This window comes from Mytilus edulis, chromosome 9 (assembly GCF_963676685.1).
Source record: "Mytilus edulis chromosome 9, xbMytEdul2.2, whole genome shotgun sequence".
In the NCBI taxonomy this organism is placed as follows: Eukaryota; Metazoa; Mollusca; class Bivalvia; order Mytilida; family Mytilidae; genus Mytilus; species Mytilus edulis.
In genome coordinates this window covers 40,140,945-40,413,628 of record NC_092352.1, presented here as the reverse complement: position 1 = coordinate 40,413,628, position 272,684 = coordinate 40,140,945, and the positions used below count along the sequence as shown (strand labels likewise).

General features: G+C 32.4%; 10 protein-coding genes and 2 long non-coding RNA genes across 49 annotated transcripts in view; 6 read left to right on the top strand and 6 right to left on the bottom strand.

Annotated features, from left to right (window-relative positions):
* Window positions 1–1,523: 1,523 nt before the first annotated feature.
* Window positions 1,524–11,262, top strand: LOC139488316 (cyclin-F-like). Of its 2 annotated transcripts, none has more exons than XM_071273847.1 (14): window positions 1,524–1,662; window positions 2,924–3,093; window positions 3,369–3,475; window positions 3,777–3,844; window positions 4,428–4,618; window positions 5,066–5,221; window positions 5,486–5,715; window positions 6,036–6,200; window positions 6,486–6,790; window positions 7,018–7,105; window positions 7,346–7,445; window positions 7,813–7,949; window positions 8,251–8,384; window positions 8,804–11,262. In XM_071273847.1, the coding sequence occupies exons 1-14, from the start codon at window positions 1,656–1,658 to the stop codon at window positions 9,280–9,282; spliced, it is 2,337 nt and encodes a 778-aa protein (XP_071129948.1). In that variant the 5' UTR covers window positions 1,524–1,655; the 3' UTR covers window positions 9,283–11,262. The 2 variants fall into 2 exon arrangements, with proteins under 2 accessions (XP_071129948.1, XP_071129947.1); XM_071273846.1 differs by lacking the exon at window positions 1,524–1,662 and adding an exon at window positions 2,539–2,695.
* Window positions 11,263–22,582: 11,320 nt separating this feature from the next.
* Window positions 22,583–26,141, top strand: LOC139488386 (tubulin alpha-1A chain-like). The gene is made up of 3 exons (XM_071273936.1): window positions 22,583–23,056; window positions 23,895–24,117; window positions 24,843–26,141. Exons 1-3 carry the CDS (start codon window positions 23,054–23,056, stop codon window positions 25,970–25,972), a joined length of 1,356 nt encoding a protein of 451 aa, XP_071130037.1. The 5' UTR covers window positions 22,583–23,053; the 3' UTR covers window positions 25,973–26,141.
* A 4,303-nt stretch (window positions 26,142–30,444) lies between these two features.
* LOC139488315 (uncharacterized) lies at window positions 30,445–34,950 on the bottom strand. The gene is made up of 2 exons (XM_071273845.1): window positions 34,481–34,950; window positions 30,445–33,129 (listed from the first exon to the last, which is right to left on the bottom strand). The coding sequence occupies exon 2, from the start codon at window positions 33,123–33,125 to the stop codon at window positions 30,471–30,473; it is 2,655 nt and encodes an 884-aa protein (XP_071129946.1). The 5' UTR covers window positions 33,126–33,129; window positions 34,481–34,950; the 3' UTR covers window positions 30,445–30,470.
* Window positions 34,951–41,731: 6,781 nt separating this feature from the next.
* LOC139488385 (tubulin alpha-1 chain) lies at window positions 41,732–45,218 on the bottom strand. Its single transcript, XM_071273935.1, has 3 exons — window positions 44,999–45,218; window positions 43,892–44,114; window positions 41,732–42,966 (listed from the first exon to the last, which is right to left on the bottom strand). Exons 1-3 carry the CDS (start codon window positions 44,999–45,001, stop codon window positions 41,840–41,842), a joined length of 1,353 nt encoding a protein of 450 aa, XP_071130036.1. The 5' UTR covers window positions 45,002–45,218; the 3' UTR covers window positions 41,732–41,839.
* An 8,196-nt stretch (window positions 45,219–53,414) lies between these two features.
* LOC139488384 (tubulin alpha-1A chain-like) lies at window positions 53,415–57,003 on the bottom strand. The gene is made up of 3 exons (XM_071273934.1): window positions 56,849–57,003; window positions 54,974–55,196; window positions 53,415–54,636 (listed from the first exon to the last, which is right to left on the bottom strand). The coding sequence occupies exons 1-3, from the start codon at window positions 56,849–56,851 to the stop codon at window positions 53,507–53,509; spliced, it is 1,356 nt and encodes a 451-aa protein (XP_071130035.1). The 5' UTR covers window positions 56,852–57,003; the 3' UTR covers window positions 53,415–53,506.
* Window positions 57,004–82,425: 25,422 nt separating this feature from the next.
* Window positions 82,426–93,401, top strand: LOC139488314 (uncharacterized). 2 transcript variants are annotated; one of them, XR_011655986.1, is made up of 4 exons: window positions 82,426–82,595; window positions 88,242–88,398; window positions 89,198–89,275; window positions 90,605–93,401. It is a non-coding gene; the product is annotated as an uncharacterized lncRNA (long non-coding RNA). The 2 variants fall into 2 exon arrangements; XR_011655985.1 differs by lacking the exon at window positions 82,426–82,595 and adding an exon at window positions 85,918–85,998.
* Window positions 93,402–94,858: 1,457 nt separating this feature from the next.
* LOC139488383 (tubulin alpha chain) lies at window positions 94,859–97,789 on the bottom strand. Its single transcript, XM_071273933.1, has 3 exons — window positions 97,664–97,789; window positions 96,629–96,851; window positions 94,859–96,055 (listed from the first exon to the last, which is right to left on the bottom strand). The coding sequence occupies exons 1-3, from the start codon at window positions 97,664–97,666 to the stop codon at window positions 94,932–94,934; spliced, it is 1,350 nt and encodes a 449-aa protein (XP_071130034.1). The 5' UTR covers window positions 97,667–97,789; the 3' UTR covers window positions 94,859–94,931.
* Window positions 97,790–101,100: 3,311 nt separating this feature from the next.
* Window positions 101,101–211,376, top strand: LOC139488311 (calponin homology domain-containing protein DDB_G0272472-like). Of its 32 annotated transcripts, XM_071273815.1 has the most exons (17): window positions 101,101–101,203; window positions 103,155–103,264; window positions 105,648–105,697; window positions 119,847–119,892; window positions 149,753–149,842; window positions 164,986–166,889; window positions 191,438–191,521; window positions 192,526–192,636; window positions 193,937–194,771; window positions 195,381–195,514; window positions 196,707–196,861; window positions 197,724–197,826; window positions 198,321–198,397; window positions 201,640–201,846; window positions 203,238–203,352; window positions 204,438–206,517; window positions 209,992–211,376. In XM_071273815.1, the coding sequence occupies exons 6-17, from the start codon at window positions 165,017–165,019 to the stop codon at window positions 209,996–209,998; spliced, it is 5,781 nt and encodes a 1,926-aa protein (XP_071129916.1). In that variant the 5' UTR covers window positions 101,101–101,203; window positions 103,155–103,264; window positions 105,648–105,697; window positions 119,847–119,892; window positions 149,753–149,842; window positions 164,986–165,016; the 3' UTR covers window positions 209,999–211,376. The 32 variants fall into 32 exon arrangements, 31 of the variants coding, with proteins under 31 accessions (XP_071129916.1, XP_071129914.1, XP_071129929.1 ...); XM_071273828.1 differs by lacking the exons at window positions 101,101–101,203; window positions 103,155–103,264; window positions 105,648–105,697 and adding exons at window positions 116,508–116,649; window positions 207,017–207,044 and having other exon boundaries at window positions 196,734–196,861; XM_071273842.1 differs by lacking the exons at window positions 101,101–101,203; window positions 103,155–103,264; window positions 105,648–105,697 and adding exons at window positions 116,524–116,649; window positions 207,017–207,044 and having other exon boundaries at window positions 164,986–166,205; window positions 196,734–196,861.
* On the top strand, window positions 183,793–188,843 carry LOC139488307 (uncharacterized). Its single transcript, XR_011655981.1, has 4 exons — window positions 183,793–184,103; window positions 186,568–186,649; window positions 187,081–187,182; window positions 188,750–188,843. It is a non-coding gene; the product is annotated as an uncharacterized lncRNA (long non-coding RNA).
* A 3,009-nt stretch (window positions 211,377–214,385) lies between the features above and the next one.
* Window positions 214,386–226,739, bottom strand: LOC139488309 (ketimine reductase mu-crystallin-like). 3 transcript variants are annotated; one of them, XR_011655983.1, is made up of 10 exons: window positions 226,565–226,607; window positions 223,996–224,047; window positions 222,684–222,828; window positions 222,189–222,251; window positions 218,343–218,444; window positions 217,729–217,906; window positions 216,255–216,376; window positions 215,664–215,754; window positions 214,976–215,496; window positions 214,386–214,931 (listed from the first exon to the last, which is right to left on the bottom strand). XR_011655983.1 is itself a non-coding variant. In XM_071273810.1 (8 exons), exons 1-8 carry the CDS (start codon window positions 226,717–226,719, stop codon window positions 215,426–215,428), a joined length of 927 nt encoding a protein of 308 aa, XP_071129911.1. In that variant the 5' UTR covers window positions 226,720–226,739; the 3' UTR covers window positions 214,386–215,425. The 3 variants fall into 3 exon arrangements, 1 of the variants encoding a protein (XP_071129911.1); XR_011655982.1 differs by lacking the exon at window positions 223,996–224,047 and having other exon boundaries at window positions 226,565–226,739; XM_071273810.1 differs by lacking the exon at window positions 223,996–224,047 and having other exon boundaries at window positions 214,386–215,496; window positions 226,565–226,739.
* Window positions 226,740–226,911: 172 nt separating this feature from the next.
* LOC139488308 (nuclear pore complex protein Nup85-like) lies at window positions 226,912–251,452 on the top strand. Of its 2 annotated transcripts, none has more exons than XM_071273806.1 (22): window positions 226,912–226,999; window positions 228,696–228,795; window positions 229,165–229,266; window positions 230,015–230,078; window positions 235,923–235,993; window positions 236,409–236,522; window positions 237,413–237,531; window positions 237,949–238,074; window positions 238,681–238,806; window positions 239,180–239,311; window positions 240,305–240,411; window positions 242,133–242,216; window positions 242,526–242,591; window positions 242,950–243,000; window positions 244,162–244,262; window positions 246,041–246,126; window positions 246,811–246,842; window positions 247,222–247,322; window positions 248,335–248,434; window positions 249,555–249,606; window positions 250,160–250,258; window positions 251,082–251,452. In XM_071273806.1, exons 1-22 carry the CDS (start codon window positions 226,970–226,972, stop codon window positions 251,184–251,186), a joined length of 1,968 nt encoding a protein of 655 aa, XP_071129907.1. In that variant the 5' UTR covers window positions 226,912–226,969; the 3' UTR covers window positions 251,187–251,452. The 2 variants fall into 2 exon arrangements, with proteins under 2 accessions (XP_071129907.1, XP_071129908.1); XM_071273807.1 differs by lacking the exon at window positions 226,912–226,999 and adding an exon at window positions 227,060–227,089.
* Window positions 251,453–265,055: 13,603 nt separating this feature from the next.
* Window positions 265,056–272,684, bottom strand: part of LOC139488306 (protein PERCC1-like) — a 16,077-nt gene continuing 8,448 nt past the window's right edge. For both annotated transcript variants that reach the window (XM_071273805.1, XM_071273804.1), the window contains exon 2: window positions 265,056–266,200. In XM_071273805.1, the coding sequence (XP_071129906.1) occupies window positions 265,267–266,142 (876 nt within the window). In that variant the 5' untranslated portion in view covers window positions 266,143–266,200 and the 3' untranslated portion in view covers window positions 265,056–265,266. The remainder of the gene's footprint in view (window positions 266,201–272,684) is intronic.

Sequence of the window (272,684 nt, the reverse complement as noted above, 5' to 3'; positions counted from 1 at the left end):
AACTAAACTGACATATTGGTTTATTATATTCTTTATTACATACTCAGCTATATAATATGTTTTTTCGGAGATGTGCTAAATATGTGACCATTATATTAGTATGACAGTCCAAGGACAGTCTATTGCGAAATAGTGTGAAATGACCAAATTATTGTAAAATTCGTGAAGATAAGTGTTGCATTAACCATTTTTATAAATCTTGGACGCCAATAAATATAGTTACGTATTGTCAAAATTATAGTTTCAATTGACGATATGCACAAAGAGATCTAAATTTTTGAACAAAATAAATTGAATTTTAACAGCTAGTGAAAACAAAAGAACTTCAACGTTCAATTTCATTAATGCAATTACTATTAAACTGATCATCAAATTAATGAACTAACTGATCTCACTGCATGCACATATTGATATAATTAACCTGGCCAATGGTCAACAAATCAATTAATTACACTGATGTAGTGTGAAAATCTCTGCAGTGTCCACGACAGGATCAGACACGGCACAGTATGGCCGTAATCACCAATTAATCTTTTCCTTTGAAGTAGACCAACATAGTCCTGAACCCAATTCACTCAATTTGATGATGATTCAAGTACTATATTCAATACATCTTATTCCTTATATATATATTAAATTTTAAAATTATTTTCATCATATTTCAAAGATCTTAACATCAGAATCAGATCACAAATAGAAGACAAACATGGGTAATTTATTTTCCAATCGTAAGTGTTTGGTTTGACACATTTATTTTTGCCGCTACCCGAAGGCAGTCGTTGATTGCTGTTAAAACATTATTTGATCATACATTTACAATATAGAATTACAGTTATTGAACTGACCCTAAGGGAAAGACGGATTTATACACGTTTCACACAAATGAAATCTGCTGACATATTATGTAATTATGGACAGTTACATATGTTCCGTTAAGACTGAAAATCCTTGGACTGACCAGTATATCTTCCGTTAACTTGCCACCAATAACATATGTCTAAATCTGCGTCCTTATATTTTAAATTCAACGATGAAAATAACAAACGAATTTTTATTTCAATATTAAAAATATATATATGACGTTATAAAGATAATAATTTCATTTTCACATAAATATCAGATATCTTCTAACTTGATGTAGCCCATTACGAATTTTCTTTGATTCTCAACAACAAGTAAATAATTGTTAATGTCTAAATTCTCTTCTTTTTTTAAATGACCCCCCTTAAATTGTAGTTTAAAAATTATCTGATTCCCGATTGTGACCTATTTAAAAAAATAATAAAGCATCTTTTCTTTATCACCATCAGGGATTTCAATGTCAATATACATTTTTCATATAAAGAATTAAATTCTTAGAACAAATTATGAGTAAATTGCAATAAAAAGATTTAATTCGACTGTATGCGATGAGGATGCTGTTGTGTACACACGTGTCCAATTTTTAAATATTTGAATGAACATCACAAAGGCGGGGAAAGCCCATTTCCTCTCGTTTGTAAACGAGTGTAACAATTTTGACCAATCAGCGTCGAGTATATTCGGATTGTTGGTGTTTAATTTTGACAAGATAGGGTGCATCACTTTTTCGGAGTTTAAACTTTTGGATAACGTATTTATGCCTAAATTTATGAAATTTATAGCAATTCAGAGTAATGAAAGGTAAGTTACATGTTCAATAAAAAATGCCATTTATAAAAATTAAAGAAAAGAAAGTGAAAGGTCATAACAGGGCAAATATTATGGGCGGTTTAAATTTTTGAAAGTTTGTCAATGGAAAGTAATAACAACATAAGAAAATAGATCTTTTTGGAAAAGAAGAGTTAAATGTGCTATTCAATAACGGTTTCTTCAAGGCGTGTTTCAAAAATTAATTTTGTTATAAACGATGTTACTGAAAATGCATCATAACATTTGAACTCTACAACTTTCACGATAAAAATAATAAAATCCATTTTTTTCGGGTAATGAAAATGTTTCTTCGTATCCATATAATGATATATAAAGATTTAAGTAATCACAATAGTCCATCAAAGACGAGTGCATTCTGTTTACTCATCAAGCAGTCAAATGCAGGAAGGGTCCAGCTTGTGATCCAAATTTGAGTAGGCTTATCGTAAATTTAAATGGTAAACAAAGTGATTGACGGTCATTGTAACATACTTGACGTGCCATTTGCAAGAATATAGAATGTTAAGTGACGAAAACTTGTGAACTGACATCCACTGGCTCCAGTCCAGTCGAACTGTCGAAGACAAAATGATAAACATGTTTGATATTCATCGAACAATTTTATTGTTTTATTGATTTCTTGTTATCACATGTATCAAACACTTTTACCTATCTAATTATTAGTTGATAACAGGTGTATACGACGATGAATATGTTCAGACTTGTGCTAAATAAATTATGAATAGCATTCATTAGTGTCATTGAAACACGTTTATTTTCAAATCGCTCATTGGTTATCGACCTTTGCAAGTGCCGGCTTGTTTACATTGACAACCAATCAAAAGCGGGGACACCCTGCTTGTTACTAAAAATAAATGGTAGGTTCACGGTATCGATGTTTCAATGACAAAAATAAACTTTCAACATTCATGATAATTTTGCATAACTTATACTTGATGTGGATCTTATTTGAACTTTATCATAACTGACATTCCTTATATGAAAACCATGTTTGTAAAAATTCGTAAGTACTTTTATAATTCATAATCAAAATATAGCAACATTGTAAAATTATGAAAATGCATCAAATGTTTACTGTACATTTGTAATTCAAGTGCTAAAATTAAATTTTAAAGTTTTAGAATTCTATGAATGTTTATTTTTTACAGCAAAATCACTTAATACTTAAATTACATGCATGCATATTTCCCGTTGTAACCAATTTACATGTATGCTCATTATTTTTTTACAGTTCTAAATGCACTCAGCAAATTTCAAAAGTCTCCAAACACATTTATCCCAGTCCACATGCATCTTCGTCCAAGAACACGGAGTCAGATGACAATATGGAATTTACCTGAAGAACTTTTGCTGTATATTATTAAAGGATTACACATCAGAGATGTTCTTAATTTGAGAGCTGTAAGTAAAGTATATTTTTATAATATTGTGATTTAATTTTATGTACAACAACAAATAGTCTGCTTCATCTCAGATACATGTCACAAAACTTTAGTTAGTTAAGAGTTAGTTTAAATTTTCAAAATATTTTTATTATTTATTTTTCAATTTCATATCATTTTGTAAGAATGCATAGAATTTTGCTTACATTGACTCAATATTTATGTATTAATTCACATAAAACAAATAATAACAATTTAAGTAGTTCTGAAATAACTAGTGTTTTCTTTCCCCAGGTTCACCCATACTTTAAAGATTTAATAGAAAACAGTTCTGTGATCTGGAATTCCACAAGTTTTCAAGATGAATGGCCGTCACTGAAAAACATTCCACATTTTGAGAAGTAAGTATCATTGAACTAGTTTATAATTTGAGTACAAACACTGCATCAGCAACTGTCATGATGAAGACTTGCAATGCAATGAGTTATTTTTACACCTACACATGATGATGTTGTTTCATTCCCCTATACTCTGGTTGAAATGACAGAGTATGCATATGAATACACATTTCAAGATATATGTAACATAGATTAATAGAAAGAAATTTTGATGTTTCAAGTTCATAATTTAGTTTTATTCTATTAAAATTATTATGCTGTAGTGATTCACTGTATATATATTAAACCCTCGTTTCTTTTTCAGAGCTGGAGATTTGGGAAATCTTGAAGCATTGATCAAAATGGCCATTGCCTACCTCTATAATGAAGGATGTAAGTAGACCTTTTTATCACAAAGTTATTTATATATTTGTCCTTTTTGTTTACGCAGGACATGGGGTGTGAAATGAACATGTAAATTTGTCTTCCCTTTGTTGATTTTATATATAAAGGTGTTAATTTCTTCTGACAAAAACTTGTACAATGTATGACGTAAAATAGCAGGTTCATTTATATTTTTTTGTTATAACAAACAGAGTTTTGACAAAAGAAAATGAACAGATGAAAAGAAAATGTAACTTAAATCAATTAAACAAACAATTCATGATTAGATTAAAAAAGAAAAGCAATATGGTAGAGCTGTTTTTATGTACAAGCTATAATTAAGAAATATGCACATAGGGTTTGAAAAACTAAATAAATAAATATTATAGTTTAGGTTAAAGACAATCAACACATAATTTTTAGTTTTGCCTCATCTATTTCCTCTGACCAAAAATACCATACCGGTCTGTTCTGGTTTCTGAAACAATTCCAAATCAAGAAAACAAATTAATTTTTTTGTGTGCTAATAGTAAAAGATAATGAAATAATACTTTGAAAGCTTAATTATATATGATTTAATTTTTTGTTTCAGTACCTACCGATTTGGAAGGAAAGAAGACCATCAACAATGGAGAGAAGGCAGCAGATATATTTTGTAGAATTGAAGGACTAAGTCCAAACACAGATCCTTTTACATGGCTGTTTATACGACCGCCATGGTCTGTTAATGGTGCTTGCTGCAAAGAATGTGTCTTCAAATACATGAAAGATTTTATTAAAACGGTAAGGAATGATAATACCAGCAGCGCATTACTAAAAAAAAATCTTGCGACCAAAATTGACCAGAGGATTAACTGAAATTTTCATGACAATGGTCTGAGATGTTTACAGTTTCATGACATAAGGTTTAATTATTGTGAAACACCTTTCAAACCATTTTTAAGTATGGGGAAAAGTATGATGGACATTTTAAACATATAATCAGCTTGCTTTAATTTTGGAAAATCTGATTTTTTGCATTTTATTTTTCTTGAGTTAATGACACAAAAGGGGAAATAAGTCAAATATGAATGAATGTTGATTTACGATAATTGTCAATGAGGTAGTATCTTTCTACAAAATTATTGTTGTAAAACATTTATTTTATCAGCACTGAATGTGCCTTTTGAATATAAATCAAATGACACAATTGAATCAATAACCTTTAACATTGAATATTGATTATTTCAGACAAAAGACAAAAATATCCATGTATGTGTAGCTAGGACATTAATGTTACTGGAATCAGAAGATAAAACAGAGATATTCCAGTATCTGAAGGATGGCGCTGAACTTGGATCAGGCGTGGCAGCATTTATGTTCTGGCAACAGAAATATGATAAAATGGTAAATACAAACAAAGACTTAGAGAAATCAAAATGAACATTACTTCTTACAGTCCGTCAATTGAATTGTAAAATGATATTTATGCTGAAATATATTTCATTAAAAAAAATGAAAAAACTGTAAATGATCAGAATGAAAATCCCATGAACTTGATTTTGAGTTAATGATTTATTATCTCTTTTCAAAAGTTTTAAAAAGAATGCATACTTTTTTATTTATTATTTTTCTATGATGATTTTTATCTATCTTGATTTTAATTCATAGGTAATGGACAAAGGAACAGAATTAACAAGTATACGAGAACTGAGGGATTTGACTTCTTTAGGCTATCTTGAAGCTAAACTGACTCTCTGTAAATTCTACGCACATGGGAAATATGGAGGTTTATCTCAACACCAGGCAGCTATCTTTGTAAAAGATTTGGTACAGACAACATCACCAACAAACACACAAGACTGCTTTCAAACCTCACAGGAATTAACACAATCTATGAGGTAAGAATAATAATTCAGGAAATTTGGTTATTCTTGTTTTTAAATGTGATTATAATTGCTTGGTGTATGGTCTGTAAATTCATGAAATTAAAGCATCCAACACTGTATGAATAAAAAAAAAAAAAAAAAAATACTACATCATCACATCATAGTATCATTTAAACTGTATTTATCTTTAATGTAATTTTAAATTAGCGTATCAAAACAACAATATTAGAAATATAATATATTTATCCTAGAACTTGATTTTCACATTGAAATATAATATTCATGTATAAATTCCCTATTAACGTGTTTTTTTTTTCTTTCAATTATTTCAGATACATTCTTGTTGACTGGTTAGTAGAAGTAGCAGGGATGAAAGATTTCTCTAGTCATACACTCCATGTAGCCGTTAGTATGGTGGATAGATTTTTAAAAGTTCACAAAACATCTCGATCCAAACTGCAATTATTAGGTGTTGCTGCTATGCTTCTTTGTTCAAGGTGAGTAATATTTTTTAAGTCAATGCATAGAACATAAAAATGTTGTTTTTTGTGTCGTTCTAAGGAAGGTAACCATACATTTTGACGTCTTTGATGTTGCTGATGATAATATATAAACCTTCAATAGAAGTTGGTTAATTGACTTTCTAATTGAACAAGTTAAAATTGAAATAAAACAAACATGAATTGAAAATGATGTATTTTTTTATGGTTTCAATAATTTAAGGTCACAAAATAGAAAACCCCATTGATATATGAAATTAATGTTTAAATTTATTTTTTCAGATATTTAGGCAAAGACATTATCACAATTAGAGAGGCAGCATGGCTGACAGACAGTACATACAAATATGAAGATATTGTCAGAATGATGGGCGAGATAGCTGCTACCTTGAAGGGCAACATTAGGACAATCACTAGCATTGATTTAGTTGAGATATTCTGTATACTCTGTGATCTGGATAAGAAGTCATGTTACTTAGCTGAATACATCTGTGAACTTTGCCTTCTTCAGGCTGAGATGGGACAATATAGCCCTGCAGAGATTGCTGCAAGTTGTGTGTTGTTAGCTCGTGTCTTAATGAAGCATGGTATGTATTAACAAGATGCTTATGATTCATAAATACTTTGTTTGTTAATCCTAAGACATTTTTTTTTCAAATATAAATAAATCGAAATTTGAAGAAATGAGTGTGAGGAAGGGAAAACATCTATTAATTTTATTAGTATTTAAGACAGAGATCTGAAAAGTTGCAATTTATTTTAGAGTTATCTCCCTTATACTGTTATAAAAAGTTTATTATTTATTTATTTTCAGAAAATGCTTGGCCATCAAAGATGAGTTTATTTACAGGATATAAGATAGAAGATATAAGTAGATGTGCATTCCATCTTCATGAAAAGTGGTAAGTTTTATTTTTGCTATCAGAACTTTAATTTTTGTTTATGTTTTTTCTAGAAGATTGTCAATTTTTTTCAAAAAATATTTTGTGTTTAAAACTTTTGAATCCACAAATATATTGTACTTGAATTTAATAATGAAATCAAAACGTTATGCTTTGAAAGCATTGTCTGTGTAACTATAACATTATGTTAGTTGAAGATGGAGAAAAGTCATTGATATGCTCATTTTGTTACAATTTCAGCTTTTTGGAAGGATCAGTTGTGGATCATAGAGATGTCAAACTACAGTCTGTTAAACTTAGATATGCTGAAGAAAAGTTCTACAAAGTCAGTGAAATACAGGTAAGACTTGACTATCATGTGTTAGTTTATAATGTACTACGGGTTACACAGAATAAATATAGGTACGTTTTACAAGACAAAGACAACACATTGGTATACACAGTTTGTCAAATGAAGTAAATTACATTTCACTTTATCAAATGAGCTTCAACAATAGCATTCATGAAAAATGTTTTCTAAAACATACAAAAACAATATTTGCTAATAAATTCATACATAAATCATTTGAAAATGAATATATTATAAATGCTAGAAGTAGCAAATTTAAATATAAGTTATCTCCATTATGTCATTTAAAAGTATAATTTGTAGAAGTAAATAATTATGATATCTCTCCTTGATTCTAATGTTTTTTTGTGTATTTCAGATAATGAGTTATGAAGAATTGTGCATAATGTTAGGTGTGACAGAACACATACTTCAGGGATGTGATGTGCGTGTCAAGTTCAAGAATGACGATGAGCTCATCTTATCTCCCTCCAGGAAGAAAAGGAAATATGACAAGTAAGTAAAAATAAGATACAAGTTTACAAAAATCCTCAAAATGAAATAAAAAAACAAAAGGAAAAATATAATTAGATCTTGAATGTCATCAAAATTATAACAAAAATTTGAAAATTACATTAAAAATTTGTATATAAAACATTTTATTTTCATAAAATGTAAAAGTACAGAGGATTTTGAAGTTAAAAAACCTCAATGCACTTAAAATGCTAAAAAAAATGAGAATGAAGACCATTTTAGAAATTTGATTCAGTTTGAAAGTTTAAAACATGTGGCTTAATTTTTTATCTTTCTATTGCAGACCATATTCCCGTATGAGAGAAAGAAGAACTTTTAATAGTTTGACAATGGAAGGAGTTCGACCACATGATTCTGTTTTGTCTGGTTATGATGGTGACAAAGAAGATGCAGATGAGTCTTTTATAGAGGAAGAAGGTAAGAAATTATAAAATATTAGGGTTCAAACATTAATAAAGGCATCTTTATAGAATGTATTTCAAGGTATTGCTTCTACATGTAATATTTTTACATTTGGATTCAGTGAGAGACTTACAATCATGATGGAGCAAATGGATTTTTTTGTAAAGCAATTTCATAAAAAAGATCGATTTGTAAATAAAATGAGGGATAAACCATTGAAGCATCCGAATCAACAACTGTATTTAAATTTAAGAACACATGTCTGACACTACTATTAATAAACCAATACATACAAAATTCCATGCTAAAATAGGAAGAAAACTGTTAAGTAAACAAGTTGAGATCTAAGTATATCGTGAAATAGTGATTATTGAATTGACTACAGTGTTTATTAAGATTATATAGTTTAAATAAGTTTTGTGGTTTTTTTTCAGAATTCAGTGATTGCAGCAAGCTTGATGAAGGATTTGATGCTTCCTCATGCTCAGAGGAAGAGTCTGTTATCCAACCAACATCTGCCAGTAAAAATGTCAAAACAATGACCTTGAATATCTCATTTATGAACACATCACCTCTTGCATCAGGATTTTCATTAGTTACTCCTGGTTACTCCTGTGATAAAGATTTGACCTCAGGATTGGCGTCTTCGCCAATGTCCTCGACCCTAGAAGATTGTCCGTCCACGTCATCCGTCATACCAAAATCATCATCTTTGTGTAAACTTGAACATCTACCTTCATTATGTGCTGACTCTACAAGTGATTCAGACTTTGAATTCTCTCCATCAAAATACTCTGACAAACGTAAAAGTGCTACAAGTCACATGACTTTAAGAGGTAGTCGAAAAAGACGACAGGGAGGGAGTTGTTGTGCTCTAGTGCTACACCACAATCTACGCCAACACAATCAGTGATTGTTGTGATATTGACAATACAGTAATGTGCTACCGATACTGCCAAATAACACTGTCATGGCAACCAAGTTGCAGGGTGTATTTTTATGTGGTCATATCCACACTAAATTGAATGACTGAATGAATGGAATGTTTCTATTTAAATTTGATAACTGAGAAAGTATGATTATGAAATATCTCAAATAATTAGGAAACATCTGTTTGGCAGATATAGATTTCAGCTCAGCATAAATATTTATCTTTCCTTCCAAATTCAAAATAATTCATTTTTGGTTTATCCCACTATCATGACTATTAAGAAAAGAATAAGTTGACTAATTTATAGTCTCATTTGAAATAAACCAAAGAAAACTACTTTGGCGATGTCATGGGATAGATTTTAATATAAATTTGTTATTTCAACGATTTTATCAAATATTGCATGCATGAGGATGTTTCTCAGAGGAACCCTATCTTAAAAAAAATGAAAACACTATTATTACATTTGTCAAATAGATGTTTCCTAAACATTTTGAATTAAAATTTTTAAAAGCATAATTGTTCATGTAATAACTGTTCTGATAGATTATTTATCGTATGAATTGTCTTTATGACAGAAATGTATGGTTGACATGATAATATGCCTCAATGTGAGATGTCTGTATTTAAGTTTGTCTGAAAAGTCATGCATGATAATTGGATAAAAGTTAACATTCATATGATTCTCATTACAATGTGTTTAAACATTATTTGAAAAACCAAATTGTTTGCTTTTTTTGAAGCATTACACTCTTCATTTGCAGATTTATTTGGGGACAAATATTTCTGGTCAGGGGGAGAGATGTGACATTGGTTTGAAGAAAGCCATATTATTATGTGCAATGCTATTTTATTTTATAGCTAAAATGATTCCGTCTCAGACATATCAATATGATATTAAAATGGGTAATAAATGTTAGTCAAACTTTAAATGGTCATTCCATGTCTATCACATCTAATCATGAATCAATATTTCATCATTTTCATAACTTATCATATTTTTGTTGATAATTTATATTTATACATGACTTTTATGCATTTTATATTTTTTTTATATAACTGTGCCAGTTCCCGACTTTCATGACTTTCTAATCTTGACTTTTCCATGGCTGAATTAAAATATATGTGAATTTCATTCTTTAATTGAAATGTTGTCAATCGCTGGCATTTTTGTGGTTTGCTTCATTTTCTTTTATAAATTCAGCATTATATATGTGTATTTTTGCTACACTTGTGCATGTTTAGTGGAAAATATGTAAAAAAGACTCCAAAAAGACTTGTATTTTAAATACTGATGAAACTTGTAAGAAAACTTTTCCTATTGAGATCTGCATTTTTAACCGGTTTAGAAATCTTTATTAAATCTAAGATTTCTTTCTGTTATCTGTTTTCTGTTATGTACCTATTGTTATAGTATATATATTAACTGTTTGTTCTGTTTTCTTATGAGTATGTCTTAGAAAGTGTTTTTGTTATCAAGTTATGTATATTATTGTATGAGAGTTTTTCACATGTTAAAATTCACTTATTTATTTAGTAAAGTTGGATGTTTGGTTTATTGCTGAAATATGACTACAGTAAGTCATTGTTTAATTTGATCACTACATTATTGGAGGATAGTTAATTTATAGGAGGGGGGAGAGTATTTACCTGAAATTTGCATACTGGGGAAGTATAGGATTTTGAAGGTTAAATAGTCTTACAAAAAATTTAAGGTTATTTTTTACATACCAAATTTAGGTGTCAAATTCCAGTCATTATAGACCCCCCACTTTAATTGTTTTCAAATTCCCGCATTAGATTTATTTATACTGAATCAGTCCCATTGAAAGCATGGATGAAAAATACATTTATTTTTGTATGATTGTGGGCATTTATGTGTGTTCAAGAATTCTCATTTATGTTATATTTTGTGGAGATTTAATATTTTTGTATCAAAAGAATAAAATTTATAATATTGTATACTTGTGATATATATTTACTGCCAATATGAATAGCTTCTTGGTATTCGTTAGTAAGAGAATTAAGTTTGCTACAGCATTGATCAGCTACTCCATATTTGCCTGTATAAGAGCATTTAGTTTGTTGCAGCAACTGGTCAGTTGACAGCATTGGATAAACATACTGATTAGTTACCTGAGTAATTCTTTAGCATATGCAATTTTGCCACTCAGCTGTAGTATAAACCCAAATGATTAGAGTTTCATGCACACATCACACATCTCTGGAACCTTATAACAGAACAAAATTATGGAGAAGCCAAACATAAGATATTGATAATTGAATAATGTCAACAAGAAAGTGATGTCCTGTTCTCTCACCTTGTCTGAAAAAAAATCACTTTACTCTGTCATATTATTGGACTTCTTCTAGCATTGTTTTCATTAAGCAAAAACAAAGGAGGTTAGGGTATGGAAATATTGTTGCTATGGTATTTTTCCGACCAAATGTAAAACCCTTGTGAAATTAGGGTCTGTGTATGGCTATGGGATGCTTACATTTGCAGCCAAGTTCAGTCAAAATGGGGACATTCAATTCCATGCATCGTTTAGAAAGGGTCACACTTGCAAAAGCTTTTTCAGGGATTAGTAGATTGCCTGTAGCAAGGCAAAATGTTTGCAACTTCCTCTTACATTCCAAGTTTCCTCAATGTCAGGGACGGGGAGCATATTAATTCACCCCTGTCCTTCATATTTAGGGTACATTGTTTGTCTGGCTATCTCCTACAGTTTTGAAGGTACAACTTTAATGTGTTGTAGGTTGTTCATACACATAATGAAGGTGTTCATGACCACAGGATTTTGATTTACTACAGTTATGGAGGTGTTCATGGCCACAGGATTTTGATTTACTACAGTTATGGAGGTGTTCATGACCACAGGATTTTGATTTACTACAGTTATGGAGGTGTTCATGGCCACAGGATTTTGATTTACTACAGTTATGAAGGTGTTCATGACCACAGGATTTTGATTTACTACAGTTATGGAGGTGTTCATGGCCACAGGATTTTGATTTCTTTGGTAGTAGCTGCATGAAGAGATCATGCTTTGTCCAGCTATCTCCTACTACAGTTATGGAGGTGTTCATGGCCACAGGATTTTGATTTCTTTTTTCAAATATTCTGAAAAGGTACTAGTAGTTGGACATTTTTTTCGGTACAAGCTGCCTAAAGAAATAATGGTTTGTCCGGTTATCTCCTCCTACAGTTACATCATAATACATAGTGTTAAATTTATAACTTCCTATGGTCAGGCGCGTGACACCATTTGTGTCTTACAGACAGGGTAACAACTTCAAGTTTTATGCCAGCATCACTTTTTGTCAAATCTAAAATATGTGGAACTGTACTTATGCATATGGCAGAGCAGACAAAGGAGGGGGGCATTGTCCATATATAGTTCATATGTGTTACACCTAGCTGATCGTACCGTCTGCATACTTGTTAATAGTTTCTTTTCATGAGTATTCATGAAACACTTGCCGTTGTGGAAGCAAACATTATCAATCATGGAAGAAATAGAAAAAAAAATCTACCTGCTAAAAACGTCGCCAAAACATTCGTTAGGGTCTAGTTTGAAACTTTTACCAGTATGAATATCATTAACTATAAACAGAACAACAGGCTATACAGGCAGAATATTAAGTTCTTCTTTTAGAATATAACTGTATCTACAGATTGCTTATGTGTTTTTTGGCAGTTGATATACTTTAGACCGTTTATGATTTTTTCAAAATAAAAGGGAAAAGGCATTAGGTAAGAGAAAATAGGACGCCAGCTACAGTATTGTTCTGTCAATCACAATGGAGGGACTTGAACTATACGACACATACAATATTGATGCTGTAAATCGACCGTCCTCCTGTTGCCCTTAATACAATCTGATAGGCAGACAAATTACACAATAAGTAAAGCTATATATATTTGTGTTGCATCTAAATTGAGCTTGTAATGTGGAAATTTCGATTACCGTTACAGAGTATAAACTGTAAAGATTCATATATTACTTTTGTCCTTGTAATTTATGACATTTGTTCATCTTGTTAACATTCACTAAATCTACTTATATCCGAAGTTTGTGTCAGCTGCTGTGTTTGAGTTATCTTCTCTTGTTATTTGTCAGCTAGATATAGAATGCTTGTTTATGAGACAAATTCTTATTTTTAAACGGCTTCATCATATCTCATTCTAGGCATAGTTGCTGTTTAAAATTTCATTATTATTTAAGTTGATATAGATTATAGTTTTTTGTCCTCATGGGAATGACTAATATAATATGTGGTACACTTCACTAGTTTTACATGTAGTTTATTGATTACACCGACACATGTTCGTTTAATAACAATTGTGACAACTAATGTTAAGGTTTCTATATGCTAGAACTTGTATACAGTATGAACATCTATCCTCATCCTTGAATACCGTGAAGTAACTTACAAGGAAACGAACTGCAAAAATATCGGCACTGTTCCTTTGACACCAATGTTGATTCCTTTTTTTTTTGTCTCGCCTGAATGTGACAGATGTTTCTCCGGCTGCCTGCTGTGTTAATTTTACGTTTAAAACTTTTAATTTTAGAAGATAAAAAGCCTGGGTGCTTCATACCGTGTATGCAGATACGTTATGCAACGATGTTCCCATTTGTCCATTGTCCTTGACCTCATTTTCATGGTTAACTGACTGAATTAAAACTAGAGAGTTTTTGTAAATGATTGATAAAGAAAATTGAGAATTGATATGTGGAAAGTGTAAAAGAGACCCCTTATACCTCTAGTCAATGTAGATTAAACAATGACACACAGCAATACGCACAGTCAAACTCAGTTTAAAAGAAGTCTTTATAAATATGTTTATGGCATATTCTTAAGCTTCTTGTTGCTTTTCCAACCTTTTGGGAAAAAACCTTCAATGAAAATGCCTCTTATAAAGATGTTTCTTGACATAATACAAATCTGAAAATAAGCTGTTAAAGTGGAGGAATCGGCCTTCTAAAATTTCTCTAAATTTGTGTCCACCATATTGGGATGATCGTTACTTCAGTTGAGACCAGTGGTAATGGATCCCTTAAAGGTAGACACATGTCAGTCAGATATGGTTCATCTGACCTTGATTTCGTTTCAATGATCAGTGATCTAGTAGTTTTAAATTTTGGCCAAATTTGCATCTAATAAACCATATGCAAATTGTCAAACATGTTTGGTGTATGAAATGATTAAATGGTGAAAAGGTCCTTCTTGCAGGTCACGTGTTCAGGATACCTTGACCTCTTATTCATTGATCCTGGGTCAAAGTCAATTGTTCATGGTTTGGTGACTTTGGTCCCTTTCTCAGTTACTATAAGCAACTGACCAAGTATTTTGGTTTTTAAAATTGTATTGTAGTGTGCATGTCTGTCTGGCATGATTAATCTGACCATGACTTCATTTTAATGGTTTGTTGGTAAATATCAAGTATTTTCTGCTTCTACCAAACTATAAACAATAAGTTTACTATACTTGGTGTACAGAATTAGAGAAGAGTATATGTATACAGGTCCAACCGGTAGTCCTAGGGTTCGTCTGACCTTGACATCATTTACATGGATCGTTCATAACGTTAAGCCTGGTATCTTTCTTTTATACTATTAAACGAGAAGACCTCATTTTTGGTGTCGCTTCTCTTCTTTCCACAATAAATTAATCAACACGCGTCTGTGTCCTATAGGTACAGTGCATAGTCGCATTTGTCATCCATTCATATGATTATTCAGATTGAGTTATTTTAGGAGAAAAACGAGAAAAAAAGCATCCGGGTATTGTCCCGTCATTGTACGAAATTTTAAGTCAGATTAGACTTCCGGTTTGCGTTTTTCTGTATACTTTGAACATACATATACTACGAATAAAGTGTATTTTCAGAATTTTATCTGCTATAATTTTCAAGTTTACTATCCACGGCAGTCACAGAGTTTATTAAATAGAGAGGGTCTGTATACTATATCAATGATCACCATGGATCGATTAGTAAACTTAGAATTGAAAGTAAATACGCTTTATGTATGTAGTAATGAATGTTCATAATATACAGATAAGCGCTAAAATTATTCATGTGAACTTTTGATACTTTTTCTGAAATTCTCCAGTCATTAAATCTTTTACAAAATTCATTGATTACAAAAAAAAAAGAAGATGTGGTATGATTGCCATGTTGAGACAACTCTCAACAAGAGACCAAAATGACACAGAAATTAACAATTATAGGTTACCGTACGGCCTTCAACAAAGAGCAAAGCCCATACCGCATACTCAGCTTCAAAAGGCCCCGAAATGACAATGTAAAACAATGCAAACGAGAAAACTAGCGGCCTTATTTATGTACAAAAAATGAACGAAAAACAAATATGTAACACATAAACAAACGACAACCACTGAATTACAGGCTCCTTACTTAAATAAATGTTCATAACATACTAAATGTATGTTCATATTGAAATTAATAGAAAACCAAAAATTGGGAACTTTGGAAATAAAGGTGGAGGGTAAAAAAAACATTTCCCTGTCCCCAATAACCTATGACTTATACTTTTGCTGAAATTCTCCAGTCATTCTGTATTTAACAAAATTCTTCCAACAACACTTTACATACTGATACTTTAAACTACGCTCTGAATGCCCGCGATTTCGCGGGTGTGTTCTAGTACCTTTGATAACTATAAGCATGAGTCGAAATGTCCTATTGTCATGTTTATTTGTGTATTTCTCTGACCTCAATGTTCTTGCATTTATTTGAACTGCAGACCTGTCATGTAATGTTGTATTATATTTGACATTGCCATAAAAGCGCGAGGTTTGGCTAGCCGCAAAACCAGGTCCAACCCACCATTTTCTTCTTAAAATGTCCTGTACCAAGTCGGGAAAATGGCAGTTGTTATCTTATAGTTCGTTTCTATGTGTGGCATTGTCGTTTTGGTTTTTTGTTGCACTTCAGTGTTTCTGTTGTCGTTGTTTTCCTCTTATAGTTGATGTGTTTACCTCAGTTTTAGTTTGTAACCCGGATATTTTTTCTCTCAATCGAATTATGACTTTCGAACAGCGGTATACTACGGTTGCCTTTATTTATATATGTGACACTTTTAGTGAGAAATAAATCTCAATTATAAATCAAATCATGATCAGTAACGAAGGTGAGATATTTCGGTGTGTGCGTGCCTTCTTGTTTCAACTTGTTGAGAGAAGCTTGCATGGTATATATCTATTTTAAAAAGTTGTGAATTACTTTGATCATTGATATTTGAATTTGAAACAGTAATAAAGAGGGAGTGAAAGTCATACGTGACTTAATATATTTTTCAATAGATTTGATTTTTAAAGAATTTTAATTATTTTCGTACCTCGTTTTCACTTGTAATTCAAAAGAACCATGTGTTGTGTATGTAAAAGTTATAAATTTTCTTTCATAAAATCAAGCAATTACCGGATTAGTAACTACCCTTATTGAAATCTTGAACATAAATATATTTGAAATATTCAAAATCAGTTTTTATCTTATTTAAACATCTTTTCATTAAGGGAACACACAATCCAATTTCGTAACTAAACATTTTGAAAGGTACACAAATATTTACCAATAATTTTCTCGTTAACTTCATACATAAACAATCTTTTGTTCATGGTATACATACATAATAGTTGGCAAGCGATTAAATAACGTATTGGCAATTGTTTACTAGTTAGAGAAATACTATAGTAATATAAGAGAAAGTAGTTGTAAAAATGATAAATGACTTTCAATTTTCTACCCTTAAGTTAAGAGATCAAACTAGGATGTGCATGTATATGTGCATGTTTAGCTAGATTTCTATTTCGTCTAAAGTCTTCGGCGAAATTTTAAAACAAATCCGATGTCAGAAATATTTTTCATTTCTTTTCACTTCTCCTATTTCTGCACTATATAGCTAATATGAAAACATTACTTATATAAGGTATCAATCCATGGCACAAAACCAGCATATGCAAAGCAAAAATCAAGCAAAAAAGTGCTCTTTCAATGCTGTTCTTCATCTAAAAGTCACACTAAGGCCTTCAATACTGTCTGTTTTTATGCATTTGTGCCTCTTGTATCATGCAGTGTATATACTAAGATGATTCAATATGACAGAATATTATAAGCCTTTTCCATAATTTGAGCTTGACAAACTATAATTAAATTTATGCAGATAAACTGGAGTCGGTTTCACAAAACAAAAACTTACGACTAAGATTGATCGTAAGTACATTGAATTGTCGGTTTCACAAAAAAAACTTACGACTAAGATTAATCGTTAGTACACTGAATTGTTCATGATTTACGATCAATCTTAGCCGATAGTTTTTTGTGTGAAACCGACTCCTGATGCAATACATGATAAGGGGTAATTATCTTTGCTTATACAATACCGACCGTACAAGGGCTATACAGCCAGTCAAGGTCGTTAAAAACTTCCATTTGTTCTTTGCTTTTTCTTTGTGTTTGTCCTGCGCATTCATAAGCTATATGCCATTGAATATTTAAAAAAACAAATCAATCAGTTAATTTGATTTTCAACTTTGAAAATGGCTAAATTTTGGATTGCCATTAGGCCGAGTTTATGTGTTGTGCGAATTTCTGAAAATTTCTAGTTGAAACATGCTCCCATTTTTTAATAACTTTCCTCGATGTTTACTTTGATGTCAAGGCGTATGTAGATTTTAAACATACAGGGAATTGTTTGTTGTTAGATAATGTATGGTTTAGTAAATAAAACCCACATTGTTTAAACCCAACACGTCCCTTCCCTTGGCAACTCCATGTTTAATGTCATACATATATATATAATCGATTTATACGTGTAAATATTGTAAATATTTCATAAATACTATCGATTTCAACTCAAAATGTGGTGTTACATTTATAAAAGAAAGTGAACGTTGTATGAGACCATCATGATATCATTTACCTGAAAGAGAATTTTATTTTATTATTATTATTTAATCGTAATAATACACATACTTTAATATTTCCATAAGGGCCTGTTGTATCAACCGAGTGACAAATGTGTCATACAAGGATAAAATATGAAACTGTTGGAATGTGCAAAAGCTGCAAAACATGTAGTAATGCAGTAAAAAATGAATTCGAAAGTCATGATAATGCAAATGTTGATAAAAAAAAATGGCAAAACTTTGTTAACATGTAAACTATTTGAAAAACGTTCACTTTCGATGAACCATGACTCAGTACAGTGGCAAGGGTGACTAAAGTGGCAGGGGTCAAACAATCTCCATTGAATTGAGAAGTGCCAATGATTTTTCAACCCTATTATGTTGTCTGTCGTCTACTCAAACAAACAAAAACACTATATATGTGGGATGTAGCTCGCCTGGACAGTACTGTCGAAATACTCAACTATAGAGTAGACCTTATATAATAGTCATGTGACAAATGTCAAAACAAATATACACACACATGTTCCTTTTAACATTTATAAATACTTTTCAAAATACCATTGACTTATCCTAAGTGATTCCATTTAACTGACCTAAACCATTTAGGCTTTAAACATATAATATATACAAAAGTAACGAATCGTTTCAAAAGGCTTGGACCATTCCATTTCCATGTTAGTAAATGTTTCGATGAAAAGATAATACAACTGCATCCCAAATGTCAAGGGTCAACAATTAGTACCAAATCTTAAACTTTTAAGCAAGTAAGTCGGCATATATGCACATAATAACACAGCTTTGGTGAGTTTCAGATTCAATATTAGCAGTCAAATACTGAGGTGGGGGCAAATAATCTTCATGGGAAGGAGAAACCTGTATAACTGCATACCACATATCATTGAAATACCACCAATGATTCCCCTGATATATTATTGTTAACGCCGCTGTAAACAGTACGCCATACAGGGCCGTAAATATACATTGAGGCAAATGAGGCAAATGCCTCATGTTAGAAATTCCCCCTGCCCCCCCCCCCCTCCAAAAAAAAACTGAAACAAAAGATTGTCTTCATATCAAATTGTTTTTTTCACGGAAAGTGTCTTTCAAGACACAACTTCTCTTCACTCTTTGGTGTCGCCCCTGCATGTTTTTTGTTTTTCCATGTTTCTATTTTCCTTTTATAGTTTTCAGAGTTGATGGTCAATTGTTTGTACTTCTGTGTCCCAGGTTTGTCTTTTGTTCATTTATTGTCCTACTTTATGACTATAGTCTGAGTGTTGATTTTCATTTGTAAACGTGGTTTTGCAATGTTGCATGTCCACCGATGTCCAGACATTGTGCGAGAAAATATTTTAAGAATGTACGATGCTACTGGACACAAAAAAATGGTCCTTTCTGCATGGATAATTGATATCAAAGAATATAAAACAGTTTTTTTGTAAATAAAACTAGATAGCTGACATGGTTTAAATTAAAGTAAGGTCACCTATTACCCGGTATCAAATAATTTGAAAAAAAAACAATCACAAGGTAGTGCCATATATGTCCTTTTACATTGAAGGGTTAAACTTGCATTAAGTCGTGTTGAGAAAAACACTTTCAGAGGACCTAATCGCACACAAAGTCAATGCATAAAAAATTACAAATGATCAATAGTCAAAGTTTTTGTTCCTGTTCTTCATCTTGATAATTGCTGGAGGGTCTTCAACAATACTTTGAGAGAATCATTAATACCGTAAAACAAGGTGAAGGATTGTCCCTAGTGTGAACTAGTACTAAAAAGGGGCCGCTAAAAAGTATAATACTGCACTGTCACTATATTTAAATCTAGTTTTAAAAAAACAAAGTCTAAGCACAATACAAAACAAGAACAGATAGACAGATCCGGTATTAATAATTATGAGAATTACAATTTTTGCTTTATCCTACATATCGGTCTTTTAATGTTGTATCTAGAACCTTAAAGTCTTAAATTACAGTGAATCTATGTTTTTGCTTTGGGACCAGAATATTGTCGAAAATAAATAGCAAAAAAAAAAACAAAAATTAATTAAGCCGTTTCAATGCAAGGAGAGCCTGGGAAACGCTCAGAATGCACGATTTTGCGTTATTTTTCTCAAAGCTTCTCCAAAACATTTTCGCCTCGCTACGCTCGGCAAATAAATTTTGCCTCACTATCAAAAGAGGCTAGTTCAACGCTGCCATAGTCTCGCTTTTTCGACTATGTCGAGGTTGAAAACATAAAATATATAGTACTGACCATCTCTTGTAGAAAAGGATACTAGTATATGGATTGGCTATCCTTTTATTACACAAAGTCCCTACATGCACTTTACAAGACATCAAAGTAAAAGAGGGTCACTTTTATTGTTGCTCTTCGTCTCAGTGCGACCTTCAACACGGAGTAAAATAAAAGCCATAAACTCAGTTTCAACGTTGATATGTAAACAGATAAACTCTGGTGTTGTTAGTTACAGGAGAATTTAAAAATAGATATGGATGTAGGGTCCATGCATACTGCTTCATGGCTTTAAACGTATTAATTTTGACAGGTAGAACTTTATCAAGAGAAATAGGCATTTCAAAAAGTCGTGGAGGTTTTTTTATAATGTATATCGAAAAGAGTTGTCCTTGGTAACGATGATAATTGGTATACAAATAATAAACACTTCGGTGCGAATGTCATTACATTTAAACTTTAATTTTAAAACTTCATGGGAAATATTTTTTCTTCAAAATATGATCTCATAAGTTTGTTATACTTTATGCTGATTTATTCTTTTTACACGTTAATTCCTATTCGTGATCAGATAACTAAGATGTTCAACGATTTTGAATTATCAGTTAAACTATATAGATGCCTGATTATTTTGGATCAATTCAAGCCTAGGGTCCGGGTTTAACTAGATAAACTGTTTTGTCGACACTTTTTTGTATACAAACATCCCCAAAAATACATAACAAATGGAAATATTTTAATCAGCGATGTGTCGTTTAATCTCATCATTTAAATTTCAACACCTCTTTAAACCTATGTTAATAAGGTTACATCTATGAATATAGACTATTGATCTCATTGAGTTATTGACAAATTTTAAATCTTTTATCTTGTTAAGGATCAAATTTCTTGTTTGTTTCTTGTTGCTTAGACATGTCTCTCATTTAAATTATTCAGTGAGATCATATGCACTTAAGGCGGATCAAGATGAAATTTTTACTTCTTATGTCAAGTATTGCTACTCTTCTAAATTTTATTATACTCTTTCAATATCATTCAGTGAGAAAAAAGGACAATCTTTTAATTTAGTTGTTGATAATGCTAGATTGGTCACTACTTCCTAGCTAAACTTTCCGGAAATAAGGAGTGGTCGTTCTATAACATGAAAATAACCAAGAGAAAAAATATATAAAGCAAAAAGGAAGCAATCCATTTATAATGAGAAAAGGATGGAGTTTTCTCCTTTCTTCTATCGTCCCCTCTGTTGCATGTCCAGCTTTCCCACTTGTCTTTTATCTTTCTTTTCTGGTTATCTACTTTCATTTGAAAGTGACATTTGTCCGACATTAAAACTTTCAATGCAGAGATTTGGCATTTGACTGTTAAATGATTATGTATAAATCGTTGTTTTAAATATAATAATACGACTTCTAGTTTTTGGCTCAAACGTTAGATATATATATATATATATATATCGGATGCCTAAAATCATATTGGGTAGTACAAAAATACAAGTATAAAGTGAATTTCGGTCCCATTCGTCGTTACATATGATTATCTAACATAACTTATGCCACCGAACTGAGTGAGTTTCTATGCCCGTACCCTGTTTGATGCTTTATATTAAAAAAAGGGGGGCAGTCCAAGCATGTATACATATACAGCTAGTCAAGTTTTGGAACAATACAATACCATTAATGGAATAAACAAACTGATTGAATTTTATTTGAGTTCCATGACATTACAAAATCGAAAGATCTATGTAAAGGATATAAAATAATGTACACAAGATATCTTAAAATTTTGATTTTATGATGTATCAAACCGTAACCTCACTTATCACAGTCAAATTAAAGCAACCGAGCCTGGTTCGGAGACCTTTTGGTATTGACCTATGGATAAATGTTCAACTTCAATCAGTGTTATTTTATTTTATTCATTGTCAAAAACCTAGAATTTTAATGGCAATACAAAAATAACATGATTTGACTTGGATTAAATACATTTATTTTCGCCCTTTCCATGTCAGCGTTAGGTGTCCTCATATTGGATTTTCCCCGAACAAAAGTGCCTTTTCTTTCTTACTCACAAATAGTTGGTAATTTGACTACCGTCGTCTCATAACCACACAGATCTATTATGTACTCATTTGATATATGTAAGGTTCAGCACACCACCTGAAACGATTCATTGAATTTGACGGAATATTAAACTTACACTTTTAAATTTTTGGTTTTAAAATGCGATAAATTTTTAACGAAAGTAAAATATTTATTTTTAAAAGATGACGCTTTGTATTTCAATTCAAACAGGTAGAAACAAAGTTGCGAAGAAACCGCGTGTTTTGAAGTTACCTGTAAATTTGTTTTAATAAAAATAATGTGATGACCAATCAAATCGCTTCGTGTACCAGCTTGTGAAGACTTTAACCAATCAAAGAGCTGGGAAATTGTTACACTTTCTACAAAACCTTTTGATCTAACATTCAACGTCACAAGCACAGAAATTATACTCACAATCAGACTCGTTACAAGTCAGACGTGAGACTTTTTTCTAAAAAAATCTTAACCTTCTACATATCAACAAGTAATCATGGTAAGTAATTTATTTAGTCAGAAAATTGTTTTTTTAGAAATGAACATATTTACGGACAACTGGATGTTTAAACAGAATATCTTTAATCATTTCAAAATTGGGTCAGGTCGCCGATCGATTTGTATGTACGACCGTTGGATCAATAGGCTATAAGCGGGAAAGCGATTAACTTTCTGATCAAATAGCCGTTTTCATGCAATAACGGAGAAATATTTTATATTTTTAGTCAGTAGGTACACGTTTTACTTGATAACCGTCCAGACATTTACCGTGACAATTTTTTTGAAAAATGTAACGCCTGAACACCTCAATTGAAATTTTTAAAAGTAATTTACTGATTTAACAAAAGGATTGTTTGTTGTTAAGTTTAACATTTGTTTGATCTTGTTTAGAGGGCAACCATTATTAATTGTTTATAATTGTTGATTGTGGAGAGAAGTTAAAAGGCAATTAACATTGTAATTGAACATGGATTGGTCTAAAATTTACGGGATATTTTGCAATATACATTCAATTTATATAATATCCTGTATTCATTAAAATTTAATTAGTTTCTTGGTAAATACTAGTACTGATAGTATACTAATTTTATAAAATAGTATAGTTTAGTCCAGGAACATTTTAATAATTAAGAACTTTTTTGGAGAAATGTGCTCTTTAATAGAAAGTTGATAATAGCCACGGAAAACAAATGTGCCGGCCTAACAACAGGAGAAAAGGACTATTCCGTACTCGAAAAATCATCATGATCATGCACCCTTCCAGAAAATCTAATGGTTGTTTACTGGTGTCCTATTTTCTTGGAAATGCATCTATACAAATCTATTTTACTTTTTAGCGGGAATGTATCAGTGTACACGTTGGACAGGCTGGAGTCCAGATGGGCAATGCCTGTTGGGAGTTGTACTGTTTGGAACACGGTATCCAACCTGACGGTCAGATGCCCTCAGACAAGACCATTGGTGGTGGTGATGACTCTTTCAACACCTTCTTCAGTGAGACTGGAGCTGGCAAACACGTACCCAGAGCTGTATTCGTAGATCTGGAACCAACTGTCGTCGGTAAGTTATTTTTTGCATTATACGTAACAGTACAAGGAAAATATCTAAAATACATAATATCATTGGTTCTTTTATTAAGTTATACTATTTTCTTAGAAATGTTTTTTTCTCTACTATAATTCTTGTGTGCTTCTACTGCCACGTACTGTATTCAAAAGCTATATTTCATTTCTCGTTAAGCTGAAACCTGAAACCAAATAAGACTCGGAAGTTATTTGATATTTAAGTAGTTTAGAAATTAAAGAAAACTATACAGCGAACATAAAAGCATGTTTTATGCGATTCATAAAAGATTATATTTCGTAGTTGTGAATATTTTATGAAAAAGAACATTTTGAGCATCAATCCTCGAAGAATCTAATCGATTTCAAAGTAGGATGTTACTGTAGCTATTCATCAGAAACTTGAAAACGTCGTTACTACTTTCCAATTAGGAGCAATAAATGACAGACATAATATAATCAGCTAAGGGATGATAAACGTTTACGCCAATGGTTTTGAATGATAAATAGTTATGCACGCACACACTCAGTCTTGATCAGTAAACGTTATCTCGTCAAGTTGAGGTCAATCATAAATATTAAATTTAGTTCCAGCCTCAAACATATGCTTCTCATGACAACTTGACAACAATGCATAAGAATCAATTTCATGGTTGTAGCTTAAAATGTAATTGCTTGATTGACTCTTTTATCAATTTTAATTCCTTTATGTTTCTGTTGTAGATGAGGTCAGAACTGGTACATACCGTCAATTGTTCCACCCAGAACAATTGATCACCGGCAAAGAGGATGCTGCCAACAACTACGCCAGAGGTCACTACACAATTGGAAAAGAAATTGTTGATTTGGTTCTCGACAGAATCCGTAAATTAGCAGATCAATGTACCGGTCTTCAAGGATTCCTCATCTTCCACAGCTTTGGTGGTGGTACCGGATCAGGATTCACATCACTCCTCATGGAACGCCTCAGTGTTGATTACGGAAAGAAATCCAAATTGGAGTTCGCCATCTACCCAGCCCCACAAGTCTCAACAGCTGTTGTTGAACCATACAACTCCATCTTGACCACCCATACCACCCTTGAGCACTCCGACTGTGCTTTCATGGTAGACAATGAAGCCATCTATGATATCTGCAGACGTAACTTGGACATCGAGAGACCAACATACACCAACTTGAACAGACTCATTGGACAGATTGTCAGTTCTATCACTGCCTCTCTGAGATTTGATGGAGCTTTGAACGTCGATCTCACCGAGTTCCAGACCAATTTGGTACCATACCCACGTATCCATTTCCCATTGGCTACATATGCCCCAGTCATCTCTGCAGAGAAGGCCTACCATGAACAACTCTCCGTTGCCGAGATTACCAATGCTTGTTTCGAACCAGCCAACCAGATGGTCAAATGTGATCCACGTCACGGAAAATACATGGCCTGTTGTATGTTGTACAGAGGTGATGTAGTCCCCAAGGATGTCAATGCTGCCATTGCAACCATCAAGACCAAGAGAACCATCCAGTTCGTCGATTGGTGTCCAACCGGATTCAAGGTCGGAATCAACTACCAACCACCAACTGTTGTACCAGGAGGTGATTTGGCTAAGGTACAGAGAGCCGTCTGCATGTTGAGCAACACAACCGCCATTGCTGAGGCCTGGGCTCGTCTTGATCATAAATTTGACTTGATGTACGCCAAACGTGCTTTCGTCCATTGGTACGTCGGAGAAGGTATGGAGGAAGGAGAATTCTCAGAAGCCCGTGAAGATTTGGCTGCTTTGGAGAAGGATTACGAAGAAGTTGGAGTTGACTCCGTAGAAGGTGAAGGAGAGGAAGAAGGAGAAGAATATTAAACATTTTCTTAAAAACTTAGATATGACAGAAAGTCGCCTTTTGGTTATTGTTAAATATTGTCTCAGGAACTTTTTAAAACAAATTTCAGGAGTGGAATGTTTATTTTATATATCTTAACACCAAAGAAGAAACCAAATTATCAAGTAAAAAAGAATAGAAATACCTAAAGTTATATTGTTGTCAATTTCTTGTATATTACTCCCTTAAAACGAGTTACAACAAAACATACTTTGGGTGCAATACGATAAGAAGGTATTTGCATTTATTTGAACGGTGCCAAAATATAACCACACAAAACAGAGTTGTACAAGAGTCTCGAGCATAATATCAATCAATATTATAGGAGCTGAAATTCCTAAGCAATATTCGAACGAAAATATAACGGCACAAAACATGCATGAAATATATATTTGCCACTGGATGTTAAGAAAACCACAACAAATCAACCCATGTAGAGCGAGGATGATTTAAAGTAGAATCATCTTTGAAATCACAATCCTTGGTATAAACAATTGTCTTTTCATTTTTAGCCTTGGCGTTGTCAGTTTGTTTTAGATTTATGAGTTTGACTGTCCCTTTGGTATCTTTCGTCCCTCTTTTTAACAAAGCAGTAACTTTGATTAGTTTTATAAAGTGTTTAAAAACCTATTTTAAAAATCTAACCATATGAATAAGCAGATGTGAAGGAACCACCCATACTCTATTTTTTCCAAATTCACTAGAGTGGAAACGCTGGAATGTTTCGAATTTTTGTTGGAAGTTTTATAATAGAAGATGAAGTTTTAACTAAATGCATCACATAAACTAAACATTGTTTGTTTAAAATTGAACAATGGACCATTAAAATGAGCACACGGTCAAAGGAACCCTACAAGACTCGCATAAGCAACTCTATATATACCGACGGCATCACCGCATGCATGACATGCAATTAATTAATTGTAGTATATCTGAGCAACTGAAAAAAAACCACAAAAACTTAGCATTACCATATGAACTTAGAAAATCCGGTCAACGTACGATGAAACCTTCCAAACAAAAATGAACACACACCATACAATCATGTTATACATCAATATAGTTGACCCATTGCTTCTAATATCTAAGAAACAACAAATTTTAAGCCACTATTTTTTTTTATTGATCAATTAATTTTGGAAATAAGGTAAGGGTTATATGAAACCTGCAAGACCGACGTGTACACCTTGCAATAATTCCATGTACCAAATTTAGTTGACACATTACTTATAGTGTCCGAGTAACGGACTAAAATACAAACACTTCACATAGTCTAATGAAAATCAGGTCGAGGTCGGATGAAACCTGTCAGATAGACTTGTATACTTGACAATTATTCCTTGTACCAAATATAGCTGACATATAATTGCTTATAGTATCGGAGAAACAGATCAAACCACGAACACCTAAACTTCATCACTTATCAATGAAACGAGGCCGAGGTCAGGTAAACTCTGGCTGACGGACAATAAAACTTTGTAAGGGTGACGTATACCATAAATATAAATTTACTAAATAAGCTCAAAACAATTGAAAAATTAATGCGAATGCGACAAAAAATATATAGTTTTAAGCAGTCGATCAACACCGAAAAAGAGGTACAAGAACAATAGACATTTATAAAAAATAAATAGAAAAAAAAAACATTATAGTGTACACCAACTTCGTCGTTGTCAGATTAGAATGCCCGTGTGTCGCATTCTGTGACTGCGATAAGACAAAAGAAACATAAATATGAAAATTGATTAAACGTTAAAAATGAAAAGAGTTCATTCCATTCCTTTATCTAATATGCTTTATGTTGGCATTTGAAACCACAAAGTGCAGGTTCAGTTACATCCGACGATATTAGCTCAACTTTTGGGAGGAAAAACCAAAGAACTATCAGTGGATCATCTGATTTAACCTTTTAAATGCAATGAAATAAAATGAAGTATAAACAGTGCACTCAATGAAATGTCTCGGTTGCTTCACTGATCATGAACTTGTTTTAGTACAAGTATCACACCCACTTAACAATAGCAAGAATCAAATGAAAATTGAACCAATGTCAGTTGCACCCTGCATGAGTCGAACAAGTACAAGTTTACAATCATTGTACACAAATATATAGTTGATTGTGTCTGGGAAACAAATTTAGCAACAAATCTTAACATTGACTCATGAAAATGAAGTACAGGTCAAAGGAACATGCATGTATATCTTACTATTCGACCCCTACACCCTAAATGGTTGGCCCAATGGGTATAAAAAAAATCAGTTTAAAAAGCCTTAACTCATCAGATTAATTGATACACATATAAATACATGTAACAAAATCACAGAGTGGATGTGACCGGGTACTTGTACATCCCCAAAACAAAAGACCAATATGTTGAATTAAAGATAAATTAAGAAATATTATAAAGCCGAAATATATGTGATTAGATGGAGAAAAAAATATACGTCGATTTTATTTTGGTGCGGTTGATCATATTTCTGGACTTATCTTCACCATGAACGATGCTGTAGAGGTCCGGACGAGCCTGTCTTGCCAAACTGGTCCGAGTCTACAGTTATCGTCATTTGATTTAAGCCCCAGTCCCACTAGACCACGATTGCACCACGCTCACCGCGATCTAAAAATAAATTCAGATCGTGGTGCTGTCGCGGTATGAGCGGCAGGAAAATGTAAATTTTCATTGCTTTCACGATGCTACTACGTCCTCATTACGCTTCTACAACGATCCCGCTACGATTATACCATGTTCTCACCGCGCTTATTCTGCGACCTCACTACGCTTATCAAGATCTTTCCACGCTCATCACGTTCTCACTACGACCATACCACGAGTTATCCGATTGCAACATGATCTTACCACGCTTCTACTGCGATTATAGCACGTGCTTACCACGATTCTCCTCTTGAAATAAAGATTATTTATTTATTTTTTATTTATTTACCATGTTCATACCGCGATCTTACTACGCTCTCAGCAATAACGTCAACATCGTGTTCCATACTAATACAGTTCCATTCCTTCTATTTCTGATTAATACGTAGATTTCTCGGAAACAATAGTTATGTCACCAAAATCTACTAGAACACGTGGGTGTGGTGGTGGGGGTTGATGTAGAGGCAGAGGGAGCTCTGATAGTAACGAATCCTGATCAAGTAGAAATTTCGGACCGACCAATCCAACCTAATTTACAACCTATTGCTGGTCCATAAAGCTGAAATGACGATATTTTAGTGAACGGTAGCCGAGAGATGACACAGATGTGTCAATAGATATAGGAAGATGTGGTATGAGTGCCAATGAGACAACTCTCCACCCAAGTAATAACTTTTAAAAGTAAACCATTATAGGCCAAGGTACGGCCTACAACACGGAGCATTGGTTCACACCGAACATTAAGATATAAAGGGCCCCCAAAATTACTAGTGTAAAACCATTCAAACGGGAAAACCAACGGTCTTATCTATATGAAAACGAGAAGCATGGTTGAGTCGTTAGAGAAAATGGACAAGAGGTCCCAATTACATAAAGACAAACAAAACCTGGAGAGATTTAATATATTTTATGTGAAAATGACAATAAGAATATTGGTCGTAGTATGAACGTAGTCAGGTCGTAAGAAGAGCGTGATGAGGACGGCAAGGGCGTGCTAGAATCGTACTTTGGTCGTGAACAGCGTGGTATAGTCGTAGTGGAAGCGCAGTTGGGTCGCGGTGAGAACGTGATAGTCGTAGTGAGGTCGTAATAACGTCGCTGTGAGCTCGTAGAGCAGTTTCTCCGAATAGAATCACGCTTTCGCTACGCTCTCGCTACGATGGTACAGCGACCTTTGCGATCTTTCTACGATCTTATTGCGCTCTCACTACGGTTCTACTGCGACCTGATTTCGCCACGACCGCACCACGATTGTTTTGAACATGTTCAAAGTTGGCCACGCTCATCACGATCTTGAAGACCTCACCACGACCGTGATACGACCTTAAGTCTGACGTCGCGCAAAATACTGGTGATAATAACGTAACGTCGGAAATATAGCAAAAAGCCGTCTTATTTTCTTGTTTTTTACGTAACGTTTTTCTAATGTGATTTCTAATGTGTAAGCATTGATTCATTCAGGTTTTTTTTCATGGGAATATTTTTTTTCAGTAAAGATATTCATGTATATTTTATTTAACGAAAAATGTATATATATATATATATATATATACAACTCGTCTAAACATTATGTTTAGACGAGTTGTATATACATTATGTACACAGCCATGTATCACCATCATTGATGGCGATCCGATGGATACATCTGTTGTAGGGTTGTCACTGACTCAGACGTACTTATATATATATATATATATATATATTATATTTTTTAATTATAAGCAGAGCCACGTTGAATCATTTCATTTGAATCGGAAAGGTCTACTAAAATATTTTATGAGTGGCTAAACAACAGTGCATGATGTTTTATAATTTAATTCTTATTTCAATCCAAATTGTCCAATACAGAAAGAATGTCTAGATGGGTGTCCTCTGAAATAGTTATACGATAAGAGGCATCTACATCAGCAAGTATGTATAGCAGAGATTTCGTCGGTACCAAAGCAGTCTTTGTCTTTAAAAGTTTATATTTTAACGGATCATTGTCACTGATTTTGTCATAATAATGACCCCGGAAAACCTCGAATCCAGGGGGATATGTAGCACCCCAGCTGTCACTCTCTGCTGAATTCAATACGTGTGAACCTTTGGAAATTTTCATTAAATAATAGTCAAAGTTATCATCGTCGGTTTTGACAGCCACAACAGAGTTTATGGATACCAAATCTGATATGTCTTCTGAAAGAATGTCAGTGTCTTGTGCTACTTCTTCTTCGTTAGAAGTTTGTGTTATTTCGCGTGGCTTAATAGTTTTCTTTACCCCGGTATTTTCTACATTTAAACAGTTAAGATAATTCCCCAAAATGCATTGATCGCACGTGTAACAAGAGAGATCGGAAACAATGATTTCATTACATGTACTAGTAAAAACATGATGTATTTGTCTATTTTGCTGGATCGGCTTAAATATTTTGGAATTGTGTCTATCAATTGAGTCCACATATCGAAATACCCTTCTTTTAAATAATGCACTTCTTGGCTTTTTAAGGCTACTTTCGCAGAACGTAAATAAATCCTTCGCATTCTGAATCACTGTATTGCCACGTAGAACAGATATGTCCGCCTGTCTTTTTATAAATCCCCCCGCGGCATCTTGAGGCCCTTTTGCATGGCTTGTTTCAAAGAAATTTCTATGGAATGTTTTATATCCCAAATCAGGGATGGCAGTAGATAAACTTCCTAAACAGTGCCGCGATTTATATTGGCTAGAACAACCGTCTGTGAATTCATGCATATGATCAACTGTGTATGATATTGAATCTAAATATTCCTTAACTTTCTTTTGGACATATTTTGTAAAATCATTATCATGTTGCAGGTCCGGGGAAATTACGAAAAAATGTTCCGTAATTATTTCCGGAAATTCTTCTGTACTGTCTATACCATCGTATTCTAAAATGGCGTGTCGGTGCATGACGGTTACATGAATGCTGCATTCAGTTCTTTGGAAGTAATTGGATTGGATTTCTTCTTTCTCGACACAGCGATAATTTTCCGAATAATCGTGGATGCATATGCAATGATTGACTGGCAAGTTCTGAACAAGACTTTTAAGTTGATTGCTTTGCCAGTTTGATCGGTGCTGGTGAGCGGGGAAAGTTTCGAGAAGCTTTTTTAAATTGAGAAACATTTCGTTTACGCTAGTTTTCTTTTTTATCAGGGTCAGTCGGCGCCTTACATTTTTACCCTTCGATTTTTCAGTTATATATTCATATTTTTGCCATTCAACAGTTGAAGACGACTGTGATTCGTTGGGTGAAAGTTTGAAATTACCAACGCCGCAAAGGCTACATTTTCGGTCAAGACAATTTTTTCTATAAAATCCATTTACTTTTGGACATAGCGTAATATGTATAAGGTCTGACATTTTCTCAAATACGGGATAGTCACTTTCTTGCGAATCGGTTTCCCTGTCACACGATTTTCTGAACTTCATACATGCTTTGAAAACAAGGTTTGCTTCCACGTGATATCTACAACAGCATGTATTTCTATCTTTTTCAGATGCAGGTCTTACGAAAAACGGTCGAAGTTTCTCAAATGCTCTTTGTCCAATTTTAATTTCCGGATATTTGGCGACAAAATCTAAATACGCATCAGTTTGTGTTTTTTCCAGCACGTGTGTCATATGCGAAGTATATAAGTTTGGTCCCAATCGTTCTCTTTTGATATCGGATTTGTTGCCGGTCGGGTGTGATATGCCATCAGAGAGCCAAAAGTTATAAACTGTTTTCTTTGTTTCTTCTGAAATGGAATCTTTTCTTGTTTTCTGTTGCGTAAGAGCCCATGCAGACGATTCACTTTTAAGAATTCTAGACCTAATACGCTGGCCTCCAGCAACCCTTCTTGCTGGCAAACCTAAATTTTTACACAGTTTAATTTTACCTCTCGAGTTTGCTAAATTTTCCCCGCTGATTGATGCAGTAACAGAATTCATTACCGAACGTGCATTCTTAGATCGCTTTAATTTTGTAGATTTTATTATTTCTTGAATATCTGCAACGACGGCCATTTCAACTGGCGAAACTGAATGTTTCAGATTAGCTATTGTTGGCGATCGAGGGGATCTGCGGGCCAAATAAGTCGATATAACTGCGCATCGTTTAGATGGAGATTTTGGTAAACCTTCTTTAAATTTTCTTAGGGCTCTGGCCTTTTCCATTCTGTTTTTGAAAACATTTGAACCTTCTGGTACAACAAGTGACATTGATGAAAGTTCTACATTTTTTTTACCTCTGTGTTTACGGACATTCATTTTATTTTTCAGTTTTCTTTCATTTATTTTCTTAGATTTCTCCCTTTGTTCTCTCTTTTTTCTTGCATTAATCGTTTGACTATATGTTTTTGTCTCGCTCTCTTTATTCTTGTACAACTTTCCATAAGATTTTCTACTCGTTTCATTTTTCTGAAGCCTTTTTCGTTCTCTGTTCCTAATAAGTATTTCCTTAGCCGAAAGTTTACTTTTTTTTCTGTTATTCATATTTCTGAAAGCATATTTATATTTGAATGTACACAAAATTTTGGTCTGATTTTTTTAAGTCCGATTATTTTAATTGATTGTTGGTTTATAAATACATTCAATAATTAAATATGAGTCTTTTTTGTCTCGTGTTTTATTTTTTTGGAACTAATCATTCTCCTGAAACACCAGAGATCATTTCGGTTGTTTGAAGGGATTGGTGCCTCTTGTTTTGTCTACGAAAATTATCTAATATGGTAACTCTTCTTTTAGATTGTTCCAGAACTTCCTAAAGTCAAATCATTTTTTACGAATTTTAATATAGAATAATATTTTTATTTCATTAAGGGAGCAACCATTTGATTTTAATGGGGGGGGGGGGGGGGGGGGGGGGGGTGCTAGGATGAAAAATTTTGTCCGGCATTTTTTTTAGTTGTTATCTCGGTCCTGCCTTTTTATTTTCACTATATTTGGTCCTGCCTTTTTTTACAAGTTTATCCTGGGTTTGTTTGCCAACTGCTCATCCTGCCCTTTTAACCCCACCGCAGTTCGCGCCTGTCCTAAGTCAGGTACCTATAGCTTTTGTTAGTCTTTTATATTTTTTTACTTTTAGTTCATCTCTGTGTTTCGAAGTGAAGAGTGGCGTCCATTTTCTTGATCTAGTATACATTAGGATTTCGGGGCCTACTCAAGACCTCCCCTGGGTGCGGGATTTCTCGCAAGTTGAAGACCCATTGGTGGCCTTGAGCTGTTTTCTACGTTTTGGTCGGGTTGTTATCTCTTTGACATATTCCCCGTTTCCATTCTTATTCATTTTTTTTACACTCAAAACCCCTGTCCTCCCTCTTTTTCAAATTTCATTCTAGCCCCCCCCCCCCCCCCCTTAAAAATCAAATGGAAGCTCCCTAAGGCAAAAACATGCCCATATCGTTTCATGTTTGGAGATCGATTCTTTACAAGTTCTTCTTATAATTTCTTTTGCGTATTGACTCTGTGTGAAATATGACGTTTCATTATTTTTCGACGTTTTTTGTCTCATTGGACATTTTTTCTGATTTTTCTTTTCTTTATTTGCGAAAAGGATAAAATATAAAAACAGCCAGTATTTATATTATCATGTTCAGTATTTGTTGTAATTTTTGAAATCTGTATCAGTATTTTTCTTCTGATTTAATCGCGATACATCGTAGATCCCGAAATCGTCAAAATGGAATATTTGTTTGGATTTCAGATGATACGGGACATTTTTTCTGATTTTAAATTTTTTCAATAGTTTTTTTTTAAAACAAGTAAACTCAAAAAGTTTGGTACCAATTTAAACAGAAATGTTTGTAATTTATAAATTATAAATATAAACGATATCCTTTTAAAATTACCTTCAGTATATGAATTTGATCTTCAAAGTTTGCAGTTGGAGTCTAGATTATTTGTCACCATTACAAGATCAAAAAGTTGCTATGACGTCATTTTTCTACATGTATGACGTCATATATGTAAGTAAAATTATGTAATTCAAAACTTTACATATGGTTCTTAATTCCTTCCAAATGAGAACTACCTTTGGCTACTCAATCCATATTTCATTCTCAAAAATGTTTGGAGATCTCAATGTTCAATGTTACGCATTACACGGCAAAATTGCCTATTTCATAAAATTTAGCGCTTCAAATCGAAACCTATTCGTGAAAAAAATATCATGAAAAACAGATATTTTGTTGCCATTAGATTGGGTAACGAAAATTATTTAGCGATTCTGCAAATTGTTGCGTCCTAAACGGACAGTTAGCCTTTTCGCCGATTTTTCTCGAATCACCTTCAAATTGTCACCAGTATCTTGCGCGACGTCACTGCGATCTACACGATCGTACTACGATCATCAAAATTTGTATTTTTTCACAGATCGTGATCGTGGCCTAGTGGGGCTGCGGTATTAGGAATTATAGTCTCTAGTGCATGTAAACAGTGTATAACTTGCAAATTTTTTTCATACATTTTCCCAATGTACATCTTGATATTTATGCATGAAATATTAAGTAAGGGGATAAAATTGCATGTAAAAAAAATGGGTGCTGAATCTTTATGCTTAGTAGTCATTTGGCCCAGTTACAAAAGATCAAAATAAGAATGTCTGAAGCTGTCAAACTGAATTTTAAACCGCCTTAACACAGAATTTACCATATTTTGTGTTAGAGCTGGTAGACTAGCTTTTCTAGGTGCGAATTTTTTTGATATGAATTTATTGTCCAAAAGAAATGCACTACGAAATAACTTTTCTCGGGCCCACTGGATTTATGTATAAAGAAGAAGATGTGATATGATTGCCAATAAGACAACTTTTACAAGAGACCAAATGACACAGTAATTATAACAACTTTAGGTCACGATATGACCTTCATTAATAAGCAAAGCTCATATACCGCATAGTCAGCTATAAAAGGCCATTAAATGACAAATAAAAATCAATTCATACGAGAAAACAAACGGTCTAATACATGTATCAAAATGGTTTACTTTTACAAATTGTGACTTGTATGGAGAGTTGTCTCATTGGCACTCGTACCACATATGAAATGGGGACCAAAAAATTAAATTCTTAATACACAGTTTGATCTAGCATAAATATCAAAGAATCCAAATCATTTATGTTGTTTTTATTAAGAGATCAAACAAAGTTTACTTTCGAACCATTTGGACCCCGCAATGAGAACTAGTTTAAAAGCAGGCCAAAACTCCAAAATCAATCACATTATTTTTCAAGTATGAAACCTTATGGTCATGACATATTCATAAATATCCACAGACTTATACTCAAGTGATTGTTTTGAAACTAGAAAATCATTGTTTTTGCCCTTGCACCCAAGACGGTGTGGGTCATAACACCCAAAATCATGATCGCAACCATTCATTTGATGTATGGAACCTTGTGCTTCAATTCTGTATAGATCAATACACTTATACCCAAGTTATTGTCCTGAAACAAGAAACTGCTTTATTTTGGCCAGTCATCCCTAAACAGATAGAACATTAACCCCAAAAATTAATCCCAACCTTCCTATTGTTTTATAGAACCATTTGGTACACTTTCATAGAGATCCATACCGGCACTTATACCTAAGCCAGAGACATATAATACAATTTGTATTATATGTCTCTGCCTAAGCTATTGCCTAGAAACCAAAATGCTTCAGACGACGACCGTGACCGGACGACATCGCCATACCATTATACGGCCGCACATATTTGGCGGACGTATTTGAAGTAGTACACAATTGTAATTTATGGGCAATAACTCTTACTAGTAAGAATTTGACTGTTATTTTTCGTCATTTTCAGATTTTTGTAGGTCTTGTTTCACTGATTAATTAATCTTAGTGTTAAGTTTTTTTATCCACCATTTACAAAAATAACATTTTCCAGATTACGGTTTCAGTGATATTGATTTTGCTTTAACACGCGAATAACTTTAACAATAGCAGTGTTTGAGAAGTTTTACAATGATCGGAGAAAAAATACCGTAGGAACGAAACGGAACTCTGATCTTTTGCACACAAAATGAAACGTTGGACATTACGTTTTTGTTTAAAAATGGGATAATTCAGTGTTATAATTCATGGTATTTTAAATTTCGGTTCTTTTTTTTTCTTTAATTTCAAGTCTAATGTGATGAATTCAATCAGAAATCACTGTATTTTTTATCGAACTGACCAGTCTACGTATTTATTTTTTATGCTAATCTATAGCAAAATGGAATTGGTACCACCTCGTGCGCAACGTATATGTAAAGTTTCTCTTTTTTCCTTACAGTTTTCATAATTGAGTGGAGATGTGTGGGGTGTTTTTTTTTTTTAAGTTAACGGATAAATCTCCAATATATTTGTGACGGGATTGCTTCCCTTAGAAAACTTAGTAGATACTTAGTCAGCCGTAAGCGATTGAGCTAAGGAAGTACTTCTTTAGCTCAGTCGGTTAGCGCGCTGCCTTGTAACACAGAGGTACCGGGTTCGAGTCCCGGTGGAGACAAGCAATTTTGTAATGAAATTCGTGCTCTCCGGTTACATATTAAAAGAAAATAGACAATACATGTACTTTGAAGGTTCAGAAATTAGATTAATCTTTGGAAACGCAGACAATGCTTAAAGTTTGAAGTTTTTTTCGCATGAAATGCATCAAATATGACTGTACACACAGAAAAACAAATAAAAGGCTTGATTTTTGAAACTAGTCTTTTCTTAAAAATGTTATTACGTACACTACATATATATATTGAATGCTTCTTGTGATTTAATTATGTTGGAAAAGCGTTGAACGTTTCCACATTTTAGTATGTGGAGATATAACTGAATTATTTATTGTGTTTCGAGTATCATTTAATTGTGAATACTAAATCGTATCTTGGAGACTAATTTTATTCCCGTTTGAACATTTGGTAAACTGTGATTAAAGCGAGATAACTCTAATTTAAATATGTTACTGCCAATCAATTTTATAATTATTCTTGTCACCTGTCGGTAGATGCGTCTTCTTCTTAACAGAAGTTCTTTTGGAAACTTAGAAACAATGCTATATCTGTTCCTTTAGGAACACATATTTTACATACACTTACCCTGCAATGCGTCATGAAAAAATACTGTTAAAATAGTTTTCCAGCAGACTTCTTTCAAGTTAATGTTTACTAAACTTCTATTCCATGACAAAGGCAACTTGCTTTGCACAGGAAAACGCGTATTTCCACGGACTTTAATACAGAGATTTTCTTTCAAAATTTTCAAAATAAGACTCACTCTATGATGTGCTAGTGTTTATTGTTTACATTGTATTTGAATTCAGTGGTCCATATTTATATTTGTTACCAACCAATATCTTGCTCAGAGACAGATATACACATGTATATATACAACTCGTCTAAACATCAACCCAACAATGTTAGATCTGTAAATTTGCTTTCGCAAATTTTTGGTTCTTCCCTCGCCGGGATTCGAACCCATGCTACTGTGATATCGCGACACCAAATCGCCTGCACTGCAGCCGTCCCGCTAGACCACACGACCACCTGGGCTCTCATTAAAAGAGCTTTCGCTGGTCGTGTGTTACCTTTCCTCGTCAGTTTTAATCTAGCGGCGTACTACAGTACATGATATATAAGGCATGAAGATGTTATTGTTACAGATCAGCTAAATTATCTATAGTAAAGGATCCTACAAATTAATGTAATATACAGTCACAGAAAATAATTATATTTATAAGTACGTCTGAGTCAGTGACAACTCTACAACAGATGTATCCATCGGATCGCCTATATATATATTTGTACGTCTGAGTCAGTATATAATTATTTTCTGTGACTGTATCTTGCATTAATTTGTAGGATCCTTTACTATATATAATTGAGCTGATCTGTAACAATATCATCTCCATGCCTTATATATCATGTACTGTAGTACGACGCTAGATTAAAACTGACGAGGAAAGGGAACACACGACCACCGAAAGCTTTATTATTCTGAAGCCCAGGTGGTCGTGTGGTCTAGCGGGACGGCTACAGTTAAAACTGACGAGGAAAGGTAACACACGACCACCGACAACTTTATTATTGTGAAGCCCAGGTGGTCGTGTGGTCTAGCGGGGCGGCTACAGTGCAGGCGATTTGGTGTCACGATATCTCAGTAGCATGGGTTCGAATCCCGGCGAGGGAAGAACAAAAAATTTGCGAAAGCAAATTTACAGATCTATTGTTGGGTTGATGTTTAGACCAGTTGATTATGTATATATATATGTCTCTGTCTTGCTTTATAAATATTGATTATTAAATTGATACAAGTGGATCATCGGATTTATCCAATCGAGATAGTTATCCGAGCCTGGGCGAGGACTTTAAAATTTATAATTTAACTATCGGGATTGGATAAATCCGATAATCCACGCGTTACTATGTAATTATCTGTTTCTCTAATGATTAAAAGACCATTTTTCTGTCTTTCTAAACCAAAAGGGATATATTTCCATAGAATTAGAGAAACTTGTTTAAAGGAAATCATTGCTACATTGCATGCATTAATCATCTATCAAGCAGAACTTTTCCATTTTTAGCATTGAAACAACAAAGGTTTACTTATAATAATCTTAAACCATGAAAAAGATGAAACCGGTTAGTTGGGATATGTTTTCTTTACAATTAGTCTATACAGCATATATTGGTGACCTATCGCTTATGGTTTCCAAGATAGCAACTCAGTGACCACGAAAACTTGAAATGAGATAAAGGTCAGGTGAACCCAGTCGGACAGACACGTAGATATTGCAAGGAACAAATAAACAAAAAATAGTTACATGGTACTATTACAGAGTCGCGAGAACCTTTATATGACAGATCGACATACAAGATATGGGAACAAATGGTATGAAGCATCCAGGTCTACATTAAGCTTTATTCAAATTGTTTAAGCCATCGCTGGATTGTAATCCGTCTAACAACTGTCACAAGCACTACTTGCAATCTGAAAGTTTTTCACGAAAATTTTCTTATCTTTTTTTTTAAATTGTCCATCTTTAGTGACCATTGATTTTGTTACTAGTCCTTAATATAAATCTATATAAGTATCTCATAAACTTAACATGATCTTATAAAATGAGATCAATGTCATATAACCCAAACATGAAATCCATGGACATCTTACACTCATTCAACACTAGTACACAAAATATAGTTTATCTATTCCTCATATTTTCTTGGAAGGCAAACTTTACACGGAAAATTCAAAAAACGGGAAGTCTGCAAAAAACTAAAATAAACGGGGAATGTTTCCCTATGGACACAGATGATGCCCCGTTTGCATACATTATAAAGGGACATAACTCAAGAAAAATAAGTGACGCTATCCAAATTTGTACTTCTGGTTGTTGCGGAAATCAGCATTTGGTTGAGGCAAATTACGTTAGAGAACGGAAACTACAAATTGGCAATTTTTTCGTTTATAAAGGGCAGAACTTGACAATGGTTTAAAGTGACCCCACCAAAATTCAAACTGTGGAAATAAGCAGTGTACAAATTTGATAATATTTGGTTGAGGCAAACTTAGTCAGTGGAGAACGGAACTAAAAATTTGGCTATTTTTTCTATTTATAAAGGGCATAACTCTAGAACGGTTAAAGTGACGTTGTGGTAATTAGCATTGTGTATAAATAGGTTTCATAAAATTTTGTTGAGGCAGTTGGCACTACCAAAATTTGTACTTTCTCAGAGTTTTGTGGTAATATCATTAGTACAGTGTATCTAGTTCGCAATATTTGGTAGTCAAAAGTTTTGTGAAAGAAACAAAAAAAAATATTTCCATTTTTGAAGGGGCATAACTCTACAACTACCAAATTTAAAATTTGATCCGTGTTTTGTGTAACGTTTAAGGATTAAGGCAAACTAAAGATAGCAATTTTTCAATTTATAAAGGTGTACAATTCTAGAATTGAACAAATAATCAAACTTGATCAGTGCCTTGTGTACAAGTTTCATAACATTTGGTTGAGGCAAACAAAAGAACGTAAACCATCTTTAGAACGTACAGACGTATAAAGGTAACTAAATGCGGCCATCCTCTACAGATGGGGTACAACAAACTTGCCACTGATCAATAAAAATAAGGTCAAGATCAGACTATACCTGCCAGACTGTCTTGAATTCATTCCATACATCAAATATAGTTCACTTATTTCCAATAGTTGCAATTTTTCCATTCTCAAAGAGGCACAACTCTAGAATGGTTAAAGACTAAAAGTTACAACCAAAATTCAAACTTGAACTGTGTTTTGTGCTTATAAGCATTGTGTATAAATTTTATAACATTTGGTTGAGGCAAACTTGAGCTTGAGAACAGAAACATTTTTTTTTGCAATTTTTTCAATTCATAAAGGGACATAACTCTAGAATGGTTAGAGAGACACTACTAAAATTCAGACTTGATCTGTATATTGTGGTAATAAGCAAGGCATACAAATACTCGATTAGAAGGCACTTTAATTATTTCAAAATTGCAATATACAACAAATTTCAGGAGTGGGTTTATTAATTAAAGTGAAGGGCAAATAATTTGTTTCCATTTCCTACCATCCAGTACCTAACCACTACTGGTTTTCCTTTCAAGTTGTAGAAATCTGCTCGATATTTGCCCTTTTAATAAGTATGAATTTTGTGATTTAAGGAGCTTTAGCCTTATATAGCTTGCGCTTTATTTTTCTCATTGTTGAAGGCCTTAAAGTCGTCTCATTGGCTGTACTTTTACAATTTCTTACTTGGATGGAATACAGGATAGTTTGCTTGTTTATGTACAACATCTTGTACCCATATATTAGTATGGCGTTCATTAACACTGAACTAGTATATATTTGTTTAGGGGCCAGCTGAAGGACGCCTCCGGGTGCAGGAATTTCTCGCTACATTGAAGACCTGTTAGTGATCTTCTGCTGTTGTTTTTTCTATGGTCAGGTTGTTGTCTCTTTGACACATTCCCCATTTCCATTCTCAATTTTATTCAAATCAGGGTATGCTGAATAACCTTCAAGCTTCTTCTATGGACTAAAAGATCTGCTCTTTCACAGGATTTTAATATGTTAAATGCATTTAAAAAAGAAACTAATAATCATTCTCAGAATATTTTTTTCTTCATAAAAATCTTAATTGCACAGATAACATTGCACATTTTTTTAATATCTTATGATTGTTTTTGATTATTTGGCAAGAAGTTAAGTTAATATTCTTCCTCTCCTTCCTCTTCACCTTCTACGGAGTCAACTCCGACTTCTTCGTAATCCTTCTCAAGAGCAGCAAGATCTTCACGAGCTTCTGAGAATTCTCCTTCCTCCATACCTTCTCCGACATACCAATGGACGAAAGCACGTTTGGCGTACATCAAGTCAAATTTATGATCAAGACGAGCCCAGGCCTCAGCAATGGCGGTTGTGTTGCTCAACATGCAGACGGCTCTCTGTACTTTGGCCAAATCACCTCCTGGTACAACAGTTGGTGGTTGGTAATTGATTCCGACCTTGAATCCGGTTGGACACCAATCGACGAACTGGATGGTTCTCTTGGTCTTGATGGTTGCAATGGCAGCATTGACATCCTTGGGGACAACATCTCCTCTGTACAACATACAACAGGCCATGTACTTGCCGTGACGTGGGTCACACTTTACAAGCTGGTTGGCTGGCTCGAAGCAAGCATTGGTGATTTCAGCAACAGACAATGACTCATGATAGGCCTTCTCTGCTGAGATGACTGGGGCATAAGTAGCCAAAGGGAAATGGATACGTGGGTATGGCACCAAATTGGTCTGGAACTCAGTGAGATCAACGTTCAAAGCTCCGTCAAATCTCAGAGAGGCAGTGATAGAACTGACAATCTGTCCAATGAGTCTGTTCAAGTTGGTGTATGTTGGTCTCTCAATGTCCAAGTTACGTCTGCAGATATCATAGATGGCTTCATTGTCAACCATGAAAGCACAGTCGGAGTGCTCAAGGGTGGTATGGGTGGTCAAGATGGAGTTGTATGGTTCAACAACAGCTGTTGAGACTTGTGGGGCTGGGTAGATGGCGAACTCCAATTTGGATTTCTTTCCGTAATCAACACTGAGACGTTCCATGAGGAGTGATGTGAATCCTGATCCGGTACCACCACCAAAGCTGTGGAAGATGAGGAAACCTTGAAGACCAGTACATTGATCTGCTAATTTACGGATTCTGTCGAGTACCAAGTCAACAATTTCTTTACCAATTGTGTAGTGACCTCTGGCGTAGTTATTGGCGGCATCTTCTTTACCTGTGACTAGTTGTTCTGGATGGAAAAGTTGTCTGTATGTTCCTGTTCTTACTTCATCTGCAAAATAAAATAACATTTTAAAATTTGATCTTAAAACTTTCATGTACAAGAAGAGCTTGATATAGAGTATAGATAAAAGTATACCTAAAGACCCTGTTGACCTATAGATGGCTCCTGGTAATGTGTTGTTTGGTTTAAGTCTCCTTGATGTATTATATTGTCCATCTACACCACATTCCCCCTTATGTATAATACTAGACTAGTAATAATTGATGTTTCACTTAATAATTTTTTTCACTTTTTTTCTTTCTTTGTTTGAAGGCTATTTATAATGTACATGTATTATATATTATCTAGTGACTAAGTGGTTTTTAATATAAAAATACTGTAGTGAGATTGTTTAAATGTTATTCTTTGTGTGTATCTATGCTTTTATTGACTATTATTCATAATTGAGCTTTCTTTAATAAAATATTCTTGTTAATTTGTAAGCTAATACACATCCTCAAAAAATATATAAACTCTCATAGTACAATCCTTGACAAAATGATTTTTTTTTTTATTATTTCCTCCTGTTTGAAAAATATGGTATGTACATGTTATTACTCGGGTCATCTTTGTGTGCATACTTGCACACGAGAGCATCATCATCATACATGTCCATACTTGATGCTCGTATGCACACAAGGAATACGTAAAGTAAGATTGTTTTATTTTGCTTGTATTTTACAGTATTTAAGGACTTGTACTGCCATTTTGTCACAATTGGTGCAGGGAAACCCTGTAGTTTTTTTTTAATTCATCCCCGTTTATATAATTACATGTACACAACCAGCTTGTATAAGGATCAATCTTCTGAACGTTTTATTTTATTTAAGTAGCTATCAGTTTCCCACATTTGATAGACACTACCTCAGCACTTCACAAAATTACAGAACATATATTTCTTCATAAGAAAAGGTTTAAACTGGTGTCAACCTACCTACTACTGTTGGTTCTAGATCTACAAATACAGCTCTGGGTACGTGTTTGCCAGCTCCAGTCTCACTGAAGAAGGTATTGAAAGAGTCATCACCACCTCCAATGGTCTTGTCAGAGGGCATCTGACCGTCAGGTTGGATACCATGTTCCAAACAGTACAATTCCCAGCAGGCATTGCCCATCTGGACTCCAGCCTGTCCAACATGTATACTGATGCATTCCCTCTGGAAAAGAAAACGAGATTATCAATTTCTATTGGCATGTTGGTAGTCATTTTGTTTTGTTTTTTATCAGCAAAAGGATTTAAAGTGTCTGTTGTTTCAAGTCTTCAGGTCTATCTGAACTTTTTTATTTCACATTTGGGCAGCTAATTTCTAGGTACAATAGGGTTACGGCAAACTCAAGTTTTCTTTTCTATGGCCTATTGTAACAATTGAACTGCTTCTTTGTTTGAATTCATGCAGGAATACCCCCCCCCCCCCCCCCCCCCCCCAAAGTTTGTTTAAATACCGTAAATAAAGTATGTACACAGAAAGGAAGATTATCATATTTTTCATAGATAAATGACGTATTTCTGATGTGAACCATGACATAATGGTCTAAAAATATGTTATAAATCAGGTGTGTCCTTAATCTCATTATCATTTATAATTATGAATCATCGTTCCATTGACCAGTAGGTAGTACTTCAGTGGTCTAGCTCACTTAGCTTAATCACGGAAAGTCAATAAAATTATACTTTGATCCTAACCTTTTAAAATCCGCATTTCCTGATTTCGCCAACATCATTAAATTATGCTGTATAAAATTCGAACAAGGAAATATGAAAATGAAACAAATTGAAATCCAACAAATATGAGAAAGAGGAATACAGACCCACCACTCTACACAATTAACGAGTCAATTCGCTGCTTCAACTAAAACAAACTTGATAAAGATGCTACTTCCCTCCAAATACCACAGTTTTTTATTCAAGCATCATGGCGCATTTTCCACATCACTCACACATGTTCATGACTCATTCATTCAGAGCCGGTTTGACGAATCATTTATACAAATAATGAAGTAAATGTAAAACAGTTAAATAAATGCTTAAATAGTTACTTACCATTTTGGTTGATCTAAACTTTGACTAAGGTGGAAAAACGTAAAAATGTGTAAAGCCTGACCGAACAGTAATGAGTCCACAGGATTTATCTGATGATGGAGCCGGCATTTTCATTTTTATATGAATTCTTTAAGGCGCGACGTAGTGCCCTCTTTATGTTTGTTCGGACTTTATCATTATCAAACATCTTATTTTAAACTTCCGAAAGTAAAATGACATCATGTGGGCGGGATTAACACAGTTACGTTGCTTGAAGTGCTCTTAATTTGCATAAAATATTTTATTTGGACGAATCTATGTATTGATGCTGCAGGGGAAACAGTTATATCAATAATTCAGAATTGTAATTTTGAACATCATTCAAGTGTCGTACTCAATATTTAATTATAATCTGACCACATACTAATATATATATAATAATAAGATTCACGAAATTATATCAGAGACATGAAGAATTTGTATAAATCCTTGGTAAGACCAGAGACATGGATCTCTCTAAAACAATTGTAAAGTCTCTTAAGAAATATAAAACAAATATATTTTAACTTCATTATTATTTTTTTTATGATACTTCTTTCGATTTTGTATCTTCTGTTATTTTCCATAGGTACTTTGGGATATGACATTTTTTTTAACACCTCCCCCTTTTTCAAATCCGTTACCTATGTACTTTTATTGAATATGAACTTTAAGTAAAAAATTTAAATTGAATTGAATTGAATATCCTTCTCGTAAAGCAGTTTTAAACTCCAGAAGCAATGGTGCACACATCAGATTTGTTTATGTTAAGAACCCTATAACATATACAGCACAAAAAACATCTTTATTTTATTTGGTATTTGAATATTCCAAAGTATGACATTAAAAAGTCTTATGCATATACATGTATATATGCACTTGCATGAGGTCGATTCTATCCGACGCAGCTCATTAAGTTTAAACCCGTATCTGCCCGCCATTTAGCCTTTAGGTTATGAAATGAACTTGGAGGAGTGCGTAAGGACCAGAATTTCACACATTCATCATGTATATTCAAAGGATAAGACAGCCAATACACAAGTATCTAATGCCAAATTATAATGCGCAAGTCAAGAACGATATTGTGTTTCAACTTAAATTTGTTATTTACAAACATATACTACTATAATAATAAATTTAAAACGAACAATTATTTAAGTTGTTACACTCAAATGTTTTTGGCCTGCTGTCTCTTTAGATTATTCTTTCTTTGGGGGAGGGGGGGGGGGGGGGGTGTCAATGTGGTATCATAACCCCCATACAAATTTACTAAGTATGTGTCATTTTTGGTAAGTAAAGAGGCAAACAATTATGATTTATAACGAAAACGTGACACTATTGTTCAAATTATTGGTATAGCCAAAAGAACATTTTAAAATCATTGTAGTCGCCAATCATAATCATATGTTCTGTTATAAATAACCTGAGGGTCAATAAAGTGGAATGTTTATATTGTTATACAGGTCTAGGGGACATGTTTCGTTTTATCTTATGACATCTTCTTAGATTATCTTTACCGGAATTCGTTATCCATGGCAATCAGGTTTTCTACAAACGCATTTTTTTAAAAATCGGCTTATGTAGTACGAAAGATAACTCTAACATATTTTTTCTTTCTTTAATATTTTTATGATGGGAGGAAATTCTATATATAATGTTGATGCACAATAGCTGAGTGTATTTCAAAGACCAAAATTTCGGTTTTATTTTAATTACTAGTATTCTGTTTGAAATATGTGGGATTTTGGTGAGTCAAACCAGACTTATGACTTTTCCTGTTTGAATTAAAGTACACTAGTCATTTTGGGGCCTTTTGTAGCTTGCTGCTCGGTGTTAACCAAGTTAGGCTCAGTGTTAAAGGCTGCACATTGACATAATTATAATGGATTACTTTTTCCAATTATGATTTGGATGGAGAGTTGTCATGATCATTGGCACTCATACCACTTCTTCTTATAGTTATCATGTCAGATACAATGATGATAGTATAATATATCTCTGGTCAAAAACTAGAATCACCACAAGTGAGGTAGCTAGATAAAAAATGTCAACTATATCAATTAATGCTCTGTTCTGTACTTCTCCAGCATGCAGATGAAGATACTATATGACAGGCTTTCTAAAGTTTTCAATTTAAATAGTGATAATATGAATTCGCCGTCATGCAAAAAGATCAAATGATTTCCAAAAAATATTGGATAGTACCACAGAAAACACCAGCCATTTAATTAATATTCCTTTACATGTTTTTTCTAGCTACCTCACTCGTTGTGATTTTAGTTTTCGACAAGAAATATGTCATACTATCATCATTGTATCATAATAGCCATAAGAAGATGTAGCATGTCAATAAGTTGATCATGCAACGTGGTTAGGTTGAAACCGTTTAACATGGGCAGGCTAGTACATGATGGTTATATGGGACTAGGGCGATATTTCATTAAAATAAAATACACGATGAAAGACCTGCAGGCTAACTTGCATAGTTGTTATCTGCTATTTACGATACACGTGATTATGTGTGCGTTAAAATTTACTTATCAATTATCAGGTCACATTAATTTTAAGTCAATTATAGTATGTTAAGTGAAATGTTAACGACTAAGAAAATATCACTTGAAATTGTTAATGAATGAACCTAAATTACGGCAATTAGCTGTTGACCTAGGATTTTCAGCAAAGTTTTCAAAGGCGAATGGGAAGGGTTGGGAATCCGTAAATTTTAAAATTTGTAAAAGGAAAGAGCGAATCTGTGTCAAAATCCATAATCATTTTCCAAACTCGGTTCCGAAATAATAATAAAAACTGGACGGAATTTTCGAACTTGACAAGTTTGAAATGGAGACACTGATTTCCCGAATACAATTTTTCGTCTATCTTACAAATAAGAACGTTTTGTATCCCTCGTTAGTTATTGTTTTCTATCGAGGTGGCATATAACAAGGAACTGCTTTGGAGTTGTATCCAACCTGATGGTTATACGTTCTCTGACACGAGTCGACGAATACAGGAAGTGTTATATTAGAATGGAGCTGGAAAACAGCTGCATTCATAGTCATCGAACCAACTGTTGTTGGTTACTAATTTTCGCATTCTTCATGACAATATAATAGCACACCTGCAATAATATTATTTCTTATATTTTCTTACGTTTTTTTAAAGAAGGAAAAAAAAACCAGTTTTCCATTATTCCTTGGCTTTTTGTCCTGTTAAGAAATACGATTGAAGTTTATTTCTCGTTAAAAACTGACACTTGAAACCAGTTAGAAAAGTACAGGTCAATCATGTACTTAAGTATATTCTTAGGTGGGCGCACACAATACAATGTTCTATCCGATTCTTTACCTATCATGTCGTTTCGATAAAAAAAATTCCCATAGTGCGAACGCTAAAATCGGATTTCGTTTGGTTAATCGCCGATTAAATCGTACCGTGTAAGCACAATAAACAGATTATAAAAATAAATAAAGCACGCAAATGCCTACCTCAAGACAGGAGCATGTCATTCAGAGGGTGTGTTACATATTTGTTTTTCGTTCATTTTTTGTACATTAATTAGGCCGTTAGTTTTCTCGTTTGAATAGTTTTGCATTTGCGACTTCGGGGTCTTTTTTAGTCGTGACTATGCAGTATGGGCGTTGCTCATTGTTGAAGGTCGTACGGTTCTTATAGCTGTTGATTTCTGTGTCATTTGGTCCCTTGTTGAGATCGAGTTGCCTCATCGATTATTATCTGCTCTTTGTCGGGTTGTTGTCTCTGTGACATATTCCCCATTTCCGTTCTTAATTTTGTATCACATCTTATTTGTAATAGTTCTGCAAATACCGGCACTAATTTTCAATAGTTCCCATACCCATAAATTAATCACATGTATGTAAATGGAGATTAGTTATCTTTTGAATGTGCACGATATGAATAAATCATTGCCAAACACGAACACATTTTATTCGTTTTTGACTCATATGGTCGCAATTTAACACGCACGTAATCGATATTACATGGTAAAAATTGGATTGAATAATGGTCTTATAAAAACGATAACGGATAGATGTATCTCACAAGTTACTTTAAGATTCCAATTTGACATTCCTTTTGCAACATCTGACTTTGAACAAAAAAGTAAAGTGATGTAATAACACAAATCAAAACAACAAAAAGATAAAAAGATAAAAAGTAAATGAAAATTCGTTCAAATTATATGGGAGTGAAATATACAATATACTATTATACAAACTAAATGTGAAACAAATCTAAAAAGCATACTTGGTACCAGCTCTACTTTTTTGCATTTAACTGCATGGACAATGCTTAGAAATATCATCATCATAATGGTATAGCCACTTTGTTTCGGTTTATTTTAGTGCTGTTTTTGTTGCAGGGTATTTATCGTCAATTTTCCAAACCAAAACAACTGGTTAATAACTACGTTAGGGGTCACTGCGCAACTATGATTTGTAAGGCAGAATCCCACAAGCACTTTTTCTGATAAAAAAAAATCACTATATACCTTAATGTTCTATTAAGGTAAATAAGTAAAAGTGCCTGTGCAGAATCCGGAAATGGCAGTTCAGCCTACCAATTTTTAGAAGGAACATATCAGTGTTGATTACGGAAATAATATCAAATTGGAATAATAAACATAAAAGACCGAATGAAAATGAGGGACAATATCGATGAACGATGGTTGATGACAATTTCTATATGAAGATTCTCCGTTTTGGTTAAACGTTTTGTATATCGTGTCTTGCCGATCAGAATTCTTGTGCACGTTTGAAAGTCCAAATCAATTTCGGCGAAGGAGGAAATTAAAATTTTTCAAACGTTATGCTAAATCTGGCTGAGGCCATCTTTAAAGACCAAAAACAATATATCCTATAAAGAGTCAATCAAATTGCAGACAAATTGACCTTTTTGAAATTCTAATTGATTTTTTTTTGATATCCCAAAACGCAAAAAAAAAAGGAAAATTACTTAGATAAGTAATTCATTGCAGAATTCTGTCATAATGCTTTTTTACACCATGCATTGCTTAAACATTATTGAGTTTAAAATATATGTCCTTATAACAACATAGTTTTCAAGATATAAGAAATGAATTTTGAAATTGAACCAGATGCTCCGCAGGGCGCAGCTTTATACGACCGCAGCGGTTGAGCCCTGAACGGTTGGGGCAAGTATGGACACAACATTCAGCTCTAAATTTGGATTGTGATTAAATAGTTGACACAGCATAGGTTTCGGACACAGAATGAATGTGGTCTAATGAACTTAAAATATTTTGTTTGCCTTTGAGCAATTCACTATGCTGTTGAATATTAATCCTCTCAAACAAATGTTTGAAGACATTTTCTTTTTATTTATGAAATCTGAAATGAGAAAAATTTACCCCCCCCCCCCCCATTTTTTTTTCACATCCCCCTTTCACTTTTTCCAAAACTGATCTCAATTCAAATTTCTAATGGAGTTTGCAACAATAACTACTCATTTAAATACATCATAAAATATTAAAATGTAACAAAAGGTGCTTGTTATCACTGAATGGTAAAGATTGTTTTAATTTATCAGTTGGTAGTAAAAGTGAATACACATTGTTTATTGTATAAAACAATGATTTAAGTTGATTCAACTACTATTCTGGACAAAGAAAGATAACTCCAATCAATTGAAAATTTCTTGCTATTGCACAATATTGTGCAATTAGATATTTCTTGCTATTGCGCAATACTGTGCAATTGAAAATATTTGCTATTGCACAATACAGTGCAATTGAAGATTTCTTGCTATTGCACAATACTGTGCAATTGAAAATTTCTTGCTATTGCACAATACTTAATATAATAATTTTGGATTCTGATTTGAACCAACTTGAAAACTGGGCCCCATAATCAAAAATCTAAGTACATGTTTAGATTCAGCATATCAAAAAAGCCCAAGAATTCAATTTTTGTTAAAATCAAACTTAGTTTAATTTTGGACCCTTTGGACTTTAATGTAGACCAATTTGAAAACGGGACCAAAAATTAAGAATCTACATACACAGTTAGATTCGGCATATCAAAGAACCCCAATTATTCAATTTTTGATGAAATCAAACAAAGTTTAATTTTGGACCCCGATTTGGACCAACTTGAAAACTGGGCCAATAATAAAAAATCTAAGTACATTTTTAGATTCAGCATATCAAAGAACCACAAGGTTTCAAATTTTGTTAAAATCAAACTAAGTTTAATTTTGGACCCTTTGGACCTTAATGTAGACCAATTTGAAAACGGGACCAAAAATTAAGAATCTACATACACAGTTAGATTCGGCATTTCAAAGAACCCCAATTATTTAATTTTTGATGAAATCAAACAAAGTTCAATTTTGGACCCTTTGGGCCCCTTATTCCTAAACTGTTGGAACCAAAACTCCCAAAATCAATCCCAACCTTCCTTTAGTGATCATAAACCTTGTGTTTAAATTTCATAGATTTCTATTTACTTACACTAAAGTTATGGTGCGAAAAATCAAGAATAATGCTTACTTGGGCCCCTTTTTGGCCCTTAATTCATAAACTGTTCAGACCTCAACTCCCAACCTTCCTTTTGTGGTCATAAACCTTGTGTTTAAATTTCATAGATTTCTATTTACTTATACTAAAGTTATTGTGCGAAAACCAAGAATAATGCTTATTTGGGCCTTTTTTTGGCCCCTTATTCCTAAACTGTTTGAACTAAAACTCCCAAAACCAATCCCAACCTTCCTTATGTGGTCATAAACCTTGTGTCAAAATTTCATAGATTTCTATTTACTTAAACTAAAGTTATAGTGCGAAAACCAAGAAAATGCTTATTTGGGCCCTTTTTCCTAAAATAATGGGACCAAAACTCCCAAAATCAATCCCAACCTTCCTTTTGTGGTCATAAACCTTGTGTTAAAATTTCATAGATTTCTATTCACTTTTACTAAAGTTAGAGTGCGAAAACTAAAAGTATTCGGACGACGACGACGACGACGAGATACCAATATACGACCAAAAAAATTTTAATTTTTGCGGTCGTATAAAAACAAAAATGTCATTTGAGACTGTAGTTCAGTGGTGAGTGGTTGTTGTTGGTTTATGTCCGTCATATATGTTTTTCGTTAAGTATTTTGTTTCAAATTAGCGTTATTTATTCCGTTTGAATTGTTACACATTTCCTCATGTCAACGGCTATAAAAGCCAACTATATGGTATGGGTAATTCTCATTGGTAAAGCCCGTAGTGCGATATACATGCTTAAGGTCAAGGTCAGATGGCATGATCTCTGGACACAGTATTCCATCAGCCGACCTATAACTTAAAAGTAATAAAAAAAGGACCACCATGAACCGAAAATAACTAACATTAACCAATGAACCATGAATATGAGGTAAAGTTCATAAAAACCCTCTCAGAAGGACATATTCAGCTTTCAATAAATCCATATGATACACCAAAATATAGTTGATTTTTTGTAATAGTTACCTGGAAAACAGACCAAACCAATTGACAACTACTTAGAACAATGAAACGTGCAACTGATTATGCCGACGAACCCTGACTGAAGGACATGTACACTATACCCTTCTTCAATGCTCCAATATTTGTAGCTAACCTTTTGGGTCTACTATCCGGGATATGAACCCAACCGTACCAAATCTTCGTTGTTAAATGAATCATGCACATGCATATAAATATAATATTTCCTAGGATAACATCAATTGAAATTGCCAAAAAATCGATTCCCCACTGATATTCAATTCTAATCAAGATAACGTTGATGTAGTAAACTGTCGAGATTACTTGCATTAACTGTCAAATGAAAGATAAAGGTACTGGAAATTTATCATTTTTTCATATTCACATTTCAAATGGGTCCCTCTTAATCCCCCAAATTATTCATTTACACTGGCCGCATTCAATAACAGTGAGCATACTCTCAGATCTGTACTTGAAATTATTTTTTTTGGGTGTTTTTGTGCTTTGTTTTAGTGCTGACCAGTTAGACCCTTTTCGCACAATTTTTAAAGTTAGTCCGCTGTTTCACCGCTATCCCAGATTTGGATGTTTTATACATTGCTACATGAAAATACGTTATGGGTTTTGCTCATTATAGAAGGCTGTAATGGTGACCTATAGGTGTTAACTGTCATTAGGTTTCTGGTGGAGAGTTGTCTAATTGGCAATAATACCACATTCTGTTAATTTTAAATAGTGTATTATTTTGAAATAGTTTGACTTCTACCGTAAAACCTTTCGAAGATTATTTTAAATAGTGTGTTATTTTGAAATAGTTCGACTTAAAACCTTTGGAAGATTAAAGAAGGATATCACCCAACCTATCACCAATAGAGAAAATGCTACTGAGGACAAATTAATGATTACAAAAAATAGTTTAGCTCTCATTACTTTTTGTAATCTTCGAAATTTAAATTACAAAGTTGTAATCTCAAGATTGTTCCGTTGTTAATTGACAAAAGAAATGTTTAATATTCTTCTCCTTCTTCCTCTCCTTCACCTTCTACGGAGTCAACTCCGACTTCTTCGTAATCCTTCTCCAAAGCAGCCAAATCTTCACGGGCTTCTGAGAATTCTCCTTCCTCCATACCTTCTCCGACGTACCAATGGACGAAAGCACGTTTGGCGTACATCAAGTCAAATTTATGATCAAGACGAGCCCAGGCCTCAGCAATGGCGGTTGTGTTGCTCAACATGCATACGGCTCTCTGTACTTTAGCCAAATCACCTCCTGGTACAACAGTTGGTGGTTGGTAATTGATTCCTACCTTGAATCCGGTTGGACACCAATCGACGAACTGGATGGTTCTCTTGGTCTTGATGGTTGCAATGGCAGCATTGACATCCTTGGGGACAACATCTCCTCTGTACAACATACAACAGGCCATGTACTTGCCGTGACGTGGGTCACACTTTACAAGCTGGTTGGCTGGTTCAAAGCAAGCATTGGTAATCTCGGCAACGGAGAGTTGTTCATGGTAAGCCTTCTCTGCAGAGATGACCGGAGCATAAGTAGCCAAAGGGAAATGGATACGTGGGTATGGTACCAAGTTGGTTTGGAACTCTGTGAGATCGACGTTCAAAGCTCCGTCAAATCTCAGGGAGGCGGTGATAGAACTGACAATCTGACCGATGAGTCTGTTCAAGTTGGTGTATGTTGGTCTCTCAATGTCCAAGTTACGTCTGCAGATATCATAGATAGCTTCATTGTCTACCATGAAAGCACAGTCGGAGTGCTCAAGGGTGGTATGGGTGGTCAAGATGGAGTTGTATGGTTCGACAACAGCTGTTGAGACTTGTGGGGCTGGGTAGATGGCAAATTCCAATTTGGATTTCTTTCCATAATCAACACTGAGACGTTCCATGAGGAGCGATGTGAATCCTGATCCGGTACCACCACCAAAGCTGTGGAAGATGAGGAAACCTTGAAGACCTGTACATTGATCTGCTAATTTACGGATTCTGTCGAGAACCAAGTCAACAATTTCTTTACCAATTGTGTAGTGACCTCTGGCGTAGTTATTGGCAGCATCCTCTTTGCCTGTGACTAATTGTTCTGGATGGAAAAGTTGTCTGTATGTTCCTGTTCTTACTTCATCTGAAAAATAAAATTTGTTTCAAATATTTCCACTAGGGTATTAGAAATTCTTCAATTGCATTGAGAGTCTTGTAAATACAAGTGTCTTAAAATTTGAGAGCTGATCATTTGCATTAGCAAAAAAATTTGCATGATCAGTAAATATCTTTATTATACTGTGTTTCACTTGTGGGTCATTCAAAGAACAAAAAATATATATCATTGGTACATTCTATTTAATAAAGTTTGTAACAACCATATTTGGAAATATATTTTGGTTTTCTTGTTGGGCTGCTGTCTCATTAACATATATATTTATCTTTCCTTTGAAAGATTTGATACTATTATAAACACTGACCTACTACTGTTGGTTCTAGATCTACAAATACAGCTCTGGGTACGTGTTTGCCAGCTCCAGTCTCACTGAAGAAGGTGTTGAAAGAGTCATCACCACCTCCAATGGTCTTGTCAGAGGGCATCTGACCGTCAGGTTGGATACCGTGTTCCAAACAGTACAACTCCCAGCAGGCATTGCCCATCTGGACTCCAGCCTGTCCAACATGTATACTGATGCATTCCCTCTAAAAAGACAGAATATAATTGAATTTATGTATCGTCAGCATGGTTTGTAACTTTATTACTGTTTTCTTTTTTTATTTATAAGCAAAGATGAGTAGATGATAACACAGGGGCAGATACAGCAATTTTTAAAAAAGAAGGGGGGGGGGGGTCCAACTATATGTCCTAATTCAAATGCATTGATCGTCAAAAAGGCTCCAACCCCGGATTCCCCTTCTGGATCCACCACTGTAACACTAATATGAAATGCCAAAATGTACATTTGTATATAAAATTCTGATTAAAATCATGGGTACATCTACTGGTATGTTACAACTGTAAAAGAAACAAATAAGACATCTAAAGATTAACATACAGTCTAGACATGGGTCGTATGTATAGTTTCTAACAGTCTCGAATAATCAGTTTGCGTATGTGTGTGTGTGAGTGAGTGAGAGAGTGTGCGTGGGCTAAAGATTAACATACAGTCTAGACATGTGTCCGTCTGTATATAGTATCTAACCAAGTCTCAAATAAATCATAGTATATGTTTGTGTGTGTTTGTGTGAGAGAGTGTGTGCGTGGGCTTGCATGATAGTCAGTATTTTACATGTCAAAAGCAAAAAAAGGATTTTTTGTTGAAACTAGTATATGTCTTTCATGAGAATGTTCATTGAGAACATTTCTATTGATTTCTATTTATATAATAAAGATGAAATACTGAAACTAAATCGATACAGCTATTGAAATATAAAAACCATTAAAGTTTTAGTGATGTTAATAAAGGATTACAAGACTTGGATCGTTCAATTAGCTTATAATTAACATTTACAATAAAAAATTTCCCATCCGCATCTTTTAATAAATTATTTAAATTCTGTTAATGAACTAGACCATGGTCCCATTGTGTTAATCTCATATTTTGCTATGGTGTCTCCATAGGGATAAAGATTTGTCATCCTGAATCATCTTTATTTTCTTGACGACTGAACGAACATTTTAATTAACACGATTGAAAATCAATAGTCTACTACTCCTAGATTCATCGACTGTTCAATAAACATGTACTCATCATGCAGCACGCATTCCACATGTGACCAATAATTCACGTTTTTTGCTCTTAATTTGTTACATGTATTAAATATGACAGTATGAATGTGTCATACTGGCTAGTCCTGATGTACGGGGACTTCAAGAGATACGTAGACCTCTTTACATATAATAATAATATAAGGACCAAAGATATATATACACGGTTCCCATATAATATGATGTTTTAAACCAGTTATATATGTGTAAATTATGACAATTATACAATATGCCTCTGGTAACACATTTTATATGCAATTTCTGTATTTTTTTCAGTTAATCAACTTGATAAACTTTCGCATATATATCTGAGATGTATAAGAGACGTTGTTTCTGGTAAAAGTCTGTGGAAAATTTAATTAACCGTTAAATTTTAGGCTCGTGCATTCATTTAATAGTAAAATCAGAGAAGACTAGTAAAATGAACTCACGTGCTAACAACTCCCGTGCCTGACAAGAAAACCCGAGAGTACTCGTCAGTAACTGAGCAAGTTTGGTTGGAAGCTATAAAGTTATTATATTGAAGACTCCGTCATTTCCCGAAGGCTCAGTTTAATAAATAATGTATCAAATAAAATTTACTTACCATTTTGGTTGAACTTAACGTTGACTAAGGAGGAAAACTTCGAAAAAACTTTAAAGCCTGAGCGAACAGTTAATGAGTCCACAGGTTTTAACTGATGTTAAACAGCCGGTATTTTCTTATATACTATACGGTTTGGCCTTGAGGCCCTTAAACATGTACATTCTGGTTTTACCATTATTATTCATTCAATTTCAAACTTCCGAATGTTTCATGATATCATTTAGGCGGAGCTTATTGTGTCTGCAGGTGCTTGTGATTTACATAAAAGAATTTAAAAAAAACATGGACTGACCTACCAATTGATGCTGCAGGGGAGAGTAGGTTGTTCCATAAACAAATTAAATGTTTGAATTACTTGCTTATGATTAAAAAAAAACAACAAAAAAGCGTATTAAACCAGAGACAGATATAAATTGTGTGTGTATATACATGTCTCCGATTTAATTTATTAATTCATAAGCCAACTTTTTATACCTTTTATTATAAACAAAATGTCTATATTGACGGCTTTATTTTTTCCGTATTGCAAATACATATCATCGGATAAAAAAGACACCATGGGACTGGTCACAGTTATAGTTTTCTGGTTATATTATAAGTTGGTTTATTTTGAAATGAAAGTTTAGATGGTTTTAATTCTGCTCAATCAATGTCTACAGCATTCATGGCATTGCGTCCGGGTCTAAATTAAAATAAGATAAATGCGTCATAAAAAAAGAATTATACCAAGGATTTATAACATCCCTTGTCTATACATACATGTACGGATCCAGCAATTTGAAAATCCCCAAAAAGTTTAATTAATAAAAAGAAATAAATAAATAAAAAAATAAACTAACAAAAAATGACCCCCCCCCCCCCCCCCGGATTCGCCAATGGCTTATAATACAGAAACAAGGAGATGTGGTTATGATTGCTATTGAAAACTATCAACCACAGCTCAAATGATGTGAATTTATTTGTATAAGCAATTATAGGCAACCATACGACCTTCAACAATGCCATGATGGAAAAAAGAAGAAAAACGAAGAAAAAAAACCCCGAACAAGTCTATGCAAAACACAACATTAAAAAACTTGACGTATAAACACGAATCCCACTGAAATAGGAAAAGTATTTTGATCAAAATGCCATGTATTTATACCCAGCTTAAACACAATTGAAAGTTCATTATTTGTTTTCTAATTACACTATAGTTTCCTGAGGTACACTATAGTTTCCATTGTTGAGGAATTGGGACGTCTATACATGTAGTTACTTTTGTCTGCTTTCAACCGGTAGTAAAACCATTTGCCATAGTTGGTCGTCCGTTAGGGTGCGCGGGATGTAAAAGTACGCAGCCAAGTCAGGTTAGAATGGGAACGTTAAACTCTTTGATGAGTCCAATTTTGTACATTCCGCCTCTCTTCTCCCTACAAACGAGTTAGCCATGTAAACTAAGAAAAAATAGAGTATCAATAGTTTAGATTACTAGATTTGATGCCCATCTATTCTTATTTCACGCGGGGAAGGTTGTTGAACGGCAACATCTCTGTCTCTATTCAATAGATCCTCATTTCTAGTGGCAGTCCAGATTTCTCAATCCTTCATCCGGATTGCCTCTATAATATAGGACACAACTTTTGTATTTATCATTGTTTCGTTAATATTATGAAAGTGCATGAAATGTTTGCCACTGAACGATAAGCACTGAACCAACAATCAATTTATTTATAGTTGGGTTAATAATTACAAAAAAAATATTAGAACGAGGGAATAAGTTAACCTGTAATTGTTTTTATATCGATTTATATAAAGAACTTAACATGTTTTTTTTCAAACGCATATTAACTAGCACTGCATGAAATGATACGTTTACAAAGTTTATTTATAAATTAAATTTCTAGTTTGAATTTAAGGTCTGATTTATGAAGAATTATTTTGGTAGTTTATGAAAGTTTAATAATTTTTTTAAATTTCTTATTTTCTTAAGTTTAATTCCGATTTATGGGTTATTAAACTTGTTATTTATTTGAAAAATAATAGCAGTTTAAATTTGTTATTTAAAAGGTTTAAATCTAGTTTATCACCGTTAAATTTTTCGTTTAATCATACGTTTATTTTTTATCAAAACTACTAATATCAGACGATTTAACTGAAATTTAATTTAGATTAAATAACAAGTTTATACTGATCAATTTTTGTTCGGTAAATTTGAAATTTAATGCCAGTTTTGGTATACGTTTATTTTTTATCGAAACTACTAATATCAGACGATTTAACTGAAATTTAATTTAGATTAAATAACAAGTTTATACGGATCAATTTTTGTTCGGTAAATTTGAAATTTAATGCCAGTTTTGGTAACGTGTTTTACATTGTTTTATCGGGGCCATTTTTAGCTGACTATGCGGTATGGGCTTTGCTCATTGTTGAGGCCGAACGGTGACCTATAGTTGTTAATGTCTGTGTCATTTTGGTCTTTTATGGATAGTTGTCTCATTGGCAATCATACCACATCTTCTTTTTTATATTATGTTTCTTCTTTAATTTCAATGATGAAGTAATTCTTCTTCTTAAGGGTCAACAAGGCTTCACTACTGTCATATGAATACATGTTGTACAAAATAAAATGGAGCGAAAACGTTATTAAGAAAACAAGACGACTTTACGATCGGGCTTATTATAATTGTTCAAAAGGAAGAAGAAGAAAAAAGAAACTTTCGTTGAAAAAATATTTACAACTTACGTAAATCAATATTTAAATCTTGAAAATCCCCCAAACCTTTAGAGATTTTCAAGTAAGTAAAGGTCTTCGTCAGATTTTGGACGTTCTGGTTTCTGGTTATCTTTTATCCCAGTAACAGAAAATACAAAACACAACAAATAACAAGAGCTTGGATAATGGCTAAATTTCATTGATTGATTTTTATCGTCTTTTATAAGGAACAATTCAGTTATGAATAGTTTAAACAACATGTATTTATCGAAGTACATATGTACATATCAACAACACAGATAGAATATATTTTTAGAAACAAGCAGTTTTGATTATCCCCCTTATTATAAACTAAATATATTTTGACATGTTGACATTTTTCTTTCATTTGATATTTATAATAAACATATATATACGAAATTTACTTCTATACAGTGCACTTTGTCAGATATTTTTTAAATATCGTATTACTTTTTTGATAATATTTATGATGGGATGTAACTCTTTTTGTCAACAATCATATCTGTTTCAGAGGAAAATATTTATTTTAAAAATAAGTTATCTCCCATTACATCGGAAAAGCGTAATGCCCGCGTCACACTGTCCCGATTTTTACGCGGATGGCAACACGATTATGGAAATTTTCAAAATCGGGACTGATCGTATCCAGATCGGGCTATTCGTAGTGCCATCTTTAACCATCGTAGAACCATCGGCCACTTTTCTAGCCTTCGGGGACAACTTCGGGAAGGGTTCTAAATTTTTTAACATGTTAAAAAATCCCCGAAGGTGCGTCCGATGTTGAGGGTTCGTATTGAGTTCGTATCACCATCCTCACCATCGTAATGTCACCGGGAATGCATCTTTGAACATCGTATTGCATTCGTGTTTCAATCGTTTCCATCGGGCAGTTTTGACATTACGATGTCTACACGAATGAATCACGAAGCTACCCGAAGGTCTTACGATGGCAACACGACTTCGTGAAGACCTCGTAATCCCGTCGTGTTGCCATCGAATAAAAGTACGAAGGCGACAAGATGGAACTACGACGGCAATAAATCAAGCTAAACGTAAGTTAATTTTCGCGCTAAAATACATTTAAAGTCCCATGCGCGATATGCACTGGTCAGTCTAATACGACAGTTAAGAAAGACGTTCACAAAATATGGAGCTCATATCATATGATTCTATGAGAACAAGAAAGGCGACAGCGTTGTTTCTATTAATTCAAATGGAACAAAAAGAGCAGCTATCACAGGCTCAGGATTTACTTTTACAAGTAAAATATTATTGTTTGTCAATTTTTCATATCAAGTAACATAATGAAAATCATAAACGCGCCTCGTACACCAACACTGCAGGTACACGTATATAGGGAAACCAACTTTTTCTTCGTTATTCTGATTTTTTATGTATCGTCTGAGTTGTTGTCACACGAATGTTTACTCCATAACCATTTTGTTTTCTATATGTCATATTTTGCCGCATTTGTTGCTTTCCTCACATCCTTCCTTTTGTCTATATTATTATGATATTCTCCTGGAAAGAGCTCTTTTTGAATAAAAGGGATCAAAGAACCCATTACCTTACCTTTAAGATAGATCAGTAAACATGGGCATAATTATGGGTGATTATTCCGACTAGTGCACACATTTTACAGTTCAAACAAGGCAATGCCGAGCGTGGCATCCCCTCGTATGTAACATATTGGGGACAAATATGGACACTATATTTGTATATGACACATGCAGAAAATGGTAAATTGAATATGCATATTTGATACATAAACTATTTTTTTAGAAATCAACCAAAACTTTCAGTGACTGGAAATACCTTTAATATTGTCTTTAGAACCAGCAGGTAAAAAAATGAGCAACCAATTTCCTGTGTATTATGCTATTTCAAGGAGAAAAAACAAGTCCATATGCATGACCTTGACCTTTGGCCTTGAACGTAAAAAATGTCAGATCATTACAAGGAGGAACAATATACCAAATGTGGTTAAAATCTTTTGAAGCATATTAGTTTTAGAGTTTCCACAAGGGTGATATTGCCTTTTATCATATACTTAGACTTAATAACATATGATTTTTACCGTATGATAATAGCATTAAATTAAAGTATTTTCTATATTTTTTCGAATTGGTGCTTAGCGGGCTGATATGAAAAGTTTATCACATGCTTCGATTGTTATCACATGCCTTTCCGTAACGTTATCACATGGCATTCCGGTGATACTCGGCAAATTCCGGAAAATACACCTTAATGCTACGTTTTCAGTGAAAAACATTACAAAGTAGTGTACAAAACAATTATATGAATACTGGAAAGTATATTGTGTAAAATAATTAAATTAAATTAAAAAAAAAAAATTAAATAAATGCATTTTTTAAGTTTTTCTGAAACATAATTTAGAAACATAATTTAAAAAAAGTTGACTTTTCCAAACAATTTTCATTATACATGTATATTGTTGAAGTATTTTTTTGTCGATTCGTCCATATTAAAATGTTTTTTTTCTCTCTGTTGAGGCATATGATAGAAAGATTTCTTATTGAATGTATCAAATTTTGGGTCCGACGTCCGTGAACTTTTTACTCTTTCAAGATCTTTTCGGGAACGACGTAGAAGGATCAATATATGAATCTGTTATTTTTCTCTACTGTTGAAGCATATGATAAAAAGATCATAACATGTCATTTTTCATATCGCATGTATTATCAGCCCTCGGTCAATATCAGCCCTCGAGCCATGCGGCTCTTGGGCTGATATTGAACCTAGGGCTGATAATACATGCGATATGAAAAATGCCATGTAATAATCTGATAGTATTACAACTGCCACTGTGACCTTGATCTTTGAACTTTAAAGTCAATAGCGCTTAAGATATTCTTAACGAGTAACACCATACCAAGTTTTGAGCATTTTGGTTCTAGAGTGTCCATAACAATTTTATCTACACGCAACTTACATGTTGTAGGCGAGGGGATAATAAACTAAGTTTTATAAGAATTAGACAAAAAGATCGATTTCCCGCAATGCATGGCAGACTTGTACAGACTCATACCCCTCCCTCTTCCTTTTCCTCTCCCTGATTTTGGTGGCATTATATGCAGAGACTCAGAGTCAAGTTTTACCCTTCAAGCCCACGGTCTTCCGTCTTATGATTAAACCAGAAATTAAATGTACAATATAATATATATTCAATATTGATCAAATAATTTAAAAAGCGAGATGCCTTCGGCATATAATTTAAATGCATCGTAAGCTGTACACGACGTCTTTTAGACATTGTATGGCCATCGCGCCATCATCGTAATCCATCGTGTAGCCTTCGTAATCCATCGTGTAGCCTTCGTGATCCATCGTGTTGGCTTCGGCTGAGATATGAAGCTTAAATACCCGTCTTCGGTTAACCTTCGTATGTCCATCTTTTGCTATCGTATATAATTTCGGCATCATCGTATAGACTTCGTTATTCATCGTACTTGCTTCAGTCACTTTTTGGTATTTTAACGAGATCGGGACCAACTTCGTACGAACTTACAATTTTCGCATTCGGGAGTCAATCGTAATAAAAAATCGGGACAGTGTGACGCGGGCATAAAGATTTAAGATTATACATTTTAAAATTTGTCTTTCTTTTTAATATATTCAACACAGTTTTACAGATGGGTGGATAATTCTTTAAAAAAAAAAATAACCAAATGTGCAGCATACTAGTATAAAAGGGCACACTAAAAAAAAGTAAAAGCTGTTTTAGCGCAAATTTCACAATATTCACGAAGAAAACGGGATTTTTTTCCCAGTCGTCGTATTTTGCTAACGACTCTTTCGCAAATAATGATACCCGTTTGTACAACATAAATCGCTTTTCCGTAAGTGAAAGTTATGCGGACGCATTTCATTTGCGCGCATTTTGTGATTATTAAGTCTCCCAAACAAAGTTTGGAGACTTATTGTTTTTGCTCAGTTCTTATTATTTTCATTATTCTTCTTCTTCCTCTTCTTCTTCTCCTTCTTCCTCTTCTTCCGCCCCTTTAAAAATGAACTTGTCCGCAGCGTTTCTTTAAATCGCTTGTCAGATTAACTTAGGGTTTCATAGAATGTTAGACTTATATGAGCAATTTATTGTTCGTTTGTGCATTGGGGTCTATTTAGGGGTATTTTGGGGGGCAGAAAGAAGGGAGGGGCATAGGATTCTATTTTCTAAAATTTTCAAAAGAATATAACTTGAAAACTATAAGTGATAGACACATGCAGTCTTCAGAAATGCTCAAAGGACAATAAAACAAATTGCATAAAACATAGGGCAAGTCCCATGGGGGTCATCCCCACCCCCTTCAATTTGAGAATATGCTATTATCTTGTAAACGACCTAGATACCCACCCCTAAACCATATATATTCTTGAATGGGACAATAAAACAAATCAAATGAAACTAATTGGAAGTCCCGGGGGTCACCCCCCACCCCATTCAATTTGAGAATGTGCTATTATCTTGTAAACGGTCTAGATCCCCTTCCCTAAACCATATATATTCTTGTAGAGGACAATAAAACAAATCAAATGTAAGAAAAGGGAAGTCCATGGGGTCACCCCACCCCTTTCAATTTGAGAATATGCTATTATTTTGTAAACCATTCAGATCCCCACCCCTAAACCATATATATTCTTGAATGGGACAATAAAACAAATGAAATAAAACGAATGGGAATGTCATGGGGGGTCACCCCCACCCCATTCAATTTGAGAACGTGCTATTAACTAGTAAACGGGCAAGATCCCCATCCCTTAACCATCTATATTATTGTAGGGGACAATAAAACAAATGCAATGAAATAAAAGAGAAGTCCCTAGGGAGTCACCCCACCCCCTCTTGTTTGAGAACTTGTAAACGGTCCAGATCCCCACCCCTAAACCATATACATTCTTGAATTTGAGGATAAAACAAATCAAATGAAATCAAAGGGAAGTACCTGGGGTCATCCCCACCCTGTTCAATTTGAGAATGTGCTATTATTTTTGTTAACAGTCCAGATCCCCATCCCTTAACCATCTATATTATTGTAGGGGTCAATAAAACAAATGAAATAAAATAAAAGGGAAGTCCCTAGAGAGTCACCCCACCCCCATCTTGATAGAAAACTTGTAAACGGTCAAGATCCCCACCCCTAAACCATATATATTCTTGAATGGAAGAATAAAGCACATCAAATGAAATATAGGGAGAGTCCATGGGGTCAACCCCACCCCCACAACTTTTAAATGATTGAGATCCCCACCCCTAAACCATATATATTCTTGTATGGGACGATAAAACAAATCTAATGAAATGTAGGTAAAGTCCCTGGTGTTCACCACCACCCCCCTCCTGTTTGAATACTTGTAAATGGATGGTACCATAGGAATGGCGAGTTATGGGAGCTTTGTTTGGGAGACTTCGTAACAGCATCCTGTTACAATTACTTCTTGTTTTTTTTACGTTTGCGTAATTACATTGGCGCGCATTAGTTTTTCAGAAACACTATGACAAGTAAATTAAGATAATTCATTTTTAAAATGACTGTACATATGTAGTTATATTGAACTGAACATGTTCAAAAGTTGAATTTTATATTTTTCACAATTCTGTATTTTATTTGTTTCTGAAAGAAATCGAAATGATTTAAAAGCAGACCGCAATGAGGACCCCAAATTGGATGTATTTCAAATAGATATAGGAAGATGTTTTTCTACAACGGAGATCTATGAACATGCACTGATACGCCTAGACTGGGAAAAGGATATCAAGGTTGGGGTAACCCACCCTTTTTATTCTGTTTTATTAAGTAAACAGCTTTTTTTTCTTTTTGTTTCTATCGTAAACACAATCTAACGTTTGGGGCAGGTTACACGTGCTTACCTTTTTCTCTTATGTCCTCTGAGTCATTCAAAAAAAAAGTGCAAAATGACGACCTGATTTTTAAAAAAAAGAAGGGGAACAATAAATGCAGGACCTTCTTTTGGAATCATACAGTGGATATAACTCCTGATCTCTCGTTAGAATTGTCAGAATAATCTGTCATAGAGCTGTTGTAAACTCTCCTAGAACAGTTCTACCTAGAACAGTTCTACCCCAAAAACTGTTCTTAGTAGAACTGTCAGAACCAGTTTTAGATAGAACTGTATTAAACTGTTATAGGTAGAACTGTTAGATCTGTAAATTTACTCTCGCATTTTTTGTTTGTTCTGTCCTATATATATATAACAAGAACAGAACAATTGCGAAAGCAAATTTACAGATCTTACATTATTGGGTTGATGTTTAGACGAGGTGTATATACAGAATGTACACAGTCATGTATCACCATCACTGCTGGTGATCCGATAGATACATCTGTTGTAAAATTGTCACTGGTTCAGACGTACTTGTAAATATAATTATTTCTGTGACTGTATCTTACATTAATTTGTAGGATCCTTCACTATATATATAGATAATTTAGCTGATCTGTAAAAATAACATCTTCATGCCTTTTATAGCATGTACTGTAGTACGATGCTAGATTAAAACTGGCGAGGAAAGGTAACACCCGGCCAGCGAAAGCTTCATTTTTATGAAGCCTATGTGTTCGTGTGATCTAGCGCGCCGGTTACAGTGCAGGCGATTTGGTGCCACGATATCTCAGTAGCATGGGTTCGCCGGGATTCGAACCCATGCTACTGACATATCGTGGCACCAAATCGCCTGCACTGTAGCCGTCCCGCTAGACCACAAGACCACCTGGGCTTCACAATAATAAAGCTTTCAGCGGCCGTGTGTTACCATTCCTCGTCAGTTTTAATCGAATCCCGGCGAGGGAAGAACAAAAAATTTGCGAAAGCAAAGTTACAGATCTAACATTGTTAGGTTGATGTTTAGACGACTTGTATATATTTATATATTTATATATACCACTCGACCACCTTGGCTTCACAATATGTATATATTATTATTAATAAGACTTATTTACATTTAAGATAAAGAGTTCTTAATACTGTTCTATGTATAGAACTGACTAAATCAAATCTAGCCAATTTAGAATCGATTCTATGTGAAAGTTTGATATCAGAAGTTGATATGGAAAAAGAAATATATTAAAATATTTATAATTAAACTTTGATTTATTCTATGTCAACTGCAAAGGGATTATGTTGTATTGCAATTTTAATTGTTTTGCACAGTAGCAAATATTACACACTTTTAAAAAGAGAATGACATAGGTTCAGATATTGTCAAGCATTAATGGGCAGGCTGGAAAAGAAGAAATTGATAAATACATTCATTGTACTGTTATGGGGGAGAAAGGGGGATAGTCATTTGGGGTGTAATTAATATTTTTCGTTTATCTTTTGATAAAATTGATTTTGACAAGGGCGTGTGCGACGTTGAAATGACACCAAAAGCTACACCATGTTATTTATCAAATGACATATTTACCTCAGTTTTTGTAGAAATGGAATTTGGCAATATGCCTTTATTGACTTGCATAGGAAGACATATGTAAGATATCTTTAGAAATGCCAAAAAAAAAGGTGCAAGTAGTTATTACAACAAAAAGGAATGCTTATCAAAACAATCATACTAATTAACCAGATAGGTAAATACAGGTAGCTGAAACAAGTTCATGTTTTTCAAGTTTTTGAAAATCATGTGTTGCTGTTACTGCATTTGTACTTAAATAAATATGAATCTGTTATCTTAAAATGAAACAAAGTCATGTGCATATTGTCATAAAATCCAGTTTGCTCAAATTCTCTTTGGACTTCAAAGTTTATTTTTCAACATTTATATCTCGATTTATATAGTTGTGTGTGCTGTAATATTCTCCCATATTACTTGATGGAATTTCTTGAAATTTTGTATCGCATGTTAGTTAATTTACTATGTTTTATTTTATTCAGTTTTGTCAGATATTTTTCTTGTTTTTAATATTTCTCCCTTTTTGTCGAGCCTGCAACTTTTGTCGCAAAAGCGATACATAGCCATCCTACATTCCGTCGTAGTTGGTTGCGGCCTCCACAAATATTCATTCTGTGGTAAAAGGTTTAAAAATGATAATAACCTTCTCAAACTGTCATTGATTTCTGCCAAACTTGGATAGAACCTTGTTTATGATCAAAAGCTAGTATCTAGTTCCGTATAGAACCTTTTAGAATTTTCTATAGTAGGGTTTCATAGAATAACATTGTGAAGGTGATTCGTTATGGTCACAAATCATCAGAATTCTTGTTACCCTATTTTATGGATTTTCTTTAAACCTTGTAACGTTTCCAGCTTGGAAATTATCAAATTTACTTATAGATTAATTAATTCTGATGATTTTTAAAGTTAAACAAATTGTTCAATTGAAATCTTTGTATAGTTTATATTAACTTATAAAATATTCAAAATGAAATGAAATTGAATAAACCGTTCAAACACTTGCAAAAAATGTTACAGTAGATTGTCTTTCAAATACAGGTTTCTTGTCAGCAAGTCTTCATTTTGCACCTATTCCAGATTTTCTTGTTTAGGATCAAGGGTGTCTATCAAAATTATAATCAGGAGAAATTGAATGCAACTTTGGACCTAAAACCTTTGCTAAAGACATCAAGGGAGAACTTTTTTCCCAAGAAAACAAAATATTCAAGAAGATGAATTACCGTAAGCCAAAAAGAAATTATCACGCAGAAAAGTCCCAAGGACTCCGCAGTTTAAGTAAAATAAATGGTAGCTAAAATGTCAAAACTACTTTACTCCAAAGTATGTTTAAGTTCAATCAATATCTAAAATTTAAAATAAATAAAAAATGAATCCATAGATCAAGGACAATATTTTTGTTTAGCCCTCCCCCTTTTTCCAAGATCTGTTAGTTTTTGTTTTCTATTAATTACAGCTACGTATTACACTTGGAATTGCAAGTTTGTTTGATCATTTAAACAAACTAGACAGGCAGGGCAATGCATACCTCGTGCCTACTTAAGAGTTAATTTTTACGCACGAAAATATATATATATATATCAGATCCTTTGTCGATGCTGGAATAATTGTTTATGGTACATCTTTGTTTTTTCCTGAATTCACTTCAACAATAGTTTTTAAAAATAGGAAGTCATTAAGTTAATGAGAAATTTATCTAGATTTTTTTTCCATACATTTTATTAAATTAAATTAGATTAAGAAATACAAGGAATAGAAAATAAATATTCGTTTTTTCATTATCAATCTTGTATTTTTTTCTTATTATAAATGTTATCTGGACTATAATTATACTATTAGTATAAGACCCTGTTTACACTGGCAACGAAACTGAATCGATCTTTATTTGAATCGATCTTAAAAAGACAAGGGCCGCGTTCGATAAGATCGATCTTATTTGTCAGTGTAAACGGGGTCTAATAGTCCCAGATTTTTTTTCAAAATCATCATATTTTTGACCAGAGAGAGCAGAAAATACAATGAAACCTGTGGAAGGACAGGGACATACCAATTATACAAATTAATTCCTGATAAAAACAGTTTAACATTGAGGTTTACTTAGTCAACATACATCTGGTTACAATTAGTGAACCATAGAGAAAGTGTGACCACAAAGTTTATATATGTAACAGATTACTGATAACATATGCTGAGATAAAACTGTAAATTATGTGTAAAATCAGGGCTTATGACTTAGAGTGAAATATAAAGTTCAATGAAAATCTTTATTCTCCCTGCAACATTGTTTTCTCTCACCAATTTCAAACAAACCTACTAGTAAATAGTTTTCAAATAAGATATTATCTTATAATAAATATTCTTTTTAAAATATAGACAGTGTTAGTAGAAAACAAAGATTTTTAAACTGGTCTTTTATTCCTGACTTTTATTTTCTGATTTGCCATGCATGCAGTGGCGGATTTAGAAATGTTCATAAGGGGGAGGATCATTGACTGCCGAAGAGGGGTACGCTGCAATCATGCCTCGGCAATTCCCTGTTTGACCAACCATTTTTGTTTTACCAAAAATTGGGGGGGGGGGGGGGGGCTGCCAACTTAAGAAAAAACCTCTAAATCCGCCTCTGGGCCATGCATGTGTCTATTTTCTTAAGCACGAAGTATAAAACAACGTGATTCTGTCACATGTAAAATTAAAGTCTGTGTTCAGGGTAAAATCAAATTTTCAGGGACGTGATTTTTTGCTTTCTGTCTTATCATGTTTTATCATAACATACCGAAGGCTGTTGGTGATCTTCGTTTGAATTGTCTAACAATTTATTACATTTTATGGTTTTTGCTCATTGTTGAAGGCCGTCTATCAACTTGCTTGTTTAATTTACCGTCGTTTGTTTTTTGGCAGATATTTGTGGTATTTGAAAATAAACAATATATTTCTTATTTCTATATTTAGCCATCCTTCAATTATGAAATATTAAGGGTGCTCGATGAAATACGAAAAGTATCAAAAACACGACATGAACATTATAAAGATTGCAAAAAAGTTAGTATTCAATTTGGGCCTACCCATATATCACATATGAACCGCGCTGAAGTACGTCCATTATTCATAGTTCACTATTCACTATTCAATATTAAAAAATGAATGATGAATAATGAAATGGTTTATGTTTCATTATTCAAATCGAAGCGGTGAATAGTGAAATAAATATAAAAACAATTTGACTGTGACACTATAGCTATATTTTGATTCACAATGACCAAAAGAGGGTTTACGGAGGACCTAAATGCAACAACATGCGTAAAAATGAGGAAATATAAAAAAGAAGATGTGGTATGATTGCCAATGAGAAAAATATCCACAAAAGACCAAAATGACACATACATTAACAACTGTAGGTCACCGTACGGCCTTCAACAATGAGCAAAGCCCATACCGCATAGTCAGCTATTTAAGGCCCCGATAAGACATTGTAAAACAATTCAAACGAGAAAACTAACGGCCTTATTTATGTAAAATACTGAACGAAAAACAAATATGTAACACATAAACAAACGAGAACCACTAAATTACAGGCTCCTGACTTGGGACAGACACATACATGTACATAAATAATGTGACGGGGTTAAACATGTTAGCCCATTTTGAATAATGAAATGGATATTTTGAATTATGGAATGGACTGCTATGACCCTTCAGCCCCTAATTACAGATATATATTATACCTCAATCGAAAGCTTATTAAAAGAGGAACAAAAGGTATATAGTCAATATGTTCTGCAACGGATATTACAGGAGTAACCAAGGACTTAAATATCGAATTACGCGTGAACATTGAAAAATAGCCAATTTTAAATAGTGAAATGAATATTTTGAATAATGGAATGGACTGGCAGGACCCTTCAGCCCCTAATAACAGATATATATTATACCTCGATCGAAAGAGTGTTTCTCGTTTATCGGATTATTTTTATATATAGATCAGACCTGGACCGTTGGTTTTTCCCGTTTGAATGGTTTTACACCAGTAATTTTTTATCGACCTTTATATCTTGTTGTTGGGTGTGAACATAGGCCCCGTGTTGAAGACCGTACCTTGACCTATAATGGTTTACTTTTATAAATTGTGACTTGGATGCAGAGTTGTCTCATTGGCACTCATACCATATCTTCCTATCTATGTGGATATCTTTCATAGAGTCTTGTAGCGATCATTTGTACTCGTGCATGTGCATGGTTAAGTATAGGAATCAAAAGGCGATCGAGTTTGGTAGAGTCGAATATAGGTCAGGTTTGGATTTATTAATGGTGCCAGTAGTCAGCCAGTGATCAAGAAGTATTGTTCGAATAAATCTAGAAAACAGATAAAACGCAGATTAATGGCATTGAGCTCCAAGCGTCGTATATATTTATTTATCAAGTAAAAGTCAAGCTTATCAAGTACTGACAATTAAAATATGTAGGAAAGAAAGTCACTAGACAAAAAGTCACGGACAAAAAGTCACTTGGCAAAATAGTCACAATTTAGTTCTGAGATTAGTTTTCTTTGAAAAAGAAAACACTTAATAAAAAAACTAAATAGGGAATGTGTGCATGGGCCATATGCAGATAATCCCCCCGCTTGCATAAGACGTTATAAAGGCTCATAAATCAAGAACATTAAAAGTGTGTTCCTGATGTGAGTTTTGTGGCAGTAAGCATTTTTAAACTTCATAACATTTGGTTGAGGCAAATTTGAGTTAGAGACAGGAAACGAAATATTCAGCAATTTTGCATATTTGTAAAAGGCATAACTCTGGAACGGTGAAAATTATTGAGACTAAAATTCAAACTTGATATATGTTATGTGGTGATAAGCATTGTGTGTGAGATTCTTACATTTGGTTATGGCAAACTAAAGTTAAAGAACGGATACATTTTTTTGAACGTACGGACGTATTTATAAAAAAGAGGATGTGGTATGATTGCCAATGAGACAACTGTCCACAAGAGACCAAAATGACACAGACATTAACAACTTTAGGTCATCATGCGACCTTCAACAATAAGCAAAGCCCATACCGCCTAGTCAGCTATAAACGGCCCCGATAAGATTAGTACATTTTTACGTATACGTACGAACAGACAAGTTAAAAATTAATGCCTCCTCGGCAACGGCGTGACTGATTGTAAGTGTGACTGTTAGTTTGTCCTATCGAATTTTCACTTTCTGTCTTGTGACTTTTGTCCTGTGACTTTCTGTCCGTTTACCTCAAATATTTGTATGATGACCTTTCTTGATCTCTCTATATATATACTAACATTTCCCGACGAATATCTAGTGCATGGATTCTACTTCTTGATCCCTATTCAAATTTTATTGACTTTCAAAGGTTATCGCATAGAAATTGGAATCAGTGTCAAACAAGACAGACACCCGAAAATTTTCGTTGAACGAGTCAAATCAATCTTCTGGTGGCTTCATCGATCAGTGTTGATTGAGTCTGATCGACAATGTGAACCTACTTTGTTAACTCGATACTTAAACATTTATCTTCTCTTTTCTTACTCGATGTTTGACTTTAATATTGATAAGAACTCGATTATGGGAATTCTTTAATATGAAACATGCCTGGACTATAATATATACATTTTTAGATTTTTTTTTGGCAGTCAAGTTGGTAATTTTTAAATAAAATATAAGCCCAAATTAGCGGCCCAAAAAACCCAAATAAGTAGTTTAATTAGCTGATAATCTTTTTGCAAACCATAATACCCAAACGGGTTAAAATGCAAACATAATTTACACAATTATGCATATACATGTAACCAAGACGATGTGGTATGCTACGGATCGATAACGAAGCCGTACAGTAACATACATGTATATAGATACATGTTCTGCGTGCTGTCATTTGAAAGCCAATTTCTCTTTATTTTCAAGGAATCCATTATTGTATGATGTTTATAAATATCAAAATAAATAGGCATTTCAAAAAAGTTATTCCCAAAAGGCCGTTTAATCTTGAATTTAATTTGTTCATTTATTTGGAGGTAGATGTCAGCCATTAAGACTCCATATACCTGCAGTAGCGATCCAGAACTTTTCATTAGGGGTTTGGGGCAATGACTGACCTAAAAGGGGGGGGGGGGCGCTCTAGTCATGCTTCAGTGATTTCCTATATAATCAACCCTTTTCTTCAGGAAATGGAGGGGGCGAACCCGTCGCCCCCCCCCCCTAACCCAACCCACCCGGATCTGCTTATAACCTGTCCCTTTTCTAATGTATATTTTTGTTTAAACATGATATATATGTCCATGTATATTTCCAGATATTTATATACCAAAATGGAGACCTACACCTATATAATGATCTGATTTGCGCTACATTGCCATTCCCTCTTAAAACATTTTTAAAACAAAGCTTATCGACACTTGCAAATTCCTACAGTCTATTTTTGATGTCAAATGGGTGCAAATTTACAAATAATGCCGGAAACATCTGACACATTTACAAAATTTTAATGTGGTTTTAACCGCAACACGATAAATACTACTAGCATCAGACACTTAATTAGAAATAACCCTGACCGTTTTAAATTTCCCACCCTTTTCATATATTAATGAAGCTTGAAAGACCTATTCAAGCTATCCCTATAGCCTTTCCCTGGGAATTAATGCATTAAGTTCCATGATAAGAAAAATATATAGTATGAGAATAGGGAATTTAACTAACTGATCCAGAAATGTTATACGTGGGGGGCACACTGACTGCCTAAGATAGGGGGGGGGGGGGGGTGGTCCGCTCTGGTCATGCTTCAGTGATTCCCTATATAATCAACCAAACTTCCCCCAGAAACCCGGGGGGCTCCCTGGTCCCCTCTAAATCCGCCTATGAATTTGACACATCCTCTTTTATAATTTTGACGACTCCTCTCCCAAAAACAACAGTTAAAGATGCTTTTCGAGCATCTGTACAATATTGTAGCAGGCTATTCTTCCGACTAAACTTTTGTCTTCCAAAGGTAATCATTCAGTTTTGGAATATTGAAATTTTATAATTTAAAAACACAAGTTGTGCACATTGACAACGCTCCAGTCTGAACACTCTTAAATTATCCAGTAAAACTGACAAGGAAACTTATCAGTAACTGCATAACTTCAAATTAACATGTCATTTATATCAACCCCATGCAACTAGGTACACAGCTGCGTTCAATGAAACATGATCACAGATAAAAATAGATGTAAATTCTGATTTAGATCCTTTCTTTTCGATACAACATATAAAAAAAAGAAAAAAAAGGGGGGTGTTCAGAAGAAGAATTATCTTTAATTTTAAATAAAACTGATGTATTGAAATTATTTAAAAGGTGAATGTGTAATATAAGCTTATAATATATTTTAGACGGTTCAATAGAAAAGTATATTGTTGCATTTTAAAAAGAGATCATTACTCTATATACCTTTAACTTAAGGGAAAAAAATACATCACCAAAGATTAACCAAAATATTTTAACTGACAATACTACTGTGATAAAAAGTTACTAAACATCTTTACACATTAAAGACATGAATTTAGGAACACGAACTGAAAAATATATATTTATATAACTTCAGTGAAAATTGAAAAACAGTTAGTGAAATATGAATTGTACAACTCAACATGTATTGATTAGTAAATGCAAAATTATGTCCGTAACGCGTTCATCTCTATGTATACAACTAAACTGACATTTTCAGTTGGAATGATTTCGGAGAAGTAAAGGGTTTTTGTTTCTTTGATTAATAACTATCTAGGTTTTACAAAGTATTCAAAAAGTCTTGTTTTGGCCTCTATTATTATAACAATTTTAAGCAATATATCCTTAACCCCTAAATCGACCCAACCTTTCTTTTGTGGAATGAAACCTCAGTGGCGGATCCATGCATAATTTTTCATAAGGAGGAACCTGTCGACTGACCTAAAAGGGGGCGCTCCAGTCATGATTCAGTGATTCCCTATACAATCAACCATTTTGTTCCCACAAAAATGGGGAGGGGGCCTCTGGGTCTTATGAATCTTGTGCTTTAAATTATAGATATTATTACTAGTATACTGATATTCCGAAAATCATTAAAAATACCCATTTGTATTCTTCACCAACGCTAGCAGAGGGGCATTATGTTTTCTGCTTTGTGCGTCCGTTCGTCTGTTCGTCGTCCGTCTGTCCCGCTTTAGGTTAAAGTTTTTGGTCAAGGTAGTTTTTTTATGAAGTTGAAGTATGAAGTTGAAGTCCAATCAACTCGAAACTAAGTACACATTTTCCCTATACTATGATATTTCTAATTTTAATGCCAAATTAGAGTTTTGGCCCCAATTTCACTATCTACTGAAAATAGATAATGATAGTGCGAGTTGGACATCCGTGTATTGTGTTTACATTCTTGTTTGCACTTTACTCCTGAACGGTTTGAGCTATAACCAACAAAATAAAACCCAACCCTCCCTCCGTTGTGCAAATATTTGTAGTATAATTTTATAGATATCAATACACTTTTACACAAGTTATTGTCCGGAAACCAGAAAAACGTTGTTTTGCTTATTATGGTCATTTTTTTGGTCCCTAATTCTTTTAAACCATGATATGGGACCATAACATTCAAATTCTAATTTAACGCTATCATTGATTACTCATCATTTGCACAGGTCTGATCTGCATTTCTTTTGCGCTGATTTTTTTTTATTTCTTTTTTGCCGAATTTGTGTTTCATTTGCGTTGTTTGTGTACATGTTACTTACAGGGCCGTTTTGATCATTATAAATCTCTTCCGTTAGCCAGTACATAAGTTATAAATTGTCAATCATATATGTATATAACTGTTGTAACATACTCAAGAGGAGGTGAAAGTAGGCTTCCGAGCAGGATTATAAAAAAAAATTTAGATGTGGTATGGTTGCCAATGAAACAACTCCCCACAAAAGACAAAAATGACACAGAAATTAACAACTATGGGTCACCATTTGGCCTTCGACAATGAGTCGATACCTCATAATCAGCTTAAAAAAGGTCCCTATCTGACGATGTAAAAAAATTCAAACGAGAAAACGAACGGCTTAATTTTTGTACAATAAATGAACGAAAAACAAATATGAAACACATATACAAACGACAACCATTGAATAACAAGCTCCTGACTTGGGACAGGCACATTACATAATGTTTCGGGGTTAAACATGTTAGCGGGATCCCAACCATCGCCCTAACGTGGGACAATGCCAATGGTATAACTGTTTAAAAACATATCAGTAAAATTAAGATAAAAGCACTCTGTTTACATCCATGAAAAACTGCACCGTTATTCTTACAGTTTTCAACGCGTGCAGCCGACCAGCAATGAGATGGCTAACTTGAAGTTCAGCATATACAAGTACAACATCTTAGAATGCATGGATGACGGCTTCGAGCGTCAGACATAATGTCAAACGTGAAGCAATCCTCGATTTCATGGGGGAAGGAATGGTCACCGCAAAACTGCGATAGCCATTTACCAATTTCACTTGAGGTTTCTCTCTACTAGCCTAACAGACTGGACCCCCACCCCCCACACACACACACCAGTTATTTCTGCGCCAGATGAAAACGACAGCAGCCTATTTGCAAGGAACAACAATTATTATGACAATTTATAACATGTGTATATAAATAGCGAACAGTAGAGGTTTGTAATAATAATGATGATAATAGTAATAATAATCGGTGCAAAAGAAAGCTCGATTATTTTAAAAAATGTTGAAATTCAATACTGGTCCGAGCCATTTGTGACGATTCATCTCTGATATAAGTTTGATTCACAATTGACAAGAATTTTACATGAGAGGTGGCTGGACAGAAACACGGACACGTTCGGACGCCCATGAAAAAGTTTTATGTCTACCGCAACGCATGTCGCGTAGGGTGGTACATTTAAGAAATATAAAGAAGAACAGTGCTGACTGCCAGGTTGTCAAAATATATATTAGAGCTATATTTTTGACACGTTTATTAATAAGAACTTTTTTTTACATGTACATGTATGTACTAATTTCCGAAGTTAACAAAAATGAATTCCGATCGTCATCCCGTTCACAAAAAATTATAAGTTATATCATACCGCCTATATATGATTATCACACAGTCATGTCCATGGCGAACAAGGCGGGTGCAAATAGCAGAAAGAAGTGTGTTTTTTTTTATTAATTAACTAGTGTGTGTTTACGCCATGTATCTAAAATTTGGGCGAATGAAAAAAAAAATGTATTGGCGAAAATGAAAAGATGTTCATCGAATGTTTTAAAAAGACTACATAAAAAAGGTGATGTGGTATAATTACCAATGAGACAACTATCCACAAAAGACCAAAATGACACAAATATTAACAACTATAGGTCACCGTACGGCCTTCAACAATGAGCAAAGCCCATACCGCATAGTCGGCTATAAAAGGCCCCGATAAGACAATGTAAAACAATTCAAACGAGAAAACTATGCCGGTTAATTCAGATTTAAATGAATCCCCCTTGTGACACCACTGCATAAAACAACATAGGTTTGCATACATTTCATTTAGCAAAAAGCAATACAGAAGTAAAACGTAAATTATGTGTGTCTATAAGACACGTTTAAATACCCAAGCCATAGTTGATTTAGTCCAATTATTAGTTATAATGTATATGAATGTATATTTGAAAAATATATATATATATATAAAAGAAGATGTGGTATGAATGCCAACGAGACAACTCTCCACTAGAGACCAAAATGACACAGAAATTAATAATTATAGGTTACCCTACGGGCTTCAACAATAAGATAGGCCAATACCGCATAGTCAGCTATACAAGGCCACGAAATGACAATGTAAAACCATTCAAAAGAGAAAACTAACGGCCCTATTTATATAAAACATTGAACGAAAAAAAAAAAATACTAGTATGTAACACATAAACAAACGACAACCATTGAATTACAGGCTCCTGACTTGCATGGGACAGGCACATTCTTATATTATGTGGCGGGGTTAAACCTGTTAGCGGGATCCCAACCCTATGCACTTAACATGGGACAATAGTATAACAGTACAACATAAGAACGAACTATTAAAATCGTTTGAAAATGGCTAAACTCATCAGATGACAAAACTACAAGTGGACGTGGCCGGGTACTTGTTCATCCCCCAACAAAAAGACACTATAGGAACATATCTCAAAGTACTCGCAGTTAACTGACAGCTAGTTCAAAGCCACCAACAACTAATAAAACAAATCATGTATCTAAGACTAAATATGGACTTGCACATCACTATTATGCGTATAAACATCCCAGTTGCGGAACTAGAAATTTTCAAAAGTGGGTCTCAGTACTGCCGAAAAGGGGGCCTGTGCCAGTCATGTTTCAGTGCTTCTCTTTATAATCAAAACAAAAAAACGGGGGGGGGGGGGGGGAGGCCCACCTGCTACCGCATTCCTTGATACGCCTCTGCATCCTATGTAGGAGTAGCTCTATAGATGCTGGTTATATACATAATTGTTAAGGTTCAACTTCCTGGCATTTAAGAATATTTGACAAAAATCAAGATGCATATATAGGAATACATGCATGAACATCTCAATTGTATGTTCAGGCAACCTCTGAAATATTAATTAAAACTATAAATTTATAGTTAAATAAATGTCGGAAGAGGAAGCAGGACAAACCATGATCTCTCTCTGCATTTATAATAAAATGTATCCAACTACCTTGAATTTTGAGGATATTTGACTTAAAATGTTTCAGTTGCAACTCAAAAACTGTACGAGGTGATAGCCAGACAAACCAATCTATAGCTTGACGAACAGACGAACGGGTAGACGAACGAACCTGTAGGCGATACATTAATATACCCTTCGATGAAAGTTAGGTTATTAAATAAGCTTGAAATTGCAGTTGATACTTATAAAAAATCAAAACCTCATAGTGCTCAGTATGCTTAAACATTTCTCTTCAGCTTTATAGCCATGAATTCTAAGATTTCTAAGATCGTAATACATTTGAGTTTCTGAATTGAAAGTTATTTTTCAGGGATGCAATGGTTGCTTTCTATCAAATTTTGTGTTTTGTTTTGTTCTTGTTTTTACATACTCTAGGCTATTGTTTCACATTTTGTCACATCGGGACATTTTATAAATTGTTACGTATATACATTTCGCATGTGTTGGTTTATTGTCGAAGGTCGTACGTCGAGTTTTTCGATTGAATCGATGGGTGCATGGATAGTTACAATACATGTGTCGGATCGGCAATTATAGAACATTTTCTGTTATATCCGTATTTTGCGTGGAATTCTCGCCGCTTTGAAGACCCAATTGCCTTCGTCTATCGTCTGCTTGTTTTCGAGTCGTTGTCTCTTTTACTTATTTTCAATAGCTGCAAATGTTAAATAACACCAAGATTAAAAGCACCAACAGCTAGTGTATAGTTCGGTTGGTATAGGCGGATCCAGTGGGGGGGGGGGGGGGGGCGTGTCCCCCTCTCGTGGGATTTTTTTTAGTGATTATATACTATATAGGGAATCACTGACTTGAAAGACCCCACCCACATTAGGTCAGTCAGCACCCTGTCATGTATTTGTTAAAAGAAAAAAAAATATATTGCCATTCACTCTAAAAACGAAGCTAAATACTTAAACCCTACTTTTAAGAAAAGTTATATTGTTTCATTTTTACAATTTATTTTCAATAGCTTAAGATTAAAAGCGCCGACAGCAAGTGTTTAGCTCGGTTGGTATAGGCGGATCCAGTTGGGGGGGGGGGGGGGTCCCCCTTTCGTGGGATTTTTTTATTGATTATATACTATATAAGGATTCACTGACTTGAGAGACCCCCCACTTTAGGTCAGGCAGCACCATGTCCTGTATTTGTTAAAAAATATATAAAAATATATATATATATATATATATATTGCCATTCACTCTAAAAACGAAGCTGAATACGTAAATCCTCTTTTAAGAAAAGTAATATTGTTTCATTTTTACAATTTATTCTCAAAAGCTGCAAATGTTAAATAACAACAAGATTAAAATCGCCAACAGCAAGTGTATAGCTCGGTTGATATAGGCGGATCCAATTTTTTTTTTTGGGGGGGGGGGCGGGTACCCCGTTTGTTGGATTCTTTATTGATTATATACCATAAAGGGAATAACTGACTGGAGATACCCCTCACTTTAGTTCAGGCGGCACCCTGTCATGTATTTGTTAAAAAAAAATACAAATATATTGCCATTCACTCTAAAAAAAAAAAAGAAGCTGAATACGTAAATCCTCTTTTAAGAAAAGTAACATTGTTTCATTTTTACAATTTATTTTCAATACTGCAACCAAGATTAAAAGCGCCAACAGCTAGTGTATAGCTCGGTTGGTACATTTAATAGAAAGATATTTGTAAATATGGTAAATAAACTCATCATAAATACCAGGATTGAAATTTTACATTCACGACAGACGGGTATTTCGTCTACAAAAGACTCATCAGTGACGTTCGACTAAAAAATGTTAATAAGGCCAAATGAAACTGACCATTTAACTTAAAAAATGGCGAAGTGCAAACATTTTTTTAGTTTTTCGACGCTATCCTCTTGACCACATAATGTGTTTTCATCAAAATTGGAAATGATAATATTTTATAAAGAAAAATCTTTACCTACGTCGCATTATATATACTAGTATACTAACATATTGTGTTGTAAAATGATGCCCTTTATGGGTTCTTGATTAGATTAATAAAAATTCTATACTATTAACAAATTCAAAATATACTGCTTTACAAAAAAGGTAAAACAACAGATACATTCAAGTCAAATCTATCTTAATTTCTGTCAAGTTTTTCCATTTTCAAGTAAAGAAAATCACGCATTATGGTTCCATTTATTTCCTGTAATAATTAGATCACTTGCATACTTGTAACATACACACAGACAATATGTATTGTTTATTTGTTGAAATATATTGAAATATGCGCTGCTGAACTTATATTAGTCAGTATAGTATATAGACGTGTATACCAAAGACAAATTTATACATTGTTTAATTTCCTGTAGTGTTTGATAATGACCCAGTGACCTACAACTTTTATAATAAATAAACCACATAGACAACGCTTCTGAATCAGTATAAAAAGTATGAATTATTTGTTAAACTAGTGTAAAATGTTGTGTGAAATAATTGGTAAAGGCAACGATATCCGGCTAATTAAATTGACCCGATGAGCTGACATGATGTTGAATTTATTTTGGAAATATTACACTTAATTTAACCTTACAATTTTTCATTATGTTTGTTTAGTCTATGTATTTGCAATAATCAAAATTGTTTTTTGTTTGTTTTGCAAATAAAGAATCATTATGTTGAATATTTTAATGAGAGAACCTTAAATAATCCATTATTTTCATTTTTGTTCTTAACTGAAAAAAATGGTAATACTAAATCCATTATAGCACAACCAAGTAAAAACGTGTCCTTTAGTTTATACTTAAATCATAAATGAGATCATAGAACATTTCTAATCCGAAAAAATGAAGATTAATAAAAAAAAATCGTTTATTTGAAAAAAAAGGGGGGGCTTTGATAACTGCTACCCTAGCTTGCCCTACAACATAATACCCCCCCCCCCCCCACCAAAGAATATAGATTTCGTATTCATATACATGTAATTATATCCTACATTGCTCATGTTATCAATTTATTATTTGTGTATTACTTATAATATTGTGTATTTCACTAATGTTTATATAATCACTGTATGATGTTTTTGTATCTTGCCTGACAAGGGCCCATGATTGGTTTAATAAAATAATGTCTAATGTAAGTCTGAAAATCAAACCCAATAGAGTTAAAATTAGATTTTTAGGCTGACAAATATTTTCTGTCAATTTACATTTGCACAAGTCTGTCTACATGTTCACCAGTTTTTCAATTATCCACTAGTCTGTTTTTACTTTCACAAGTCTTTCTTATAGCCTCCCTAGTCTGTCCATATGATTTTCAACAGTCGGACTATGTCCACAAGTCACTACGTTTTAACCGCGGTCTCTATGTGTCCGTAAGTCTGTCTCCGTGTTTACAAGTCGATATACATGTTTACCCGCCAGATTACGTTTCTAACAGTTTGCCTTCATGTCCTACACGTCCACCAGTCTGCTTTTATATATATATATACCAGTCTGGCTACAAGTCTACAAGAATATTATTTGCATCATTGACTAAGTCTGTCTGGATATGTCGTCTGGCGGATTTGCTTGTCTCTCACATTCTGAAGATGATGATATTCCTCGTAGTGAAATCGTTAATACAATGTACCAGTACTTAAGTCTATCAGTGTCCATCTCCATGCAAGACTCGGGTCTGATGAAGGTTCTAAAACAATTAAAGATTCGTCTATACAGTCCTTCTGAAAGTCTTCTCGGTCAGATGTAAAAGAATGCCCGGTTAGCGCCTCTGGATTTGCCCGGGGCATGTGGAGGATCAGTAGATATCGACACACCAAATTCAGTTATTCGACGAAGAATTTCAACACCTATCTCATTTAACACCAACATTACACAATAATGTCAACATGGAGTCAGTAACTGAGGTAACATTAAGTTAATTTAGAAGTCAATATCTTGTATATTTCTGTATACAGTTTATAATGCATATATCACTGTCATGAATCAAGGATGTGTATAGTAATAAGGGTCTTACTATTATCGGAACTCTGTTGTTTTTTTTGGTAACACTCCATTATTCCGACAGCCCATTAGTCCGACAGCCTATTGGTCCGACAACCAATTAGTCTGACAACCCAATAGTCCGACAACCCATTGCTCCGACAGCCCAATACTCCGACAACCTATAATTCCGACACTTATCAAGTCAAGTATCAGGATATCAGGGTAAAATAGAATGTGTCTGTCTGTATTATTACGTTTATATTTGTAATAACATATTTTAAGAAATAACTCCGTATATATAATACAAGGCTAAGGTAGTTCGTAAACTTTCAATGTTAATTCTCAATTCGAAATCTGTATATAGAATAAAACAGAAAATAATATTTTATTTTTCAAATTAAAGGATCTATGTAAATCAACAACAAGCATTGATGGCGCGAGCTACTGATGATACCCTGCCCAAAGATTTCGGTAGATAGAAAGTTTTTGAGTTGTGAATCTGAAAAAGCATTACACAGTATAACTGACTTATATAAACCCTGAAGTTAAATATCAGAAATCATGGTTTTGTAGTACCTGAGAAAAATGTGACAAAAGTTTTCAACTTGGCTGTCATGTAATGAGTAATGAGTTTGAAAAAGCATCACACGATATAACTGACTTCAATAAACCTTTCAGAAATCCTTGTAATGTAGTTCATGAAAAAGATGCAACGAAAATAGTTATGGGACGGGCGGCGAACTGACGGATGGACGGTTGGACGGACGGTCAGACAGAGATAAAACAGTATACCCCCACTTTTTCGAAGCGGCGGTCTAATGATTGTGTCAACATTAAGACATTACAATACTAATATGATATAATTATATTTATAGCACTATAAGCCTCAGTCACAATCGGAAGCTAAGACAAAATATAAAAAAAAATACGTATTAATATCAATTAACAGTCAGTATCCAGACATGTTCTACATTATTCAAAACAACTAACGATATGATCCTCATTTTTTTCTCCATAATAGTAAAGTTTTCTTGTGTTCACTTCGAAATTAATCATAATTGTCTAACGTTTTAAAGATATGTGCTAGAAATATGGCGAAAAAAATCCTCCCTCAAATAATAATGAAGTGAGCATTCGATTGAAAAATGACGCTCATCCTAAACTTTATCAGCTGTACAATACGATTTTTTGAGTATTTAGCATTTTCAATTCTTCATGTAATGGAAGAGCACCGATTCTGAATTAACATATAAATTACCTTTCTTAAAATCAATGATATCTAAATATGTTTCTTCTTGAAACCAATTTTTAAATGAAAAATAAGTTTCCCACAAAACACATATTACTAAGTTTTTACAATTAAACAATTTGACAAAGACACAAGGACAAGAATGTCACACATTGTCTTATTCTACTAGTTTGTTATTGTCTTTTATACTGCACTCGTTCTACTTGAGCAGTCAAAATGCGTTGACTGTATAATTCTATGACATATACAGTCACTGACCCGATATCACTTTTCCTTATGCATATTTAGATAGAAATTGCCGAAATATTCATGTCCGTCATATTTGTTTTTCGTAATAAGTTTTGTTGTAAATCATCATGCAGTCCTGCATCTCCACCAATCATTAAAAAAGAGGCATATCTTTCTAGAATTTAAAATAATCTTAGGATACAAAATCGGTCTCCCAACAAAATATTGAGTGTCATCTCTCGGATTATGTCTGAACGATCGCTATTAGAAGTGCTACATGTACTGTCTCCGTATTTCGTGGATTCTCATTCCCGAACATGATACCGTATTCATGATTTATCATGATTGGAATTGCTCATCTTTTCTGAGCACATATTTCGTCCTATTTGTCTTCTTATTTTTTAGGTTCTGGGTACGTATTTGTCTCTTTGTTTTTCTTATTTTGACTGACGCTACTTTATCCCATTATTTCTGCAACAAAATAAATTTAAATAAAACTCAGATGAGTGATACAAGGAGAGAAAGTGTTGCGACCAAAGAGGGCGGGTAGTGTTTTCCAACTCCGATGTATTATTTATTTATGTAGTTCATAGTGGGGGAACCTCACTCCCCTGATACGCGAAAAGGGGGATTCGAAGATCTAGTGAAAAGAAGGTAGATCAAGACACACATGCAAGAAATAGCGAGCTAGAACAACACAGACTGATAGTAGACACACAAACAACGAAATATAAAGATAAATAAAGTAACTAGACACGCAAAACGAAAGAGGGGCGAGGTTAAGGACTGACGGCAGTTGCTATAATCATGTGTATCAACTCCAATATACGGAGACAAAATTAATGTCCGCATGCAAAAAATAATTGGAATCAAAACGGACAACCACAAATATCAGAGAGCGGAGTTGGGGTTTTTTTTAGAGAAAATTTATCCATACACTAAGAAAAACGCATATTGTCGGAATAATGGGCTGTCGGAGTAATGGGTTGTCGTAATAATGGGCTGTCAATAGTACATGTTGTCGGAGTATTGGGCTGTCCGAATAATGGTTGTCAGACTAATGGGATGTCACCATTTTTTTTTACCCTCCCCCTTTTTTCCAATATCCGTTATTTTTTCGTTTTCTATTTTAAAATTCACTCTCTTTAGTAATATATCCGTGACCGCTGTGGATAGTAAACTTGGAATTGATAGTAAATAGCAAAACCAAGTAATTTGTAGTGTATTTATGTTCTAATGACACGTACAGACAGACGCGAAAAAAATAAATAATACGAAAGTGAGAAAACGAAAATATAACAGATTTTGGAAAAAAGGGTAGGGTAAAAAAAATGTCCTGTACCCAAGTACCTATGCTTACTATCAAAGCAATAATTTGAGAAATATATATTAAAGGTTATACTAAGATGTGAATATTATGAGTCCAGGTAACTCGATCAACTTGATTTGTACGTATGAAAAATTATATTTATTATCTGGTCATGTCCCGCGTTTGTTTTTTTTGTAATGTTGTTATAATAACAGTGTAAGTTAAGACCAAAAAGTAGACCAGGAAAATACTTTATTATCTTTACTAGTTAATTTCTGGAGATCATGTGTCTGTCATTTATTCTGTTATTCACATCTTTTAAACAATTATAATTATTATATACGCATCATATCAATCTATCAATTAGGATACATTATTTTATTTGGCTTAATAACATATTATTGGTATTTAGTGCGACCGTACACCTTTCGGTTGTCTCGAGTGTTTTCAATTATAGCAATGTTTAAGTCGTCATGTTGCGGGATTTTCAAATCCAAAAAGAAGAACACACTTCAAATTCAACATGATTTTCGATTTGGTAACCGCATTACTTTAATATAGATCATTATATATTACATAACCTTACACAATCAATTTACTTTTTATGATTAATCTGATATGCATGCCCAATATATTTTATTCCCAAAACCTTATTTAAAAAGGAGGGGACATGGTCAAAGTGTCGTGCAAACCAAATTATTGTTTATTGTCACGGAATAATTACAAACTGTGCTATAGTTTTTAAGATTATTGGATACATGTACCTTACTTACCCAGGTGACATATCAGTTGTACCCTTGATATTGGTATAAATTCAAATCACAGGCACTTGTTTCTATCAATTTGAAGACCCACGTATATATTTACCAGAAACAGTCAGGGGACTTACTGAAATAAGTGATTTTTAAATCACTTATTTGAGTAGCAAATTCAAGGTTTTGTCACAAATTGGGATTTTGTAGTTTTTTCAAAATTTTAAACACATAAGTTTAAATAACATCTTTTAATTAGTAAAATTAAAAAATATGAACTTTTTGTTTCTTTTAAGTAGCAAGGTTTATGCCTTTGATGCTATCATTTACCTGAAAATTCTATTTTAGTTGAAAAAATGCTATAATAATGGCTTTACATAATGAACTGATACTTTCTTAAAAGATTTTTCACAGCAGTGGGAGTATTTTTCCTGTGAAGTTCAAGGTTTCATCTTTCAGATAATGTAATAAAATTCTACTGTTCGCGATAAAAATTTCACTGTTCGGGGGTGTTGAAATTAGTGGGGGTTATTAAAAGAATGATACTTAAAGAAGTGATTTGTTGGAAGGAAATTGAGGTCTGATACTTAAACAAGTGATTTTTATGTCATTATCCTAGATTCAGTACAAGCCTACAAGGTCATCACCTGAAATGAACTGGTCATCATAGACAACACAGATGTTGGTTCTGATAAGTTTAGACACAGAATTAGTCCCTGGATCATTACATTAGTATTCTATATTTAAAGCTACACTAATATTAAATCACTTCTTCTAGTGATTAATTTGTACTACTTAAACATGTTAAATAGGTGATTATTAAAGAAAGACAACTCTAACTTCCAACCTTTATGGAAATACTGTTACTTGAATCAGTGATTTAGAAAATCACTTGTTTAAGTAAGTCCCCTGACTGAGAAATAATGGTTTTAAGCCGAGAGGTGAAAAAATTACTTGGGTACCTTCTCGAAAATATACGTTGATAGTGGGTCTTCCAATGGATAGAAACAAGTGCCTGTGATTCAAATGCTTAATGATATATTAAAAGAAGATGTGGTATGATTGCCAATGAGACAGCTGTCCACAAGAGACCAAAATGACACAGACGTTAACAACTATAGGTCACTGTACAGCCTTCAACAATGAGCATAGCCCATACCACAAAGGCCCCGATATGACAATGTAAAACAATTCAAACGAGAAAACTAAGATACATGTATATGTACATTGTACATGTTGTATATGAAGATTAATTAGATTAAAGTAAACAATGTGGTATGTTTCCAAAATAAATGCTATCCGCTAAAGACCAACTGATGTTGATCCAATTACTATAGCCAAACAAATGATACATACATGTAGGTTACCATACTTCCTTCATTTATATTATGATTATTGAGTATTTTTTTGGAAACATTTCAAACCTTTACATGCTGTTTATATATATGTTACAGTAAATAGGTGAAATTAGGAATTACATGTAATTACTAAAATTTAGGAATTACAGGTAATTCCCGATGCACTTAGTTAATACAAGTAATTCCTTAAACGGCCCAGTTATTACCAGTAATTACTAAATTTAAAATGAATATTTACACCTATTTACTGACTGCTAAAACAACCATAACTTTTGATCACCTGACCATAGTACAACATTGTTTTAGCTGTGTAATACTAACTAGAAGATCAGTTAGTACTCTTAAAATTTTGAATGGTTGATATGTATAAAAAAATATCTTGAATAAATATGGACTTTCAAATATTTGGTTAAATCAGAGTAACTTTAGTTTTAATCCAAAATAGTTTAAGTTGAGCATTATAATACAGATAATTTTTGACCAACTTCAAGTGTTTAGTAATTACATGTAATTCCTAATTTCACCTATTTACTGTAACATATACATGTTACTACAGTTCAGCGACTCAAGTTTAAAAGGCATTTATATAAAAGAATTTAAACTTAATATCATTTTGTATGAACATCATGTTGAATATTTACATTTTCTCAAAAAGTTTTTATTTTACTTAGCTAATAAAGAAGATGATGGATTCCCAAACAGAAATCTTGATGACAGTGAAAAAATTGAAGAATTGCACCAATTGTTACAGAGAATCGATTTCAAGCAGAAACAGATGCTCAAAGATAAGGGAATACAACAGCCATCCATGTTCCTTCACATATAAAGGTATATATTGTATATATATATTTTGTCTACATTTTCTGAATTTATGATTTTAAAAATCTTTCAAAAGATGTAAATGTACATTGTAAGTCATGTAATTCAAATAGAGAAGTGCCATTGTCTTTGATAAAAGATAGAGTCTCATGTATGCCTTTTTAGTATTATCAGCTTATATACTTACTTAGCCTTGTTAAAATCTATAAATATACCTTATGTATATTACATGTATGTTGAAATGTCTGTCAGAATATATACATATATGCATGTGATCATAATGTTTCAAATAGCCAAACATTGTAAAATATATATATATATATATAAACATCAACCCAACAATGTTAGATCTGTAAATTTGCTTTCGCAAATTTTTGGTTCTTCCCTCGCTGGGATTCGAACCCATGCTACTGTGATATCGTGACACCAAATCGCCTGCACTGCAGCCGTCCCGCTAGACCACACGACCATCTGGGCTATATACGTGTATATATATATATATATATATATACAACTCATCTAAACATCAACCTAACAATGTTAGATCTGTACATGTAAATTTGCTTTCACAAATTTTTGGTTCTTCCCTCGCTGGTATTCGAACCCATGCTACTGTGATATCGTGACACCAAATCGCCTGCACTGCAGCCGTCCCGCTAGACATATATATATATATTGAGTATTGGAAATCCTGTACACCCTTTCCTTAGACCAAGTTTAACAAATATAATATTAATGTTTAAATTCAACTAATTATCTCCTGGCAATACACATTTATTTTAGGAACTTTTTATGTTTTATTTTGCAGTAAGCAGCTGTTTGTGATGCTTATAGGCATAAACAATCTAGTCTGGACATGTAAAACAGCAGCTGGTTTTATTTTGAAGTAAGCTATTTGGTGATTACATTAATTTGACATGACCAGACCAAGTCTTGGGATAAATTAATAGTACTCATTGTCATGATTGTACTAGCTTTTTATTGTTTTATATATTTTATGGAAAATACTGTTAGTTGAGGCCTGCAAAAATTAATTTATAAGGAGATGAAGTGTTGTTGCCAATGAGAGTAGAGACATCTAACAAATAGCATGAATAGAGTCATGGAGGATTGAATTCATACTCATTTTTATTAGAGTGTTACAAAATAATTGCAGGAAAAAAAACAACAACAACAAAAATCAAAATAATTGTGTATTTAGTAGAATTAGCCAAATCAAACAATAACTGACTTAAATCTTGTTTGAAATTTTCACATTTCTATTGATTAAATATTATTTTTAATATAGATCAAATAATAAATAGATAAAAGGGCAGTAATCCAGTCTCAGATTTTTGTTTTGGTTATATTGTATACAGCTGATTGTATTTTAATACTATTTACAAATACTTCTTATATGTCAAAAGAAAAAAAAAAATTGCTGTACCTGATATTGTGATTTATATTGAAATTGATAAAGACAACAAACTCAATAATGAGCTATTCCAATATCAATCTCCCTAGGGAAAAAATGGGGTGCTACCTAATTTTAGACCTCCATAGTGCCCATAGACACATCAAACACTTGCCAAAATATAAGCCTGAACCCCTGAGGGGATCACACATCAAATTATAAAAGTTGTATATATTCTACACCGTGAATAAGACCAAACAATGATAGAAGGAGTTAGTTTTAAAATATAATTGAAAAACTAAACTGATACAAATCAATAATTATTTTGATGTTGATAAATAAATCACAATGTGTAAGAGTTGTAATAAATTGTTATGCCAGCCTACAATAGTAGAAGGGGTTTATGTTTAATGATCCATGCTTTTGTTTGTTTATTCTTTCATCTGTTCTGCTTTAGGTTCAAGTTTTGGTAAAAGTTTTTGGTCAGGATAGTTGTTAATGATGTTAACGACCAATCAACTTAAAAATAAATATACATGTGCCTTATGTTATGATCTTTCTAAGGATAAATTAATGGTTTGACCCCAATTTCATGGTCCATTGAAAATAGAAAATTTATCACAACTTCTAGCTATTCTTTTAATAGAGTTATTCCACGAGATATTTTTGAGTCACTCATTAGAATATCTTTTAAATATATGATTTTGATTACAACTGCATTAAGATAGAATAATTGCATGCAGAAAATTATTGCTTTTGTCACATATATATCACTTGTCAATTTAATAAAATTAAACATTTTTTTTTATTACTTTATTACAGAAGCTACAAAATAGAGCTAAGGCCCTTTAAGCCAAGAAACTGCCAGTGTCAGAAAAGGACAAACTTAGAAAGGCCATGCAAATTGATTTAATGTCAAGTTGGGACAGTGATTCTGTAGATAAACTCGCCTGATCACAACTGGGATTTGACTGTCACAAGAGTTTAAATCTTACATGGATAAACTAAAGTCATTTACTAGACTGTAAATACCAGAGACAGCTGAATGCACAAGGCAAAGAGCTGAGGTCCAAGTAAATCAGAGAGGCCTTGTCACAAGAAATGTACAGAACTTGCATGGATTTTTACATAAGGGCATATGACACAAAATTGAGAGATATCAATAAAAATTTCTTTAAATTTTAATAAGGACCAATTTAAAGGTACACTTTTGGAATTTGCAAGAACAAAAATACCTTCATGTTTACTTTTGAATTATAGTTGACAGTTTTCAGTTTAAGGGGGGAACCCTTAAAATGAAGTGGTTTGGTTTATTGAATTTGATTATTTTTTAAAGTAAAAAAATGAATAACTGCTCTTTTATTTCAACATTTGCATTTTTTATTAAAATTATTTACAAGTGCAGCATATCGGTGACATCAGATTATGTTAATGTGTTTGGTTAAGCTACATATTTCTTTTTACTTAAACTTTCTGTTGCCTTTTCTAATTAATTAAATGCTGAATAATAATTTGAGTGTTGCTCATTTCAGTGTCTTGTATTTGCTGTCAAGATTTTTCCTGTAAGATTTCACATTATTTATAATCGCTTGGTCAAAGGGAGATAACTTTTTGAATCTTCACATTAGATAATCTGCGAAGAGGATTATGTAAAATGTAAATAGTTGAAAATTAATTTTATGGTTCAATAAAATCAAAATAAGTTATTGCCATTCATTATAAATAAATTTCTATCAAAAATAAGGCTCAAAGAATTTTTTTATTTTATTTATATAAATAATAACAAAGTACACACATCATGCACATGTTGACTTCATAAAATTTGTAAACAAAAAAAAATTGAAAATAAAACTAAAAAATTTTAACTAATCAGGAGACAGTCAATACACCAAATATATTTATAAGCATATAAACTTATTATTTTCTTCAATTGTCCAAGTACATATTCAATATTGATAATTTTTTGCTTGACATTACATAATTTTGTTGATAAAAGTTTATTTGTGTGCTATTTTATTCAATTGTACATAATTGAAGTATTTCATTACACCTTATTATTTTTATTCTTGCATACAGCATTTGGAATGAAATTTTAATCAATGTTTGAGCAGCAGGATGTTTTTTTTTGTCGTGCCTGCAACTTTTGTTGCAGAAAGCTCGACATAGGGATAGTTATCGGGCGGCGGCGTTAGCTAACTTTTTAAAAGCTTAATATTTTAGAAGGTGGAAGACCTGGATGCTTCATACTTTGTATATAGATGCCTCATGTTACGAAGTTTCCGTCAGTCACATGTCAAATGTCCTTGACCTCATTTTCATGGTTCAGTGACCACTTGAAAAAAAAGATCAGAGTTTTTGTAATGTTGAATTCTCTCTTATTATAAGTAATAGAATAATTATATTTGGTATGTGCGTACCTTGCAAGGTCCTCATGCCCGTCACGTTTTTCACTTGACCTGACCTCATTTCATGGATCAGTGAACAAGGTTAAGTTTTGGTGGTCAAGTCTATATCTCAGATACTATAAGCAATAGGGCTAGTATATTTGGTGTATGGAAGGACTGTAAGGTGTACATGTCCAACTGGCAGGTGTCATCTGACCTTGACCTCATTTTCATGGTTCAGTGGTTATAGTTAAGTTTTTGTGTTTTGGTCTGTTTTTCTCATACTTTATGCAATAGATCTACTATATTTGTTGTATGGAATGATTGTAAGGTGTACATGTCTAGCGAGCAGATGTCATCTGACCTTCACCTCATTTTCATGGTTGAGTGGTCAAAGTTAAGTTTTTGAGTTTTGGTCTTTTTATCTAATACTATATGCCATAGGTCAACTATATTTGGTGTATGGAAATATTTTATGATCTATATGTCAGTCGCGCAGGTTTTATTTGACCTCGACCTCATTTTCACGGTTCATTGCTCAGTGTTAAGTTCTTGTGTTTTGGTCTATTTTTTTAAAACTATAAGTAATAGGTCAACTATATTTGTTGTATGGAAGCATTGTTAGCTGTACATGTCTGCCTGGCATGGTTCATCTGACCTTGACCTCATTTTCATGGTTCATTGCTCTTTGTTTAGTTATCTTGGTTAATGTTAAGTTTATGTGACAGTTTTTAATAAAGCTTTATACTTAGGACTATCAACATAATATCAATGATAAGTAAAGAAGGCGAGACATTTCAGTGTGTGCACTCTTGTGAATTTACGAATTATGTTAATCATGTAAATAATGTTATGTTTTTTGTTTTTTGCTTTTTGAAGTTTTTAAAATTGACAAATAATGCTAGCAGGGGAGATTATTCATTAATATTTTTATGATGCCAAACTTGAAATTTAGAGGTGCCTATGTTTGCTATTTGTTATAACCCAATTGTTATGATTCTTAAATAATCTATACAAGTAAGCATGTTAATTTGTCAATAACCATTATTTTATTAATTAGTTTGAATTTGATGAGGTTCTTTGATGTAGAACTTGACTTTTTTTTAAACAAAAGTGTTTTTTTATTTGTTTTAAATGTTTTTAAAATTGTATAACAAACTTTTTGACATTTTATTTTAATTTATCACCAAAACAACTCTAATTTGTCAGTATCTGAATAAAATTAATTTGTTAAATACTTTGTTTCTTTTATTGAAGTATATACAAAGGGAGATAACTCAAAATTGTTTTTTTTTTTATTATTCTGACCCGATTAGAAGTGATGAAAATAACTATGCCCTAGACAGGATGACAATAAGAAAATGCTAGAAATTGTTGTGTATGGTTATGCTTTGTCCAAAAGTTTTTGTTATCTCCTGTATTGTATATTGCTGCCATTGTCAAAATCCAAATCACACATAGATAGCCTTGTCCTATAGTTTATATCTGGTGTTTGTGTTTTTTGTATGTCTTAGATTCTAACTCTTCAAGTTCTTGTATAAATTTATATGCATTGCCATTCTTTACATATAGGTAAAGGCATATTGACAAAATGGTATTGAGCTTTGCAAATGAGTGACATGTATTCGTTGGATTATTGTTTAAGTTTCATCTGAAAAATACAGTCTTCAATGTTACTGACAAATTATACATTTGCACATTGCCATTTGAAACCACAAATATTATTCTACTGTAAATACACAGAGCAGCAATCCATGCCTTTCAAGTCTAATACTTTGTAAACATGGATCAGAAAAGTTGGAGGATCAATTTTATATGTACAGTAGCTACAAAGTTATCACCATTAAAAATTCCTGTTTTTCCTAATTTTTGTTTTTTTATTTAATTAGATATTTTCAAACCAGATATTTGGGTTAAAGTAAAAACAAATCCCCAACATCCCTTTTCCAAAAAGCAGAGGGAAAAATTCTGCCTTTTCTTTATTATTCATTTGCACTATTGTTTTGTAAGTAGTTATACAGGATTATATTGACTTTAAATTGCATTAAATTTGATGGAAGTTCTAATTTAAATAAGTCATAAACAAGAAATTTATTTGAATTTACATGTAATTAAATTACATAATTAATTAAATTTAATTCATATTTAAAATTCTTTAAATTTGAAATTTATTGAAATTTAATTTATATTAAAAGATCTTTAAATCTCAAATTTATTCAAATTTAAATTATATCAAAACTTCTTTAAATTTGAAATTTATTCAAATTTAATTTATATTAAAAATTCTTTAAATCTCAAATTTATTCAAATTTAATTTACAAAAACATTTCTTTAAATTAGAAATTTATTCCAATTTTGTCTATACTTAAATTCTTTAAATTTGAAATTTATTTAGATTTAAAAATACCTTTAAACTAGGTTGAAATTTGGGAATTTATTTGCAATATTAAATTTAGTTTAAATCTATATTAAATTAGAAATTTTCCAGCAAAGTAAATGCATAATATTTTTTGTAATTTGAAATTTAATATGCATAACATATGCATTTAATTTTATATTAAATGCATCATTTCATGCAGTGTAGTCTATGCATTTAAAAGCGTGGTGACTGATAACCTGACACGGAGTAGATGAAAACAGAAATCAGATGTGCTCGCAATATTTGAATTGCAAACAGTATCATGCAATACTATAATGTTATATAAAGTTTTATTATTTGAAGTTTTTTTAATATATATAAGTATCAAATTCATAGGTTACACGTTTCAATATTCTTCTTCTTCGTCTTCGGCTTCTCCAGAGTCCATACCAACTTCTTCATAATCCTTTTCTAAAGAAGCGAGGTCCTCCCGTGCCTCAGCAAATTCCCCTTCTTCCATTCCTTCACCTACATACCAATGAACAAATGCTCGTTTTTGGAACATAAGATCGAATTTGTGGTCCAAGCGGGCCCATGCTTCTGCAATGGCGGTTGTATTGCTCAACATACAAACAGCCCGTTGAACTTTAGCAAGATCCCCTCCTGGAACAACTGTAGGCGGCTGGTAGTTTATTCCAACTTTAAACCCAGTCGGACACCAGTCGACAAACTGAATAGACCGCTTTGTTTTTATCGCAGAAATGGCGACGTTTATATCTTTCGGTACCACGTCTCCGCGGTAAAGCAGACACACGCACATGTATTTTCCATTTCGGGGATCACATTTTACCATTTGGTTTGCAGATTCAAAGCAGGAATTTGTGATCTGTGATATCGATAAGACCTCATTATAAGCTTTCTCAGCAGAAATGATTGGTGCATATGTAGCCAATGGGAAATGAATTCGCGGATATGGTACCAGATTAGTCTGGAACTCGTTGAGGTCAACATTTAGTGCTCCGTCAAATCTTAGTGAAGCCGTTATCGAGCTTACAATTTGGGCAACTAAACGGTTTAAATTGATATACGATGGTCTATCTATGTCCAAGTTACGCTTACATATGTCAAATATAGCTTCATTGTCCACCATAAAGGCACAGTCGGAATGTTCAAGTGTTGTATGGGTTGTAAGAACAGAATTATAAGGTTCCACGACAGCAGTGGCTACTTTAGGCGACGGATAGATGGCAAATTCTAACTTCGACTTCTTACCAAAGTCCATTGACAGGTGTTCCAGTAGTAAGGAGGTAAAGCCAGATCCAGTTCCTCCGCCGAAGCTATGAAAAACTAAAAACCCTTGCAAACCCGTGCACTGGTCAGAAAGCTTTCTTATGCGATCAACTACAGAATCAATCAATTCTTTGCCAACAGTATAATGTCCCCTTGCATAATTATTGGCAGCATCTTCCTTGCCTGTGATGAGTTGTTCTGGATGGTATAGCTGGCGATACGGTCCAGTTCTAACTTCATCTTTAAAAAAAAACCAATTCCTTAGTTAGTAAACATACAGAAGCTGTTATGTTTAATTGAAGGTTTTATACCAAGAAGACAAATCTTATCAAAACTTTTGAAACTAGCATGTATATATCACCAGTCGTTATTCACTTTTATTTGAGAAAATCGCACACATGTTACAATTCATCATTATTGGACTGCTGACCGGCAAATTAGAATATTGGAGAAATGTGTGATAAAATATGTCGTTTGGCTGCTAGTGTAAGGTCGTGTTCCTAAAAGTTGTATCTTTACGTAGATAACTAAATATGTTATTGGGTTTTTTTAATTTATGTTTTCAATTATACCAGAATATATATGTAAAGAAAGATAACTCTAATTCATTCGTGTGTAAAGTTTAAGCATACCCGAAATAAAGTTTTATATAGTGTGTTTTTACTGTTTGTATGTCAGTATGTTCTAATGAATGTGTATAATGCGTTATTGTTGCGGTTTTCAAAATGTAGATGCATTGTTTAATAACTGAAGTTCTTGTAATTTGAAATCAATTTCTGAAATTAAAATACAAAGGCAAAAAAAGCAACCTACCAACAACAGTGGGTTCTAGATCAACAAATATGGCCCTTGGAACATGTTTACCGGAACCTGTTTCACTAAAGAATGTACTAAATGTGTCATCTGCCTTTCCGGTGGTCTTGTCGGAGGGCATCTGACCGTCAGGTTGGATACCATGTTCCAAACAGTACAACTCCCAGCAGGCATTGCCCATCTGGACTCCAGCTTGTCCAACGTGTAAACTGATACATTCCCTCTAAAATAATAATACAATCATATGTTTGGGATATCTGATGTATAAGCTGTTTTGAACAATTGTTTAGAATTACAATATCTACTATATTTGTTGTAAGACAAGTCAGTGACAATAATACGTGTTACCTACTCCTTTTCTCTCTCTATACAATTCTTTGATCTGGAAGTATTGTTTGCCCTTGACTGTATAAAGTATTGTTTATAATCATAGGTGTATGGTTCCAAACTCTCATTATAAAGATATGATTACTTTTATGATTTTGGGGGAGGGAATGATATACTACGCCTTTCCAGATAAAAAATAAGATCACTATCTACCTCTCAAAACTAGTATAACGCAACACATGTTATAAGTGGCAGGCTGTTCCGAGTCAGGAATTCCATCGGTGGTTGAAAATCTCCTTAATGGCCATGGTGGCAGCTTTGTGAATCGATAATTTTGTTTTAATGGTTAATGTTTATAGTTATTTTCCGTTACAACTATTCTACTATTGAATGCTTGTATGACTGATTCCAAGAGAGTTGGGGGTTTGTTTTTTTTTTTTTTGGGGGGGGGGGGGTTCTTAAGATTTGTCCCTTGGTGACCTCTATTACATTTATGTGTCTACTTTGGTTATGTTATCCTGTGTTGGTTGGCTGCTGTCTCTTTAACTTTATCGTCCATGTCTTCTTTTTTTTTTATGAAAAAAATTTGTCAATTTTAGTATTTCATGCCTGATTAACATGAGAAATAACATCTTCATTTATTGACTCACAGAAAGACTTTATTCGTTCTTGGTCCAATTTTGACTATTTTTGTTAAATATGACTTACCATTTTCAATTAGATAACTCCAAATTTAAAATTAAATGAAAATAAAATAAACTAGAAAAACCTGCTTGAACTGTCAATGAGTCCACAGATTTGTAGCGTGCTTGATAGTATCAGGTTGTAGTATTTATACTAAGATGGGTGACACGTAAACCAGGTTATCTGATTAAAAGGCGGTTTGTATGAATTGTCCATATCTGAATGTGTAATTGTGTAAAGTCCGTCTGTTTATCTAATCACAAAACATGTGATAATTTGTGTAATGTACAAAACAAGCGACTTGAAACTCTATTGTTTGATTCATTTATCGTTGGTTTCTTATTGTCGCGTCAGCCTTTTCAAACTCGATGTACAGACTAAAGATGCAACTGAGTAACACTGATCAATCAATCAATCAATCAATCAATCAATCAATCAATCAATCAATCAATCAATCAATCAATCAACCAATCAATCAATCAATCAATCAATCAATCAATCGATAAGTCAGTCAATCAATCAATCAATATATCAATCAATCAACCAATCAATCAACCAAACAATCAATCAATTATAAAATTAATCAGTGAATCATGTATTCAGTGATAAATTATCAAAATTAACAAAAATGAATGTAAATACCACAGAAGGGACATCTGTTATATAGACAGTTGCACACAACGTGGAAAACTTTCAGAGCCAGAAAAATGGCGTTTTTTACTGTCAGTTCTACATATACATTTCCAGTGGCAGTTACAAATGGAAAGGTTCCCTTTGATATCCAATCCCACTCACTTGTTTTTGTATAACTGTGTAAGTGGACGATTATTTAAAATTCGTGGGGGTAGGGAGGGGGCTATGGCGTGCGAACATTTATCTTCATTTTTTACACAATCCGACGTTTTCTGCATTTGTATTTAGATTGTGAATATTCATTTGCATCCTGTCTTGTAACACAGTTATTCATCTTCAGTTCCTATAAGGCCAAGTTATTCATTTTCAAAATCCTCCTAAGAAAACCGTCAGCGAAATGGTTGTCCTTGGAGAATTTTTTTCTTCAACAGATTTGAAATATTAAGGTTTCTTAATGTTGATGTCAAAGATGCTAGTATAAACAGCTATTAACTCAAAAATTAACAATCAATGTGCTTTGTAATTTGACAATTACGTTCAGGACAGAATCCGCGGGTGGTTGAGAGGAATCAAGTGCCCCCTTCCCCCAACATTATTTGGAATAAATAACGTAAAGAATTGTCAAAAATTCTGTCCTTTAACCTCAAATCCTTGTTCTAACCCGACTTCGATGTAAAATAATATTTCCGTAAATAATCGATAGTTTTAGCATTGGTCATAAAACAACTGCATCAAAGTTTTCCCGCCATTTTTTAATGATGGAGGATAGACGAAGACCGTGAGTGTCAGTGTCAGTGTGGTTGTGGAAATGGGATTAAACAACTTCCAGCCTATGATATTCTTTTGCCCAACCATCACATAGTCTGATGTTGTGGTTGTGGAAATTCACTAGCAGTGCATCACTTGACAATGGCTAATCATATGTACAGCTTTAAATTGTGCAAAAATACAATATTTATTGCATTGCAAATATTATATTTTGTTCTGAGTTATCTCCCTTTTATTAGTAAAAGTTTTTTGATATTGTCTAGGTTGATATGAATACAAAGAATATATGATAGATCAATGGATCACTGCTGCATCTTTAGCCTGAGCATTGAGTTTGAAAGCACTGACGGAAGTTTACAGGAGGATACTTGGAAATGAATACACTGGTCTGAGTTGGGGGACATAATTTGATTCTGAGGTAGGGGAGTGTCAGATTTTTTTAAATGAACATTCCAGCCCTAATTAATTTAGAAATAAATAATCTTTCTTTATCACAAATGAAAATAGATAAACTGGATGAAAAATATTTAAGATTTTAAAAATAGTTTTAGCTCTCTTTGCTCACCAAAATTACCAGTCAATTACATGTAGTTTTGTGCACTGCTGAAAATAAAATGTTTTTTAAAAAAAAAGAAGTTTTTATTGGTTCTGAAAATGCTAATAATGAAAAGATATTAATGGAAAAGTTGGTCGATAAAGAATTGTAAAATTTTATGAGGTCTCTTCAACATACCAAAGACACTGACATTCATTGCACAACACTGAATGTTCTCATTAAATACCTGCTGATTGTGTATTTAAGTGGCCTTTGGTTGATTCATATATGGAGTTATACTGTTCAACTTTAGAAAAGTACTAGAATATAGTAAAAGAGGAATATTGTTTTTGGAAAAAAAGACCATATGTACTATGAAAAACCTGTCCTGCACACATCATTTCATGGGGTTTTTAATTAGGAGACTTTTTGAGTTTCTATAAATAGTCTTAATTGCTACATAACAAACCAACTGATATAAAGCAGTATTTAAATGGTTATTATTTAAATGTATGGTTTGAACAGTTCTTTTAAATACATGTACATGTATGTCCACCTTATCCTGTAAAGCAGCCAGACCACTAATCCTTAAGTTAAGATTCGCTAGAAAATCCATAGCTTAATTAGTAGAAAAAAATGCCTCAGACACCTGTTCTGCCTCATTACCATGCTTGTCTGTTTCTTATTATTGTTCTGCTAATGAGGTGTTAAATAGATAAAATTGATGCAACTTTTGATAAACTGAGATCTGCTGTTCACTACCCTTTTATTTACGCATCCATTTTGTTTCAGAAATCTTTGTACACATTATTTGGGTTATCTCAATTGTACAAATAATTAACTCTTGGCCTTTTACTATTAGAATTTATCACTACTATTGTGGGTGGCATACAATACTCTATGTAAAAGTAACATTTTTTGTTTTTTTGACAAAAGGTTAAAAAGAGTACCTGCCAGATTTGTAAAAAATAAAATAGTTTTTTCCTTTTTCTCAAATACACCTGGTTTCCAGTCTAGATTTCTTTCAAACAATTGATGCAATGCATTTTCATTTTAAAGTTTCATGTTCATATTTTTTATGGACTTTTTTGTCCAAAGGTGGATTTGGGGAGAAGTGTGTGACCCTGGTAACCCATTATGGAGCTACATTATTGGTAAACCAGTTCCACTCCAGACATGGTCTAATTTGGGGCCTCTCTTTTCAAAATCCTATGTCCAATTTCACAAAACAGCGTAAGTGTAAGATCATGATATTTAAGACAAGTTTTAAGTCATACACCAATTTCACAAAAAATCCTAATTCAAAGCTTCTGACCAACATTCAATTTGATCCTAAACCTAAGAGTGCTTTACCCACATTTAAGAGTTCACAAAATACTTACTACCACTCTTACTATTATCTTAGGTTTTTACAAAATGGCTGCAGCATTCCAAATTTTATTTATGAGATGCCACTTTGGTAAAGAAAGAATATTTCAAGACCGCACAAACCTAGATTTGTATACTGTCAGGTGCAGAGGAGATAAAGTGCTACCGTTTTCCAAGGGCCACAGTGTTGGAACTACCACATTTCACCAATAATAGAGAGAACTACTAGACAGTCGATGTCAATTTCTAACAGCACGCAGGTACAGTATAAATGAGATAACATAAATTTATATCCGTTCCCACTCATCTCAATAAATATAAAATAAAACATGACCTTGACCTTTACCTTAACCGGAATCTATACTTACATTTACTCTTCCCAAGTACACTTTGTTCAATCTTCTCGTCCATGTTAGAACAAAGTTATTAAGTGTTACAAGTTGAATTTAATTGTCAATCGTGTAGTAAGAGGTGCTCCCAATCCTCTGTAATGAGTCTGAAGCCCTCAGTGGGTTACAATGAAGAAGTAGTATGAAAGTAGTTATAGCATCTACTTTTTTATCCCACATTTATGGGCATTATGTTTTCTGGTCTATGCGTCTGTTTGTTTGTCTCTCCGTCCCTCATCAGGTTAAAGTTTTTGGTCAAGGTAGTTTTTGATGAAGTTGAAGTACACATGTTCCCTATGATATGATCTTTCTAATTTAATGCATAATAAGAGTGTTGACCCCAATTTCACTATCCACTGAACATAGAAAATGATAGTGTGATTGGGCATCTGTGTACTATGGACACATTCTTGTTTCTCAGTGTATAAGACACCTAACAGCCATTCTACAATGAGAAAAAAAATATATTGTATGGTCGGCTATGAAATTTCCGACATGAAAACTGAATAACATTTTCAACAAGAAAACTAACTTCCTACTTAATAACAAACCACATGAATGAAAAAAAAAATTATGACTATGCGGTATGGGTACATGTTACAAAATAAGCAATTGCATTTAAAAAAATTGAGAAATTGCATGTTAGATATTGAGAAATTACATTTTACAAATAAAGAAATTTATGATTATGGCAGATAATCCAGGCCTCACAGTCATAAAACTTTCGAGCATGATTTTTGAACTCAGACTCGAAAATCAACCAATCAAATTGCTGGATTTCATGTTTCAAGCACGATTTTTGTGCTTCAAGCACTGAGCAAAGTTTTATGCCTTCAAGGCCTGCACTTCCTTATGTGTACTGTATTTGGTCATAACTAAGCTAAGTTCTGTCCAATTTTATTAATACCATCCATGTGTATGAAAACTCTACATCAGTCGTTTTACTGACAATAGTGAGATACCATTAGCAGCATCTGTGGACTATGAATAAGGTAGATTCATGTTATACCGCCATCTTGGATTGTACAATCGCAGTTCAACATATTATGAAACCTATCTTCTCACAATTTATTTCAAAATTCTATCTCATAGAATTTTTTTTTATGTACAGAAATGTGTTTTTCCATGAACAATCTAACCAAATTTAGGCAATTTTCAACGACTCATAGATTGAAAAATAGCATGGTGACCCATACTTCTATATAGACAGCGAACTCATGCAATTGGATTTTTCTAGGTGTGTATGATTTTATAATCTATAGGTTAAAAATATATGTTGATAATCATTTTTACTACATATATGAATAGGGTTTGAAGATTGAATCTGACACTCATTTAGTATATATATGCATAAATAAGAGGCAAGACAATTTCACAAGTTTTTTAATGTCTTATCATGCAGTAAAATGCAAAGGGTATTTTTGATAAATGCCTCTAAATTTCCTCTAAAATTTTCATTCCACGAAAACAGCTAGCATATTGAAGATTATGATTCCAATATGTAAAAAACATGAATAAGGAGATATGGTATGATTGCCAATGAGACAACAACCTACCAGAGTTCAAATGATGTTCATTCAGTGGCATGTAAGATATATTGTTAAAACTATTATATGTTCTATAGATAAGGATCATTTTCTCTTTCCACTAAAAAAGATAAGTGTTTATATCATCATACATAAATTAGCTTAACAAATGATTGAACAGAATGTAGTGAAAAGAAAAACAAATCAAAAACAAATTGGCAGGAAAAAAAACATCAATTGTATGATGTAAACATAATGTTAATCAGGTGCTGTAATATCTGTTTAATCATATACAGGTATCTAGAACTAATTGGTAGAGATTTAATTAGTCCTTAGACCACCTGTAATCCATCCTTGTTATTAGAGAGGCCAAAATGGGGAGCTTTTTTAGTTTAATGAACAGAAGGTTAGTAAACTTTGAGATTGATTTAAATTAGAAGATAAAGAACTCTGAATACATAGTGCAACAAAGTTGAAAGAATTTGGTCATTGTGTCCCTAAATTTCTAAATCCACTACCTTGGATTAATTTTTATTTGTGAGCTACCAATTTTCACTGATACTAGAACACACCCGTGATATCGCGGGTCCGTGACTGAATTAAAGTATATAACTATGCGTAAGCCTTATTTTAGTATTGGTATTGTCATCTGATAAAGTCATGCCGATTATAAGATGCACAGTTTTCTCTGCTTTCAAACACTTTTTGTTTAAACCCGTCGACCTGGAACTTTTTGGTAATATTAATTATTTGGAAAACAAAAGGGCCTGGAATGCATGGAGTATTTTTTTTATCAACAGCATTGTCCCATATTAGTTATAAATAACCGCGCTGTTTTACGTCATGCCGGCTAACAAATTGAAAACTGTACCTATACGCCTTATTTTTAGTATTCGTATTGTCATCTTAGAAAGTCATACTGATTAAAATACTACAATAGGAAACACTGTGACAATGATTGAACTCTGTGATTATGACCCGTGTATTATACGTCATGCCGGCTAACAAATTGAAAACTGTACCTATACGCCTTATTTTTAGTATTCGTATTGTCATCTTAGAAAGTCATACTGATTAAAATACTACAATAGGAAACACTGTGACAATGATTGAACTCTGTGATTATGACCCGTGTATTATACGTCATGCCGGCTAACAAATTGAAAACTGTACCTATACGCCTTATTTTTAGTATTCGTATTGTCATCTTAGAAAGTCATACTGATTAAAATACTACAATAGGAAACACTGTGACAATGATTGAACTCTGTGATTATGACCCGTGTATTATAGCAAAATCCTAAATACACCCGGTTTGGTGGTGCGCCTGTCAGATGCGGAACGTACAGATAAGGTAAAAGGTAACAGGTGAATATACTATTGGTATCGGTATAGGACTCGACCCGGAACGTCTTAAATATTGGCAATATTAATTACGTGGAAAACAAATGGGGCTGGAGTGGTGTAAATTTTAATCAACACCATTGTACTATATTAGTTAAATATAAATTTGAATTCTTTGATTCGTCGTTTTTACGTGATGACGGCTGACAAATTGGACCTCGTAATTTTAGTATTATAGATGTGAGTAATGGACAACCTAGAATTCTAAGTTTTAACAAAATGAAAGTTTTTCTATAGGTATATATTCAAATAAGAATATTTTAAACAAGACTACAAATTATAATATCTACAAAAATATGATTTTTCTCTCAATCCTGGAAAATAATTGAATCCACAGTATTTTGAAACTGTTGTTGGAATTTTAAATTTATAAGAATTGAAACACTTTATAAACAGTGGCTGATCCAGAAATTTTCATAAGGATGGCACACTAACTACCTAAGAGGGGGCCTACTCCAGTCATGCTTCAGTGACTCCCAAAATAATTAACCAAATTTTACCCACAAAAAGGGGGACCAAAGCCCTAGGCACCTGGCCTTCTCCCTTATGAAGCTGCCTCTGAAGTTTATTTGATATAAACTGAAACAACTAATAACATTACAAGTAAGTGAAGAGGAAATAGGCACAAAAATAGTTTTCAGCACAAGTTAATCATATTTTAGTAGTACATACTTGTAAGAAAATAGAAAATGTGCATTGTCACAACGGTTGCCAGTAAGAAAATAGAAAATGTGCATTGTCACAATGGTTGCCAGTAAGAAAATAGAAAATGTGCATTGTCACAATGGTTGAATGAAACAACTTAACTATATATATATATATATATATATATATATATACCAGACTAAAAGGATGTAAACAGCTATAATGTAAAAGTCACTGTACAGCCTTCAATAATAAGCAAAAATTCTACCTTATAAAAACCTAAGAAATGCCTCAGCATGACAAAGTGTGACACAATCAAAATTCAAAATAGAAAACCCAAGGCCTAAAACAATCAGCAAATACAAATATATGCTAATCAGCAGCCAACAAAATCATTGAAAAATGTCTCCTGAATTTGAACAGGCACATAAAGAATGTGGCAGGGTAAAACATATTTGCAGTATGTTGCACAATTTTTTTCTTATTCAAAATATTTTCCATTAAGAATTCATTCCCCCATAAGTAGCCTCATTTTGTAGAAAATGCAGCAATGAATATTCATGAGTTCTCAAAGACAAGATAAGTAGTGAAAGTAAAGGTGTACTTATCTTCTTGGTCTGGATTATTGTCAAAAATTGTGTATTGCATCTCAGATTTATCATATTTTGTCATTTTACTAATTAGTTCATACGTTTTTTTTCTCACGTTTTTGCATTGGAATTTTTTTCCCTATTGTATAGTTTTTATACCTGGAAGATACTGGTTCTTTTCTTGGATTTTACCAGAACTGGTAAGTTCTTAATTTATTTGAAATGTTTTGTTCTCAGATAAAAAAAATTTAGATGATTGATTGCTTTTTTACAATACAAAAATTTAAAAAGAAATTTTCCATTCTTTTTTCTTTAATTTTTAACTTTATTACTTTGCTACCTTTTCTGTTCCTTTATATTTATGTTTTTATCTAGAATGATGATGATTCAGAAAAATAACCAAATATTTACAAAAGTACTCAATAAAATGAAATTCACAGCTTAGTGAGCTAAGCTTATAAATATAAAATGATTTGGTTGTAAAAAGAGCAATATCTTATCGCAGAATTTAAAAGTTAAATAGTTAAATATATGAATATGAAAAGCAACATCATATTGTGTAAAGAATTCAGTATCATTTTACTTTTTTTTTTACCAATATTAGAATGAAAATAGAAGTGCATTCAAATTGAAAGCTTCTTTGTTAACTCTGATCTGAATTTAAAAAAGAAATATATGTTTTGACCATATATCAGTACCAATGACTATTAAAATGTAATCTCCCACTAAAATCTACAACTTACAGTGCAGAATGGGTGTTGTTTCCATCATAAATGACTTTATTTTAATTTTTTTTTGAAAAAACAAAAAATAGAAGTTTGGAGAAATTCTTGCGAGTATGTGCATGTGTTTAGTTTTGGTCCATTTACAGGAAATCTTTATTCTTTATCTAAATAAATGGCAGCTTAATATGATTTACCAAAATTTTTATTTTACATTTTCAATGAACACAATTCATTAAGTTCAAATTGTATAGATTGAAGCTGATAAATTTGCTTTTATTTTAAATATATAACAAAAAAATTATATTTGTGTAGATTTCGCAAGAGGAACATAGATTAATCAACCAAATTTTTGGTGTTTTTTGTTCAGGATATAAATAAGAGAAATAATTCTGATTTTCCAAATCACACTTATTGTAACTCATATTAGTTAGAAGCACTACTACAACATCCTGTAATACATTATGAAACATACAAGTCTATATTCATATGTACATTTTACTAGAAAAAAAGTTACATGTATAATGTTTCACAATTTACAAAGAAAAGCAATACCTCATGCCTTTGAAATATGAAAATACTTGTACCAGAATACATGTATACCATACTTGTACCAGAATACATGTATACCATACTTGTACCAGAACACATGTATACCATACCTGTACCAGAATACATGTATACCATACCTGTACCAGAATACATGTATACCATACCTGTACCAGAATACATGTATACCATACTTGTACCAGAATACATGTATACCATACTTGTACCAGAATACATGTAGACCATACTTGTACCAGAATACATGTATACCAATTTGATTTCTTTGTGATGTATGAGTTGGGTAAATGACATCAATGAACAGTCGAGTCTTTCTGTAAAATAACATAAGCATTTGTAGTGACTTTTACAATGTATGGGAAAATGTATGAATGTCAAAGTCCTCTGTTTGACACTATTCATTTGTTCCATCTTTTTCATGTTATATTTGATATCAAACTTACAAAATAATCTTTGAAGTGGCACTTTTGAACTTAGAAATTTCTATGGAATATGTGTTGTGTCAAATTTTGCTTCAAATTGTTTTTGTATTCATTTACACAAAGCCTTTCAAAAAGGATGAAAAAAGTTATACATTTTTGATACATTGATTTACATCATAAAAAAGAAATCGGGGCACTATTTTTTAGTTGAGTGAACCAGGTATTTAAAAATTAAGAAAAGAGAATAGACTGAAAGATAGGGTTCTATCTGAAAAGAGAATCAGAAATATTATTGTCTGGCTTGACCAACAAAGTTTTTGAATTCTCAACATCTTGCATTTGACCAGGTTCTGCTAACATGAGATTTCTTTCTTTGTTCCTTTAATTGGATTTAATGGTTTATACTATATTTCCATAGGCGGATCCAGGGGGCCCTGCCCCCCCCCCCCCCCCTTTTCGTTGGAAAAATTTGGTTGATTATACAGGAAATCACTGAAGCATGACTGGAGCGGGCCCCCCTTAGTTCAGTCAGCAGGCCCCCACCTCCTTAGGAAAAGTTCTGGATCCGCCACTGATTTCAGCAATGCACATATAAATATATGAATATAAGGAGGTATGGTATTATTGCCAATGCAACAACTTTCTACCATTGCTTTGTTTTTGAATTTATTTCGTAGAAGGCAGTTAATTTGAAAGTTCCTCAGCCAAAGGTGTGGAACAAAACACAAGAAATGATATGCTTGGTAGCAAGACATATTATTTATTATACAGCATGATATAATACATAAAAAGGGTAATATATTGTTGCCAGATGTATACTGCAAATTTATCTAGTTCCCCTTTCAACACATAGAAAGGTATTTCTCATCAAATAAGGGGATCATTGTTTTCCAGTGTGTAACTCCGTCCATCCTGTGTTAGATTGAAGTTTTGGATTATATAGTTTTTGACCACACCAACATATTCATTGTGGTAAAAACTTCCCCAAAAATATGCCAAAGTAAAGTTTTGACCCAGATTTCAAGGTTCAATGAATATGAAGATGTTATGATTGAGGGGAAGATTCTTGATATGTATAGATTTAAAAAATAGAAATATTAAAGAGGGGCAGCTAAGTCATATTATTGGGTCAGAAAGTTCTCTATCTTGAAAGTTCAGTTATCTTGGTAAATCATTAAGAATTTTTAAACACAGAACAACACTCAGTAGTAATTAGACCGGTATACAGTAACCTAACACATTCTAGCATAGTTTTCTGAGATCTTAATGGAAATCTCTTATAATTAAGATGATCATAATAGGCATCTTCCCAGGGGTCTTCACCTTGTAACCGTTCTGTACTTATTTCAGTGTTCTAGAAAATAGTGGATCTATCAATAAGAATATGATAATTTTTGAGGTCATAGTCCTTAGGTTAGATACATGTTCAGGGGATTGTTAACCTTTTGACCTTGATAAAAAAGAAAAATTCAGATATTATGCATTTAAACTGTTATACCAGCTTTCATGAAATAGATGAAATTTTGAACCTTAGAATATAAAAGTAGAAAGCTGTTTTATTTTTATTTTGAATTTGAATTTGAATTTTGAGCCCAGACTGATTTGCTTAGAAAATAAGTTTTCCCTAAAAAAAATATTGAAATTCTATAGGAAAATCTTTAATACTCCTCAATCATTTTTCAAAGAAAACTTTAGATATAAAAAATGTATTTATTTAAAAAAAAATACATGTACATGTATTAAGTTATAGGGAAATATGAGTCAAGACTAAACAATGTCAGACTTGATTGGTACTGATTTTTTATTGTATTTGATCTTTAAAAAAAAAAATCTTTTCAGGTCAGCAAGTTTCTCGAAATATACCACTATCAGGACTCAATCTGAAGATTCTGACATTTTTTGCATGAAATCTAAAGCAAAAATCTTAAGAGTAGCTTAAGTCTTTGCTGATGAGGATAATTTGTACAAATATTTATTTAGACAAGACAGTGCATGAAGTATCAAATGAAGCAAAAGGAAAAAAATATTCACAAGGTGAATTAACAAACGAGATTAGTTTATTTTGCTTACTTATCGCTTTTATATCTCTTGGTATTTCTGGAAGGTGCTTTAAAACCTATTAACGAAATGTTTTTAGGATTTCCATGAGAGAAGTTATCATATTTTTGAACCTTTTTGACTAGAGTTTGTTTGTATAGCTGTCAGCTATGTTTTATCGTTGTGTCATAACGATTGCAATTGGTTTTGCAGTTGGATGGTTGTATCATTTTCATCTAACCTTTTTACATTGTCAGTGCTCTGAATAAACAGATCTTAAATGATACGAATTGAAAAAAGATTTTCTTATTTAATTGATATATAAGATGTAAAGGGGTAAATATTAACTGTACATCCACCGGAATAATTAAGATGCTGTGAAATACAGGTGATGGAGTCCTGAGAAATGCAAATACCCCTTTTTGTTTTGTGTGTTCCGGTAACTATTTTTGAAAAAAGGAAGAAGGGTTATTCATGTTAAACAACCTTACAATTAGCATATATTCACACTTTAGATATAAGAATTAAGAAAGGTCTACTCGGTATTAGAGTTATTGCCCTTTGATGACGATTTTTATCAATTTATTGCATTCTTGCCTTTTATCTTAAAAATTATAATAAATAGATAGAAACTTGAATAGGCAAAAATGATCAACACAAGATCTTTTATCAAGACTATGACTCCTTATTAGAGTAATTGCCGTTTAATGCTGATTTTTATGTCCCATTTATTATGTCCCATTTATGGGCATTATGTTTTTCTGGTCTGTGCGTCTGTCTGTCCCGCTTCAAGTTTAAGTTTTTGGTCGAGGTAGTTTTGGATGAAGTTGAAGTCCAATAAACTTAAAACTTAGTAAACAAGTTTCCTATGATATAATTAGAGATTTTATCCCATTTCCACGGTCCACTGAACATAGAAAATGATAGTGTGGATGGGGCTGCATTCGTGTACTTGGCACACATTCTTGTTTTTTTGCATTTTGCCTTATTTGATAAGAAATATTATAGCTACATAGACACTTTAAATCACAAAAATGATCAGCGAGGCAAGATCTTCTAACAAGTCTAATTTGGCCAGTATAGTTCATAAGCTATCACTCTTTATAGGAGTGAATATTTTTGTCAACAATGTTGGAGAGGGTGTCCTTTGTTGAATATGCACATAAAACCAAGGTGAGTAACACAGGCTCAACAAATGGAAGTTTTAAGCGACCTTGACTGGCTATACAGCCCTTGCACAGGCTCTTTAGAGTCCCTAGTTTTTTATACCCCAGGGTCAAAGATTAATTCTGACCTTGACCCTCATTCACATCTGGTAGTTCAAGGCTTTTAAATATTTGAACCATGTCAGAGTAACATCAAATTTTACAATAGATTTACAAGTGTTGTCAATAAGATATAATTCCAAACTTGCTGAGATTGTGTAATGGTTGTCTTGGAATTACGGTAGTTTCAACAAAGATTTTGTTTTTATGATATCTTTTGAACCCATCTATGTATTTGTCATAGTAATGTATTTATCATTGTATTTATAAAATCTGATATTTAGTTTGGCCATTTGTCAGTAGAGAAGAATTATGAAAGGAAAACAAAGTCAAGATTGCTGATCTACAAAGAATTACAAATAGGTAAAGCCTTCTTTGATGTTTTCTGCTCATCCCATAAATCTGTGTCTTAATGTCAAACTGTTTCCTTCTTTTGTTTTGTATGTGCATCAAATATGTATTTTATGCATCTGGTGTATCTGGGTTAACCAATGCTGCACATTTTTATGCTTGTTTGAAATAAGAGCTTGCAGCTAAATGTAAAATTACCATATACTGATACTGAAGTATGGTAGTATATTGCTTTAGCACAGGAAATGTGATCTGTAATTGTGTTCAGTATACTGGTAATTCTATGGTTGCTATTTTGCATTCTGTAAAAGATATAATACATGTACCCTACCACTAAATTGGGCCAGGTCAAAAAGAATGTATAAGAAAGTAGTACATTTTTTAAACAAATAAAAAAAAAATGGGTGTTTTTTGGCAATAAGTGAAATAATTAGGTAATGGTACCAAATGAGAGCTTAACTGGACTTGTTTTCACTGTAGAACCCTTGTTGATAGTATCTTTTGAATAAAAATTATGAAATTTGAAAAGGAGTGGATATTTGCCATATTGCTTAGATCTAAAATACCTGTTTTTTTTGTGCTAATTAACTTAAACTTTATGCATTTGAACTGTCACTTCATTTGAACTTAGACAATAAATGCTTGAAATTACAGAATTTAAAATAAAAAAATAATAGGGCTAGCTATGACCTATTGGTTTTATTTATGAAGTACAATTTTTGTAGCTAAGGGGTTAGAAGGTTCTCATAATGCTGTCTTCATAGTTAAAATTTTAATCAAGACAATTGTGTTTTAAAAAAAAATTTATCTGAATAAAAGTGACCCTCTCTGTTGAAGACCAATTGGTGGCCTTTGGCTGTTTTCAGCTCTGCAGTCAGGCTGTTGTCTCTTTGAAACGTTCCCCATTTCCATTCTCAATTTTGTTCTAAAGAATCATCCAATCTTTTGACAATGTTTCTGCACATGTTAATAGTTGTATAGATATAAAGTCATCAAAGTTCATTTCATACGTAAGTTTATAGAGAAAACAATTGATTTCTACAGATGTCTAGATATTGTTGTAACCTTTAGTTCTGTAGTAAAATAGTAGTAATAAGATTATTTGTGGTGTATAATTAAGTTGTCAGAAATAGAATCGTAACTGCTTGATATATCTACGTACCTGTTAATTAGTTCCAGTTGTTAGAATCCTCCAAGACACCTGAAGGTCACATTGTACATTGGAGGTTGCTCAAGTAGCAATGTGAGCATTTTCTGATATATATAACTGGTAAGAATCATATTAGGTCTGAACTATAATTGTATCCTTCTCTAAGGAGCAGGATCTGCTTACCTTTCTGGAGCACCTGAGATCATCCCCAGTTTTTTGTAGGGTTTGTGTTGCTTAGTCTTTAGTTTTCTATGTTGTGTCTTGTGTACTATTATTTATCTTTTTCTTTTTTAGCCATGGTGTTGTCAGTTTGTTTTTCGATCTATGAGTTTGAAAGTACCTTTGGTTTCTTTCACCAATCTTTTCTAAGTGTTTTTGTGACACTTTTCACTAGACACAATGACTTCATATATGGTCAGCAGCTTGACAATAATATAAACATGTTTGGCTTTTCAGGTATGTCAGACAACTGCTTCCTGTTTATTAGTACTTTTACTTAAGATTTTTTTCAATTTGTTGAATGAAATCAAATATGTTGTTCACAATTTTCTCCAAAACTACTGATTAAAAATTTTAATATTTGGTCAACAGCTTGACAGTCATGAGTTGTAACATGTATGCTCTTTAAAAGATGCACAGGCTTATTCATGTTTTCTCTTTCTTTCAGTTATTCATTTTTTTCTTAATTGAATGAATACTATTTAAGTTTTTGTCACACTGTTCTTAGAAACTATTAAACAGAATGACTTCATATTTGGTCTGCAGCTTACCAGTGATAAGTTGTAATATGTTTGGACAGCTACTGAGTATGCCATATTTTTTTTCCGGAAACTTTCGGTGTGCTTAACCATGACAATGCATTCAACCTCTTGTTTAAGTTTTATTTAGTCATATACATAAACTTGGTATTTCTTGTTTAAAAAACATTTTATTTTAATATATCATACTTTTTCAAAGATATCTTTCAACTAATGATTTAAAAAGGAATATCCAATTTGATGTTTCACAATAAAAAAATAACTTTTTTGTGAAAATTTCAAAACAGAACTGGGGCCTCGGTGGCCAAGTGTTCTATGTAGTTCAACTACTGAAATCACTAGCAAGTCAACACTGAAGGTGTGTGTTCGAACCTTGCTCATGCTGGTGCACTCGACTCCAATCTTAATTGACTAGGATTGACAGTTTTCCTTTTGAAGGTTGTTGGTTTTCTCTGGGCACTCTGGCTTTATCCACCAATAAAAACTGGCCGCCACGAAATAGTCCACAATTGTGCTTTAAAGTGGCGTTGTAACACCAACAGTCAATCAATCAAAATAGAACTATAAAGTATAATGATTAGTAAGAAAGGTCAGGTACAATGGATATGTAACATTGGTGGAACATTTGTTGATTTGTTATACAAACTGAAAATTGAGCATACAGTTACTACAGAGTTAAATAAGTACTCTCTGACCTTATCTATTCTTCACATCTGCTTTGATTTCTTTTGCCATTTGTTGATATGATTATAAATAATAAACCTACTCGATTACATATCTATGATTATATCAAATTACTGAATATTGCATTTCTTTACATTTCCTCCATTTGAATAGATCATAACCTAACTGAAAGGTTATCGTAAATACCAGATCTCAATCAAAATATTATTTATGGATCATATAATGATTTTGACAGAGAGAAAAACAGACCATGCCAATAAAAATAATCAAATAAATTGTTATAATAGCAAATGGTTATTAATATTTAGTAATAAATTCCTGAGATAAAGAATATATCATGTATTTGTTACCAGAAGTGATATTACCCAGATTGCATCAAGACAGAGAAGTGTTGGAATGTTATAGAGGTATCTGTCTATGCAAATGTTTTGATTACCTACTTAGGAGATATTCCTCTTGTCACCAAGCTTATCAGATTTTTGAATAAGGATTATTTTTATGTTTTTCTGTCTATGCATTTGTTAGTATGTTTCTTTGTCCCTTCATCTGTCTGTTCGTTCATCTGTCTGATCGTCCATCTGTCCTGCTTCAGGTTTAATTTCTGGTCAAAGTAGTTTTTGGTGAAGTTGAAGTTCAATCATCTTAAAACTTAGTACACATGATCCCTATGATATGATCTTTCTAATTTTAATGCCAATTTCTGGGTCCATTGAACACAGAAAATGATAGTACAGGTGGGGCATCCTTGTACTATGGACACATTCTTGTTTAAAAGAATAGCATGGTACTCACAAACTATAAAATACTTGGAGTTAGTACTAACTCTTGACATAAAAAGAAAAGAAATTGAACTTTAAGGTTTTAAAAATAAGCTTTTATATAAATTTGTATTAAGAAATGCTTTTGGAAAATAAAATAGAAAAAAGTGTTTCCATGTTTTTTTTTGCATAAATATAAAAAAAAATGTATACTGGACCTTCCTTTATAAAAAACATTTATCTTAGGTAATAACTGCCCTTATAAAGCAGAGTTTGAAATTTTCTGAATCAGTCAAGCAAATAGTTTTAGTTAAATTTCTATTGTTGTCTCTTAGACACATTCCTGGTTCCCATTCTCAATTGGCTTCATAGGCAGATCCAGGGCCCCCCTCCCCCTAGAACAAGTTCTGGATCCACCACTGCGCTTGATGCAGAATCTATTCTGATCTGTCAACCTTGATCAATGGTGAACTATACTCATTAAATCTGCACTGATTAATATATAAACAGTATTTCAGACTATGAGAACTAATTGTTCGTTTACTGTGTTTTATTCATGTAAGCAACAATTAATTATGAAGAAATTTGTTAAAATCTTGTAATTGAGTTATACTGAGAACAAATGGAGAATACATGATTGATTTAAGATCAAAGAAAGTTCTTATTATCAAATCTCCATGGTATTGTATCTGCTTTATCAGAAGTTTTATTTGTAAGACATTAATTATCTTTTAAATTCACAAAGCCAGAGTTTTTTTTAAAGGAATTTCATCTATTGGGCCAGTCCCTACTCAGCTGCTTGCTAGCCTATCAACAAGACAAATTCTTTAAAAACAGGCCTGAGGACTTCAAATTTCCATTTTAGGACGATATTTTTTCAACCATAAACAATATATATTTACCCAATTTGGTTTAATAATGCCTCAAGGGAAATGAAGAAGTCCAGTCCACTGATGCCACTAGGTCAAAGGTCATGAGCACAATGTTTATTGATAGGAAGATATTTAAGCTAAAATATGATTATAAGTCCAGAGGACATATTTTGAACCGCATGTGTAACATTTGTACCTAACTTTGATTGATATTGGTCAAGTAATCATCAAAAATCTGATGGATAACTGGATACCATAAGAAGAAGAAGAAGGTCAAATAGTGTAAAAAAGCATTTTAAGTTATTAGGTCAAAGGTCAAGGTCACAGCAAAAAATGAAAGAATGAAATTGGAACAAAATTTGGTTATATCTTTTGAACAGTTTCTAGTAAAAATCTTTTGAATCAAGTATCTGATCTTTACCAATTATTGATGAATAATGTACTTTGGGTAGAAAAACACTCTAATTATTTTTTGAAAGAAGCTTGTTGAATCATCTTGTTTAAGTCGAGAAGGGGGAAAAGTGTTGTTCTTTATTGTCTTATGCAGTTAAGTTCTAAATTGTCAGGATTTATCTCCCTTTGAGCAGTAAACACAGATTTGGCTCTCTGAAAGTAAAACGCAGAACAGCTGATCGAAAAGATGCAGGCAATCTGTCAACTTTATTTAGGACAAGAACATGTTAATCTGATTTGGATATAGGATCAACCTGTGGAATTGTAAAAAGAATAAACAAAATCTGAGACAAGGTGTTGAAATTCTGTAACTTTCATACACAGGTGCAAAATATAAAGTAGAAGGTTAATACTCTGTCCTACAATAACTATTTCTCACATCTAAGCATCTTGTTGAACTAGAATTAAAGTTGAAAGGAATAGACACATTTTAATACCAGGTATAATATCATGTTAAAATTTGTCCATATGTAATGAAGAGAAAACATGTGTAAGAAAGAAAACAATTGATTTTATTTGAATTTGTAAGTTTTGTTGATATTTATATATGAGAATTGGATCTTTAAAAAGATATTACAATTTTGATTCATACAGTTGACGTATTCAGAGTTGAATTCATGTTTTAATAATCTTTAACTAACAAATTGATAACAAATAAAATTTCTTTCCAAATGTAAAGTTTAGTTGGTGCAAATATTAATAGTCACTTGAGATTGTAAAATTTGAAATACATCCAGAATTTAATATACATTTTCATAAAGGATCCAAAAACAAGTGTAACAAGTTGTTACACAAAATAATTCAATGGGAAAAAGGAGACCAAACATATCGGAGGGGAATAGAAATGGAATATTAAACGGAACATGTTATATTACATCAACTGACAGTACACAGCAGGCTCTCCCATGCGAGATTATGTCATAACAATTAGTTAATTATAGAACATTCTCTAGGTGGAAATTGATACCAATAAACATACATGTTGGCACATTCTCGGCATGCTTTTTATGTCATGTGTGCATTATAGCCAGTACATGTATTACATAGAACATTTGTGTAGACTATAGGAGTACTTTTTTTATTTCGGAACTTATACTACCACCAAATACTGTAGTGAGTATTTTATTGACTTACTTTTTACTTATTGAACTTACAAATTGAAATAATCAAGGTATGCTTTGATCTTGTAGTAAATATATCTAGTGGAAAAAAATACTGTTAGACCAAAATGTATAATTCAATAAAATAAAATTAATAAAACTGTTTCAGAATAAAATTTAATTGTTAGATCTTTTTATTTTCAAAGTTTAAAAAAATGATATTGGTTAACTCTTCAATTATAAATATGAAGAGGCAAAGGTTGTTGTGCATTAAAAGAGTTGCTTTCTTAGAACAAGTATTACCTGAAAGGTAAACAGGTAGCTTTAAATTTGTAAATATTTTAAGATTTATTGATACACTAATTTGTAGGGCATAAATTCCATAAATATATTTTCCCATTAATTACCTTAAAAAAGAAAGAATCATTATTAGTACTATTAAGAAGAAACATACTCAATGCTAATGTTGTTATAGTTATGAAATATTATTGTTTATTTATATTTCACATGATATTGTTTTAATGCCCAACCTACAATAGTAGAGGGGCATTGGTTGTTCTGTTTGTCTGTTTGTCCATTCATCCATTTGTTTGTTAGTTCCTTCATCTGTCCCACTTCAGGTTTAAGTTTTTGGTAAAGGTAGTTTTTGATGAAGTTGAAGTCCAATCGACTTTAAACTTACTACACATGTTCCCTATGACACGATCTCTCGAATTTTAGAGCCAAATTGGTGTTTTTACCCTAATTTCACTGTCCATTGAACATAGAAAATAACAGTTTGAGTGGGGCATCAGTGTACTATGGGCACATTCTTGGTTTTTTTTTCTTTTTTTCTGCACACTCTTTTAAACCTGTACTGATTTTTTAATGTTTGCCCTTGTATGTTCCTTTTTGTCAATTGTTCAGTATTGAAAGGATGGTAGAAGATCTAGGAAAAAAATAAGTTGAACCCTTTCACATATTGATGTGCCTGTCCGAAGGTTAAGAACTTTATCAATTTTTTTTCATATCTTGAAGGTCTTTTGGGATTTTTTAAGAATTTGGTTAATCTTGATGGCATTTGTTTGATTAGACCGATTTTTCTGTCTCCTGTGTCCATATTTTACCCTTCCCATGTGTTATTTTCCTTATTTTGACCTTTTGTATTTTTTTTGGACACCTGTTAAAAAAAAAAGAAGATAAATTGGAAACATGAAAGGTCTTTTGTTTGATAACTTCTGTTTATTTTATTCACAAATTTTTTAAACATGCAACTATTTAAGCTTGAGTTGCTTTAATATATAAAAATAAAAAATGTGGTATGATTGCAAATTCTACAGAAAAAAACAAATGACTTAAGAAATTAACAAGATCCCTGTACAACCTTCAAAATTGAGCAAAACCCATACGGCATGGTCAGCTATAAAAGACCCTGAAATGACAAATGTAAAACTGTTCAAATGAGAAAACTTGCACATATGAAAAAGAAGATGTGGTATGATTGCAGCCTGTTTCAGATGAGGTGGATTTAATAAGCAATTATGCGTTCTTCAGCAATGAATAAAGCCTTGGATAAAAAAATGCCCATGACATGATAAAAAGAAACAATTCAATTCATTAATGGCATAATGGTAATGAGTAATACAAAATATAAGACGCTGATTGAGAAATTTGTAACATTTAGTTTCTGTTGATATAAGAAGAAAGATAACTCTTTCTGTTTACTTAGTGTATTCTGATTCCTGTAACATGAGGAGACTAATGTATAAGGAAAGTCTAGGGTTTAGGAAGTACAAGTTCATATTTACTGTAAAAAGGCTGATTTTGATTGATATAAAATTTAATTCTTCAACTTACAAAACTAAAAATTAATTGTAAAATTGTATTATATAATAATATTTTATTCAATGTTAAATTTGTTGACCAAAATAAAGGAGCCTTGTGAACAGGACTTTAGATATTTCAGTAATTTTGTAGCATCATATGTTATCTATAGCAGCATTTATACATACTAACTAAATATATATATGAGGAAAGTCTATTACAGAATGAGAATGACAGAATCAGTGGCGGATCCAGAACTTTTCCTAAGGGGGGGCCCGCTGACTGACCTAAGGGGGGTCCGCTCTAGTCATGCTTCAATGATTCCCTATATAATCAACCAAATTTTTCCCATGAAAGAGGGGGGCCTGGGCCCCCCAGGACCCCCCTGGATCCGCCTATGAGAATGACGGTATTTGATACTCTTGTTGTAATAAATAACATTAAAATGTAAAAAAAAACCAAAACATCCCAAGCCCCAACATGGAGCATTTGATCTTGTGAGTTCTCTTGTCTCTGCATTATTGGCAGTTTCTTTTATTTTTGATAATGTATATAAGTGCAAATAATGTCTCGACAGATAAAAAAAATCTGTGCCAATTAATATACTATTTTTACAGAAGTTATGTCTGGAAATGCTAATTATTACTGCAAATTGCACTTACATTTCTTGTCAAATTCATATGAAACTTGTATCAATGGTTTAAATCAGCAATGTTTCTCACAAGTCTGAAAATCAGTGCTGATCATCTATTTTTGTGAAATTGGAGTTTATATGAAATATTGTATTGTTAGCATATTCAGCTTACAACTTCTTGTCAGATTTTTATGAAATTTATATCTAAGATGAGGACCAGTTGAAAATAAGCACTGATAAAATACTTTTAAGAAAGTTATGCCCCTCTAAGAAATTATGTGAAAATTTCATAAACCTGCAAATGTTGTCAGATTTTTATGAAAACAATTTTAAGAGCAAAATTTTATCTAAGTTATTGCCCTTGAACAAATAAATTTGTGGTAAAGCATTGGAATTTGGTTATTAAAACCTTTAAAAAGATGTTCCTACAATTTGTAATAATTGAAGTTAACTCAAGTAATAAAACCCTCTTCCTGTCACAATTGTGTTACAAGCAGTTATATTCTTGGACAAGAGTAGTCTAGGTAAAAAGGAGCATTCGATTATACATAAGTTAAAAGTTAGAAATTACCGAAAATGAGAAAGAAGAGAACATTTGAATAATCTTGCAGAGAATGGCTGTCTGAAAATCTGAAATTTTAATTATTAAATCTTTGAAAACATTTTCTTTTCAATTTATGCATGTACAGTTGGTTATATTCCAAGAAAATTAAAGCAAATATCACTTATATGTGTATTGAGTCTTAGATAGCATTGTTGTTACTTTTTTCCAGATATATGTGCTTACAAAGATGTAGTGACAGAAACAAAATAGAAATGGTAAGTAACACTGGAACATATATAAAAAAGTGTTTATTGGTTGATGTTTTATGTATCACAGGCTTGTCATCACTGAAGCTGTCAGTTCAAACTTAGCATATACATCACAGTGGATTTTGCCTCAAATCTTATTGACCAGGATAGCCAGTTTTCCTGCATGAGGCCAATGGTTCTCTCAGAACACTCTGGCTTCCTCCATCATTAAAATCTGGCTGCCCCAAAATAGCAAATGGCCCTAAAAGAAGCAATAAACACCAAATATAAAAGCAACCAATCATTATTCTTAATAAAATGTGATTATCAATGGGAAGCCTGCTCTTGAGAGCCTGCTTTGAATTACCAGTAGTTAAAAATTTTCATTGAAAAAGACTTGAATATTTGTGCTTGTATGTTAAATCTGATAATATACAGGGAAAAAGATTGAGAAATGAAAATCGATGTTAAGCTTATGTCACATGTTCATGTGCCTGTCGCAAAAGTCAGGAATATCTTCAGTCTTTTGTCATTTCGGGGAAATTTGGTGTGAATGGCGGATCATTGATTGTTTTATACCTTTCGAATCTGGATCTGGACGAATTTCAACTTGACGTATTGTATTAACAAATGTCAATTATTTAAGACATTGTTATATCCTCAATATGTCTAGGTTTTTTATGTAGTTGGGTTGCTGTCTCATTGATGTATTCCCAAATTTCATCTTTGCATAAATTCTATATAAAGAAAAAATAAGTTTTGGTAACTAACAGGATGACTAATTAACTTTCTAAAAAAAAAAATAGAAATGATAAAAATTTTGGGCCAATTACTGACTGATCTGTCAGTGCTGATGTTATAAAACTTGCTATTGAGTTATCTCCCATTTTACATGAAAAATACACATTTGAATTATAAGATCTTAAATTAAATTGCTGAATCATGACTTTATATTTGGTTTTAAAGATGTAACATGAAGTGCAAATCTGGCTATGAGTATAGTGATTGTTAAATGGACCCACTTCCACACAATGCCTTCATATTTTCTTGCAGATGTGCACCTCACAATGTGTATGCATTTGAATAAATTCAAAAGGGGCCCATATTAAATATTGAGAGGTATCTTTGAAACAAGTGTATACAATTAGGTCAGCCTTTTCATGCTTGAATTTTTAAGTCTGCAGTTTTTATAAAGGGTCCATGACATTGTTGAAAATTATGATTGACTAGGCAAGAATATTTATAAATTATTGCTTCAGGTCTGCTGGAGGTTGCTTGATACTGATTTTTAGTTTAGAGTGACACAGACAGACAGGTTTGGGTTGCCGACAGACCCCTGGCAGATATGTTAGTTTTATTTTGAGTAGGAGTTATTACATGAAAATTATATTTTCAAGGATTAGCTAATGTTTGGGGATAGAAAAATTCCAAAAATGGACCCTCAATAATTATGTTGTACATGCCATAATTTCTTTATCATTTTTAGAATGTCAAATACATTAATTGTAATATCTTTATAAAACACATCTAATACCTTGAGTTATTTATACTTATCAAACTTTCTCACAGTTCTAAAGTTGGCACATCATCTGTTATAGTGATAGGTGTATATGATTCTTTCTCTCAACTTTCACCTTTCTTCTGTTTAAGATAAGTAATGAATTAATCATATTTTCATCAAATCATCAAATTTCTGATTAAACCCATGCCTCAGTTCACCTTCTATAGTTCACCATCAAAGGGAACATGGTGATTTGTGCATTGTGCAAAATGATAAATCAATTTACTCTCAATAAATGCATTCCCAATCTCTTTTACATAGGACACATTCCAATAGAAACAGAAATTTATTGTGCCTGGAGATATTCGTCTGCTGCAGTTAACTACCTTAGCAACAAACGTCTGCCAAATTACTGTTTACAATTGACTTGAAAGATTGCCTCATGAAATCCATAATTATTACTCCATCATCTTTTACCTAGATAACAATTTCTGTGCATTTTGGAAAAAATGCATATCTAAGTAGTAGAATTGTATCACTTATAAGTAGTTTTTGTCTGCTTGGTGCTTACATTCCTTGAATTCCCTTTTGATATTTTTTTTGGAGAGGACCGTTTTTGTTATTCTGAGACACTTACTATCCAGTAATGCAGGAAAGACCAAATGGCATGGATGTCAATAATTATAGTCACCATGTGACCATCAACAATGAGCAACTCCCAAACCATTAGTAAGCTATAATAATATGTGGAGTACAATATAGAAACAATTTAAAAGTCAAAAACAACTGTCTGATTTATGCTAACACATTTAAGGAAAAACAATTTCGACAGACTGCAACCAAGGATATGCACTTATTTACAGACTCAAATCTGCTTAGGCCAAGACTGAAGAGTAAAGGTCTGTTCCCCTCCTCTCCACGCTTGGCAGATTAGGATAGAAGTTTTGATCAAAGAGGTAATGATACTCATTGGTTGCAGTTGTAACTTGCTACATCCCATCTTAAAGCACCTTGAAGATGACCATTTGTTATTGTAGTAAATGTATATAAACAATTACCATATGCTGATTGCACAACAAGCTTTCACCCCCAAAATATAAGACAATATTTAGCGGCAATTTTAAAGTTCTCAATCAACTAATTTGAGTTCCTTGGTATGTTTCTTGCATAAATGTAGATTGCCAAAAAATAGTTTTTTCATTTTCTGCTTCACACTAGACACAATCATTTTAAAGCCTCAATACTGAAGTGTGCAAATGCTGCAGTTGATTTTGAATGATGGAATCCAAATGGGCATGACTTTTGTATACCAATAGATGGTGCAGCATTGTAATCACAAATTTTGGATAACTCTATCAAGGTAGGAGAGGAGAGAACTGGATCCTAACCTTTAGTTAGCATAGATGACAGACCCTGTTATGCTTTAGTTTGACCTTTAAAAGTGTTTTCTCAGTAACTGGCAGCTTTATTTCCACTAAAAGATTGACCAAATTTTTGTCATGATAAAAATTATCAATTAGTACTGTTAAACCTCCACCAGAGTTGTTATTTATATCCTTTAGTTGCGGAAGACTAGGATAGAACCCTAACTTTCAAGTTATTCAACACTAACAATTTTTTTATACACTTGTATATCAAGTGTCTTAAAAGGGAACAATCAGTACACATATGCAATTATTACCATTTTTGTAAAAAAGCAAACTTTGGGTTATGCCCCTTACCTAACAAGCTTTCTAACCAAGTATGGTATGTTTTTTGTACTGATGTATTATTTTCTCAAGTTTATAGTTAAGAATTTTCTTATATTATTCTTCATCTTTATAAATTAAAATATTGGTTTTTGGTATTGAGGTTGAATATAGTTTGTTCAGCTGGTTTGCACATTATTTTTTGGGGAAAATATAACAATATAGTTGTTATATGTTTATATACTTCCTTTGTTCTAAAATAACCTATATGTTGAGAAAGATTTTGATGTGCCAGCCTTTAGTATGCAATCTTCTAAAACTTAAAGATATACTTCAAAAAAATAGTTTTTATACCCTACAAAGGGTGTTCATACCTGTAGCCAGAGGGGTTGGGGGTTTGGATGACCCCCCCCCCCCCCCCCCTTTGAAAACTAATAAGCACTGTTAAAGTTCGAATTGTGATGGTTAAAGTGGAGTTTATGAGTCCAAATACCCCCCTTAGAAAATTTCTGGCTACGGGCCTGATGTTTGTTAGACAAATATCACTTTAAGTCTTTATTGGCCCAGGAAACTACCCACAACAAGTCCCACTGAAGACAAGCAACACAATTTGTGATGAAGATCCTTTAACTGTAATTTATATTTACGTATATTGATAGAAACTTAGCACATTTAGTTTATATTTGACCAGAGAAACAGTCATAAAAGTTTGACTATTGTTCTTAATGTCAACACTTTGCATTTATTAAAATTGTATGTTATCTTTAATGGTTGGTATCATTGAATAAAAGTTAGGTTGATTTTGATTTCCATATCTGGACATATAAGTCATTTTATTTGATAGTCTTTTGAGACACTTATGAAGATAAATTAAAGAATTGGGTCAATTTAAGCTAGATTTTTTATTTGATTTGAAAGGACAATTTGTCATTATTAAGGCATCTTGGTAATACAGATCTCATAAAAAAAGGACCATATTGACCTTTTCACAAAAAGAAATTATAGTAGGAAGATTAATGTCATTCTTGCAATTATAATTAAGATTATCTAATCAATAATACATTAAAAATACTTTGTCAGTGGACTAATGTTACTTAGGGCACATTTTGAAATTATTAGGATTTGTCTTTCATTCACTTATGTAGGCCACCTAGGTGTTTGTTGAAATTCATTGTTTTGTCAGTGCTTAATTCGTAGTTTCAAACTTTCATACAATATGGGTGCCAACAAGGTACAGAATATGTAGAACATAGATGGCGCTATAATTTAAAAATTTTGATGTTTTGAGTGCAATTCTGGAATAATGTCAAGTACTGAAAAAGTACAGCACATATGGGACTTCTCACTGGCACTATTGTAGTAAAAGATTTCAAATTGAACTATCAACACATTATTTCTCATCCAGTATGCCAGATTCTGTTGTGTAACATACTTTATAAATTGTGTTTACATTTAAGTTCTAAGTATCCTTTGAACATTTCTTGTTTGACAATAAAAAAACTCAGTGTAGTGTGATGTATAAAGAACTCGATAGAGAAGTACTTTGTACTGTAAAATGAATGTAGCTTGGAGCTTTAAATGCCCTCCTCACCCGTTCATCTCTCTGTCCAGCTGGTAGCATGTTAATACTTTCTTTTTATGGCCCCCAACAAAATTGTCTGTGCCATATAGTTTTACCCTTGTCCGAAATTCTGAAATTCCATATGTCCGTCATTCCGTCATTCCCCATCAAACCATTATACGGAGTTCTGTTTGAAACACATTCAGATATTGGGCTGATTTTTGTTATGTGAGTTAACCATGGTTAGTTACAGATCAAGTTTAAGGTTGGTTTCGCTCTGCTAATTTTTGCCAAATTACGGGCTTAGGACTTTGATAAATTGTTGAAAATCACAGTTATACACACTTTTTTTCTAAACTCTGTCAGATATTGGGCTGATTTTTGGTATGTGAGTTAACCATGATGTGTTACAGATTAAGTTAAAGTTTTGTTCTGCTCTGCTAATTTTTGCTAAAGTTACAGGCTATGGACTTTAATAAATTGTTAAAAATCATACCCGTATTTCGGCATGTATAGTCCGCACTTTTTTTCCTTAAATATGTAGTTTGTACATAGGGATAGTGATACGGCGGCGGCGGCAGTGTTAGCTCACTTTTTAAAAGCTTTATATTTTAGAAGGTAGAAGACCTGGATGCTTCATACTTTGTATATGGAGGCCTCATGTTACGAAGTTTCCGTCAGTCACATGTCCAATGTCCTTGACCTCATTTTCATGGTTCAGTGACTACTTAAAAAAAAGTTGAAATTTTTTGTAATGTTAAGTTCTCTCTTATTTTAAGTAGTAGGATAACTATATTTGGTATGTGCATACCTTGCAAGGTCCTCATGCCCGTCAGACAGTTTTCACTTAACCTCGACCTCATTTCATGGATCAGTGAACAAGGTTAAGTTTTGGTGGTCAAGTCCATATCTCAGATACTATAAGCAATAGGTCTAGTATATTCGGTGTATGGAAGGACTGTAAGGTGTACATGTCCAACTGGCAGGTGTCATCTGACCTTGACCTCATTTTCATGGTTCAGTGGTTATAGTTAAGTTTTTGTGTTTTGGTCTGTTTTGCTTATACTGTATGCAATTGGTCTACCATATTTGGTGTATGGAATGATTGTAAGGTGTACATGTCTAGCTGGTAGGTGTCATCTGACCTTGACCTCATTTTCATGGTTCAGTGGTCAAAGTTAAGTTTTTGAGGTTTGGTCTATTTTTCTAATACTAAAAGCAATAGGCCAACTATATTTGTTGTATGTAAATATTTTATGATCTATATGTCAGTCGCGCAGATTTTATTTGACCATGACCTCATTCTCACAGTTCATTGCTCAGTGTTAAGTTTTTGTGTTTTCGTCTGTTTTTCTTAAACTATAAGCGATAGGTCAACTATATTTGTTGTATGGAAAAAATGTTAGCTATATATGTCTGCCTGGCATGGTTCATCATGTTATCTGACCTTGACATCATTTTCATGGTTCTTTGACCAATGTTTGGTTTTCTTGGTTAATGTTAAGTTTATGTGACAGTTGTAATAAAGCTTTACATTTAGGACTATCAACATAAAATCAATGATTAGTAAAGAAGGCGAGACATTTCAGTGTGTGCACTCTTGTTTTAATTCTTACTACGAAGTTGTCTCATTACATCAGATTGAAGCTTATATACATACTTTCATCATTATTTTAATATTTAAAATTATATACCAAAATTAGATTTCTCAAAAAGTGGTGGTCTAAAGGTTTTGACCACCAAAATTTTGCAAAGGACTGACAAAATGTTTGTCTATTTTGCAAAAGATCAACAAATGTTTTGTATTTTTTCAATAAAAAATAATAATGAGGACCAGCAGATTTTTTCAAAGACCTCTAGGGAAAGAAAAAAGATTTGGAAAACTTTGCCAAAATTGGGTTTTGATCCAGTTTCCACATTTCACTGCATATTGTCATTGAAAGTCTTTTTATGAGCCCATATTGTCACTGTTCTGAAGAATACATATTATTGTTTTATTTTGTTTTGAGAGAAAGTAGTCTTGGTGCATAAAACAATACTTGATGAACTTGGTTGGTATTTGACAGTAAGGTTATCAATTAACTCCATACTGTTTTATATGAGACTGAACCAAGGAACCTCTGTTATTAGCTCATCTTGCACCCAAAATCTTGCCTATACCTATGGTATATATGATATTTCTGTATTGTGCAAGATTTGTTAGTTCAAAGTAAAAAACACAAGTTTGAAGAGAACATCACTAAGAATGTTGCCACTCGTGAGATACCATAAGCTTTTAACTTTGCAACATTTAGCCATTTTAAATCATGCAATTTTTTGGGGGGATATTTATTTGTTTACCCTAAATGTGACCCTAACATGTCTATTATGATCCAGAAATTATCAGAAGTCGGGGCCCACAGACTGTCTAAGAGGGGGCCTGCTTCAGTCATGCTTCAATGATTCGCTATATATATAATCAACCAAATTTTACCCTCCAAATCTGCCTCTGTTCTTGGAAATATTGTGTAAGTCTGGGTTTTTTTTTGGCCAATCATGCATTTGAATGGGAACATATAGTTGGAACTGCCCCCTTTTTCCTGGGTTGGGACCCCCCCCCCACCCCCCCCCCCCCCCCCCCACCCCCCTTTAAATGGCTGGATCCGCCACTGTGGTATATATCTATGATGAATTTATTAAAAGGATTAGAGAGAGATTAATTTTTGGAATGTTCCTATAATGTTGAAAAGCAGATTTAATATACAGCTAGTATCAGTTCAGTTCAGTGATAAAAAAAACTAGAACATATGTGATCAAAAGATACACATATATACAAATGTAGGTTTGAAAAGGTTTATATCACATTATGATTCATTCGTTTGGTTACCCCCAGAGTAGAGAATATTTGTTTTCAAAGAGTGTATATGTTTCCAAACAATCAAGAAATCCAAAGAAGAGCGAAAAATTCACAAAATTCTTTAAATAATAAATTCCAGCTTCCCCATTTTACATTAATCATTAAGTAGTTAATTCACAAGTGACCTTAATTAACCCAAATCTAACAACATAGAAATGGCATGTGTTATATGGTTCATTTGTTAAAGAAAGTGTCAGGTTTCCCTGCCTTATCATCATCAACACAGAGCTTGGCTGTAATGGTGTAAACGGCTACCTGAAGAAGAAAAACTCTGGGGATATAATCATTCTGCACCCACAATTCTTTCAATTTAAAGCATCGGAAAAGTTTTTGAAAGTGAAAGTTGAACTACTGCAGTAAGTATTTATTTTTTTATTCTTTAATTGATGTGTTTTGACATGTTTTAATTGACTTTTTTGGTAAGAAAGGTGGAAAGTTGTACATTAGATAGAGACAATGATGAGAAAACCATAATGAAGGTTTCACCTCGTATGTATAAACATATTGATATATAGAAACTGTTTTTCTGAAGGCCGGAAATCTTATTAGTAAATTGGAAGGGCTCTTTATGTGTGTTCTTACTGAATGTTGTGTAACAAACGAACAGACACTCGTATGATTATCATATTTTGTTTATATGAAATTGTTTCTTTCCCTAACCTTATATTTTCATAAAATACAAACTTGTAAGACGGTTAGACCTGGTTGATATAGACTAGTTTGTTGAAATGGATGTTTATGCCACAACCATAATACAATGGAAAGGAGGGGGTGGGGCATTAAATTATTATTATACATTTGCCATTTTATCTCTCATACTGTTAGCCTTGAAATTAGGATATGTATTTTGGATTTAATATTTATGTAGTTCCTGATATATATGACTAAGCGCAATGATTCTGCAATAATAATTGAATTTGAGGTTGCACGCTTCGCTAGTTTACTGTTAGATAATTTCATTTTATTTGAAGATTTTATTAAAACAATTAAATATGTATTAGTTTTATCTTTGACATAGTTCAATATTTCTAGTTGCTAAGTATTGAAAATGAAAAATAAGAGGGTTCTGTAACTGCATACCCTCAATCAATTCAGGGGCGGATCCAGCCATTTTTAAAAAGGGGGTTCCAACTATATGTCCCCATTGAAATGCATTGATTATTGAGAAAAAAAGGGGGGGGGTTCAAACCCCCAGAACCCTGCCACTGCAATTCATTGTAAAAGTGTTGAACTATTCAAGGGACAACTGACTACTTTAAATTCAGAAATTATTGCAACTTTGTCATTTTAGACTAAAATGTGATTTGAATTTTTTCGATATTGAGATAAATCCTGTTTAATTCATATACTGTCTCTCAAAATGCGAGTTTCTACTATTGCCATTATAACCTTGTCACATTTTTCGCAATAATAAAAACATCGCAATAATTTCTGAATTTACAGTATATGTTATGAACTAATACAAATACTTTTTGCAGTGCCTGAGTTTTGTAACTTACATCTATGTAGTTAGTAGCCAAATTGAAGGTTTCATTTGTTTTGCTTTTACTATGGTTGAGTCAATAAAGCCTTTGCAGATTTTCACACTATGTTGAGAACTACCTAAAGCCAGTAGTGTTTCATTGAGACAACTATTATATAACTCTTCAGTTATGCCACTTGATATAATGCCATATTTTTTAATCGCAAATGTCTCAGTTTGTTTGTCATAGGTCTTCTAAATTCCATCTTTTGCTTTCATTAGAATACAATAAGCCATCTAATCCATATCTTACATAACTGCATTTTACTCGGGAAATTTTACATAGGTCTGCACTCTACTGTGCACATGCAGTACAATATTAAGGAGACTTATAATTGTAATTTCTGTGTCATTTGGTCTCTTGTGAAGAGTCGTCTCATTGGCAATCACATCTTCTTTTTTTTATATAAGAAATTCTTTTAATTTTGAATGGTTGTCACCAAATAAAGCCATTGAGCACTTAATTTTTGTGCTCCTGCCACTTAAGGCAAAGAGGGTGTTAAGTGTTCCATATGTCCATCCTTCTGTCTGTCCAAATTTTGTTTCAGCACTCAAACTTAAAATTGCTCATCCAAATTTTATAAAACTCAGAACCAAAACTTGCAGACTGAGTTCAAATTAGGGAAGTAAGTCACTAACTGTTCTAGAGTTATTTCCCTTTATAATTTGAAAGTTGTATAGCTTGAGTGGGGGGATTCATATCATCAAACACATTCTTCTTTTATTATATTATTAAATCGAATTATCTTTCACTTAGCAAATTATGAACTTCGCTTTTGTTTTACACATTGCTTCTGACATGCACAAGTAGATCACCTGACATACTTGATAGTTTTAAGTGCTTAGAGTCTCCTCTGAACATGCTGACAGTTGTCACAATGATAAATATAACTATAAATCTCTGAATATTTGAATAATTCACATTTTAGAGTCAGCTGTAATCATAGTGACGCCAACTTCAGACCATATGAACTATTATTTATTTGTACAATACTTGACTTAAATATTCATGCTGTTAGCTCAATAGTTGACCAAAGTTGGAAACAATTTTGTTTAACCAATCGGCATAGGAAAACACATTTACTACAACTATCCTTTTTATACGCCTGTACTATGGTATACCATTGTCAGTCTGTCCAAAATCAACATGTCGACAATAATTCAAAAACACTTAAACCAATTTGCATGAAACTTTGGTAAATTGTTTACGTCTATTGAAGTGAGCTCCCTTTTCGATTTTTATAAATTTTCGATTTTGCATTTTCAAAAGAGGTACGAAAGATACCAAAGGGACAGTCAAACTCATAATCTAAAACAAACTGACAACGCCATGTCTAAAAATGAAAAAAGACAAACAAACAACAGCACACACGACACAACATAGAAAACTAAAGAATAAACAACACGAACCCCACCAAAAAACTAGGGGTGATCTCAGGTGCTCCGGAAGGGTAAGCAGATCCTGCTCCACATGCGGCACCCGTCGTGTTACTTATGTGATAACAAATCCGGTAAATAGTCTAATTCGGTAGGTCACATTCAGGAAAGGGAAGGGGATTGTAGTTACGACATAAGGAACATATCCGATATCATTTGTGATACGGTTATTCCATAACGGTCAACCAACTCGTAATGGCGTCCGTAAAAGATACGAAGGGATGATTTCAACTTCACCATTTGGAACTCTTGGTTTAATAGCTTCCTTGTGAGCAGCAACCCTCTATCAAGAAAATCATGATAGGAAATGCTAGTACGGGAATATCGTATCAACTGGGAGATATATACCCCGTATGCAGGTGCTGCTGGAATGTTGCTACTGTAAATTCAGAAATTATTGCGTTCATTTATTATTGCGATTTTGTCATTTTAAATTAAATGCGATTTTAATTATTACGATTTTGAGAAAAGTCATGCTTAATTCAGTTAAGATATCACAAAATGCGAGTTTTAATTATTGCGTTTACAACTCTGTCGCATTATTCGCAATAATAAAAACCTCGCAATAATTTCTGAATTTACAGTACTTAGAAATGGAAAGTTCACAATTGGAAAGCTGAAATCATCTCTTTTGTCGTAAAGTTTTGTTTTCAACCGACCCTCATTGTCAATTTCTAGATGTAAGTCAAGATATGAGGCCGACTAACTGTATCTGTAGTATCCTTTATCTCTAGCTCGATTGGATAGATGCGTTCCACATAGTCACCAAATTTTGAATTATTTAGTGAAAGAACATCATCTATATAGCGAAAAGTATATGGGGTTTTATTCATTAAAATAGAGGGATTTTGTTGTTTTCAGACAATAACTTCTTTTTAGCTCACCTGGCCTAAAAGGCCAAGTGAGCTTTTCTCATCACTTGGCGTCCGGCGTCCGTCGTCGTCCGTCGTCCGTCGTCCGTCGTCGTCGTTAACTTTTACAAAAATCTTCTCCTCTGAAACTACTGGGCCAAATTAAACCAAACTTAACCACAATCATCATTGGGGTATCTAGTTAAAAAAATGTGTCCGGTGACCCGGCCAACCATCCAAGATGGCCGCCATGGCTAAAAATAGAACATAGGGGTAAAATGCAGTTTTTGGCTTATAACTCAAAAACCGAAGCATTTAGAGCAAATCTGACATGGGGTAGAATTGTTAAACAGGTGAAGATCTATCTGCCCTGAAATTTTCAGATGAATCGGACAACCCGTTGTTGGGTTGCTGCCCCTGAATTAGTAATTTTAAGGAAATTTTGCTGTTTTTGGTTATTATCTTGAATATTATTATAGATAGAGATAAACAGTAAACAGCAATAATGTTCAGCAAAGTAAGATTTACAAATAAGTCAACATGACTGAAATGGTCAGTTGACCCCTTTAGGAGTTATTGCCCTTTATAGTCAATTTTTAACCATTTTTCGTAAATCTTAGTAATATTTTACAAAAATCTTCTTCTCTGAAACTACTTGGCCAAATTAATCCAAACTTGGCCACAATCATCTTTTGGGTTAGTAGTTTGAAAAATGTGTCCAGTGACCCGGCCATCAAACCAAGATGGCCGCCATGGCTAAAAATAGAACATAGGGGTAAAATGCAGTTTTTGGCTTATAACTCAAAACCCAAAGCATTTAGAGCAAATCTGACATGGGATAAAATTGTTTATCAGTTCAAGATCTGTCTGCCCTGAAATTTTCAGATGAATCGGACAACCCGTTGTTGGGTTGCTGGCCCTGAATTAGTAATTTTAAGGAAATTTTGCTCTTTTTTGGTTATTATCTTGAATATAATTATAGATAGAGATAAACTATAAACAGCAATAATGTTCACCAAAGTAAGATCTACAAATAAGTCAACATGACCAAAATTGTCAGTTGACCCCTTAAGGAGTTATTGCCCTTTATAGTCAATTTTTAACCATTTTTCGTAAATCTTAGTAATCTTTTACAAAAATCTTCTCTGAAACTACTTGGCCAAATTAATCCAAACTTGGCCACAATCATTTTTTGGGTTAGTAGTTTGAAAAATATGTCCGGTGACCCGGCCATCCAACCAAGATGGCCGCCATAGCTAAAAATAGAACATGGGGTAAAATGCAGTTTTTGGCTTATAACTCAAAACCCAAAGCATTTAGAGCAAATCTGACATGGGGTACAATTGTTTATCAGGTCAACATTTATCTGCTCAGAAATTTTTAGATGAATCGGATAACCCGTTGTTGGGTTGCTGACCCTGAATTGTTAGTTTTAAGGAAATTTTGCTGTTTTTGGTCATTATCTTGAATATTATTATTGATAGAGATAAACTGTAAACAACAATAATGTTCAGCAAAGTAAGATTTACAAATAAGTCGACATGAACGAAATGGTCATTGACCCCCTTAGGAGTTATTGTTCTTTATAGTCAATTTTTAACAATTTTCATAAAATTTGTAAATTTTTACTAACATTTTCCACTGAAACTAATGGGCCAAGTTCATTATAGATAGAGATAATTTTAAGCAGCAAGAATGTTCAGTAAAGTAAGATGTACAAACACATCACCATCACCAAAACACAATTTTGTCATGAATCCATCTGCTTCCTTTAATATTCACATAGACCAAGGTGAGCGACACAGGCTCTTTAGAGCCTCTAGTTTTATAAATTTCTGGTATGACATTGAGAAGTTATTGAACTTTATTCCATGAAAAAGCAAGGGGGAATCATGAGCCCATGGCTAAGCTGTTTATTTTCTTGATATTCTGAAATCGTGTAGCACTCTTTTTTTGGCATACTGGGATGAAGATAAAAGTATTTTGTTATTAGTCCAGATTTTTTATTTGTTTTTCAATACTAAGTCAGGATTTAACATACATGTACCCATACAATACCACCTGACAATGGTATCAAGGGGTTACATTTAGAAAATAAGTATACAATTTATATCACTGACAAATTGATTTTTACAATTATAGTACTTAAGGTGGTACCCAGCATTTCACTAAAATTAATTTGGCTTGTTTAATTTTCATAAAATTTTGACAAAGTATTTACTTTGACTCTTTGACAAAAATATAAAAATTTCAAAACATTTGAACCAACCAATTTATCAGGTAAATTACACTAGTTATTTAGCAGTTTGACAAACACCAATTTTGATCATTGAGAAGCTTAATATTCCCTTAACAACACAACGTAATTAAAACGTTTAGACAATTTTACAGAGTTATCTCCCTGTAGTGTTAGGTACCACCTTAAGGTTTCATATAAGTTTTATTTGGTAATATTCCCTCGCTCTCTGACTTTCTCTCATACAATAAAAATACTCTCCACTCATTTGTTTTTCTGCAATATGTAACTTGACTTACATTTAAAAAAAAAAAATTCTCTGCAATATAATATTCAAGAAATTGGTATTTCATTATTCTATTCTTTAACCCAACCATATTTGGTTTTGTTTCATTTAATTTACATTTGTATATATAATTCTTTGTAATTATTACTAGCAGATTCAGTAATAAACTTTTAAAAGTCCAGAATTTTGCATGTCACAACCTCATATTTGTTTTTAAAGTTAAAATTATATTGTGGCATATGAAATTTTAAAGATCACAGTAGCAGATCAAGAGGGTAGGGGGTTGCATGAATGTGACCAAAATTCATGGTAAACTACCATAACCAAATACTTCAGCCTAATACAGGACAGATGAACGGACAGACCAGAAAACATAATGCTCCTCATTATTGTAGGCAGGGCATAGAAATTTGTTAGATGTATCAAGAAATGAAAGATGGTACTTTAGATCTCATGATAAAAACAATCCAGGAATGTGATGGTATATGAATGATGTTTTTTTTAGCTCATTTGGCCAAAGATGATGATAGATTTTGATTTTTATCATCTTGGGGCTTTTAGTAAATATGTTGATTAGGTTAAAAAAATGAAATAGAGTACATTATATGCCAGTTCTATCCACATTTCTTATATACTCTACTAGATTTGAAATGATTGAATCTATATTACTTTATTATAGAGTGCTTCAATGAAATGAAACTGGGCCTGCTAATTCCAGCTAAAATTGGTAGGAAAGGAGGAAAAAAAAGGGGGGGAAATTGCTGAAGTGATAAGATCAGTTCAAAGGCAAATGATAAGAGACAGTCAATTATATTTAGTAATCAATTGTATAAGCATTGAAACATATCATTTCCAAAGAGATTATTCAGACTACCATCTTGTTACATTGATTTTTTTACTTTTGCATTGTTTTAATGTATAAGTTTGTGTTTGGGTCAGTAAAAACAGTCTATACATTGCAGTTCTATGATATTTGGTATGCTGCTGTATTTGCCTGGCAAATAACATTTTCAGGATGTTTATTTGGTGCCACCCCCTCAGACATGGTTCATCATTGACATTGAAACTTTTACATTTTTACATGGTGTTGCCATTTAGATTTAATAAAAATTACACCAAGATGAAAAATATCTCTGTTTCATTCAATATTAACTTAGTCAGCGGATTTGATTCATGACTGGCCAAATTAAAACTTTCTTTAACCATCTATTGAAATGACTCAATTTAAAGTATAAAAACCTCCATTAATTATAAAAAATCAGTTTTGTGTAATTGAAATAAGGAAAAATGTTTAAAATTTTTAACTTCTTAGTAATTTTTAGATTCTTAGTTAGTCTCAGACATGGTAAAGTGGATGTTACCAGCAGAAGAAACCTACGTCAGCATAAAAGCATCATTATCATCGATATATATACACACAACTACCTGCTCAGCTGTTCATCAAAATTATTGGATCTTTGCCTCACTTTACTGAAATAATAAAAAATATAGGGAGCATCTCCAAAATAATACAACTTGATAATTAAGAACAGTTTTAAGTTTGCTTGTAGTTTTTATGTACCATGTTAACATAGTTACAAGTTCACATTGGCATGTAAGTTCGTCTGTTACAAGAAAAACTCATTGGAGAAGATTTCTTCTTGAATATTTGTAGAGAATGCATGAAGTTGTGATATAATATTCTGAGAGAAGTGTGGCATAGTTGGGATATATCCAGTTATGTAAGTCCCTGATGAAGTAGTTTGATTCAGACAGACTGTCCTAGCATCAACATTTTTCTTCATAATTTTAGAATGAATAAGTTGTGTGCAGATGATAGTTTAATAGGACTAAAAATGTCTTGAAGGCCACATTAGCTTTTGCCATACCTATGGTCTAAGCATTTCCAAAGCTCTTGTACTATGAAACAACTGGGGCAATTTCAACCAAATTTTGGCTGAAAGATCCTAAGGGTTATTAGGATAAAATAAAGTTTTTTTTGTATTCTTTTCCTAGAAACATGAAAGCCATGGCTGAAGGTAAAAAATAGAGGGAAATGCAGGTTTTGGCTTATATCTAAAAAAAGAAAGCAGTTAGGGCACATGTGACAAGTATAAATGATCAGCAGGGGTATCTCCTGCAGAATTACGTAGAAAAATAGGACAATCCAATTTGGAGTTATTGTTCCTAAATGTAAACATTTTAAAAAATTCAAGTTTTTGGCTTACATCTCAAAAACTAATGAAGTTAGAGCAAATATATGACAGTAAAAATGGTCAGTAGTGGGTGCAATCAACAGTTTTTTACGTGACATCATTCTGTAACAGGGCATGTAATAGTGGACCTATCATGCAGAAGTCAGATATTCATAGTTATATAGATATCTATACATCAATGGAAAGATAATTCTATGAACTTTCTGAATAAATAAAAAAAAATCCAACATCTCTTGTTTAAACATGCAAATTGGTACAAGTTATCAGCTGGAAATTAGGCATTTCCCCCCTAAAAAACCTTAAAAACAGACCACCTTTGGACACACGGATCAGTAACCTGTGCATATATTTGAGATTTCTTATAATATGCATTTCGAAGAGCTTATCCGGCTGATTTAAGAAAATGTAGTTTCAGCCTATGTTCGCCTGCTCCGAAAGGAGCTATCTTACCTGACAAATCAAAGTGCTTTTTGCAACAGGTGAAAATCAGCTGTTTATGGAGTTGCCTCCCATATAGTAGGAAGTCAAAAAAACATATTTTTTTTTTAAATCTTGACAAAAGTGGCATTTTAATTGAACTTCAATATATGTTTTTCACATTGAACATAAAAAACAATCAACTTTTTCATTTAGTGGTATATAAATAGCAGGGAATTCCATCAGTATGTAAATCTCACTGGGGAAATACCCCTAGTTTTTAGTACGAAACTGTTTATAGCACCCAGTGGAACTTTCAGAATATCAGACAACCAATTTTGAGTTATTGCCCTTGAAATATAATTGTTATTCAAATTTCAGTTTTTGTTATGTATCTTGAAAAATGCAACAGATGCAGAGAAATTTTGAACAGTATAGATTATCAAAATTTATATTATCTAAGAATATTTGTCAACTGACCTGTTTTAGGAGTTATGACTTTCATGAGAATTTTTACCCTTTTCAAAGTTTTTTTCAGGAAACTTAATTAGAAACTATAATAGTTGATAGAGTTAATTGTCTGATAGTAATAAATGTTTAACCTTATTGAATATCACGGCCAACTGACCCCCAGGAGGAGTTATTGTTCTTGAAGACTAATTATTTTCTTTTTTTTTCTCATTTTTTACAAATTTACCTATAATAGAAATGAGAAATTGCCAAATGCAAAATAGTTCAGCAAAATAACATCGCAAACATAACTCATTGTAATTAAGAAAAAATATAAACTCAAAATACATGTAGTGTTTTTTTTACCAGTTGAGCAATCCATGCTCTTCTAGCCTCTTGCTCCTACAGTTAATCATATAGAAATGTACACTACATTTGCTACAAGAAACAATGGTTTTAGATCAATCTGAGGTCAGGAACTGATAAAAGAGACAAGTTTTGCTGCTTTCCCTTTTACTCAGATTTTTCACATAGTAAGTGTAAGAAGACCTAGGTTTTCTGAAAAAAGGGAGGGTCTTATATAACAAAAAACAAAACATCGAAGTATTAGGAGAGGAAATATATATTTTGTAAATTTAGAAATTGTTTTATGCATTTATTATTGCGATTTTGTAATTTTAGACTAAAATGCGATTTTAATTTTTGTGGTATTCAGAAAAATCCTGTTTGATTCATATAAAAAAATTCGAAATGCGAGTTTTAATTATTGTGATGATAACCCTGTTGCATTTTTTACAACATCACAATAATTTCCGAACTTACAGTATTCCTGATGATGGGACATGAATTTGAATTGTCTTTAAAGACATGCTCCTGTTATAAAGTACAATGAAACACTCTGTAGATTTATTGCATGGTAATTGAATGATGACTGATATTTGTGACAGTAGGTGTCGGTAATACTTCACATCTTGTTTACATGTTTTACCTACATCAACAAAAGTACAAACAGCATAAAAGTACAAGCAGATACAGAAATTATCTGTGCAATTTAAGAGGGGGCAAGGGGGGTTCCAATTACAGCAAAACAGTAAATTGATTTGGCTTAAAACAGATAACAAGGAATTGAAAAGGGACAATATTAAACAGATAACAGTAAATGAAATCTTAAAATCAGTCCAGTCCAGGAGCAATATAGTACTGTCAGTAGATCTTATTATATAACTGGTTGTATGGATCTGGCTAGGCCTTAATAGAGACATATATATATATTCTCTTATTTAAAAGATATTTTGTCGAGAAATTAAATATCTGAAGCTGTTAAAGACACATCTTTATTTGCAGCAACAGTTTTTGAGCTTCACTTTTCACTATGTGAACCAGTTAAAAAGATTTTGAAAAATTGATAGTCGAGGGTTCTCTTTCGTGTAAATACAAAGAGGAGGAGAAGCACTTCTAAATGTGAATGCTAAAAGGATGTGTAATTCCCAAAGGCAATATTTCACTCGCATGCTCTAACAAATGATACATATATACTATTTTGGTATTTTGTAAATAAGTATTAAAGGAGATGTGGTATGATTGCCAATGAGACATCTCTCCAAAAGAGACAAAAAGACACTGAAATTAACAACTATAGCTCATCATACCACCTTCAACTATGAGCAAACCAATACTGCATAGTCGGATATAATAGGCCTTGAAATGACAAAAGAAAAACAATTCAAACGAGAAATTTAACAGCCTGATTTATCTACAAAATAAGAAATGAAAACAACCACTGAATTACATGATCCTGACTTGGGACAGGCGCTTACAGAATGTGGCGGGGTTAAGAATGCTAGTTGGTTCCTAACCTTGAACAGTGGTGTAGCATTACAACATAAGTTTATTATTTGGTCATTGAATTAAAATTATATACGGCGTATCAATGCTATTTTTAAAACAAAATCTATATGATAAGTTATTGTAAAAGCTACAAGTGAATTTTATACAAATTTTATACAATTTTATTGCAAAGAATAATAATAATGTATACTGGAATGGTCCTAAACCCGACTGTTTTTAAATATGTTTATGCAATGTATGTTACTGGAATCCTTCTGCAAATATGTGACCTCCATATCACCAGTGGAAAGACCCCAATAGTGATAATAAGAAGATGTAGTATGAGTGCTACTGAGACAACTGTCCATCCTAATCACAAGTTCAATTTCTACTTAAGATCGGCTGTTAAAATGCTAACATTCCAATTTTCAATAACAGTTAACAGAAAATAAAATCTCACAATAACAGATAACTATAAAGATAATAGTCCTATAACAGCTAATAAGGAATAAGACAATAACAGCTAACAGTAAATATATTTTCAGAATAACAGATAACAAAGAATTTAAATTACTCCATAACAGCATAACAGTTAAACCCCTTGCCCCCTCATTTAACAGTTTTACCCTTGATTTGGGGGGAAATTAGCTTATAAATCTTTGGTCAAGCATATATTTCTTCACCCAAACCTTTAAATTTTATACTGTTGGTAAACAACTTTACTGCAATGTGCTGTGTTCCATATCACCTGAAGTTGACCCCTTGATTTGGGGGGGATATTAGCTTATAAATCTTTGGTCAAGCATATATTTCTTCAACCAAACCTTTAAATTTTATACTGTTGGTAAACAACTTTACTGCAATGTGCTGTGTTCCATATCACCTGAAGTTGACTTTGACCTTGTGTAAAATAATAGAGTTTTGGCTGTAAATCCTGGTCCATATTTTTTTGTGGCCCCTTATTTGGCAGAAGGGTCCATTTTTATACAAAATTTTGAAAATTTTTTGGTCGTATATTGGTATCAAGTTGGCGTTGTCGTTGTTCGTAGTCGTCATTGTCGTCCAAAGACTTTTGGTTTTCGCACTATAACTTAAGTATAAGTGAATAGAAATCTATGAAATTTAAACACAAGGTTTATGACCATAAAAGGAAGGTTGGGATTGATTTTGGAAGTTTTGGTCCCAACAGTTTGGGAATTAGGGGCCAAAAAGGACCCAAATAAGCATTTTTCTTGGTTTTCGCACCATAATTTAAGTATAAGTGAATAGAAATCTATGAAATTTGAACACAAGGTTTATGACCATAAAAGGAAGGTTGGGATTGATTTTGGGAGTTTTGGTCCCAACAGTGTATGAATAAAAGGGTCCAAAATTAAACTTTGTTTGAATTCATCAAAAATTGAATAATTGGGGTTCTTTGATATGCCAAATCTAACTGTGTATGTAGATTCTTAATTTTTGGTCCCATTCTCTAATTGGTCTACATTAAGGTCCAAAGGGTCCAAAATTAAACTAAGTTTATTTTAACAAAAATTGAATTCTTGGGGTTCTTTGACATGCTGAATCTAAACATGTACTTAGATTTTTTATTATTGGCCAGTTTTCAAGTTGGTCCAAATTGTGGTCCAAAATTAAACTTTGTTTGATTTATGTCGAGCATGCAACTTTTGTTGCAGAAAGCTCGACATAGGGATAGTGATCCGGCGGCGGCGGTGTTAGCTCACTTTTTAAAAGCTATATATTTTAGAAGGTGGAAGACCTGGATGCTTCATATTTTGTATATAGATGCCTCATGTTACGAAGTTTCCGTCAGTCACATGTCCATTGTCCTTGACCTCATTTTCATGGTTCAGTGACCACTTGAAAAAAAGTTCAGATTTTTTGTAATGTTAAATTCTCTCTTACTGTAAGTAATAGGATAACTATATTTAGTATGTGCGTACCTTGCAAGGTCCTCATGCCCGTCAGACAGTTTTCACTTGACCTCGACCTCATTTCATGGATCAGTGAACAAGGTTAAGTTTCGGTGGTCAAGTCCATATCTCAGATACTATAAGCAATAGGTCTAGTATATTCGGAGTATGGAAGGACTGTAAGGTGTACATGTCCAACTGGCAGGTGTCATCAGACCTTGACCTCATTTTCATGGTTCAGTGATTATAGTTAAGTTTTTGTGTTTTGGTCTGTTTTTCTCATACTTTATACAATAGGTTTACTATATTTTTTGTATGGAATGATTGTAAGATGTACATGTCTAACGGGCAGATGTCATCTGACCTTGACCTCATTTTCGTGGTTCAGTGGTCAAAGTTAAGTTTTTGAGTTTTGGTCTTTTTATCTAATACTATGTCATAGGGCAACTATATTTGGTGTATGGAAATATTTTATGATCTATATGTCAGTCGTGCAGGTTTTATTTGACCTTGACCTGGTTTTCACGGTTCATTGCTCAGTGTTAAGTTAGTAAGTAAGTAAGTAAGTTTTTGTGTTTTGGTCTATTTTCTTAAACTATAAGCAATAGGTGAACTATATTTGTTGTATGGAAGCATTGATAGCTGTACATGTCTGCCTGGCATATGGTTCAACTGACCTTGACCTCATTTTCATGGTTCATGTTAAGTTTATGTGACAGTCGTAATAAAGCTTTATATTTAGGAGTATCAACATAATATCAATGATTAGTAAAGAAGGCGAGACATTTCAGTGTGTGCACTCTTGTTCAACAAAAATTGTATATATGGGGTTCTTTGAAATATGCTTAATCTAACCATGTATTTAGATTTTTAAAGCAATTGCTTTTATGCCGTCGCGTATGGCCATCTTTGTGACCCAGATCAGAGACTCCGCCCAGATCAAGCCATAGTATTTTGTTAAACAGGCTCCTGGTCAGTCATTCTTTAACACCTATGTATGTTTTCTAATGCAATACACAGCTTGAAACTTTAAAAAAAAGTTAGTGGATTTAAGAAGTTTCAGAATATGTTCTTGTAGATGTATTTTTGTAGTTAAAGGGTCAACCGTTTGACTATCAAATAACATAGAAGTCCGAGTGAAAAAAAGTACATTTTTATAAATGCGATTCCGTTTTCCGCCGTTGGTACGATGTTTCAACAAAATATGGATTCATTTCAGTTGTTGATTTAGTATTGAAAATTTAACTGAATTATCTCCTAATAAATACGTTTTTTTATGTTTAATTTGTGTTTCTTTAAGAGGTCAGGTGCTCTTGTTCATTCATAAAATTATCGTTCATTCATACATTTATCGTAAAATCAAAATCACTACACAGGTTAATGCGTAGTGTCAAATTATTACCTGTAATCTAAAAATAGACAAACTTTATTTGCGCAAATAATTTAGCGGAACGAAACCCTTGTTGAAAACACATAACAATAAGTTCGTTTTCCTTTTCTGTCAAAACTCCGTAATATTTATCGATCACCTTACTAATGAAATGGACCCGGCCAAACGTAGTAGATGCCAAGTCGGTCCAGATGAAGAAATATTTACAATTTGGAATTTTCTAGTTTATTAATACATAGATTGAAAAAAAGTACGTCTTTTTAAATATCATGATCAAAACTGGGTTTGCATAACAAATGTCAGATGAATCCGTTATCTTCGTCTTTTCAGTGAACAAGTCTACTACGTTTGTTGACACTCGACGGTCCACCGTGTTAGCAATTTTATTTCACATGTTTTCGAAATATTGAAGATCATTTTTCGCAATGTTTCCTGAAAATTGATAAATATCAAAGCAACGTAGAGCTGTTTGTTCTTGTTCGTATAATAAAATTGAGAATGGAAATGGGGAATTTGTCAAAGAGACAACAACCCGACCATAGAAAAACATACAACAGCAGAATTGAGGCCACCAACAGGTCTTCAATGCAGCGAAAAATTCCCGCATCCGGAGGCGTCCTTCAGCTGGCCCCTATACAATATATATACTAGTTCAGTGATAACGATTTAATGTCATGTTTGTCTGTGATGACCCCCCTTTTCGGGATTGCATGAGAATTGTAGTTATCTCGTACCCACATGCACTTGTTTCTATCCATAGGAAGGTCGACTATCCATATAAAACTATTTATATGGATAATCGACCTTCCTATGGATAGAAACAAGTGCCTGTGCTCGTACCGCATCAGAAGGACACATATCAACTGAGCATTAATGTTAGGAACTTATTTTTAAAAATGATGACAAAGTAACATTATGAAAATATTTTTATTAAGCTGAAATATACATTTATTCTTTACATGTTTATGTCTTGTAAGATATTTTATTTCTTTCCCGTTTTTTAACATTTGCGTCTGGAAAGTTGAAATGTTTTAACTTAATCATTTGTGTTAATGGTTAAATATAAATTAATAATGAAAATTGTTAAAATTAAATCAATAAAGGAAATTATTGCCAAGGAAGTTACAAACACTACCAGGGGATAATCCATGATGGTTTCTTTTTGAGTTATATGTTTCAGCACATGTATATTTGACCCCAACTTTAGCCTGGTAAACGTGTTGTCTCCTTGTGAAATATAAAACATATTAAAAATGACTTTCTGCTAAAGTCTTTTATTTATATAAAGTTAAAACCTTCTTACTTTTAACTAGACAACACTCATGTCAGGTTTAATTCTTGTATATATGTGGATGAAAAATAAAAGTCCCCAAACATTAACATGGCAGCAATTGCTTTTACAGCCTTTAAGGCTTTGATTGATGTTTGGGCTCGGTTATCAGATTGGTCCACATTGAGGTCTAAAGGGTCCAAAATTGAACTTTATTTGATTTCAACAAAAATTGAATTCTTGGGGTTCTTTGATACGCTGAATCTAACCATGTATTTAGATTTTGGATATTGGACCATAATAGGTAATGTCTAATTTAAAATTTAAAGTTTTTAAGTTTAAGTTCTTAGACCACATCGGAGCATCTGGTTTTAGTTTCAAGACAATTAATTGGAGTTATCTTTCTTTGTCCAGAATGGTTGTTGAATCACCTAAAACCAATGCTTTATGAAATCTTTTTTGAAAATAGGAGTTATCTTTCTTTGTCCAGAATAGTAGTTGAATCAACTTAAATCAATGCTTTACACAATATACAATGCAATATTCACTTTACTACCAACTGATAAATTAAAGCAGTCTTTACCATTGTTTACCATTCAGTGATTACAAGCACTTTGATTACCATTCTAGGGTTATGCCCCTTTAAAAATGGAAAAATTGAAGATTTTTTTAGTTTCTGTTCTCTTCTTAACTTAAGTTTGCCTCAACTGAATTTAATGAAATGTGTATACAATGCTTATTACCTCTAAACTCAGTTTAAGTTCAATTTTTGGCAGCTTCACTTTTACAGTTCTTGAGTTATGTCCCTTTATAACGTTATAAGCTAGCAGGGCATCATCTGTGTCCCTTTGGACACATTCCCCATTTATTTTTTTAGAAGTTACTATTAATTAATATTAATTTTAACCATTACTGTATGACATTTTTAATATTTTATGATGTATTGAAATGAGTAGTTATTGTTGCAAACTCCATTACAAATTTGAATTGAGATCATTTTTTGAATGAGGGAAAGGGGGAGGTGAAACAAAATTTTTGGGGGTTGAGGGGTTCAATTTTTTTTCATTTCAGATTTCAGAAATTAAAAAGAAAATTTCTTCAATTTTTTTTTTTTTTGAGAGGATTAATATTCAACAGCATATTAAATTGCTCAAAAGCAAAAAAAAAAACAGTTTTAAGTTCATAAGACCACATTCATTCTGTGTCAGAAACCTATGCCCTGTCAACTATTTAATCACAATCCAAAGTTAGAGCTGTATCCAGCTTGAATGTTGTGTCCATACTAGCCTCAACCATTCAGGGTTTGACCTCTGCAGTCTTATAAGGTGAGCCCTGTGGAGCATCTGGTTGTCTGTATGTCTGTACTATTATTAGTTTCAGTTGTCTAACAGCTAGAATAAATACAAATTTGGTTGGTGTCAGTTTCACCACTGTTCCCTGTTCACAGGTTATGTCCCTTTATACTTCAGCAGTGCTATTGAACAGCTGTCCCTCAGACTGGTAGGTAAGAAAAACAATGCACACATGTTCATCTTTTGGCTTGATGCTTTTGTTTGTCAACCTTGTGACTACTTCATTTGCTCATTTGGACTATTCTGCCCCTTTCTAGCCTTAAGGTTTTTGCTTGGAGGTCAGGGAACAGCTGTCTTCATTCCTTCTTTTTCTCAGTAATCAAAACAATGATTCACAATTTTTCTGTATTTGAATACCTATGGGTGAATATTGCAAGCATAGATCCAGTCATTTTTAAAGAGGAAAGGGGGGGGGGGGGGTATAACCTTAGTTGTCCAATTCTAGTAACACCCCATGCATTGGGCTTTACTTTCTTAATATTCCGAAATGTTTATATGCAAAAGTGTCTGCATTATAGCTTAAGTACCATCAGCATATTTCTTACATTCTTTTTATCTCCTCAACCAGTACATTTCTGAAATTAATCAGTTTATATTACATTGAGATGAAATATTGTTTAGATAAGTATTGTTGATATAATTTATGTAGATTAAAAGTTATTACATTTATGTATTTAGAAGAGCCATCCAGAACATGTAAATAGATCTGCAAGTCCTTGAATGTGCATGTTTTTCTGATAAGATGTAACTGTAGCACACATTTATGTGGAGTAATGAAGAGAATGCTACAATGCATTCCATGATGGCGTAACTTGAGTAACTTCGGTAATTCTAAGATGGCTTTTATCTTGGTGTACTATTTGGATATAATTTGTAATTATTCAAAGTATGACACTGGTAAGGATATTAAATTTTTATGAGCTAGTTTGAATTTCTTTTTTTGATTTTAGAAGAAAATGATGGCAACCTTTTTCGATTTTGTTTACTATTTTCAGATCTTGAACTAGTGGTGTGTATCTATGGTGCACTATGTGCTTTGAAGTTGATTCTTTTTATCATAGTTTTGCTATTTTTATTATGAAAGACTGGTACACATCGGATGCTGAGCCAGAATTTTGGAAAAGAGGGTATCTGCAAACTAGAAAAAGTTTAAAGTGGAACCACTAAAAAGTCTAGATTTACCATAAATGTAGCTCCATTTAGGGGGAAGGTGTAAAACCCCGGGGGCCTGGGCCCCTAAATCTGCAACAGCACATGAAATTAAAAAAAGGAACACCCATCAAAAAGAAACAAAGTAACAGAATTGTAAGATATGAAACAATTGTAAACATTTGGTAAATGGTAAGCAATAAAGCAGTTTAAATGGGAAATACATATGGCACAGAACTAAGCATTGACGATAGTGCAAGTCTGAATCATTAATGATGATAGGAGCATTTGTTCTTAAATCATGATATGTCAGAGGTAGATATACACATCTTCTTATTGCAGCCTGCTTCCTGGTTTATTAATCATTTTATTACTATTCCAGATGCATTATGGGCCTTTTTTTATTGTTAATTAAAGAATGAATTAAAGATGTTACATTATTGTTTCATTGATGAAGTTAGACCTATCTTAGACACTAAACCAGTTCATTGGTGGTGAAGGTGATTCCAGGAATTCCATCTTGAAAAGGGGGGTTGCAGCCTAATTTTGATTTGATTTAAAATACTTCTTAAAAAATGAACCATTTTGTCAGGAATTGTAGTTGTGCAGAGCACTGCAGATGCAGATCCAGGATTTTGAAAGAGGGAGGTTTGGGAAGGTTAAACTATGCAATGTCAGTGGCAGATTCAGTGGGAGGGTTCCAAGGTTTTGACCCTATTTTTTTTTGGCGATCAATACATTTGAATGGGAACATATAGTTGGAACCCTCCCTTTCTCCTGGGATGGGACCCCCTTTTTTAAAATGGCTGGATCCACCCCTGAATGTAAGGAAAAAATCATGTAAAAAGTCATGCATTAACAATATATGTAGCTCCATAAGAGAAGGGGGAGGGAGGCTTCCCCTTAATCTGACTCTGACACAGATAACATGTGATGTTTTATACAGAGACACACAAAATCTCATTTTTTTCTGGAATGTCATCAAGTCTTACATAATACTGATACATAAAGGGAATATATTCTTTAAATTGCACTTTTCTTTACATGTAATAGGTCCAGCATTGACACATGTCAGAATAATCTGATGAAATGTGTAATTTCTAGAACTAACACATGTGGCTGATTTATGTGTATATAATGATCCCTGATTCCCTCATTTATGCAATGATTAGGTTGTGTAATTTGCAGCAATGATAATATTGGCATTCCACCAAACAATCCAGTGTTTGTAGTAAGAAGTCGTAACCTGGGTGTTGGATGTACTGTTTTTGTAGGAAGATAAGATCGGCAGCTATTTTTACTAAATGTTTGCGCTTAATTTGAGAGCTTTGATCAGAAATGCCAGAACAAATTTTACATATGTAGGTCATAGCTTGAAAGTTGTGTTTTGGCAGGTGTATATACCCCACTGTTGAAATTATTATTAACTAATTATGAAATATTTTAATAGGTAATGGCTCAGGGAGGATATTACACCTGTCCAATTATTAGTTGATTCCTTCTGTTTTTAGCCAGACTGTAGACTGCATCATCTAAGTACCAAAATGTCAAATATAAACAGACTGTACAAATAAAGGCTTTCTTGTTGCACACACTTAGAACTCTAGGCTTGCTTTTAGTATAACTTGAAGTGTTATATTTTGACAGAACCTCGTTAATTGTACCCAAAAGTTTTTAGCTGAAAGGTGTGTATATGATGATTTTAAATTAATCATCTGTAAATTTATCTGGTTCCTTTGTAAAATGTATCTGCAACTACTTGTAAACCAGTCACTTAATTTCAAAGAAATTTGATTAAGTAAGTACCTTATAGGATTGCATATTTTTTTTTAAATGGTTTTCCAAAGCAAATCATGGCGTCATCTACAAAAAGGGTAGTCATCATAATTATATCATTAAGTGTTTTTATTTCCCTGACTGGATTTTAGTGAAATTTCATTTTTCTTTGATCTTACACCGCCCCCACTTCCTGTTACTATTTGTTTTGGCTTTTTGAGATTTTGGTATTGATTTTGTAAACTCATCATGATTTAGAACTTGTTTTACAATGTTGGCTCTTTTCCATTGTGAAAATATGTTGACCTAGAGATGTCTGTTTTTGTTATTTGTGTTTTTGGGTAGTTTTCTCACTGCAATTTACCCCACATTTGCTGTTATTAATGGGAAGTACCATTTGGTTTGTTTATAATGGAAAAACTGATAAGAGATTGTCAACAAATAGGGAATAGGGAATCCACCCCTCAGGTATCTGTCTTATCAGGCATTGACATCTTACTCTCAGGTATCTGCCTGTTCAGACATAGAAAATCTTACCCTCAGGCATCTGCCTGGTCAGACATTGAAAATCTTACCCTCAGGCATCTGCCTGGTCAGACATAAAAAATCTTACCCTCAGGCATCTGCCTGGTCATACATTGAAAATCTTACCCTCAGGCATATACCTGGTCAGACATTGAAAATCTTGCCCTCAGGTATCTGCTTGGTCAGACATTGAAATTCTTGTCCTCCATTTTAATCCAGTATCTGCATTACGGTATCAAATGTTAGAAATCTTACCCTCAGGTATCTGCCTGGTCAGATATTAGAAATCTTACCCTTAGGGTTCTGCCGGTTCAGACATTATAATCTTACTCTTTAGGTATCTCCCTGATCAGATATTGGAAATTTTAGCCTCAGATATCAGAGATTTTCCAATCTTACTCTATTTTGGTGTTAAATATCAATACTTTGTAACTTAATTGTGTGTTTTTCATTAAAGTTTGGCAAAGGCTTTGTGAAAAGGATAGAAGTGAGATCACATCACAAGCATGCTTTTTCAAGTCTTACACTAGTTAGTCAATGTCATATAATAGTTTTTGTCGAGCCTGCAACTTTTGTTGCAGAAAGCTCGACATAGGGATAGTGATCCGGCGGCGGCGTTAGCTAACTTCTTAAAAGGTTTATATTTTAGAAGGTGAAAGACCTGGATGCTTCATACTTTGTATATAGATGCCTCATGTTACGAAATTTCCGTCAGTCACATGTCCAATATCCTTGACCTCATTTTCATGGTTCAGTGACCACTTGAAAAAAAAGTTCAGAATTTTTGTAATGTTGAATTCTCTCTTATTATAAGTAATAGGATAACTATATTTGGTATGTGCGTACCTTGCAAGGTCCTCATGCCCGTCAGACAGTTTTCACTTGACCTCGACCTCATTTCATGGATCAGTGAACAAGGTTAAGTTTTGGTGGTCAAGTCCATATCTCAGATACTATAAGCAATAGGGCTAGTATATTTGGTGTATGGAAGGACTGGAAGGTGTACATGTCCAACTGGCAGGTGTCATCTGACCTTGACCTCATTTTCATGGTTCAGTGGTTATAGTTAAGTTTTTGTGTTTTGGTCTGTTTTTCTCATACTTTATGCAATAGGTCTACTATATTTGTTGTATGGAATGATTGTAAGGTGTACATGTCTAGCGGGCAGATGTCATCTGACCTTGACCTCATTTTCATGGTTCAGTGGTCAAAGTTAAGTTTTTAAGTTTTGGTCTTTTTATGTAATTTTATATGCCAAAGGTCAGCTATATTTGGTGTATGGAAATATATTATGATCTATATGTCAGTCCCACAGATTTATTTGACCATGACCTCAATTGCACAGTTCATTGCACAGTGTTAAGTTTTTGTGTTTTGGTCTATTTTTCTTAAACTATAATAAGTAATAGGTCAACTATATTTGTTGTATGGCAGCTTTGTTAGCTGTACATGTCTGCCTGGCATGGTTCATCTGACCTTGACCTCATTTTCATGGTTCATTGGTCTTTGTTTAGCTACTTGGTTAACGTTAAGTTTATGTGACAGTTGTAATAAAGCTTTATACTTAGGACTATCAACATAATATCAATGATTAGTAAAGAAGGCGAGACATTTCAGTGTGTGCACTCTTGTCTTTACTTTACAGGTTTTTAAAGGAGTGTTGAGTGTCTGTACCTTAGGAATGACCATGTATGAATGAATCCATGTCTGCATCAACTGAGACCAACAATGAAAGGTAAACTTCAAATGCCAATACATGTATTAGGTAAAGGTCAATGAGACAGCAACCTCACATCACAATTTGTTAAAGATAAACAATATTATATCACTATATCTTCTTATCACAGAGATTATAGGTCATGGAAGCAAAAGAAAATTCTCTCCTGAAAAGTTTGGAATTTTATGTTTAAAAATATGCATATCTAGTTAGTTGAATATGAAATGGGAACCACCTTATAGTACATATATTAGATATATATCAATAGCATACGAACCAATTGGAATTGATCATGATTTATATTTAATTTAATGAGAGCAGAGGAATCAAGGAGATTGGTCACAATCAAATGATATATAAAAAAAATATGTGATATGATTGCCAATGAGACCCCTCTCTAAAAGAGACCAAATGACACAGAAAATAACAACTTTTTGTGCTTTATACAAGTAAAATAAAGAATAATTCACTAGATTAAATGAAAGTCATTTACATAGTATCTGAATTTCAAACTACTGTATTGAATTGTATTACCTTAATTTAAAAAAAAAAGTGTGAATGTCTCTTTTGATTTACTGAAGGCCATGTATGAATGACACATACATGTATAATTGTATGTTCCTAGTTTGAACTCTCTGCATATTTCAGTCATAAATTGGTTAAGACAGAGATAAAAATAGATGATAGCCAAGCTTAAAAAAGAAAATCTAATGACTTAATGATTAAAAACAGTTAAAGTCCTTAAAATACATGAGATCATTAACCTACAAAGAAATAAAACACATGGCCACTTTATTAACAAGAGGTATAAAGAGATCTTTGATGTCAATTTATAGATTTATGTGATCAATTTTTGTTTGTTTTTCATACTTCTGCTTATTGAGCTGAGTCAGTTTGCTGATCATGTACTAAATTAATCTATTCTCTCCTTCTTTTTTTTATGCACGGTAAGCACCTATGTTAAGTAAAAAGTGGCATATAGTATTTTTACCCTCTTTCATGTTTTGGGCAAGTTAGAATGTAACTAAACAGACTAAAAGATCAGTTAAATTCAAGATCAACAAAAGTGATTTTTGTCAAGCCTTCGACTTCAGTCGAAAAAACGAGTTTAAGTGATCCTACATTTCGCTGTCCACAAATATTCACTCTGTGGTTAAAGTTTTTGAAATTTTAATAACTTTCTCAAACTATACTGCATTTCTACCAAACTTGGACAGAAGCTTGTTTATGATCATAAGATAGTATCCAGAAGTAAATTTTGTAAAAATAAAATTCCATTTTTTCTGTATTTTACTTATAAATGGGCTTAGTTTTTCTGCAGGGAAACATTACATTCACTCTGTGGATAAAGTTTTTGAAATTTTAATAACTTTCTTAAACTATCCTGGGTTTGTACCAAAGTTAGACAGAAGCTTGTTTATGATCATAAGATAGTATCCAGAAGTAAATTTTGTAAAAATAAAATTCATTTTTTTCTGTATTTTACTTATAAATGGGCTTAGTTTTTCTGCAGGGAAACATTACATTCACTCTGGTTAAAGTATTTGAAATTTTAATAACTTTCTTAAACTATCCTGGGTTTGTACCAAACTTGGACAGAAGCTTGTTTATGATCATAGGATACTATCCAGAAGTAAATTTTGTAAAAAAAAAAATCCATTTTTCCGTATTTTACTTTTAAATGGACTTAGATTTTCTGCCAGGAAACAACACATTCACTCTGTGGTTTATTATTTCTTATACTATTTTAAATTTATACCAAACTTGGACAGAATCTTGTTTATGATGAAAAGCTAGTATCTAGAAGGAAATTTTGTTAATATTTTGTACCTGTGTATCTGTATTTTACTTATAAATTGACTTAGTTTTTCTTTCAGTTAACATTACATAGTCTGCAGTTAAAGTTTTTAAATTATTTATAAGATTCATAAACTATCCTGGATTTTTACCAAACTTGGACAGAAGCTTCTTACTATCAAAAGATAGTATCTAGAGGAATATTTTTTTAAATTTTTTTCCTCATTTTTGTTGAGCTTGCGATTTACAGCAAAAGTAGGCGAGACACTGGGTTCCACGGAACCCTTACAATTTGTTTTGTCTGACATAAAGTCTATTCTGGTCTACAATGTTTGGGAATACATAAAGACCAAGGTGAGTGACACATGCTCTATAGAGCCTCTAGTTATCTTCTCTCCTTGTTTGAGTTATAGATCAATTGAAGTCTATTTTTCAGAATTTCTCCATGATTTTTCCAAGATTCAAAAGTTAGTTTGGTAAATCTGTAAATATTTGCTCAGGTTGGAAAATAAGTGTTCAAAGACACATTCAAGTTGTTTGATGTATTTCAATACATACCCCCTTGTTAAAGACAGGGCATTGGTATCAACTAGTTGTACTCCCATATTCTTTGTTAGTTTTGACTTTTTTGGGGTGCTCATGAAGATTGATAGAAATATATGTGCTGTATTAGAAAAATATTGACTGCATCATCAAAGAATTCGATAAATAGGCCACAGCGAAATAGGTCAAGTGTTTGTTGGCAAGTACTGTGTAATTCTGTTCTTTGACTGAGTCTTTTTGATATTTTATACCTTTGATCAAATAAAGTTTCAATATATTTTCATTATTAAAGAATGTTTGTCCAGAGCACTGATGCCTTCTAGAATTTTTTTTCGTGGTGTTCCACATATGCAAATAATGTAATATACAATGTTACAACGAACAACAAACAAAGCACATTTTGTTCCTGTAATCTACAAGTACTCCTTAATTACTGATTTGTCCGTTGATTCTACGATTCTCTGATCATACAAGGTATGATATCTTGTAGTATAGAGAAGACATTCTGTTTACACTATAGAACTGTAAATTATTACAAATTATCTACGATTCTGTTGATAAGTCTGTCTGTAAGTGACTGATGGTTTATATATAAACCTGCATTTTATCTCTTCATGTGAACATTCCTAACTGCTGAATCATTTCTGATAGGTTCCTACCCCCCTAGCGCAATTAGATTTATAAAAAAAAAAGGCAAAAAGATAGATTGTTTGGGAAAGATGGCAAAATGCCTTTTTTTCTTGTTTTCTTTAGGCTCCATATTTTTTATTCCCCCTTTCTGCCTCTCAAATATACAAATGCAGCATAGGCTTGTATTACTGCAGATTTCTGCATTTTGCAATTACATGCTTGATGATTGAATGATAATGTATAAATCTGCAGTGATTTTATTTCTTTGTACCGATAGTAAAGGAATATTATTGTAGGAATCAGGTACATTGCACTATACATTCCTTTGGGGAACTGCATATTAGCTTCTCCACTATGTAGAATACCATACCATGTATAGAAATAGAGGTAGTTTCTTAGACTTGTAAGAATTATTATGAAATTATTATGAGGCTGAATTGAAAATTAGTATAAATGTATGTAACCAGTTTAAGTGCTTATCTTTTCCTGGAGGAAGGTTCAAGACCATAACTTTTGGAAACTGTCAATCTATTTGATATTTGACACTATGATCAACACAGCCAGAACAGCTATTATTATAAGGCATGCAATTTTTGCCAGAGGGAAATTGTGGGATCCAAATTTTAGTATACCTTTAATGACATGATATATAAATTAAAAATTTGCTATCTGAATTTATTTAAATCATGCCTGTATTGTATCACAAACCACTGGGCAAATTGTATTTTTGCATTTGTGAGGCCATCAAGAACATTGAATCCAAAAAAGGGACCTAAACAGCTTGGACAGCTAAAACCATCTTGCATCAACTTTCTCTAAGGGGTTTAATAGCTCTGTTTTAATTCAAACGTAATACTTACACTGAAAATTAATTTATGATTGAAGTGAATCATCTAGATCATGCCAGTTTGACGTCAGTATAGGCTATGCTATATATTATACTCTCTTGAATGCCAGTCAACCAGCAGTGGCATTGACGTAGTTGCACTAATAGAATCTTCAGTGTGCATGAAACATGCTTCTTGAATGAGGTGGATTCATTTTATTTTACATATATCAATTTTTTACTATAAACTTTTTGCAACTTATCAGAACATCTAAGAATATGCATTTCTTTAAAAGGCTAAAAATCAGATTATGTCGCCTTCCGCAAAATAAGTGAAATTCAAAATAAGTGAAATTGATATGTCTTTTCATCAAGTATTACTGAATTTAGGATATTTTCATGCTAATCATACATTGGTTAAGATCGGCATAAAGGGACAACCCCTGGTAAAATCACGATATATTCAAGCCCCCATGAGTTATTTCGATTCTAATAGGACAAATACGGCAATTGTTTTGAATCGAAGCGCTCTAGGTGAAGACATTATTTGCCGTTCCCATAAATAAACGCACTATTTTATTGACGTCAAAGGAGGGAGCAAACTGAATAAGTGAGACACTTAAACTATTTACAATAACATATTGAGATAGGTTTGGATGAATCAAAATGATCATTGTACTTAAATGTTTTATATATATACAAAAAATGGCTTATAACACATTTCAGCATCGTTTGCTTAAGTTTCCTTGTGATGATTTTCAGTTTCACAAGCATGTATTTTCCTGCAAAATGCCTATATTCTGATGTCAACGTTCTATGACATTGGGTAGCTCATTCATAAAAAAGCAAAAGACGTGGGAGTACGATCGGAACAACCCAAACAATATATTCATATTTTACCATGGGTGTGTTTTCAAAGCGTTTGAAGGACGTCATGTTAGAATTTGTGATAATAAGTAAAACTTTCTTCTTATAACAGGTTTATCCAGGCCTAATTCAACTGCATGAACTTTTCTGCCTATTATAATGAAATTTCTATATATGAAATATTTACTATTTCATATATAATTCAGAAGCACCTTTTTTGAGAGTAGTTTTCCTCTTTTAATTGAAACGCTTTCAATTTAAGGAAGTAATTAGTAGCCGACGGTCTTCAAAAGGAAAGAATCATTTCCTCTACACTTACTTTTTTTTAGCATTTATTAATTTCCAACACATCCTGTTATGAAAAGTAAAATTTTAATTATGTGATCGCTGGAGCTCCTTTTACCTCACTTTACAATTGTATTATGACCAACTCGATGAAATTGGACATTAATTTGAAGCTTCAGGCTATGACAAGCTGTTTTTCTGACTGATATCTTGTTATCATAGATGTCATATCTCTTCATAAAATATCTTAATTCAAAATTATGTACCATGTGGTTTTGTCACATGTAAAAGAATTGAATTAATTGAACAAAAAAATATATATCATTTTGATGGAATATTTAGTATGATCGATAATTAGTCAGAAAAGTGAGTGTAGATTCATTTTGACGGAAAGAGTGGGATTTTATTTTCGTAAAGTTGTTCGGTTTAATGGATTAATGGATTTTGGATTTATTCAATATAGAATATACAGGTACAATTTTTTTTTTTATTCTAGGGGAGATAACTCAATTTTTTTGTATTATTGAATTGATTGATATACAGCATTAAATGATTTATATTATTAAAATATACGTCCTTGACAGCATTTCAATGCAGTAGGAAGTTGAACTTAACTACAGTCTTAATACTTATGACATATAACAAGTAAGATGCCATGTTAATTGTAGATGATATAAAAACGTTTAATTATTCTCTTTGAAGTCATTATCAAATTCATTTAACAATACTTGCAATTCATAATACCTTTGTTTATGTTATTACAGTAATGATGGAGTAATTATAACAAGACAATGTGACTACTTAACAAATAGTTTAGGACTACACCTTAAATTAGTATAATTGGCGTGAATTGATAAGCTTAAGTACATATCATTGACTCATTCATGAATATAAACAAAAAAACAAACCAAAACTATTTCTCCTATCCTAGGCTAATGTAAAAGACTCTTAATAAAGTTGGTTAATCATTGCTTTAATTATCTTGTTTAAGTATCTTGTTTAAGAAATGTTACAGTTCAAATGAAAATATGCTTATAACTTAAATTGACTATACAATTTCAAAATTAAATAAAATATTTTTTAAAATGTTATAATTTTTGCAACTATATTATTTTCTTTGTTATTAAAAGAATGTAGTTTTTTTTTATTAGAATTTTTTAATGTTAGTAAATTATTCGTGGAATAAATAGTAAATATATAACGGTCCAAAGATTGTAAAAGCAAATTGTACTCATGACTCAGTTAAGATTACAAATTGAAAAACCCACAAACAATTTAAAAAAAACAACAAATAGTTAGTACAAAATGTATCAGCAGATCCTCGACAAATACAAGCACTGTCATGGTATGTAAAAACCTCACTGCACCCCATTATATAAGGAATTCCTTTCTCCTTATTATTGGAGAGATAAAATAACTATATTGCCTGACAAACCAATTTAAAGAGATATCAAACATATATTGTATCTGGATAGAATTCTTAATCAATTTCATTAACATCTCTACCTGTAAATAGATGTAAATATCTTTGATTTAGTTACCTGTAAACACCTGAAAATTTGATTAAAGTGAAAAATGTAAATTTCGACCAATTTTATGAATGGTCAGTATAAAGAAATCGATACTATATAGCTCTCCTCCCTAAGTTTAATATCTGAGGTCATAAAATGAAAGTTGACCTTATAAGCCACAAGGCCAAGCCACATCCTCAGTAAGGCATGTTTTGGTAATAAAACAGATGTAAGGAAATGCTTGAGTCAGATCTTTGATTGTGTAATCACAATCATGTTATTTTCAAAACGCAGGTAAGAAATTCGTAAACTTTATACTGGATAAAATGTTTTATTTTTTATTAATTTTATGACAAAAAAAATTAATGCTGGTGTATGTTTCATCTTAATTTGCTCTTAATTTTCTGTTACTGATGTTGATTTATCAAAGATTATGTCTTGAAATATATTATATTATGCTGTAAAAGATGGATTTTTTTTTTTTTTTTTTTTTTTTTTTTTTGCGTCTCAGCCTCTCTTAGAAGCATTCACTGATTCTAGATACTTTTCAGCCTGTGACACTTTGGAGGATCATCTTGTTAGGTGAATAAGAATAAATAAAATGTCAAAACTTAGGATAACCACAAAAATGTTGAATTGTTGAATTTATAACCAAATATTAGACATCTAGTGGTCAATGCATGGTCTCAAGTAATTGGTAAGAGACACAATAAATTGTTTGATGGGTATTTCATGTTCTTTAATATTGAATACATTTGTCTCTTTCCCATTATGAATATATTGAAGTTCATCCTTTTATTTTTCAGTTGAGGTTTATGAGAATAGTATAGTGTGTATTTCTATGTTCTGATGATACACTTATTATTCCAGATAAGAATGAAGGTTTGGTACCATTAGAACATTTAAATCCAAATCAGGAATCTGATGTTCAAAAGTTGTCGTTTGTTGATATGGTTCATTAGTGTTTCTCGTTTTTATCTCACCTGGCCCAAAGGGCCAAGTGAGCTTTTCTCGTCACTTGGCGTCCAGCATCGGCGTTAACTTTTTACATTTTGAACTTCTTCTAGAGAACCACTGGATGGAATGAAACCAAACATGGCATGAATGTTCCTTATGAGGTGTTGACCAAATGTTATTACTTTGTAGCCAATCCATCATCCAAGATGGCTGCCAGGGGGGGACTTAGTTTAACATAGGATCCTATGGGAAATGCATACAAATGACTTCTTCGAAAGAACCACTGACTGGAATGAAACCAAACATGACATGAATGTGCCTTATGAGGTGCTGACCAAGTGTTGTTACTTTATAGCCGATCCATCATCCTAGATGGCCGCCAGCGGGGACTTAGTTTAACATAGGACCCTATCGGAAATACATACAAATTTCATCTTTTAGAAAACCAGACTGAATTGAATGAAACGAAACATAGCATAAATGTTCCTTTTCTAATGAGGTGCTGGCCATATGTTGTTACTTTGTAGCCAAATTTTATCTTTTTCTATATGATTTCAAAAACCCAGGTAGAGTCAAGTGAGTGATACAGGCTCTTGAGAGCCTCTAGTTCACTTTTTCTATAGATTAGACTGTTGGTTTTCCCATTTGAATGGTTTTACACTAGTAATTTTTTGGCCCTATATAGGTTGCTGTTCGGTATGAGCCACAGCTCCATGTTGAAGACTGTTCTTTGACCTATGATGATTTAATACTTTTATAAGTTGCGACTTGGATGGAGAGTTGTCTCATTGTCACTCATACCACATCTTCTTATATCTAATAAGAGGTATAGGGGGAAGGGTTGAGATCTCTCTTCACCTGTTCATAACCTTGTAGCATTTTTGCGCCTGTCCCAAGTCAGGAGCCCCTTGACTTTGTTAGTCTTATAAGATTTTGAATTTTAATTCATTTATATGTTTTGGAGTTAAGTATGACATCCATTTTCACTGAACTAGTACACACTTTTGTTTAGAGGCTAGCTTCAAGTCTGCCTGCTTCGGTGGACTTTGGCTGTTGTCTGCTCTTTGGTAGGGTTGTTGTCTCTTTGACACATTCCCCATCTCCATTCTCAATTTTACGGATATGAATGTATGTAAGTGAGGTGTTAAGATCAAGGATATAGTCGTCTTATAAACTAACACCAGTTAAAAGTGGTTGAAAATGATAATAGATCTTATCAACTGTGTCTCTTTGAGGTAGACCCAACATCTGCCTTTATAATGCATAATTTTTCATCAGAAAAAAATGTGTAAAATCCTTGTCAACCTATAGATGAGACCTGTGCATTCCAAGTGCAGTAGGTCATATGCACTGAAAAACACATAAAAGTACAGCGAAAAATTAGCAATTATTCATGTAACAGACAAATGGACTTACAATGATTATTTATGACTGTTCATAGTAATTGCTTTTTCTGTAAGTTGTGGATAGGATGATCTTTTGTTCCCAAATAAAACAAGGGAATGCCAAAATTATGATTAATTATATAATATATTGTACATATGTTCATAAATCTATTATAACCACCAGCTAGTTGTAACTACCTGTGAAATTAACACTGTTAATTAAGAGGCAGGTGATATTTGACATTGCTGCAGGTTTGATGGACAGATATGGTTGTCAATTTCATCATTAATTACTCATGATGATTTTGTTGTCCTGTTCAATTGCAAATGAATTTATTTCTACCTACAAGCAATTTCATGTGATAGAAGTCAATTTTAATGACATTTTAATTTTATATTAGTTGCATGGGGAACTACTATTAATGACATACTATCAAAGCACTGGTGCAAACACAATTTATTTTGAACTATGGACTATGTTTTTCTTTTACTTCTTCTGTTCAGGATATTGCTAAGTGACAGATATTAAAAAGTACAGTGGCTGACATTAGAGTGACAAAAAGTGTGGTTTCATAATCAACGGATTATTAGTATTTTGTTACCTCTGTCAGCGACAGCTATAAGTGTTAGCAGTCTGTGCTATGGTATTATGTTTTGTATTTTTGTATTCTATAAGAGCTCCTACGTGTGGTTCCTGCTTTGAATTTTTGTGTTTTAACTAAATTGTTTTTCAACACATCAATATATAAAAGGGGGAGGGTTTGCCATCCATGTTCCTATCACAAGCCAAGAGTCTCATTAGTCTTGACAGTGAATGTAAATTACTTCTTCATGATTTTGTGGAAAGGAAATAAGTTTTAAGTATTTAGGATATTGTTTACTTTTGATCAATTCCCAACTTGCCCATTTGGAACAGTTGAGATCTTGGCATGGCATGACAGTTGTTGAAGTATCATTAAGCGACCTTAAGGTGTCAAGTTGGATAACTTGTGTTGTTAGGTTGTCATGTCATTGACAATAAACCTTCATGGTTTTTATTCCAGCATTATGGCCATATCATAATAGCATGCGGTAACCTCAAGTAATGAAGGTCAGTCATGGATTTTTATTTTGGTTGGGTCAAACCAAGGACTTTAAAATTGTTTTAACTTCAATGTTACTTGTACAACCTTTTATTTTTAGAATAAATTGTTCAGATCCTAAATTGTCACTTAGCTGCATGCATTTTCTTTATTTTTCATAGTTTTCAAACTTTTTTTAATTTTGAGTAGACACAATATTGTTTGATAGACTCCTTAGTAAGTAACTAGACTTCTATTTGTTGAAGAATATTCTACAAGATAGCAAGGATGTACAGATCCAAGGGGGAGGGGGGGGGGTGTACCTGGGCCCCCTTTTGTGGGAAAATTTTGGTTGATTATATAGGGAATCACTGAAGCATGAGTGGAGTGCCCCCCCCCCTTTTTTAGGTCAGTCAACGCCCTCCCTCCCCCTTATGAAAATTTCTGGTTCCGCCATAATTGGCTCCATTATGATTCTTGTCAATTTTTCACAAAAATAGAGGATCTTGTAACTTTCAATTATGCAAAATTATGCATATATCTCATGTAGTTTCAACTCTGTTTACAATTTTCAAGTTATGTAACCTTTTAGTTTAAGAATTCAATTCATTTTATGGATGGTATAGTTTCGACCCACTATCATTTTGTAAGAGTTTGGGAACTAAACCATGACATATAATAATTATGAGTTTTGTTAAATCCTGAAACATTCATTTATAATACTATGGACCTATCAAAATGCAGGAATCAAATAAAATTTGCATTTAAAATTATTTGCTGTACACATTATTCGAGTTTTGCATATTGTTAGATTTTGCACTCTTCTATACAAAGCTATGGACTTGAAATTGATCAAGAATATAAATATATTTTATGAAACATATTGTAGCAATTTTCCAAAAAATGGATCAGTTTGACCTATATTTTCTGCATGATTATGTCTCTTTCAAATTCTACACAAGGTCTGTTTAAAAGTAATCTGAGGTTAGACTGGGGTCATATTTGGTCATATATATGAACACATCTGGGAAAGTAATAAATGTCCTATGAATTCAGTCATAGTGACTCACATATTTATTTGTTTTTTTATTTTCTTTTGAAATGTATATATGTATTGCTGGATATTTATTTGAGTGGAAATTTAATTGCTTAAAAACAAGATATTTTATTGATGCAGTCAAATGTTTTAATAGCTATTTATTTGAAGCATAACACAAATTTGGTAATAACTAGGCCATGATTGTCACCCTATCTTTGTGTTAATTAATAACGTGAGAATTATTATCTATTTTATGATGGACAAGACAGTGACATCTATGTCACTATGTAAGTTTCATGTGTCATTCAAACCTGAATATACCTACCATGGTAAGCTTGTCAGTTATTTATTTTTTTTCTTCATTTTTTTTCTTCTATTTACGGTACATTAACTGGTCCATACATAGTAAATTTCTACTCTACTATGGATGAGGAATTTATTTGACATCTGACATTTAACTTGTTCTGTTTTTAGTGAACTCAGTTTTTCTGTCTATTTTAGACCATTTATAAACATTTTTGTTACAGAAATCAAAGTAATATGTTTCATGGACAGCTGATATTGTACTTTTGGTATATCATGTAATATGTTTTGTAAGAAAGACTTAATTTTCCAATTGAAAAAAGTATTCATATTAATTCTTTTAAAAATATGCACATATCCTTCTGAAATCAGTATTTGAAAACTGAAAATTAAGTAACACAGTTCAGCATTATAGTATTCAGTAATCCCAAGAGGGAAAGTTTTTCATGGGAATTTTATTATAAGAAGATTTGGAGTAGAATCTTAATTTTTTTGTTCTTTTCCATAATAAACAGATTTTTCAAGGTAGGATAACTAATGTTTTTAAAAAAAATCTTACTATCAACATTCAAATGAATGAAATAATGGTTGAAATTAATTAGCTAAACCTTGAACATGTAAGGTAGCTGTATTGTACAAGAAATCTGTTTTTGGCAGATAAATATGAATTAAAGAAACTTATTACAACGAGAAAATGTTATTAGTACCTTGTATAGAAAATGAAGAGATTTTTCTGTTAAGATGGAAATTTACTTTGAAAATATATATTGATATCTAGAGAGTTTTTGCAAAAACCCAAAACTTTTGATAGAGACCCAGTTCTGTTGATGCACTCTAAATGTAGAAAAAAGATAAATTTATTTTGTTTAATTCACTGATTTAAACAAATGAGAATTAAATATGGAGAAGCATGTTTACAGAGCATAAACTCTGTTTAATACCACATTTTCGAGGATTTATAAATCAATTTTATAAAACAAATTAGTTTGAATCATTTGCGTTTTACCCTATAAAGACTGTAATCTATCTTGATTAGACTTTTTCAAGATGAAATCATGAAATACTGACTAGTTACTATCCAAAGATCAACTTTGAATTACTAAAGATTTGACATTGATCTTTATTGTCTGGGCAATACACATCTGTATTTTATGGACCGATTATTTTACAAATTTGAATTGTTGAAACAGACATTAAGAATGTCTTAATTATAAAACATTCGTCATTCTTACTGTGAAATTGGTTTTGAAAGTACATTGGAAAGCCTGAAACTGTCTAAAGTGTTTGATAAGGATATATATTTTGTAGGAAGAAAATTATTATTGGTAAAAAGGAATTCTCAAATGGGTCATGAGTTATATCAAAATAGATTACTTTTGTCTTGCAGTTAAAGAAATGGAAATTATTCTTGAACTATAGCATTTTGAAAATGTACAGCTGATTGAGCGTGTATTTCATGTTTAAGCTTCATCAAATTAAATGGACCATTTTAGTTTTAAAGTTTTAGGAAATAAATAAATAATTCCACAGAGGTTTTAATACTTCCCATTAAGGGTAGAGAAAAAAGACACGTACAATGAACCTCTAATTCAATAGTTGTGTTAGACAATTAGAACCATTATCATACATAATATCTTGTCTATGGTTTCTGTGACAATTTCAGGTCTTACTTAGTAGGTTTTAAACTATTAAAGATATTGACTTTGTGTGATATATTTCAGGTTACGTAACTATTGTCAATATCGTTTTGATAATTTCATTATATGATATTATAGTAATATATAACCACTAGCTGTCATATTGAAATTCTTTGTCAGAATACTGCAAAACCACATTGATTTGAAATTTGTCTGAATAATTGTTGTAAGGCATTCTTTTATATATAAGAAGATGTGGTATGATTACCAATGAGACAACTCTCATCCAGCAACCAATTGAAATAGAAGTTAACAAATATAGTTCGCTGTATGGCCTTCAACAATGAGCAAAACTTGTACTGTATAGTCAGCTTTAAAATGGCCTGAAATGACAAATGTAAAACATCAAACAAGAAAAACTTATAGCCTAAATCTTGTACAAAACAATGAACAAAAACAAATATGATCTACAGCAAAGAACGTCAACCACTGAATTAATGGCTCCTGACTTAGGACAGGTTATATTCTGTGGCGGATCCAGAACTTTTCATAAAGGTGGCCCGATGACTGACCTAAGGGGGCCCTCTTCAGTCATCCTTCAGGGATTCCCTATATAATCAACCAAATTTTTCCCACAAAAGAGGGGCCCTACTGGATCCGCCTATGATATCAAAACAAGATATTGCATCTTTTTTTGTAAATTCCTGTTGATTGAACATAAAAAACATCATTATTTGAAGAAAATATCAAAAGTTCATACCATTATGAACGATAATGATGAATGAAAACAGGGACAATAAACTATGAAGTGTTATTAAGTATTTAAATCCCACTATTATTTACATAAAAGAATATTACACTGTTTAGTAGATGATAAACAAATAGAGTATGGTCTTTTCATAAGATCATCCTATTACATTGTATATCAAAATATTTGTGGTCAAGACACTGTCAATACTTAGTCTGTCATAATATTATTAATGTGTGAATGTGCAATAATGTTGTTGAACTATATATATGTTTGGTGGTTTCTTGAGTACAAATATTTCTGATACAGAAAGGTCATATGTTGATTGATTGTTGGTTGCTTAATGTCAAGTTGCTAATGGAAATGTTACTATATTAAAGTTGTATTGTATATATCTTGTGTTTACTTTAAATTTTCTGTTGAAACTATATGCTTATCATTTTGAAAAAAAAGAAAAAATTTAAATATGTATTTGTTTTAAATTGGAGGGAAATCAAAAAGCATAAGTTCAAAAGAAGAGAGAAATCATCATTGTCAAACAAAAATTTAGACAGAAAAAATAATAATATTGAGAATTGAAATGGGGAATATGTCCAAGAGACAACAACCCTACCAAAGAGCAGACAACAGCCGTAGGCCACCAATGCCAAAAATCTGAACTTAAATCTTTTCACTTGATAGAAATATCAGAATACAAATTTGACAAGGTTTTCTTGTACTAAAGAAAGGCCTCCACATAAATATCTCTTTTATGACAAGCTTGATATTTATTCATTTGACTAAAAGTAGTTTAAAACTATCTTGTGCATAAAGTTGGGATAATCAATTAAGAGAATAAGAAAGGAAAAAAATTAGCGGTAGATTGGATAAAATAAATCTTTGCTTCATTTGACTTTCAAATTTATACAAGCTCTCATAGATAATGACTTATTGAGGATGACAAATTCAATTATAACAAGTCTATGAAATGAACTCTTGGTCAATGTATAGACATTAACAAAAGACCATTTGTCAAATAAAACTGGTAGTGTAATGGACTTTGTTGACCTTACAAATGGGACCAATATGACAATTTCTGCCTTCCAGGTCTAAAAAAAGAATGAATTTAATCCATTAGACAGGAACATTTAACTAAATTGTGGTTTATATTTCTATATAAACATTTCTTTTTGAAGATTGAGGGTTTATCTAGAATTTTTTTTAAACTGGTCAATTTAATGGGTATTATGAATTTAGTAAAAAAAATGTTAGCTTATTTAACATGCAAAAGACTTTTAGAGAATATGAATATGATTGGCTCAGTAACATTAAAATGCAAATATTATTAAGAATGAGAACATTTTCTCTGTTAGATTACGGATTAAGCCTTCATGGATCATCATATAAATAGTAAATTGAATGTACATTATACTGTAACGAATTGGAAGATATATACCAGCAGGTAAATTTTTGGGTTACAAAAATTTAAATTTGTTGAAAAGACAACTAAGTTTGTATCTCTGTAGTGTAAATTAGTACAGAAGTGGTACTGCTGATTAAATGTATAATAAAATTTAATTTATATCTTTTCAGGTCAAATGTAGACCCATGTGGCTGTCTTTAAATGGCAGCGAAGAAACCTCCAGATGAAGATAATCGTGAATGCTTGTATGTCAGTGTTGAGCAGACGGAAAGAAAGGTCATTCCTTCGGTTCAGCTGGAAAGACGAGAAATCAAGATGACCTTTTCACCCTTTGACCAGTCTCTGTCATCTGCTGTGACAGACACTGATCAACGGAAAGATTCAGATGCTGAGAGAATTGTGGGTAAAGAATATCCAAAGGCACTTGGTGCAGAAGGTAGCGTTGTTGTTTCCAAGGTCATAGACATTCAAGGACATGGCAAGGAAAAGAAGAAAAGGTCAGATGATCAAAGTGATCAAGAAAGTAGGTCAAGATTTCCACTTAAAATTGAAGATGGTCAGCATGAAAATGTTCTGGAATTTTTTGAAGAGCAAGGAAAGACATTTCAAGAGCAAGCTAAATCTTTGGTACCAAAAGTAAGAAAGGATCGTTCTACTAGTCCGAGTCATTTACGTCAGAGTGTTGGATTAGATCATTTAGATAATTTAGTGAAACTTATGGAACAGTTATCTACCCTTAAAGATGAAAATTCCAAATTAAAGAAAAAATGTGATTATTTGGAAAGTACCAAAACTCTCTTGCAAGCAAAGAGCGCTGTAGAAACTGAAATTACAATCCCATCAGGATATCATTCACTGCCAGTTAAATCAAAACTTAAAAGATCTCCTAAAGAAAGATCAAGGACTTTTCGACCAAGATTATCGAGTGCTGAAGACATTGACGTATTAGATTCATGTGAATCGTTAGAATCGTCTTCAGACACTAGTCCGAAACGTCCTAAACATGCTCAGATTCATAAACGTAGCTTTTCCACAGGATCTCTTGAAATACCGTCCGACATTATGGAACAATCAGGTGAAGATGATAGCCAAGAAGGAATTTATCATACTAATGGGAAAATGGATCGAAAAATGTCAAAGTCACCCGCAGCAAAGAGAAAGTCAAAAATTTCTAATTGGACCTGGATTAAAAAAGTGTTATCGACTAAAAAGCTTCCAGAAGATATTGGATTTAGTTTTAAATCTCTAGGAAAAATTGGAGGGAATGTTCGTGCAGGAAGTACTAAAGAACTGTCAGTTCCTGTGACCAGCATTGAAAATCGTTCTGTCGATAGTGGTGTTGGAAGTGGTGTAGAGGCTGATACTGGTGAAGGACAACGCAAATCCACAGGTGAGGTCACTTTATCTAATGCTCAACAGGGGGGTGAATCTGGGTGTTCTCCTACAAGTAAATTAAATTTTGCCGATCTAGACTCAGAAATTTGGATGGGACCCCCAGAATGGCTTGAGGAACACGAAGACGAAATGAATCTCGTGGACCCGATATCAATTATTGAAAATAAGGAAGTTATAGTTTTGAAAAGTTCTGCAGGTAAAGAAGAAAATGAAGATAATTTACTGCAAGTCCCCATTCCTAGAAGAAAGTCCAGTCCATCTCTTCTAGAACATGAAAGCAACAGCGAATCAGAGGAGAAAGATCTTGCTGAAATGGAAGAATATTTGAATTTGAGAAGATCATCAAGTTATAAAGGGAGATCATCCACAGGGGAGGTAATTCATGTTCCAGAAATACCAAAAACACCCAAAAAATTACATCGATCGAAACTCAGCAAGATGAAGTACATGGTGAGTAAACACAGCGTGAAAAGAAAACTTTCTAAACGTTCAAGCGCCCATAGTGAAGCAGACGATTTGAAGGTCGAAGGATACGATTTTGATGACGAAGAAGGGCCTTTGGGAAGATCAACGCCAAAAACATCCCCTCTGACGCTGAGACAAAAGTCTATAGATTCCAAATTGCCACCGACATGGATTTCTCATATGGGAACAAGTATTGATGTCTTGTCATTGATGGGTGAGTAAGACAAAAAAAAGTATATCGGAAAATTAATCAAGCATGAGGAGTTCTTGGATCAGCATGAAGTCATTTGAAGATGTCTACAAGTTTTCGCATGTTACTTATGTTTTTCAAACTATAACTTCCTTATATTCAACATATGATCTTGTTTTCCCTTGCACTTATTTTTGTTTGACAATATACACTATAACCTCCAATTTCCTGCATGTCAAATGTTCAAAAGACATCAGAATAAATCATAAAAAAATAATATATATTGCCTTGAGGTTTTACAATGTTTTTTTTGTTTTTTTTTTTTATCTTAGTTTGATTCAGATTGATTTTTGGTTTTTGTCTTTTTTAAGATTTATGCTGTATGTAAATTTATATGTGAAGTCAATGTCAGAAATAATATTTTTAGAGATTTGTATTTACTTGTACATGTATTGTTTTTGGTAGTGAGTTTTCAATTAACAGTAGCACACTGACCATGCAATCAGATCTATATTTTCCCATTGCTTAGACTACAGGCCATGTACTCACAAATGTCGAAATATTTCATAAACTATATGTATACAGGCACTTTCATTGTACACAAAAAGATTTTAAAAATATGTGGTAATATATTTTTGGAATGAAAATTCAATTGAAACATTCGAATGTAGTGTTTTTTCTCAAGTTTTGAAAGTAATAATACATGAGTGACTTAGCACATATTTTGCATGGAACACTTTCACAAGTAGTTATTTTTCATATGTAAATTATCACTCCAGTTGAATTTGCACTATGTATTTGCTTGGGGATCAGAGTATGAAATGATTGTTTATTTTTATGTCATTTTTTTTTAACATAATGTTAGACATAACATGATAGTAGAAAATGCATGATTTTTTTTTTCATACATGCATATTTTTTGTGTATTATCCTTGACCTTATCCTGTTGATATTTTTTAAAATACTGTAAACCACTAATTTTTAGCTATTTATTTTTGAAACTACTGAGAAGAAAAATACTGCGAACATGAATTGTCGTAACAATGTAAAACTTGGATAGTTTCTTATTTTACAATATCAAGTTAATTTGCAAATCTGGAAACAAAATTGCAGGAAAGTGGGCTAAAAAGCGTAAAACAAAGTACATGTATCCATCAAAAAGCTTACAATACTTGTTTGAAAAATCAAGGGTCTTAACTAGAATCTTAATACACATTAGTGCATCGATAAATATTTTAAACTCTGCAATATCCCATATTTAGTCAGACAAAATTGTGTACCTCAGTATCAGGTTATCAGGTGCAAAGAGTAAATATTCTTTGGGTAAAATAATAAGTAAGATGAGAGACTGTCCATTTAACATATAATATTTATAGATTTTTATGCAGAGCTTTTAAGATATTAAAAATTCAGTTACTAGAGCACATTAATATTTAGCATGTGAATATATGTCAGTTTAAAACTAGGTCAAAGATGTTAATATACACTTCATATTTGAATTATGCATATTGATTTTGACCATAAAGTTTGTTCAAAACAGACAAATACTTGAAGTTTTCACTTATCAATGATTTTTAGCTCACCTGCCCTAAATGGTCAAATGAGCTTTTTGCCATCATGTTTCTTCTTTATTTAGTCTTTTGTCCTTCATAAACATTTTCAAAGATCTTTCCTGTGATATTATAACTGAACCATAATTTCAACCCAACTCCTGGCTAAGGTCACTGCATACGAAAAAGGTATTGGCAAATTAGAGTATTGAAAGACAATAATTCGATAGCAGTACATTTTTGACGTTTTTGATAAGATAAAGTTGAAATAAAGTCCATGTTGTGTTCTAGTAAAACTTAGACATTCTAGTATTTATAAGTATATTTAACTTCTTTTTTTTTAACTCAGAAGCTTCATATGACTTTGAAATTTTGCACCTATTTTTTGGGGGCAGAAATACCAGGGTTTATTTATGATATAACTGCACTTTTTCATATCACTGGAATTATTCTTTCAATTATGAATTTTGTTGAGAAATATGTGTGTCACTGTGTACAAATATGGATACTTTTATCTTAGTCATTTAAAATCATTTGTAGAGTTCAGGTCACCATTGATTTGATGTTTTTGTAGAAAGAACATAAAATGTTATTGCTCCAATACATTATATATTCATGTCAAGAATAAGTGGTATCATGACAAATTTTAATGATTTGCTGTTGAACTACTGTATCTATTCTATGCTATTTAATGCATAAAATAAGGACAGAAAATGATATAGTACATGTAGTATAAGAGAAACATACAGCTACTGTCATTATCAATTTTCATATAGATATAAGAAGATGTGGTATGAGTGCCAATGAGACAACTCTCCATCCAAGGTACAATTTATAAAAGTAAACCATTATGATAAGGTCAAAGTACGGTCTTCAACATGGAGCCTTGGCTCATACCAAACAGCAAGCTATAAAGGGCTTCAAAAATGACTAGTTTAAGACCATTCAAACTGGAAAACCAAAAGTCTAATCTATATAAAAAACGAGAAACACTTATATGTTCATTTCCTCAAAATATCCTATAAAAATAAGATGTGGTATATGGCTGCCACATAGAAGTTTACAACTGTAGGTCACAGCCTATTCTTCAATAATAAACAAAACCCATTCCACATCTATGTTTCCTAAATGACATTAAAAATCATATAGAAAAATGAATTATTTTAGATGCCAATAAAGCCATTAGCCAGAGCATAATGTGTGACCCTTATTGGTGTCCTAGGTCACGAACAACCCTGAAATAGTAGCATTGTTAGAAATTGATACCAAATAAATTACTGGAGCAATCTATATATAAAAATAGATATTATATATGTCATTGCTTCAATGGTTTTAGTTCTATAGGTCATCTTTTATAATCTTCTGTTAGGTATCAGGAAGAAAGTCATCAATCAAGTCAACCTACTGGTTTAATTCCCAGTAATCTTGTCTCATTTTATTAGCTCACCTGGCCTAAAAGCCTGGCTTTTCTCATCACTTGGCGTCCGTCGTCGTCGTCGTCGACGTCGTCGTCGACGTCGTCGTCGTCGTTAACAATTTTTCAAACATCTTCTCCTCTGAAACTACTGAATGGATTTGAATGAAACTTAAGATGATTGTTCCTTAGTATATCCTGCACAAAATGTGCGCTTCGATTTTTGATCCGTCAAAAAACATGGCCGCCATTACTTAAAATAGAATATAGGGGTCAAATGCAGTTTTTGGCTTATATCTCAAAAACGAAAGCATTTAGAGCAAATCTGACATGGGGTAAAAATGTTCATTAGGTCAAGATCTATCAGCCCTGAAATTTTCAGACGAATCAAACAAACCATTGTTGGGTTGCTGCCACTTAATTGGTAATTTTAAGGAAATTTTGCAGTTTTTGGTCATTATCTTGAATATTATTATAGATAAAGATAAACTGTAAACAGCAAAAAAGATCAGCAAAGTAAGATCTACAAATAAGTTAATATGACCAAAATTGTCAATTGGTTATTGTCCTTTAATGACAATTTTTCACAATTTGTTCATCATATTTGCTAACTTTAAAAAATCTTCTCCTCTGAAACTACTGAATGGATTTGGTTAAAACTTAGCATGGTTGTTCCTTAGATTATCCTGCACAAAGTGTGTGCTTTGATTTTTGATCCGTCAAAAAACATGGCCGCCGTTACTTAAAATAAAACATAGGGGTCAAATGCAGTTTTTGGCTTATATCTCAAAAACGAAAGCATTAAGAGCAAATCTGACATGGAGTAAAAATGTTCATTAGGTCAATATCTATCAGCCCTGAAATTTTCAGATGAATCAAACATCCAATTGTTGGGTTGCTGCCACTTAATTGGTAATTTTAAGGAAATTTTGCAGTTTTTGGTCATTATCTTGAATATTATTATAGATAAAGATAAACTGTAAACAGCAAATATGATCAGCAAAGTAAGATCTACAAATAAGTCAATTTGACCAAAATTGTCAATTGACCTCTTTAGGAGTTATTGCCCTTTAAAGACTTTTTTTCACAATTTGTTCATCATGTTGACTTACTTTAAAAAATCTTCTCTTATGAAACTGCTGTATCAATTTCAGCCAAACTTAGGCTAAATGAGTTTCAGAGTTTCAGAGTATCTAGTATAAATTTTATATTTCATTTCCTTGTATGTCAAGAAACATAGCTCCTATGGCTAAAATAGAACATAGGAGAAAATGATTTTTTTTTGCTTTTGAAGAAAATAGGACGATTCAAAGAACATTTAAATAAATTGAAAAGCCAAAATAATCATTGATGAGAGATTAAACCAAAAAAATTCAGGTGAGCGATTCAGGCTCTTGAGAGCCTCTTGTTATCCATGCAACACATATCATTTTTCTCGAAGACTACATAAACTAGGGAAAAAACGGGTAGCAGTTCCTGTTACTAGAAATGCAAGTGTTGCATTACAACCAAAAAAATATAAAGGGTCATGCGGCTCAAATTGACTTAAAATGCAGTTGAAAAAAATCGTCTATTTTTTTCGCTTAATGAAAAAGGCATATTTTTAATGGCTCCGACGTGCAGAAATGGAAGATATTTTCTATACTTCATAGAATGTGAATATGATTTTCGGCAATTTTAAACCTAATTGGATAAACTTTCGATTAAATGTAATTCCAATCCTGTATTATCCAATCAGAAGCCGTAACCTATACGGTAGTGAAAAAAAATTCCGAAAATTAAGCACTCAGGCCAAAAGTTACGCTAGCCTCTATCTAGATAATATCACATCTTCGAAACATTATCTGATCACTCTCTGAATTTGGAGAATTAGTTTTTGCCCGCCGATCAGGCCAAAAATTGGTACTGATTTTTCACCAAATACGGTACTGGTCAAAGAGACATGAAGATAATGTTTATTTACTATCCTAATTTTTTGAAGGTCATCCAGCACTGGTAATATTATCGACAAAGCCGTTCTGATATGGAAAAGCTACATTAAATTTTGAAGAATGGCTTTATATGAAACCATTTCTTGAAAAAACACGTTTTTATAACAGACTATAGTTTTCCAAATTTTGAAAATATGATAATATTACGACCTTGGCAAGATAAGCTATTCTTGGACTACAATATTGCCAAAATTAATTTTTCCACTTTGCAATTTAACTTAATCGTTGGTGTTTGCTTAGGGACCCTTTTGGCCAATTTTCACGAAATTAGCCTTTTGCTGGAACAGCAACTGAGACACGCTCACTATGGTTAAAAACCAAAATTTATCTTCAAATTCAAGATAAATACATGCTTTTTCTGATAAAAACAGTAGATATCACAAAAATGTTCTATTTTCTTCATACTATGTCCACATTTGAGCCCACCCTAGATTTAGATATAAAAATAAATAAAAATAGGAAACAGACTATAGCTTGAATTCACGTTGATGAAAAGTCCATTTGACACCATTTCTCACTGTTTCACATTTTTCCTGAGAAAAATGACTATTTTTGATATTTTTCAAAGCCTCATTAAAAAAAATGTGTCATTTTTCTATAGGTTACAAGAGTGGAATTATTCGTAATGCATTTTCCATAGGGTACCACTGGTGTTCCGTATTTTTTTCTCTCGAAGACTACATAAACTAGGGAAAAACGGGTAGCAGATCCTGTTACTATAGAAATGCAAGTGTTGCATTACAACCAAAAACATATATAGGGTCATGCGGCTCAAATTGACTATTATGATGTCCTCAATACAGCTCCCAGTATCACTGATGATTTTGCTTTACTACCTAGTTGCTTACTGGAATGAAAGTTAAATCACAGATGTCTGTTACTCAATTAGACTTCATACTTTGATAATAAATGCTAACTTTAGATTTTGAGATTTTTGATTGGTTGCAATCCCCATGTTAGAAATTTAAGGATGTAGTTTGTACTAGTAAATTCTAGTTCTCTTGCAATACAAAATTGTTATGAAATCTGTACTTGTCAAAAAATAAATGTTAGATGAAATTGTAAAAAAAAACGTATTGTATGTTCGACAGAGTCTTATAGAAATTAGAATTTTACAAAAAAGTGGTTTTTGTTATAGAAATAAAGTTTTCAGTTTCTCAGTCTTTCAAAAGAAAATATTAAATGCATACCGAAAGCTATATTTAAATAAACCTTATGCAATCCTCATGTTTTAACAAAAATCCATCTATAATACTTAGTACGTAGCTATATAAAGTAGAAAATCCATCAAGTTGTATATGGAAAGATACATATTGGATGATTAACCTTCTGTAAAATACTACCAAATCTCCAAATAATCTTCTTGTAAATATTCAAATAATTGGAGATGGCCATTAATGGCATTTTGATAGCTGATTCTTGATGTCAAACAAGTTGAATCATTTGACTTTAAGATCAGTTATATCTTACCAATGGATATTGATTTTCAAATGGAAATATATTCTGGTATTCAAATAGTTGTATAAATTGAGAATCCTGGACAATTTAAAAGTGCTTATAAAAATAATGTCTGTATAATTTGTTCATCATGATATAAAGAGAATTGTGTGGGTTGGAGTATTCTACAGATTTGCCGTTAAAAGTTAGATTTAAAAAAAAAAAAATTTAATTCTGTTTCTTATATTCTTTTCAATCATGCGGAAAGTAACGTATTAATATTAGAGAAAGTGGAAAATTGCACATCAGTGAAAATCAAATAGTTAATACCAATAAGAGAAGATTTTGGTTATATGCCAATGAAGATGCACCTCGGTAATAAGTAACCAACAGACAATTTACACATACTACAAAAAGTATCAAATAAATGCTGTTTTGCCAATTCTGAATTTTACTGATAACTTTGCATGGACATCCAATTTTTTTTTTATGCCCATTTATTATGCCCATTCATGGGCATTATGTTTTCTGGTCCGTCTGTCCTTCCGTCTGTCTGTCCCGCTTCAGATTAAAGTTTTTGGTCGAGGTAGTTTTTGATGAAGTTGAAGTCCAATCAACTTGAAACTTAGTACACATGTTCCCTATGATTTGATCTTTCTAATTTTAATGCCAAATTAGAGATCTACCCCCATTTTCACGGTCCACTGAACATAGAAAATTATAGTGTGGATGGGGCATCCATGTACTGGGGTCACTGTCTTGTTTAGCAATCAAATGGTCAGTGTCCAAACATGATACAACACTTCTTATTAAAGGTTGATAGCAATAATCTTATTGGATTTGAAGCTTTGATCTCAAAAGTTGTGGCTTAACATAAATGATTTAAGTTAGCTGACTCAAGAATTGTCATACTTTGATAGAATTGTTGTCAGGGTGAAATGTAATGAATAGGTTCCAAGGTCTGAAGGCAATTTATTGTTTGATATTATTAGAATTAGAATCTACAGATTACAAGGTTAGGATCTATGTAAATTGGACATTTTATAGTTTGACAAGTGCTATTTTGGAAGTTATCTCTGTGAGATCTATTTATCCAAGTACTGAAAAGTCAAACTATTGTTTTTTACTGAAACAATCCTTGATTCTACAAAGAGACAAATAAATGTCAGTCTGAGACATATATATTGTGTTCTATATCTAATAAGTAAAGTCAGTTAAGACAAAAGATGGAATGTTTCTGATTTGTTACATAATATGAATGTGGTATGAAATGTACTGTTCAGTGTTATAAGTAACAAACCTGTTTTGTAGATCATACAGTAAAATCTATATTAAAGACAGGAATCTGTTGTTTCAAAAAGCCATTTAAAGAAAAAAGATTCTCTGTAATATAAATTACCATGATTTCCTTTAAATAACTTAATAGAGTCCTGTGTTTTCCCTAAAATTTGCAATGTTTATGATATTATGCTGTCTTCAAGCAATGAAAGGCAGTATTTGTGTAAAGGTTTCATCAGTTATTTAAGATTTTTTTGATGCCCCACCTACGATAGTAGAGGGCATTATGTTTTCTGGTCTGTGTCTCCGTTCATGCGTTCGTCCGTCCGTTCATTCGTCTGTGGGTCCGTTCAGGTTAAAGTTTTTGGTCAAGGTAGTTTTTGATGAAGCTGAAGTCCAATCAACTTGAAACTTAGTACACTTGTTGCTTATGATATCATCTTTCTAATTTTAAAGCCAAATTAGACTTTTGACCCCAATTTCACGTTCCACTGAACATAAAAAATTAAAGTGGGAGTTTCAGGTTAAAGTTTTTGGTCAAGGTAGTTTTTGATGAAGCTGAAGTCCAATCAACTTGAAACTTAGTACACTTGTTGCTTATGATATGATCTTTCTAATTTTAAAGCCAAATTAGACTTTTGACCCCAATTTCACGGTCCACTGAACATAAAATATTAAAGTGGGAGTTTCAGGTTAAAGTTTTTGGTCAAGGTAGTTTTTGATGAAGCTGAAGTCCAATCAACTTGAAACTTAGTACACTTGTTGCTTATGATATGATCTTTCTAATTTTAAAGCCAAATTAGACTTTTGACCCCAATTTCACGGTTCACTAAACATGTGGGGGTTTCAGGTTACAGTTTTTGATGAAATTGAAGTCCAATCAACTTGAAACCTATAGTATAATCTTTCTGATTTTAATGCCAAATTAGATTATTACCCAATTTTTACAGTCCATGGAACATGGAAAAGCATAGTGCAAGTGGGGCATCCGTGTACTTTGGACACATTCTTGTTTATCCTGCAAATATTGACCTTAAAAAGAGTTGCAGATTTCTAGTATAGAGTGTATAAATGAGGACTCAAACATTACAGCATTAAGCATCTAAGATAATTTTTCAGTATTCTGTAACTAATGCCAACGAATATTTTCAAAGACCTAATAGTTTAAAATATAAAGCTTGATTTGTCCTTGCAACAGTATATATTGTGGTTTGCTTTAAGCACAACAGCATCTTTATGTTGCTCTTTAATTCATTTTCATGATTTTCATGATATTAAAATCTTGCAACTGTTCAAAATATTTGATTATGCACGTCAGATAATGGAGTCTTGTATTCCAGTAAAAACGAACTTGTTCTAAATTCTTCAGTTGTGTATTGTATGAATCATATTTTACAAATTTTGAAGAGGAGCCAAAGAAGTTAATTTGTTTATCTTATAATCAGTGTGGTCTGATGGGTTTGATCGACTTTTTAATTATAAGTGATGTAAATATGATATAAACATGAAATAAACACTTGTAAGGGGAGATAATTCCTGGTACAGTTTGTTTGTCAAGAAAAAAATAAAAGAATGTGAATTCCTGTCATCATACATTTATAACTAGAATCAGTCAAGTTTGACTATGCAATGTGAATTGAGAAGTGTACCTTCATTAGTAGGAACATTGTTATATTATTTCGAATTTTCCTGAAAATGATTGATTTATTGATTGCTGTTTTCTGAAGGTGCAGTCACAAATATTTCATGTTTATACTGAAACCAATTAACATTTGAATTTTCAAGTGAGGGTCTGCTCAATAAAGTCAACAGTTCTGTATTGCATTCATATTTGTCTAACTTTGGTCAAATTGATTGACTACATTTTCGTTGCCTAGAGATTCACAATAAATGTTTGTAATTAGGTCAGTTTCTATACAAAGCACACTGGTTGAGATTATTCAAGTAAGACCTTATATCTGATTGGTCTGACCATGACACACAGACTTTCAAATATTAAGTATGAATCTTTGCAATCATAATCAATTTTTCTCTTTATTTTTTACTTCAATGTAAACACATTATGGTCATTATGAACTTATGGCAGGGTTCAATTTTACCTTAAAAGTTTATTTATCATGACTTTAATCTGCATTTATGGAAATGTATAAATATGAATAAATTGAGCAATTTAATTGCATCTTTATAATTGCAATACCAAAAAAGTGGCTTTAAATCAAGTTATATGAATAACCTTTAGACATTTCTGTTTTTAGCTTTCTTCGTAAAGCTAAAAGCAACTGCAAAAGACTTGTCATAAAACTCTTCTGTTGAGTAATTGGTTTTTCTGGAATCGTTTGATATGGAAATTATTTAGCTCAGAATGGAAGAAATACGATCAGCAACAATAATTGTTTGGGCCATAAAGCAAGTTTTTTTTGTCGGATTTGAAATAAATTAGCAATCACATATTGATTAAAGAGGGACAAATATCATATGGAAGGTTTTATCCGTCTTCATAAAGTTTTAATAATTATTCTGCGATTTACTGTTTCGTAATGTAAATTCTGTATTGATTGGTTAATATGATTGGTCCATGGACTTCAAATAAATATGTTTTATTTGCTAGAGGCATAAGAAATTATAGAAAAGGATTTTTCTAGTATTAGAATTGCAAAGATTTGAAGTATTTGTGCCTTTCTTTATCAAGTTGTCATAATGCAAGGATTTCTTGGTTCCGTTTGTTGGCCTCATTGTGGATGTAGATCAGCGAAAAAAAGTAATTATAGTGATGATGGTAGGTGCTTCTTTAAAATACTTTTCATATAAAGTTAGTGTTAGAATTTGAAGAAAAGATATTTAAAACTTATAAATTGTCAAGGTTTTTAAAACTATGAATGCTGAACTAAATAGCGTGGTAAAACGTTGATTTAAATATAGATGTTAGTATCGAAAATATTATATTTCTTTTTTAAAAATTAATTATATTCTCAGTCAGAATAAAGAGTTACTACCCTTTGAAGAAGGTTTTTCTATTTCTTCTAACTTATTTCATTTTCTTTAAGGGAATTGATACTTAATGGAGATTCTTTAGTTTTAAAAACAGAAGAATTTATTTATATGTGATTTTAATTCAAGTATGTCCTTAAATTGATATGAAATACCATCTCTGGTAAGGGAAACAACTCTTGCAAGTTCTAGAAATAGGATAACAAAAGATTGATTGTTGTTTACCAAAAATATGAAAGCTTAGACGATGGAGGAAGTTCTTGATTCTAACTGTTTTAATTTTTAATTTTATTTTCCCTTATGAATCCATACACTTAAAATGATAACTCATCATTTTTCCCCGGAAATCATTTATTAAATCATTTATTTTCTAAGTATAAGATTTCAGATTTAGTTCAGAATAATATTTGACAGTAACTTCGACAACATTTGTATGATGTTTTGGGTACATAAATATGAGTTAGTGAGAGTTGAAGTTAAGGTGGATGACATTATTTTCATTTTAATTGTTTTATTTCAAAGATTAACAATACCTACTGGTATTTTAGAATATATTTTTTTTACTTGATGTATTCCTGTATTCATTTGTATTTGAAGTCTGGGATGCATAATGATGTAGCCTAGTTAAGCATAGCCCTTGTCAATACTCCAAGGTTTGTTGCAGTTGTATAATGATAGAGAATTTGTAATACACGCAGTTTATCTTTTATATTTTATATTAATGGATGTTCTATAATGTATGATTATTGTAAGACAGAACTTGTGTGACACAATATGAATCATAATTACGCAAAAATATATCATATGTGCAAATTATGATGTAAAATACAGAGAAAGAGAGAAAATAATGTATTTTGGATGTATAATCGTGACTTAATAGTTAATCTTTTTGTGGTGAGAGCTAGGTGCCAAATTCTGTGCAGAATGTTGGGTGTAGTACGTAATCTTGTGTGGTTTTTTACAACAGATAGTTAGTGAGTGTTAGGTCAAGTAGTTTTGGGGAAAAAACAAGGCATTTTTTAAAACATGAATTGTTAATGAAAATGGAATAATCCCATTTTCTTTATCAGCCAAATTTGTAAAATGTAATTGCCCTACAGAAAAAACATTTGCATTAATTGTTCTTCTGAAATAGAAAATCAGCTAAAAGTAAAAAGCAAAAATCTGCTAAAGTATAGATTCATTTTCTGGGGCCTCTGTGGGTAGTGGTCTACAAGTTTTAACTACTGTATCACTGGCCTTCAAACACAGATGATTTTGAACCCCACGTGGCAGGTACATTAGATTCCAATCTTACCAGTAATTGGCTAGTTTTGTCAATTTTCTTGCTGGTGGTCATGGTTCTCTCTGGGCACTCCAGCTTCTTCCAACAAGAAAAACAGACAGCCACAATATAGCTTAAAGTGCAGAAAGTTAAGTTAAACACACCTACCATCAATGAGTGACTAAAAGTAAAAAGAAAAAAAAACCTTTCAGTAATTACCTTACAAAGTATAGTTCAATTTTCCTGATTTGGGCCTAAGCTCCATGTACACTTATGGGTAATGTTATATCTCTGAAGGAGACATAAAAACTGTTAATTAATCTCTTAACCTTGCATCTTTAATATAAATAAAACTACAATGTTATGATAAGTATGAGAACAGAAGAGTATTGAACTTTTTGGCAGCAAACTTCATTTAGGCTGTTTTCATGAATTCTGTTTTTTATGAAGATGACTAAATAATTCTGTAAAAAAGTAAAGATGTGTGGGCTTCAAGTAATAATTGTTATGTAAGTCAATATAAATGTAATTCCGAGAACTAAACGAGATGATGATATACTGCATTGGACATGTATTGGCAATTGACATTCTAAAGCATTGAATTGCAGACTTAGATCCAGTTACATCACAAGATTATTAATATATCTGTTGCCCACATCATAAACTGGAAATGCACAATTGCTTGAGCTGCAGTGATAATTTTTTTTCCAGTTCTTTATCTGATTTCAGTTATTTTCCATTGTAGCTTAGGGGGCATTAAGTTTTACCCTTGTCTATTCATCCTTCAGACAGGATGTCCATGTACATCCATACATCCTTAAATTGGTTTCCATTTTCCAATTTACTGTATGTTAAAATGTCTCAACGAAAGGAGTACGTTCAGTAAGACCCCTTTTTGGCCCCACAATTAAGCAGTTTTGCAAAATTGTGAAAATGTAATCTTTTAGCTATTTTTTGGAAAGTAGAATGCTTCTGCTACATAAATATGTGCTGTTTTTGACAATACAATGCACATATATCGTGTACTAGCATCATAAAGTCATGCTAAATTACTGAAATCTTCACAATTATAGCATTTTAGTTAAATTTTAGACGGTTTCCGTCTTAAATGAAAGTGGCCGCATTCGTGTTCATTCATAATATTGAAATGTAAGTTGTATTTGATGATAATACATAACATAATTAAAGGTTGAGGATGAACACGGATGCGGCCACTTTCATTTTTGACGAAAAACCGTCTGAAAAGTGACGTTTTTTGGCATATTTGATAGATTTTTCATATTTAAGCTTCAATCGGAGCGTTTTTAATGACTGAATCAGTTAAAATCTTTAGCATAAACCAATAGAATCAATTAAAATAGACACTTAAGTGTTTAAAAAGTGTCCTAAATATCTTGTTAGATGAAACTGAAATTTGGGGCCAAAATCGGCCTTTACCGGACCTACTCCTTTTATGAATCTTATACACAATGCCCTCATGAAAAAAAAAATCTGAATATTGACTGAATGTGTCTGAAAATGTCTGAATTATTTCTGAAATTTTCTTACATGATAAATGATGTCTGAATTTTTCTGAATCCTGATATTTCTATTCTGAATTGATGCTGACAATTCTGAAATTTTGCTGAATATTTCTGAATCATTAAGAATTTCATTCAGACAAATTAAGAACTTCTGAAAGTGTCTGAATTGTTCTGAAAGTGTCAGAAATATATCCAAGAATGTAAGACGAATTAAAAATCTGTATGTATCAGTAAGAGTATGATTCAGACAAATTCAGAATTTCTGAAAAATGTCTTAATTTTTCTAAGTGTGTCAGAATTATGTTTAATAAATTGTTTACACAGAGATGATCATTTTTTTTTGTTATGCTGACACTTAAATGTTAATGTTGAAATCAAAATAGTTAAAGTTTTACATGTAAGTAATGCAAAATATTCAAAGTCAATGAACCATGACTGAAGGTATTATGGGCTGAACAATCTCCATGAAAATAAAAATTTGCCATATGCATACCAATTATCAATAGACAATGACAGATTGAGCAGGGTCAGATTATCTCCATGGAAATGAGATGTAGCAATGCCAGTTAAACTGCATACCAAATATCATTTACATATCACAATATTATTCCCAATGCATTAATTAACCTTAATCACAAACTAATACAGTTGTAAACTAAGCAAAAGTTTCAAAATCTTCAGACCATGACTGAGGGGGTAGGGTCAATTAATCTCCATGGAAATGAGGATGTATGTACTATGCTTAGCTAGTTCAACTAGGGGTTCCCCATAAAGTGACCTAATCACAAACTAATTCATGAAGACTTAGCAAACGTTTTAAAGTCAATAGGCCATGGTAGTTGGTGCAGGATCAAATAATTTTCATGGAAATGAGATGCACCAATGCTAGTTTAAATGCATACCAAATAACATTGACTAACACTAGTGGTTAAATCCTTTAACTCAGGCCTTATCAAACTAATACATGTTAACTATTAAAGCAAGTTTCAGTCACAAATTAACTTGTAATATGATGTTCAAAGCCACCCTCTGATGCTGGAAACAGCATATACATGTACATATGTCTCGATTTTTGGTTTCTTCTAGGAGAGACAAAACTGTAAGAATTATCTTTTCTGTATTGCCGTGTATAACGAAATTTGCAATGTGCAAAAATATCAACGATAACTGAACAAAAGGGATGTCATTTTGTAAATTAGACAAAGAGAAATTTCGTTCTCAGCAATTATAGATACATGTATAGGAAGATGTGGTGTGAGTGTCAATGAGACAACTCTCATGATGATCCAAATAACAATTTATAAAAGTAAACCATTATAGGTCAATGTAAGGCCTTCAACACTGTTTCATTGCATTTAAGAAACATGTTTCTCCGTGAAATAGGACCCCATTGATTTATTCGAAATTCTAAGAAGTGGTCCGTTTTAGGTATAGCTAAGGTATTACTAACTACATTCATCTTCATTCATTTATTTCTTAGTTATCACGAAGAACATAGTCCTCTGATTATCGTATTTATCATGACAATTCGGATCTGATCTAATTGATAATTACCCGTTGAAAACTGCACTGTATACTATGGCCTGAGAGCCAATATAGACCCCCATTATGTTGATGCTCTTTCGAGTTCAAAACAGATGCTGTCCAACAAAAGAAAAGCTTAGCCGTGAAGAATGTGTTCGAACGATTACAGACAGACAAGAGGAAAAAAGAAAATATGGAATATTTGTTGTCGAGTGTTAATAAAAATTAAATAATGATGTCTGCATGGTTTTTTATTATATTTAAAAAAGTAAATGGTTTCTATGTGTGTCTCACACTTTTGCTGCAGCCAGAGTAAATGTGCAATGTTGTTTGCCATACGTCCCGACATCGGGAGTTACCATTTGACTTATTCGGGAGGCTAGGGTGAAACATGTTGTCCTGTATTTTATTTCACGTGTTGTAATCTCTATCCTGCATGCGTTCTTATATATTCGCTGTTATCAGTCATCAGTCCTGCCATTTTCTTATCCTGACATCCTGACCTTTTTATAAAAAATTTCGTCCTGCCTGTTTTTCTCGACTTTTTTTTGTGTAACTGATTCCATCCCAACCCTCCCCCTGAACATGAAATGATAGTTCTTTATTGGAAAAATTACGGGAATGTGAAAAAAAGTTTAAGCCAAGTTTCAGTGATTTCATTCCGATGTCGTATTTCTTTTTTAAAGAAAATTTCGGCACTGCTTTCAACAGCAATGTTCTGTTTTCAATAAATTCAACAAATATCAGTTAAAGTTTGGGTGAAAAACCAGTTTTCATCAAATTCAGATCGCCCATTATTCACTGTTTTTTTTCACTGACAAGTTTAAAAATTCCAACAAAGTTCCTTTTTCCAGTGTCGTAGATGTAGATGAAAGATAAAAATCATTGATCTAGCTAGGTAAAGGTCAATTCCGTTTTACAAATGTAATATTTATTGCAGATATTATGCAATCAACTAACTTGACATCGCCGTTACAAAAATGCCAATGGCGTTTTTTTTAAATGATTTGTGTATTGCATTAACTATACAATCTGCTGCTTGAGCGTTGGAACTTGACATCGCTTATGAAATAGATAACTGACATCGAAGTACAAAAGCGTGTCGACTGCACCAGGTTAGATTGGTGAGAAATCAAGTTAAGATATCGGGTTAACTGCTTACTTGATTGACAGGAATCAATTATCGTTGAGGCTCCTGTAGGGAAAATATGATGACATTGATAAAATTTGCCATTATTAAAAAGTGGAGTATATAAGAATACGACCAGTTCTCACAGGGACAGTGACAGTATACTAACTATTTTTTTACCCAACCAGATTTAAAGTTCGTGATGTTTTTCTCACAGCGAGTCGGTTTGTAGGTTAATTGTTTTTATGACAAATGCAGCCCTAAAAAATCCCTTTTTTCTTGTCCGTTTGTTTAACTTGCTACGTAAAAATACGTCTGTGGTAAAAACCTAGGACTATTACAATAACAGTTAGTATAATAGTTCCAGTAAATACATTATAAACGTATATAAGGGGGCATATAACGTCCGTTTATAAATAGGGCTCTTCACGGTTAGTTCGGCCATATTGGATAGGGGGCAGATTTTTTGGAAGGAGGTGGAAATGGTATGAAAGTGTGGGAAATCCTATGTGTGTTTCCAAGCAACAGCTCTGTTTTAATGATGTTTTCCCGTATTTTTCACACCATTTTTACCTCTATTATGAAAATCTGCCCCCTATCCAATATGGCCGAACTAACCGTGAAGAGCCCTATTATTCCATATCAGTATACCGCTGGAAATTTAAGTAGACGGATATTCATAGTGGTTGAAAACCTCCATAAATTAATCATACGAGACAGCTGAGACAACTATAACACGTGTGTTAATTATTAGTTTCAGAAAGAAAGTAAAAATTTCATTGTACGATATATTTATTCTCGGCGGGCGATTTCATGGTAATCGGTGAACGTAATCGTCTATAATCCGGAAAATCATCCGGAGTTGGTTTTCATGTTAGATCTAGATCGTGTGACGCAGACAACGTTTGAACGCTGCAGGACAGATATTTTAAAGATAAACAAGAACCTTTGTATGTATAACAGCTTGATATAAAGGAAAAAATGACGTCTGCCATTCAGAAGATGGTTTTCCACTTGCCCAGGAAATTGACTACAACTTGTAAACTGTCAGTGTAAATCCAAACGCACATACAACACAAATATCAACAACTGCAAGTGACAACAGGCTATACAAAAAGCAGTGCCAATAACGATCATGGGGTATGACTATGTGTCCATTTCAATGATAATTTTTTAATTTGGAAACGGCCATTTAATATTGTGGGTGGGGCAGGGGATTTGGAAATTGAATAATCTTGTCCTTCCCTATGTCCTGCGTCTGCCAAGGCTATTTTTTTTTGGGGGGGGGGGGGGGCTTCCTATGACATCGTCCTAGTCCAGATAATTATGACGTTTGGCAAGGCTTTTTTTTTTCTTGGGGGGGGGGGGATGCCTTCCTACGACGGCGTCACAGAAAAAAAATAAAATAGCCTTACCAGATGTTATAATTATTTGGATGATCCAAATAATTATAACATCTGGCCCGGCCTGATGCCTGCCTATGACATCGTCCTAGTCCAAATAATTATGACATCTGGGAAGGCTTTTTAAATTTTTTTCTGGGACACTTTCTTATGACTGCATCCCAGAGAAAAATTAAAATAGTCTTGCCAGATGTTATACCGTTATTATTTGGACTAACATCGTCCCAGAAAAAAAGATAAAATAGCCTTGTCAGACGTCATAATTATTTGGACTAGCCTTGCCAGACGTCGTAATTATTTGGACATGACTTGCCTTTAAAGATATCAGAATGAAAAATTACTTTACACAACAAAATAAAGGATATTGACAACTAAAAAATAAAACAATCAGGAATCACAAAATAAATATTCCAAAATTAATCGTGCCTCCTCCTGTGACAGAATATATATCAAATGGTCGTTTCCTTATAGTCATATACTATGCAAAATTAAAAACAACAATGAACATGTAATTATAAATTATATGGGTAAACATAGTCCAAATAATTATGACATCTTGAAAGGCTATTATATTTTTTGTTGTCAAGGAAAAAAAATATAATAGCCTTTCAAGACGTCATAATTACTTGGACTAGGGGACTAGGGTAAACATAGTCGAAATAATTATGACGTCTGACAGTATAAAAAAAAGAAGATCTGGTATGATTGCCAATGAAACAACTCTTCAAAAGAGACCAAAAATGACAGAAATTACAATAATATTAATAGGTAACTGTACAGCCTTCAACAATGAGCAAAGCCCATACTGTATAGTCCACTATGAAATCACACTTTATTTTGAAATGATAATATCTTAATCAATAAATGCATGAAATAATTTCTGAATTTACAAAACTTATTACAATTACCAATATACACCTTATCACTATTTGTGGACATCACAGAGGTTCCCCGTAAAGTTTTGAAGTCATAATACAAAACATGACACCACTATGGAAAAGTGATTGTTTTATGATACCAATAGTTCATGCGAGACAGATTCTTGGGTCAGCCAGGAATAGCCATAAGCTGTATACAAATAAGAAAATGTGGTATGATATGCAATGAGACAACTCTCCACAAGAGACCAAATGACATAGAAATTAACAACTTTAGGTCACTGTATGGCCTTCAACAATGAGCAACACCCGTACCAAATAGACCACTATAAAATGCCCCAAAATGACAAATGTAAAACAATTCAAAAAAGAATTTATGTACAAAAAAAAGAAGGAAAAACAAATATGTTAAGCATCAACAAACGACAACCACTGAATTAAAGGCTCCTGACTCTGGAAAGGCACATACGTACAGAATGTGGTGGGGTTAAACACATTTATAGCAGGAATTCCCCTCCCCCTAAACCTGGGACAGTTGTGTAATAGTACACAAAAGAATGAACTATAAAAATCTGTTAAAAAGTTGCTAAACTCATCAGATGGATACAAATAAAATACAACTACCGGTAGCAAAAACAGAGTGGACGTGGCTGGGGTACTTGTATATCCAAACAAAAAGATACTAAGTACTGATCTGAGAGTACTTAAAGTTGCGGACAGCTAGTTCAAAGCCACTAAAAACTAGGGCTCCCCGGGATCCGCCTATGAAACCTATATCATGTATTAATGGCTATAATTGGTCTTGAAAATCCTTAATAGAACATTTACAATATGAAACGATTCAATTCAAAAAATTTAAAGTCCAATTTATTACAAAACAGTGAACGAAAACAAGACATAATTGACAGTACACGAAACAACAACAACCTGAACTACTCTCAACTACAGGCTTCTGACTTTGGACAGGCACATATAGAATGTGGAGGAATTGAACTAAATTTGAGTGCACCAAACAGGAAAGTGGTGTTATGACACAATATTTTAACAAACTATGCAAAACATTAAAAGAAAAACAAATATAACAAACAGCAAAATACAAGAACCACTCAATTACAGGCTCCTGACTTGGTACAGGCACATAGAATATAGTAGGCTATTAAATCAATACCTGCATGTACCTACCATTACTTTTTTTTTTTTTAAATTGAACAGTTAAATGTGCATGTGTTATAAATAATATTTAGTACGGTTTTAATTGACTTATAACAAAATCAATTTTTATACAATGTACCAATAAAAAGCAATATTCTCTTCTTTTTTAAGAACTGGGCCATTTGAAGTTAGATGAAAGATGATCTGCATCATTGTGTTTATGATAATGTGGAAAAGTACCACTTGTTTTGAGGTGAGAATGTCAGAGATGAGACACAGCAACCTTTCAATTTATAAGAATATACAAATATTTACTTTTTTGCTTTACATCCAGTGGCAAATACAATGTACTTCACTTAGATATTCTTACCTTCAGTTTATATATATTACCGTTGTTGCACATGTTACTTGTGCATTAATCTATTTAAAATCACAGTAAGGGAAGTTCTGTTCTAAGTGAAAGGGTCGAAAGACACTTTTTGTTTTAAATCAACACTGATAAAACTTTTAGTTGATTATATTTCCAATATCTTTCTTAAAAAAAACCACAACCCATCAAATTTTGATAAGTGTTTTCTGATGGCTCTTTTTGAATTTCACTTTAAGACAACTGTTGAATATTTTATACGAGTTCATAAATATAGGTGTCAGTATTGATACTAATATTTTAATTTAACTTTTTAGAATTGGTTCCACAGTTGTCAGGGAAAGAGACTTACGACTAAATGTTCATGTTTTTGAACAGAACTATTAAAAAGAAAAATGGTGCAAAATCAATTGAATCTGGTATGTACATGCTTTAGTTTTAATAGTATAAAAATAAGCTGTAAGTGTGGAATGTTTTCCAATGAGACAACTATCTACTATATGAATGCAGTACAAATGTAGATGAGAACAATGATAGCTAATGGTCACCATACAGCCTTTAAATTTAACAACAAGCAAAGCCAATACCTTAAATTTATTTATGACGCTGACACATATATTTGAAATAATGAATTCCTACATTAATTATACCGCACGCAACTAACGAAGTTGCAGAGGGTATAATGTTTTTGACCTGTCTCAGTCTATCTGTCTGTCCATCCGTCAGTTCATCAGTCCCGTTTCTTGTCATCGCAACTTCTCTCAAACCCCACAACAGAATTTCATAAAACCTTTTTAGATAATAAGGACATATAATGCAGTTGTGCATATCAACAGGAAATTATGAATTTTTTTTCTAGGAGTTATGCCCCTTTGAACTAATTTTCTTTAATGTACTAGTACTACTGCAACAGTTTGTCATCGTAACTCCTCTGAAACCACACAACAGAATTTCATGAAACTTTGTAGATAATAAGGACATACATCATGAAATTGTGATTCAATTTTTTTTCTAGGAGTTACGCCCCTTTGAATTTATTTGCTTTAATGTACTTCTGCAACAGTATGTCATTGCAACTCCTCTGAAACCACATAACAGAATTTCATGAAACTTTGTGGATAATAATAAGGAAATACTATGTAGTTGTGCATATTGACCGGAAATTGTGATTCAATTTTTTCTATAGGAGTTACGCCCCTTTGAACTTATTTGGTTCAATGTACTACTGCAACAGTTTGTCATTGCAACTCCTCTGAAACCACACGACAGAATTTCATGAAACTTTGTAGATAATAAGGACATATAAGGAAATTATAATTCTATTTTTTTATGATATAATTTTTTATTCTTGCACTTATTTTATTTCTCCAATGAAAATGTGGGGATGTGGGGTATGTGAGCGAAATCACTAAGGTTCTTTAATTGCATATTCAATAAAACTTATACATTAAACTATAAATAAAAAAAAAAATCAGCATGATATTCATTTGATTATAGATTCCTTAAGGATTCCTAACAACTAATTATGAGGTCAAGGTCAAAGATTTTAAAAGTCAACTGAATTTGTCCCAAAAATTGGTTCCAAAGTACTTGATAAAATACATGTATTGCATATGGGATTGAAGAATTGCATAGATATATGACCATTTATAATTAAAATTAATTAAAATTTTCTTGATACTAGGAAATTGTGTATTTGTTAATGGCAAAGTTCCATTCAAAGAATGTTTTGTTTTTCTAATGTTAATTAAATACAGAAAAATAGCAATTCATGCCGGATTTTTATAAAATGTATATCAATGGCTTACATCGTCAATGTCAAGGGTTGGATTTAGGGAAACGGGAAGAAATATCATAGTGATTTAATAACAGTTCAAACAAGAATTTGTGGAATTTTAGTTATTGTCCCTGGGCAGACAAGAAAAATGCAACACAAGAGACATTGAAGTTCTGTTCTTTTATTAGCTTGTTTTTTTATTTACTCAGGTCACAAGAGAGATGGAGACCTCGAGAGACAGAAAAAGAAGACCAGGGAATCACAGATCCATATCAGATAATAAAATTAAATTGAAAATTTAAAGTTTGAATTTTATGTTATTGAAACTATTAATTTACAAACTTCCTGAAAATTTGGATTTTGTTTATTATTGAATAGAGGCTAAGGGTATTTGACCATCATCAATGTGCTTACACATTGATTTTCATTCAACTTTAAGAACTTCTTTTTAGGTTTTTAGGGGAATATCTGTTGTATAAGTTACAAAGTTTTGTATGGATATCCACATTCTGAATGTTTTCTGAATATATATCTGAATCCTTCTGAATCTGTCTGAATCCATCTGAATGTGTCTGATTATTTCTTAATCTTTCTGATTAAATTCAGATTTTTCTGAATTCATTCTGAATATTGCCTTAATTCATTCTTACATAATTCTGATTTTTGTCTGAATGCTATTCTGATTTTTGTCTGAATGTTCATATGAAAATTCTGAATTGTTCCTTAAAAGTCCGAAATCCAGTAAAAATTCAGACATTTGCGTAAATGTACATTATTTTAGCCATTCAGACATAATTCAGAAAAAATTAAGAAAAATTAAGAATACTTGTCAGACAGAATTCAGACACCTTTTTTTCATGAGGGTGCTTATTACCACAAAACTCAGATCAAGTTTAAAATTTTGGTCGTGTCACTTTTACTGTTCTCGAGTTATGTCCCTATTATATATAACGTTATGTGCTAGCTGGGGCATTATCTGAGTGTGTCCCATTTCTATTTATTTATTAAAAATTTGTTTGGCTGATAAGAGCTGTGAGAAGATGACTTTTTTGTATAGGTGGAAATATTTTCTGATGAATTATGTTTTAATACGACTGCAAAAATTGAAATTGTTTTGGTCGTATGTTGGTATGATATTGGCGTCGTCGTCGTTGTCCAAAGACATTTGGTTTTCGCACTATACCTTTAGTATAAGTAAATAGAAATCTATGAAATTTAAACACAAGGTTTATGACCATAAAAGGAAGGTTGGGATTGATTTTGGGAGTTTTGGTCCCAACAGTTTAGGAATAAGGGGCCAAAAGGGTCCAAAATTAAACTTTGTTTGATGTCATCAAAAATGAATTACGGTATTGGGGTTCTTTGATATGCCAAATCTAACCATGTATTTAAATTCTTAATTTTTGGACCTGTTTTCAAATTGGTCTACATTAAGGTCCAAAGGGTCCAAAATTAAACTTAGTTTGATTTTAACAAAAATTGAATTCTTGGGGTTCTTTGATATGCTAAATCTAAACAGGTACTTAGATTTTTGATTATGGGCCCAGTTTTCGAGTTGGTCCAATTCGGGGTCCAAAATTAAACTTTGTTTGATTTCAACAAAAATTGAATATATGGGGTTCTTTAATATTCTGAATCTAACCATGTACTTAGATTTTTAATATTTGGGCCCGGTTATCAAATTGGTCCACATTAAGGTCTAAAGGGTCTAAAATTGAACATTATTTGATTTCAGCAAAAATTGAATTCTTGGGGTTCTAATATATGCTGAATCTAACCATGTATTTAGATTTTGGATATTGGACCATAATAGGTAAATGTCCAATTTAAAAAAATTTAAGTTTTTAAGTTTAAGTTCTTAGACCACATTCATTCTATGTCAGAAACCTATGTTGTGTCAACTATTTAATCACAATCCAAATTCAGAGCTGTACATCAAGCATACTTGCCCCAACTGTTCAGGGTTCGACCTCTGCGGTCGTATAAAGCTGCGCCCTGGGGAGCATCTGGTTCTAACTATGTAAACTATAGAAAATTTTCTCAAATTTTTAGCCAGAATATTACTCTCATACTTGTTGTAAAAAATTTTTTGTACAATCAACATGTTTAATGGTTATTATCAGTTCTTTATAGGTCAAAATTAAATTACAACATGCATTTATTGTTATTCATGATTTTTTTTAGCCTTCCCCTTAATTTGCTCATTTATATCTATATGTTATTGTATGTGACGATAATAAAACCTAGCATAGTGTTTAAAATCATTAGAGAAAGTGATTCCAACTTTGTATTCAGTATGATATGGTATTTCTTTGAATATTTGAAATGCTCAGAAGCATTTTTTAAAGAGTGAAAATATTCAACTCTTTAAAGTAGCGAAATACTGTACCATACTCTATGCAGTGATCAAATATATATGATCAAATCTTTATATTATATAACATGTACAAATTATAAGATTGTTATATTTACTGACAGTAGAATTTTAGCCAGCATATTGTACTTATTGCAACCTTTTTCTTACTATGCCAAATTAAAATAAATTTAATTTTCCTTATTACATCTGGTAGATACCAGCTTTAATTTGATTTTCACGAAATAAAATTTGATTTCCCCCAAAGTTAGCCCTCATTATGTTAGTGACAACACAGTTAAATTTCTTCACTAGAGTATGAATTGAAATCTTATAGAAAAAATATTTTGGTAAACGATTAACTGATGAAAGCAGTGCTATTAACTAGATTAGAGAAAAGGAATTGATCAATATTTGCAATCATTTGGGGGAAATAATTCTCTTAAGTAACTATGGTTCCTTACTAACTTGTCTGTCAAATGCATTTGTTAAAAAACCCACATAATAAAACTATGTTATTTAATGTCCATTCATCTTAATTTAGGTGGCATGTCTGATGAATTCTCAAAGAAAATGCAACAATGGGAAGATTTAAAGACTAAACGATCACCATCAGCAGTCTTGAAAGGTACACAATTAAAAATAGAATTTGAGCAGTTTAATCGAAAAATAAGAAGATGTGGCAAAGACACTCTCAACTCTCCACCAGAGACCAAATGATATAGAAGATAACAACTATAGGTCACTGTACAGGCTTCAACAATGAGCAAACCTCATAACTCATAGTCAGCTATAAGTTTAGTTACTAGTGAATGTATAATTTGTTTGAATATGAAACTGAAATTTAAAGATAATTATGATGTTCACAAACATAGGAGAATGGACTAAGCTTGAAAAGAAAAGAAAAAAACAGTAAGGTAAAAGGATGGAAGCATATATTAAAAAGGTCAAACAGACAGTTGACTACTGGTAATTTAGGACTGTTGGATAATTGAAAGTTATAAGCTACCAGTAAATAGTTGCAAACCAAAATGCAAATAGCATATAGTAGACCTTTTTAGGGACACACTTTAGATAAGCACTAAAGCATAGCCCATTTTGGCTGCAGCGTTTATATTCCTTTTATGCAAAAATATTACACCTGATCATTGTGACCAATAATCTTCATTATACATGTAGCTCAAATTATTCAGTGTATTTTTACTACACATCTTTTAGTTGTAGCAGGACTTAGTAAATTAGAATTTGATTTCCTGCAGGATTAATTTACGGTATATCTATATCTGTATTTATTATTTGGACACAAGTACTGATCTTGCAGGCTTTTAGTAGAATGAATGTTGGTGCCAAATAGATCTCCATTGAATTGTATGAAATTTTATATATATATCTTGAAACAAGAGTGAATATTGTATGTTCTATATGATTGAATGAAATGTCTAAATACTGGTACATATTGGTTTTTGTTGCAGAAAATTATGTCAGAATGAAGAATACATTTTGGCTTTTATACAAAAAAGCTCAGAGATAAAGGGTCATTGTGACCTCCTTACAGTTTCAGATGTAAATTGTATACTCATTCATATTTTTGTAAAACAAAAATTAAACTTGGTTAAAACTTATTTTTTTCAGCAGATTCCAGTGATGTTAGTGATGGAGTGTTTTCATCTGATAGTTTTGGACCCGTTTCTCCCGAATTTCAAAAGAAGATGGATGATTGGGAAAGATCCAAAAGCATTAAATGTAAATATGTATGAAATGTACAATATAAAATGCATACTTATACATGTAGGTTATTGAATGTGACATAATTATTTGGATAACTATATGATATTTTCTGATATTTATATAAATGCAGGCAGATGAGAAGATTATCACATTCTATAAGTGCACATTCAAAAAAAGAAAACTTTTGTCATTTTGTAAAACCTGTTTGGATTGTATACCGATCTTTATCATTCTGATGTGTCAACATATTTTTGTCTCATTTTGACAGAGTTAAAACTGAAGACTTATGAATGCCATTGCAGGGGCTGTGCATCAAATATTTGTTACTAATTTCAAATGAATGACATTTAGTATGCAGTTGTAAAAGCATTACCATGTCTCATTTTCATGGAGATATTCTGGACCAGCTTCTTAAAGTTTATTCTTATTAGTTGGGAGTATTATTTTTGTTTGGGCAATACAGGGTGCTTAAGTGCTATCATTGAGAGGTTTTAACCAAAAAATGATAAAACATATATATTTTTACTTTCATTTACATTTAAACACTTGTTTAATTTATCATAGCATATTTAGAAAGATTATTAAGAGCGCATTTGTTTCTAACCTAAACGATGAAAACGACTACGCGCGTAGTCGTTTAATCCATTTGTTTCTTACACTTTTTGGTCAACGTTTTACATCGTTCACATAAACGATGTACGTGCAAAATAGTCGCATAGTCGTTGATTGTTTATCGTTGAGACGTGTAAATGATAAATTTGTTTCTGCATCTGTCGTTTAAATAATTACGAGCACATGTTGTTTTCGCAAAGTCCTGGTTATTTATTTCCCGCACTTTTACCTGTTTGTTTACAGTGCGTGAGTGTAATCTATTTTTGTCTGACTATGTGGGGTTGATAAAGTTTATTAAACGATGTATTTGTTTCTAGCAGCTTAACGTTTACTAAACGATAGTCATCGATGAGAAAATTTCGGGTTAGAAACAAATGCACTCTAAGTTGTCATTATTGTATTGTTCTGAAGTGACAGCTTTCCTCTTTGGAGCGTGGGAAATAGCTGATTAGCTTGAAGGCACATTGAAGATAAATGGTCATTGAATTAATGTTTGCTGTGGTTGATTCCCTTACAAATTCGTTTTTGCCAAACTCTTGTTACGTAAGATTTGTTGTTTGATACTTTGTGAAGTGAAATAATCAAATAGTACTGGGTAATCTTTATTGATTAAAACTGCTTAATTTACAATTTCATTGCGGTAAAATAAATTTCTATAACCACGTCATGTAGTATTTCAAAGTATGATATCTTTGTATTGTAGCCACCTCATCCAAGAAATTGTTTCTAGAAGAAAAATCGGAAACTGATCTCCCAGTGTCACGTGACGTGTCACCTGATGGGACCTCAACTCCATTAGAGATCTCATTACAATCAATCAATGTAGATGACATGCAAAAAAAGTTGACAGATAGTTTTTCCCGTAAAATGGAAGAATGGGAAAGGCGGAAGTATAGGAAGGATGGTACCAGTCCAACACTTGATCGTAAAGATAGCGGAGGAAGACTGATAAAAAAAGAAGATCGCCAAAAATCCAGAAAGTCCAAAATTGAGAAAGATCGAGAAAAACTTGGCAAAATGAGAGGAAGAGAAATGAGACGTGTGGAAATAGAACAACAAAAATTAGAAAAAGAAAAAATGAAAATTGAAAAAGAACGATTGAGAGCGTTGGAAAGGGAGGCAAGAATTGAAAAAATGAAAGGTCGTTTGAGTCAACCTGATATGGATGCCAAGGTCAAAAGCCCAATTTTAGCTCCCCTTGCAGAATACAAAGTGACTACTGACTTTGCCAGAAAATTACATGAATGGGAAATGCGTAAAGGGATTTCTTCAGTTTCTATGGCAACATATTATGAATCACAGCTTCGACATGCAGATCATTTACAGCAAGCAGACTATTCTGGACAAAAGGACAGTGATGATGAACTGGCATGGAATGAACCTAAGAAGGTCAAAGGTCAAAAACCACCACCTTTGACCTTACAGCCTTGTTTAGATTCCCCAGAGGAGACCTCACCTGGTGCAAGGTCATCAGATGCTAGTTTTGATGATAATACATCCATTACTATGGAGAGTATGACAGAAAACAATATCAAAAGGTAACAATTGCTGTTTATCAACCCAGTGTGAAATAACCCCTTAACATAAATTGTATCCCTATGTGGAATTTATAAAAAAAAAATAGGGACATTTGTGTGAGACCAAAAATTAAACCACAAAAATAATTCACAAAGTTGGCTATTTAATATATGTATTACACATTGCTCTCAGAATGTGAAATGTGAAAATTTATAGCCTGAGTTTCAATTTGAGCTATCACAGATCAAATCACTGATTTTAAATGGCTACACAGCACTCAAATTTCTTGATGAATACATAAAAGAACAAACTTTTCTTGTCAAAGAGTCATCCATACATCTGAAATGACCATATATATAAAGTCTATTATCTTAGACCTTTATCCATTGTACAAAAAATAATGATAAGTAGGTCAGTGGTTCTTTTTGGTATTACTTGGCTTCCATCATCATTAAAAAAACTAACCTCTATGATATAGCCAAGCGTGCTCAGAGTGGAGTTTCACCAACAAACCATCAATCGTAAATTATTATTTTAAAATTATGCAATTTGAAAAACAAGCAGCCAAAATCCTAGTGAAAGTTTTAGTGATCATGTTTTAATATAAGAATAACTTGTATTATTTAAAGTTTGGAGGCAGCCAATGTGTCATTAGTAGAAGAACTCCATGCCAAAGAACTAGAATATGAAGCTCTGCAAGAGGAAGTCCAAGATCTCAATGAAAAAGTTAATAGTGCTAGAGTTCAACATTCCAAAGAAATAGGTTAGTCATTCTGTGGAACTGACACATTTAACACCTGAAAACTAGTCTACAAATGTTAAAGAAAAAGTTGAAGCATTTTAGACTAAGTGCACAAAGTTGCAGAGACTAGACTTTGGCATGCTATTTCCTACGGAGTGGTCAACCATTTGTTAGTTTTTTATTACAACTAATGATAGGTCAATAGTATTTTATATGCAGTTGTAATAGTATTATCACAGGTCATTTCTGTAGAGATTATTTCACCCTGCATTTTGGTCATGGTATATTGACTTAAATACTATTTTAAATTTTAAGTTTGTAATATAGTCCATTCATTCATTTCCGTGGGTATCAATTTTCCTGGATTAGGGAAAACTTGGATGTTTGTGGATGTTTAACTTCATGGTTTAGCCAAAATCTGCATATAAGCATATAGAAAAATTTGTCATTTGTTCACCTGTATCCCCGAAATCCATGAAAATTGGTATCCAAGGAATAAAATTGGTATCCAAGAAATAAAATTGGTATCCAAGGAATAAAAATTGGTATCCAAGGAATAAAATTGGTATCCAAGGAATAAAATTGGTATCCAAGGAATAAAAATGAATCCACAGTAAAAGAGAACCAAAATAGTTTTGTAATGTTTGGTAAGCAGCTGTATTAGCATTAACACATTCATTTCCATGGAGATTATAGGGCCATGTCCACTTGTTCATTGACTTTGAAACTTTTGCATTGTTTACATGTTAAAGTTTGTGATTTGGTCAGTTTAATATTGTTATACAGTTGCTATAGCACTGGTGTATTCACAGAAATTATTTGAGGCTGCACCTTGAAGTCATGGTTCTTTGACTCTGAAGGTTATGCATAGTTTGCATGTTAATGTAATACTGCTTTTATTTCAACATTTGCATTTTACTATCAACACTACATACCAGCCAGCAACAGTTTATCTTATTTATTGCAACAATTGAATGTGAACTATTTATTATTGATGATAGAAATTATATCTTTTTATTTGCTTGCTTTTCATTATTTATTCTTTTAAATACTAACACAACTTACCAAGTTTTTACTTTGCACAATTTTAACACATGCATATATTTTTTATTTATCTCGTCTAATCATAGATATTTTTTTCATTTGAGCATCTATCTTTTATAACACACTACTAATTTACTAATAGTTTCTTTGAATGTGTGTCTTCCTACAGACCAATATAAGAAAGAAATTCTTGCAGGTGGAACATCTGCCCAGGTGCCAAAATTAACACAAGAAATGAGTAGCAAACTTGCAGAGCTTGAATCTAAAATCCATGAGTTGCAGAGTTTTGGTGACAACCTGGCTCAAAAAATGGAAAGTGCTGCTGTAAGTCCAGTTATATTTAGATGCAAAATTTTCACAAAGGTCAAACTTATGTATACTAAAACGTTAAGGCAAAACTAACTGGAATTATAAAGAGATATAAGAAGCTTTGGTTTGAGTGCCAATGAGAAAACTCTCCATCCAAGTCACAATTTTTTAAAAGTAAACCATTATATGTCAAAGTACAGTCTTTAAAACAGAGCCTTGGCTCACATCGAACAATTAGCTATAAAGGGCCCCAAAAATGACCTGTGTAAAACCATTCCAACAGGAATACCAATTGAAAAATCTAGATTAAAAACAGGAAACACTTATGAACCACATCAACAAATGACAACAACTGAACATAAAGGCCCTGACTTCGGACAGGTGCAAACAAATGCAGTGGGTATGATAATTTTATCTGGCACCAACCTTCTCTCTCAGCTCAGACAGTGGTGTAACAATAAGACATAAAAGAACACACTTTAAAGGCCTGAATTACTCTGACTTAACGAAATGAAAAAAATGAACATTTAGTTGAAAAAGCATATATCGGTACACATTATTTTCAATGAAAAGTGTGTGTTTATTTGCCTTGTCACTTTTATTATTAAACATACAGCATTTATTTACCTAAATTAATATCTCTTTGAAAAAGCATACTTTAGACATATGGCAATTTTTTGGTTGATACAGTTTTAATTTGGTTTTAAGCTGAAAAAAATTTAAGCTGAAAATGAAAAGCATTATGAAATAAGTATCTGCTATATTGACCAAAGGCTGACATGAAAAAGGACGGAACAAAACAAACAACAGAAAACAAAGTAAATGTTGGCTTAAAAAGTTGTATATTCTTAATTTCTCAATGTAATTTTTTCTTCAGATGTGTAAATGGCAGAGTATAGAAGGAGAAGAGAAAGTTACGACACGTTTGGTAGAACTTTTAGAAAAAATGAGATTGATGTTGTATAAAGCTTCACAAACAGGTTTGAGGAATTTTTGTTCTCAAATTAAGAAATGCTTTATTAGACTTAAAAAGAGGATATATTTTCCCAAACTAATAGAATCTAATCATCAAAATGTTTATCTCCTATTGCATGTAGTACAATTTCCATATGTTATTATCTAAAAACCTGTATTTACACAGATGAAAGCATATGGAAGAAGTGCCTTTGAATGAGCTCTTCATGCTGTTCAAAGTTGGTTTAATGAATTCAATTCATCAGAGTTGCATACAACAAATTGAAAACAACATTGGGGAAACAAGAATATTACCTCCATAAGGCTTTTAAGGTTGTTTTAAAAAAGACATTAACATTTACTACAAAATCTCTCTTTTTATTTTGGCTTGGTCACAAGAGATCAAACAATGATTTTTTTTAAATTTATTTGAATATTTCAGACTATCACTAAAATACTGTATTCTATCAATTTGTAAGTTATTTTTAGGCTTTATTGACTCTGAATTATCTATTTACAGAGGAATTAACACAGAAATCATCAGCACTTTATACTTTTGAAAAGTTGTACAGCCAAGCCATGCAGTTACAGGTTCAGGTTGGTATTGCTTTTGTAGGTGTGGTGGGAAAATCCACTGTTGGTCTGTGACTGTCCATCCAAAAAATACTTTTGTCTTCCCCCTCCCCCTTCTCAAGTATTGCTGAATATAGTTACTTCAAACTTCCCCCTTCTCAATGAAAGTATTGCTGAACAGGTTGACTTCACACTTTGTTATCAGCTTGACACTGGTGAGTTGTTTTGTGAGAGCAATTTTGGAATCAGTCAGACCTTATTCTTTGATTGTTTATACCTTGATTATTTTATTATTTTGAATGAACTTACACAAAAATTAGGGCCCCGCCAAAGGCGGGTCGCCCTATAGTGATCAGTCTGTCCGTCCGTCCATCCGTCCGTCCGTCCGTAACACTTTTAACTTTGTGTCCGCTCCATATCTAGAGAACCATTATGATTTCATACTTTATACTTTACATGTGTATTAACCACCACCAGAGGGTGTGTCATGATGTATGTACAACTTCCTAGGTCAAAGGTCAAGGTAAAAAAACTTTGGTTTCAGTTGACAACCCTGTGTCCTGTGGTGAAGATCGTGTCCGCTCTATATCTTGAGAACCATTATGATTTCAAAGTTTATACTTGACATGTATATGAACCAACACCAGAGGGTGTGTCATAATTTATGAACGACTGCCTAGGGCAAAGTTCAAGGTCAAAAACTTTGGTTTCAGTTGACAACCCCATGTCCTATGGTAAAGATTGTGTCCGCTCTATATCTTGAGAACCGTTATCATTTTAAAGTTTATACCTGAAATGTATATAAACCAACACCAGAGGGTGTGTCATAATTTATGTACAACTTCCTAGGTCAAAGGTCAAGGTCAAAAACTTTGGTTTCAGTTGACAACCCCATGTCCTATGGTAAAGATCGTGTCCGCTCTATATCTTGAGAACCATTATCATTTCAAAGTTTATACTTGACATGTTTATAAACCAACACCAAAGGTTGTGTCATAATTTATTTACAACTTCCTAGGTCAAAGGTCAAGGTCAGAAACTTTGATTTCAGTTGACAAACCCATGTCCTATGGTCAAGATAAAAAAATTTAATGCACATTATACAGCGGGGCCCACAGAGATGGCTCCCATCTCAATGATATCTAGTTCATCACACATTTTTTGTTTGGTTTTCTTTGATTGTTTTTAGTTAAATCAGGCTGTTGGCTAATTTTTTTTTAAATAGTTTAAAATTTTGTCATTCCAGGCCTTTTATAGCTTATACAGTACCAGGCTTTAATCATTGTTGAAGGACATAGAATGTCCTGTAGATGTTTACATCCTTGGCCTTTGTTGGCTCTTGGTTGGTTCTCTCATAGGCAATCATATTACATTAATTTATATAAGTTATTTATATTTTAAATATACTTATAGTATGAGAGTTCTTCACAGCTCTAGTCTTCATTTTCTGAAAGTTTCTTTATTTAACAGTTATAGGAGAATTTTACTATCACTTCAAAAGAGTAATCACATTATTTTTATAGATAATTCACTTTTAATAAATAACTTCTCATAAAAGAGTTTATTTCATGATTACAAATATTTTATATGTATAACATTATCATTGATTTTTCTCCAATTTCAAAAGATTGTCAACAAAAGGGGGTGAAATGTCATAATTAAATCAAAACAACCTTCAATAATCATTTCAGCATTGCATAGAAATTATTGAGTTTTGATTATAGAATGTAAACAATACTGATAGCATTGTTAAAAAATATATCGAAATCAAAATTGAATTAACAAGCCATTGATTGGTTGATGTTGACGGTAACTATGTTTTGGCATGAAATGTTCTTTTCCACATATAAAGTAATTATTTCATAATGGACTATTTTTACATGCAATAGTCAAATGAAAATCTTGTGATAGCAAATGTTCCATATGAACTGGTGCTATAATCAAGTTAATTGAATGAAAAGTATAAAGGGAGTTTTCATTTTATGATGCAAATGTCTGAAGTAACCGAATAAAATTCTCATTAATAGCAAGATTTTTTAGTGCATATAATGGCAAAAACTTGAAGTATACAAAATTGTTTTTGTTTGTTTAATCAATAGCAAATTACTATGAATTTTCTTATCTTTGTCAGCAATGATTTCTGATTTTTTTGGTATTTTGGGGCTACATTTAAATAAGGGCTCTATCTTAATTAGGATTCTGAAATGAAAATTGTTTACTGTAGTTTTCAAAACTTCAAACCAAAATCTGTATAGTTATTACATTGTCTCACATCTTTTGTATCATAATGCTGGCTGTATACACTTTATCAACAGTGATCATTAGCCTGTCAACACCCGAGGTTGAGAGTTGAAATCCCTCTCATAGCAAGATGTGTAAGACTCCAATCCTAATTGAATAAGATTGCTAGTTATCCTGTGAAATATCTAAGTTCTCTCTGCCTTCCCCACAAATAAAACTGTCCTCTATCCCATTGCCAAGAGATCTGAAACTGGTGTTAAAGACCAACAGTCAATCAATCAATGTGTTCACATGCCTCATATATGTAAGGGAGAAGTAATAATAAAATTCTCTTACATCAAATTATATCTGTACTATCAATTTCCTACTGCAAAAATAAACATTGACCATATTGATTCTGTAATATAAGTCAACTTTATGATTATATCATCAGTTTCGGTGTTAAGCCAACAACAATCAATCAATAAATCTTTGTATCAGTGAAATCGGCACCAATAATTTATATTTTCTTCAACTACTTTACAGTACATTAATGAATAACACCTAAGCAGACCACAAAAATCTATATATGAATAAGGGCTTTTCAATTTCAATTGGTAGTACGCTAATTTGATAATGGTATTATATAATATAAGCCAGAAATAGCACTTTTTCATTTGGACAGTCTTCTTTGCTTAAATTACTTGCAGCAAAGAGAGAATGTTATTAGTGCATCATTACATTAAAAGAACATCAAATTACATAACAATCATTTATCTTTTGCACGGGAATGGGGAATATTTTTTTTCTAGGCACTATTTTTTTCAACAGTATAAAAATAGAAAATCTCACAAAAAGTATAATATTTCTTAAGATTAATTCATGCCCCTTAACAATTTTTATAAGAAATACAATATATTTCACTTCACATCAAATTTTGTTTGTTTTAGTTAAATAAATTCCTAAGATGAAATTCTTTGATGCAATCGTGTTAGTATCCTGATTTCATTTTACAGCCTGTAAAAGATGTTTTTTTTTACCTTTAGCTAACAAACCTTCGTTTGAGTCAACTTGAAAGAAACAAAGAGATAGTGTCAATGAAACGTCAATTGTTGCTACAGGAAGCTAACAACCTGCTGTTACAAGCAGATATTGCTAGGCGGGAGACGGAACTCAATTGGCATAAACAACATGCAAGAAAAGGTACACCAATCAAAAGGTGGAATACTTATGGAGGAATGGAAAGCAGAGTTGTAAGTAGAAGGTTCTTTTATAGGTATTTAGGTAAAGATGTATTGATTTGTGAAAAAATAGCCTGAGCTTTGAAAATAGCCTATACAAATGGTATAGTTCTCATAATTTATTATTTTAGAAGTATACAAAAATATTGGAATTAAAGGTAGTTAGTTTTGTTGTATGGCATTATCAGAAGAAAAACAAGATCTTATAGAAAGGGAAATAACTCAATTATTATTGCAATTATTTACATTCTTTAAACAAATTCAGATTATTTAAAAAACAAAAAAATTAATGTCAACAATTTTACAGTTTAGTTGTTATTATGTTATTTCTGTTAATGCTGCATCAGGAGAAAACAGCTTTCTCTAACTTCATGTAAGTATTATCATTGTATCAGGTGATAATTATAAACAAATAGAAAACTTTTAATATAAAAAAGAAGATGTGGTATGATTACAAATGAGGCATCTCTTCCCAAGAGACCAAATGACACAGAAATTAACAACTATAAGTCAATGATGGCCTTCAACAAAGCACAAAGCCCATACCACATAGTCAGCTATTAAAGTCCCCAAAATGACAAATGTAAAATAATTCAAAAGAAAAAACTCTACATATCTGTTTACAATGTAAAAAGTAATTCAGATAAAAAGGCTCTTGAGTGCCTCATGTTCTTATATTGAAATCAGCTGTCTGTCATATTTGTTTCCCTATATAAAAAAATATTTTATAGCTTAAATCAAGCTATTGGTTTTCTATTTTGAATTGTTTCATATTTTCATTCTGGCCATGGGACCTTTTGTAGATGTATTGCCATTTGGTTTTCTTATTGTGGAAGGTTTCTACAGGCTAAAAAAATAAGACTAGAAGTTAACAATTTAGTGGTACTTTTAAGACATTGTAGCCAAGTTGATTAAATATTTTGTTGTATATACAATTTTTGACCTTCTTTTACTTTAAGGGTCCCTATACTTAAGGTTCATTCATGATTATGGTTAGGTGAGGGGATGTTTTAGGGCTAGAGTTAGTGTTAGGTATGGTTTAGGGTAAGGTTTGGGGTTGAGAATAGATTAGTATCTATCTCTTTATGGGTTGGGACCCCTAAACTAAAGTAAAAGAAGGTCCAATTTTTAAATATGTAAGAAATTTAAAGGATTAAAAAACTTGAGGTGCATTCATGCAAGCTTTTTATAACACAACAGTGTATACACTAATAAAAAAAAAGACAGACAAATTTATAAAGAGGGTAAGTGTGTAATTAGAATCACATAATATATGTGAAATATTTGCAACTGGACATTTGCTGACCACAATAAATCAATCATACCACAAACCAAGCAAAGGGTTGATTAGCAAACAAAGGGTTGAAAATTGTTCATAAATAAAATATAAATATTAATTTCAGGTCGAGGGCCAAGAAGCTGAATGTATTCCACCTTACAAAAGATTTGCCAAAGGCAGGAAAGAGCCAACCCAACCAACCATAGAATCAGATGATGTAATGGACACTCCAGACTCAGGTAACTGATTGGTTGTTATTTACTGCTACAGCAGAATACATTGATCGTTATTTACTGTTACAGCAGAACACATTGATTGTTAATTACTGTTACAGCAGAACACATTGATAACTGATTGATTGTTATTTACTGCTACAACAGAACACATTGATTGTTATTTACTGCTACAGCAGAACACATTGATTGTTAATTACTGTTACAGCAGAAAACACATTGATAACTGATTGATTGTTTTTTTACTGCTGCAGCAGAAACATTTGGGCGACTAAAAGAAAACGTAGTATAAATCCATGAAATGTATTTATGCCAATCCAAATTTAGTAATCTCGTCAATGGTTGTCTTTGTTTATATTCAAAACAATGAACTTTGTTTATATCCAAAACAATGAATTGAAATGTTCAAGGAAATACAAATTTTCTATAGGGTTGGTACCTGTATATAGTGATTGGCAATACCTTGAAATCAAATATCCATCAAAATAAAGTAAATGAGTATCCTATGAACAATATTAATGAGTATCCTATGAACAATTTTACTGAATCCACAGTAAAAGTATGTATACAATTGATATGTCTCTATCTGTCCATATATGTGGCTAGTTCTTTGAGATTATGCTGTTAATTCCCCTTTATTTCTTATTAGTTTTGGATAAAATTGTTGTCATTAATAGGACAAGAAAAAGTATTCAAGTTAGGTCAACATTTGAAATTAGATTTTGAAAAAACTCAGAGAAACTAAATACTGTTAATTCAGAAATTATTGTGTGCATTTATTATTGCGATTTTGCCATATTGGACTAAAATTTGATTTTAATTTTCGCGATATTGAGAAAATTCCTGTTTAATTCATATGCAAAATTTCAAAATGCAAGTTTAAACTATTGCGATTATAACCCTGCCGCATTTTTCGCAATAATAAAAACATTGCAATAATTTCTTAATTTACAGTATTGTATATTGATTGGCCTGAAGTGGTATTCAGTCAGACAAAAGATTGAAAACCATCTAAATATACAAATATATTATGGGACTTTCCTATCATTAAAATGTTTTTTTCTCTTAAAATAATTTTTCTGTGCTTTCAGATGAACAACATAAAGAATCTTTAGATTTTCAATCAGTTGAACCTCCCGAATCTCCAATAGAAATCCAACATAAAAGTTGTATTTATTTACCGATGCGACAACAGCATAAAAGACATAAAGCACAATTACATAAAGAATTATCTTTGGAAATTCCATTTATAGATCAAGAACAGGAAGATGCTGTTCGTGTCCTTCCCGATAACACTAGGGAACGACAAGTAATGAAAGGAGAGAAAGGTGTGGAAATATCGTTGACAATTAAATTACCCACTGCAAACATTAATCTACCTCGTGATATTTCACAACAGGAGTTAAATGTGCCAAGAAGTACTCGGCAGGAGGATAGTGATGATTCTAGTAGGAAAGGTGAATCTGAACCTAAAGTTCACAAATCAGAAGCAAAATTTCCAGAACTTCTTATTCCCCGATCTAAATCAAAAGGAAAATTGGAAAAAGAAAATAGTATGGAACTGTCTGAACTAGAGCTTCAGATTCATGCTGCAAACAAGACGAAAGATGAAACCAAAGTCAAACGTGAAAGTGGTATATCTGTTGGTAGCGATAGTGTTTTTGTTGAGGGCACACCAACAGAGTATAAAAGGATGATGATTCCTGTCAGAGTTACAAAACTTTCTGATGATCGGCCATCTCACGAGGCTCCTCATCAGGAGATACATAGGGAAACAATTATGCTGTTACCTAAACAAAAAAAACATTCTGACGATCAACAATCACATGATAGTCATCAGGAAATACATAGGGAAACCATTACACTTTCACCTAAATTGTGTCATAGAACATTACAGAGGACTTCTCCTACATCTCCTAGGAACACAGCTCCAGTTTCAGATAAAACTTTTAACTGGCCAAAGGTCAGAACTGTCTCATATACAGGACATCGAATCAAACCAGCTGATGAACTTTTGGAAGAAAGTAAACGTTACAGGAAGGGTCATTCCGCTTATATGAGTAGAATCCTTCAAAAATATAAGACGGATGAATCAAGGAAATTTTTAATGGAAAGACAGAAAAGTCATGATAAGGAAAATATTGCTGAAGGCTATGTCCAGGCAATAGTAAAGCGATTATCTCGTGAAGGTACGCCAGATATACTAGTCACTGGGGATTCTACTCCTAAACATTATGTCTCATATCGTTCAGACTCGCCCCAGGGAAGATCAGAATTTGTTCAACAAATTGTGAAAAAACTATCTTCTCCTGCCGACCAAACCCCCCAAACCAAATCACAATCATCTCCATTGAAAGATGTCACAAATGGAATTCCTAAAAAAGTGAAAAAATTAGCCGAAGTGTTTGACAGTGGTAGTGCTCGGAATACCCCAGAACGTGCTTTATCTGATTCAGAATCTCCTCATAAATCCCATATAGTGACTTCTAAATCCAAAGATAGAACTTCTCAAAGTGTATCATACGATTCATCTTCATCCACATCAACATTGACTAGTATCACCGGTGCCACAGAAATAACTTATCATCCGGAAACTTCCGTTAGTTCTTCAATTAATTATTTCTCCATGCCTCTTCTGACTGTACAGGAAGAGAACCCCACTGATCTCCAGCAATCTTACAGGGAAAGGGCAGCAACTACTACAACTTGTGATTCTGCTGCAGATCAGGGGGTCAAAAGTCCAATGGAGAAACAAGAAGTGCTTGTGACTATTCAACCTTGGAATAAAAGTAGAAGTACATCTCAGCAAATGTTCCATCATCATGAGGGTTCACCTTCAACATCTCAAGCATCAAGCTCAAAACATTCAACAGAAGTTAAACTTCATATAGGACAAAAACCTGGTAAAGTGAAAAAAGAGACCATTGGGGCTCTTTGTCAACAAAGTATGCTATCATTTGACCTTGGTTTGTCCTTGCAAGCCTCAGAACAAATTCAAGGCAGAAAGGATAGTGAGGCAGATTCAGGCTACTCAGGAAAAAGTCCAAGACCATTATCCTCAGGATCTGAAGGTGAACCTTCGTCATCATCAGAAGAAAAACGCAAATCAAAATCCAAATTTTTTGAAGTACATTGGTTTCACAAACCTAAAAAATTCTTTAAAGTTTCGAAGTAAGTATATTGAATTAATAACAAGTTTCACATGAAAGAATCAAACAGGCTAAAATGCCAAATACCAGCTGAACAGTAAAGGGTAGACTTTGTCAGCCTTTGTGGTCTTGTGATAGTCTGCTGGTCTAATGTATGTGTGTTTAACAAAACTACAATCATCAAAATTTATTATTTTCAATTTTTTCTCTTATTAGTATAAGGGACAAAATTTAACTATTTTTAACTGAGACATTGAGCATCTGACATTCAATTAGGCAACCAGTCGTGTGATGCCTTTGTATAATTTCAAGTTTTCCATCAACATAATATACAAAATTTTGATTTCATATGAAGCTTATGGTCTGACAATTATCAGTCAAAGAGGTCAATAACATTTGAAAGTCAATGGTCACCAATTACATAGCTCTTTTCATGAAGACAAACATGAAATTTGGTAAAAATACATGTTTTAAGCCTAATTAAGAGAGGTTTATAAGACTTAATGTAACTTCAATTTCAGGTAAAGATCCACATTTTAGTCATACATGGTAATAAATGCATGTGTGTGCAATCTATTAGAGTATGTTTGTTATAACCACTTCTCTACTGATTTATTACTAAAAGTAAATAGAGTGTTATTTATGTACATGCCTGGCATATATTTCTTCTGTTATTTAACCCTTCTTTTTTTCCACAAACCAAGTTTGAGTGTTAAGTTTATCCAGGTATGACTCTTTCTATGTAAAGAAGTTTTAACCCCACTAAGTACCTTGTGATCGCAGCTTCTTCTTCATGGTTGATTGTTTCTACAAAAATGTACATGAAACTTGGAGCATTGTTATATCTGCAGGTTGGTAGGATATTCCCAGCTATTGCAGTGGCAGATCCAGAAATGTTCACAAAGGAGGCCCACTTACTGCCAAAGGCCTGCTCCAGTCCTGCCTCAGTGATTCCCTATACATAATACAATCAACCAAATTTTCTCCACCAATGGGGAGGGGGGTCCTGTCACCCTGTTCCCCCTAAATCCACCTTTGCATTGAGTTTATGATATGGATCTACATGCATCTGAGACAACATCAAATAAAACACTATATAGAAAGTTCTACATCTATTCATTGTATTAACATTGTTGATTCCTTGATTTTTAGTCTCTAGCAAACCTTCAATCCAGGATGAACGGGATATTAGTACAGCTTAGGAGTCAGTCCTAGACATCAAATTAAAAAAAATAAAGTTTTTAACAAGTTTAAGTAAAAGTGGCCTTAATAAATTGTCTATTTACTGGTAACATTTTGGAAGTTTTCATGATAGGTTCAGTTTCTGTGGATTTTTTTAATATCAAGAAATTGCCCTTGTTATCTGTAGTTTATTATTTATACTAAACAGTTTGATGTTTAAAGATATATCATTAACCTGAGACCAAATGTAAACCCTCAGATTTCATCCAATTCATTGTGTTTGAAGCATTGATTTTATAGCATGATCGTAAACCCTAGAAACATTTGTGCAGCAAGAAATTACTATACAATTGTAGGAGTATCAAGCTTAAATGCATTGACATATGCATTATGATCTAACTGCATTGATAGTTATTACTGTCAGTAATCAATCACCTTTGTGGTATTTAAATACCTATTGCCTGACCAGTATAAAAAATTGTCAACACAATTTGTCCATTTAAATTGTGCAATAGGTATTGTGAGAGCTCATCAACAGGTGGTCATTTTACTACCCAGTAAAAAATCTTCACTATTCCTAAAAGGTAAAATTTAAATGACCGATAGCTAGCTTGCTTTCCTCATGTATCATGACCAATGTCCTGAATAGACTATTCTATTTAGATATGGGACATTTTAAGCCATTTCTTTTTGTGTCTCTAAACAGTCAAGATGGAAATTTGAATCAGTGAATTTAGTTTATAAAAAAAAGTGGATATATATATGCTTGCTTCATGGTGTTTTTAATGTGGGATGTATTTTAAGTTTCTGATTCCTGATATGGAATTAAGTGTTTGTGAAATGGATTTTTTTGGATAGCCCATCTAATTGTGAATAATTCTACAAGATGAATTATGTGTGGCTTGGTGTTTTCTAATGGGATATATTTTCATGTTATATTACGATTCCTGAAATGGAATAGTAGTGATGCTAAGTTTCATTTAATATTCAGGATCTACTTCAATTGGAATTACTGTTAAAAATTTATTTTCAATATATCAAAAAAAGTACAAATGGCTTAGTGAATAGAAATTTCAGTGCTTTATTATGAAAGTGGGATTTACCAGCAATGATTCATTTGTGATTGTAAGCAAAATAAATAAATTTACAATAAATATCTTTATAAGAAAAAATAAATAGTGAATTAAATGTAAAATGTCCCATACCAAAATAGAATAGTCCATTCAGGACATTGGACATGAGGAAAGCAAGCTAGCTATCATTCATTTAAATTAGCTCTGTCAAAAACAAACCAGGTAAATCTACAGGTAGTTAAATGACCACCTGTTGATAATAGCTCTCACAATACCTATTGTACAGTTTAAATGGACAAATTGTATTGACAATTTTTTAAACTGGTCAGGCAATAGGTAATTCACTACTGCAAAGGTTATTGGATAGGCACTGTAATATATTTATATATTTGTTAAGCATAAATTATTTAGAAAAATATGATTTCATAGAGGACCCTTAGAGTATCAATTTTCAAAGATTTGTGGGTCAGCAAAAAAAATATTAAAATTAGAACATCAAAAGATTTTTTGCAATTGATTTTTTTTAGCACACTTTCAAACCAATTATTTTTTAACAAATTTTGTAAAAAACATCACAGATTTTTCACAAAAACTAAACCAGTTACTAGATTGTAAGATATATGAAAGTTATTAGTATAAGAAAAATAAAAGAAAAAGATACCAAAGGGATATATATTTAAACTCACAAGTCAAAAAGCAAACTGACAATGTCATTGCAAAAACCAATAAAGCCAAAAGGCCAAAAAGCCTAACAACATGCAGCACTCAAAATACAACATAGAAAGCTAAAGACTGAGTGGCACTCACCCCACCAAAAAACATGAGTAATCTCAGTAATTCTGAAGGTTACTGGTTTCTGCTCTTCAAGGGCAAAATGGTGAGAAAAAAAGAAAATGGAAAATTTGTAGAGATGGGGTAATTATTTCGAAAGAAAAACATGGCAATAAACAATAATTTAAAAAAGATGAACAACAGCACACAAAGCACAACATAGAAAACTCATGAAGACTAAAGGACAGGGAGCGATCTCAGGTGCTCTAGAAGGGTAAGCAGATCCTGATTATGGAAGTGGAAAAAGTGGAGACAGGGAGGGGGAAAGTATGGAGGAAATATGTCCATAGCCTAGTGGCAAGTACCCTTGTATCTTTTAATTTTTGTTTCTTAAAAAAAACTTCAGTCATTTGACATGAAACATGAAAAAGGTCATACATGTTATACTAATATTTATTTTTTTATTTCAGGTGCTGATGGTTTATTTGGTTAACTGCTTTACTGATAGAAATGATAGATTTCATTCCGAGGATTTGTTCTTGATCTCCATCACTGAATTAATTTATAATTTCTGTCTAGCTTACTTTGCATCTTTCGAACAAATAACCACTGTCAATGTAGCATCTTGATTAAAAGTTACATTTTGATAGCAATTATTTTCGCTAGCTTTTAATTTTTAGCTCTTTATTTAAAGCAAAGTTTTAACATTTAAATTGATGCCTTTATTTTCAGAGGCTTGTCATACTCAACTTCTTGTCACTTCAAGTGAGAACCCTCTCTAAGGTCCTGAACATGCATAAAATATTTGCAACTGGATGTTAAGCAACCATCAATCAATCAAACCTCTCCAAGGTCAAAAGCAAAATGTGTATTTTTCTGCTATTATTATGTATTTTTAATGAATGGTCTTTCATAGAAAACCTTTTTTTTTACTATGTGAAATGCAAAAATTCAGTAATAATGTTAATGGGGAAAACTTAATAAAGCAGTACATTTTAATTGAAACAATATCTTAGACTCTAAGTTGCAGAGAGGGTCCCCCTTGCAGATGAAAGAAGATTTTAATTAGGTCAATATTCGTTGCAATTTTAGTGCTGTTATTATTTATGTTGTTAGTTGAGCTGTTTGTTGTTTGTTTGACATTTTATAGTTGATCTTAAATGCTTTTAAAGACTCAATTCTTATTTATGTAGTTACTTTTCTAGGTTTGTCTTGGAACACTGTAGGTTACGTTTTAAAATTATTTTTGAACCAAATGAGGAGAAAATCAGCTACTGTGAAAAATGATATGATGGCAGTGAAACTTGAGATTCATCTTATTTATTATTCTGTGGGAGCTGTATCAGTGCCATATGAACTGCTTAATGTATCTTCTGAACAAAACCAAGTAATATTTTATATTGAATACAATACTCGACTTTTCAACAGAACATGTGGTATTTTCATAATCAAATGAAAGTTTATAGTTAAAACATTTCTATAGTCATGTATATCTTAATCATTATAACTCTAAGAACATTTTTTTAAAGGGATTCTTTATATTTTTCTTATATTCTTGCCAAAAAAACAATTTTATTTATTAAATATTACATTGTATTAAATTATATTGAAATAAAATTACTTTTATTTAATAGAATCATCATTTTTATTTAAACCAAAGAATGATATTTATATTTAAACGATAAAAGCAAGACTGTGATTAGATATATTATGAAATGTTGTCATGACAATGTTATTTCTCTGGTCCAATCAATGTGGATCTTACTTTGTAATTCATGGTGCTACATATGTTTTAATATTGTCTACAGAAGAGTGATCATATCATATTGAATATAAATTAAAATATAAGAATTTAGTTCTTTGTTTTTATTTCATTGTTTGCACTATTGTCTTCAGTTGCATATAAAAAATCTCAACAATTGAGTAGATATAGTGTAAAAATGAGCAGTAAACCATGAAAATGAGGTCAAGGTCATATAAACTCTTGCAAGATCTTACAATCATTTAATGCACATATATATTTGACCTATAGTATTGACAAAACCATAAAAACTTAGCATTGACCAATGTACCATGAAAATAAAGTCAAGGTCTTATAAATCCTACCTGACAGACATGTACACTACAATTATTCCATACTAAAAAAAATATAGTGACTTGCTTATAAGAGGGTCTTAATGGGGGTACCTTCATGACGAATAACGGTAAAAATTCTTGCCAAATGACGTTAACGGTAATTTTTGCAGTATGAAGATGAAATGTGCACTATCTTTTAGACGATAAAAACACCAACTGATTTTGACGAATCACATTAATTTTTTTCCAAAAATGACAGTAACGATAATTATTTCAGACCTATGATGAGTCACGATAAGGATATTTTGATGCATCATGGTAAAATTTTAACCAATTTGACACTAACAGTAGCTGAAAATGACTGTTTGACGCCTGACGTTTAAGGGCGTTATTACCCTCTTATAATATATGAGAAATATACCAAACCACAAAACAAAACATTGTCAAATTATGGACCGTGAAATTGAGATCATGGTCAAATAAAACTTGCCAGTTGGACAGATACACTTTAAAATCATTCCATACACTTAATATGCTGATCCATGCAATAAAGTTGGGGACAGGATAACCCTGTCTGACACAAACCTTGCAAGGAACCAATATACCAAATAAAGTTATCCTATTAATAATTATATGTGAAAATTTCACATTACAAAAAACTAGAGAATGGGATAAAATCTCTAATTTGGCATTAAAATTAGAAAGATGAAAATGAGGTCAAGGTCATATGAACTCTTGCAAGATCTTACAATCATTTAATGCACAAATATATTTGACCTATTGTATTGACAAAACCATAAAAACTTAGCATTGACCAATGTACCATGAAAATAAAGTCAAGGTCTTATAAATCCTACCTGACAGACATGTACACTACAATTATTCCATACTAAAAAAAATATAGTGACTTGCTTATAAGAGGGTCTTAATGGGGATACCTTAATGACGAATAACGGTAAAAATTCTTGCCAAATGACGTTAACGGTAATTTTTGCAGTATGAAGATAAAATGTACACTATCTTTTAGACGATAAAAACACCAACTGATTTTGACGAATCACATTAATTTTTTTCCAAAAATGACAGTAACGATAATTATTTCAGACCTATGATGAGTCACGATAAGGATATTTTGATGCATCATGGTAAAATTTTAACCAATTTGACACTAACAGTAGCTGAAAATGACTGTTTGACGCCTGACGTTTAAGGGCGTTATTACCCTCTTATAATATATGAGAAATATACCAAACCACAAAACAAAACATTGTCAAATTATGGACCGTAAAATTGAGATCATGGTCAAATAAACTTGCCAGTTGGACAGATACACTTTAAAATCATTCCATACACTTAATATGCTGATCCATGCAATAAAGTTGGGGACAGGATAACCCTGTCTGACACAAACCTTGCAAGGAACCAATATACCAAATAAAGTTATCCTATTAATAATTATATGTGAAAATTTCACATTACAAAAAGCTAGAGAATGGGATAAAATCTCTAATTTGGCATTAAAATTAGAAAGATCATATCATAGGAACATGTATACTAAGTTTCAAGTTGATTGGACTTCAACCTCATCAAAAACTACCTTGACCAAAAACTTTAACCTGAAGCGGGACAGACAGATGGACGAACGAACAGCCGGACGCACAGACCAGAAAACATAATGCCCATAAATGGGGCATAAAAAAGATATAATTCAAAGCTACAAAGTAACACCACTTGGTAAGCACCTCATTAGTAACATTCATGCTATGTTTGGTTTCATTCCATTCTGAGGTTCTCTTCAGAAAGACATTATCTATGTACAGTATTTCCCATAGGGTCCTGTGTTGAACCAAGTCCTCTGCTGGCAGCCATCTTGGATGATGGATCAGCTACAAAGTAACAACACTTGGTCAGCACCTCATTAGTAACATTCATGTTATGTTTGGTCTCATTCCATTCAGTGGTTCTCTAAAAGAAGACATTTGTATGTATTTTGCATAGGGTCGTATGTTAGACTAAGTCCGTCCTTGGCTACAAAGTAACAACACACGGTCAGCACCTCATAAGAAACATTCATGCTATGTTTGGTTTCATTCCATTCAGTGGTTCTCTAAAAGAAGACATTTTTGTATGTATTTCCCATAGGGTCCTATGTTAAACAAAGTCTGCCGCTGGCAGCCATCTTGAATGATGGATCGACTACAAAGTAACAACACTTGGTCAGCACCTCATAAGGAGCATTCATGCTATGTTTGGTTTCATTCCATTCAGTTGTTCTCTAAAAGAAGACATTTGTATGTACTTCCCATTGGGTTCTATGTAAAACTAAAAAGTCCCCTGCTGTTGGCTATCTTGGATGATGGATCGGCTACAAAGTAACAACATTTGGTCAGCACCTCACAAGAAACAATTATGGTATGTTTGGTACCATTCCATTAAGTTGTTCTCTAGAAGAAGTTCAAAATGTAAAAGTGAACGACCACGATGAGCCAGGTGAGCTTAAATAAAATAGGTAACAGAACTATGAAATAGAAATATGAAAGACAGAAACTTCAGAACATAAGCAGCTGAATTCCTACTGAAATGTTGAGCTTTCCATATTTTTTTACTCCGTTGCCACAACTGCCTGATTGTTATCCCTATGTCTGGCTTTCTGAACTTTCCTCATCAGTGTGACAAAGTCATTTCCTTGAATTAATTAATGGTCAGTGGCTTTGTATTTGGAATATAATTTCAATAAAACAACAAAACACAAAACATTGAAAAAAAAATTCCAAGAAAAACATTTCTCTATTATATCATTTATTACAAAATTATCCTATTACAAATCACATCTTTATTTCAATATAAATAATTTTCTCCTTGTTTGAAAATTATTAATAACAAATACACTCTAAAAAATAGTGTACAGTGATTTATATTTTGTGAAATCTTCTTTCCCAATCCAATAAAATCAAATAAATTAAGACTTTCATAAAATTACATAAATAACATGAATAATATGCATCCAAAATACAATCATAATTACAAAAGAACTTAAAGAAATAAACTTAACAAAGAAAAATACAGTTAAAATTTACAATGTTTATACATTGATCAGAATATAGGTGTCCAGGTAATTTCTGGTTATGTATTATTTAATGAGAAGACTTGAAGATTGAGTTTTAACACAATAGTTTATTTTTTCAACAGAAAAAATGCTTTTCAGTGTCTTAAATTTTTACAGAATTTTTAATTTCCTTTTGGCTTTTTATCTCATGCAAAGGTTTAGGCACTAACCTTGTTGAATTCCATTATTGTCAATAACTCCTTACCATGAGGGGGTTAAACTAGCAACCTTAGAGTTGACATGATAGTTTTCACTGTAGTTGAACTAGCAACCTTAGATTTGACATGATAGTTTTCACTGTAGTTGAACTACCTAGACTGCTCTGCCACTGTGGCAATGAACTGATAAACATAAAGCAATCTATACAAATATTTGCCTTTCTTAAAGATTTTACAAGATAATATAAATTTTTACTAAAACAAATAGACATTCCACACAATTGAAATAAATTCATACCCAAAACAGTTTATGTGAATCTCCAATTTGTTAGTACAAATCCAAATTTTTGATAAATTCTTATATTGAAATTTTTCAACATATAACAAATCAGTACTATATTCATAAAATCATGCATGTCTTTTCCTGAAAAACTCAAACACCAGCTGAAAAATCATCAATTACCGATGAAGATCATAAAATTTCTGATTTATAAGTCATATAAATGTCTGGCTACACCGGAATTGAAGAGTAAAGATATCTTCTAAAAAAGTTCATAGAGAACTTCAGGATGAATTAGAAGAACTTAGAAGATCACACACAAGCTTGGCAGACAAGGCATCTTCAATGGCAAGACCTATAAAAGAAATAAAAATATTTAAACATATGGATGTAATTATCAAATTGTATTTTTACATTAATTTTGTGAAATAATTTGAATAGAAAGGTTCTAGACACAACTGTCACTGAAAACATTATTAAACTATTTTCAAATGTATTCTGATCTTTTGCAAAAATTGTTACCTAATGATTTAAATAAGGTCACTTCTGTTGCAGTTTTTCTTCCACCATTTTTACCCAGAATAACCTCACCAACTTCTGCTTCAATGTCAGCCTGAAAAAGAATATACAGCCTGTTTTAATCCTATCATTTGAATTTGCCAACTACAAAGTATGAGAAAAGTAACATGTTGACAGGAGTTTCCTCACTAACCAAGTAATGTTCATAAATTTAAAATAAAAAATGCACCAAAGGGGAGATAATCAGGAAATTCTATACAGGAACTTCTATTTCCTAATTAAAAAAAAATATCTTGACTATAGTAAATGTACCAGTCCAACTACTTGAGAAATTTGTCAAATCAGGATCAAATTACAGAAAATGCACTGAAAAATGTTTCAAATACTACAAAAACAATACAATGGAAGCAATCAAAATGTTATACACACCAAAAAAATAAAACTTATTTTCCATCTTTTACAGAATAAAAGTGTTGAGACATAAAATTGGCATTGTATAAAAAAATTCTTTGTTACTATATTTATGAAATAAAGAGAAAAGGAAGTGTTGGCGCTGCAGTGAAAAACAAAGAGCACTTAACTAAAATTTAATACCTTAGACAGTATGACATCTCCACTTTCAGTTAACGCTGCATCTCTACTATCAACAAACAGAGAACTGAATCTCATTAATTCTGGGTCAATCTCCTGCCAGTCTGGTCTACAGGCTCCAACAGCTTAAAATACACAATCCATTTACAACTTTAAAGTGAAGATATGTTTGCAGTCAGAAAGAAATTGAATTCACACTTTCAAATTACACAGAAGTAAAAATACAGATTTATCACTCTTTGTTTTGATTGTAAATAGCAAAAGATTCAGTCTTTACTTTTCTTTTTTTTTATTTCTGTTCACCTGCTTTGTCCTGTTCAAGTTTATCATCCTTTAGGAGATAAAATTTCAAACTTTCAAACTTAAATTTCTTCAGCTGAAATTTTCTATATATAATATACCCTGAACACTGTTATTTTTACACTTGGTTACCAAAAATGTCCTCAACAATACCATTTTTTATTTCCTAAAACTTTGATAAACTAGAGGCTCTCAAGAGCCTGTGTCGCTCACCTGTTAATGTGTTTACTGATGTCGGCCATCTTCGTTGGTAGGCGGGGTCATTAGACACTTTTTTTAAAAAGATACCCTAGTATTATGATTGTGGCCAAGTTTGGTTAAATTTGGCCAAGTAGTTTTAGAAATGATTTTTATACAAGTTACAAAAATGACGAAAAGTTGTTCAATATTGACTATAAAGGGCAATAACTCCTTAAGGGGTCCTCTAACAATTTTGATCATGCTGACTTATTTGTAGATCTTACTTTGCTGAACATTATTGCTGTTTACAGTTTATCTCTATCTATAATAGTATTCAAGATAATAACCAAAAACTGCAAAATTTCCTTAAAATCACCAATTTTAGGGCAGCAACCCAGCAACAGGTTGTCCGATTCAATTGAAAATTTGTGAGGGGATATATCTTATTCTGATGGACATTAAAATCTTGAAAGATTTGCCCTAAATGTCTTAGTTTCAAAGATATAAAGCAAAAACTGCATTTTACCACTATGTTCTAATTTTAGCCATGTCGGCCATTTTGTTTGGTAGGCTGGGTCATCGGACACATTTTATAAACTATAAACCACAATGATAATTGTGGCCAAGTTTGGTTAAATTTGGCAAAGTAGTTTCAGAGAAGAAGATTTTTAGAAAAGTAACAAAAAATGAGGAAAAGTTGTTAAAAATTGACTATAAAGGGCAATAACTCCTTAAGGGGTCGACTGAACATTTTGGTCATGTTGACTTATTTGTAAGTCTTACTTTGCTGAACATTATTGCTGTTTACAGTTTATCTCTATCTATAATAGTATTCAAGATAATAGAATTTGGCCAAGTAGTTTCAGAGGAGAAGATTTTTGTAAAAGTTTACGGACGACGGACGACGGACGCCAAGTGATGAGAAAAGCTCACTTGACCTTTCAGGTCAGGTGAGCTAAAAAGAGGTCAAGAAAATAAAATATAATACAAAACCTACCATTTATATGTGCTCCTGGTTTTACCCATTCCTTTTTCAATATGGGTATGGTTGATGAAGTAACCGTAACTATGACATCTGCATCTTTCACAGCATCCTCAGCTGTTTGGCAGGCTATTCCATTCAATTCACTTGCAAGAGTTTCAGCATTATTTTTGGTTCTGCCCCATACCCTAACCTGAAAGATTATCAATCACTTTTAATGTGAAATTTAAAGCAATTTTACTCCCATTTTTTTATTTAACTTAAGAGTGTGATACACTTAAAAAATCTTTTAAAACTCTTCAAGTCATGATAGCATTTGACTTTCTTTGACATATGTTAACAGTACATCTTGTCCAGCTATGACTAAAAGTTATTTTTTATATTTTTGGGGTTGATGGCAATGAATAGCAATGACATGTTTCATAGTTAAAGCATTAGGATGACTGGGGGAACCAACCACTTAAAGTTATCTTTCTGTTCAAAATGTTTGGATGGATGTGGATAGCAATATGGTATTATTGATGATGCTGTACATTATATTTAGTATATTTTTTAAACTTTCCTGTGACCTTTCAAACAATAATTGATTGTCAATATGAATGAGCTATTGCATTTACAAGTCATCATACCTCTTCAAATGCATACAGTGTAGATAGTGCCTGGTAATGTGACCTGGCCTGGACACCACTTCCTAATAAGGCCAACGCCTTTGGGTTTTTATTGCAAAGAAACTGAAATTAAAAGCAAAATGGTTTTTAATTATGAATTACTTTTTAATTTAAGGAAATGCATTAGAGTTTTAAAAAAGAAATGTACCATATATTTGGTTATTTGCATGTCAGGTATTTTTCACATTTTTGGTCTTAGATGGAACAGTTAACTCTTTGACGTTTTCATTGTTCAAATTTTTGGAACAGTGAAATGTGCTCACAGGGTACATTTTGCATCAAAATATAAAAATAAACAGATGTGGTATGATTTCCAATGAGACAACTCTCTACAAGAGACCAAATGACACAGAAATTAACTACTATAGGTCACTGAACAGCCTTCAACAATTTGTAAAACACATACTGCATGCCAACCTAGAATATCATGAAAATTATAACTACAAAGAATGTCCTGATGTACAGTAACTGAGTAAATGAACAAATTGTTTGCTATAATCATGTTATAAATTTACATTTCTGATATGTTAGTCAGCTACTTTTATTTCTCTAAGAGCCAACCAATCATTGATAATATAAAAGAGTGTTTCCTGTGCAAAGAATTGTCCCATGTAGAGAGAGTGAAAATAATAAATACAACAACAAAAACATGCTTAGAGAGATTATCGTTTTAAAATATTGGTACTAGATAAAGTTAACCTTTAGAAGGAAATATGGGGTAAATACCATTGACATAGTTGCTAATAACATAACTTCAGTAAAATTCATTTCGTCTGAGCAAACATCATAACTATAATCATTTCAAACTTCAACAATTTGGTCATGTATTAGTAAAGTAGGGTAATAGATTTGCCACAATCAGTCTAAAATCAGATCCTTCACTATTTTCTTAGATTTATTTGTTTCTGCCTGTAAGATCTGAAGACAACCCAAAAGGTCATGTTGATATGACCTTTTATGCTAATTTTTAATTAACCAATCATTTTGAGTGACAGGCTTGTGCTTTGATTTCAATTTTCTTACCACAAACAGATTGACAGAATTAATTAAAAATTCAATATTCTGTTTATTGTAGATTTAACCAACTTGTGATTAATGACATAAACAAGAATGTATACCATGAAGTGTCTCATCTGCATTACTGATCATGATTGATTGTATGTTGAAGTCTTTAAAATATAGGTTTTACTATAAGTCATTAAGTGTCACATAAACTTAACATATTGAAGATTGATTTAAATGAAGTAAAGTTCAGATGAACCCTGCCAGACAGACATGTACACCAAACAATTTTAACCAAATCCTTACAGAAATAAATCATATCATGAGAACGTAAGAATGACCAATAAAACATGAAAATATACAATATTAGCTCAATGTCAGGAAAATATAAAATTTTTGGTAGGAGACTGAGAAACTGGGGGAGGGGGAGGTTCTACCAAGCCCTTCCCCAGTTTTGCACCTAGTACAAACAAGTTTATATTTTTATGACATTGATCTAATATTGTTTTTATACTGCAACTTAAATTAAGAAAATGATAGCTTTTTTAATTGTAACACAAATGTCAAACTTATTTTCATCCCTTAATGGACCTCTGATTGTGGAGAAAGTGTTTCATGATGAAATTGACATTATACAAAATATAGCTATGTTATTATATTTTGAAAATAAACACAACTAGTTGCAGTATATATAAGATTAAGGTCAAATACCCTACAGACATGTACACCTTACAATCATTCTATATACAATACTAAGTCTACCTATTGTTAACTATACAGGAGGGGATCCAGGATTTTTGAAAGGAGGGCGAAGATTTTTAAAAAGATCGTGGAGCGAGGCGGAAAAATATTTTGTGACCTTTTTAGGACTAACAAGAATGTGTCCATAGTACACGGATGCCCCACTCGCAGTATCATTTTACATGTTCACTGGACCGTGAAATTGGGGTCAATACTTTAATTTGGCATTAAAATTGGAAAGATCATATCATAGTTAACATGTGTACTAAGTTTCAAGTTGATTGGACTTCAACTTCATCAAAAACTACCTTGACCAAAAACTTTAACCTGAGCTTCACACTATCTTCTTCTTTGTTCAGTGGACCATGAAATTGGGGTCAATACTTTAATTTGACTTTAAAATTAGAAAGATCATATACCTTGACCAAAAACTTTAACCTGAAGCGGGACGAACGAACGAACGAACGAACGGACGAACCGACGAATGGAGGCGCAGACCAGAAAACATAATGCCCCTCTACTATCGTAGGTGGGGCATAAAAAACATTAATTAAGTGTCACTTTTTAAACGGTTTTTGATGTGGGGCATGTATATTTTATAGTTGCTGTAAAGTGTAAGGGTTGGATTTTTTTGATGTATTCTCCCTATTACTAGTAATTGTCTATCATATAATGATAGTATGGATTCAAAGCTATGTACTGATGATATATTTGATGTAGGACTTGTCAGTTAAAAATAGACATGTAAAATTCTCGTTTGTTGTAAGTTAAAAGAGCATAACCTCACAGATTTCTTTTTGTAAACAAGATATACGCCAGGCTATTCGATGAAATTTAAAATACGACCGACAAGAGTTAATAAAGACAAACAAGCAATTTTTATCCAAATGTTTGGTTGATATGTTTCACCAAACAAAAATAAAGGAAGTGAGGGGTTCCTAACCAACCAAAGGCTACGAATGAGTCTTATGACAACGAATTTATGAGTGACGGTCGACAAAAGAAGACATAAAGGCCACACCCAGCAGACAGGTTGCAGTCTTGGCTTGAAAAAAGTATTCAATATATCAGTTCGGCGAAACAGACATTCCAGTCAGACATGCAAACCTCGGCCCCAAAAAAAATATGCCCGGTTTTTATTCATTATCTTCATTTAATGCAAAATAATTCTGATGGAAATTTCGTTTTTAATACCAAAAAAGTGGACAAGATTATTGTTTTCAATCCAGATACGGCCAGAATTTTTGTTCAAGGCAAAAATCAGAGTCAGATTTTTTTCTCTCAAATATCTCAGACTGCCTCCTCAAATCAAATGGTTCATACTTCAGACTAGGGTGAAACATGTTTTCGTAGGTAAACAATATTGCTGTGGAACTTTTTTTCTTGAGAGGGTAATAGAGTATTACTTTCTGTTTGGTGTAATAGTGAAATAGAAGTCAATACGTTCTTTCTCAATCTTGTGTCACTTTGAAGGTTTCATGATTGTCATCCTCAGCTTAAGCAATTTGTAACTGTAATTTGATTTCAAAATGACAGAGTGACAGTTTTTTAACGCACTGGTCAACTCCATAGCGAATCACATTTTACTTTGACATAATCAGTTAATACCAGCAAAAAATATTTTATACGTAAAGAATTGTCGCATAAAAATTAAATACCGTCGAGGGCTACCGCGGTAGGTACGTGACCGGCCAGTACACAGGAAAAAAAAGTCCAAGCAAAGGGGGGGGGGGGGGCGTATGCCCTCTACACCCCCCTCTGGATCCGCCACTGCTATATCTAAGAAATATACTTAAATAAGAGCCCAATGAACCATGAAAATGAGGTCAAAGTCAGATACCAGACAGACATGCACACCTTGCGCAACTTTCTATACCCCAAAATAAGTCTACCAAATTCTTATTAAATATACAAGAAACAGAGATTTTGCTGTATCAAATGTATCATAATATTTTTCAGAATACATTTTTGTTACTCATACATTTATCTTATACTTAGAATACTAAAAGTTATTATTTAAAATAAAAAATAATTTTTACACAGAACAATTATATGTTAGTTTACCTTGGTAGCGACTGCAGATACAGCTGCTGTTCTCATAGCAGTAATAACTTCACCATCAACTATCTGTATTTAAACAACATTGAGGATCAGACATATGGTACCACAATGATGTTTTTTTGGAAAATGTTTACAACTAAACTTAATTTTGCACTATGAATTAACCATGGTGCATCATCTCCTAACTTACTTATAATGTATTTTAATGACACTATGGTACTTTACTCAACTGACCTCAATACAATAATGACATCTCTTCTTTTGTGTAATGCCTTTTTTAGTTGAGGTAAAATCTGTGATTTACAAATTGAATAGGAGAATTATCATTTTCATAAATTAATCAAAACCAGCACGAGAATGTACCATTTCCTTTGCTCCCCAGTAAAAGCTGAATTGATAAAAGATTTCTTGCATATTTTTTTACCAGCTTCTGATAGTAGTACATTACTATCATTAAAAAAGTTACATAAATGAATTTATTTTGTTTTTAATACCTACAACTTCAGGTACTCCATTTGACGCATTAAACATGGCAATAACTGCATTGTGAGTGGGGACATCCTTGTTGTTTGGATAAAATGATACCAGTTTAGTAGCAAGAACATTGTCTTCAGAGCATAAAGATGGCATCAAACCAAAAAATCTGTGAAAAAAAAAATTTAAGTTATAAACATTTGATATATAAGAAACAAGAGTATGTTGTAGAGCATAATGAATAGGACACAATGTCATGCTCATAAATGATATTGTATCATTTCCATGTTCAGTGAACCATGAAATATGGGTCAAAATCCTAATCTGGCATATATTTTGTAAAGTCCACATCATAATGAAATGTATACATATACACATTCATGGATCTACAATCTGTCGATAACTGTATCTCGGCATTGCACAAGGTCATGTTTTTCTCTGACTGTTTATGACATCTTTACACTAAATCCATTGGATGTTGGATGTGACAGATTGGTAATTTAGTCTAAGATGCATGATTTTTTTATTAGTTGTTAGTGGCTTTGAACTAGCTGTCAGATAAATGCAAGTACTCTCAGATCTGTTCCTAGTATCTTTATGTTGTTGGGATATACATGTACCCGTCCACGTCCACTTGTATTTGTATTTTTGTCCATCTGATGAGTTAAGCCTTTTTTAACTGATTTTTATAGTTCGTTCTTATGTTGCACTGTTATACCACTGTTCCAGGTTAGGGGGAGGGTTGGGATCCCGCTAACATGTTTAACCCCGCCACATTATGCCTGTCTCAAGTCACGAGCCTGTAATTCAGTGGTTGTCGTTTGTTTATGTGTAACATATTTGTTTTTCGTTCATTTTTTTTATATAAATAAGGCCGTTAGTTTTCTCGTTTGAATTGTTTTACATTCTCATTTCAGGGCCTTTTATAGCTGACTATGCAGTATGGACTTTGCTCATTGTTGAAGGCTGTACAGTGACCTATAGTTTTTAATTTCTGTGTCATTTTGGTCTCTTGTGGACAGTTGTCTCATTGGCAATCATACCACATCTTCTTTTTTATATGGTATACTAAGTTTCAAATTTATCTGACTACATCTTCATGGTACTTAAAATCAAAACTATAACCTTGTATGGGATTATAATAATTCTTGCAATACAGCATCATTTTTTTCCAACCACTTGCTCAACATGGGAATGGAAGTGATGATGCCCTTAAACCCATAAATGATGTTCACTAAAACCCAAGTTTTTGACAAAAATGCATCAAACTCCAAAGTTGTCCATTATCAGATATGGTGGTACCATAGATTTTTTGAAAAATTAATTAAATGCATACCTGTAAGACTCTTGACCTTTTACCTAAAGATCAGTGGGTTCTTTTTATTCACCTGAAAAGGCAAAAATCTGATTTTGGTTTATAAGATTTTGTCCTGAAACCAAATTTCCCCAAAATGCATTCTTTTTTCATTAGACCTTACCCATGAGTCTCAACAATGAAATTAACCACCATCAAAATATCTGGACAATTTCACTTTGAAAGGCAACACATGGAAAAGACCCTAATTTTTTTTTTGTCAGTATCAAAAAGCCCCTTTTCTTTTTTGTCAGTATCTAAAAGACCCTTCTGGGGTTTTTTTTTTGTCAGTACAACATGTACATGTATCTCAATGAGATACTGACAAAAAAAACCAAAAGGGTCTTTTCTTTCCAAGGGAAATTGTCCAGATAATCTGATGATGGTTAATTATACTGTTGAGTATAATTCTATCAATTGCTGCTGTTTCCTTGAACTTTGACATAATGACTTAAAAATCAAAATGCAGTGGTTCATCTCATCATTTCAAATTTGGTAAAAGTTGGACACACAGTTCTGATATTGTCAATTTTGAAAACAAATTTTTATCAAAATATCAGTGTACCAATAGCAGTTGAAGCAGTTGTGCAGTCAGGGGTTCTACTTGTACAAGTAATTTTTCAAAATTTTGCTTTGAACTAGCTGTCAGTTAACTGTGAGTACTCTCAGATATGTACCTACTGTCTATGTTGTTTGGATGTACAAGTACCTGGCCACGTCCACTTGTATTTAGTAAAAAATCTGAATTTCAAATGACATAACTAAGCCAAAAAGTTATTTACCTATACAAGTAAATAAAATACACTTGTATAAGTATCCTACAAATTTACTTATAAACAAATAAATTAATATCACTGTGTCAAGTAAATAAAAATTACTTTTACCCCTGACTGAAGGGGAAGGACCTTTACCAGGACTCCGTGATCTGGTGTTTTTAAGATCAGGATTTCGGGATTGATACTTTCGGGATTCAAGAATTCTTTTTTCGAATTTTGGGATGTCAGGATTTAAATTTCTTTAAACTTGGGACCTCAGGATTTCATGTTTTTAAATTTGGGATTAAGGGATCAGGACCCCTCCGACCCCCCCTCCTGACTATTGTGACTTTGATTCTAAAGTCAAACGGAATCTTTTTCATCCCATTAGGAAACCAAATCTTTGAACATTTGAACTCAATTTTTTTCTTGGTAGGAAGAAACTTGGTTTTTTTATTTTTTTTATATCTATAAATGTATTATATAGGATGGTGACTGCATTTAAGGTTCATCATAACCTTTTGGCTAAAATGGCCGTATTTACACCCCAAATTTTACTCTGAGTACAGACTAACCTATACACCTGCAACAGTTTTAAGGGATGGCAGATATATAGATATATAAATTTTAAATGCATTTTATGTTTCAGAAAATTATAAACTTTTCTAGATTTTGCTATCCATTTTTTTTCGTTCCTGCAGAAGGTGCAAAAATTAACTAAGTAGTGAAAACGATTGAGAAGCTCCCCTCATATAATCAATGTTGTGAGTAGTATTGATTTAAATGGACAATAGATGGACAATAGACACCTGTAAACAATAGGTTATTTAACAGGTTTAATTGTGTAACTGAGTGGACCGTATCAAAAGAAACTCAGGTGTTTGTTTATTTTGCTATCTTCTGCAGACTGGAAAAAAATGAACATCAAAATCCAGGTAAATTTTTAATTTTCTGAAACGTAGACTTCATATAACTTTTATATATCTAGTTCCTGCCATGCCTTAAAACTTTCCTGGATGTACCAGTTTGTCTGTACTCATAGTAATTTTGGAGGTGTAAACACAGCCATATTTTTCAATTCCTTATGATGAACCTTAAATGATTTACCTCATCTGACCACTATATACTATACAAGCCCCTATGATTGATTGATTGTTGGTTGCTTAACGTCCAGTGGCAAATATTTCATGCATATTCAGGACGAGAACAAGTTCACAATAAATACAATAGGTAGGTTGTTGTAAGAGAGGCCATCTAGGATGATGGTCGGGGAAATTTGGACTGCCACTGGAAAATTAGGGTATATTGGATAGGGACAGAAATTTTGCTTTGCAACAGGCCACCTACGGACCCCTCAAAGAGTTGTTGCAAGGGTTCTTAACGTGCAAAGAGCGTGGCACTCTCTTTACAGGAGGCATCGGATATAACGTCCCCTTCTGACGGACGTGACTGCGAACTTGATACATCCCGCACAGCCAAACGGAGGCTCCACTTCAGCAACCGTTTTACTGCCGGTCGGGAGAAGACCAAGTGACCATATTTCTATACCCCAGTCACCCTTGGGGTTACAAGCCCCTATGAAGTGAGTGCATGTGTGTATGTTTTTTATGGATTGTAATTCATTTTTTCTTTGGGAATGGTTAATTTTCTGGTAGTAAGTCATGTGACAGCCAGGCTTAAAAATTCTATTGATATGTGCTAATACAGTGTGACAAATGTTCTTCTTTCCATCATAACTCATGATGGTGCTCCTCAGGGAGGAGGGTTGTAAATAAGTATATAGTGTGCATACATACCCACCAGATTCCTTGACAGGAATAACAGATCTTACAGGTTGAACAACTTTTTTGTCTGAAAATTTGGCAAGAGCTTTTTCCATTTGTGGAATAAGCAATTCAAATGTAAGAACATTTTTCACTTGGGAAGCAGATATAAATTTCATAAGTTCCATTCTGAATTTTGACCTCAAGTTCTAGTATGGGTACTTGACTCCGATCTCAATAGTTTGGTGTTTTGTAAAATAACTAAAAACTGGTTGTTTTTTTTTTAGATATGTACAACAAAAAACCAGTTTCTAAATCATAATTTTATTAAATATTGCATACAAAAGTTTTTTTTTTAATGTAAAGTTAAAAGGAAACATAGCATCAGATCCAGAATATTTATTTTAGAATGCCCCTTATTAAAGGGAAATAACCAAAATGGCCGAGCGGGAAAAAGTCTATTGCCAGGTTTTCATTTTAATAATTTAATCACTTCAATTCAATTGTTACATCAAACAGAATTTTCAACAAGTTTCGGCTTCAATGTTTCTTTCAAATGTTGTTATTTGTTCATTTAATCACGTCTTTTTCTGAACCTTTTACCACTTTTCATAAAAAGATTTTGACCCTCTCAAGAAATCTTAAAACAAATATTTTTCTATTTACGTACTCTTTGGATCAGCTTCCATCTTGCTGAAATATATAGAATATGAAGTTTATACAAACAACTGATACATATGAATAAATCTTTTTTCCTAAACAGTCGAATAAAAACACAGTTTGCGTCATAAAAACATTATAATTTACATGTTTGCAAAGTCAGTTATTTTTTTTCCTAGTATGGGAAAGACTGGTGTCATAATTGGTAATATTTGGGAGTTGAAAGATCATGTATTTTTGTCAGGGATCTCCATAGATGAAAATTAAACGATGGAGGAACTACTGTGTCTATGTTGTACAGTGAAGGGCGATCGAAACTATTTAATCCCTCCACCTAAGGATTGGTGAACAGGCTAATTCATTGCTTATTTAATTATATTTATTTGAATTTTCATTATAAATAGAAGTATAAATACTTTTAATAATTGCCGTTTTTAACCATTCAAAAGCCAAGCCTTCATGGTCTGTAACTGGATTATTAATTGATTTATTTAATCTAAATTATCATAAGCATTTGCGGAAACTTAGTTGAATAATTCGACAAATGAATCGTCTATCTTCAGATAGTATTCTCCTGTCTGGTTTGTTGATCTACCTGTACAAGTGATTAGCGATCTTATCCGGATATCCCTCAGGCGTCAGAACTGTATTGAATTATAATATAAGCCTGAGGTTTATGCAATTACATGCATTTGATTATAATTGCTAAAAACAATGCTGTCGGGCTATAAAAACGATAACAGTTTTGAACGATAGCAAAAGACAATTTAACGATGGCGCAGGTCATTTGACGATGGCGCGAGACATTTGAACGATGGCGGGGCGCCATCGTTAAACAGGCCATGGAGATCCCTGTTGTCCTGAAAGGCAATTTTATTTTTTTGTATGTTGCCTTGCCACCTCGAATAATTCTGTAATGTATGCTCCTGTTCCAAGTCAGGAATCTGTATTCAGTGAGAGTGGTGACTGGACAGTCTGCGCCAAAAACTTTTACATCTTCTAGTCCTGAATCTAAATATCAAAACTTGTCCTTTTATGACGATATAAAATATTGAAAATTTTCACTAGTCCGATACAGGAAGTGTATTCACTATTGACATTTGTTTTGAATTTTAGGATTAATTTATTATTATTGAACAAAAAGTCATTTGAACACAGTGTGCTGTGAAACACAAGGACACAAGACTTTCTTATTACATTTGGATTAGATAAACACATACATGTAGTACAACATGTACAATGTAAAAAAGAAAAACAGAAGAAATCAATCTTGAAATCAATTATTATATAGTTGTTCCATAGGAAGCAAATGTATGAGAGACATGAAAAACATATAATTAGATTTTTTTACTACAAAATGAATTCCCTATTATCCTTATTTCACATTGGCCTTTTACATCTTTGCTAAACATTATTGATTTTGTTCTGTGTTGAAGACCTTGGCTTGTATAATATATATGCATTAATTTTGTTGTTAATGATTATACTTTTTGTTCATTTTCAGACAATATATGACCCAGCATGTACTGCAGGGCTACAGTCTACATGGGGATTTGGGAACCAGCTTTTTGTATTTCCTGGAAGAAAACCCACCTTGTATCCAGGTATTTGTTACATGTACTTGTATTATAGATTAAATATCACATTAATTAATCTTCATATGTTTTCTTTGCTTTAACCTTTTTCTTTGATTTTTTTCTCTTAGACAGTTTTTTTTCTGGTCAACAGATCGATAGGAGTTTTTCATGAGACCATATATGGACATAATAATTTGTATGAAATTTGTTCACAATGTGTATCTTAACCTTTTATAAATTGTGACTTGGATGGAATGTTGTCTCATTTTAACACTCTTACCACATCTTCCTATAATATCTATTATGTATTTTTGTCATAATGTGTAAATGTATTCTTGTCATTATGTGTATTGTATATTCTTGTCACTGAAATGTTTGTATTATTTTCTGTTGTAGAAAATCAGTTACACTGTAGAAGATTACAAGAGATCAGGGAAGTGAGATGGGATATAGATTTATATCATCCAGTCATGAGAAAGCTTGTAAATGAATCTCATAGTAAGTAGATCTATCTTAATCAAGAGAAAGTTTTGAATCTCATATAGTGAGTTGTTGGAATACAAATCAACACAAATCATGAAACAGTTTTTCATTGACTAACATAGTGAGTTATTGGATCTTATATTCTTAATGGCATCCATTTAAAAAAACTGTCAATCCCTGAACAAAATTGTCTGTTTAATATGCATAAGTCTAGAAAAAAAGATATAAAAGCATAAATTATTCATTTTGTATTGAACAGATATAATGAAGAAAAAAAAATTGAAACTTTTGACGGCTGCCTACTAAGTCAAATCTAAGTCATGATTACAAGCTTAAGCATATACCTGAAAACGAAAAATAATGATTATGCATAGTTTTTCCATTGACAAGATTTAAGTTATTTCCCTTTTAAGCCATACTAGTGGGGCAATGTGTAAAAATTCTTGTAAATCAACCAAATTCAATTTGTAATACAGACTGTTGTGTCCAGAATCAATTTCATTTATTTATTTATTGTACCCTGCTAAATTCATAACCACAATCTAGTATTAAAGTATCTTTCTGTAAGTCTGAATAAACAGTGAATAAGTTATTTACCAATAATTTTTTTTAAAGATGTCCAAAGCTCCAATTTCATACTACATTGGAACACATTTTGATACAAAAAGTATGTAAAACGAGAAATTTCTGACAAAATTAAAAAAAAACCAACATATTTGATAGCTGACTGTATACACTTAAATGTGTTATTTTTCTATTTTAGATATTTTTGTCATGCTACAGAAACATGCAGCAGAAAAGGCTGTTGGAGGAAGTATACATCCATTGTAAGTGTCTGAACATTTAAGGAGGTTTCGAGGGTACAAACAAATTCAGCAAAAATTGAAACATTTTTTTCATTACAAATTTATTTATTACACTATTAGTTGTTACTTTATGCAAGGATTTGTATAGTAAGAAGGATTGGAATCTCGCGGTTTATCGTAATCTCTTCCGCGGCGAGACTTCGGTACTCGCCACTATTACTACTACTACTACTCGTCACTTACGATATCAGAACGTGATTTTTTGTACACATGCATCGAGTTGTGTTCTTATTTTTGTCATGTATAGACAATGTTGTAATGGTTAAGGACTTTATTCATTCTTAAACGTAATAATTATTGATTTTCACTCAAGTTTCAATTGACGAAAAAGCATAATTTAACTGTTTTATTTGATGGACATTGTAATGCAATGTGAATAACGGCAGTTGACAATGTGTTTGTATGTTAACTTCTGTATTTTTTTTTATCTTCAGTCAATTGTCAAAGAAATTTAAAAAAATCTTATTCTTGTAAATTATGTCATTATAGTTATATGCGAATTTGCATCTTCGGAAACTCTTTCAAAAACTTTCAATCTCGGGAAACAGGTGCAAAACATTTTTTTGTGGCAAAAAAGAACTGACAACACATTTCAGAACGAATTACTGCATTGCGTTTTATATACATAGTGGCTAGTCATTATCATAAGTTTGGAACACGTACTGTTACAGAGGGAGCCCACTGGACTAAACCCTATAAAACTGACTCTGCATGTTACTGTAGCAGGTTTCAATCATCATAAACATATATAGGCATAAAAGAAACGTTAGCCAGTGTGTTATAAATTATCAATGCAAGCAAAAAAATTTAATTGTACTGATAACATGACATCTTTAAATGTACTTTTGTTTCTTATCAGAGCACTTTCATCAATTTGTGCATGAATTTGATAGGGCAATTTTATAGTGTCAGCTCTCTGTCATACATGTCATACATGTATAACGGCCTCTCAAGTAGTCAGTCATGGAATTATTCCTGGTTATGTATTATTCACGTATAATACAGAAATTAACATGAAAAGAGCGACGTGTCATATATCAAAGAAGACTATCTTTTTCTGATTGTACATTGGTACACTTTCATATGAGGTACGCAACAGCAGTTTACATCAAGTATTAAAACAAAAGTAATACTTTTCTGTTTGTAATTTCATGCTTGGTAGGTCTAAACTGTAGTGTATATAGATATTTGTCAATAAATGTCTTTGTACGTCATGTAAACATAACTAAAATGTTTCTTGTCTAACAGAAGATACTTTTTGTACAATTTTGCCTTGTATTGACTTTATAGCGCACAGTTACTAATATGCATGTACAACACTGACTTTTGTCTATCAAGGAAAGATTGAATAATTGCTTACCGGTACTTCAACATCATTTGAACTTTGGTGAACTGAGCTGTCTCATTCGATTGACAATCATACCACATCTCTTTACTCTTAGGTCTTAACTTCAAATTTGGTATAAAAACTATTTTTACAATAAATGTCTTTGTTAAGACGTACATGTACATGATAACTATAAAATGGTTATTGTCTAACAGAAGATACTTTTTGTACAATTTTGCCTTGTACATGTATTGATTTTATAGCTCATAATTACGAATATACTGTATAATACATGTAAAACAATTTTTGTCTATCAAGATAAGAAATAACAATAGATTGAATAATTGCTTACATCAACATCATTTGTTTCTTTGGTGAACTGAGCGGTCTCATTCCATTGGCAATCATACCACACAGGGGCGGATGCAGGAATTTTCGAAAGGGGGGGGTGCTAACCCAGGGCAAAGGGGGGGTGCAAGGGGTGCAAAACATATGTCCCGATACAAATGCATTGATCGGCAAAAATAAAGGGGGGGTGCGCACCCCCGGAACCCCCCCCTGGATCCGCCACTGTCACATCTCGCATCTCTTAACTCTTATGTCTTAACTTCAAATTTGGTATAAAAACAATTTTTTGTGCATGTATTATGTATGGGCTGTTGGTTTCATGTGATAATATTTATCGACCTGCTATGCTGCATGGGTTTTGTTGATGGTGATTGACATACATTCATTGATTCAATCATTGTACATGTAGACTACTAGTTTTTAAAATCTTCATTTAATATTGAATGGATAGTTGTCTCATTTCAATCATATCCCATGTCTCCTTGCTTATTTTACTACACATACATGTACATCGTCAATATACACTCAACACCAAGCAGATTTGAAGTATTAAATGAATATGGCATGTAATGGAATTTAAAAGAAGATGTTCAATGATTTATTTTTATATTAAAATATAGAAATAATCCAATTTAACCCGGGTATCACATGATCATCTATCAAGTCACTATCAAAGTTCCCTACACACAAAGCGTAGCTTTCAAGTTTAGGTAGAAGAGATTAAATGTTAATGATCCAATGAAACATTGTTGGTATATCCTCCATAAATGATATTCAGAGGAACGTTCTGGTCAAAAGTGGCATTCAGTTGTACACTAGTATTTCTATTTGAAGGCATGCCATATATACATCATGTATATATGTTAGTCCACATGATTAGTGCATGAATGGCCAACTGCTGTTTGCACACAACTGCTTATACTTTTTTGGGGACTTGAATCCTTGTGCCTAGACTTTTCTTCTTAACATTCACCAGTTTGAGCATTTTGGAAAATACTGAAAAAAAGGTGTAATATAGTTACATGTGGCAATAATAATACAATATCATATGGCTTAAACAATTCCAATATCAAATATGTCCTTAACAATAGCAATACTACCTCAAGATCTCTGCTCGAACAATTATATTTGCAAAATTTATGTTAGATTTCTATGGGTTTATGCAAATTCAGGAATAATTTATATTTGTAGCAATGTTTCTATTGTTTTAAAATAAAATATTTTGCAATATTGTAGGATCAAAAGATGTCGCAAACAAACAAAAAATCAAAAATAACAATAAAAGGAATAAATGTTAGATATTTTGGATAACAGAATATCCTTTATATATTATATATATATATATATAAAACTCTAACTGGACTTGACTGAAGTATAGTTTAGAGCAGTTCGGTCTAGAAAAGATAAAGCTCAGGTACATTTGTAATGCACAGGTTTAAAAAATTATGACGTCTTCCTATTTTAATTATTTGCTTTGACACCGTTGCAGGAAATAATCTTGCAAGGCTATTTTGATTTTTGCTTTGACACCGTTGCAGGAAAACATCTTTCATTGTTGGATTTGAAGTTGTTGCAGGAAAACATTATTTAGCCTAGCAAAATGCCATAATTAACAGGCATAATAATTAATTGGACTTAAATTTGTAATGCATTTGATATGTGGTATAAACAGATAGAGAAGAAGGGAGTCCATAATAATAACATGCATAATAAAAGGGGGGCAGTGATTTATAATGAAAACCAAAACAGCACTACCCATACATCATTAAAGGCATTAAAGTAGATGAGCTGTGTTGGTGTATCATTATTTTGATGTCAGTAAAAATGTACATTCATTTGTCCACAATGTACGTTCACAATACCATGATGCTGGTAAACACTGGGCTGAACATTTGAAAATATTACCATCCATGCATTGTCCCTTTCCACATCTGCAAAGGCAAATCTATGGAGTTTTCTATGGAACATGGCTAGTTAAAATTGATGTAAAACTATTTCAAAACACATGATTAACGATTTCATTTCGGTATAAATAGGAAGGAAGTATCAGATTATTATGACAACTGGATCCCCTCCCAATTTAGGCCTGGTAAATTGCGATTCATCTGAGAACCACATTGATGTTTAAAGACAGAAAAGTATCACAATTCCCTTATTTAGCGGTTTGAGCTTTCTTCAATACACTTTATCACCAATGTTTTACGTTTGTAAACATGTTTGAACATTAATCTAGGCCAATTGTAGAACTTTATTCATTTTTCCCAAGCCACCCCCATTTTCGCTCCAGAACGCCATTTTTGTTGTAATCAAGTCAAAGAAACGTAAAAAAATAGGAAAACTAATGCATCAATCACTACGAAATTTACTCAATACACGAAGAAATCATATATCTATCAGAAAATATAAATTTTATCACTCATCTCCGTTTTTTGAGGAAGGAGTATAAATATAGAAAATGATGATAGGACCGCCCAATAGGCGGGATAGGGTGAGGTCACTTCGGTCAATATGCAAATTAATTCTATGGAGCCGTGTATTCTTACTGCGATCGTAAAAGTTATTAATTACACCAGAACCCTTTTAAACTTCTTATTTCAAGCATAAAATTTGATAGATATGGATTGTAATACTTACATATCGGGTGTCAATTTGTTTAGGTGATGCAAATGTCCGCCATTAATCAAGGCACATTGAGCATTTTCCAGATGCATCACGGGTAATCTCACAAAATCTCGCGCCGCAGAAGATATTATACTACAGTCTATGCAAAAGTCCACCAGATTCCAATCCTTCTTACTATACAAATCCTTGCTTTATGATATGGTACACAAATCAACCAAAAAAATCAATTTGTGTTGGTCCCAGATGACTTTTTAAATGTTTATATCATTGAAAAAGCTGCAAATTATCTCCCTTTGGTGGAAAAAAATGCGGGTTTTTTTTGCATTAAATTTGAAATAACATTTTTCAACTCATTGTTGACCTATATATTTTTTTGTTTAATTTCACTTTACAAACTAAGCTGTTGTAAAATTTAAGTGATTTCTGTAATTTCATTCTTTTTTTTCTTTCGATATTACTTTTTTCTCTCCCATTAGTTCAACAGAAAAAAAAGTACCTTAACAAAAATGCATGCTTCTTTCGATGCTAGATTGTGAGCTTAAATGAATGGTGACCCCATTATCTTATTTTATTTTTCCATTAAGTATAGGATAGAGTTTATTTATAGAAAAAAATAGCAAAATCCTATATTTGAAAAAAAAGATTTATACCTGTGAGCCACCTTAATTAAAACATTTGTAAATTGAATGAAAATCATGCATAAAAAAAAAGATTTTTGGAATTGAAATGGCTGTTTAAGAAGTATTTGTATAGGTGAATATGAAGGCTTTTCAATGGTAACATATCAGACTTAAGTTAGGGTTAGGTTGACTGAGAAGTAAAGTGGTCTGCAATACTGCTAATTTGTATATACATGTAGATTTAATGGTCCACTTTAGATAATAGCATTGTTCATTTGGCTGTCTTGCTGTCAGACTAACCATTTCATATCAGTTTAAAGTTACCATGAAGTCAGAAGATGTAGTCCAATCAAATTTAAACCATGTACACGTGTACATGTTACTGTGAACTTTTAAAATTATTGGCAACATTACAGTTTTGACCTCAATATTACACTGTAACAGTTCACTTAAACATTGAAATAAATAGTGTAAAACATTATCAGGATAAACTTTTTGTCAAAGTAGTAAACAATAAAATCATGGTCATATAAAAAAGAAGATGTGCTATGATTACCAATGAGACAACTGTCCACATGAGACCAAAATGACACAGACATTAACAACTATAGGTCACTGTACGGCCTTCAAAAATGAGCAAAGCCCATACTGCATAGTCAGCTATAAAAGGCCCCGATATGACAATTTAAAACAATTCAAACGAGAAAACTAACGGCTTTATTTATGTACAAAAAATGAACAAAAAACATAACACATAAACAAACGACAACCACTGAATTACAGGCTCCTGACTTGGGAGAGGCACATACATAAATAATGTGGCGGGGTTAAACATGTTAGAATTAATGATATGATAACAAAGTTGTAGTGTGCCTATTATTTTTTTAGAATACTGAAATCAAGTAGACAATATATTGCAGTGTTAATAGCTTACAGTGATGAATTAAAGAAGCTAGCTGGTAGTGTATAAATAGAATTAGAAATATAACATAGTCAAGAAAGAACAAACAGCCATGACTTTACAATGAAATTTTTATGAATTTTAAAGAGCATTATGAAAAACTAATAGGATAAGTGTCTAGGGAAACAATAACAATCTGTCAAAAAAAAAAAGTTATTAACACTGACAAAAAAACTTTTACTTGTGAAGGTAAATAACAGAAGATGTGGTATGATTTCTAATGAGACAACTCTCCACAAGAGACCAGATGACATAGAAATTAACATCTATAGGTCACCATACAGTGTTCAACAATGAGCAAAACTCAAGTATACTGCATAGTCCGCATTCATGAAATAATGTTAAATAGAATTAATTGTTGATTATTGAGAATATATTTGTTTCTTGTATTAAATGAAATGTTTTCATTGTAGATGCAACTATAGATGAAGACAAGAAGGAGAATTATTTAGATTTATTACGTTTGTTAAAGATGTCAGAACTTATCTGGAGTTTATGTGAAATATTGTTTCTCGACAGTCCTGCTGGTAAATCTTTCTTTATATGTAATATTCACAAGTGGATTCAGTGTGTATTCAGGGGCGGATCCAGCCATTTTAAAAAGGGGGGGTTCCTAACCCAGGACAAAGGGGGGTTCCAACTACATGTCCCCATTCAAATGCATTGATCGTCCAAAAAAAAGGGGGGGTTCCAACCCCCGGAACCCCCCCTCTGGATCCGCGCCTGGTATTGTATCAGGTGGAATCTGTTGATTAATCAATCTGACTGTAACATTTCAATTTCTAATGAATATGAGATTTGTTTAAAGCATTGCCAAAAATGTCACCAGTTTTTGCTATAAAATTTAAAAATTTGACTCATCTTTTAATGTAACATACCTTATAGATTTCTACTTATTTCATAGCTTTTGAAATATACATCATACTATAAGGGGGCTTGACTACTACTTTATATGACTTGTATGAGATGTTCATTTGCATCATTCTGACATTTTTATATAAAAATGGTATTTTCATTATGACATCAACAACCTCTAGATTGACTAGAAAGTATATAGATATATTAAGAAGATGTGGTATGAGTGCCAAATATTCATCCAAGTCACAATTTGTAAAAAGTAAACTATAATAGGTGAAAGTATGGCTTTCAACACATGACCTTGGCTTACAACAAACAGTAAAGCTATAAAGGGCTAAAAAAAAATCATGTGTAATACCATTTAAACAAAAAAAAACACCTGTCTAATTTATATATAAAACTAGAAACAAGAAACACTTATGAAGCACAAAAACAAACCTGACGACAACCACTGAACAACAGTTCCTGACCCTGGACTTATTATGTATAAGATCGTTGTTATGGTTATATTGTAAACTAGGAAATGTCTTTTCTCAAAAGCATTTGTTTTGTATTACAGGAGGGTTAGTGATAACACAGTTATTAGATTGGATAAGAATTCATTTTACTGATGAAGAGACAATTTTGCAGATCTTACAAGAAGACAGACCAGATAGTCATCAATTCTACTGGGATTCAGTAAGTATCATTATTTGGTTGTTTTATGGGTAAAGATTTCATTAAATGCAATCAGAACCCTATGGTACTGACTATATATCTAAATCTTCCAAGGTTGATCACAATCTTTGAGATACACAAAAAACCTTATCCATGAACATTTCCAGAAATCTATCAATGAAATTTGTGCTCAGATATCTGTTCTAAAAAAATCATTGTAAAAGTATTCTATGAAATTGAAGTTATCTTCCATTATCCATAAATGTAGTTGAATCAACTTCAACCAATGCTTCATACAATACAATGCTCAAGTTTACTTCTGATTGATAAATTAAAGCAATCTTTACCCGTCAGTGTAAGTACTTTGATTTTATTTTCTGCAAAGGCTAAAAAAAAAGAATTAATTTAGAAAAAAATACCCACTCATTTTCTTTCCAGGTATATAGATTGGTATTACAGGGTCAGATTGATCATGCTAGACGAGTACTTTCAAAACACACAGCAGCATATTCGGATAACTTCCAGAGCATAGATGATCTCTTGAAAAGAATGCCTATATTTTCTGTAAGTTATCAGGATTATTTAAGTTTACTTTTTGTAGCTTGATTTTGCCAAACATTCAATCTTACTGCAAAAATATAAGTCATATGAATCAATTTAAAAAAAAAAATTCTAACAAAATTCTGAATAATCTTTCAGTTTATATATCCTTGTTTTGAAAGTTCATATACTGTAACAGTTGACACATTCATTATGATGTTATCTTTTAAATATATATGCCACGTTAGTGTTAGATCAAGATAACATAGATCTCTAAACATGAACATTTGATAGTGTGCAAGCAAATCATATTTTCAAGTGGGCTGTTTGTAAATATCACCTACTCAAGTGTTTAATACATACATTAGTAAAAAAGACAATAAAACTCTTTTGAATCTCTGATTTGATAAACTTCTGGACTTAGTTTTTTTATTCTCAACAACCTCTATTGACTTTCCAGCTTTTATATCCTAGCAGGACATCTTGCTTCTTAACTTTCACCTATCACACTTCTGATACATGTATCCCAAAATAACGTTAAAAAGCATCCAGACAAATGATGGTGTCAAGAATGGGTAAACAGTTCTGAATTTATGTAATATAACATGTAGCTGATATTTCTGTTTTCAGCAAATGTCCAGAGGACACTCTGTAGCAGAATTTGACATGAAATGGAGACATTGGCAGGATGATGCACAGAGAAGATTAGAGGAACAAGAATTTGCTGCAAATAAACAAATACGAACTATCTGCAGGGTAATTTTATAGATTTGATGTACCGTAGATCCAACATCATTTATAGGATACTTATATTTATAGTGGATTTGTGGTTACAAGTGATTAGCATATTTAAATGATCAACAAAAATAATCAAATACACAGGAAAATGCAGTTTTCCATTAATCCATGAAAATTAAATGAATTCATAAAACATTACTTTTTTTAATATCTTATGCAATGATTTATTCTTTATTACATACCCACACAACAAGACAGCGAAAAAGTGTTCAAAAATGTTGCTTTTGTCAAATTCAAAATGGAATTTTACCTTTCTTAGGATTGCCATTGTTTTGTAACTAGATGTTTTGCTCATCTGAAATTTTAAATTTCATTAATATGTCTATTGCAGATTTTGGCTGGGGAAGAAGCAGTTTTTACAGAATTGCAGGATATCTGTGGGACATGGTACCATATGTTAGTGTCCAAAATGTTATATCAACACCCTACAGTGAAAGCCATAGATCTTCAGTATTATGTACAGGTAATAACTCAAGTATTAAATCAACATACATTCAATTTCAGCAATAGATTTTCGTTATAACTCATGTATGAAAGTTAGTAGATGTTGGGTGATTGCCAATGAGACAATTGTCCGTTAACCCCAGAATACAAAGATGTGAACATTACAGGTCGATGTACAGCCTTCAATAATGAACAAAACAGGTACTGTACAGTACATAAACTTCTGGAACTACCAAATGTGAAACAATTTAAAAGAAAACCAATGAAAGGTTGTACTTCTATAACCAAAAAATAATTATGGCAGTCTCCAACCAAAAACCTCAACAGTTAGTGCTTAAAGACCTTTTAAAGTATTTTTTATTGGTAAATGTTGAAAGTATTTTATTAATATTCAACTGTTTCAGATATAAATCATTGGTATTAAATTCAGGTACATTTCTTCTTTATTGTATCAAAAGCATCATAGCACAATTTCACTCATAATTCTCCAGTATTATAATTTGGTTATTGTCTTTAGCACTATGGGTTTATTTGTTTAAGTGGGTACCAATTATTCATGCAAAATTGTAGTGTTTTGGTTTTGGTTGTTCACATTTTTTAAGCCCATAATATATCCCATTTTTTATGGATTGAGGGCTGAAAAAAATCTTTTAAAGGAATGAAAATGAAACCACAGTACGATATTAACTATCATCAAATCCTCTAAATCTTTAGTATTCAGAATGATACCAAAAAAACATGAAACACCAAGACAAGGATAATCATAAAATGTCAGTTAAGAAATTTTGAAAGCATGAATAATGATAATGTCACTTGATTTACCCATTAAAATTTACTTTTAGTTATAATCCTTATAAATTTGAAAGGTGTTTATGAAATATCAGCAATGTTAAATTTGTCAATGACGAGAGTAAATCTTAAGTTACCCATGAAACCCATCAGGTCATGAGAGTTATGCCAAAATTCAACCTATCCCATGTTAATCATGCTTTTAAAACGTTTTATATTGTAGAGTTGTTTAGATGTTTACAGAAATAGTCAACAGAGATTAGGAGAGTTAGATAATATATTATTGGTAGCTTTAGAGTTTGATATACATCAGGTTATAAAGGAAAGCAGGTAATTTCTCCAAATTTTTTTTTAGTAATAACAGTAGTATACTTACATTTTCTTCATTGTCATACATTCTATTGGTAATTTTTTTTTACCATATAATGATGGTCCAAAGAAAGGCCACTGTAAACTAATGCATTTGTGTAAATACAATATTTCTGTATAATATGTCCTTTTAAGCTGACTTCAAAGCAATATGATTTCAAAAATTTTCAATTATGTATGCCCCACTGTAGGCAGATGGGCATTAAGTATTGCCTTTGAATATCCATCTTGTTTTATTTCCACACTCTAACCAAAATTTGCTTAATCCAAATTTTATGAAACACAAATCATAATGCTAAGGACCAAATCTAGCAGACAAGTTAAAATTTGAGCTTGGAGTCATGTACCATTTTAGAGTTACACCCCTTTATAATAAGAAAAATTGCAATTGTTTTTGTGTGCACTATAATGTAATTCAAATGTATATTTAGTTTATATAAACTTTGGTAATAAAGATAGATATATATAACTTAAATCTGCATCTACCAAATTTTATGAACTCAGACATAGTGCTAAAAACCAGAAGTTGCAAACAGAGTCCAATTTGGATAGCAATTCAATTACTGTTCTAGAGCAATGCCCCAGTATAGTTTGGAAAATTGTGAATTTTGTTATTTCTGCACTCTTACATAAATTTGCATCATTTGAATTTTATGAAACTTTTAATATACACGATGCAAAAGACATGTTATAATATTTGAAATAGCTCTCACTGCGATATAGCCTTTTTATGCTGATGTGACGTAAAGCAATCATCAATCAATCCAATCACAATGTGAAAAACCACAACACACATAGTTTGAATTTAGGCATTTATATATTTACCGTCTTAGAGTTATGCCCTTTAAAACTTGGAAAATTGCAAAGCTTGAGCAGGGGCATTCATGTAGTCACACACATTCTTTATTTTCTTTAAATTATTTTTAGCTCACCTGGCCCGAAGGGCCAAGTGAGCTTTTCCCATCACTTGGCGTCCGGCGTCCGTCGTTGTCGTCCGTCGTCGTTAACTTTTACAAAAATCTTCTCCTCTGAAACTACTGGGCCTAATTAAACCAAACTTGGCCACAATCATCATTGGGGTATCTAGTTTTAAAAATGTGTGGCGTGACCCGGCCAACCAACCAAGATGGCCGCCATGGCTGAATTGGTAATTTTAAGGAAATTTTGCCGTTTTTTGTTATTATCTTGAATATTATTATAGATAGAGATAAACTGTATACAGCAATAACGTTCAGCAAAATATGATCTACAAATAAGTTTACATGACCAAAATAGTCAATTGACCCCTTAAGGAGTTATTGCCCTTTATAGTTAATTTTTAACATTTTTCATAAATTTTTGTTAATTTTTAGAAAATATTTTCCACTGTAATTACTGGGCCAAGTTCATTATAAATAGAGATAATTGTAGCAACAAGAATGTTCAGTAAAGTAAGATCTACAAACACATCACTATCACCAAAACACAATTATGTCATGAATTTATCCGTGTCCATTGTTTAAAATGCACAAGACCAAGGTGGACGACACAGGCTCTTTAGAGCCTCTAGTTAAAAGAAATGTTTATATTGATGTTATTTTTCTACTCATGAGAACCATGTTTTATAGTATTTTGATTATAAGTAACCTGTTGATTTTTGGTTCATATTACAATCCCATAGAAATTTATATTTTTTGTTTCAGCTCTATGTTCAGTAATTGGTGGTTTGTGGCACATCTTACAGACTTATTACAACATTGTGGTCAGTTGGAAGCTCATAAACTACAGTAAGTACAAATTGATTTACAGTAGTTTATAATAAAGAAAATGTTAAAAGACAGGGAAATTTTAATCTGTCAAACTTGAATTTTGTTTTTGATAATTTTTATGTTCAAATTCCAAACATGTAGCAATCATATTTAAATAAAAATATATTGAGGGGCAATCTGTTATTGTCAACCATTTTCCTAAGCATTCAATACACACTATATATTCAAATATTCTACAGAACTTCTGCATAAAATATGAAAGGTAGAATTTGTTTATTTACAAAACAAAAATGTTTTATTCATTAATTAATTATTTTTACATTTCAGATATGGTTCAAATTTAAGAGAATTTTTATTATTAGACTATGCAAGTAGTCTTATGTCTAATAAAAGGTAAGGCACAGTTTTTTTCTCCCTTTTTATTGAATACAATTTCTAAAGACAATGATTGGATTTTATGAAAAACATTTCCTCATTTGATTAAGAATTAAAAGTCTTTCTTAGTTATGTATTTCTTAAAAGCTTTGACAATATGAACATTTTTTCTCTTGTGGATAATAATGAACAGTGTGTTGTATGGGCCTTTGGCCTAATTTTCTAATGAGTAGCATACATGTGCTTCAATTTGTTTTATAGGTAAGAAGTAAGAACATTTTCTCTGTTATTTGTTTTGAAAGATATTTCAAATAATTTCTTTACTCTAAAATATTGTTATGAAATATACAAAATTTATATATTTTTTTTTTATCAGTTTATGGGTTGTTGGTGTGAGTTATTTAGACCATTGTCCTGAATTTGGAAGGTAAGGATGACTCTTTTTTAAAACCGTGAAACAACGATCTAAAACACTTGCTTATCAAAAAAAAATACTATCTGTAAAGATGGATAAGCAGCCACAAGATAACACATTCCCTTTATTTCACTGATTCTTTTTAAACGGTAGATGAGTTGTACTAAGACAACTATTACCTGACATCAATAGCATACTGTAAAGTCAGAAATTATTACGATGTTTTTATTATATTGAAAAATGCAATACGGTTATAATCACAATGATTTAAACTCACATTTTGAATTTTTTAAATGAATGAAACAGTATTTTAAAATTTCAAATCACATTTTAGTCTAAAATGACAAAATTGCTATAATAAATGCATGCCATAATTTCTGAATTTACAGTGTACCAATTTTACAAAAAAAGCGAAAACCAATAGCCACAAAGTATGTCAGATGTAGTAGGGTTGCATAAATGTGGAGGGGTTAAACATGTTGTCTTAGTAACAAGTCTGATTGTCAATCCTCCACTAATAATAGAATAACATAGGATATTGGGTATCTATCCATGTCACAATAACATTATATGTGCATCAAAACAAACTAAAAGCAAAGGAACAGCACTTTTATAGACATTCTCAATCTCAAAGACATAAAGGCCTTCAACACGAAGCAAAAAAAATTGAAAATATGCTACAAAAATATAAACCAGAAAAAAATGTGTTATCTAATTATATTTTCATATCAATGTGACAGAAGACCAAAACACAAAAGATTCCAAAATTTGCGACTTGCACACATTTAAATATTTGTTAAAAGTATTTTTAAGTGACATTTATTCAAAAAAATAAATTCATTGCCATAATTTCTGAGTTTACAGTGTACCAATTTTACAAAAAAAGCGAAAACCAATAGCCACAAAGTATGTCAGATGTAGTAGGGTTGCATAAATGTGGAGGGGTTAAACATGTTGTCTTAGTCACAAGTCTGATTGTCAATCCTCCACTCATAAAAAGAAAACTTTCAAAATTTGACTTTGTGTATTGTTTTTTAAAAGGATTGGTTATTTGATGGTATTTTTACTCTTGTACTTTGATATAAATGTTCTCTGTTCTGTAACATAAATCTTTTCACTTCAATTAATTCCTAATTTCTATTGATTAATATATGTAAATGGATCTATTTGTAGACATTACTTGGAAAATTTTATAGAAAATATGCCTATTGAAACAGAAAGGAAAGCACAGAAATTATTGAATATTTGTAAGGAAAGAAATATGACTGAACAAGGTAATTAGTAGTGTATTTTGATAACCCCAGGAATGTATGTCTTATATAATCTACAGATTGGTTTATCCTGAAAAATAGATTACTTGGAAGTATATTTTAGGTGTAATACCACCATTGATTTTCCCCTATTAGTCTTTGTTAAATTTGCACTTTTCGAAAAAATGTGCAGAATTTATCCTTGTTTCAAATAAAGAAATACTTGGCATGAATAAAGTTTTATCCTGTCCAGTTCTATAGAAAAAAATTCACATAACATTTCATTGCATATAAGAAAATAACCATCATTGGAAGTTAACCAATCAAAGGAGTATGTTCGATAAGGTCCTAAAATGGCCCCCTTTTTTAGCGTAAATTTCAAATTCGAATTTATTGACCAATATCATGATAAATTATATCTAATACATTGGCTAGCTAGAATATAAGCCATTTTGTTGAAAATTTTACGTTTCTGCGTTCTATTATGACGTCACAAGATGTACTCATATTGATTTTTCACGAAAAAATCAATGAAAATGGGTAAATTTCCATAGATTATTGGACAGGAAACAGAGCGCATACGTCGACAACAAAGATATTTTAAAATAATGTTTGTGAAAACATTTCATATGTTTTCTTTGAATATTAAACTTGTCGACGCCTGGGCTCTATGTTTTATGTTTCCTGGTCCTTTATTTGGTTGAAATCAAGCTGATTTTGTCAAATTTCACCAAAATCCCTTATCTTGACCTTTTTGGGATGTAAAAATCAACGTGTTAGAATTGAACTTTGACAAAAACAGTTCTGTTTATCTTTCTCACATGTCTTTAAGGCAACTTAAAACAATTATTGTCTTCTAACTATGAACTTTATAATTGGGGCCAAATATGGCCCTTACCGAACTTACTCCTTTCTCCCCTTATTTTATCTGTGTACAAGGTTTAGTCACCATGTAACCTTAAGATTACAAAATTTTCTATAGAAATCCCAAATAAAAAATAATGGTGTTTTGAAATACCCAAGACATTTGTTTATGACACAGAAATGGTTTTACTGCAATAAAATGTAGGATTAATTACCTACAACTGTCAAATTCAAGGGAATATTTTTTTCGACCTACTTTCGTATACAACCGGATGTGACGTACCATGATTAGGTGGTATTACACCTTTATTTTGAATATATACAAAAGTGGTATATAATAGAATTTATGTTAGCTACCAATTATGTATTAATGAAGTAGTAACTATTCAAAAATCATATATACAAATTTTCTGACATTAGCCACACATATAGATTGCTAGATCCTCTGTATTGAAAAAGCAAGCTCTGTGGTTTGAAAATATCTTTAAAGAGAACTGAGGTTAATAGCTTGTCCACATAGAAAAACTTCAAATAATCAGCAAACTGTTCAAGACATTTAAAACTCAAGCTTAGGACTTCATCACTGAACCTATCCAGTATGTCTGATTTTAGAGGCAGTAAGATAAAATTGGCCATTCCTCCTCCCTTATCAACAAGCTAATGATCAGTCGATCTGTTTCTAAATAATATCTTTTGAACAATTTTGCCGAAATGCTTAAAAGATTGAATGAAACTTGGTCCCATCATTGACAGGGTTATTCTTTCTGTTAATTGTTTTAAAGAACTGTAAAGTGTTTTAAATTTAAACAATAGTTTTTATTTTGGCTGTCGGTGGATGGATCTGGATAAAAAGAAATATCTGTTCAGTTCATAAGCTATCATTTATAAGAAATTTATTGTAGTGTATACAATAATATTTTTTGTTTGTTTATTTACAGCAAGAAGTATATGTAAAGTTGTTGGAATGAGACACCTCAATAATAAAAGACTGGGAGCAGCATTAACATGGTTCTTGAGGTCAAAGGTATGACCATGTATAAATACTTTTACATCCACACACATTTTTGTCCTATTAATTAATTGAAGGAATTGAACATTGTCCTCATGTTAGTCAACTCATGATTTCTGCAAAAGTTGTCATAAATTATTTTTTTTAATTTCAAACAAAACGATTAAAAAAATATTATACTCTATAAGTGGGGGCTATATTTAAATTATCTTTTTCATCTTTTTGCTCATCTAATCATGCAACAAATATGTTAGTCACACTTTTCAAACAGTTTGACAGTAAATAGTTGAATCTTTTTTTTTTTATCAATCAGATACCTACTTTCTTTTTGCTGATATTTCAAAAAAATCAATATGTTGATAGAACACAACTGTACAAATTCTAAATATTTGGTTGGCAGCTCAATAGTGGTGAGCTGTGATTTGTTTGTTCTTTTTGGATTATTCAGACACCAACTAACACTTCAAATTAAATCAGGGGGTATGCTTTGCATGACAACATTTGCATTTTTGTTAAATGAAGATACAGTAAAGTGCTCAAAAGCTCTGCATTTTTAAGGAACTAAAAAGCCTTCTTACATTTTGTATGTTTGAAATAGGTTATAAAAAGTTAATCGATAGAACCTTATTCAGTTCAATGTACAAATCTGGATGAAAAATTATGAATACATATAACTAATTACTTTTTGCATTATTTCAGGATGTTGCCTTTGCTACAGTTATTGCAGAAAAGTAAGTCTTACCTTCAACTTCTCAGTGCATGGTAACATTTATTTGAACCAACTAAGTAATGATTTATGATATTCAAGTTGTGTTCAACATAATACCATGTCAAAGATAATGTGACATATATAGCATTGATGAAAGTAACTGATGAAATTCTTTATGGGAGGGAGTACATTCCATATCTCATAAAATATTTAAAGGTTATTTTGTACTATTATCATGAAATATTCACATTTTTAAATGTATTAAAGATTAGAACAATAGACTGCATCAGCCTCAAATTCAAGGATCACAACAGTTTAGACCAAATTATGATATTGAATTTAAAATGTATTCATATTCCATTTAACATATTTTAACTAATACTGATATGGTTTTTTTACAGATTTTTGTTAGAATACAGTGAAAGTGGTTCCTTTACTAACTTAGATTTGATTGATAATTTAGGACCATCTATGTTGCTGAGCAACAGACTTACATTTTTAGGTAAGAATTAACTTTTTATTTTGTCCAAAAATAATTGTCTGTGAACTACTATAGTCTTCCTTGTAATATAGTCCATTTGCACAAAAGCAATCTATAAATGAAAAAAAATATTAATAATTTCCCCAACTCCATTGTGTTTATTTATAAAAAAATATTATGTTTAACTGAATAACTTTGAGATTTTTCAACACAAAATATTTCGTAATTGTGTTGGCATTTATCTGTAAGAAATGGATTTAGGAAATCATTTTTTAAAGTCCAGTGTACATGTCTAATTGACACATTGTCTTTATTTTTGCTCTGAGCAGTAGATACAGCTCATGACAACAAATTAGATGGAATACTTTGAGAACATGTAGTTTGATTAAAGAGCAACTGAAATAATATCTGTGTACATATTAGCAGTTTAGTTGATTTAAAATTGATAAAACTAAATAAATAGAGATTTATTTTGAAAGAATGAAAAGGCCATACATAAAATTTCAAATTGTCATATATTCCTTGATGTATATATATATTTATATGTTTTAGGTAAAAAGGGAGTTCCCAAAGTTATATTTAGAAAATATATGTATAGTTATAAGATTTGTATTTCCCTCTTGGATGCTATTGTTGGGTATTTCCCTGCTCAGTGTTTTTTTAGCAGTCAAGTTTTAGGAGAGGGTTTATGGTATTGGAATATGTTGGCTTTTCAAGAATTAATTCAAATTTTCAAAATTTCTAAAAACTATCAAATTATTGCTTCAAAAAACACAACTATAAAAACCATTGTTATATATTCTTTTATATTTTTTTTTATTAATTATTAATTACATTGACATAGTTTATCACTAAACGGTTGATGACACAATTGCCATGGCCGTGACGTGACATTGTTGATGAAATAAAGTAGTTCTGGTAAGGAGGTGTGGTAATAGGTTAGTTGAGCTCACATTTATACCTATAGCTTTATCTGTATAGTAAAATAGCTGATAGCAGTATAAGATTATGTAGATATATTTGTATGTTTTAGGTAAATACCGAGAGTTCCATAAGTTATATGAAGATGGAGATTTCTTCGCTGCAGGATCATTATTACTCTCACTTCTAGATTCAAGGCTAGCTCCAAAAGAGTAAGTAATATGGACCCAAAGCTCATGGTGTAATCAGCTTATTTAATTTAGGTACAGAATAGTCTTAAATCCTAAACCGGGGAGCTGATCTTCCTGAAATAAACATCAATGTTTGTTTTATATGATAACTGTAAAAAACCTTTGATAACTATTATATGAAATTTTTCCCAAAATCAAAACATGTTGTCTGTTTTCACTGCCTCCAATACAAATTATTAATTTCATGGATACTAGTAAAAAATAAAATAGCAAAACAACAAATGCAAACTCTTAGGAAAATTCAAAACAGAAAGTCCCTTATCAAATGGTATAATCAAAAGCTCATCAATGAATGGATAACAACTGTCATATTCTTGACTAGGAATATGTATTTTTTTGTGTAGAATAAATAAGTAAAGTTTCATCTTGATCTATAGTAGAATTCTTAGAGGAATGATTTTGAATATGTGGAAATTTTGTGTTTTAGTTTTGAATATCCACTCTAATTAAAGCCATTTCTTTTCATTTTTGTTTTGCATTTACCACATTTTTATGCCCCACCTACGATAGTAGAGGGGCATTATGTTTTCTGGTCTGTTCGTCCGTCCGTCTGTTCGTCCGTCTGTCCCGCTTTAGGTTAAAGTTTTTGGTCAAGGTAGTTTTTGATGAAGTTGAAGTCCAATTGACTTCAAACTTGGTACACATGTTCCCTATGATATGATCTTTCTAATTTTAATGCCAAATTAGAGATTTTACCCGAATTTCACGGTCCACTGAACATAGAAAATGATAGTGCGAGTGGGGCATTCGTGTACTGAGGACACATTCTTGTTTTTTGTCAGTTTGTTAAAGAGTTATCAATCCACAAGTAATTGGAAAGTGGATTTACAAATTAACTATTAAAAGGTAGTTGAGAAAATGATTGATACAACACTTTTATGTCTATTAAATCTGCATTTCATTCCATTTTAATATGACAACCTGATCTTACACTTTTCATGAAAAAAAAATCATTCTTAAAATAGCTATAATATATGACTAAGAATGTAAGCAGGGCAGTTCTTAATATCTTCTCTAGTTTGAAACTATAGCATGTTTTGTAAAAGTTGTCAGTGTATTTTAAGATATTTTTATCTTTCAGATTTTGGTTAACTCTGTTAAAAGATGCAATTCCTTTGCTTGAGGCAAGAGAAGTGAGTTTACCTATAACTAACTACTATTCTTTATATCGCAGTAGACTTAATCGATGAACAAAAAAAAATAACAAAAAAATTGTGTACATACCATGGGATATTTATTTTAAGTTTTGGCCATTTTGTAAAGTTTGAAACTTAGCTTTGATGTGACATTCATTTTGCTTTTAGGTTACAGTTCAACATACATATTTCTCCGAGCCTGAAACTGCTTGGCCAAATTGAACATACTTTTGCATGATTTTTGATTCTGCAACAACTCAACTTAGTTGAACTTCACTTTGCAGTATGCCATGTCTGTTCTAAAGTAAAAACAGCCAATTATTCAATCTGAATTCATTTTCATTATTAAGATGTATTAATATTCTAACCAAAACAACATGTGACATTGTTCATTGGTTATTGTTTAGCACCAAGTCCCAGTTAACATGAATAAACTCATATTGAATTTCTGAAACTCAGCATGTTAGTAATGTCAATATTACTAAAAAAAAAAAAATGCCGCTAACTAAAAGTTTCTGACACCAATATGCTTTTCTTTCCTATATTTCAGTTGATATTTAGTAGTTCTGATACATACCAGTTGATGCACTGTCTTGAAGAACTGACAAAGGAGTTTGATGTTATGAAACAAAAAGATGGAAAGAGAAGGGTAATATGTTAAGAAATATGTTAAAGAGTTAAAAAAGAAGAGAAAAGAGAAATAAATGGTCAATTGAAATGATAAAGAAGAAGTCTCATACCATGGAGGCCCTATTTAGAGACTCCTACAACCAAAGATGGTGAAGAAATTGTTATGAACTTTCGATCTGACATGGATTCAACAATGTAAAATGATCTCCCTTTGGGACACAGAGCTAAAAAAAAAAACCGTCGGATCGAAAATTCATTAAAAAAATCTAAATATATTTGCTAAATTTTTATTGCATGCTGTGTGTATGTTTTTATCTTTGTATTACAGGTAGTGTTCTTTCTTAGACTGTTTTTATTCCCCCATTTATGGACATTATGTTTTACGGTCTGTGCATCCATTTGTCCGTCTGTTATGTCCCGGTTTAGGTTTAAGTTTTTGGTTAAAGGTAGTTTGAATGAACTTGAAACTTAGTACACATGTTCCCTATGATATGATCTTTCAAATTTAGATGCCAAATTAGAGTTTTGACCACAATTTCACAGTCTACTAAACAAAGAAAATGATAGTGTGAGTGGGGTATCTGTGTACTTTGTACACTTCTTGTTATGTTATGTTATGTTTTTTTTAAGTGGCCAAACGCTCCTTATAGCTTGTGTTGTATATTAAACTTATGCTGATTCAAAAATAACTTTTTCTCATCTTATCTTACATGTTGAAATATTTGTATGAAATATTTGTATACAGTAATTGAAAAAATAATAATTGATACACTAAAAATTTTTAAAAGCACAGAAATTTATTTCATTGTCATTTTTGATAAACTTACAATTTGTACTTTCAGTCATTTTCTGAACATGAGAAGGAAAAGCTGGATTTATTGAAATTGGGACTAACAAGAAACTTGTCTAGGGCTATTGTTACAGAGGGTAGTATTAAATTGAGCTGAAATAACATTATTTTCCAGTAATAAATTTGGAGACAGACTTCAAAACAGAATAATGTAAAAAAAAAATCTTGAGAAATGTTATCATGGTTATTTTCTTTATTGAAGAAAATATGAAATTATGTGGATTAAAGTCAAGATTACTGTAAAGTGTTCATGAGTGCTATGTCTTATCAAATGAGACACAAAATAATTGAATGCGGATGGACAAGAAAACTGAAAATGTGAAAGATTAAAATGTATATCAAATAAAATTTGTTTTGTAAGTGTGACTGTCTTTTGATTTTAGCCTTGTGTATATGTATAATAAATATTTTATCTTTCAGCATCACTTTAATATTGGTTATGAAATAAGTACATGGGTTGTTTTTATGTTTTCTATATTTACTATGCTCTGACATCCCACAGCCCCATTTGTTCCTGAAAAGGCCATCCTACATCATTGCATTCTTGAATTTATAGGCAAAGCCCTGGTTATATCTTACCCAGACTTAGATCTCCTACTTTGGAGTTACACTAGTTATCTGAATAGGTGTCCGTGAACTTGACTATATTCAGTTTTTTTACCATATTTGATTTTCCTTACTGACAAAATACTTCAGCAAAGTAGTACAATAAAAATATTTATATAAAAATAAGAAGGTGTGGTATGAAAACCAATGAGACATATATCCACCAGAGTTGAATTCAATTGAATGTAAGATATAGGTCACTGTAGGTCACAGTTAGACTTCAACAATGAAATATATATGCAAATTTACCTGCGTTGCCAACTTGGAAAGCAGGTCTAATAACTGCTCTGTTCATCTATCCATCCAAAGACATTGAGTAGAAAACGCTCGTCTTACTTTTCTTGTCTTCTATGTAAGAGAATGATCCTGTATTAGGTATGGAGCTTACTGCTGATTTGTAGCCTAAAGCAATTTTTACCTGCAATTGCTTCTTGATTTCAAATAATTGGAAATTTTGCAACACTCACTGTACAAAGATTTTTTCTTGACTTCTGTGTTCAGTAATGCTTCAGTATATTTTTTTACCTCTATCAATTGGATGAGTGACAGGTTAAGACCTGTTTTAGTCTTTCTCATAAAAACAATTGGTCAGTTTGATTTTAAACTTCACAGTTCTCAATTAGGCCAATTGATACCATTTACCAGTTAGCATGACCACACTCTTTAAAAGTTGACATGTTTGAGTTAAGAACTAGCAATGAAGACCAAAATGGACAGGTATATGCAGAATTATCAAAATCTATTTTTTATTGCCATTTGCATTTTGAAATAAAAATGAATCCTCATGTATTTCTCCTATTGAGCTACTATAAAAGTCTAATAGCCTATGCCCACCAAACCAAGTGTAATACAAAAACATTAAAGTGGAAATCATGAATTTCATGAATTCCAAACAGTGAGACCATGTGCATCAATTGATATACTCTTTACCAATGACAGCCTACAGGTGTCCATAGTAACTTGAGAAACTGAGATCCTGCAACTTGGTAGTGTGATATTTTTTTTCATTTTACTCCTGAAATTGTTAAAAAAAAGTTTTCTTGTTCATAATTCTAATACACACATTCTTGCTTATACTTTTGTTAGAGATGGCTAAATTCTATGTAAGAAGCTTTAGCAGATGGTTTATTTAGTAAAAGGACATCAATATATCTGAGAGTTACTTCACACATTTGATGGATATTTTTCCAATTGTATTAAACAGATTTTGCCAGAAATTCTGAACTCCATATTTGAATACAAGAAGTCTGTTTAGCAGGGGAGCACAATTATTTCCCATCAGGATATCAATTGTTTGTTGGCGTATCAATTCAATGCCTACAACAAAAATGTTGCTTATTGAAATTGAGGTTCTATACAACAACAAAAATCCATCAGACAGCAATACAGAATTTTTCCTGTTATTTTATTAAGGACTTTCCATTTAAAATTCTTATCTTTACAATATAATTGTTATTATCCTGATTTAGAGTAATTTCTCGTAATTTGATTGGCTGATATTGTCCTAATAAATTTCAGTACAATTTTTCATTACGTCAATAGGAATTATCTCCCTTATTTTTTACGTCAATTGGGATTATCTCCCTTATACCATTGACCTAATAAATTTTTTTTTTAAATTGAGTTGCTTTATAATTCTAATACTTTTTTTATTTTTCACAGTTTTAGATTAAATATCTAAAATATATTTGGTTCATATTGTCCTTATATTGAATTTAAATATAAAAATATGTAATATAACAAAATCAGGATAAATTCGTTACACAGTGTTCAATTGTCCTAATACGGAATTTATCAGGTCAATAAAATACATATCGGGTTAGGCTTCGCCTCACCGGATATCAATTTTATTGACCCGATAAATTCTCGTATTAGGTCAATTGCACACTGTGTAACTAATATTATTTGGGGCTAAATGCACTTGTAAATTAAAAGTTGCTGTGTTCTTTTTTTTTGATAATTTCAATTTTTGAACAAAACTGAAGGAGAAGATTTATTACTTTTATCTACATTAATAATATTTAAAACAATGAAGAATGAAATCGATATCAGGCTCAATAATAAACTAAGAAAATCTTTTTGAAAATATGCCACATCATCCAGTTAATAACTATAATGGTTTTACAATTGATGTTGAATTAATCCTTACAGAGAAGCAATATATTTATTTATAGTGCTTAGTTTACCTATATCACTACAACATAACTGCTGAATCACCCTACTACATTTGATAAAATAATAAATTGTTAAACTAATACCAACTAAAATATACTTTGTATCTAGGACGATTATGATTGACAAATTAATAAACCTTCACCACTGAGATTTATCATTATTCATTTGTCCATTTCTGTAATTGTATATACCATCTATCATACCAACATATTAGTTATGTATTTAATCTGGTACCCCAGATACTGGTATCAAAGAGATCTGCTTATTAGGATGACAGTTATCTGCTTCTAAGGGACCAGTCAGGGGTATATTTGAGTATTGCTTTGATAAAATAGACCAATTTTATCAGTAAATAGAATAAGATTGCGAAAAAGCCTTTTAACTGAAAGTAAATATTTATTCATTTTATACTATGACGAAAATGAATTTATCTAACGTTTTTTTCTGTTTGTATTTTGTTAGATTATACTAACTTTACTGCCATCGTTTCAAGTTGATAATAAATTCGTGGATAAAATACCCCACATGTATACCTCTTAACAGTAAAATCTTGTATTTATGAAATTACAAAATCATTTTCAAATTTAAAATTTTATCTTCTGTGTATTGAAATGTTTTAATTGTAACTTCTACGCTTAGTGACTCACAACTTTCATGACAACTCTTACTAGCTTGTTTCTCTGATTTTAAATGTCGCCAAATTTTCCACTTGCAGAGGCAGATAAAACAGTTTATAGCAACACGCGCCCTTGTTAATAAATTGTTACTCTATAACGCATTTAAAAGAATTGTACACTGTGGGTGGTTTAAAGTTCATGTTTTCTGAATTTGTACATGTAATATATATGTTTTTGAAAATCTGTCTGTTTTTAGAATTGATAAATATGGGGGCTTTTGAAAAGACCGCCTGGTTTATATGTTTACCGAATGATAAATCAAATATTCAGTTTAAACTGTTAAAATAAATTTCGCATGACTGTACAGTTGATTTTGCTTTAATGTCATAATAGACCTATCTTAATATCATAATTGATATTTGAGTTTTGTATTGATTACTTTCAAGTAGATTGATAGCAATATTTACGTATTTACACCTTGCCGTCAAATAAATCACAGAGTCGAGCGGACACATAGATTATGGCTTTCCCAATTTGTCTGGTCTGCTTATATGATTTACGATAGATTAAGCATAAATTTAAATGCAAATATGATGTAGAAAATAATGTACTTGTTTGTGTACTATTTTTTTCCTATTTACATCTGTGTGTAAAATTTATTTAATAGAAGTGTACAAATCTTATTGAAAAAATAATTAATTACAGTCGATGGAGCAGGTCACAGTGCAAAACTTCTCTGAAAGTGAACTTATAGAGGAGTCTGTAATTCAGTAGTTGTCGTTTGTTTCTGTGTTACATGTCTGTTTTTCGTTCATTTTTTTGTACATTAATTAGGTAGTTAGTTTTCTCATTTGAATTGTTTAACATTTGTGATTTCGGGACCTTTTTTTATATATATATATTTGGAAGAAGGCAAGAATTTAATTAAGAAGAGAAAAAACACCCGTGGAGAATCAAAAACTTACCACACCATAATTTTTTTCAATTTGTAACTTTCTTGCATCTGATAAATCAGAGAACCACGATGATATTAAAATGAAGAAAAATGTAGAGACAAAAAAAAAGGTCTGCGTTATATCTTTATTAAGCACATCTAAACAAGTCTGCTGAGTTTCATAGGATACGGGAAAACAGGACAAAACTATTTTGCAACATACATGTATTTTCAAAACAAAATAATAACTGAGTAATGAATCTTAGAAAACTGCAGTTTTAGCTGTAAACTCCCTTATACTTATGCAGTAAAAATACATATTGAAAGTGAAACGCTTACTTTTTATGGGTTTATTTTGCTTGTCAATATATTTTTTTTTCGACGGGAAACAATTTGGTGTTGTGGTTCCGACTGTTTTTACAGTAATGTTGTAATGGACATTGGAATACATGCACTACCCCAAAATAAAACGTGTAAAACAGTCCAACCTTGTTCAATATTCTCATGTTTATGACATATGGCTATAGATTGATAATGATGATAACGATGGATTAGGGTTTAACGTCCAGCGGCAAATCTTACAATATCATAAATGGTTAATGATACGAATATAAGCCTTGTTTTGTAAAAGACTTGACTTTTGACGTGTTGGTTCATAAGTCAACAATAAAAAAAGAGATGTCCGGATACCATGTATTGACTCTGAGCTGACCATTATTTGTTCTTACTCCTGAAAAGAAGGACTAGTATAAGATACCAATTTTCAGATCTGTGGTTGACTTGGGCGGTTGTCGATCTTGAAATCCCCCGCCCTTGAAATATTGGAAATAAAATTTGGCACTTTGATTAAAATACATATTCTTTGTCCAGATCGAACGTACTATATATACATGAAAGTGAAGTTTGTACACAAGAAAATAGCATTTTCGGTTTTTCAGTTGACAATAAGATACAGCTTTTGAGTGCGATGTATGTTTTTTTCTTCTTCAGATGATAATAACTTTGTTAAGACTTCCTAAAACGTTTTGCACATGTAAAACAACTTTTAAGTTAACATCTACCGCAAAGTTTTTTGAAAATATATATCTTTCTTTTTCCGTTTTTTAACTGTAGATTTTGAAAATGCTTTTTAGGGTTAAGGATTTTAGACACCAACAACTGAGTCAAACTTGAAAATTAAAAAAAAGTTGTCTTCTTTTATTTCTTTTTTTTGGGGGGGATTCAACAATATTTTTCAACTCACAGCAACAGTAGCAGGCTAGACACATGTTCTGCGGGAGCCTTCATGATTATTCTGCCAACAGTTCAACTTGTCATTATTCTTAAGATGTTTTATCTAGTTAAGATATTGATCCCGCTGTGCGCCAATACTATCAATGATTCCAAGTTGTCCAAATTCCAATCTTTGATTATATCATCTTTCTGTCAATTGTGGAAATAACATTCCAATTTATATATTAGGGAAACATGCATTATATCAGATGTATTGTACATGAAAGGATACACATAAATTCATCAAAAGATTATCCATCGGCGACAGAAGAATTTGAGAGTTAAATGTATTAAAATATTTAAGCAAGGGTCATCTTTTCGATAAGTTATGTCAATATTTTTGTAAATAGGTGTTATTCAATCTAAGTTATCTATGAAAGTTAAACTAGCACTATATTTTATGTACCTCGGAATATGTCTCGGTGCTAGCTATCATGTTTATATGATGTTTATTTCTTGTGTCACCATTTCGTTATACATGTATAATTTTTTTCTAAATAATCTTGTTGCATCTGTTTCATTATTTTTCAACCTTTTGTTTTTAATACTCTTATTTAGAAAATAGATGTAACTTCAATGTACATGCAACATAATTATTTGCTTTGCATGGTAAATAGTCGTAGAATTTTATAAATTTTAAAATAATATTATGGTATTCCAAGGGTGTTAAACGTATAGCAAATTGAAAAGACATCATACTCGTATTTCTCACGTTTTTTATAAAGTATTTTATAAACCCAAACACCATCCTTATAAGTTTGATGTCGTGGAACTAAGAAAACAGATTCCCCAAAAGGCACCAGTGGTTATTAATCAATTACTAGATATAGAACCATCTTTTTTTCTATCATCCAATCGGAATACAACATTTTTTTCTGAAATCACAAACAGACCCGGCAGATGACAACCTAGATTAACTCATGTTGTTCTTGAAATAAATTTTCCCTTGAAGATCATGACAAAATAAAAATTTGCCTATCAATCAACACTGAAATTGACAACTGTTTACCACTCGTCCATTACCGGTATAAACAAAGGGATTCGCGAAGTAGTTCTGCCTAGTAACCTAAGATAATGAGGAATACACATGTTATCTTCTGACGGATTCGTATCTTCCAAATACCATTGTTTCTCAAGAAAACCCTCCGCCGTACTAATTCGACGTGATTTCGTTGTTCCGTTTCTTGATTTCGAAGTATCCGTAATACAAGAACAATAAAATAAATGATTTTATTGAAGCAAACTTATTAAATATAAATCAATGAACTTCGGGCAAAATACAGACTTTTCCCAAGAGAAAAGTATGTCGGACAGACTGCAGACAAATAGTTTGGGAACAAACACAAAAATTGGATATAATGTCCTGTTGAAATAATCATGATATCCTAAATAGGATTAAATTTGCAAAGGCAGTGTAGAAATAAGAATTTTAACATTTTAAAAGTGACGCGATATTTGTATCGTAAGCAACAACTTAAAGAAATGTCAGACAAATAAACAACCTCCGAATGTCTCAATTTTAACTACCACAATTACCTCCATCCAAATTTATGGTTCCTTTTAAGTGTCGAGTAAAAAGTAGTATAAATGTAACACCGTGGCAAATTTTTCATTTCTATCAAATAAATACTTATGTTAATATGGAAAAAAAACCCTACTTTTTTTAGACGTTGATTTTTGGTACTTTATTTTTTGGCCAAATGATATGGAGCAAATAATTTCAAGTATAATCAAATTGTGTTGTTGGGTTTAATTGCACTCTAAAATTCTGAAACAAAGCATTTCAATATATAAATGATTGATTTTATAGGGTTTTTTTTTAAATACTGTAACGAAAGATTGACAGTCTACAATGGAACCAAATGCTCATTCTTGAGGATAAAAGTAATAATCAAAACATGATTTTCCGTACAGTGCCAATGGTGTCTCAAAAATACGTTCTGTTTTCCAATTTAATATAATAATTGTTGTATTGGCTAATTATCAAGTTCAAATCTATAAATATCTAAGTTTTGAAGCGAAATTACTCTTTGAAATTAAGTGACCATACCATGACTTTACATGGAATTTCGATGAACATTGATATTTTTCTTCTTCATTTTTACATCAAATAAAAAAAAAAAACGTTATCATCATGCATCACTGGTTAAAAACAGGCGCTTGCAGAAAAGAGAAAAGCGATACTGAATGTGAAGAGGGAATAATTCTAAACTAATTGATGTTGTTTGTGATCACAACAGGGTTAAGAATTTGAGTATTGAATATATAACTTTATCGGAACCAACCAAAAAACATTAATAAACTGAGAAATAAAGTAGTGGGCATCGGACATGAGTTGCCCTGTCTGCGAATTCATTTCTCCTTTTCACCAATTTTATTCATTCACTTAACAAATAAACAAAATAAAATAAACCTGCATGTATTAGTTTTAATCCACGTTTCTATAACCTTAAAATTTAAAAATAGCATCCCGTATTCCAATTTGACCAGGATTTTAACCCAAACATAAGACGTGTTCTTGTGATTTTATCAACTCTACCAGTTGCTGCACATGTGAATGTTTTGTTTCTGCCCTGAGACGACTGAAAACTCAGGAAAGGGCATGCATGAGTGGCGAGAGATTGTGAGGTCTTGCCACTCCATGCTCATCGCGATAAGGATGTCAGCAGACCAAATATTCTGAAACGATTTGATGAAACCGGCCATAAAAAATCGGGTAACTCCAGTAGGAATAATAATTTCTACTGATACGATGTTTAGAACATATGTTCTGGCGTCAAATTGATATTTGAATGTTTATCTGACATATAAATTGCAATAAAAATTTAATAAAGTTTGTGTTAGTAAATATCTTTAAATAGCGGGGGGAAAAAATATATAAAAAATGTCCGAATTAAAAAAAAATGTCGAGCTCTCTGGGAATGACCAGAATGCAGGATTTTGCACCATTCATTCTATATACATGTACTATTCTATATAAAAACAGTTTCGCCTCGTCTCGCTCGGCTCAATAAGTCCGCCTCACTAAAATATTATGCCTACGTAGTTACGGTCTTGGCACTGTACCAATAACTATGCTGAATTGCTTATCAAAGTGAACGATGGCAGCATAGACGCTGAGAAATCTCATATTTCAAAAAAGCACCAAATTCAAGGTTATGCGTATACCAGATCGACCTATAGACACAAAATACCAAAAACGACATATGGATATTTTTATGATGTATGATTTAGCTGACAATATGCAAAGTTTCCAGTAAAATCGAATTATAAATTCCAAAGAATATCAACAACTAACGTTCTTTTCATGTATTGGCAGTTTTCACTATAAACCAGGACTCAACAGTGGAAACCACCCTGACTGTTCAATTGATAGTAATGTAACAGCCCCAATGTCAAATTTGAATAATGTATGTGGAGAAAAAAAAAAAAAAGCTCTTTGCAAGTATGTTTCATAGATGTGCAATTTATATATTTGTGGTGTGATTGAAAAGCTCTGAAATATAGTATTTTTCACAGAGGCGATATAATCTGGTCACCTGAATAAACAATTACCTTAAATATTCAATGTTTGATATATTTTAAAAAGTGTTTGTACGTTTTCTTCGTGCGTTTCAACATGTAATATCTTAATTTTATTTTTACTTTGATTCAACATCAAAATGAATTGTTAAAAAAAAAAGAAGCTTAAAGAATAAACCAGTTAATTGTGTTGAAATGGCAAAGGTTTAACAGACTGCATTTATATGCAATAACACCTGGAGAACAATAGAAACTAACAAGACCCGTAAAGAAATTGTACCGGTTTTTTTTAATTTATTTTATTTTGGTTCATTTTATATCAAAAGTGGGGGGTAATAATTATTTTTTTAATTTTTCAGCATACGATTGGCATTGAACGGAATCACCCGATGATTAAATATTGTTTGCCATAACTTTTTTTTCCGCCTAACACAAGCTTTTATTTATTAACACGATTTTTAAAATATATATATATATCTTGACTCATCCAACTGTAAACAGTAAATCAAGTAGAAAATTAAATTATTAAATTATCAAGAAGTTTAACATTAAAACAACAAAAAAGCCTTCATGCGACCTTTGAAATAATTCTTGCATACATGTTGCCAAAAAAACTTTAAAAGTAAACACAAGTCTGAACAGTCTGGGAACATTTTCTTTTTGCATAAGTGTAGCTAGATTTTTTTTTTCAAAGATCAATTAATTACAATGATGTTACGTGCAATGATTTCTTTTTTGTCCTTTTTCGAGAAATATGCTTGTTTACCATTTTTGTATGACCAGCGCAAAACATGTTTATATTAATAATTCTTTTATAATCAAAGTTTTCTTTTGTTTTCACAAAAGGAAACATTTTTGAATAGAATAAAAATGATAAAAAGTCATTATTCTTCTCTCTGGACAATTATCTAAACATTTTTTTTATACATGGAGATACTGTAGGAAACTTCTTAAAGCTAATTTACACTATCATGCATTTTTGTACTGTAAAAGACAATGCCTTCTACGATGTACAGCCGCCGATATTATAATGCAGGACTACCAAATATGACATACCAGCAGACTTAATTACCATTACATTTTCAATTACCCCATCCCTGTATACTAGTATCGAATAAGTATCGAATAGTCAGGAACAACGCCGATCATAATCTTGGGGGTTATCTTGTTCTTTTGACAATTTGATGTTAATGACATAATTTGTTTTACTTCGTAGTTTTTTTTTGTGTTTTTTTTTTTACTTTTCTAGACTTGGAGCCATTCAGAGCTTTACATTATATATATATGTGTTAGTCGATTGTTAAGTACTACATGTGAATATCTAGATATCTATTGTTACTGTCTCATTGGCATATACCAATCTCCCTTAGTTAGAAATCGCTGGCATGGTAATTGTATTCATGGTTTCAAAATTAATATTGTCAACTGATATAAACACATGAAATTACTACTTATATCAGTATATTGAAAGAATTAAATTAACTATTTTTGTCAAGGTCAGCTGCTCTGTTTCGGTTGTCATGAACTCAACGAGGTTAGACATTGTATAGTACCAATTATATTTCCATTTTTTATGGTTTAGAATTTTTGTTAATTTAAGGTTCAATCTTGGTTCATTTAGGTATGTTGTAGTTTGATAACATCTTTACTAATTCAGTAATTTGAAGAATACAATTGCATATGAACAAATTTCTCTACATATTTTGTGACAAAATCAATCTTGAAATAAATAGTTAGCAAAAGTGAAACTGGAATTCTTTGAATCCAGTTTATTTTCCATCTTCTTTTAGAATAGATACGGATGCATGAGCTTGCTTTTCGTTCTTGTGTTTCGTTGATTCTATAAATTGGACAGATATTCAAACAATTTGTACAGAGGACATCGTCAAATTGATAAGACATGTCTAATGCACACATTATGCATATGTTCAATATTACAATTTAAAAATATCGCAACTTGAGTTCATAGCCTAGAAAAGTAATGATTCTAAAAAAAAAGTGTTGAGAACAATTAAGCTCATTTATATGATTGACTCGTTGCATATTATGTAATGTTGAATTCAATGATATTGACATAGCACATTTTACACTAAAAGGCAAATGATATCAGAAACATATGAACCAACATCATTCAATTGCCTTGTTACATCAGCAGTCGTCATCGACTGTTTTAATATCTAGCAATCGCAACATCACTAAAATCAGAAGAAAACAAAATATCAATTTGTATTAAGATATTAGAAGATGTGGTATGAGTGCCTAAGAAACAACTCTCCATCCATGTCTTAATTTGTAAAAAAAAACCCAACATTATAGGTCAAATTACGGTCTTCATCACGGAGCCTTTGTTCACACCGAACAGCAAGCTATAAAAGCCCCCCCCCCTCCCCGAATTTTTTTTTAATAAAAACTAAATAAATAAATAAAAAAATAAAAAACAAAAACAAAAAATTACTAGTGTAAAACCATTCAAACGGGAAAACCAACGGTCTAATCTATATAAAAAACGAGAAACAAGAGACATTTATGAACAGACGACAACCACTTCAACAAACAATACAGCGGGTTTAAGCGTTTTAATAGGTACCAATCTTCAACCTTACCTGGAACAGTAGTGTAACATCACAACATAGAAAGACACACTTAATGAATTTATATTGTATGTTTTATTTTATGGATAGTTTTGCGAGTTTCCTTGTTATGTGAGTTAACGTTAAAGGCTGCCTCTCTTGGAACCGTCCATTTTATTGATGTAGAATTTGTATTTACTTGCAAATGAGTTTGATTCTAATATTTTTTTTTAAATGCACCAAGTATTTGTCTAGCAATACTATACACATTATTTGATGCATGCATATGGAGAGCTCCTGGTGCTTTCGATATTATTTCTGTTCGTTCAAAGTTTACAGATTAACTTCTCAGTAAGTTAAAGTTATGTTAATAAAAATTTAAATTATTGCATGAATGTTGTGTTCATGCATTTTAAATCAGCAACATCATAAATTGGAAAAAGAATGATCGCAGTTACTGGTAAATACCGACATTAAAGCCCTCACAAGCCCAGGTATATACGTCAAGTTATTGCAATGCTCTGTAGTAATTTATGGACATATACTCAAAGATAATGCTTATTTATGGCGAGCTTTTATGTCTCATTGAAAAGTCATTTAATATCAATTTAAAACATTTTATGTGAAGAGATCTCTCTAAAATCGTAGAAATATTGCACCTCGCGTAAATAAATCTTCGTTGAGAATAAAGTGTAAATCACAGACTTATAAAAGCTATACAATGATGTTTGAAAAATACTGTTACTTTTTTCAGTAAGGCTGTCCAAAAGGGATGGTTAAAATTGAACTCACATATATACATTCACACATGGAACAATTGAAAGTAGCGACTTTACTTTTAAAACTTAGTACTTAAATATAACTTATAGAACCTTTTTGCTGAGCAGTTTCAAAATCATCATGAAATTTTCAGTACCAAATTTGAAACGATAACCACTATAGAGTTAAAGACAAATAATATACACCTATTATGGATGAATAAAATGAATGCAAAACAGAAAAACGTTGAAACGCGAGAAATGGAAGGTGGTCAAAACATGAAAGGATTCTACGCATATCTATAGTTACATGTACCATTGCAAGCATTATATACACATTATTTTAGGTTCAATTGCCTTAGACGAAATACCAAAGAACATACTTAGTTAGAACCGATTAGTTCACAAAATTTGAAAGGAAAACAGTGAGAATGGAAAGGCAGCTTTCTGTTACCACTCGAAATAAAGTGTACATTTTTTCATGGAGTTTCGTAATCCTGTATTGATGTTTTTCATTGGTAAAACATTTCCGTCAATGCCGAAAGTATTGAATGTTTAATGCCGATAACAAATGATAATAATAACAATGAAACATGTGAAATCGGTCAAACTACATGTTAGAAGGGATTTATAATAAAGTATATGAACGTTGTTGATGAACATTTCTTAGATACTGAATTTGTTCAATAAATAAAATTGTATCTCCCGATAACTGCTTTCATTGGGTTTGCTGACCTTTCTTGCTTTTTTTTTTTATAGATACATAATCGCTGAGTTTTATTTGTTGTTGTTGAAATGAGAATTATCCCTGAAAATAAATAACATGCTGGATATGTCAACATCAGTAGGCATTTCAGTTAACTGCTAGTAGTCTGTTGTTATTTATGTATTATTGTCATTTTATTTATTTTCTTTTGTTACATCTTCTGACATCGGACTCGGACTTCTCTTGAACTGAATTTTAATGTGCGTATTGTTATGTGTTTACTTTTCTACATTGGCTAGAGGTATTGGGGGAGGGTTGAGATCTCATAAACATGTTTAACCCCGCCGCAATTTTGAGCCTGTCAGGAGCCTCTGGCCTTTGTTAGTCTTGTATGATTTTAAATTTTGGTTTCTTGTGTATAATTCGGAGTTTAGTATGACGTCCATTATCACTGTACAAGTATACATATTTTTTAAGGGGCCAGCTGAAGGAGTTTCTCCCTACATTGAAAAGCATTGGTGGCCTTCGGCTGTTGTCTGCTCTATGGCCGGGTTGTTGTCGCTTTGACACATTCCACATTTCCTTTCTCAATTTTATTTTTATTCCTTTACACTTTCTTTTGTGGGTTAAATGTAAATGTTAATCGAAAGGTTCATTTAGTTTTGGGTCTTTGCAAAGATTTATATTTTATCTTGTATTGTAACCCAGTACAGTTCTTGCTCTTAAAAGTGTTGAATATTGTCTATAATATATATAAGTTGTGTAGGGAATAGTTTGATTTTATAATGTTATATGTAAAGCTTAAATATTTGTGAACATTTTACTTTTTAATATAATATGCATTACACAATTCTGTAAAGTTTGTCATGGAAATGAATATGAGATATGTCCTTAATAAACAAACTTCTAATTTGGTTTGAGATGTAAATGGATTCACTAAAATTGCACTGTAATATTTGTACCCTGTTAAATATTTCATTTGTTTGTTTTCCCATTCTGGCAATACATTTTTCAGAATCACAATTGTTCCATGACAGACTCTGCCGATCCAATACTCATTTCACTTGAACTGAATTCTTCTTCTTCGCCACGCGCCCATGATTGCAGAAGATCACTAAAGTCTGGTGCGCGCGACGATTGAAGAGCATTTGTTCCATTTAATCTTGAGTCACTATTTGTTCCTGGCTCTTTCCAAAAAGAGTCTGGCAGTTTTCTTTGTTGCATAGGTAAAATTTCTTCAATTTTTTTCTCGATTTTTGGGCGTTTGATTTTCTTTGTATTTATTTTTTTCAGTCCAAGATCGAAAAGTTCATTTAATGGACCGAGACCAGCTTTCGTGTCCATTTTCCCTGTATATCGATATTTTGAGTCATTATTATTATTTGGTGAGTTTTGTGACGACATGTTTTTGATTGTTTTGTTCAATTCCACAGATTCACCATGTGCTATTCGTAAGAGATCTGCATAGTAGAGTTCCCTACCAGACTTCGTAGCCACCCATTTGTCTTCGTAAATGTCACATGACTCATCGTCCTTTTTCCTCCCAAAGAATTTTTTAATATCTTGATTAACCATATCTGCAAAATTCAGCAGACGTTGAGTAATATCAGGAGTTTTTTCTTGTTCCTTCTCAAGAGTAAAATCACAATCCTCGAAGTCTTCGGAATAATGAGAATCATGGTCACTAAAATCGTCATCTTCCATTTTATCGTCATATCTAGGACACTTATAATTTTCAGGAAGAGTGTCTACTGTTGGTTTCGCCAAAGGTTCAAAAGGCCGCTTAATAATTGAGCTTCTGACATCATTCTGTGAGTGAGGAGACATTCGTGTACCATGGATGGCGGCCATTGGTTCATTGTCATGCATTTTTGGTGTTTGAAAAATATGCATTTATTTCCTTGAATTATGATTTTTTAGGAAGTTGTCATTTTTCTATTAACATCCAAACCTGGAAAAGAAAAAAGATAAATTACACACTTGTTTATTTGTCATTACTATAGACAAAGCTTTTTGAATGGTTGTCAATTCGTGTTTTTCGTTTTGTTTGCCAGTAACCCCATTCCTGCTTAGCAAAATCATAAAGACGAAATATTAGCAGTTAAGATGACACACTGTTAGAAATTTCATTTACAGAATCCGTAGCGTGTGCTGTATGCGAAATTTATATATATTAGTATATAATCCTAGGCCTGGGCTACAATTTTTTTTTCATCTACAGTAAGCTAGATAGCTAACATAATTTGTGTGTCCTTTTTCCCTGTTGCTTCAATGTCTTATAAGGACTTATAAACGAAAATTTCCAGGAATCCATCTCGCAACTCTGGTTTACAGTGTTAACATTAATTGACAATAAGCAGCATAATTGTAATAATATCAAAATTATATCATTTCTTTCAAGTCCGCATGAAATACATCAAATTAGCTGGAACTCTTACAGATAGAATTATACTCTTATGAGTAAACTATGTGTTCTTAGCAAAGTATTTAGTCATGAAACATCTTCAACACATAACACTTAAAAACTAGCATTAGGATTTTTTTTGGTGCAGACATGGACAAAGGGTTTAAAGGAAGAAGCTGAGTAAATTTCATTAAGACAGAACTCTAAAAACACAACAAATACACCTAACGGTTGGCATTTGAAAGTACATATACTAAATGCTTAAGTATTAGATAGAAAATATAGTGAATTGCTTAATAAATAGATAGAAAATACAGGGACTTCATTAATTAATAGATAGCAAATATAGCCAAATGCTTAATGCATAGATAAAAAAAACAGCGACAGGCTAACTAAGAAGGTTACAAATACAGCGACAGCCTTACTAAGAAGGTTACACATACAGCGTCAGTCTTACTAAGAAGGTTACAAATACAACGACAGTCTTAATAAGAAGGTTACAAATACAGCGTCAGCCTTACTGAGAAGGTTACAAATAGAGCGATAGCCTTACTAAGAAGGTTACAAATACAGCGAAAGCCTTACTGAGAAGGTTACAAATACAGCGACAGCCTTACTGAGAAGTAACAAATACAGCGACAGCCTTACAAAGAAAGTTACAAATACAGCGACAGGCTAACTACGAAGGTTACAAATACAGCGACAGGCTAACTAAGAAGGTTACAAATACAGCGACAGCCTTACTGAGAAGGTTACAAATACAGCGACAGCCTTACTAAGAAGGTTACAAATACAGCGACAGCCTTACTGAGAAGGTTACAAATACAGCGACAGCCTTACTGAGAAGGTTACAAATACAGAAACAGACTTACTGAATATATATATAACAATGCAGAGACAGGCTTTGTGAATGGATAGAAAAGGCAGCGACAGTTTTACTGAATATAGATCTTTATTAAATATTGCGGTAGGATTTTTTTTCTCAAAAAAAATCATTAGGCTTGTCACTGTATTAAAACATATTTCAAATTTAGAAGGGATATTTTATCATTTGCATTATAACTGAATGAAACCGTTTCTTTACTAGTCTTATTCGGTGGAATTAAGCAGACAACATTTCTACATAACATAAGCTGTTCATTTTGATAAATTCGACACGAACTGTAAAAACTAAAAATGTTCACATATTATGTGACAAAGCAATTTCGTTTCAACATGTGTATCACAGGTGCACAATTGTCTAAAGTATTAAATAGATAAAGGAATGACGCCATCAAAGTCAACAAATATCGATTGCAATGTTATTCGTGCATGCAAACACTGCATGGAACTTTGATAACCTAAATTTCAACACAATCGGGCTTTCAACTATGACTGATTTCTAAAGGTTATAAGACTAAAAGGTATAAGATTATGGATGAAAGGAGAAATGGGTGTTATACGTGACTGAAAAAGCAACGCAACAACAAAAAACGCAACCTTTAAAGATATTGAGGTCTTCATGGGGTCCTTCATTTACGTATTCTTTAAATATCTAGGTCATTTTTTCTCTACTTTTCTCTATTTTTTTTGCCAATTGTTCTAAACTCTTTATATTATGGCCACTTTTCTTAGTTTTTTCATTGTCCATTTTTTGTAGCCAATTATTCTCTTTTCTGTAAACCCCATCTAGACCCTTATATATGATATCAAGCAACAATACAGAAAATTAGTTAGCAAGTTTAACAGATTCGAAGGATTTGGCACCAACACAAAATACTCTTAAATGACAAAATTAAAAAAAGTATTTAAAGAATATAGCAATTGACTACCATATAAACTAAACTTTAAGAGGCCCCGTTTATGTGTATAGCTTGTTATTCTTGACTGTTGTGTTTATACTGTGCTGTATGTATAGATTAAACATGCCCTTTTCCATATTGGCCCTGGTATCATCCCGAGACTCCCATATCGGCCTCGAGGCTTTAGCCGAGGGCCGATATGGGTCGAGGGATGATACCAGGGCCAATATGGAAAAGACATGTTATAATCTTTTTATCACATATTTAATTTCTGCAGAAAAGAGAAAAAAAAAGGTCAATTATAACAATTTAATGAAAGATAAAAGGTAAAATCTTAAACATTTTATCACAAACGTGTCGTTAAGGACGCAGTGACGTCACGTCATTTAGAATCAGGGCACAATATGAATATGCTCTTTTTTGCCCCGGGCAATTTTGAGGTTATTGCATATGCAAAAACAGACGTATTCGTAACAAATATGTGATAAATACTATTTGTTTGTGATTGACCCTTATTGTTGTAATTTGTTGACTGCTGTATCCCTCGTTTTTGACATTTTTACCTACTACTGTGGATTCATTTATATTCGTGGATACCAATTTTCGTGGTTTGAAGAAAAATTATATATTCGTGGATACCAATTTTCGTGGTTTGAAGAAAAATTACATATTCGTGGATATTGAATTTCTTGGTATTTGCAAAGTCTGCATTCACTCCTTTAAACAATTTGTAATTCGTTGAACATTTTAATTCGTGGTTTTCCTGTCCCACGACATTCACAAATATTGGTATCCAACCGAATATTAATGAGTCCACAGTATGTTTGTTTGTTTTGTTCACACATCGTTGTCAAATATCCGACTGTCATACAAATGAGAGGTATAGCAAGCTAAACATTCAGGTTTAATCCACCAATTTCTACATATGAAATTGTCTGTACCAAGTCAGGAATATGACAGTTGTTATCCTTTCTTTTGAATTTATCGAGCCCTAATACTTTCCTTTATTCTGTTCTGCTTTGGTATTTTTGTTATTTTACATTTTGCAAATAAAATCAGTTATGAAATGATTATGTTTGTCGAAGATACTTCTATAAAAAGAGATTGAAAATAATGGTGCTTCGTAGTGTCCAGCTTCAACTGTATCCTACTAATTCAGGACATGTACAAAAGTAACGAAATAAAAGTGGACAATTGAGCAAAATTGGCAAACTGTTACTGTTACTGGAAAGAAGGCGTCTTATGCCTTTTGTAGCAATTATTATTAGTAGCAATAAGTTGGTATCTGAACAAAAACAGTATCAGCAGACTTATTTTTAAAATAAACAAATAGCCCACAAAGGTCTGCTGACAAGGCTAAACTGACTAACTAAAATACATCCATGTTACTGCCGTACAACTGCTCTTGCATGTGTCAATTAAATCTGCGTTAACATGGGTTCAAAATGTATATTTATATTTGCGTTATAAAAGAGGCATTAAAAGCTTACTTATTAAAGCTGCATTATACATTAACATTGAAATAAACAGTAAAGTAAATAATTTCGCAATTAATGTCGGTCTTTTAAGTTCATTCCACCTGTTTGAATGATTTATTATCCAATCTCAAATCTATCACAATCTCCGTCTTAAAACCAATAAAACCTATTATTAAATCCAAATAAATAATTATTGAAGGCGAGTGATAACATTTCCTCTTCTGACGAAATAAACAAGGATTTGAGAAATTGACACGTTGTTTCTATATCTATTGTCACATAAACCGAATCAATAAAATAAGAAATAGGGTAGATAGCAACAGGGTTTTTGGTCATCTCCTAACATGGGTAAAGCTTAAGTTGTATATAATTTTCAGTTGAATGATACTGCTTTTTCCAAATTTGATAAATTTTCTTGGGTTATTGGTTAAAATAGACTGGTCTCCTGAAGTTTTTGACACCTCAATAGAAAGGATACAGCACTGATCCCAGAATTAACTTTGACAGTATAAGAAAAAACTTGGAATTTGGAATCCGATAAAAATAATACAATAAATACATATAAGAGTTTAGAGTTTTGAGTCCATGGTACTTTTACAAGGACAATGATTGAATTTATGTTGTCATGACCGAATGAATAACTTGTTACCACAGTTTTTAAAAGTGCAGCACTTAGGAATAATAAAAGAACCCAAATGTAAAGGCTATTGCACGTAGAGTTTTAATGGGTATATATGTCCAATTTAATAAAATGAACCGTATATAACTATTCTAAGTGCAGTGTGGAAACAATGGATTTTTGCCTAAAACAAAATCGTGAAGGCGATATGTTATTTTTCCTTTGCTCGCTGCATGTACATATAGTGAAATATGTACAATGTACAATATCTTATTGGATATAATAGAAGAGATGGAGGAGTATTTGAATTCAACAAAAGACAATATGTTGCGGCCTTTGCGTTCTTTTGCGCTAAGTGCACTGAAATATAGTAATTTAATCATATTACCATGTACTGTCGTTCAATATTCCTTAAATGGTAATGTTGAACTTCGTTCTACAGAATATGTAAAAATGGAGTTGGATAAAAGCAACACATTGTCTGTGATCTCTTTAAAAAAATCTGATCATTTGTTTTACTATTAGACTATACAAAATTTCATTTTATTTAAATGTTAAAATAACTTGCAATTCAGACAGATGCCTCTGATACAGTTGTATTATGTTGTAGTTCTAGAGGCAATATACAACTCGAATACGAATAGATTAAAATTTTGAGTTGCACATAAAAAAAATAGAAAATAAACAAATATATATAAAACGCTGACTACGACTCTTTCAGATTATAATAGTACAAAGATGTTAAATTATAACAAATTTTATCATTTAAAACAAATTGGCCATTATCTAGTCTAATTAGAATTAATCTGATTAGTAGGAACATGTGTGTTACAAACTTAAAGTGTTAAAAGTAAGACTTTAATTGAAATTTGATTGCAATGTCTCGTATGGATTTAAGCTGGCTTTTCTTGTTACTCATTTTAGCATAAGGTAATACCTCTGAAAATACCTTTATAAAATTATATAAATATTTACAAATAGTATATCACCTATTATAATCAACAAACACTTCAAAACCTCATAGAAAAGGTTCTGCCTCCATTCAATATTTTATCCTTGTTGACAGTAAAATATTGCCTGTCCTGCCAAAAAGGACCCATATCTACTATTAAATTTACACCAGAGATTTGGTTCACGGAAACAAGATATGGAAAACTAAGTGTACATGTGTAGACGGCTTAATGAAAAGGCAGAGGTCTTGTAAATAATGGATGTTTTTAAAGGTAGGGGGGAAATTACCGCAAAATGTTTAAGAAAATGCCGGAAAAAAACTTGTTCCTTACGTAATTTGGTGTATACGTTTTACATTGTATTTGTCTAGTATGATGTACTTTAGTCAAGATAAACAAGTATAAAACTATAGCTCTTTGTAGGTCGTTAAAATAACAAGTATTCATTGTTTAAATATTCACTTTAAAGTCAAAGTCTTAAGTGTTTAATGTAATTTTAGAACACTGATAAAATGAGATTTAAATTGTTTATGTGAATACATGCATAAATAAAATCTTCGAAGGGAAAATGCCAGACAGTTTGCATAAGTTGAGGGAAAGCTGTGGTGTGTCTGAAGTAATGCAAATCGAGGACAAACTGTTTGACCAAACTAATCTGGATTTCGATAGCTTGCAAAATATGAAGAACTATATTTCATTCAATATTTAATCGAAACACTGAATCATACTTAAAAATGATAAACGCATATGACATCTTTACAAAACGGTTTTCAGAGTATTGAATCATGAAAAAAGATACTTTTCATTGACTAGGGAAAAAGCACCAATATATGTATCATCTAAACATGGCAGTAAATTAAGATATCCAACCAAATTAGATCCGTCAATTACTTTTAATAGTAATTTTGTCTTGTTTTAAATATCATCTTATTTTTCATCGCTTCTCTTGTTTTTGTTATGATATTAAGCAAGCATTGGTCAACTGCTTCTCTTTGGCTTATTACTAGGACTAGAACCAGCAATGATTTTGTCACACCTCCCCCTTTTTCACTCGATGTTTCTCAAAGATATTAATATATCTTTCTTCCAATTATTTAGTATAGATATACATATAATGCTTCCTTTGACAATAAGTTAACAATAATAAAACTAAGGTTCCAATACCAATTTGATAACTGTTCTTTCAGATTACTATTGACCCAC

Coding starts and splice junctions, on each gene's coding strand:
- LOC139488311 (XM_071273815.1), top strand. CDS start 165,017: ATGGCAGCGAAGAAACCTCCAGATGAAGATAATCGTGAATGCTTGTAT. Junction 192,637..193,936: donor AAGATCCAAAAGCATTAAAT/GTAAATATGTAT, acceptor TTTGTATTGTAG/CCACCTCATCCAAGAAATTG. Junction 197,827..198,320: donor GTATAAAGCTTCACAAACAG/GTTTGAGGAATT, acceptor ATCTATTTACAG/AGGAATTAACACAGAAATCA.
- LOC139488316 (XM_071273846.1), top strand. CDS start 2,671: ATGAAAACCATGTTTGTAAAAATTC. Junction 6,791..7,017: donor TCGTGTCTTAATGAAGCATG/GTATGTATTAAC, acceptor ATTTATTTTCAG/AAAATGCTTGGCCATCAAAG. Junction 8,385..8,803: donor GTCTTTTATAGAGGAAGAAG/GTAAGAAATTAT, acceptor GTTTTTTTTCAG/AATTCAGTGATTGCAGCAAG.
- LOC139488386 (XM_071273936.1), top strand. Junction 24,118..24,842: donor TCTGGAACCAACTGTCGTCG/GTAAGTTATTTT, acceptor TTTCTGTTGTAG/ATGAGGTCAGAACTGGTACA.
- LOC139488309 (XM_071273810.1), bottom strand. CDS start 226,719: ATGGAACTTATGAAATTTATATCTGCTTCCCAAGTGAAAAATGTTCTT. Junction 215,755..216,254: donor GAGATGTCATACTGTCTAAG/GTATTAAATTTT, acceptor ATTCTTTTTCAG/GCTGACATTGAAGCAGAAGT. Junction 215,497..215,663: donor GACCTTATTTAAATCATTAG/GTAACAATTTTT, acceptor TTTCTTTTATAG/GTCTTGCCATTGAAGATGCC.
- LOC139488308 (XM_071273806.1), top strand. CDS start 226,970: ATGGCCGAGCGGGAAAAAGTCTATTGCCAG. Junction 228,796..229,164: donor AAAACCCACCTTGTATCCAG/GTATTTGTTACA, acceptor TTTCTGTTGTAG/AAAATCAGTTACACTGTAGA. Junction 229,267..230,014: donor GCTTGTAAATGAATCTCATA/GTAAGTAGATCT, acceptor TTTCTATTTTAG/ATATTTTTGTCATGCTACAG.
- LOC139488384 (XM_071273934.1), bottom strand. Junction 54,637..54,973: donor TCTAGAACCAACAGTAGTAG/GTCAGTGTTTAT, acceptor TTTATTTTTCAG/ATGAAGTAAGAACAGGAACA.
- LOC139488315 (XM_071273845.1), bottom strand. CDS start 33,125: ATGAATAACAGAAAAAAAAGTAAACTTTCGGCTAAGGAAATACTTATT.
- LOC139488383 (XM_071273933.1), bottom strand. Junction 96,056..96,628: donor TCTAGAACCCACTGTTGTTG/GTAGGTTGCTTT, acceptor TTTTTTTTAAAG/ATGAAGTTAGAACTGGACCG.
- LOC139488385 (XM_071273935.1), bottom strand. Junction 42,967..43,891: donor TCTAGAACCAACAGTAGTAG/GTAGGTTGACAC, acceptor TTTATTTTGCAG/ATGAAGTAAGAACAGGAACA.